The sequence below is a fragment of the Delphinapterus leucas genome, chromosome 9 (genome assembly GCF_059928025.1).
Source record: "Delphinapterus leucas isolate spDelLeu-1000000601 "Yukka" chromosome 9, BTC_Dleu_Yukka2, whole genome shotgun sequence".
NCBI classification, from domain to species: Eukaryota; Metazoa; Chordata; class Mammalia; order Artiodactyla; family Monodontidae; genus Delphinapterus; species Delphinapterus leucas.
In genome coordinates, this window is record NC_143137.1 from 13,168,456 (window position 1) to 13,399,111 (window position 230,656).

The 230,656-nt window shown below is 39.2% G+C and overlaps 3 protein-coding genes and 1 long non-coding RNA gene across 11 annotated transcripts; 2 read left to right on the plus strand and 2 right to left on the minus strand.

The window, feature by feature from the left end:
• The first annotated feature begins 25,724 nt into the window (after positions 1 to 25,724).
• On the plus strand, positions 25,725 to 178,507 carry BRAF (B-Raf proto-oncogene, serine/threonine kinase). 4 transcript variants are annotated; one of them, XM_089917313.1, is made up of 20 exons: positions 25,725 to 25,888; positions 84,233 to 84,334; positions 96,437 to 96,700; positions 111,802 to 111,905; positions 112,746 to 112,848; positions 122,136 to 122,284; positions 123,241 to 123,360; positions 126,064 to 126,220; positions 132,822 to 132,858; positions 134,228 to 134,347; positions 136,587 to 136,723; positions 137,694 to 137,811; positions 139,931 to 140,015; positions 141,031 to 141,207; positions 157,504 to 157,550; positions 158,350 to 158,468; positions 162,278 to 162,409; positions 168,658 to 168,792; positions 172,259 to 172,412; positions 178,358 to 178,507. In XM_089917313.1, the coding sequence occupies exons 1-20, from the start codon at positions 25,769 to 25,771 to the stop codon at positions 178,378 to 178,380; spliced, it is 2,403 nt and encodes an 800-aa protein (XP_089773439.1). In that variant the 5' UTR covers positions 25,725 to 25,768; the 3' UTR covers positions 178,381 to 178,507. The 4 variants fall into 4 exon arrangements, with proteins under 4 accessions (XP_089773439.1, XP_089773438.1, XP_022435302.1 ...); XM_089917312.1 differs by lacking the exons at positions 134,228 to 134,347; positions 178,358 to 178,507 and adding an exon at positions 170,511 to 170,572; XM_022579594.3 differs by lacking the exon at positions 134,228 to 134,347 and having other exon boundaries at positions 25,726 to 25,888.
• NDUFB2 (NADH:ubiquinone oxidoreductase subunit B2) lies at positions 173,370 to 199,469 on the minus strand. 2 transcript variants are annotated; one of them, XR_016394272.1, is made up of 5 exons: positions 199,316 to 199,448; positions 194,422 to 194,566; positions 192,866 to 192,964; positions 189,192 to 190,249; positions 173,370 to 187,228 (listed from the first exon to the last, which is right to left on the minus strand). XR_016394272.1 is itself a non-coding variant. In XM_022579632.2 (4 exons), the coding sequence occupies exons 1-3, from the start codon at positions 199,402 to 199,404 to the stop codon at positions 192,890 to 192,892; spliced, it is 309 nt and encodes a 102-aa protein (XP_022435340.1). In that variant the 5' UTR covers positions 199,405 to 199,469; the 3' UTR covers positions 173,370 to 190,249; positions 192,866 to 192,889. The 2 variants fall into 2 exon arrangements, 1 of the variants encoding a protein (XP_022435340.1); XM_022579632.2 differs by having other exon boundaries at positions 173,370 to 190,249; positions 199,316 to 199,469.
• On the plus strand, positions 194,490 to 204,460 carry LOC115801704 (uncharacterized). Its single transcript, XR_004022040.2, has 3 exons — positions 194,490 to 199,932; positions 202,649 to 202,844; positions 203,028 to 204,460. It is a non-coding gene; the product is annotated as an uncharacterized LOC115801704 (long non-coding RNA).
• On the minus strand, positions 204,301 to 220,828 carry ADCK2 (aarF domain containing kinase 2). Of its 4 annotated transcripts, XR_016394271.1 has the most exons (9): positions 218,930 to 220,828; positions 217,068 to 217,214; positions 214,828 to 214,956; positions 213,738 to 213,833; positions 210,803 to 211,054; positions 209,305 to 209,433; positions 208,413 to 208,466; positions 205,168 to 205,573; positions 204,610 to 204,721 (listed from the first exon to the last, which is right to left on the minus strand). XR_016394271.1 is itself a non-coding variant. In XM_022579612.3 (8 exons), the coding sequence occupies exons 1-8, from the start codon at positions 219,860 to 219,862 to the stop codon at positions 204,581 to 204,583; spliced, it is 1,881 nt and encodes a 626-aa protein (XP_022435320.1). In that variant the 5' UTR covers positions 219,863 to 220,827; the 3' UTR covers positions 204,301 to 204,580. The 4 variants fall into 4 exon arrangements, 3 of the variants coding, with proteins under 3 accessions (XP_022435320.1, XP_089773441.1, XP_089773440.1); XM_022579612.3 differs by lacking the exon at positions 205,168 to 205,573 and having other exon boundaries at positions 204,301 to 204,721; positions 218,930 to 220,827; XM_089917315.1 differs by having other exon boundaries at positions 204,616 to 205,294.
• Positions 220,829 to 230,656: the final 9,828 nt, after the last annotated feature.

The window sequence follows — 230,656 nt, forward strand, 5'->3', positions numbered from 1 at the left end:
AAAATGGTAATACTTGATAAAGCTTGGTTATGGGTGCCCTTGTAATTTTATTATTCTATTTTTCTCTGTGTTGGTAGTATTTCACGATTTTCAAAGAAAAGAAAGAAAGGAAAAGAGATTCAAAGCAAATACTAGAACAAGAACAAGATACCATGAAAAAGAAAACTAGACACAGGTTGTCAAATGGAAAGAAACATACTGATTGGCAGAAGGACAATCATAGGCTTCAAACGCTGCGGCTTTAAACGCTGCCGAAGTACTGCAAATCACTGTCTGCCTTCCAGTTAATTAACCTAGTCTCTTTCTGTGCTTTGCTAGGTCAGAGAGATGAAGAAAGGCATTTTGATGCTAAACCTATTTAAGCCCCAAAATACTTGAGGCATGAACATGCCCGGGGGGGTGGGGTTATAGATTCAATTCTTTATTTAACAAACTTGATAACTAGCATTTATTTCATGTCCATTATGTTCCAGGCATCATGCTAAGAACTTCGTATGGATTATCTCATTCCACCTTCGCAACACCCCTATGTGCTAGATAGTATAATTACTCCTTATATTACAAATGAGGAAACCAAGCTAGTCACAGGTGAGTATGTGATAGAGCTGTGATTTATACCAGTTTTGCCACCAGAGGCCTCATTCTTACCCACCTTGCAACATGCCAGGCACTGTTAGATGCTGAGGGTACAGGACTCTATAGACTTGCAAGCAAAAGACAGCTTTATTGACATCCAATTCTATTCCATGTATTCCTGCTTGTTCAATGCAGCAGTTACATAAAGTTTTTTTTTTTTTTTGGGCGGGGGGGGTGGTGGCCATGACGCACAGCTTGCAGGATCTTAGTTCCCTGACTAGGGACTGAACCCGCGTCCTCGGCAGCGAAAGTGTGGAGTCCTAACCCCTGGACCACCAGGGAATTCCCATACATAAAGTTTTAAAATGTGTAAAGAAATGCCATAATATTTAACAATGCACATGTAGTGATAGAACAAAGAAGTGCAATGAAATGAACTCTATTTAAATTAAAGTTTCTCTTCTCCCACAGGTGGAAGGTTGCTGTGGAAAAAGGTGACCCTGGGTGACTCCTGTTTTTCCACTTTGTCCTATTTTGCTCCCTACTCAATTATATGTGGTTTGTGGCCCCTCCAAGGTTGGGGTAAGAAGGAGGAAGGGAAAAGTGGTAAAAGACAAGAGAGATCTTACGTAGTACTGTAACTAGCATCTTAATGTATAACAATCTAGTTCACATTAGTATCAACTTAATTTCAATTGTATATGAAAATCTTTGCTCCTATAAGCTCCATTCCCTTCCTGCTCCTTTGTGCTATTACTGCCATACAATATACATTGTATGTGCATCAACACAGATTTATAATTGTTGCTTTATGTATCTCTTTTTTTTTTTTTTTTTTGCGGTAAGCGGGTCTCTCACTCTTGTGGCCTCTCCCGCTGCGGAGCACAGGCTCCGGACGCGCAGGCTCAGCGGCCATGGCTCACGGGCCCAGCCGCTCCGCGGCATGTGGGATCCTCCCAAACTGGGGCACGAACCCGCGTCCCCTGCATCGGCAGGCGGACTCTCAACCACTGCGCCACCAGAGAAGCCCCTATGTATCTCTTTTTAAATCAGGGAAAATAAAGAATTACAGGCAAAAAATACATTCATATTGCTTTTAATATTTACCTATGCAGTTACTTTTACGACTGCACTTTACTTCTTCACATGAATTCAAGTTACTCTCTAGTATCTTTTTATTTCAGCTTGAAGGACTCTTTTTAGTGTTTCTTATAAGGGCAGGTCTGCTAGCAATAAATTCTCTCCATTTTTGCTTATCTAGGAATGTCTTATTTCCCCTTTATCTTTGAAAGATAAGTTTTTTTGGTTGTTACTGTTTGGGTATAGAATTCTTTTTTTTTAAATAAATTTATTTATTTATTTACTTTTGGCTGCGTTGGGTCTTCGTTGCTGCGTGCAGGCTTCCTCTAGGTGCGACGAGTGGGGGCTACTCTTAGTTGCGGTACGCGGGCTTCTCATTGTGGTGGCTTCTCTTGTTGTGGAGCATGGGCTCTAGGTGCATGGGCTTCAGTAGTTGTGGTGCACGGGCTCTAGAGCACAGGCTCAGTAGTTGTGGTACACAGGCTTAGTTGCTCCGCAGCATGGGAGATCTTCCCAGACCAGGGATCAAACCCATGTACCCTGCATTGGCAGGCAGATTCTTAACCACTGCGCCACCAGGGAAGTCCCTGTTTGGGTATAGAATTCTTAACTGACAGTATTTTTCTTTCAGCCTTTTGAATATGTGATCCCAATGCCTTCTGGTCTCCATAGTTTCTATGAGAAATCAAATAATCTTATTGAAGATCCCTTGTATGTGATGAGTCACATTGCTCTTGTTGCTTTCAAGATTCTCCGGGGACTTCCTGGTGACACAGTGGTTAAGAATCCACCTGCCAGTGCAGGAGACACAGGTTCAAGCCCTTGTCCAAGAAGATCTCACATGCCACAGAGCAACTAAGCTCGTGTGCCACAATTACTGAAGCCCACACGCCTAGAGTCTGTGCTCTGCAACAAGAGAAGCCACCGCGATGAGAAGCCCACGCACCACAACTAGCGAAAACCCACACACAGCAACGAAGACCCAATGCAGCAATAAATAAATAAATAAAGATTCTCTTTGTCTAACTTTTGATAGTTTGATTATGATGTGTCGAGGTCTCACTCTCTTCTTGTTTATCCTACTTGGAGTTTGTTGAACTTCCTGGATGTGTATAATAATGTCTGACATCAAATTTATTCTGTTTTTTTCAAATCCTCTTTCTGCCCTTTCTCTGACTCTTCGTCTGAGAGTCCCATTAGGCATATGTTGGTACACTTAATGATGCCCTACAGTCTCTAGGGCTGTCTTCATTTTTCTTCATTCTTTTTTTTCCTTTCTGTTCCTCACACTGGATAATCTCAATTTACTAACTTTAAAGTTCACTGATTCTTTTTTCTGCATGTTCAAATCTACTGTTGAGCTCTCCAAGTTAAATTTTCATTTCAGTTAGTGTACTTTTATCTCCAGGATTGCTATTTATACATTATTGTTAACTATAGCTTACATTAGGTATCCAGAACTTATTCATCTTATAACTAAAATTTTGTACTTTTTGATTAATATCTCCCCCTTTTTCTTTTTTTTGCGGTACGTGGGCCTCTCACTGTTGTGACCTCTCCCGTTGCGGAGCACAGGCTCCGGACGCGCAGGCTCAGCAGCCATGGCTCACGGGCCCAGCCGCTCCGCGGCATGTGGGATCTTCCCGGACCAGGGGAAGAACCCATGTCCCCTGCATCGGCAGGCGGACTCTCAACCACTGCGCCACCAGGGAAGTCCTCCCCTTTTCCAATCTATTCTTTTATGGCTAGATAAGTCTGTGTTCTAAAATCTTTGTTTAACCACAAGTCACAAAGATATTCTCCTATCTTTTCTTTTAGATGCTTTATAGTTTTAGCTTTTATGCTTAGGTTTATGACTAATTCAGCATTAATTTTTATATACGATGTGAGATAGTTGTTAAGGATTTTCTATATTGATATCCAGTTGTTCTAGCATAATTTGTTGAAAAGATTTTCCTTTCCTCATTGGATTGCTTTGACATCTTTGTTGAAAATCAAATGATTATATGCGTGTCTGTTTTGGGATTTTTCTTCAATTCTATTCATCTATTAGTTGATCCCTATAACAATACTATGGTGCCTTGATTATTTTACATTTATTGTAAACACTGAATTCAAGTAATGTTAGTCCTCCAACTTTGTTCTTATTTTGCAAGATTGCTTTAGATATTCTAGGCCATTTCTGCTTCCATACAAATTTTACTTCTTTTTTTGTTTGTTGGTTTATTTGTTTGTTTTGACGGCACCATGAGGCATGGGAGATCTTAGTTCCCTGACCAGGGATCGAACCCATGCCCCCTGCATTGGTAGTGTGGAGTCTTAACCACTGGACTGCCAAGGAAGTCCCCATACAAATTTTAGAATGAGCCTTTCAGTTAAAAAAAAAAAAGTCTAGTGGACTTAAGATTGAGACTGCTTTGAATCTATAGATGTTTTAACGATATTGAATCAGCCAATCCATGTGATTAGGAAAAGCCCAATCCTCCTCAGGTGTGTCCCTCCTTTACATTCATACTACTACCATGCTCACAACATTTCTAACACCAGATACATGGGGTTTTTTTCTCACACCAAGCAATCTTCTGTGACACCAGTTGGGTGTCCTACAATTTAACTCAATTCTTATACTATTCACCTGGAATTAGCAACAGATCCCACAAGTTAAGGGCTCATTACCATGAGACTGCCCCCACTCAGCTGCCAACTGCTAGTAGGTCCCCAGGTTACCGCCAACTTCCGGCTAACTTGGCTACAGTTCAGAGGTTCCCATGATCTCCTCCCCCTTGGATTCGATTATTTGCTAGAACAGCTCACAGAACTCAGGTAAATACTTGCTTACATTTACCTGTTTAATGTATAATAAGGGATAATGTAAAGGATACAGATGAACATCCAGATGAAGAGATACACAGGGCAAGGTTTGAGAGGGTCCCAAACACAGGAGCTTCTGTCCCTGTGGAATTGGGATCTGTCACCTTCCCAGTACGTGGATGTATTCACCAATGTAGAAGCTTTACCAACCCCATACTGTTGGGATTTTAATGGAGGCTTCATCACGTAGGCATGGTCAATTTTTAACTCCATTTCCAGCCCCTCTCCCCTCTCTTAGAGAACGAGGGAGTGGGGCTGAAAATTCTAAGCTTCTAATCATGGCTTGGTCTTTCTGGTGACCAGCCCTGATCCAGGAATCATCCAGGAGCCCATCCAGAGTCACCTCATTAGAACAAAAGACACTCCTATCACCCAGGAAATTCCAACGGATTCAGAAGCCCTGTGTCAGGAACTGGGGTCAGAGACCAAGTATTACAACAAAAGATGCTCCCAGTGCTCTTATCACTTGGAAATTACAAGAGTTTTAGAATCTCCGTGCCAGGAACTGGGGTCAAAGATTAAATGTAAGAACAAAAGATTCTCCTAGCATCCCTATCAACAAGGGTTACAGGAACCCTGTGTCAGGGACCAGGGATAGAGACCAATATATATATTCCTTATTATTGTATACCATGAAGAAGGTATATTTCATCATTTATTTAGATTTTACTTAATTTCTCTCAGCAATGTTTAATAATTTTTAGTGTACTTACATGTCTTTTGTTAAATTTATTTCTAAGTATTTATGTTTTCTAAAATTATTATAAATGGAGTGTTTTTTCATTTTCTAACTTTTTGCTATGGTATATAAATATACAGCTGATTTTTTTTTTTTTTTTTTTGCGCGGTATGCGGGCCTCTCACTGTTGTGGCATCTCCCGTTGCGGAGCACAGGCTCCGGATGTGCAGGCTCAGCGACCATGGCTCACGGGCCCAGCCGCTCCACGGCATGTGGGATCTTCCCGGACCGGGGCACGAACCCGTGTTCCCTGCATCGGCAGGCGGACTCTCAACCACTGCGCCACCAGGGAAGCCCTACAACTGATTTTTATGTATAACCTTATATCCTGGGACCTTGCTAAATTCACTTAATCGTTGTGGTGGTTGCTTTGTGGAATCCATAGCATTTTCCTCACATTCAGTCATATTATCTGCAAATAGAGACACTGACTTGACACTTTATATCCCATCAATATAGCAATCACTTCTAAATTTATATCTCTAGTATGACCTCTTCCCTGGGCTCCAGACTTGCATATATACCAATTCTTAACATTTTCCTTAGTCATTTTTTATTTTGCAATGTTTTTAGGTAAAATTTTATAATATAACATTTACCATTTTAAAGTGTACAATTCAGTGGTTTTCAGCATATTCACAGCGTTATGCAATCATCACCATTATCTATCTCCAGAACATTTTTTTCACTCCAAAAAGATACCTTGTCTACCCATTAGTAGACATTCCCCATTCTTCTTCCCCTCAACTACTGGCAACCACTAATCCTTCTGTCTCTACATATTTACCTATTCTGGACATGTTATATAAATGGAATCATACAACATGCAGCCTTTTAAGACTGCCTTCTCTCACTTAGCATAATGCTTTCTTGGTTCATCCATGTTGAAACATGGATCAGTACCACATTCCTTTAAATGGCTGAATAATATTCCATTGTAAGAGTATATAACATTTTCTTTATCCATTCATCAGTTGATGAATATTTGGATTGTTTTTTGGCTATTATAAAAATAATACTGCTATGGACACCCATGCACAAGTTTTCACATGAACATATGTTTTCGATTTTTTTTTTTTTTTTTTTTTTTTTTTTGGCCACACCGTGCTGCATGTGGGATCTTAGTTCCCCCACCAGGGATCAAACCTGGGCCCCCTGCAGTGGAAGCGCGGAGTCTTGACCACTGGACCACCAGGGAAGTCCCAACATATGTTTTCAATTATCTTGGGTATAAACCTAGAAGTAGAATTGCTGGGTCATATGGTAAACTTATTACAAAGTTTATAGATTTGTTATTTGGTTTAGAACAAAGTTGTTACCAAATTCAACCTACTTATCTAGGGATAAGGATTTTAATTTAAAAATTAAACTCTTTGGGGCTTCCCTGGTGGCACAGTGATTGAGAGTCCGCCTGCTGATGCAGGGGACATGGGTTCGTGCCCCGGTCCGGGAAGATCCCACATGCCGCGGAGCGGCTGGGCCCGTGAGCCATGGCCGCTAAGCCTGCGCGTCCGGAGCCTCCGCAACGGGAGAGGCCACAACAGTGAGAGGTCGGTGTACCGCAAAAAAAAAAAAAAAAAAAAAATTAAACTCTTTGACAACAAAATAAGAAGAACCAAACACCATTCCCCACAGTACTCTGAGACAAGACACCTTGGTAACTGTGGAAACGTTTTCTTTCTCAGTATAAGTTTGACTGCACTTTCCCCCCAAGGTAAAGAGTACTCTTAGCAAGGTGCATATGCTTAAGTGAACACATCTATTTGTTAAAGGCATGAGCATTTATTTTAAAAGTTTTACTCTGAGTTCACAAATGACAACGAAGATAATTATACTTAACTCATATGTATTTCTCATGTTTCTTTCCATTATTTTCTGTCTGCTGTATAATTGCCTACTTTGCCTATTTTGTGGCTTTTAAAATTTTATTTTTATTTTTTTAATATTTATTTATTTAGGCTGTGCCTGGTCTTAGATGCAACACGTGGGATCCTTGCTGCACCATGTGATCTTTAAATGTGGCATGCAGACTCTTAGTTGCGGCACGCATACGGGATCTAGTTCCCCGACCAGGGATTGAACCTGGGCCCCCTGCATTGGGAGAACGGAGTCTTACCCACTGGACCACTAGGGAAGTCCCATGGCTTTAAAATTTTTTTTTAATTTTGTTTATTTATTTTTGGCCATGCCACATGGCCTGAGGGACCTTAGTTCCCCAACCAGGGATCAAACCCATGCCCCCTGCAGTGGAAGTGTGGAGCCCTAACCACTGGACTCCCAGGGAATTCCTTTTGTGGCTTTTTAAAAAAAGTTTCTTTGAGATTTCTTCTGGGGAAAAATACTGTCCCTCTTCATCATCAAAGACAGTTGGGAGATGTATGATGCTTCTTTTAAAAATTAATTAATTAATTTAGTTGCACCTGGTCATAGTTGTGGCAGATGGGCTCTTTAGTTGTGGCATGCAAACTCTTAGTTGCAGCGTGCATGTGGGATATAGTTCCCTGACCAGGGATCGAACCCAGGCCCCCTGCATTAGGAGCGAGGAGTCTTAGCCACCAGGGAAGTCCCTGCATGATGCTTTATAACTTCAAGTACTCTCTTTTAATAACATAAAACACATTTTTAATAAATAATAATATTAATAAACTTTTATGAATCTAATTAGGGACAAATAAAGGGAATAAAAATATACAAGATTAGGAATGAGATAGAAGACATACCAGAGATAGAGTGATTAAAAGAATTCTAAGAGAATACCATATACAGCTTTATGTCAATACGTTTGAAAACTGGGGATAAATAGATGATTTCCTATATAAACAAAACCTACCCAAGAAAGATGGTAAACATGAACAGAACAATTACTGTAGATGGAATTTGAAAAGTGTTGAACTCTAACATTGTAAATTGTACCAGAACCAGATGGGTTCCTAGCTGATTTTCATCTATTCTTTAAAGAGCATAAAATTTCAATGTGATTTAAACTATTCTAAGCTATTAATGAAAAGATAGGAACCCCAGTAGTTCATTTTATAAAGTCAGTGAACTTTAAATCTAAACTGGATAAAGACAATACAAAAAACAGGAAACTGTAGACCAGTCTCATTCATGAGTATAGACATACATTTCCAAGTTTATAAATATAGTTGCATGGTTCCAAACAATTACATTTAATCCATTAACGTAATCAAGTATTTTTGAGGTGGTTCGATAATAAGAATTTTTTCAGTATAATCCATTTTATCAACAAATTTAAGGAGAAAAACTATATAATCAGGTCAATAGGTGCTGAAAAGATTTTTGATAAAATCCAGTAGCTATTCCTAATAAAATTTCTACATAAAATAGAAGGAAACCCTTCATACAATAGACTATTTACCAAAGCCCAATAGAAAGTATCCTAAATAGCAAAATACCAAAACCGTTTCATTAAAATCAATAAGTACTCAGGGATGCTATGTCAGTATTATTAAACATTGTCTTGGACAGTCTAGTACATTCAGTGAGACTAGACTAGATCCAGTGAGGAAAAATGGTATAAATATTAGGAGAAAAGGAGATAAAACTCAAGAGATATAGGTAGAAAAAAAGAAAACTAAGATAAAATGCCTGAAGACAAGATCAATATATAGGAGTTAATAGCTTTCCTCTTTTTTTAAAAAAAATTTTATTTATTTTATTTATTTATTTTTGGTTGTGTTGGGTCTTCATTGCTGTGCGTGGGCTTTCTCTAGTTGCGGTGAGCCGGGGCTACTCTTCGTTGTGGTGCGTGGGCTTTCATTGCGGTGGCTTCTCTTGTTGCAGAGCACAGGCTCTAGGCACGTGGGCTTCAGTAGTTGTGGTGCTTGGGCTCAGTAGTTGTGGCTCGTGGGCTCTAGAGCACAGGCTCAGTAATTGTGGCGCGCTGGCTTTGTTGCTCCGCAGCATATGGGATCTTCCCGGACCAGGGCTCGAACCTGTGTCCCCTGCATTGGCAGGCAGATTCTTAACCACTGTGCCACCAGGGAAGCCCTGGCTTTCCTCTTTTAATAAGCATTTAGAAAAGGAAATGAGGTAAAAATGCTACTCACAATAGGAGAAAAACATAAATTACTTAGAGATAAATTTGACAAGAAAAGCACAGCACTTAAATGAAGAAAATAATAACATCTTATTTCAGAACATAAAGCAAGTGTTGAACAAAAGGAAAAGCATTCATGTTCTTGGATGAGGACATTAATATTAAAAAAGTCAATTTTCTCAAAACAATGTATAAATTTAATAAAATTTCAATTACTACTCTAATAGGGTATGGATGTAGGTTGGAATTAGATAAAATACCTGTAAAGGTTATATAGAAGAATAAATGACTGAGTATAGCAAAATAAACAGTGAAGGAAGATTTAGCAGATATTAGAACACACTGAAAATTCACTGTTATCAAATCATTACAGAACTCTAAATTAGACAAACATATCAATGGAATGGAATAAGAATCCAGAAAGAGATTTCAGCATATATGTGAAAAGTAATATGTGATAATGGTGGGTGGAATCACTGTAGGAAAGATGAGTTATATAATAAATGGTGCTAGCACAACTAGCTATTGTGGTTGTTTACATTTATAAATGGTTGGATGAAATACTGAAAATAAAATGGTTGGATGAAATACTGATAAAATGGTTGGATGAAATACTGAAAAATCAATCAAACAAACAAAATCCTTGAGGGAAAAAAATCTAGGAAAAATATATATTTAATCAACAGGTAGAAGGCACTGGAAAGCCAGAAGGTATAAAAGAAAAAAAAAAAGACAAATATGACTCTAAAAAATGTTTAACTTTTGTATGAATAAATACGGAAGAGATATCATAATTTAAACTAATAGACAACAGATTCAGAGAAAATATTTATAATACGGAAGAGGATAAATATTCAGTAACGATAATAATGAGCTCTTACAAACTAAGGCAGGAGAGAGTAAGAAACTAGTAGAAAATTAGGCAAAAGATATGAACAGACAATTCATAGAAGAAAAAAATGTAATAACCAATAGACACATAAAAATACTATTATCAGGGAAATATAAATTAAAGTAACTATGAGATATCACTTTAAATCCATTTTTCAAAAAATTTTTGAAGTGATAATGTCTAGTATTGGCAAGAATGTGGGGAGGAGATTCTCATGTATTGTTGGTGGAAATAGGAAGTATTAGAGCCGTTTTGTAAAACAATTGGCAATATCTATTAAAATTACATTTATTTGTACCTTTTTCAAGCCACACCTGCTTTTTTTTTTTTTTTTTTTTTTTTCTGCATCACACAGCTTGTGGGGATCTCAGTTCCCCAACCAGGGATCGAACCCATGCCATGGCAGTTGACTTTGAGGGATTACCAGGTATTTTTAGTATTATTGAGTAAGAAAAGTAAGATGTCTAGTGTGGTCAGTTTGTCACCAAGTGACCAATTGGTCTCCTCAATAAACCGTGCAGTGTCAAGGGCTCAGCCTTTGTCTCTGTGGCTGGCAGGATGGCAGCAGTAGCTAGAGCCACCTTGGCAAGTGGGAGGCCAGGCTGGGGGGCCATGAGCAACCTCAGTGTCTGCTCCCACAGACAGTTTGCTCATGTGCCCATTGTGCCAGCACTGGGGTGTCTTACGACATAGGCTGGCTGACATCAACTGGCCTAACCATTTTGTCTGTTTGGTCGTTTAGTGCCTTATCCACGGTGGATGCTCTCTGGTGGACGTTAACATTTGATATAAAGATCTGCTCACTGGTGCCAACTCTCATAGGTCTACTCACAAAGCTGTTCCCTAGATTTCCTTGTACAGATCTGTCAGTCCCTTCCTTCTAGGCCCCTGATCATTGACCATGGCCCAAGAATCTGCATATATTCTTCTCTTGGCCCACTTCTCCTTCCATAAAGTGTGTGACCAGTTGTTCAACTCATAGTCCAACTCATAGGGAAGTTCAACTCATAGGGAAGATTTTCCCTACCTACTATTGCTCAAGGCCATCCCTAAAATGGACATACTGCAGCCATAATCATATTCAGTTTTCACCCATGTACCTAGGTAACACATCTGTGAACCACGTTTGGCCTTTTCGCTGCTCCTTTAGCTGGTTTTAGAGGACCTCCCATGACAAGGCAGTCATAAGTATGAGTGAGGAAAGAGGTACCTGTGCATCTGTGGTGGGTGACAAGGAGGTCTAGGTTCCCTGCTTTGCCCTCTGGTACTACTTGATTTCACTCTTTTGATGGATTGCTGCTGGGCCCATCTGACCTTATAACTTGGCAGGTCTGATAAAACCCCTAATGAGCATTTCTGGACCCATGGCGCCTTATCTCCCCATAGTCTAATATTCTGTCTCTATCAGGGCCCAGTGATATGCCAGCAAATGTTTCTCAAAATGTGTAATTCTCTTCTTCAGATGGCATATGGCCTCACTCCAGAATGGTCAGCACTGTGATTCTCCCACTGGAGCTTGCTCCATACTGAACTCCATACTGAACAGATATACCTTTTTACAGATTTACCTCAAAACTCAGGTATGGGGACTTTGCTGGTGGCACAGTGGTTAAGAATCCACCTGCCATTGCAGGGGACATGGGTTTGAGACCCGGTCCAGGAAGATCCCACATGCCATGGAGCAACTAAGCCCATGCGCCACAACTACTGAGCCTGTGCTCTAGAGCCCACGAGCAACAACTACTGAGCCCACATGCCACAACTACTGAAGCCCACGCACCTAGAGCCCATGCTCTGCAACAAGAGAAGCCACCGCAATGAGAAGCCCGCGCACCGCAACGAAGAGCACCCCCCCACTCACTGCAACTAGAGAAAGCCCGTGCGCAGCAACAAATACCCAACGCAGCCCAAAATAAAATAATTAATTAAAAAAACAAGCAAACAAAAAAACCCCTCAGGTATGAGTGAGAGCTGTGGGAATGGAGAACAATTTAAATAATAAGTAATATACTATTATGTGAATCTCTTTTTCAACACTGGTTCATGTTCCTTGATCCATTTACAAGGCACTCCAATCCCTTATGTAAATGGGCTGCCGGCAGGCATGTCCCAACAGTCCTCCAAATACACTTGGATCTGGAACACTGCTGAGACTCCAGCTGGGTCCCTGTGTAAGAGAACATAACAATATCTGGCAAGGGTGTATAAACTAAGCAATCCAAATTCCCAGATATTATCAGACCAAATGAATAAAATGAGGATATATTAACTCAAAATCACAATGGTTTGTGTCCCTACCAGTTTGATAGTTTGAACCTCAGCAGCCCATTTAAGGCAGCCTATAATTATTTCTGGGAACCTGCAAAAGGGATGCTTCCCAGGATCAGACAGCCACCTTACCCAATTCCAGGGGGTACAATTGACATTGTATCCTGGGTGAACGTCACTCCCTGGAGCACAACTGAGATTCACAGTAAGTAAAATGTGAACAGTGTCCCTGGAATGGTGTAGCATTGACCTTGTGCCTTTCAGATGTTCACAAACCAACTCCCACTCAGGACCTACTATGTTCTTCCTCTTCTGCTTCCGGTGCCCCTGGCCACTGTTGACTGTCCTTGACATTGCCTGAAGGAGAACCACTGATACTAATGTTGAGGACACCCTTCGCAGGCTCCCCACTACTCATGCCGAGGATGCAGCCCCTTAATAATGCCAGCCCAATTGTTTGCACATTTCCAGATCAGGCCTGGGTTCTGTGCAGATATGAGGAGAAAGGCCTGCTCCCTACATCCATGGTACTCTGCTTCTCAGGTGCTCAAGGCAAACCTTACGAAGTCTCTCACCAAAGTGTGCCATCAGCTTCCCCTCTCCATTCATTATTTATCTCCTGCAAGCAACTCTCAACATTATCCCCTACCAAAAGTCTGCCTTAGCCATGGAATAACCAACTGGTTTTGGGTTAATCTGCCTCAATGCACAATACATCAACATCTCCATGTGCCTTCTCCAACCTCCATCCAAAAGGACAAAGAAGCATATATCTAAATCAGAACACCTAATACCTGTGGTTATTTAACGGTGATTGTATGTGTGTATGTATGTATGTATGCAAGTATGTTATTTAGAGGAAAAAGTGACTGGGTAGTTGCTTTATATCTAGACCCATTCTAGAAATAAAACTTTGTAACTTTTAAATTTTAAAAATCTTTAATTTACTGAGTATATTTAACATTTACAAACTATTTTCCTATGATCTGTTTTCCCACAGAGAATAATTAAATAAACCACATCCAAAGATGTGCAATTAACTCTATGCTGAAAACTTGACAATGAAATAAGTCTTCAGGGACAGAGAAAGGAAAACTGGTTTTACACCTTCCATAACTTCAAGTTTCCAACATCCAGCAAGGTCAAGTTACAAGGACAAGTGTCTTGAGGAAAACTATAATGGCCTTGAAGAAATTGTACCTGTTCCATATTATCAAGAAAATTGTAATATTGTTTATAGCTCACAAACACCTCATAACTGGCAGGTCAATTCAACAAAGGGAATAAATAGATGCATTCAGACTTAGTAAAAATAAGCTAGTTAAGAAGATGGATGATCCTCACTTTTGATACTTCAGTACTTAGCCATGTCAATTCTTTTAGCAAAAGGCTTTTATTTTACTTATTTATAAATTTATTTATTTATTTAACTTTTGGCTGCGTTGAGTCTTCGTTGCTGCTCTGGTTGTGGCGAGCAGGGGCTACTCTCCGTTGCGGTGCGCGGGCTTCTCACTGCGGTGGCTTCTCTTGTTGTGGAGCATGGGCTCTAGGCTCGCGGGCTTCAGTAGTTGCAGCAGGCAGGCTCAGTAGTTGTGGCTCATGGGCTTAGTTGCTCTGCGGCATGTGGGATCTTCCCAGACCAGGGCTCAAACCCGTGTCCCCTGCATCGGTGGGTGGATTCTTAAACACTGCGCCACCAGGGAAGTCCCATAGCAAAAGGCTTTTAAATTTCTTCATTGTGTCAGTTTTGCCTTTAACTTGTTCATTTTTAGCTGAGACCTCTCTAAGCATCCTTCCATATAGGGTTGGGAGTTCCAACCTCGATCTATATATTTAGAAACTTCTAAAGGTAGAGTAATATTATGAAGCTGCTGTCTGCATTTATCACCATCCTGTAACCCAGTAGCAGTAAAATTCAGCTTCTGGTTGAGTCCAGCCTGGTTGTCTGCCACCACTACAGCTCTGCTCCCTCTGACAGTCTCCTGCTTATAAGTTTTATGGCAGTTTTAACTGTATTCTCTCTTCAGTGTTTCAAAAATCTTTGGTCCTAGTCTCATCCAGAACAATCCACCACACTTATAGTATGTTTCAAAGGTATCAAACAGCATGAAATGCAAATATGATAAAATATTAATTTTCTCATTAAAGTAACAGTGTTCTTGGCACCTTAATTTCCTAACATCTAATGTCTTTCATTCTTTTAGCAACTAATAACATTTCCTAGAGAGTGAATTATTGTCCTGTACAAAATCATGGAAGATATACTTGTATTCATGCAAGAAAAATTCTTATATGAAAAGTGCTACCTAAAAAACCACACTAATTCTGAACAGTGTGAAAGGGTCTGAATAATTAGGATATCTGCTTCACAAAGCTATAATGTTAAATTTGGCTTAAATTATCTAATATTGAGGCGTTAAAATAAAAGTGCCGAGAAGTGATCGTGGCAGATGCTGAAACAAGAAACCAGGAGTAAAAAAGACAGCTAAAAATTTATCAGAGTAATAAATAAAAGAATTTTAAAAGAGAAAACTCCAGATTTTTCAGAGGAGGACACCTAAAATAGAAAAGATGTGAAGGTGAAGAGACATACATTTACCAATCTATTGCTAAAAAACTTCAGAAGTAGCTGAATTCAATTACTTAAAAAGGATTACAGAAATCAACTCAAAGATTTGTTATATCTACATCAGAGAACAAAGTATGTATTTAGTCATTATATTTAAATTAAAAAGTCAAAAGGTGGTGCCATCGAGGTTTTTTAAAAACATACAGGATGAGCAGCTGTTGAAGCAGAACGTGGGATTGTAGAGCTCAGTTTGGTACTTGTGGAGTTTGCAGTGTCTGTGACATACTCAAGTGAAGACATCTAGTAGGTAGTTGGATACAGAAGGTTGAGGCCAGGTGGAGATACCTACACTGTGATATAGATGTAGAAGTCATCATTGCAAATAAAACCAATGGAATTGATAAGAGGATAAAATGAGTTCCATGAGAAAAAATAATTGGCAGAATATGGAAGCCCGGGTTATACCTACAGTTAAATTGCAGATGGTGAAAGCTGACCCCAAAAAGGAAACCAAGAAAGAACTAACCTTTTATGAGGAGTACTGGAAATGTGTGGAGTGATGGAATCTAAGGCAATAGAGATTTTTTTTATAAAGTATATATTTTAATATATTTATTTTATTTTTGGCTGCATTGGGTCTTTGTTGCTGTGCATGGGCTTTTCTCTGGTTGAGGTGAGGGGGAGCTACTCTTCACTGTGGTGCACAGGCTTCTCACTGCGGTGGCTTCTCTTGTTATGGAGCACGGGCTCTAGGCACGCAGGCTTCAGAAGTTGTGGCACATGGGCTCAGTAGTTGTGGCGCATGGGCTTAGTTGCTCCGCGACATGTGGGGTCTTCCCGGCCCAGGGCTCAAACCCACGTACCCTGCATTGGCAGGCGGATTCTTAACCACTGTGCCACCAGGGAAGCCTGCAATAGAGATTTTTGAGAAAAAGGAGACAGCCAGCAGTATCAATGTGTAAATGAGGAGTGGCGCTTCACACGGCGAAGTAGGGAAGGTGATGAGAATGAATAAAAATGCATAGAAGTTCCCACTTGGGGGAAACTAAAGAGTTCATGCCTTAAAGCCTCTATTTTCTCTGTGAAGTAGGAAGCAAGATCCCGTAGAAAGGTTTCTATACCTAAGAATCGAAGACAAAAGCAAAACACAGTTTTAAAAATCAGCATTAGAGACATTAAATACCAAAAACCAGTAATAGAAGTTCTGATGTCTCTAACGTTGGGTACTATTAGAGATTTGCTTTTTAACAATCTACTGTATACGAGGCTCTTCCCGAGCGATGGTAAGTGTTAAAACAAACAAACAAACCAAAATCTAAGACTCTCATTATTGTTCAGATTTCATAAAAGCCTAGTGCAGTGTTTGGCACCAAGTAGGTATGCAGTAAGTATTTGTGGAGTGAATGAATAAATGAAGATATGAACTATGAGACATCATAAAAATACCTTAAGAACAAGAAGATACTAGGACAGGTTTTGCTGCAAATATTTAAAATAAAAAATATGTACTCCAAACACACACAGATTAACATAACATTTAAGATGTGAGAAAATTCTCACTTGATAGGTAGAGGTACATTATAGGGTCTTATTAAAACCTGAGCAAGATACAACAGAACTTTGTTTCATGACTCTTATTGTCTATAAATCATGATACAAAATTGTTTAATTCCAGTGTATCCGAAAATTGAAAGTATTATCAAACTAGATTTATCAGGAATAATCCTAGGCAGGTAATGTAAGGAGGTAAAACTTAATGTAATATTAATAGATGCCTTACAAGTTTTTAATTGCCTGAAAAAAAATTCCTTTGGAAACTTACCACAATGTTTTATTACCATAGGTACGTATTACTTTTATATAGAAAATGTTTCTTCCAACATTTTTGGAAAAATTTCAAATGTACAGAAAAGTTAAAAGAATACTATTACAAACACATTACTATATCCGTCTAGGTTCCCCCTTTTCTTTATCTCTATCTCCATTTTTTTCTGAGCCTTTTTTTTTTTTTTTTGGCTGTACGCGGGCCTCTCATTGTTGCGGCCTCTCCCGTTGCGGAGCACAGGCTCCGGACGCGCAGGCTCAGTGGCCACGGCTCACGGGCCTAGCCGCTCCGCGGCATGTGGGATCTTCCCAGACCGGGGCACGAACCCGTGGCCCTTGCATCGGCAGGCGGACTCTCAATTACTGCGCCACCAGGGAAGCCCTTTTCTGAGCCATTTTAAAATAAGTTGAAGATATAATGACATTTCAGCCCTAAACACTTCACCACTCATCTCATAGGAATAAGAATATTAACATTAATTAAATTAATTAATTTAATTCACAATTAGCATTTAATATATAGCCCATATTTAAATTTTCCCAACTGTCCCCAAAATATCTCTTATAGTTTATTTTCTTATCCGGAATTCAGTTAAGTTTCATGTATTGCATTTGGTTGTTGTATCTCTTTACTCTGTTTTAAACTAGAATAGTCCTCTGCCCTTGACTTTTTATTTTTCACAATATTGAATTTTTTTTTTTTTTTTTTTTGCTGTATGCGGGTTTCTCACTACTGCGGCCTCTCCCGTCGCAGGGCACAGGCTCCGGACGCGCAGGCTCAGCAGCCATGGCTCACGGGCCCAGCCGCTCTGCGGCATGTGGGATCTTCCCGGACCGGGGCATGAACCCGTGTCCCCTGCATTGAGCAGGCGGACTCTCAACCACTGCGCCACCAGGGAAGACCACACAATATTGAATTTTTAAAGAGTTAGAGTCGGTTGTCTTATATAACGTCCCACGTTCTGGATTTGATTGTCTCCTCATGATTACATTCTGGTTAAACCTATTTGGGCCCAAATACTACATAGACTATGTACTGCATCAGGACTTACATAGTGTTGAAGTGTTCCCCTATTGGTGGTGCTAAGTTTTATTACTTGGTTAATAGAGTGGCTGCCAGATCTCTCCACTGTAAATATACACTTCCCCTTTATAATTAGTAAGAGGTCTGTGCGGTGGTGTTATGAAACCATGAGACGGTCCTGTTCCCTAACAGTCTTTTACCCAATAATAGTTTTAGCAACTATTCATGGTCCTGACTTGGAGTAATGATTACACTGGTGGTTGCAAAATGGTAATTTTTCTAATTCTATCATATCCTTGCTCTTGCATATACCAAGGCACATCCTGTGCAAGCTCAATTTATACATTTACTTCCCTAGATCTGGATCAACCATTTCTTAAAGCCCATGTTACTTTTCGTGGAGAATGGCCTTTCAAAACCAAGATCCAGGCACCAGATATACTTACTACTACTCCTAGGCACTTTTTTCGGCGGGCAGAGCTAAGAACTTTTGAATCTATATCTACATCTATATAGACTACATATAAACATAAGTATTTATATATTGTACTATTTATTATTTATATTATTTTTAATATATTAAAATATGTAATTATATATTTTATATAGTATGTATATATATAGTACAATAATTATAATTATTTTATTGTATATATATATGTATTTTAAATTTTTTTTATTTTTAAAAGTTTTTGGCTGCGTTGGGTCTTGTGCTGCTGTGCGCAGGCTTTCTCTAGTTGCGGCAAGCGGGGACTACTTTTCGTTGTGGTGCGCCGGCTTCTCATTGCAGTGGCTTCTCTTGTTGTGGAGCACAGGCTCTAGGCGTGCGGGCTTCAGTAGTTGTGGCATGTGGGCTCAGTAGTTGTGGCTCGCGGGCTCTAGAGCGCAGGCTCAGTAGTTGTGGTGCACGGGCTTAGTTGCTCCGTGGCATGTGGGATCTTCCCGGACCAGGGCTTGAACCCATGTCCCCTGCATCGGCAGGCGGATTCTTAACCACTGCGCCACCAGGGAAGGCCTAGTATATATTTTTAATACATTAAAATAATATATGAATGATATATTATTTATATTATTTTAATATATTAAAATATATAATATAATAATACATTATTATATATAATATTATTTATATTATTATTTATAATACTGCGTTGGGTTGGCCAAAAAGTTCGTTTGGCTTTTTCTGTTAAAAAAATATATTATATATCTATGTAAGTACACACATAATACTTAAGTACTTGTATATATATACACATACACATAAGTAATGTAGTATACACATATATTCTACATAGGTATAGCCATAGATACAAATATATAGATTATATACTTATAAGTATATACCGTTGAATTCTTTTGTTTTCTTTTTGGCCGTATGGCATGGCATGCAGAACTTCCCAGACCCTGCAGGGGAAGTGCAGAATCTTAACCACTGGACCACCAGGGAAGTCCCTACAGTTGACTCTTGAACAATGCAGGGGTTAGGGGCACTGACCCGCCTTGCAGTTGAAAATCCATGTATAACTTACAGTTAGTCCGCTGTATACACAGTTCCTCCGTATCTGCAGTTCTGCATCTGTGGATTCAACCAGCCTCGGATCATGTAGTACTGTAGTATTTACTATTTGAAAAAGACCTGTGTATAAGCAGACCCATGCAGCTCCAACCTGTGTTATTCAAGGGACAACAGTATACACTTTTATAGCATATGTACTTATATAGTACATGTATGTTCTTAATGCAATATATATACTTATTAGTATGTATTTTCCTAATTGTATCATTCCTTCTCTGTATATTAACTAGCATATATTCTTTTAAAAATTATACAGTATGTCTAGGTGTGTGTTTGTGTGTGTGTATATTTATAGTATGTGTATATATACATATATTTTTCCCCCTAAATCTTATGTTAATACTGCTACTTCCAATTCAAATCCAACACCAAGAACCACAGGGTTCTTCTTCAACTTCCCCTGTTCCATATGTATTTCTACTTTTTCCACAGAAAGAACCCCGATTCCCAATATCAACATATGTACTCATTTGCTCTATGCCACAATAATGACAAATTGTTTCAGAATTACAAAACCAAGATGACTACCAATAATAAATCTTAATAAAGTTGAAGATTATTTGTAGTTAATTTTGCTTTTAGAATCTATTCCAGTCAGTACGTAATCAGAAGCAGAAGCCCTAGGAAATGTAAATAACAAGGAATTTACTATAGGGATTTGATCTTATGCAGTTGTGGAGGTGTTGAAGCAGTCTCTGTGAGGCCGGTGTTTCTGGGTCTGCTGCTGGAACCTGTGAGGAGGGACTGCAGTATAAGTCAGACTCTCACTACCTGAGGTTCTCATGGCAACTCCAGTGATGTGGGTCCTGCAGGAGAAGCCAGTGCTCACCACCACAATTAAAAGGCCACTCCACCAAAATGGTATTGCTTATTGTCAGTTCTGTCTTACGGAAGGGAGTCACCACAGAGCTCTAAGAGTTACCCTCACAAATCCATTTCTTATATCTTTGGTGAAGAGAGTGTGTTTTGGACCCTTTCATGGGATATATTTAAGGAGATGGTGAGCAGGTCTTACAGGATGGAAGAGGATTCTGGGAAACAAGTCCAGTTTAGCTAATAAAACAGTGTAAATCCACCATAGTCTACAGTCAGAAAACTATATTCAGAAGCTACGTGAATTAACCATTTTCTCTGTGTAGCTATGTTATCAATTTGATGTACAATTAGGTTCATTTGGTTAGATTTTACTTTTTCATTTATTTACATGTCTCATAAAGTAAAACCATATTAGAAGGTATACTCAGAGAAGTCTCACTCCCACACTATCTCCTCCACCGTGCTCTGACCCATCCCTTATCAGGTACTATTTTCACTATATAGATATAGTTTTCCATATATATATATGGAAAACTACACCTTGCAATAAAAGCAAACTTTAAAAATTTAATACCCCAAATTACCAAATTCACAAAGAATATTTCAAATAACTCTGTATCTTATTAACACACCCAAGGATAGTATAAGCAAGATGTTATAAGATGAAATAACATATTGATATAAACATCCTTTGGTAAATGTTAGAAATGTAATATCTAACAAATTTTGTGAATTAAAAAGCAAGGTCTTCCTTCAAGAATTAAAGTCTGAGAAATGTGAGTTCAGTGGAAGAGATGTCCAATGCTAAAAAGACTGAAAATCTAGACCTGATACAACAGCATTTTATTTAAAAAACAACAAAGGTTTTTTGTTGACTGTAACCTTCATATGTATCAATAATGGGTGCTTATACGATTTTTGATTATATTAACAAAAGCATGGTTCCTAGGTTATTGCAATGAGAGATTCTATTCTTTGTTAGTTGGATCAAATCTGGAACAGTGTTTAATTCATGGGACCACATTTTAACAGGAACATTGAAAAGAGTACACAGAAAGGTGAGAAAATGCTTTGAGAGAACTCCCTTCAAATATCTGAAAGCAGTTACACAGAACAAGAAACAGACTCATCTTGTGTTCCTCTATAAGGCAAAACTCAAATCAGAATACAGATGTCATAAAGAGGAGGATTTTAATTTAACTTCAGAAAAAAAAAAGTTACAGTTGAATATACTGTATTAGTGAGGTTCCTACCACTAAAGTACTTGGATAGAGTCTAAAATTCCACAGAGGAGATTCCAAGTATCTCCCAGTGGGAAGATGGTGGGGAATCAACTCTATGATTCTGTTTTCTATTCACACCTAAATAGCTTCTATTAAACAATATAGAAGTAAACAATATAGAATGTGTTATTTATAATGATGACCTTAATTCATAAAGAAAATATTAAACTGTGATGAGCTCTACAGCATTGAACATGGTTGGAGCTATAGAAGCTTCCTAGAGGCTGCTTACCTGTTTTCGAGTAGTTGACCAATACATGTGGGATCAGATCTGGCTGGGCAAGTCTGGCTGATGGGTGGGACTACCCAGTGTCTATAGAATGCAGGATTCAGGTTAGAAACACCAGTCGGAAATAAACTTACCTCCAGGGAAGAGAGGGTCAGGCCTACCAGCAAGGCTTCGTAACAGTGTCTCAGCCATCCTCTGGAGCAATGTTCGGAGTAGCGCTTCTCATCTAGATTTGTTTCCCAGCTTCCTGTGAATACATGAATGCCCTAGGGGAAAAGGGGATGGTGAGAAAAAGCTATAAGAACTGTGTTGACTAAAATGTCTGTAAGACTTTAAAATGCAAGATAAGACTGCTTTGATGCCCATATGGCATGCTATAACACAAAAGGGAGGTGTTATTTCTGTTTCTGCTCAACACAAACTGGCTTGGCTCATTACAGGCTCCAAGAACACAGTGCCACTGTTTTGTGTAGTGGATTTCAGCACATCAACACTACCAAATCCCATCAGCATTGGGATTTGGGGGGAAATGCCCAAGAGGAGAGAGCTAGGATGTGTCCAATAGCCAAAGACCTGCATTTAGTTTTGCAGGCAGTGGGGGCCTCAGAAGCTAAAGAAAGAAGGTAAGGCCTTCTTCTGTACCATACTGAGATATGTCTTGGTGATTCTCAGTAATAAAAGGGGGAGAGTTTCAGTGTAGAATCCCCTTGGGAGAAGGTGAGGATAAGCAGCTATTTCTACAGAGTAGCTAGTCCATTATTCTAAACACAGTCTGTCTGTACGTTAAATATGTCTGTAAATTCTTTGACATGTCTTTCATTGAGAGGTGGGTTCTATAGTCTCTCTCCATGAAGTTGGGCTGGACTTTGTGACTTACCTGTATCCAATAAAATGCAGCAGAAGTGATGCTGTGTGACTTAGGAAACTAGGTCATAAAATGCAATACAGCTTCCACCTTGCTTACAGGAACCCTAGTATATGGAGCCCTCAGCTCCCTTGTTACAAGTTTGACCACCCTGAGGCAGCCATGCTAGGAGGAAGCTCAGGCCACGTGAAGAGAGTATTTAGGCATCCTGGCTGACTGCCTTACCTGAGGTCCCAGCTTCAACCAGCTGACATATGAGGAAATCAGCCTCCAGGTGATTCCAGGCCCCCATGACTGAGACACCTCCAGGCATTCAGTCTTCTCAGCTGAGGTCACAGACATCATGGAGCAGAAATAAGCCATGTCTGCTATGCTTTGTCTGAATTCTAACCAAGAGGGTAACTTTGTATATCACAAAGGGCAAACCTATAATGTTTGATCCTCACAATGATACAGATAGATAGGACTGGCATTATCACTCCCCTCATTTTACAGATTGAAACAACAACAAACAGGTATTTGTGTTTACCAGCCTTGAGATTATATAGCCAAGATGTGGCGTGGTGACACTAAAATTCTGATCTTTGGAGTCCAAAGTTTATGCTTTCTCTGTATTTTCCCATGTGGATCCTGTGGGTCTTTAGAATGGCCTAGGGAAATCAGTAAGATATATCCAGAATTTGAAGACGAAGTCAGAAAATGTTTTATTTATTTATTTGGCTGTGCCAGGTCTTAGTTGAGGCGTGCAGGATCTTTGTTGGAGCATGTGGGCTCTTAGTTGCGGCATGTGGGATCTAGTTCCCTGACCAGGGATGGAACCCAGGCCCCCTGCATTGGGAGTGCAGAGTCTTAATCACTGGACCACCAGGGAAGTCCCCAGAAAATGCTGAATAAATGAAAGCTAACAAGAATCAACATTAAACTGATGAGATCAGCCATCCTGTGGAGAAAACAATCACGTAAAATATTGTGGCTGATAAAGAAAACTATACTTGTGGATACTGAAGAATCCTTGCATCCTTGGGATTAATCCCTATAAAACAGATAACTAATAAGAACACAGGGAACTGTGTATAGCACAGGGAACTCTACTCAATACTCTGTAACGGCCTATATGGGAAAAGAATCTAAAAGAAAAAAAAACAGTGGATATATGTATATGTATAACTGATTCACTTTGCTGTATACCTGAGGCTAACACAACATTGTAAATCAACTATACTCCAATAAAAATTTTTTTAAAAAAGGCTATACTTTAAAATGAAACCAATGGAATAAAAACCTTAGGAGTTTTAAATGTTATGAAGAAGTGTTATAATGATATAATATTTCTAGGGGCTGATTTTTAGAAAATGAAATAGGACTGTTAGAGAATTTTTAAAAACTCTGCTAATTGTATTTCTGATGGTATCAAGGGGAAAATGTGCCATGACTGACTGCTGGTTCTATGTTTGTCTGCTTAGATTTCCTTATAGTAAAGAAGGGTGCTTCAGACTAGTATAGCTTGATGACATTATCCCTTAGGATAATCTTCATTTACACTACTTTTGTCAAGCCACCTTTTGATTTAAATTTAGTGCCTCAAGGCGACTTCTCTACTTGGAAGGGAAAGTATAAAGAAGCTAACAAAGCATACCATGCTCATTCTATAGGTGGTATTTTGTATTTTTCAATGTAGGGTAATATTAATATCCTGATTAAACAAGCAGTCTCATACACAACTCCTTACCTTGGGAGTAAGGGTCTGCTCCTGGGCTCATGGTAACTCTATCCTTACACAGACATTCTGCTTCAGAAGTCAGTAGGACGGCTTTCTATGTCTTGAATCATGGTGAATACAAGAAGGTCACTGGTGACTTTCCCCCTATGGGTAGTACACTTAAAGCTTCTCATGACTTGATGTTTACGTTACTTTGTGATTAACTGCACACCATTTGGAGCTCACAGTAACTTCCACTGTTTCTCACTCCTATTTCTCCCTTCGTTAGATTTTTTCCCTTTCATATTCCCCTTTCCTTTCACATACATGTGTTTTTAATAATAAATTGGGTTTCTTTAACTAATTCCATTCTGTAATTGGGCCTCTCAAAGGTAATTTACCTCTCTTCTCTTGTTTTCATGCATATTTGGCATAAAGAATTCCTTGGAATATTGTTTATGAGCAGGACAAAAGTATTTAAAATATTTTGAATGATTTTCTTAAAAATAAAAATGATTCAAGTTTGGATGCTTCAAATGTCTAGAATGCTCCATGCCTTGTGCAGGCCCTAGAACATAGAAAGCGACCCACTGACATTTGTTGAATGAATCTGGAAAACGAAAAATAGACTAAACATTTTATTCCTGAACGATGAAGCAAAAAAAGAAAAGCTTTTAGACTTCCATTTAGACCCACTTTATTAACAGGCCAAATCCTTTAATGAAAAGGATCCAAGCATCATTCTCGTAACTTGTCTTTACCTAAATCTATTTCTATCAAATTCTGCTTGACTATTGCTACCTCGGGGTTTCGAGTCTTATTTTTATGACACGGAGACGTTCGTTATAATGGAAATAACACAAGTAGTATGGGCTTCCCGTCTTTCTCCCTCTAGGATTTCAACTTCTTCTCCAACACCATCCTCCTCTTCTAGTAAATCCTACATTACAGAACAGGCTTAGGACGGAGAAGAGAATTAATCGGAGCCATGGAAACGGCCGAGCGGAGGAAACGTGTGAGCTGGGAGGTGAGCAGAAAGGCAAGATACCCTCCCCTGACGACGGCGCCAGGGCGCTCCGAGGATCACGTCACGCACCTCAGGTGACGTCACGACCGTGACACGCGGGTGACGCCGTTGCCGCGGCGACTTCCAGTCGTCTCCGCCCCCTGCCCCCGCCCCCCGCTTAGCGTCCTTCCCCCAATCCCCTCAGGCTCAGCCGCGCCGGGGGCAGCAGGCCGGTTCCCGAGGTGGCCCAGGCGCCCTCCCGCCGCAGGCGCCGCCCGGGCCGTCCCTCCCCGCCGCCCCCCGCCCTCCGCCTCCGCCTCCCCCCGCCCTCCTCCCCCCTTCCCCCTCCCCGCCCAGCAGCGGTCGCTCGGGCCAGGCTCTCGGTTATAAGATGGCGGCGCTGAGCGGCGGCGGCGGCGCGGAGCAGGGCCAGGCTCTGTTCAACGGGGACATGGAGCCCGAGGCCGGCGCCGCGGCCTCTTCGGCTGCGGACCCGGCCATTCCCGAGGAGGTGAGTGCCGGCGCGCCCTGCACCCCTCCCGTCTCGGGGCTCGGCTGGCTGGTGTTTATTTTGGGGAGAGAGGTGGCGGTGGGGGCTCTGGTGCCCTCAGCCACCTTCCCTTCTGGGCGCTGCGGGCTGGGAGACGGGCATTCCCCTCCTGTGCCTCTCCGTCATGCAGCTCCTCGCTACGTAAACACACACAATGGCCCAGGGGGTTTTCCCTGGCCCGCACTTGGGGCTTGAGGGATTCGGGCAGCGGTGGTGGAGCAGGAGGCTATCAATAGGGGGCGAGACTCAGGGTTGGTCCGAGAAGGTCACGGCTGGCTGAAGGTAGCCAGCCTCGCGCCTGCTGGATGTTTTCTTTATTTTGGGTGGGGGGCGGGGGAGGCTGGCGGCGGCATCTGGGTGGAAGATGTCGGTCAGTAGCCGGGGCCGGGACCCCAGCCCGAGTTAGCGTTGTATGTAATTATTACACGGTCACGGTGATGATGGGGCGATCATTCCCTCTCTACTCTCCCTGACTCTGCCTCTTTTCAGGCCGCTGCCCTCCCTTACACTTCTCTACTTGTTAGGGGAGATTGCTCTTCACCTGTTTTAACCAGCGGATGGTCTTTACTTTTTTAACCCTAAATGCCACTGTTTCCGTTCTTTCTCCCATCCCGGTCTCAGGCCCCCGATTCCTAATGTTTGTCAGTACTCTGTCGCCGACCGGTAACCCCCATCCCAGTTCCCTCTGCCGCCCCGCTCCTTTGCCAGTGGTCGGACCTGCCTGCCTTCTAACCTCAGCTTCTACTTAAGACCATTTTTGCACTTCTCTTATCTTAGTCCTGTTGAGGCCTTCTTCATTTCACCGCTCGCTAACGTTGTTATCGTCACAAATCCTTCTGAACGCTTTGGAGCTACTTACTTTCTGAATCGTGAAGCTGTCAAGATTCCGTCAGGTTTCACTTGCACTTATATTGTGCATCCACACCTCCTTGTTTATTTCTACCCTTTTTTTAAAAAAAAATAGGTGTGATTGATTTCTTTCCGTTGTCTTCCTTTTTGTCCCAATTTTTTTCTTTTACTTTTTCGTCTTCAGTCCTTGCTTCTCTCAGCCATTATTTAGCCTCTTATCACCTTGTCAAATGACTTTATTTACATTTTGGTTTTTGTTACGTAAAATTTATTACATTTAGTGTTTGGTATTGTATTACATAAAATAATACACTTTATTGTACTTTACAAATAAAGAGATAATATATGGTATAATAACTGTGCTTTACAATTATTGATTAGATAATGTGACTTGCTCCGTTGGCTTTGCTCAAAGTTCTTTCCTTTCTACTACAGTACTTACATTTTGTTTCCCAATTCTCATAACGTCTCGTTCTTCAGTCAATGCACTTCTCTTTTTCCTGCTTCATCAACTTTACTTTGGAAATTCATTAGATATGGTTGCTCTGTTCAGTGTCAGTTTGTTCACAATAATATTTGTTTTTCATTCTCTTATACCACTTCCATCTATGCCCAAGATGTGTTCTGTACCATCATTTGATCTCATCTAAATTTCTCATGTATACATACATATATATATCTTTTATGAATATATATATCTTTTATACCACTTTCTGCTTACTGTTCTGCTTGCATTTCTGCTCAGATCAGTTTCCTCTAATATCTGTGCATTTCCCCCAACTTCTTGGATTTTAAGTAACACTCTTTCCTTCTTCCATTTCCTAGTTTATTCTGTTTTCCTTGTCCCCAGTTGCCATTCATTCTGCCTTGTTTCCTGGCTTTTGGTACTTACTTGCTGAAGCTTCCTCTTGTCTTCCCCACACCTCCACATTCCTTCTTATTTATAAACAGCTTTGTTCCGTTGACATGGAAATTTATTTTTAGGATACATTGTTTTTAATGGATAAATACTAGGGGTCACATCTGCTGTCTATTTTTTCCATGAATCGGATATGCCTTTGTCTTACTCTGCACAGGTGCCTCTAGGCTTGCTTTACTCTGTAGTGCATGTGTGGTTTTATTGAATTGTATCTAGAAGAATGGGTAAATTAATGGGCATGGGTTATGAAATCGTATTTCTCTGATTATAACATTATTTTCGTTGAGAACTTTGTTTCAGAGTTATTAGAACAGTTTGTAATGATATAGAGAAGCCTTTTGTTAAGTACAGTGTCCGCTATCTTATTTGAAAGGGCCAGATTATTTGAGCTCTACTCTCTGAAGATTCTGATTCAGTAGGTGAGAGCTAGGGCCATGAATTTCTGTTATTTGGCACACTTCCTGGGCAGTTATCATGTATCAATACTTGAGAACCTCTAGGCTAGATGAATTTAAACCTCAAGTTTAAATTGGCAATAACTGGAAAGCATATTAGTATCTCTTGAAACCATAAGGATACTCAACTAATTTTAATTACTTAGTAGTGTTTCCCACTGCCTCCTCCACCCAGGTTTTAATGGTTAATGATGAATAGTAGTTTTTCCTCCATATTTTCTTACAGGAACTTATAATAAATGTATTTGGGGGGGGTAAAGGGTTAAAAATGAATCTCTTTCTAATATAGATATCAGTGTTATGGACGGTAGAATAAAGTACTCCAAGAAATAATTTTTAAGTTTGAAGTTGGTATTTGTTTATCGACTGGAAACTGAAATGTACTGTGGTCTTTTAATTGAACTGTCTTCTATGCGCTTAAAGAGATATAATTGTCAAGTGCATGGAAAGAAATGAAAAAAATGTGTCTAAAGAATTACCTTGGGCTTCCCTGGTGGCACAGTGGTTGAGAGCCCGCCTGCCGATGCAGGGGACACGGGTTCGTGCCCCGGTCCGGGAAGATCCCACATGCCGTGGAGTGGCTGGGCCCGTGAGCCATGGCCGCTGAGCCTGCGCGTCCGGAGCCTGTGCTCCACAATGGGAGAGGCCCCAGCAGTGGGAGGCCCGCGTACCGTTAAAAAAAAAAAAAAAAAAGAATTACCTTACTTGACAGTAAAATACAGGTTTTAAAAAGTTTCTCAGAGTAAAAGCACATTTATTATTGAAAAATTAGAAAAATGTAAGTACAAAAAGTTTTAGAAAATTATCTGTAATCTTGCCACTAAGATAGAATTACTATAAACATTTTAGTGTGTATCCATATACTCCTTTTTCATGCTTGTGTAATGTATGTGGTTTTGTAATTTTTTTTTTTTTTTTTTTTTGCGGTACGCGGGCCTCTCACTGTTGTGGCCTCTCCCGTTGCAGAGCACAGGCTCAGCGGCCATGGCTCACGGGCCCAGCCGCTCCACCGCATGCGGGATCCTCCCGGACCGGGGCACGAACCCGCGTCCCCTGCATCGGCAGGCAGACTCTTAACCACTGTGTCACCAGGGAAGCCCTCTCTTATCATTTAATAAACTCCCTTCTTTAGGCATCTGCTCACCTCTTCCTTTATTTAGAAATTTTTTCTGATATCAGTCACTTATATATGCTGACTATTAAAGGAATTGATTGTCAGTAAACGGATTAAGAAAGGAACGTTGGAACTGAGTACTTGAATCCTTGAATGTAGTAGAACCTGAAAGCAAACTTGATTTAATTGTATTTAGATAATAGGCCAGAAAAATTATATTAAGATAACAGGCTAGAGAAGTCTGATTTATCTTGATTCCCTGTCTCTGGCTTTTCTGTTAGGAAGCTGATCAGGTCTTAACAACTGGAAACCTATGTTCTGTGAGTGGTAGGGAAGAAAGGGAGGGAGCAGGCTACATTGCTTTGTTAGCATTTTCTAAGACTTGATGCTTACCTTGTTGAAGAATGAGACAGCTCTTAAGTGTTCTTCGTGTTTCTCCAACCATAAAGCTGTTTTTCTCCTTTAGAAATGCAAAAGTGCGTTTTTTTAATTTGACATCTTGATATTAATTTAGCTGACTACTTAGTGGACATTTTGTGTCATAATCCTCTTTTATGAAATTCAGTATGTTCCTGTGCTTCCTATATTTCTGCCTCAAATTATCTTTGAAATAGGCCTTTATAGTCAGTGGCTCTTACTGGACTTTGTCTTCCTCAAAAGTTGAATTGTTTTAAGTCCTTTACTCATTCTCTTTGTCCAGTTGATCTACATTGGTTATTCTGTAAAGTCAGGATCAGCAATAGTTATACAACTTCTGAATTCAAAATAGAAGAGCCTGTTTAGGAGCTTTTCTGTTTCATAAGCAGTGCTTTCATAGTCATAATGTTGTAGATACTTAATATAAGAACCAAAAATTTAGCTTCATTCCTTCCATTCCTTCCTTAAATATTTGGTGGAGACATTGACATGTTCTGGGAGGTAGTTTTTATTTTTCAGCTTTCTTTTGTCTACCAACCCAATTTACTGTTATGCATAATTAGCAGGGTACTCAGAAGAAACTCTTTACTACAGCCTCCACCCTAACAGTAAGCAGTTATTTTTTTTTCCCCTCTACCCTCTGAGATTATTTTGGGTTCCATGTTTTCTCTTGGTCTTAAAAAACTGTTATTCTTGTTCCTTCCCATATCAGGACTATGCTTATAGAGGGAAAGTGATGCTCAATAACATTACATTTCTTTCTGCATCCTGGGAATGCCCTTGATAAAGAATATAAAAATTGCTCTGAACTCAATTAACTTTATATCTTCTGGAAGCTCTGTAACATCAAATGAAACATCATTTTCATTCTTGTAATGTAGCTGCAGTTATTGACAGCACTTTGGGAACAAATGTACTGTAGGGCGGTGGTTTTCCAATTACTGTAGAGCTCTAGCACCGTTTTTAAAAAACACATTAGCACTGTAAGAAATACAGACAGATTTTGAGTTGCTCTAATACCTATATGCATGAAGCAGTTTTTGTCTGTTTTGTACATTTTTTTAATCCTCATCTGGCACATACATACTCAGATAGTGAAAGAGTTAATGTGTACAAAACAGAGAATATAGCCAATATTTTATAGTAACTTTATTTATTTTAATTTTTTTATTTGTGGCTGTGTTGGATCTTCATTGCTGCGCGCGGGGTCTCTCTAGGTGCGGTGAGCGGGGGCTACTCTTCGTTGCAGTGCGCGGGCTTCTCATTGCGGTGGCTTCTCTTGTTGCGGAGCACGGGCTCGAGGCGCACGGGCTTCAGTAGTTGTGTCTCGTGGGCTCTACAGCACAGGCTCAGTAGTTGTGGAGCACGGGCTTAGTTGCTCCGCGGCATGTGGGATCTTCCCGGACCAGGGCTCGAACCCGTGTGCCCTGTATAGGCAGGCGGATTCTTAACCACTGCGCCACCAGGGAAGCCCTATAGTAACTTTAAATGGAGTATAATCTGTAAAATTTTTCCATCACTATGTTGTACACCTGAAACTAATATAATATTGTAAATCAACTATACCTTAGTTAAAAAAAATTTTTTTAAATAGTGAATGAAACCCTATTAGATATGGTGCACTCTGATTTTTCTATACTATTCAGTTCTCTTTTTTTAGAAGCTGCTCATAAAATCAATTTATTAAATTGACAACCACCTAGTTGCAACACACAGTTGGAAAAACACTGTTTTGAGGCTATCAAGGACTTTCTTCAGATGTTACCTCAAGGCTCTATTTAGTCCCACTACACCTTAACTATTGAAGTTCTTCATTTATCTGCATTACTTGTTGGTTTCCTTGAAAAAAAAAAAAAAGGCTTAATGGCTGTAAAAATGTTAGAGCTACTGTGTATGGAAGGGAGATCTGTGCTGACATGAATCTTCCTAAGTGTAATAATCTGTGTAGAAAATTTCAACAACTTGTGTTTAAGGCAGTGGTCAGCAGACTTGTGTAAATGGTCAAGTGGTAAATACTTTAGTTATTGTGGGTCTAACTGCTCTGTCTCTGTCACAAGGACTGAACAGACTCAAAAATGGTATTGCAGTGTAAAAGCAGCTAATAGACAATATGTAAATGAATAAGTGTGACTGTGTTCCAATAAAACTTATTTATGGACACTGAAATTTGAATGTGTCATGAAATATTCTTTTTTTTTTCATTTAAAGATGTAAAAACCATTCTTAGTTTGTGAGCTGTACAAAAAACAGGTGGTGGGCCAGATTTAGTTCATGGGCCAAAGTTTTCAGACTCCTGGTCTAGGGGAGACTAAGTATATCATATTTGAGGTTCTGAAATTAAGGTGTGGGTTAGAGTTCTATAGAAAGTTCATAACTGCTTTTTAAAAATCGGGTTTATTGGGATATAATTTACACATACTATAATGTACCATTTTAAACACACAGTTTGATGAGTTTTGACAAATGTATATACTCATGTAACTACTGCCACAGTCAAGAGATAGAACTTTTGATGGAAAAGTTCCCCAGTTCCTCTTTGCATTCATTTTCCTCCCCACCCCACCTCCAGCCCCTGGCAAACACTGGTCTGATCTCTAGCTTTGCCTTTCCTAGAAAGTCATATACATGAAAACATACAGGATGTGGTCTTATGTATTTGGCTTCTTTCATTTAGTTTGATATTTTTGAGATTCACCCATGTTGTTGCTTGTATCAGTAATTAGTTTGTTTATTGTTTAGTAGTATCGTGTGGATGTAGCATGACTTATTTCTACATTTGCCAGTTGATGAGTAGTAGGGTTCTTTCTAGTTTTCAAGTTATTAAGGTTGCTATAAATGTTTGGGTTCGGGTTTTGTGTGGACACTTGTTTTTATTTCTCTTGAGTAAGGACCTAGAGCTTGGACTAATGGGTTGTATGGTAAGTATATATTGATATTTAAGTTTATAAGAAAGTGCTAAACTTTTCTAAAGCATTAGAAACCATTTTGCGTTGCCACCCACAATGAATGAGAGTTCCAAACTCTATCCTTGTCATGTCAGTCTTGTTAGTTTTAGCCATTCTAGTATGTATGCAGTATTGTGGTTTTAATTTGCATTTTCCTAATGACTAATGATGTTGGACATCTGTATATATGCTTATTTACTACCCATGTATTTTCTTTGGTGCAGTATCCATTCACATCTTTTTATTCTGTATTTACCTTCTTATTATGGAGTTGTAAGAGTACTATATACATATTCTAGATACAAGTTCTTTGTATCAGATATGTGTTTTGCACATGCCTCCCAGTCTATGGCTTGTCTTTTCATTTTCCTAAGTGTCCTTTAAAGAATAGAAGTTTTATTTTTGATGAAATCCAATTTATCAATTTTTTCTTTTAGATTTCATGCTTTTTGTGTCCTACCCAGTATAACTTTGCCTAACTTAAGGTCATAAAATTTTCTCCCATGTTGTCTTCTAGAAGTTTTACAGTTTTAGCTTTTACATTTAGGTCTATCATCCATTTGGAGTTATTTTTTATATGTATTGTGAGGTAAGGGTTAAGGTTTGTTCATTCCTTTTCATATGGATGTCCAGTTTCACCTTTTTTGAAGAGACTAACCTTTTTCTGTTGAATTACCTTGGCACTTTTATTGAAATCAGTTGATTATGTTTGTGAGTTTTATACTGTTTTATTGACATTTATGTCTTTGGTACCACAATGTCTTGATTGCTTTACAGTTTAGTCTTTTTTTTTTTTAATATTTATTTATTTGGTTGCGCTGCATCTTAGTTGCGGCTCACTGGCTCCTTAGTTGCAGCACGTGGGGTCCTTAGTGGTGGCATGCGAACTCTTAGTTGCAGCATGCATGTGGGATCTAGTTCCCTGACCAGGGATTGAACCTGGGACCCCTGCATTGGGAGCTCGGAGTCTTATCCCCTGTGCCACCAGGGAAGTCCCTATAGTTCAGTCTTAAAATTAGGTAGATCCAGTTCATAGGATTTTTAGAACTTTAAAATTTGATTTTTAAAATTTTTTGTGCTATTGTCTTTTGAAAGGACAGGGTACATAATTTGCTTCCAGTTCTTAAAGGTGTCTTCTACTCAAAAAAAGCTTAAGACTCACTGTGGTATATAGTTAACACACCGCTATCTTGAATCATTTGGTGGAGACATTGTGAAAGGTGACAGGTAAAGAAACATATTTCATCCAAAATTAATTTTTTTGTAAGAAATGAAGGCGATATCCTAATAGGTGGCACCAAAAGGTCAATGTCTTTTTTTCCCACCGTATTTCAAAAATGTTAACTGTAATCAGGATACATTTAGGTGAAAGTGGATACGCTAAGATGTTTATTCACCAAAAAAGTCATGGAAAATGTCAATCAGGTGGTGGGGGATACTAGTTTATAATACTAGCTGTGTCATTTTCCATCTTCAGCGTGAGTTTTTCCATTTGAAACCTATGTCATGTTCTGTGATGTTCCGGAATTAGCACCTTTATTACTCTTAGAGGCATCATTAAATTGTTGTTACTAAGGATAAGCATATGATGGTTGTTGGTCATATTTCTGCCTTTTTCATTTGGACCCATAGGACCCTTTACCTTGTTTTAAATTACAATGGTAGTAGCTTTTCACTGCTTAGCCTGGAGGGCTTCCCTACCATATAAAATGATATTTCTAGTTATGATTTTTGCTTAATAATTATGAACATGTTTCCTGATTTTTTTGTTTTTTAAGTTTCATTATGAAGGAAGGAAGACTTAAGCCTTAAAAATGAGCATAAGTCTTGAATATCTGACAAGTACAGGGTCATGTGACAATTGGGAAGGTAGACACTGTTCAGGCTTTCGTTCATGTTGTAAGTAGTAGTAGTCTAATTGTATTTGGCTACCTTGCAAATTTGGAAATGGCACTTACAGGGAGAGAGAACCATAACATTTTGGAGACTATTTTCAACTGTTGTTCCAAAATTAGTGTGTTTAAAAAAAAATATGCATCTCCTTATTGTAAAAGATGCCTTGTGTTTAAATTAAGAAATACTCTACTCTTGTTTTACGTTTTTTCTTTCACTAAATATATAACCTTTAAGTTAATAACACCAGAAAAATTTGACTTTTTATTTCCAGAACAGCTTAAATTAAAAAAAATTTTAGGATGCTTTGAATTAGTCACTTCCCTTAAATAGGTATTTTGAAACAGTTTAAAATACTGCTTGGGGTTGTTCCTCCATTGACCTAGGATTTTTAAACTGTATTTGCTACATTACAGAACTTATTTTGCAAAGTAAATTTCTTTCTTTTTTTTTTTAATTAGTTTATTTTTGGCAGCACTGGGTCTTGGTTGCTGCGCGCAGGCTTTCTCTAGTTGCAGCGAGCAGGGGCTACACTTCGTTGCGGTGCATGGGCTTCTCATTGCGGTGGCTTCTTCTTTTATTGCGGAGCACGGGCTCTAGGCATGCGGGCTTCAGTAGTTGTGGCTTGCGGGCTCTAGAGCGCAGGCTCGTAGTTGTGGCGCATGGGCTTAGTTGCTCCGCTGAATGTAGCATCTTCTCAGACCAGGGCTCAAACCCGTGTCCTCTGCATTGGCAGGCAGATTCTTAACCACTGCGCCACCAGGGAAGCCTGCAAAGTAAATTTCTGTTTGAGTTTATAGATGTGCTCTATTAAAGAGGATTACTAGGCCCAGCAGTAACATTGTAAATAGTTATTAGAAGCCCTGTTTTTTGTTTGTTCATTTTGTTTTGTCACCTTGGATCTAATCCCATTTCGTCTGTTTTAAAGTTTATACTCTCTACTTAGAAATCTGTCTGTAGCATAGAGGGAAAAGCCCACAACAGTTACTAATTTGAGAGTTTTATTTTTAAAGTGTTCTTATTAGCATAATTTCTGGTAATGTTGTATGAAGATAATTTAATTCCCATTTATTATGTTTAAAAAATCCTACCTTTTCTATGAATCCCAAACAATTATTGCCTTTGTAACTTTTTTTTACTATAAAAAGTTAAAGAACTATTGTGAATTATTCCTAAATAACTCAGAATTCATTTTTTACACATTATATTACTATATTTCCATGGGAATGGTGTCAGAGACCTTCAGATAGGAAAGACATTATGATTCACTATAGTCCTTACATTCCTGTTTTACAACCACTGAAAATGTTTATTGCATCTTAGTTTTTACATGCTTTCTTCTAAGATTTGAAATATTCTACCCATATATTCTTCCTGCACATGTATTCTCATGTTAATAATAAATTACACAATCTTAAGTCTCATTATACATAAGAATTTAGTTCAGTGTAACTTCTGGTAACTCTATTGCAGATGATTTTCTACTACTGAGTTTGGCACTTAATTTAAGTTTCTACATGAATTTATGAATCAAACTTTTGGTTATTGGTTATCATGGATGGCTATTTGAGAGAAAAGTTTAGTCATAAAGTCATAACTATTCTATGTCATAGCCATTCATATGCTGCTTGCTTTTCACTGGCAACTCTTGATCCTTCTCCTCCTGCTGCTACGTTAAGTAAGATAAAGACTAAGAATTTATCACTCTAGTTAAGGTATTGGTGGTATTGATGATTTACACAAGGAGATGCTGAGAGAGATATTCTGATTGAGTGATATTAAGAGAGAAGAGGAGGGAAAATGAAGATAGTGAAGACTTTTCCTATAAAGGGAAAAGAGAAATGGGGCCATAGGTAGTGAAGGAGATGGGGTCAAGGAATTTTTTTTTTGATGAAAAAAATAAGGGCCTGTATTGTAAGAATGAACCATTAGGGAGTAAAAATGTGATTTCAGGAGAGAGAGAAGAATTGCTGGAGCAGTGTCTGAAGAGGCAAAAGAGAGAGGGATTTGGTGTACAAGTGGAAGGGTTGGCTCTCAGTAGGAGCATAGACACTTTACCTTTGATAATAAGTGGTAAGGCAGAATATGTGGAATAGTGATGCTGATAGGTAGATAGATGTAATGCTGGGAATCTGTACATGTTCTCTTCCAGTTGCTTCATTTTTTTTTTTGGTGAAGTAAGACTCAAGGTTATCAGTGAAGAGTAAGTCTTGGGGATATGGTGTTGTAAGGAGGAAGATGAAGGTGTTAAAAGTTGTTAGGGGGCATGTGAGAGTGAATGGACTAGGAACAAATAGTGAAATTGATAGGCAATATTAGGTTATGTTACTTAATATTTTACTTGCTGATGTCCAGACAGCATTGTGGGCCTCCTGACTTGTCCTCAGGTCAAAGTTCATTGTAACTTGCCAAAGCAATTTAATAATTGATATGAGTCATTCTCATTTTGACTCACAAACATAGAAGCATTGGGAAATAGAACATGAATTATTACTTCTTCATGAAGTATCTGCCATTATCCTGCTATGAATGTAAGCTAAATTTGGAGAGGTCTGGTTGCTAATTTTCTTTTTAAAAATAATTCTTTCTTTCTTGAAATTTTTTTGAATATTTATTGTTTTGTCTATGTAGAATAGCATCCCCACCATTGTAGTCTAATTTTTATACTGTATAGTGAAGCAATTGCTATCCTGTTATTTTCTTTTAAAAACTCTCCAAATTTGACCTGTCTTTGCTCATGCTTTTCCTGCTGCCTGAAATATAGATTCCTTCCCCGTACCCATCCCCCAAACCTTTCAGACTTAGTTCACTTATTGTAGGAAGCCTTCCTTAACCTCTTTGCAAGGCCCAGTTAGGTGCTTCTACTTTGTGCTTTTATAGCATCCTGAGGTATACCTATATCATTTTACTTTCATTGTATTATAGGTTTTTTGTTGGTATCTGTCTACTCCCTCTAGACCAGCACTATTCAGTCAAAATATCTGTCATGATGGAAATGTTCCCTGCTGTCCAGTATGTCCACATGTGGCTATTGTATACTTAAAATGTGTATAGTAGGATTGAGGAACTGGCTTTTAAATTTTATTTGATTTAAATTAACTTAAATTTAGTCACGCCTAGCTAGTGGCTACCTTGATCAGTACAGTTCTAGACCTTTTAAAAGTCAAGGCTTACTTATTTACAAAACAGAAGCAGAGTCACAGACATAGAAAACAAACTTATGGTCTCCAAAGGGGAAAAGAGAGGGGGAGGGAGGGATAAATTAGGAGTTTGGGATTAACAGATACACACTACTGTATATAAAATAGATAAACAACAGGGACCTACTGTATAGCACAGGGAGCTATATTCAGTATCTTGTAATAACCTATAATGGAAAAGAATCTGGAAAAGAATATATATATATTATGTGTATGTATACACATACACATATAGCTGAATCACTTTGCTGTATACTCGAAACTAATACATTGTAAATCAGCTATACTTCAGTAAAATAGATAAGTAGTCAAGGCTCGTGTGGGTTTCATATTTATTCTCTCATTGCTTCTTACCAACAGTACTTAATCCTGCTCAAATGATTGCATTCTTTTTCAGTGCTCTTAGTCCACATAGTTCTCACTCACCTGGAATGTGGCAGTTTTCTTCTCTAGACTTTTGTTCTTAACCACAGCTTTCCAGTTTGTTTTCAGAATTATTTTCAAGCCCTAAGTTCTTCAGTCCTGTAAAACTAGGTTGTTTTTGGTTTTGTTTTCCTCTTTAGAAATGAACACCTGGGTGCTGTAACGTTACCTCAAAGGCTTTCTCAGGGGTGGGGAGTGTGGCAAGGAAGAGCTCAGTGAAAGGTTTGGGGGGTTAGGGAGGCAGTTCTGCAGCCAAAGTAGTTACACTTCGTAAGTTAATGTATTGGAATTGTGCTTAAGATTTCTCTTGGAGGGAAAAGAAGACTTCTGAAAGGTAAGAACACTCTTAACTGAGTGTGCGGGCATGCACGTGGCATTATGTGATTAAGTGTCAGAGCGGGTGATGGAGAACAATAAATGCAGGAGTTGTTCAGACATGGAAGGTTATTATAGGCTAATAAGGTCTTGATGGAAGTTAGTGTTTAACCTAGGCAGGTAGAAGGAAGGAAAACGGATGTAATAGGCAGTGGGAGTAGAATTTGAAAAAAATTAGAGATGGAAATACATAAGGTAGTTTTGTTGAAGGAACAGAACAATCTTGAGTATAGTTGGGTGAATTGTATAAAATAAAGTTTGGCTAAATTTGATGGCACTGGATTGTGGAAAATAGTGATAGACTGAAAAAAATTTTAACTTTATATTGTATGCCGTGGGATGAAGGTGGAGATTTAAAATAAAAAATGATAAAAGCAGTGTTTGAGGATGATTGAGTTGGTAAGTGTTTGTAGGGTAGATTCAAGATGGGAAGAGGTCAAACAAAAAATGTTTAGAGAAAGACTTGGTAGTCAGATGTTATACTAGGCCGCTGTTGGGGGTTGGGTTCTTTGAAAGCAGATACTGAGACATTTTTTGCAGTGCAAGATGTTTATTCGGAATCAATACCTGCGAGAGGAAGAGGCACGGTGCAGGATTGAGCAGACAACAAAGTTGTATTGTGACGCAGGCTTCACAAAACCTTTGCCTATCAGCATGGAGCTCTGGAGTGAGAGACTGCCTGTCAGTCCCACATTGAGCAGAATGGCTGGGCCTTTATACCTCTCCTTGTTTGGTCACTAGATGTGGGCTGCAGTTGAGGTGGACCTTGAAGGAGGTGACATTTGGAGGCTGTCTGCTGACTGTACTCACAGCTGGGCAGCAATTCCTTCCATGAAGGGAGAGCTTGGTGGTACATCTCTGTGTTTTCTATAGCCAGAGGGTTTGCATGTGGGCAGTTCTTCCCCAGAGGAAAGGTTTTAAATACTTGGAGGTGTTTTGGTTTTTACAAAGATGGGGGGAAAGGGTACTTACTAGCATTTAATGAGCAAGGACCAGGGAAGTCAGCCATCCCACAGTGTTCCAGACAGTCTGCACATTTAAAAATTGTTCAAATAAGCACATGACTTAGAATGAGCTGCTGGACTTTGATGTAGGGAAAAAAGTGATCGTAATGATGTGAGCTTAGAAACTAACTTTGTTTTATGTATGAGGCATTATTATTTTTTTGTTTTTTTGAGGCATTATTTTCATAGAATACACTAGAAGCTTCAGGAATTCAGTTGTCACGTAAATTGGAGGAATATTAAAGTTTTCAATCAGAACTTTATCAAGAGTTCTTTACCACTTCAGAAAATCACATAATTGATGGCAGTGCCACTCGTACAGTAATTGATGACTCAAACACTCTTTCCCTCAGTCTATAGTTGTAACCACCACAGTCACAGTGATTCTGTGTATAGATGCAAGCACCTGATGCCCTCATTATGTTGTTTATTATAGTAATTGCTTTCACATTTTGAAGTAAATATTATTTATTATAAATTAATTTCTTTCATAGGATTGAAAGTACAATTAGGGAATTATATTGACTTTTAAAGTTGTGCTTATGTACGTTATCACTGAATTTCAAGAAGTATTACAAAATGGTTGTCATAAAAGGGGGAAATTGAATTGTTTTCAGTAATGGTGGGTTGGGTTATTTGGACAAACTCTTTTGATGAAAACAACTAAAAATCTTGGAAAAATTATTTTTAAAAATCTTAAAGAATGAAGAGCTGAAAAGTTGGTGGAGAGTTCCCAGGCCAAATTATAGAAAAAAAGCAGAAACCCAAAGAAATAAGTAGATGATGAAGTAGCTTTTGCCCTAGGGGCAGTTGCCAGTCTGTTTGAATTTGGGCTTTAGTTTTGGGGGACTTCATGGGGGTGAAGAGGGCAGAATTCAAGGCCTAGAGTTCATCCAGAATGAGAGTCAAAAAGAGAACAACTCCATTTGAAGATGGTACCCAAGAACTTCATCATTAGGTTAAGGGTGAAAGAGAACTGTCTACCAATTACAATATCTAGGGGATTGTAGGGTTGATTGGAGCAGGGCAAGAAAAAGGAAATTAATTAAACTCTTCAAGTTGTGACCATAGTTTTAGCCCTCACTCACACTGATTGGCAGTTAGATTTGTCCTGCCTGGGTGATCCAGGGACCCTTTTATTATGGTTCCTGTTTCTGACTGGTAGTACTCCCAAGGTCTGGCAAAAGGAAAGGCAAATCATCTGTAGAGAAAGTCCCCTTCATTCTGAGGGAATTGCCACCAGTAATTTTTCAGGGACAAAGAACAGTACATTGTCACAAGTAACCAAGCATAGTTTAAAAAAAAAAAAGAAACCAAAATTATATGAAATATGATGTAGAATTCAAGTAACATAGTTAATATTTGTGTAGTTTTAAAATTGAAATATAATTGATATATAATTGTGGTTTTTCTTTATGTACATATACCTCGAGGTAAGTTTTTTATTTTTTAAATTTTTCATAAATTTATTTATTTATTTATTTATTTATTTATGGCTGCATTGGGTCTTCATTGCTGTGCACGGGCTTTCTCTAGTTGCGGCGAGTGGGATCTACTCTTCGTTGCGCTGTGTGGGTTTCTCATTGTGTGGCTTCTCTTGTTGCAGAGCACAGGCTCTAGGCGCCTGGGCTTCAGTAGTTGTTGCACGTGGGCTCAGTAGTTGTGGCTCACAGGCTCCAGAGTGGAGGCTCAGTAGTTGTGGCGCACGGGCTTAGTTGCTCTGTGGCATGTGGGATCTTCCTGGACCAGGGCTTGAACCCATGTCCCCTGCATTGGCAGGCAGATTCTTAACCACTGCGCCACCAGGGAAGTCCCTCGAGGTAATTTTTTAAAAAAGAAAAATACAGTAACATGCATGGAAATGGCACTGTGAATAAGAACTAGAGAGCATAAATGGACCCACAAAATTCTCAGATATCGCAAATTTCGAAGTTAAAACAGTTGCTTTTTGTTATGTTTAAAGAACTAAAGACATATTTGAAGACAAGCAGGGAATGAGAGATAAAAACCAAATAGAAATTTCAGAAATGAAACTATGCCAAATATACCTAAGGGGAAAATTTAACAAATTATGCCTAGCTGAAGAAAGAATTAGTTACCTGGAAGATAAGGCAGAAGAAACTTTCCAGAATGCGCCACTGAGAGTCAAAGATATGGAAAATATTGGAGACATTGAGTGGCGTGCAAGACAGAGTGAGATCTAACATAATTAAATCAGAGCTCCAGAAAGTGAAGAAAGAGATTGATACCGAGGTAATATTTGTAAAGGTATTTCTGGCTGAAAAATTTCTAGTTTTGATGAGAAACCAGTTGATAGATTTAAGAAGCTCAATGAATTTCTAACCATATAAATAAAAAGCAGTCTGCACCCAGACAGATCACATAGTGAAACGGCATAAACCCAAATACAAAGAGAAAAACTTTACAAGCAGCCAGAGGAAGAATTTCTTTCAAAGGAGCAACCGTGGACTGACAGCTGACCTCTCAACAGAAAATCATATATATTCTCAAAATAACTGCCAGTTTATACTTATAAATTCTATACTTAAAAAAAAATACCCCTCAAGGATGAGGGCAAAATAAACATCTAGTTGAACAAAATCCATCAGCCCTTTGTAAAGAAAATTGAAGGCAGTTTAGTTTTCTACTTCAGGCAGAAGGATTCCAAATAAAGGTTGAGGTATAAGATGGAATGAAGAGTAAAGAGAGTGACAAATATGTGGATGAATTGAATTAAACATTGTATAAAATATTAGTAAGGCCTTAATTAAAATATATGACAAATGAAGGCTGTGTTCTGAGATCTTCTGTTTTCTGGGAGAAAGTGTATTAATTGACTTGACTGATAATTGCATGTTTTAATTTCTAGGCTAAATATGAGTCCAAAACCTAGACTTATACCTTCTAGGAGAGGAGAAACATGGAATAAAAAAAAATTTATCCCAAAGAAAGCAAGAAAGGTAACAAAGAGCACGTAGGACAAATAGCACAGAGTAAGATGGGTAGATTTAAATCTGAACATAGCACCAATTACATTAAGTACTAAATGAATTAAATGCTTCACTTAAAAGCCGAAGATTGTTAGACCAAATTAAAAAAAGAATTAGTTATGTGGGGTTTATCTGGGACCTAAGTAAAAGTTGTAGTAAGATCGTGCATATTTTAACAAAGTGAATATGGTATGGTTATATTAATATCAGACAAAGTAGACATTAAGGCAGAAGGCATTATTGGCAATCAGGAGAGTCCCATCAAAATGTAAAGTGAGCGATTCACTAGGAAGATTTAATAATCTTAATCATATAGGATAGCCTGAAATATAGCTTCAGAACACATATAGCAAAAATTAACAAAACTACAAGAAGTAGACAGATTTATAGTCTTAATGGGATGTTTTTAAACATTTCTCTCATTACTTGATACAAGAAGCAGACAGGTTAGGTAGGATTTAAAATATTTGAACAACGCAATGAACAAACTTAACCCAGCTGATGTATAGAACCTATTGCACCCAGTGGTAGAAGACTACACATCATTTTCAGGCACATATGGATATTTGGGGGGAAAATTGTATACTAGGTCTAAAACAAGTTTCAACAAATTTCAAAAGATTGAAATAAAAAGAGCATCTTTTCTTTCCATAATGCATTTTTATTAAAAATTGTCAGTAGGGTAATTTTAAAAGCGTCATGTGTTTATAAATTGTGTAACTACTTTGAATTAATCCATGCATCAAGGAAGAAATCACAATGGAAATTAGAAAGTACCTTGAACTGGATGAATACAAAATTTTGATGTCAAGTTGTGGAATTTGATGAATCTCAGATCATTAAAAATGGGATAATCAGACGTTATGTCCCTTACATGTAAAGGATCTTGACAAAAAAAAAAGGAGGAAATACCCAGCACCAAGCTATGAAAGATTCTTGATTGGAAAAAAAAAGATTGAATCTCATCAAATCTTTAAATCAAACCTCTGGATCTTACTGGCTTATGGGAAATACAGGAACAAGGTAAGTGACCCATGAGAAAGCAATCAACCAAATCCAGAAAGTGGGACTTTCTACAGTATACATGATGTTTTTTCCTAACAAATCAATGTCATAGTAAAGGAAAGAAGGACAGGGAAAAGGAAAAGGAAAGGATAGATAGGTGTACTATTAGAATAAAAGTTTTGATAAATATAACAGTCACTCCCCCCAACGGAAACAAAATTAAAAAGTTATAGAATGCAGCTAAATAATGCATGGAGAGAAATTCAGAGTCTTAAATGTGTACAACTACGAAATAAGAAATCTCATTAATTGTCAACTTCAATATCCATTTATCACAGGAATTTAATTTTGACAAACACCTGGAAAATAAAGGAGGAAACAAATAATGCAGAGGAGAATCATACAGTAGAGAACATTATCAAAGCCAGAATTGATTCTTTAAAAAGAGGAATGGATAAATCTCGAATGAATAGTGATCAAGAAAAAAAGTCATAGAATAACCAAGAGCAAGGAGCAAAAAAGAAGGGGGCTCGGGGGGAACATCATTACATACTCTAAAGACATTTTAAAAGATCATAAGACAGAATTATGAATGGCTTTAAGCCAACTAATTAGAAAACTTAACAGAAATGGACAAATTCTTAGAAAAATAACACCAAAGCTGACTCTTAGAATATTCAGAAAACTTGAAAGTAGTATCACAGCTTAAAACCAGTAGTCAAGGGAGTCCAGTGGTTGGGACTTCGTCTTCCAGTGCAGGGGGTGCAGGTTCAGTCCGTGGTCAGGGAGCTAAGATCCCATATGCCTCGCGGCCAAAAAACATAAAACAGAAGCAATATTGTAACAAATCAGTAAAGACTTTAAAAATGGTTCACATCAAAAAAAAAAATTTTTTAAAAAAAACCAGTAGTCAAAGCTTTCCCCCAAAGAAAACTAGTAATTCTACCATTCATTCAAGGAAGAAAGTTTCTGTCTTGCATATGTTCTTCCAGAGACCAGTGAGAGAGAAAATGTTCTCAACTTCTTCAAAGTTAGCACAACTTTGATTCCAAAGCAAGACAAGAAGAAATGATAAAAGAAAATTACCAGGTTACTTCCATTCATGAACACAGATGTAAAATTTCTAAACAGGATATTAGGATATCTGTCTATCTAAATAAAACAAGAGTGCATTTTGACCAAGTTGGATTTATCCTAGGAGTGTAAGATTTAATACCAGAAAAATAAATTTATGTTTGTGTTGCCATCTTAACAGGTTAGAAGAGAAGAAACATATGATCTGCTGAATAGTTGCAAACAGTGCTTGATAAAATTGAGCATTCATTAATCATAAAACCTGAGACAAATCTAATGTGATAAAGGGTATCTACTTTAAAAAAATCAAGTTTCATAATTAATGTTGAAATATTGAAAGCTTTCCCTCTGAGATTGGGAGAGAGACAAGATTGTCCATTATAACTACTTCTAGTCAAAGTTATACTAAAAGTCGTGACCTTCACTAAAACAAGAAAAAGAAATTTTAAAAACCTGAGAATTGGAAAGGAAGAAATAAAACTATCACTATTCACAGACTTAACATGAGTGTGTATTTAGAAAATCTAAAAATATCTACTAATTGTTAAAAACAGTAAGAGTTTAACAAGATTGCTGATTAGGAAAATGAAAGATCATTTTTCTTACTATATTCTAGCAAATAGGAAAGGAAAATCTAAAACAGTATAATTTCACAATAGAATAGAAAATATGTACTCAGAGATAAGTCTAAAAAACAGTCTAAGACTTATAGGAGCCTTGTTGAAATAAATTATAGAAGACCTACTGTTTGGAGCAAAATACCATGTATTTACATGGGTTGATCGACTTGATATTGCATAGATGTGATTCTCCGCAAATGGATTTATATATTTAATACAGTTCCAATCAAAACAGTAAGGTTTTTGTTTGTTTCGATGGAACTTAAAAAACTGGTTCTAAAATTATATGGAAAATCCAAAAAGGGCCAAAGTAGCCAAGACACTCTCAAAGAAGGCAATATGGGAGGACTAACTTTTCCAGTTCTTGAGACATTACAAAGTGTAGTAATTAAGACATTGTCATCAGTAGTCTAGTGATAGATGGAGGACCAGTGGAACAAAACAGAATAAAACCTATACTTATAGGTTACTTGATATATGACAGATAGATGTTGGAAATTAGAAAAGAATGCCCTTTTCAATAAATGGTGCTGGAAAAATAAATTTGGATTTTTACCTCACAGTATTCACAAATTCTGGGTAGATTAAATGCGTGGATGTGAAATGCAAAAATATAAAGATTTTAGAAGATAATATGAGAACATGTTTTTATTTGGAGAGCTTTTAGAGCTTTTTTTTAAAATTTGGGAGCTAAAGTTACATTTTTCATTAAATTTAAGATGTAATTGATTCTTAGATTCACCATTACTTTTGCATTTCTGAAATAAAATATTGCTAGTTAACCATGATATGCTATTGATTGTAAAATGCATCCCAATTTTCACTTTTTCAAAATGCTTTAACATCTTACAAATGATGAAGTACAGTGCATTTCCTGAACTCCCTCTCATCAAATGTGGATGCAGTTTAGGTTCTTTCAGTTAGATGAATTCCCACAATTTGGAATCCAGATTGGACAGGGAAGCTTTCTTTTTGCTGCTGTTCTGGCTGGTTAGCAGAGTTGTGAAATCTGAGTAAATAGAAGCAGTTGAGGTGTCTGGACTGAGCATTCCTGTGTTTACAAGCTTCATGGATATGTAGAAGCAGTAGTAGCAAACAGTTTTTGGACCTTTGACTTGCAGTGTATCCTTTAACTCCTTAGTTCAGTGGCTGCTTCCATATGTTGAATGATAGGCATCTTAGTCCTTGTATTTAATGCTTTACTAGTTGCGATATCTAAGTGAAATGTATTTTTTTCTTCTCTGCATTGGGTCCTGATTAATGAATTTTTATTGGCTCAAGGAATGATTTAATGTTTTAAAAATTCGTGTTAGCATATACATAACATAGTATTTGTCATTTTAACCACTCATAAGTATATAATTCAGTGGCATTCAAAATACTGTATCACCATCCTCATTATCTATACCTCCAATTTTTCATCATCCCCAACAAAAACTACCCATTAAAAAATAATTCCTTCATTCTCCCTTTCCCAACCCCTGGTAACCTCCATTCTACTTGATGTCTTTATGGATTTGCCTATTCTGGGTACCTCATATAAGTGAAATCATACATTATTTGTCATTCTGTGCCTGTCTTATTTCACTAAGCTTAAATGTTTTCAAGTTCCATCCTTGTGGTGACATATATCAAAAAAACCGCCAAACTTTTCCCACCGGCATTCTATTTACATTCTCACCAACAACAAGAATTCCAATTTCTCCACATCCTGTAAGCATTGGTGGTTCAGTGGTAGAATTCTTGCCTGCCAATTTTTCCACATCCTTACCAACGTTTGCTATTTTTCTTTTTTTTAATCGCAGCATGTGGGATCTTAGTTCCCTGACTAGGGATCAAACCCATGCCCCCTGCAGTGGAAGTGCGGATTCTTAACCACTGTATCCAAAGGATTATTTACTTTTAGAATTAGATGATAATGCATCTAAGGACTAAGCATATTATTGTGCCCAGCACATAGAAGGTACTCAATAAATGGTAGTTCTTTTCCTTATGACAGTTTATACTTTACATTAATTGGTTATATTTATTCATTCTTTTGTTTAAAGTTTTAAAATATTGAGTCCCCTTGTGCTGGTTGCTAGGTGCTGTGATATAGAAATGAATGATAGTCCCTGTCCTTTAGAGGCTTATAGTCTAGTGGTAGAAGCAGACAAATAAATCAAGAATTAATGACGGTATACTATGTTTAAAGTGTGCCCCAGGTGCAGAGGAATCACAGAAGAGGAGCATATAACCCAAAATAGTTGCGGGGGATAGAGGACAGAAAGATTTTCTAGAAAAGGAGATACTTAAACTGAATTCTAAATATGTAAGATGTGTAAGACCTTTATAAAGACAAGTAATTAAACTTTATTTAGAGACATAAAGGAAGACCTAAATAAATGGAGTTACATACCCTATGCTGAGGATGGATTGGAAGGCTGAATGGTAAAACTGTCAGTTTTTCTCAGATTGATCAGTAACTTTATTGAAATCCACACCTCTGTAGGTTTTTCTGTGGAACTTGACAACTTGATTAACAGTTTCTATTCAAGTAAAAAGAGGCAAGAATTGCCATGATATCCTTAAAGAACAGTAAGATGAGACAACTTCTTTAATCTGTTTTTTCAGCCAACAAACTTGAATGCTTGCTATATGTGAGGCACTGCTGGGACCTGGTTATTACCTTGGTGAATATGACATGTGGCTCCCACCAAAGGTCACATTCAAATTTACTTCTAGAGATATCTGAGGGTTTTAACAGACCACTTCCTAAAATATCAGATGAGTGCCAGGACTACCAACAAACTTATCACTCTAATTTTAGTATCTGCTTTTTATATTTAAAAATTTCCCTCGTTGTATGTTTTTTGTTTATATTTCCTTTTATTAATTTCTTTTAATGGTAGGAAGCCTAGAAGTAGACAGGTTTTTCTTTAAATAGATCTTTAAGAATGTCAGTTGGATTACAGTCTTGCTAGAAAGGCAGAAGAGGATGGGGATCTGTTGCTGAGTGATGTCCAGAGCAGTTACCTGACCTTGGGGAGCAAGGGAGTGACTTTGAGGGTTCCACAGGCATGGGTTTTGAGGCCTAGCAAGAGGGGTGTCTTAGGGGCCTATAAGAAAAAGGCCTATAAGAAAAAGAAGATGAATAACAAAATGACGGGTGATACTATATAAGTAGAGGTTGCTAATGAATTTTATATGCTTTTATGGGGGTAGGTGGGTGGATGCATGCTTAATGGCAAATTAGTTGCTTATTGTATTAAATAAAGCTGTACCCTCACCTCTTAATATGCATAAAAATTAATTACTAGTGGATTGAAGGTTAAATACAAAAAGACAAACTCAGAAAGCTTTTTAAAAGAGGGGGCATACTTTTATGAGCTCAAGGCAGGGAAGGGTTTCTTAAGACTGAAAAACACCATAAAAATTGATGAAGTTTTGACTATATTAAAAATAGAAACTCGGTTGAGAGTCCGCCTGCCGACGCAGGGAACACGGGTTCGTGCCCCGGTCCGGGAGTATCCCACATGCCGCGGAGCGGCTGGGCCCTTGAGCCATGGCTGCTGAGCCTGCGCGTCCGGAGCCTGTGCTCCGCAACGGGAGAGGCCACAGCAGTGAGAGGCCCGCGTACAGAAAAAAAAAAAGAAACTCTATTGAGATCCCCGTAAGAGGGTAAAAGGCAAGGCACAGATGGAAGATATCTGCAAGACAAGCAATAGCTACCTACTGCAGCTGAAAACAACAAACATTTATCTCTCTGTTTCTGTGGGTCAGGAATCTGAGAGCAACTTAGCTTGGTGGTTCTTGCTCAGGGTCTCTCATGAGGCTGCAGTCAAGGTGTCAGCCGGGCCTGCAGTTATCTCAAGGCTGGACTGAGGGAGGACCTAATTCTGTGATCCCTCACGTGTATGTTGCAAGCCTCAGAAGATCCAGTTCCAGATTCACTCACATGGGCCTCTTTATAGGGCCACCTCATAACATGGCAGCTGGCTTTTCCCAGAATGAAAGATCCAGAAGAGAGTGAGAGAGACTTTCTAAGGTGGAAGCCACAGTCTTTTTTTTTTTTAAATCTGTATTCCCTGTGCTGATCAATATATCCTTGTAGCTTATTTATTTTATACATAGTAGTTTGTACCTCTTAATCCCCTACCTGTATTTTGTACCTCTTAATCCCCTACCTCTACTTTGACCCCCTCCTTCCCTCTCCCCACTGGTAACCATGAGTCTGTTCTCTAATTTCTGTGACTCTGTTTCTGTTTTGTTGTATTTATTCACTTGTTTTGTTTCTTAGATCCCACATATGTGATAACATACAGTACTTGTCTTTCTCTAACTTATTTCACTAAGCATGATGCCCTCCAAGTACATCTGTATTGTTGTAAATGGCAAAATTTCATTCTTTTTTATGGCTGAGTAGTATTCCATTGTATATCTATCTATAGATATCTGTAGATGGTATATCTACAGATATACCACATCTTCTTTACCATTCGTCTGTTGATGGACACTTAGGTTGACGGTATTCTTTTTTTTTTTTTTTTTTTTTTGCGGTACGCAGGCCTCTCACTGCTGTGGCCTCTTCTGTTGCGGAGCACAGGCTCCGGACGCCCAGGCCCAGCGGCCACGGCTCACGGGCCCAGCCTCTTCACGGCATGTGGGATCTTCCCAGACCGGGGCATGAACCCGTGTCCCCTGCATTGGCAGGTGGACTCCCAACCACTGCGCCACCCAGGAAGCCCAGGTTGATGGTCTTCTTAAAACTTAATCTTAAAAGTCACATCCCATCACTTCTGCCATATTCTATTCAGTAGCAACTCAGTAAGCCCAGCCCACACTCAAGGAGGGGAGGTTGTACAAGGGCATGAATACCAAGAGGTGAGAATCATTGGGGCCATTTTAGAAGTTACATACCACAACATATAATGAATGGACAACTGTTATGAATCACTAAGACAAAGAACGCCAAGTAGAAAAAGGGCAAAAAAGTCTGAGAAGGCATTTGATGATAAAAGAAATTTAAATGACCGGTTAACATATGAAAAGATCGTTATCCTCATTAACAGGAGAATAGAAATTAAAACCACAAGAGACCATTTTATACAGACTAAATTGACAGAAATAAATATGTGACAGCATCAAGCATTGGTAAGGATATGGAGCAGTGGGAGCTCTTCCGCTGCTGGTAGGAGTGTGAATTGGAAGAACCACTTTGGAAATTAATAGTTTTCTACAACCTGCAATACTACTCCTAGGCAGTTACCCTAGAACAGTGGTTGTGAGACTTGAGTGTGTATCAGAACCACCTGGAAGGCTTCTGAAGACAGATGGCTGGGCCCATCCCCAGAGTTTCTGATTCAGTAAGAATGGGGTGGAGGCTGGTAATTTGTATTACTATCAAGTTCCCAGGTGATGCTGGTGTTGCTGGCCCAGGAATCATACTTTAAAAGCCAACCATTGTCCTAGAGAAATGTGGCAATATGTGGACTAGGAAGCTTATGTATAGAAGAATGTTCATAGCAGCATTACTCCTGTTAACCCCAAAATACACAAACACGAAATTCAGATGTCCATCAGTAGTGGATTGGGTAGATAAATCATGGTATATTCACTTATGGAATAAAAATATTGTTCAGATAGATTAGAAAAAACCACAGACGGCTCCTGCATCAATCGGTGTGGATCTCCCAAATAGTCAAACATTAGAAAATCACAAAAGACTACATGCAACATGATTCTATTCATAAACAGTTCAAAAACAAATGGAATTAACTATTGTTCAGGAATGCAAATTATAGATACTAGAATTATAAGGAAAATCAAGGGAATAATCACAAAAATAAAGAGTGATAGTGATTATTTCAGGGATGACAAAGTGTATGCGATTGAGGAGGACGCATGGAGGCTTTTAAGATACTAGCGGTGCTCTGTCTTTTGGGTTGTGATTATGTAAGTTTTGCTCTAATTTACAGTTATTCTTTAAGCTATAGATATGTTTTGTAAACTCTTCTCTACATAAGTTTATGATAGAAGAAAAAAATTTAACTTTAATTTCTATCCCTGATTATTACTGAGGTTGAGTATGTTTTTATATGTTTATGTGCCTTTGGATTTTTTCTTTTTGAATTATTTGTGGACATCTTCTGCCCATTTATGTATTGTGCTTATTTTGTTTTTAAAATTTATTTTTAAGTGTTCTATTTTATATTATGGATATTATTTTTAATCTATTATGTGTCAAAAATATTTTCTTCCAGGCTTTTGTTATGAAGAAGTTTGTTGTTATTGTTTATGTGGTCAAACTTATCCATCTTTTCCTTTTTTTTTGCTTTCTTGTCTAGAAATCTTTCTGTACCCAGGATTTAAAAAGATATTACCTTATTTTGTCTTCTGATAAATTTAAAGTTTTTAAAATTTTTGTAGGTATTTAAGTGGTCTGGTATTTATTATGTGAAGATATGAAGGTATTTGGGGGGATATAATTATCCAAACACCATTTGCATACATGTGCGTGGTCTTTTTTCCTCTTTCTGTTTTGTGACACCATCTCTAATATATACCAGCTTTCCATGAGTCTGTTTCTGGGCTATCTCTTGATTTGTTTGTCTGTAAGAGCACTAGGTCTGCACTGCTACTTTATACTGTATCTTGCATTTTGGTAATGCCAGTCTCTTCTCTTTGTTCATTTTGTGCAAACATGCTCATTTACTCTTCCATATGACTATTAGAATCAGGTTGTCAAGTTCTATAAAAAGTCCTACTGGGATTTTGATAGTGATTGTATCAAATTTATATATTAATATAGGGACATATATATTAGATATTTACAAATTGAGTTTTCCAGTTCATGAACATGGTCTTTATCTTCATTTATTTAGGTCCATTATTTCCTTAAATAAATGTTTATAGTTTTCTATATAATGTTCTCATACTTTGGGGAATGGGGGGTTAGTTTTATTCCTGAGAATCTTTTGTGCTTTTGCAAATGGGATAAAAAAAAAACTTATGGTTTGGTATGTAAGGAACCTATTGTTTCTTTTGTATGTTGATTTTTGTATCGGGTTCTTACAGAACTCTTGTTACTTCTCAAGTTCATCAGTGGATTGTCCTGGATTTTTAAGTAACAATCATATGTCCGAGTAATGATTATTTTATTTTTTTCCCTTCCCATGCTTATGTCTTTTTTTTTTTTTTTCTTGTTCTAACACACTGCCTAGGGCCTTCCATACAATGTTTGATAGTTGTAGTGATCTGTATCACTATATTTTTATTTCTCCTGTCTTTAATGGGAATGCTTCTATATGCTTGTTGATTGAAGTTCTAGTTGGAGAGGTTTGTGGTTTTTTTTTTTTATTACCATAAATGGGTATTGAATTTTGTCAGATATTTTTTCCTACATCTGTTGAGGTGATTGTATGGTTTTTTCTTCTTTCTTCTACTAATGTAAGTAATTATATACGCAGACATCCTAGTTTTGAGAAACTCATTATTACTTATGGGATACATTTTATCACAGTGTGTGTTCTTTTAACTTGTTATTGAATTCCATTTGCTAATACAGGTTTTTATTTAGGGCTTTTCCATCTTTGTTTATAAATGAGATTAGTCTGTAGCTGTCTTGTGCTGTTCTACCCAGTTTTGGTATCAGGATTATTTGTGTTGTTAGAAAGAGCTGATTAGTTTTCTCGGATTTTTTATGGTCTTGAACAGTTTTTATACCAAACCAGAGAAAATGTTGCTTGAAATAACTTAAAATAAAATGGTTAAGGTTTTATCATTGCTTATGATTCCCTGATTTAACTAACCTTCTCAATTAACCAACCGTTAGACTTTATTACATTGAATAAAGGGGCTTCTCTTGCACCCACTTCAGTATTACAATTGTGATGATTTACTTTGTAGAGTTGGGATTACAGTTTCTCTCAGCACTGTACTTTTCTGGTCATCTAAACTCATAGCTGAATTATTAGACAAAAAGTTCTCAAACTTCCTCTTTTGGAATGGCCATTTACTCTCTCAGAACCTTAACTTCTTCCTTGCTACCCTGCAGGGTTGTGGTAGGATATTAAATTGATCAACAGTAGTTCAGACTCTCATTACTTCTTGCTGATAATTGTAGCACGCTTTTAATGGGACTCTCTGCCTCTAGTACCTCTCTGACTTGTTAGTTAACCTAAACATTGTTGCCGGAGTAAACATCCTAAAATATATGTCTAATCAGATCAAAAGCCATTTATAACAACAAAAACTGCATTTAAAAAATTACGCTATGTGCTGGCTTAGATGTAGTCTCTGCCATCAGCTGTCCTTTACAAAGTTATTTTAAAAATACATATATACACATAAATTCTGAATTGTGATTATCTGCTGTGAGAGTTTGAGTATCCAATATAGACTGGGAGGAGGGTAATGAGGAAAGGCCTCTGGGAGGAAGTGAAATCTAAAGATCTCTTCTATCTGAATAAGCTGTGCTAGTTTGGAAAAGTGCTGAGCGAAGAGTTTTCCAGGAAGAAGGAATAGCATGTGAAAAGGTTTGCTGCTGGAACTCCATTGTGGTTGAGTTTATTGAATAAGGGATGGAGAGAATAGTGCCTGATGAGGCAGGAGGTAGGCAGGAACAAAATCATTTAGGATCTTGTATTCTTTGCTAAGAACTTTAGGTTTTATTCTGAGTCATTGGGAAGCCATTAAAGGTTTAAGCAAGGAGAATCATGCGATCAGATTTGTGTTTTAGGGATTTCACTCTGACTGTGGAGAATGGATGTGAGAGGAATGGAAGTAGGGCAAAGGAAGTGGGGGAACCAGTTAGGATGCCTTTGTAAGTAGTAGTTCAGGGAGTAAAGATAATAGTTTAGAGTAATGATAGTAAACAAGGTAACACATGAAATGATTGTCTCATAAAACCATTAAAATAAACTATGAAGTAAGAGCAGAATAAGATTTGGAATAAATTGATCCAAGCCCATCTAGTAAAGGGTGGTATAGAATTGAAACCAAGGGTGCTGACCATTTGGCCTTGTCTTTAAAATAAAAGCCAAACTCCACTGTAGATTTTTCAGCCTACCTTTATTACCTTTATCTCCTCCTAAACTCTTATTCACTTATGCTGTAGCCAAACCAAACTATTGCAATAGTTATCATTAACATACCTTGTACCTTGATGCCACTGATGATTATTTACTATGACTGGAATACTCTTACCCCATATACTTAATAAAATTCTAACTATCCTTGAGGACCCAGGTCAAATATGAAGGCTTCCAAGTGTGCCTCCTGACACATGTTGTCCTTTTACCTTCTTGTAACCGGAGTAGTTTCTTTGTATTGTAGTATGTTAATTCAACAGACTTATGTGATGACTGTGTGCTGGGCACTATGTGTATACATTGTGGACGTTGAACAAAATCTGTTTACACATATATGTAATTATAAATTTTGAAAAGTGATATAAAGGAATAGTAAAGAGTGCCTGTGGGTTCTTGAGACCCTTAGAGAGTCCTTGAGGTCAAAACTATTTTCATAATACTAAGACATTATCTGCCTTTTGACTCTCATTGTTCTGTGAGTATATGGTGATGTGATGTGTGATAGTGCAGCAGATTGAATGCAGAAGATGATATGAGAATTCAGATGTCTTCTGTTAAGGTAGCTATTAATTAGTATGGTAAAAAATGCCACTTTTCATTTTCACTGTTTTTTATTGTTTTGGAAAATGTAGTTATTTTTTCATAAAAAATAGATGATTTGTGTTAATGAGTTTGTTGTAATTTTTAAATGAATTAGGTATAAAAATTTCTTGGATATAATTTTTAATATGATGAATATTGATAGCTATAACCTGCATGAATAAAGGCTCTGTGGCGTCCTCAGGAAATTTTAAGACTATAGAGGGATCTTGAAACTGGGAAGTTTAAGAATCTCTGTAATGGGGACCTGACTTAAATTAGCAGCTTCTGGAGAAGTAAAAGATATCTTATGTCTCCTTTTAAATTCTCATGTTTTTCTAAAAAGTAGAGTTTGGTTGTCTCCATATTTCTAAAGCCTATAGTTATTTGCGTATAATGGGTATGTTGGTTAAATTTCATTGTCAAGGTCTCCTGTAGATGGTCATTCTTTATTGGATTTGTGATTTGTTTGAAGCCTTTGTTGAAATACTGTCATTTCTCATTACTAAAGGAGATGGATCTGGATTCAGATCCTTCTTGTTATGAATATGGGCAAGTTACTTAACCTTGCTGAACCTTACCACTCATCTGTAAATTGGAGTGCGTATTATCTTACTCTGTTGTAACAGTTTAATGAGTTAATGTATGTAACCTGATTAGTAAGTGATAGTTACCATTTTATTGCATGCCTCTGTGCCTATTTTTATTTTACATAGCACATACATACTGGCCTTAGCTTAGTTAGTAGGGAGGTCTGTGAATAAATCAGTATATAAATTTAAAAATCACCATTTGAGTACATATAACAGTTTATTAGGAGGGGAGAAAGCCAAAATAATCTATTGTGTGGTTATTCATCTCTTTTTTTAAAAAAAATAATGTATTTATTTTGGGCTGCGTTGGGTCTTCGTTGATGCGTGCGGGCTTTCTCTAGCTGCAGCAAGCAGGGGCTACTCTTCGTTGCGGTGCGCGAGCTTCTCATTGCAGTGGCTTCTCATGTTGTGGAGCACGGGCTCTAGGCTCATGGGCTTCAGTAGTTGCGGCACATGGGCTTCAGTAGTTGTGGCTCATGGGCTCTAGAGTTCAGGCTCAGTAGTTGTGGCACACGGGCTCAGTAGTTGTGATGCATGGGCTTAGTTGCTCCACGGCATGTGGGATCTTCCAGGACCAGGGCTTGAACCCGTGTCCCCTGCATTGGCAGGCAGATTCTTAATCACTGCACCACCAGGGAATTCCTGGTTATTCATCTTTAGAAAAGGGAACTGAGGGCTTCCCTGGTGGCGCAGTGGTTGAGAGTCCGCCTGCCGATGCAGGGGACATGGGTTCGTGTCCCGGTCTGGGAGGATCCCACACTATTTGAACAGTATTAAATAGCTACAGATACTTAAGAACACATTTTTAGGAGCCTTGAAAAATATGTACTATAGATTAAAGGTTAAGCCCTAAAATATTGCACATGGCTAACAGGAAAAGTAAATAATTACCATGGAAGAAAAACAGAATTGCCCTGTGGGAATAATACAAGATGTAACTAAATACGATCTAGTAAGATAAGAGAACATAGGACATCCTGCCTGTGGTGGATTCCAAATTCGGTGGTTAAAATCTTAACTATATTAAAGGTAGACTTCTTAAGATAACTGCAGAATGTTTGCCAAGGGATGACCAGGAAATAGGAAGATCAAGTGACTGCTTTGCTTTGCTTTTCATAGCAGAAAACTATAGGAAAATTATCCTTTATAGTATCTTTTGAAGCAGATAGTTCAGTTGTGCTTAAAAATAATTAAGAAAAAGAAATAATACTGTTTTTTCTTATATGAGATAAAAAGTAAAGTTGGTTTAAGTTCTAGGCTTGGATCTAGAACTTGCTTACATTTTACATAGAAAGGGTTGTAGACATTCTGTTCTTTGTACAACTGTGAAGCTTTCTAGGATACGTGTGTGTGTGTATCCTAGATACACACACACACACACATACACACAAATGTATTCATAGTATTTCTTTCTTGTTTGAAGATTTTATCAATTTAAGGTTTATTTGATTTTTCATTGATTATTGCTGTGTATTATCTCCATAGCTGTGATCTTTGAACTTATAGTCCATTAGGTTGTGATGTCATTTGTATTAAAAGCAAATGAAAAGCTATCTTGCTATTTACGTTTGCCATTTAAGTTGATGCTTAAATCATGCAGTCAGTGCCAGTTAATTGAAAAAGGTTGTTAATTGAAAAAGGTTAAAATGGAAAATTATTTAAGGAAAGAAGGAGATACATATTTCATTTTAATTGAAAGCATATAAATATATTCTCATGACTATATTTTGATACAGGGCTTAAGTTTTTTGTTTGATTAATGGTACTCTGAGTGGAGTTACATGTTGTTTTTAATGCCACAACCATACCCATAATGCATTATGCACAATTTCTTGTTTTCTTTTTCTTTTCTTTCATTTATTTTTCTTAATACATTTGTTAATTAATTAATTAATTAAATTTTGGCTGCATTGGGTCTTTGTCGCTGCACATGGGCTTTCTCTAGTTGTGGCAAGTGGGGGCTACTCGTCATTGAGGTGCACGGGCTTCTCATTGTGGTGACTGCTCTTGTTGCGGAGCACGGACTCTGGATGTGCGGGCTTCAGTAGTTGTGGCATGTGGGCTCAGTAGTTGTGGCATGTGGGCTCTAGAGCGCAAGCTCAGTAGTTGTGGTACATGGGCCTAGTTACCCCACGGCATGTGGGATCTTTCCGGACCAGGGCTCGAACCCGTGTCCCCTGCATTGGCAGGCAGATTCTTAACCACTGCACCACCAGGGAAGTCCTCTTTTTATTTTAATCATCTGTGAGTTCAGTGAACAAATCAGTGGAGATTCTGGGAGAGAGATGATGGTAGTTTGGACTGGAGTGATAGCAGGGGAAGTGGTAAGAAGTCATCTGATACAGGATATATTTCAAACATGGAGCCAAGATAATTTTCTCTTGGACTAATTTCCAAATGTATAACTTCCGAAGACAAACTGAAAAAGAGAAACCACTGTTCAGAACCAAATTTGTGTTCTGGAAGACCAAGTAAAATCTTTTTTCCTTCACATCCAAAATCCACTCTTCCAGTGAGTGCCATTGGCTCTACCTTTGAAATACCTCTTGAACCAGATCAGTTCTCACTATTTTCTTTGCCACCATCTTAGCCCTAGCTACTGTCATCTCCCCAGTTACTGCAATAACCTTCCAGCTGGTCTTGCCCCCTTATATTTTGTTCTCTACATAGCAGTGGGAGTGATTATTTAAAATGTAATTTATATTATGTTATTCCTTTGCTTAGAAAACTACACTTAAAACAAAAGCCAAACTTTAAACTATGGTTTCAAGGTTTATGTAATCTGGCCCCCGCCAGCCTCTGTAACTTCATCTTCTAAACCAGTGATTCTCAAAATGTGGTCCAGGGGCAGCTGGAGGTCCTTAGGCCCCTTTCAGAAGAGCCATAAGGCCAAAGCTATCTTTATAATAATAGTGGGATGATATTTACCTTTTTCTCTCTCATTCTCCTGAGTATAGAATGGATTTTCCAGATGCTACATTATATGTATTATTGCTACAGGTTAATGTAGAAACAGATATGAGAATCCAGCTACCCTCTGTTAAACTAGTCATTAAAGAGAATTGTAAAAATGTAAAACAGTGCCATTCTTCTCACTAAATTCTTTTTTTGTTTGTTTTGGACAGTGGACTTATTTTTTTATTAAAAATTATTTGTGTTAAACAATGGATTTATTATTAAATTAATACCTTAACAATTTCTCAGTCTTATTTCTTAATATGGCAAATATCATTAGATACAGCCCATGTAAACAACAGTTTTTGGGATCCTCAGTAATTTTTAAGAGTGTAGAGGGATCCTGAGAGCAAAAAGTTTGAGAGCTGTTGTTTTGCACTATCTGCATTTTCTTTGTTCACGTTAGCTACACTGGCTTTCTCGTTCTCAGAGTACTCCAAGCATACTTGTGACCTAGGGCTTTTTTTATTAGTTGCTATTTTTTTTCTGCCTGGAGAATATTTTCCCCAGCTTTCTCACTTCATTCTCATATCTGTTCAGATGTTACTACCTCTTTGACAAGACCTTTCCTAACCACAAACAACTCTTTCTAAAAGAGCCTTCTTGGGACTTCCCTGGCAATCCAGTAGTTAAGACTCTGCACTTCCACTGCAGGGGGCATGTCTTCGATCCCTGGTCAGGGAACTAAGATCCCACACGCCGGGAGGTGCGGTGTGGCCAAAAATAAATAAATAAATAAAATTTAAAAATAAAAGCCTTCTTCCTACTCTGTCTCTTACCTTGATTGAATTTTCTACAAAGCATTGATCACTGCTGGAAATTATACATTTGTTTTCTTGTTTGTTTGTTCCCCTAATAGAATGTATACTCCATGAGGGCAGGGACTTTGTTACATGTCTAAAGCCTAAAATAGTGTGTTTGGTACATAACCCGTTAATCAGTAAAAAGAGAGAAATACACAGAATTGGAATTCATTAGTAAAAATGTAAGTGACTTACAAGATAGACTCAGGAACTCTAACATGAATTAACAGGTTTCTAGAAGGAAAAAAGAAGCAGAGAAGTAATAATTAATTAAATAATAGAAGACTATATCCTGAGCTGAAGAAAGACTTGAATCTGTATATTGAAAGGCAGAATAACAAGCAAAAGTTGAATTTCCTGGTGAAATTACTGAGTATTAGGGATAAACATGATCATAAGCTTCTATATAGAACAGAAAGGAAAGATAATCAGGTGAACAATGGCAACACTGAGAGAAAAATAAAGCTGTGATTAAGAATCCCATACCCGGGGGCTTCCCTGGTGGCGCAGTGGTTGACATTTCACCTGCTGATGCAGGGGACACGGGTTCGTGCCCCGGTCCAGGAAAATCCCACATGCCGCGGAGCGGCTGGACCCGTAAGCCGTGGCCGCTGAGCCTGCGCGTCCGGAGCCTGTGCTTCGCAACGGGAGAGGCCACAACAGTGAGGGGCCTGCATACCACAATAAAAAAAAAAAAAAAAAGAATCCCATACCAGGCCAAGGTATTTTCAGACACAAAAGGAGCCAAAGTATACATATCACCCCTATACACTATTTGTACATTCAAGAGATACGGTTAATAAAACTGGAAATCAACAATATCTATTGAAAACTGATCCCATATCCTTTAACATAGCTTTTTAGAAATTAAGAAACATTCTTTTAAATAAATTGTTCTCAAAGTGTGGTACCCATACCAGCAGTGGCAGCATTACCTGGGAATCTGTTTAAAAATGCAGACTCTACCTTAGACCTACCGAATCAGAAACTCTGAGCATGAGGCTCTGCAGTCTGTATTTTAACAAGCCCTCTGTGTGATTCTGATGCATATTTAAAGTGAGTTACTTGTAGACACTGTGTATTTAGGTATTTTTTCATCCCTTCTGATTATCTTTGTCTTTTAATTTGTATCTGTAGACCATTTACATTTAATATAGTTATTGATAAGTTTGGATTTAGGTTGACCAGTTTAGTAATTTGTTTTCTAATAGTTTCCTCTGTTTTTCATTACTCTGTTTCTCTTTTCCTGCCTTCTGTTAGGTTATTTGAGCATTTTTTTACTATTCCATTTAAAATTTACCTAGTGTGGTTATTTTCTTTAAATATGTCTCTCTATAGTTTCTTTAGTGCTTGCTCTGGAGATTACATTATATGTATATATAATATACATACTAAAGTTTGCACTCTCTGCTTAGAATAAATTCTCTACTCCCTTAAGTAGATTATAGAAATATAGTTACCACTATATAGGTGTCTTTATCCCCTCCACCGCACCCCTTTCTGTTATTCTTGTCTTGCATATTACATTTTCCTTTATGGAAAGCCTCATTAGGAAATGTTATAAATTTTCCTTTCAACTATTAAACATATTTAAAGAATGTAAGAAGAGAGGGTTAGTGTATTATATTTACCCAGATATTTACCATTTCTGTTGCTCTTCATTCCTGCTCTTTCAAGTTTCCTTCTGATATCATTTCTCTTCTGTGTGAAGAATTTCTTTCAGTAATTCTTTTAGAGCAGGTCTTGTTGGCAGCAAATTTTCTTAGTTTTTATTTATCTGAAGATATCTTTATTTTACTTCATTGCTGAGAGATATTTCACTAGATAAAATACTAGGTTGACAGTTCTTTCAACACTTTGAAATGTTGTGCTACTTCTTTCTGCCTTCATGGTTTCTTTTGAGAAATCCGTAGTCATCTGAAATGTTGTTCCCTTATAGTTTATGGGTCATTTTTCTCTGCTTTCAAGATAATGGCTTTGTTTTTAGTTTTCAACACTTAATGATGTGTGTGGGTGTGAATTTCTATATATTTATCCATTTGGGGATTCACTGACCTTTCTGAATCTGTAGTTTTATGCGTTTTGTCAAATTTGGGGAGATTTCAACCAGTATTTCTTCATATATTTTTTATTGCTTCACTCTCCTCTCCTTTTGGAAGTTCAGTGACACAAATGTTAGATCTATTGTTGTTGTCCCATAGAACCCCAATTTTTAAAAAAAATTTCAATTCTTTTTCTTTCTGCTGTTAAGATTGGATAATTTCTATTGATCTGCCTTCATGTTCACTGACTCCTCTATCTTCATTCTGCTGTTGAGCCCATCCATTGAGTGTTTAAATTTCTGTTATTGTAATTTTCTGTATTGTCTTCTCTTGCTTTGCTGAGGCTCTCTAGTTTTCCATTTGCTTCAAGATTATTTTTGATTGCTTGTTGAAGTATTTTTATTAAAGTTGCTTAAAGTTTTTGTCAGAGAACTCCCAACATCTGGGCCATGTTGGGGTTTGTAACTTTTGCTTGTCTTTTCCATGTGAGTTGGAGGTTTTCCTGGTTCTTTGTATTCTGAGTAATTTTGAATTGTTTGCTGGACATTTTGAATGTTATGTTCAGAGAATTAATCTGACTAGGGAATGATAGTCATATAAGTTCACAGTTAAGCTTAGAAATGCTACTCAGATATTCATCACTGCCTTTCCATGCTCAGATGTGAAGATTCACATACAATGATGATTACTCTTCACTTCCCTTTACCCTTCAGCTTTGTTCATCCTCTCTCTTTTTCTTCTTTTTTGGTTGAATCTATGTAAATGAGATCTATTGAATATATCAAGTTTCAGTGAAAGTTACGTTCTTGTGTTGAAAGTTTTGTCTTTTTAAATTATACTTGGTAACTTGATTATGGCTACTTGAATTTATAAGGCTTACTGCTGATCAGATTTTTAAAAATCATTAACACAGGTAATTTCTGTTCATAACATGTTGAATAGAACTAGTTATATAACCTTTTGCATGATCAGAAAGGAAAATTGGATACCTCTAGCATATGGATATTTCTTTCATGTGTTTACTTTTCAGTGTTACTCAATTTGAGTCTTTATCTGGGCTTTCTGGCCAGTCTCAGAATTCATTATGCAGCTTGGATTAGATGGGCATGTTTGTAGCCAGATGCATTTCTTCCTAGTTTTCATGCCATCTACAGGGAACCTGTTCTTCTGGTGTTCTTCAGCCAATGGACACTGAAACCAAATTCTTCTTTTAAATATATTATTTGGCAAAAACAGTGTTGGTCAGAACAGAAACTTAACTCAATCCAGCTTAATCAAGAAAAGGGAAATTTATGGTAAGTATACTAACTAGTTGAGCTGCAGGAATCAGTCAAGGCAGGACCTTAGGTTGTCAGACACCACTGGTATTCTATTTTCCACCTTTCTTTGCTTGTTTCTAAATATTTCCTCCTTTTTTTTCTTTGGAGATAGGTTTTCCCCTGTGGTGGGGAGCATGGCTGTAAGTAGCCCTAGATTCATTTGCTTCCACTTACGTGACTATAGTCAAATGTATATAGCTAAGAACATACAGTCACACATATATAGTCGGGAAAGCTAAATTTCAGGAAAATTCCTGGGAAAATATTTAATTGTTTATGACTGGAATCATTTGCCCAATTGCCCAGTCTGGTGGGCTGAAGTACACGATTGGTCCATCTTGTATAACATGTCCTTCCTGTGTCCAGGTGGCAGTGTCTATTATCAGAAGTAAGGTGTTACAGAATTATTATGGATCTCAAGGGACACCCTAATTTATATTTATAATTTCTTCTTTATAGATAGCCATTTTACTTCCTAATTTTTCCTCTTTTATCATTGGGAGAAGAGAAGAAAACAACATTAAATTTCAAATCCTTCAGTTTCCTGGCTAAATATTGGAATTTAAAATTATATTCCAGATTTCTTATGATTGTATTGTTTGTTTCTAATATGGATCAGCTTAAGTATGTGCTAATCAGTGTGTTTGGGGCTTACTGTTTTTGTTCACATTAAAGACTTTAGGGGAAAAAAGCCTAGTTCCCTATTTGACTGTATTGTGGAATGGTGTGGGTAATGGAAGGAAAGAATGTTGTAGCAGAAGGGGCAGTGTATTCAAAGACCATTAAAATGTGGATAGTGTTTGATAGATGTAATGCGTTTCTTCATTTCTTCCATGGCATCTAGTACTAGTAATCATTCTTTCTAAGCCAAAGTCTCAGACTGTTTTTCTACAGTTTTCTTGTATCTATGGATTTCTAGATAAATTAGCCTTCCCTGGTAGTCATTTGTGTGCCTTACACATATCCAGCTTTCCTATTCCGATCACACAGAAGGCCATGTGACTAGTTCTATTCATTGTGCTATGAACAGATATGACCTGTGTCACCTCATGTCCTATGTCTAATTGCCAGTGTCAGGCCCTCCAGAGTTTTTTTTTCTATCCAGCCTGGTAATTGGCATTTTTAAAAATAGTGACTGCTGCTCTGTCAACCTGCATCCTGTCTGACTACAGTAAACAGGGCTTCCCTGCCTACCTGAAATGGACATATAGCATGAATGAAAACTAAACCTTTTTTGTTTTAAGGCAAAGAGACTGTGGAGTGTAATGCAGCCTTCCTGGCTGGCACACCTTCCCTGGAAAATGGCCCATTGATGGAACTTCTGTCATAAGCCTTTAAACATTTGATGATAACATTAGTGACTAATAATTGTATTTTCAGTTATGTCTTAAGCAATCTGCTCAGTGCTTTATAAAATATCTCACTAAATTCTAGCAATTTTCCTGTGAGGATAGAACTATGATTAGGTAGGAACCTGCCCTATCTCTTTTCTCTATCTACTATCACTTCCCTGGTAATCTAATTCATTTTCGTGATTTTAAGTATCATCTATCATTTTTCACTGAATTTAAGATACTGTTGATTGTAAGATGCATTGTTGTTTTATGTACCACCAAAAACTAGTCTATTTTAGTGCTTATTTTCACTTAACATTTTTATTTCATACTTAACTGTTGTAGCCTGTTGACTGATTGACTGAAGTATAGTTGATTTACAATTTTGTGTTAGTTTCACGTGTACAGCAAAGTGGTATTCCTTTCCAGATTCTTTTCCGTTATAGGTTATTACAAGATACTGAATATAGCTCCCAGCGCTGTACAGTAGGTCCTTGTTGTTTATCTATTTTATATATAGTAGTGTGTATCTGTTAATCCCAAATTCCTAATTTATCCCTCCCCTCCAGTAACTCTAAATTTGTTTTCTATGTCTGTGAGTCTGTTTCTGTTTTGTGAATAAGTTCATTTGTATCATTTTTTAAGATTCCACATATAAGTGGAATTATATGTGGATATCATATGGTATTTGTCTTTCTCTGTCTGACTTCATTTAGTATGATAATCTCTAGGGCCATTTGTATTGCTGCACATGGCATTATTTCATTCTTCTTTATGGCTGAGTAATATTCCATTGTGTGTGTGTGTGTGTGTGTGTGTGTGTGTGTACACAGACACACACACGCACACATATATACCACATCTTCTTTATCCATTCATCTGTCGATGGACACTTAGATTGCTTCCGTGTCTTGGCTATTGTAAACAGTGCTGCAGTGAACATTGGGGTGCATGTATCTTTTCGAATTAGAATTTTCATCTTTTCTGGATATATACCCAGTAGTGGGATTGCTGTATCATATGGTAACTCTGTTTTTAGTTTTGTTTTTTTTTTTTTGCGGTACACGGGCCTCCCACCGCCATGGCCTCTCCTGCCGCGCAGCACAGGCTCCGGACATACAGGCCCAGTGGCCATGGCCCACAGGCCCAGCCGCTCCGCGGCACGTGGGATCATCCCGGACCGGGGCACGAACCCACGCCCCCCGCATCGGCAGGTGGACTCCCAACCACTGTGCCACCAGGGAAGCCCTATTTTTAGTTTTTTTAAAGAAAGCTCCATACTGTTCTCCATAGTGACTGCACCAATTTACACTCCCAGCAACAGTGTAGGAGGGTTCCCTTTTCTCCAAACCCTCTCCAACATTTAGTATTTGTAGACTTTTTTTTTTTAAATATTTATTGATTTATTGATTTGGCTGCATTGGGTCTTAGTTATGGCACGTGGGATCTTTGTTCTGGCATGCGGGATCTTTCATTGTGGTGCATGGGCTCTTCGTTATGGTGGGCGGGCTTCTCTCTAGTTGTGGCGCATGGGCTCAGTAGTTGCGGCGTGCGGGCTCTCTAGTTACAGTGCACGGGCTCTAGAGTGCATGGGCTTAGTTGCCCTGAGGCATGTGAGATCTTAGTTCCCCAACTGGGGATCGAACCCGCATCCCCTGCATTGGAAGGCAGATTCTTAACCACTGGAGCACCAGGGAAGTCCCTTGTAGACTTTTTGATGATGGCCATTCTAACTGGTGTGAGGTGATACCTCACTGTAGCTTTGATTTGCATTTCTCTACCAACTAGCAATGTTGAGCATCTTTTCATATGCCTGTTGGCCATCTGTGTGTGTTCTTTGGAGAAATGTCTGTTTAGGCCTTCTGCCCATTTTTTGGTTGGGTTTTGTTTTTTTTTTAATATTGAGCTGTATGAACTGTTTGTATATTTTGGAAATTAAGCCCTTGTCAGTCACATCATTTGCAGATATTTTATCCCAGACATAGCCTTTTTAGGCTTATTTGCTTTATCAATATCAAATTTATGTTTGGCATCTCTATTTATATGTCTTTCTGCATCTATAATAACTTTTGTTTCAGTATGGAGTCATGTTATAATCTTAGTGGCAGTTAATCTCAACATATGCAATACCAACAATGCATATAACTTAGTTGACTGACAACAGTGTGAATAGCCTTGGCCAAATTGTACATCCTCAGGCACTGGTAACTATATCATGTGGGCAACAGCAATTTTAAGATGTCATCAATCGTAAGATTGCATTCTGTTGTTATAATGTGCATGTGTGTGTGGTGGGGGGTGGTCTCTTAGAATGAGTGAAAAACATGTTATTTCTCAACTTCCAAATTTATATCTCCAGCCCAGACATCTTATTTAATTCTAGATGTGAATACCCAGCTCCTATTTAATGTCTTTACTCTGGTTGTTTAATAGGCATGTCAGGATGTTTAAAATAAAATTTCTAATTCCACATGTTGTACCTTTTTCTCCTATCCCCAGTGTTCCTTCTGCAGTCTTTTTGATTTGGGGCTCTTATATTCTTTGACTTAGGTTAAAAACTGCAGAGTCAAAGATGATTGCTTTCCATCATACCCCACATTCAATTCATCAGCAAATCCTGTTGACTCCACCTTTATACTATATCCAGAATCTGACGCATTTTACCACCTCTGCCAGTATAAATTTGGTAAAAAGCACCATCATCTTTCCTTTGGCAGTCATCTCCCATCTGGTTTCTTGGCATCGACTCTTGCTCCCACTATGGTCCATTTTCAATGTAGCAGCCATTTAAAAAATCTAAGTGATCATGTTACTTTCTTTCTAAAAAACCAATCTCTATAGATATATAGTTCACATACTATATTAATCACCCATTTAATGTGTAATTCAGTGGCTTTTCATATGTTTACAGACTTGTGCAAAAACCCTCACCAAAATCAACTTTAGGATATTTTCATCACTCCAAAGAAGAAACCCACACCTCTTAGCTCTCATCCCTCAATCCCTTTATTCTCCCCAGTCTTAGGCAACCAGTAGTCTAGTTTCTGCCTCTTGTGGATTTCCCTATTCTGGACATTTTATGTAAATGGAAATACACAATTTGTGGTCCTTTGTAACTGGCTTCTTTCATTTAGTATTTAAGGCTTGTTCATGTTGTAGCATATATATTTATTGCCAAATATATACATTGAATGGATATACACCACATTTTATTTATTATCAGTTGATGAACGTTTGAGTTGTTTCCCCTTTTTGGTTATTATGCATAACTCTGCTATGAACATTCACGTACAAGTTTTTGTATGTGTTGTTGTATGTCACTGTTCCTCTAACACAATGTATTATCTATTGTGTCTCAAGCCACCCCAAAGCTTAGTACTTAAAACAATCACTATGAGTCTATGAGCAGTCTTACTTTGGCTAGACTATGCTTTTATGACCAGCTGGTGGTTCTAGGTAGGCTGGCTGGTCTAGGATGGCCTTGAAGGGCACTTGGTTCTATCAGGCTAGTCCACGCATGTTCTCATAGCAAGGCGGGGGTGTAAGAGCAAGCAAGTTCAGTTGTGCAGGAGGGCAAGAAGTGTATATTTTCATTTTAAGCCTCTGCTTGGATCAAGTTTGCTAATAACCTGTTGCCCAAAGTGAGTCACTTGGAGAAGCCAAGGGTCAGAGTGGAAAGGGGACTACAAAGTTATGACTCAGAAGGTATGTCTACAGGGAAACCATTAATTGGGGTCTTGAATGCAGTCAGCCTGTCTATCACACACACCAGTTTTAATCCTACCTTAATACCTTTGCCTTTGTTTCCCCTCTGGTCTCCTTTTTATATAGCTGCATGGTGAGCTTGCTCCCTCACTTTTTCAGGTCTCTGTTCATATATCATCTTATCATTGAGACCTTCAAGTCTGACCACTCTCCAAAATTAATAGCCACCTACCTCTTTCCTGTTTCCTGGCTCTGTTTTTCTTTGTAACTTTTTATCACCATCTGATATATTATGTATTCTCTTTGTTTAGTGCTTGTCTTCCCTCACCTAGAATGTATGCTCTGTGAGGTCAGGGACTTTGTTTAATTGCACTGTATTCATTGCCTAGAACCCTGCCATATAGTAGGCAATTATTAAATATTTGTTGAATGAAGGAATGCATCTACATTGAACCACTTTTACTTAAATTCTAATTTTCTCAAAAGTTCTCACCTGCCTTACGTTGGAGAATGTGTAAACGGTCAGCTGTTCTTGGTTAGAATATCTAATGATGGAATATTTCTTCTGCTTCTTATAAACACATAGACTGTGCAGTATATGAGTAGTTTTGCCACTTATTAGCTGTCTGTCCTGGGCCAGTTTTTTTTTTTTTCATCTCTATTTTCTCACCTGTAAATTAAGGATAACAATAGTTTCAGTCTCACTGAGGCGTTGGGAGGAGTTGAACAACTAAATATATATAAAGTGTGTAAACAGTTACTGCATAATATTCCTTTCACCCACTTGTTATGTACATGGCACAGGGAAAATGGAACTGGAAGCTGGAGAGGTCTTACATTGATGGAGAATTTGTGAGGTCTTTGAAAACTGGCAGTATATTTTTTTGGAAGTGGAAAGCACAGCAGAAAAAATAGCCAGGTGATATTTTTGCAGTGTGTGTATGGTTACATTGTATTCTTTTTTTTTTTTTTTTTTTTTTGGCGCGGTACGCGGGCCTCTCACTGTTGTGGCCTCTCCCGTTGCGGAGCACAGGCTCCGGACGCGCAGGCTCAGCGGCCATGGCTCACGGGCCCAGCCGCTCCGCGGCATGTGGGATCTTCCCGGACCGGGGCACGAACCCGTGTCCCCTGCATCGGCAGGCGGACTCTCAACCACTGCGCCACCAGGGAAGCCCCTACATTGTATTCTTAAAACATTCACATACCACTAAGTGCTCTTCACAAAATATTATGTGTTGTTCCAGGGTTTACAAAAAAAAAAATGCCTAAAACTAGTGAGCATTCGTTTTAACTCTTGGGAGTCTTCTAGGTACCATTCTAGATATATCGGAGACAGGGTAGTTCATTACTTACACTGGATGCCTTGGGGCATGAGAACTTAATTCTCTCATGGAACCCCAGCTGAAAAAGAAAGAAAATATCTTGACTAAGGTGGCTCCTACTTCTCTGACCTCAGTTGAACCCTCTTGAATGTGATTTAATCAGTCTGCCCTGAGCTTACCCAGAATATAGAGTTTTTATATTTTCGCGCAGCCAGCACCTATAAAATACCTGCTTCTTGCCAGTATACTTAAGTGCTAGGAATAAAACAGTGATCAATGTGTTACAGATCTCAACTTTACTGAACTTACAGCCCTAATAGGCCATTATAGCCCCAGTTATTTACTTGTGACAGTGTTTTTCCACAAATCTTTGTGACAGTGATTTTAGAATTGTAGGATGTGGTGCTCAGAAGTGTTTCCCATGGTTTTGGAAAACAGAGAGTGACTTGGGATAGGAGGTTACAATGGAAGAAAATTATGACCTGGGGGTTGTAGCAAAATTAATAGCAGGAAACATGATAAGTTGTTAAGATGTGTAAAAATATTGTAACTGAAAGTCCTGAATCTGTGCTGCATCTGTTTCACATGATATAAATCTGCATTTTCATCCAATTTTATTCCTACTCCAAATGCAGTTCTGTTTAATTCAGTTATATGTATGTGACAAAAATTTGATCTGTTATACTGAAGACCCTTTTGAATAGTAGTGGTGAGTAATTGAATTTTTTAAAGTTACGTAAATTTAGTGGACAATTTTATGGACAGTTTAAAATGGTTCATTTATGGTGCTGTTTTCTTTTGTGTTTTGTCAGGATCCTTGAAATGTTAGGATTTACTTGCTCTTAACCAACCAAAAGAAATATTTTGATCCTCTTTTTCCATTTCAGATAATTTTAGATTAATTTCCAAGTTTAACTCAAAGTCAGGATATATTCTGTTATTGATTTCTTGAGTACCACTTTCCTATTTTTATTTATTACTGTCTACTGGCCAAAGTAAGTGTGGAACTACGATCAACAAACTCTTAAATCCTCAGCCTCTTTCTTAACCTGAAAGGTTCCAGACACGTGTCTGGCCCTTGATTATAGCCATTCTTCAGCCTTCTCAAGTAAAACTGTTTCTTCACAACTCACAGACTTCAGGACTAAGATATTAATAAGGAATGACTATAAGAATTAATAATATCCTTGGGGAGGGGGTGGGAGATTGGGATTGACACATATACACTATTGATACTATGTATAAAATAGATAAGTAATGAGAACTTACTGTATAGCACAGGGGACTCTGCATAATGCACTGTGGTGACCTAAATGAGAAGGAAATCCAAAAAAGGGGATGTATGTATATGTATAGCTGATTCATTTTGCTGTACAGTAGAAACTAACACAACAATGTAAAGCAACTATAGCCCAATAAAAATTAATTTTAAAAAAAGAATAATATCCTTGACTCTCTAGTCCGCCTCCCCTTTTATGGGCGGAATAAATATTGATACCAGCTGCCCAGTGTCTCTCTGCCTGCGCTCAGGCAGTTGAATGTACTGCTCTAAGTTTATGCCATGAACCTCAACAGGGCTTCAACAGTGTCTGGCAGTGCTGCTCCTTCTTCACTTTCCCTCTTAAGACTGCATTCTCACTCATTGCAAACTTCTCACAGCCCCCATTCTCATCTGTGGACTTCACCTCAAACTTTATTGAGAAATTGGATGCAGCTGTCATCATCTTCGCATCACCATATCTGCAGACCTATCTGCATTGGTCTTCATGTTCTCAGTCTTCCTTTCTCTTGTTATCAGAGACCTTCCATGACAGTCTAATCTAATTCCTCTTCTTGTGACTCAGGTTCCATCTCTTCTTACTGTCTCTAGGGCTTCCTTCCTGCAGTTAGCTTCTCTTTTCCACATCATGAATTTCTCTCTATTGGATTTTCCCTTCAGCCTACAAACATACTCTGTTATCTGCCAGCCCTGATACATATGCAAATATATGTAAATATGATGATCAAAGATGTACAGTTATATAGATTTCATCCTTCCTAGTGTCTTCTATCCACTATTTCTTGTTCCTATCCTTATCCAATAAATTATCTTCATTGAATAGTTTTTCTCCTACCTCAGTGTCTGTTTCTTCTCAACCATTTTTGTGGACTCTATTCTTTACCAATCCTCTAAATATTGGTGGGCTCTAAGGTTGAGCCTTCTTTGCCTACACTCCCTTGGAAATTTGCTTATTAAAATACTGTGACACCCAAATGTATCTCCTGCCTCATATCTCTTCCTGAGTGCTAAAATGCATAGCTAGCTGCCTCCTTGATCATTTAATTATCCTCTCTTGTGGGTGATATAATACTTGATTTCTTCTCCTCGAGATTCCTCACTTGAGTAAATGGCATCACCGTCCACCCTGTTACTTAGTCAAAATCTTGGGGTGAGCCTTGATTCTTATTTCTCTCTCTCACCCTTCTCCCATGTCTAATTTATTAGTGAGTTTCATTTTCCTACCTCTAAAATATATACCAGATTCACCAGTTTTTCTCCATCTCCACTGCTTCCACTTTAGTCCAAGCAATCGTCTCTTGCTTAGCCTACAACCGTAGTCTCACTGGTCTTCTCTGCATCCATTCTTGCCCTTCCTATAATCTCTTCTCCACTAAAGTGATATTTGAGGCACAATATATATATACTGCTTTGGATTTACATTGTCTAGAATTAAAGTCTGACTTCATTGTTTACCAGCTTTGTGGCTTTGAGCAAAATACTTAACAGCTCTGTGCCACAATATTCTCATCTATAAAATGGGATGATAATTGTCAATAATAATAAAATATCAATCAGGTTATGTCACACACACACACCCTTCCACTTTTGAAACTTTGAATTCTGATATCTTAGAATAAAATCAAAGCTACTTACCATGGCTTTCAGGATGCTTCATAACCTGGCCCTTAGCCTAATTGTTCTGACCACTTTTTGTTATCATTCTTGCTATCTTTAACTCTCTACTTTGAAACATGACTTTTTATGGAATATCTTTTTTTTTGGTTGGGGAGCAACTTAGGTTTTTGTTTTGTGTTTGTTTTGTTGTATGTAAAGATAGTGCCAAATTTTTAAAAATCAGTTGATGTTTTTTCACCTGGTGAATCATTTATCTTTATAAATAGACCTACTGTGTTTTCTAGTTTTGTGGGAGACTGGTAAATTCCTAGAAGTAGAACTGCAAAGTCAAAAGATAGGAGTGTTTTCAGAACTATAAGTCCTGTTGAGGTAAATTTTTGAGACCTTACGTGACCAAAAAGTTTCATTACCCTCATGCTTGATTGGTAGTTTCCTGGAGGGTAAAATTCTAGGTTCAAATCATTTTTATTCAGGGTAATGAAAACATTACTCCATTGTCTTTTCTGTTCAAAGCTTTATTGAGATATAATTCACATATCATAGAATGCACCCATTTAAAGAGTACACTTCAGTAGTTTTTAATATATTCCCAGAGTTGTGCAGTCGTTATCACAATCCATTGTAGAACATTTTTATCACCCCAAAGAGAATCCCCCAGATAGAATTCATTCCCCATTCCCACTAACCCCCAGCTTTAGACAATAAGTTAATCCATTTTCTGTTTCCATTCTCTTTTCATGTTGCTGATGAAAAGTCTGATATCAATTCTAGTTATTCAGTAGGAAACATTTAGGGTTTTCTTCTCAACTCTGAGTTTCTGAAGTTTATTCATGGAAACTAGGATTTATTCAGACATGAGTCTTTTTTACTCATCCAGCTTAGCCCTCACTGAGCGTTTTCAGTCAGAATACTGATGTTTCTCCTTAGGTCAGAATATTTTAAAATTTTTATTTCTTCTATGTTCATCATTTAGAGTTTTTATCAAATGAATTTTGAACTTCCCGGATATGTTCTTAATATCCCAACTATTTACTTGTGTTATGCACCTGTTTTTTCCTTTGTTTTGCTTTGCTTTACTTTCTGGGAAGTTTCTTTAACTTTATATTGCAAATCACTGCCATGGTCTTTACCAATGCTCATTCTGTTATTTACCCCTTCTAAATTTTTTTCCCAATAATAATATTTCCATTTTCTCCTTACCCAGTCATTCTGTTTGTTCATCGTGATCTTCCTCTTTCTTCCTGTTGGATTTTCAGTGTCTTCTTTCTTTTTTAATTGAGATATAATTGACATATAACATTATATTAGTTTCAGGTATACAACATAATGATTTGATATTTGTGTATATTGAGAAATGATCACCACAATAAGTTAGTTAACATCCATTTTCACACAAAGAATTTTTTTTACCCCTTAGGATGAGAACTTTTAAGATCTACTCTCTTAGCCACTTTCAAATATATAGTACAGTACAGTATTATTAACTATAGTCACCATGCTGTACATGTCTTGTGAATCTTGACTGTCTATTCATACTTACAAATAAAAGACTGAGTTAATTACAGTAGAGAACTTTGTAGTTATACAGATCTAGACTTCTTTTCTAAATGGGAAGTCTGATCGTGGGTTTTCCATAAGTCTTTTGTGTTCATTGGTTGGTTTCTTTTAGGGCACAGGGATTGGAGTAGGCAGGTTTAGGGCTGCCCCAGTTACAAAAGTAAAGACAAGTTTAGTGTGGAAGGAGCTAACCAACTCACCAGGTCAATTTATTTATTTCCTTCCTTCTTTCCTTCCTTCCTTCCTTCCTTCCCTTTTCAAGCATATATAAAATTGTAGAGAATAATAGGACCATTCATGTATCCATTACCCAACTGTGTTGAATCATGTCTTTTTTCATATTTCCTTCAGATTTTTTAAATATATAAGAAAATTATAGAAACAATAATCAAAGAGATCATATAGATAATCAAAGATTACCTTTGAGTCTATTCCTTGCCCTCTCTCTTTTCAAAGGTAACCATTATCCTGAATTTAGTGTTTATCATACCCATGCATGTTTCTATATTTTTGCTGTGGGTATATATCCATAAACAATGTCGGTTCCATGTTTAAAGCTGTACATACCCTGGAATTTGCTTTTTTCACTCAGTATTGTGTTTTTGAGATGTGTTCATGTTGATATATTTAGCTTCAGTTCTTCATTTTGACTTCTATCTAGTATTCCATTTCACAAATATATTGGAGTTTGCCCTTTTTTCTCTTAGGGAATATTTGACTTGGTTCCAATATTTTGCTATTATAAACATTATTGCAATGAATATGTCTTGTGCCTATGTTAATATGTAATAGCTAGATGATAGCTTAATGCCCATCTTCAACTTTACTAGATATTGCCAGTTTATTCTCAGACATTTACATCATACCCACGTGTAGAATAGAAGAGCATCTATTGCTGTACATGGTTCGTGCTGAATTTTTTGCCAGTCCCATGGGTGTGAAATGGTTTCTCATTTTAATTTTCATTTCTTTGATTACTAATGAGGTCATTTATTTTATCATGTGTTTATTGGATATTCTGAATTCTCTTTAGTGAACTCTTATTCATAAACCCTTTGCTCTGTTTTCTTTTGGATTATTTGACCTTTTCTAAAGAGATAACCAGTTACCCCAGCATTATTTATTATACAGTTTTGTTCCCCACTAAATTATAATGCCAACACAAACCATATGCCATGTATATAAATACCTGTGCCTACTCAGCCATAAAAAAGAATGAAATAATGCCATTTGAAGCAACATGGATGGACCTAGAGATTATCATACTAAGTGAAGTCAGACAAAGACAAATATCATATGATATCACTTATATGTGGAACTTAAAAAAAATGATACAAATGAACTTATTTACAAAACAGAAATAGACTCACAGACATAGAAAACAAACCTAGAGTTACCGGAGGGGAGGGATAAATTAGGAATTTGAGATTAAGAGATAAATACTGCTATATATAAAACAGATAACAAGGACTTAATGTATAGCACAGGGAACTATATTCAATATCTTGTAATCACCTATAATGGAAAAGAATCTGAAAAAGAATGTGTGTGTGTGTGTATAAAACTGAATCACTTTGCTGTATACCTGAAACAGTGTAAATCAACGATACTTCAATTAAAAAAAAATCCATGTTAAAAAAAAAATCCCTGTGCTTCTGAGTCCTTTATTCAGTCCATTTACTCTGTTTTTCTATTCCTACCATACTATTGCTTTATAAATCTTGTCTGGTAACACCTTTCTTACTTTCCTTATTATTAAAAGGCTATCATTTTACAGTGCTTCCATAAGAATTTTAGAGTTTGTCAAATTCCATGGGAAAAAAATCTCTCTTGGGAATTTATTGTACTGCACTGAATTAATTTGGGGAAAATTGAGATTGTTATGGCATTGAGTCCTCACACACACACACACACACACACACACAATTTACATATTTGTCAAATGAAGAGGGGGCACACATACACATATCATATAGTGTAAATGTGAAATAAAGTTTAGTGGAGAAAAGTAAGTACCAGAATACACACAATCCCCTGAGCTCTTTTATTTCCACATATTTGTGTTTTTAGGGTAGATATAACTAGAATTAATTTACCATGGAAAGAGCTCCTAGGTAATAATTGGAGCTTTGATGTTGATGAAATAGCCTTATTAGAAAGGGAAAGGATCCTGAGCTCTGTAATTGTCCTCAGCCTCTTCTTGCATTGAGTAAACTCAGGCTGTTGAGTCAGCTTCTTGATAGGCTATAATAAGAGAGGAGGCAGTTAGCCTCCAGAGTCATCTGAGTTTGTCTCTTATTAATACTTTTATGCACTTGTATATTATTTTGTTGTTTACGCCACAAAGATCTTGCAGTCTTTTGTTAGATTTATTCCTGAATTCTTTACAGTTTCTGTTGCTGTTGTGAACGGCATCTTTTTTTAATTGGCTCTGGCTGATGCATTGGAACACTATGTAATATTTGTATCCTTGATCTTACATCCGCCAGTCCCAGCCTTGCTGAACTCTTACATTAGTCTTTATAGTTAGTAGTTATTAGCCCTAACCGTTTATAGTCTCTTGGGTTTTTCTATAGATAGCGTGTTTTCTACAAATAAATTTTTATCTCTACCAGTCCAATTCTGAAGTCTCTTTGTATCGTATCTCCATGCCATTAACTGTAACGTCTTGTATATCACAGCAGTGATAACAGGCACCCTTATCTTTTTTTTTTTTTTTTTTTTTTTGCGGTACTCGGGCCTCTCACTGCTGTGGCCTTTCCCGCTGCGGAGCCCAGGCTCCGGACGCGCAGGCTCAGCAGCCATGGCTCACAGACCCAGCCGCTCTACGGCATGTGGGATCCTCCCGGACCGGGGCACGAACCTGCGTCCCTTGCATCGGCAGGCGGACTCCCAACCACTGCGCCACCAGGGAAGCCCTGGCACCCTTATCTTATTCCTCATCTTTCACTGTGGTATTTTGCTGCAGGTTTCATATACTTTATTAAAAGATCCCTATTTCTAACATTCTAAGATTTTTTAAATAAATGTTGACTTTTTCAAAAATATATTCACATTTTACTCATTTATAATTTTGTTGCATCATGGTAAACGAATATGCTTTGTATGATAGCAATTTTTGTATTTATGAAACCTGCTTTGTGGCTGATATATAGAAGTAAAAGGAAGAGTAACAAAACTCGATCAATTTCGTAGAAGTCAGAAAAGCAAGAAGCAGCAGCATAAGCAGAAAGCACATAATAAGATGATAGAAATGTATCAGCTACAAAAATATAAATGAACTAAATTCTCTGGTTAAAACACAGATGTGTTTAAAACAAAACAAGCTAACAAAAAAAGAAGTCTATCTATAATTCATTTATAGGAGACACACAATGGTTGAAAGTCAAACGGTGAGAAAGGACAATACCAGACAAGTAGTGGTTAAATGCTGGTGTAGGTAGGTTAATATCAGACTTTAAGATAAAAAGCATCGTTGGGAGAAAGAGGACCATTACTTAACATTAAAGGTAAAAGAAATTAAAAGTTTGGGTAAGGGCTTCCCTGGTGGCGCAGTGGTTGAGAGTCCGCCTGCTGATGCAGGGGACACGGTTTCGTGTCCTGGTCCGGGAGGATCCCACATGCCGCGGAGCGGCTGGGCCTGTGAGCCATGGCCACTGAGCCTGCGCATCTGGAGCCTGTGCTCCGCAACGGGAGAGGCCACAACAGTGAGAGGCCCGCGTACCGAAGGAAAAAAAAAAAAGTTTGGGTAAGAGCTCAAACCTACAGAAAAGTTGAAATAATAGTACCATGAATACTTACATAAATACTATTTACACTACCTAGATTCAACAGTATGTTAACATTTTGCTCAATTTATAGCTCCTAAGGAAAAAAAAGAAATTATTTTACCTGGTCACAATATCATTATGTCTAGGAAGATTGACAGTTTCGTAATCTTATATCTAGTACATGTTCAAATTTGCACAGTTACACCAAGAATATCGTTTATAGCTGTTCTCCATCCCTGAACTAAGATCTTCTCTTTGTGCATGCATTAAATCAGTTGCTGTCTTTTAGTAGTAGTTGTCTTTTAGTCTGAAGTGACCACCCACCATTTTGTTTCCCATGACATAATTTATTAAAGAGACTAGGACAGTTGTCATGGAATGACATGTTTGGGTTTGTCTGATTTCATAGCTTTGATTTTCAAAGGAAGGTAAATATCTTATAGAATGTCGCATATTCCATATTTGTCTGATTATTTCATTGTGATTCTTTTAGCATATTTTTCTTTATTCCTTATATTTCATCTAAACTAGAAGCTAAGTATAAAGGTTTAGATTCTATTTAAATGTTTTGCACGTATACTTCATGGGTGATAAATAATGTATTGTTTATGTTGCATCACATTAAGAGGCACTTGTCAAGTTGTCACTGTTAATGATTCTAAGCCACATCTCTCCTTGTAAAGGTGTATGTTTCCCTTTGTCTTTAATCTGGGGGGAAATACTTCGGCACTATGCTAGTATCCTGTTCATCAATTTTTCACCTAATGGTTTTAGCATCCTGTCCTTTCCTGAATCAATTATTTTATATTAGCTGTCATTGTTTTGTAAAGAGGAGCTTCTTGGGACTTTCCTGGTGGTGCAGTGGTTAAGAATCCGCCTGCCAGTGCAGGGGACACAAGTTTGAGCTCTGGTCCAGGAAGATCCTGCATGCCACAGAGCAACTAAGCCCTTGCACCACAACTACTGAGGCTGCGCTCTAGAGCCCGTGAGCCACAACTGCTGAGCCCGCATGCCACAACCACTGAAGCCTGCACATCTAGAGCCCATGCTCTGCAACAAGAGAAGCCACTGCAATGAGAAGCCTGCGCACCACAACAAAGAATAGCCCCCACTCGCTGCAACTAGGGAAAAGCCTGCTCACAGCAACGAAGACCCAACACAGCCAAAAATCAATCAGTTAATTAATTTAAAAAAACACACATACGTGCTACTTACTTATTAAAAAAAAAAAGAAGAGCTTCTTATATCAAATGAGAATAACTATGATTTTTCCCCTAAAAGGCAGGATAAATGCATAATTCTTTTCCATTAATATTTAATTTTCTAAAGATGTCACAGTTACCTAAAGTCTCCCATCAAACACTATTTTTATGGGCTAGTGAATTTTTATTTTTTAAATGTATGCAGTCTATTATAGCTAATTGTAGTCTTTACTCTTTTTGCTGAAAACCTCCCAAATTTGACCAGTAGGGGTCCCTTCAGGCTAGCTCCTGTGTTGTTTTCACATCTGTCCAACACAACAAGATGTTCCAGAACTCCTCTTCTTGAATAATAAATAGATGGACCTTAAAATCCTTTAGTGCTGGCCATTTCTCCCATTAGTTGTAGTCATTGTTTTAGTTGTTATTTTATATAGTCTATGCTTACTTTATATATACTCTCATGTTTATAGTTTCTAGGTTCCCCATTTGTATTAGTTTCCTGTGGCTGCAATAGCAAATTGCCACAAACTTGGTGGGTTACAACAGTACAAATTTATTCTCTTAGCAAGTCTGAAATAGGTTTCACTAGGCCAAAACTAAGGTGTCAGAAAGGCTGTGCTCTCTCTAGAGCAATTTCCTTGCCTTTTCCAGCTTCTAGCGTTGCATTCCTTGACTCATGGCCCCTTCTTCCAACTTCAAGGCCAGCAGTGTAGCATCTTCAAATCTCTCTGGTAGGTCTCCTATTGCCTGATGCTCTGTAGTAAAATCTCCCTCCAGTTCCATTTTATAAGGATGTGATTACACTTAGGGCCCACCCAGATAATCCAGGATAATCTCTCTAACTCAAGATACTTAATTACATTTGCACAGTTCTTTTTGTCATATAAGGTACCATTTATAGGTTCTGGGTTTCAGGATGTATACATCTTGGGGGATGTTAATTAGCCTGCCATACTGTTCTTTTATATTATTCTGGGTTCAGTTTCCTTTTTCTAGGTTGTTAGCTATTTTCTCTTAGCACCTTGAAGTCAATTCATTATCCTCTGGCTTCTTTTACTGTTCTTAGGAGTATGACATCAGTCTAATTTATCTTTCTTTTCTTTCTGGTTGACCTTAAGAACTTTTGTGCATTTTCACTTCAACCTGGATGGTTGTGGATTTAGTTTTATCTGTCACGGCCAGGACTCGTTTTGCTACTCTTGAGTATTTTTGATTTCCAACTGTTTCGGAAAATTACAGCCATCTTCTTTTCAAATATCTCTCCCATTTTCTGTTTACCTCTGCATTTACTAATTCTGTTCTTTATGTCTTTCATGTTTTCCTTTCATTTTTTTCTGCCTTTTGGCTAATTTTCTCTGAATCATCTTCTAGTTCTTTAATTCTCTTTTCAAGTCTAATCTATTTACTTATACTGAGATTTTGTTTAATGACTATATGATTCAAAATTCAGTCTTTGTAGTTTCTTCATGCTTCCTTTTTATATGTATGTGTTGTCTTTAAGCTTTGAGATCTTCCAGAGTTATTTCAGTAGGAACTTCCTCTTATATTTTGGTCCACAGTTTATTAGCTTTGATTTTTTTGGTCAAGCTTGATTATATCTGTATTATTTTAGAGGAATTACTCAGAATTTTTTCTGGTGAATGACAGGTGTGCTAGTTTTCTTGCTTTCAGTACCATGATTCTTTTAACAATTTTCTTGGAATTTTAGGAAAAAGTCTCTTCTTTATTATTTATTATCTTTGGTAATAATCATTTGTTTTTTGGCATCTATTAGACTAGTCCTGTAATTTCCTCCTTTGACCTAAAGTATTATGTTACTGGATTCCTAATGAATGACTATCCCCACATTAAAAAATACATATATAGTTTAGAATTATGTTTAAGAGTTTGTCTTTCCTCACAGGTTGGATTATTTTGTGGCTTTATTTTTTTGTCTTATCTTTGTCGAGATTTGACATATAAAATGAATTTGGAAGATTTTCTTTTTTACATATATTATCACCTATTAATAATTGATAGTATATTTCCTTAAAGGTTTGATAGAAACCAATAATTTGGATCTGATACCTTCTTATTGGGAGGAGGGGAGTCAGTGGCTATAGTTTTTTCTGCCTTTGCTACCCTTCAATTCCTCCCATAGCAGTTTGTCTGCATTATATTTTAACTTGGCTTTTAAAAAAAAATTCAGTCCTTTTTTGGAGAGTGAATTTTGCCATTTTTAAAGTTGCTAGAAATGATAAGTTGTTTACTAGTATTGCCTGGTTTTAATTGCTGTGTTCTACTGAAGAGATCAGAAAAGGATAGGAAATCTTCTAGTACCTTTCTTGAAGTTTTTTGTTCTTAATTCTTTCATTTCCCTTTTAGGATTGTTGTAACAGTTTTCCTTGTTTTTCCAAGAAGACATTTTAAGGCCAAAGCTCTATGTCTACTGTTAACTTTACAGTATCTTATTCTACTTTTTAATATATCGTCAAAGTATAAATATCATCAAAGTTTTTTTTCTTACTCTTTGGGGAAAATCTGAAAGAAGTTCCTCTCCCAGACTCATCTTTTCTAATTACAGCTAGGGTTCATAGTGATTTTTCTTCATTCTTCGGATATAAAGTTGCTTTTGTTTGGAAGTTAAGAAACCTGCCTTTCAGGCATTTGTGGTCAGGTCCTGCATTTTCTACCTCCAGCAAGAAAATTTAATTCTAATCAGTTCTAATCAGCTCAGTCTCCTCATTTCCCCCATGCTCTTTGCCCTAATTTTTTTTCTTTTCCCTTTCTCCCATTCTGTGGGGGAATGGTTCTTTACCCTAACTGCACATGAATTTTATCTGTGGCGCTTTAAAAAAAAAAAAAGGAATGTACTTAATTTCCTGGACTGGAAAGAATCGCTGAACTAGGATTAATATTTCTCTCTTATGCTATTCTGAAGACAGCTTAAATCTTAGCTCCAGCACTAATTGAATACATGTTATGACAAAGACACACCAAGATAAGTGATGGGGGAATAAAAGATGAATAAAACATGTTTCTGATCTCAAAGTAGCTAATAGACATGAAAAACATAAGCAATTTTAGGATATCAAATTTTGACTATAAAGCAGTTCTGCCTGGGTGGTCAATGAACTCATCATAGAGGGAGTTTGTCATTTTCTGAGATGAAGAGACTGTAAGAAAAACAAGTTTTGAAGGGGCTCTGGGGGACAGATCAAAAGTTGACTTTTGAACATGTTAAGTTTGAGATGCTTACTAATTATCTTAGTAGAGATATTCAGTAAGCAGTTGGACAAAAAGTCTGGAGTTGAGAGGATAGAGTTGGGTTTAAAAATTTGGGTTTCATCAATTCATATTTGGCATATAAAGTCACAAGATTAGGTAAGATCACTTGGGGAGTAAGTGTAGCTAGAGAAAAGAAGATACCTAATACTTGTTGGGGATATGAGAAATTAGCGAAGGAGTCATAAAGGAAAATATTGTAATATCTGACTGTAGAAAAAATTAGAAACTTCTGTCATTTCTTCTCAAACTTTAATAAGGATCACTTTGTTAAAGTTTGGTAGGTCTGAAATGGGGCCTGAGATTCTGCTACTCTAACAAACTTCCAGAAGATTATGCTGCTGGTAGTCTATGGACTGTGCTTTGAGTAGCAAGACTTTCTGTGACTATAGAGACATAAAGTAAAAAGAAGGAAAGACTGCAACGTTTGTAGGAGAATAAGGATTAATACCCAGAATATCCAGAATGAAGGGTATCTATAAATGAACAAGAAAAAAATAGATGGGGAGAAAGGATACAGATAGGGAATTTTCCATAAAGAAATTAAAATGGTCAATAAACATGAAAAATGCTCAACTTTCTAGGAAATACAAATTGAAACAAGATCATCTTTCCCCTTAAGATCAGGAAAAGTTTAAAAATTTGAAAATATCCAGTGTTGCTGGGATTGTGGGGAAAAGGGTGGACTGATACCCTAGTAGGAGGGTATCTTGGTACCTTTTTCCTTTTGGAAGACCATTTGGCATATTAACTTTTTAAATGTGCATATCCTTCAATCCAGAAATCCTTTGCCTTAGTATCTAAAAGGAAAACTTGTACCTTTGCCCAGAAAGGCATTTCAGAGCTATTCACTGAATTGTTTGAAGTTGAGAAAAATGAAATAATCTAAATGTCCTCTAGTAAGGAATTATTAAATAAACCAAGGGTCCTGAAACCCTTTGCTCACTTATTCTCCCTTGTACATTTTAAAATTGTCTCACATTTTTGGGACTTCTCTGGTGGCTCAGTGGTTAAGAATCCGCCTGCCAATGCAGGGGACATGGGTTCGAGCCCTGGTCTGGGGAGATCCCACATACTGTGGAGCAACTAAGCTGGTGCACCACAACTACTGAGCCTGTGCTCTAGAGCTCACAAGCCACAACTATTGAGTCCACATGCCACAACTACTGAAGCTCACGCACCAGAGCCCGTGCTCTGCAACAAGAGAAGCCACCGCAATGAGAAGTCCGTGCACCGCAATGAAGAGTAGGCCCCGCTCACCACAACTAGAGAAAGCCCATGCGCAGCAACAAAGACCCAATGCAGCCAATAAATAAATAAATAAAAATTTTTTAGAAAATTGTCTCACGTTTTTTCATTATAACTGTAATAGTTTAAAAGACCATGATTTCTAGTATATGTTAAATAGATTTTGGTTACACCTTAAAATTGCAGATTCAAATCATTCAGTTTATAGAGAGTATCTATCATATACCGTATGGTAATTTGCAGAGCAGATTCTCACACCACTCAGATAAATTGAACTCATTTTTCATTAAGGAAAAAAAATCTGACTTCTTATTTATCTTAAAATAAACATGTAATATGTGCCTGTATTATGACTTCGAATTCTCAGCTGGCTGAGACTTCTGAATTCTCAGCTGGCTGGCTGGTTAAATGGATGAGGCTTGGAGCCTTCCCAAGAATGTGTTTCATTAATAAAATAAGGTCTTGCTCTTAATTTTCCCCCCCTTTTCCTTCTTCTTTTGTTTGTTAGGTGCTTTGAAGTTTATACAGCTCAGAACAGTGCACCTTAGTAGGATTTGAGATGGATAAGAACTTTGCCTTTCTTTTACAAAGTGGAGAATTACAATAGTGGTAATTTTAAAAGGAGAGGAAGAAAGGAGAACTAGTTCTAAAGCAGATCGACTAGGAAGAGTACAGATAGACATTGAGGATCTGGAAATTGATTCTCCTAAAATCATCCATGTCGACCTAACCTTAGGTTACCGTTGAAGTTTGAAGACCGTTGAAATAAGCAGTGCCATAACAGTATTTTGAAATGAATGTTAGATCTATCTATACTTAATTCAGCCATTTAAAAGGATGCTTATACAACCCTTGAAATGGAGTAAAATACATGTGTATTGACATGGAAAGAATTCTGAGGCATGTTGTTTGGTGAAAAAAGCAAGTGTTAAAAATATTTTAATATGTAATATTTATATTATATATAGTTGTATATTTTATATATGTATATATTTATGGTTTTTACTTGAGTAAAAAGGAGACATGGAAGAATGTATATCAGACTGTAAACAGCACTTGTTGGCAGGGGGCCCAGCAATGTGGGGAAAGTGAAAAGAGATTTTCATTGCTTGTTCCTGAATACTCATGTATTACTTAAATCTTTTATAGTTGAGAATATATTGTGTTACTAGTGTAGGAAAAAATTTAAAAAGTTTAATAATAAAAGGGAAAAACCACTATACTAAGTGATCTCTAAGGTCTCTAAGCTTTAAATTTCAAGGAACACTGACAGTTACTGCAGTATTTTAATAGAAATGTTAAAATATTTCTAATTCATATTCTAAATGATTTGTATTCAAATTCTTTCAAAATATTTTTTAGGTGTGGAATATCAAACAAATGATTAAATTGACACAGGAGCATATAGAGGCCCTACTGGACAAATTTGGTGGGGAGCATAATCCACCATCAATATATCTGGAGGTAAGCTTTTGAGTATCATACATGTAGTAATTTTGGAAAGAAGAAAATGAACTTATAAAAAAGCATTTGTACTGGTAATATTGGTTATTTTAGGGAGTGGGATTAGAAGTAGATATGGGAAGAGAGAATTAGCTTTGTCTTTATTGTACTTTTTAATCTTGTTTCACTTGTTACAATAAATATGTAGTATTTTCTAATTTAGAAAATATCAAAACTAAAGGAGAAGTTATATATAAGCTTCAAAATATCACCCTGGTTTAAAAAAAAACAAAAACTTAGTGAAAAAAAGAGAGAGAGAAAACAGTCTTTTCTGGAGGTCAGCAAACTAGTTACCATATTAGAAAATGGGGAGAATTTTGTGAAATATCTTTTTCCCAGAACAAATCCCCACAAAATAGGTTTTTGCTTCCTTATGGATAAAGTCTACAGTATTTAAACAGCTCAAAATTGCTTAGCCTTACTGTTTGATAGTGCCTTCAGACTTTTGTATCAAACCTTTAACATAATTGTAAATTTATTGATTAGTCATTGTTCTTAATCCTGTGAGGTAGTAGTTACTGTTATAATCACAGGTAGGCTTTCTTGGCGTTAGTTTCCTATGTAAGTCACTCAGCTTCCACAGCTAGGAAGCTGTTATGGAATCTAGGCAGTCAGGCTCCACAGCCCACACTGCTTACCACTACACTATACTGGCTGTCTCTATAAAAGCTGGCTCCAACTGTAATCACTAGTCACACTGGGAGATAACCCTAAATTACAAATGATCAGGTTACCATTTGCCTTCAAATGCCAGAGATTTTTAGGCATGGATTGACAGACTCCTAAACGAAAATTCTAATTTAGTAATCTAATTACTTTTAAAGGGTAAGTAAATCTTCAGTATTTCAAGAGAAAGTAAGCTTGCATTTCTAAAATAAACTTGGAAGTTTGGAAATAACTGCTAATAAACTGTTCTCTTCTTCATATGGCTTATCACAGAGCACACTGCCAGTTAGTATTGGTGCTAGGACTAGAATTCATACTTCTGAATATAGTTAGCGTACTTTCTAATATCCCATGCTGTCTGTTTTTTTTTTTTTTAACATCTTTATTGGGGTATAATTGCTTTGCAATGGTGTGTTAGTTTCTGCTTTATAACAAAGTGAATCAGTTATACATATGTTCCCATATCTCTTCCCTCTTGCGTCTCCCTCCCTCCCACCCTCCCTATCCCACCCCTCCAGGCGGTCACAAAGCACCGAGCCGATATCCCTGTGCCATGCGGCTGCTTCCCACTAGCTATCTACCTTACGTTTGTTAGTGTGTATATGTCCATGACTCTCTCTCGCCCTGTCACAGCTCACCCTTCGCCTCCCCATATCCTCAAGTCCGTTCTCCCGTAGGTCTGTGTCTTTATTCCTGTCTTACCCCTAGGTTCTTCATGACATTTTTTTTTTCTTCTTAAATTCCATATATATGTGTTAGCATACGGTATTTGTCTTTTTATTTCTGACTTACTTCACTCTGTATGACAGACTCTAGGTCTATCCACCTCATTCCAAATAGCTCAATTTCGTTTCTTTTTATGGCTGAGTAATATTCCATTGTATATATGTGTCACATCTTCTTTATCCATTCATCCGATGATGGGCACTTAGGTTGTTTCCATCTCCGGGCTATTATAAATAGACATGCTGTCTGTTTTACTTGTATGTGTGAGGAGAACGAGCAAAGGAGTCATAAGGAGGCAAATAGTCCTGGTGAACATAGTAATTCTTTGTTAATCAGAATTAGACAACTTAACCAGAGTTTTTCTGCCAACCATTTTGTGTCAGGAAACTTTCCCCATCCTCAGATGTAATCCATTTGCATCGATCACCATGTCTCACTGTTGCAGGGATTTACTACCCCTCCACACACATACGCTTCAGGCTTTTTACTATTTGAATTACATCTAACGAGGATGGTATACAGCAGACTATACCTCATAGGTTATATCATTAGCATGTAGATTCTTACTCTCAGGGACTAACACTACACAATTTCTCTGTAGAAGGCAGTATAATATAGTGGTTAAGATGAACCATGGAGTCACACAGACCCTGTGTTTAAATTCTGGCTCTGCCTTAATTTATGCAGACAGGTTACCTAACCTCCTTATACCTCACCTCATTGGTAAGATGGGATTGTATCACACATATGGTAATTTAAAGATTAAATTGAGTTTATAATTATGAAATAGCATAGTTCCTGACACATATTAAGTGCTCCGTAAATCTTTGATTCATTTGTTCAACAGATAATTTTTGAGTGCCTGCTAATATTTGTACTTGTCTAAGCTCAGGGGATATAACAAAAAACAGCCCCGCCCACCCCACCCCCAGCCAGATCTCTGCCTTCAGATAGCTTGTATGTTAATCAGGGGAGTGGGTTACAGAAAATAAACATAGAAATAGTAAAACATTGAACTTACCACCATTTGATATACTGTGAAGAGGAGCCTGGCTGCAGATGACAGTATTCTTCCCTGAGGAAAGTTGACCAGGCCCAGGGAAAAGACTTGTGGGTATTGCTATTTGAAGGCCCTTAAGTGGGTAATCTACTGATTACCCACTGAGACCCACCATTCTCCTTTCTGTCTCTATGAATTTTACTACTCTAGAATGTCACGTAAGTGGAATTCTAACATATTTCCTGTAACTGGCTGATTTCATTTGGCATAATGTCTTCAAGCTTCATCCATGTTGAAGCATGTGTCAAAATTTTCTTCCTATTTAACGCTGAATAATATTCCATTGTATGTATATATCACATTTTATTTATCCATTTATCTATCAATGGCTACCTTCAGTGGTTGGTTGTTTCCACCTTTTGGTTACTGTGAATAATGCTGATTTTACTTCTTTGGGGGGTGTATACCCAGAGTGGAATTACTGAATCATAAGACAATTCTATATTTAATTTTTTAAGGAATTGCCATTCTCTTTTCCATAAGCAGCTACATTTTGCATTCCCACTAACAATTCTTTATATGCTTGCCAAGACTTATTTTCTGTGTATGTGTGTGTATGTGTGTGTGTGTGTGTGTGTGTTTAATAATAGGCATCCTAATAAGTGTGAAGTGGTATCTCATTGTGGAAATGCAAATCTCCAACTTCGTTCTTCTTTTTCAAAATTGTTTTGGCTATTTGGGATCCCTTGAATTTCCTCATGAATTTCAGAATGGATTTTTCTATTTCTCCAAACACATTGCCATTTTGGTAGGGCTTACACTGAATCTGTAGATTACTTTGGGTAGTATTGACATCAAGAGTCCTTAACTCTTAAATATGAATGGACAGTTAAGAATAACCAGATAGGGACTTCCCTGGTGGCACAGTGGTTAAGAATCCATCTGCCAATGCAGGGGACATGGGTTCGAGCCCTGGTCCAGGAAGATCCCACATGCCACAGAGCAGCCTGTGTGCCACAACGACTGAGCCTGTGCTCTAGAGCCTGCGAGCCACAACTACTGAGCCTGCATGCCTAGAGCCCGTGCTCTGCAATAAAACAAGCCACCTCAGTGAGAAGCCCACACACCGCAACCAAGAGTAGCCCCCGCTCACCTCAACTAGAGAAAGCCAGTGCGCAGCAAGAAGACCCAATGCAGCCAAAAATAAAATAAATAATTAAAATTTAAAAAAAGATTAATAAATAAATAACCAAATATTTAAAGAAAGCTATTAACAGGAAACATAATGGCAGAAATGGTCAAAAGGAACTCAGAAACAGTGCGGAGAACAGAAGAAAATTTGAAAATAACTATAATTAACATCAAAGATAAGAGAAAATATAGTTATCTGTTCCTGTTTCATGGTTGTACTAAAGAAGCAAAAGTAATAGAGAATAAGAGCTCTTGGAAACTAAAATAGTAAATTAAAATGGCATAACAAAATTTAAATATGTGTGTGTGTATCTGCATGTGCATATAAACAGACAAACAAACAAATGCTATAAAGTTAAGGACATCTTCCAGAAAGTAGAAAAAAACAAAGATGGAAAATATTAAAGGAAAGATCAGAAAAATTAGAGAATAAGTCTAGAAGATCTATAAAAATTACAAATGTTTTTAATCTGCAAAAAGCAAATAACAATTTGTCCAAACATGTAGGGGTATTAATTTCCGCTCCCATAACAAGAAACATGAAGGTAAATTATTCAAAGATTGTTCTACAGCTCAAGGTTGTCAGACACTGGGGTAGATTGCTGTAGTCCTTTTCGTTTTTCTGTCATAACTGCAGCACATCTGAGAATCGTACTCTAACACAAGACGTCAAATCAGAAAGAAGGGATCACAGGTGTTCTCTGGTGTACTGAGCCCTTGCAAGGAGGAAAACCTCCCCCCCCAAATCCCTTACAAGTCTTTACATTTCACCAACCAGAATGGGGTTACATACACCCCTAGACTAGTGCCTATGCTTACATTTCCTGAAATAAGAGGCTAAAAAGTAAAATTTTCCCAGTGTTCACAATTTGGCTTCAGATTAGTTTGTGCACTGGCAGGTAGAAGTTGTGCTATAGCATTTCGAAAGAAACCCCTTTGGTGTTTTCATAGAGAGATAAATCTTTACCTATCTCTCCATTTCTTCCTTTTAGCAGAACAGAATGAAATCACTTATATCACCATCAGAAATCCTTGTGGCTTTCTTTTTTCTATGTACTAATTTATTTAAAAACGAGTTTTTAAGTTCTAGATTTTCTCCAACTGGCATATGAATAATAATTAACATTCTGTTTATTCCCTTGATGATAACTGCAGTGAAATGAACTATTGTACTCTAAAGAATTTCAGGTTTGTCTTTTCAATCATTGGTTCCAGTCTTTTTACCACCATACAGAGGAAGAAAAGATGAGTTTCCCCTAAAAGTCGTTCCCCAGAATTTCTTATTTTTCTCCCAATTCTTCTGTATTTACTCATCCAACAAATTATTTGAATGCCTTCTGTGTGTAAGATATAATGCTAGATGCTTTTCTAGTAGTAGACTCTTCTTTCTAGACCTGATATATTGGATTCCAGAGGTGAAGGGATAAAGTTTCTGGAATAACCCTACATATCTAGTGTTAACACACTGAATCCAAGCTACCCCTGAATTTATATGTATGCTGGCGTCCCCTGCAGACAGACAGATGATGACAATAAAGCTCCTAACATTTATTGAGTGCTTGCTGTGCCAGGAACTGTTCTAAGCATACAGTAGGTCATTTAATCCTCAACCTGCCCTGTGAGTTATATTTAATATTCTCATTTCCATTTTATAGATGAGGAAGCTCAGGCACAGAGGGTTTTAATAATAACATGACGAGAGTTACACAACTAGTAATGGGGTAGCCAAAGTTTGAAGCCAGACATTCTGAATTCAGAACCTGTGTTCTTTTTCTTTTTTTTATGAGTCTTCTATAACTGCTTACATTTTCCCCACGTGTATGTCTTCTTTTTTATCAGAGCCTGTGCTCTTAATTGCTATATCATTATTATGATGCTGACAGCCTTTCTGATATGTAGTCTGTGTAGAACCCAGGATAATGCAGAGATATGTATCAAAACAAATACTGCAATGAAAATAATACTGGGACTCCCATGGTGGTCCAGTGGTTAAGATTCTGTGCTTCTAGTACAGGGGGCACAGGTTCAATCCCTGGCCAGGGAAGTTCTGCATACCACTCAGTGTGCCCGCCCCCCAAAAAAATCTGCGAAGAAAATAATACTGGAAGCTAGGTGCTTCCTTTGGAATGCAGAACAGTTCATTAATTATCACTCTTGAGCAATTTGAAAGATTTCATTGTATCTTGTAAGATTAAGTTAAAAAGAATAAATATAATGAACTCTAATGATAAAAATTTTTTCTTCCACTGCCTTTTCCCATTATGTTTTAATTAAGTACGTCCTGAATTTTCTTCCCATTTTAATTTTTTGTTTATTATTTTTTTAAGTCTTTATTGAATTTGTTACAATATTGCTTCTGTTGTTTATGTTCTGGTTTTTTGGCCATGAGGTATGTGGGATCTTAGCTCCCCGACCAGGGATTGAACCCAAACCCCCTGCATTGGGAGGCGAAGTCTTAACCACTGGACTGCCAGGGAAGTCCCCATCGTCCCATTTTTAATTGGGAAGTAATTCATATACCATAAGATTCACTTTTTTAAAGTGTACAATTGCATAGTTTATAGCATATGCACAGAATTGTACAGTCATCACCACCATCTAATTCCAAAACATTTTCATCACCTCAAAAAGAAACCCTTTACGCATTGGCAGTTGTTCTCTCCAGCCCCTGGCAACCACTGATCTACTTTCTAAATCTATGGATTTGCCTATTTGGACATTTCGTGTAAATGGAATCATACACAATGTGGCCTTTTGTGACAGGCTACTTTCGCCTTAGCAGAATGTTTTCAAAATTCAACCATGTTGTAGCTTGTAGCATTCATTGTAACATTTATTCCTTTTTATGGCTAATATTCTGTCATGTGGATATGTCACATTTTGTTTATCCATTCATAAACTGATGGACGTTTAGGTTGTTTCCACTTTTGGGCTATCATGAATAAAGCTGCTATGAACATTCATGTACAAGTTTTTGTGGTAGGCATATGTTTTCAGTTCTTTTAGTTATGTACCTAGGGATGGAATTGCTGTGTCCTTTGGTAACTCTGTGTTTTAACTTTTTGAGGAACTACCAGACTGTTTTCCAAAGTGGCTGCACCATTTTACATTCCCACAAGCAATGTGGGAATGTAAATGTGAGGGTTCCAGTTCCTATACATCATCACCAACATTTGTTATTTTCCATTTATTATTATTATTGCCATCCTAGTAGGTGTGAATTGGCATCTCATTGTGGTATTTTGATTTGTAATTCTTTGGTGACTAATGATATTAAGCATCTTTTTCATGTGCTTATTAGTATTTGTATATCTTGTATACAAGATACAAGATTTGTATTATATACAAATCTTGTATATGTATATACATATATGTATATATATACATATATATACATATATATATTTGTATATATATACAAATCTTATACAAGATTTGTATCTTGTATATATTGTATATATTGTATATCTTCTTGGGAAAAATGTCTATTCAAATCCTTTGCCCATTTAAAAAACTGGGTTGTCTTTTTATTACTGAGTTGTAGTAGTTCTTTATATATTCTTGGTAAGAAATCCATATCAGATATGATTTGCAAATATTTTCTCCCATTCTGTGGGATGTCTTTTTTTCACTCTTTTGATAGTGTCTTTTGAAGCACAAAAGCTTTAATTTTGATGAAGTCTAGTTTATCTTTTTCTTTGGTTGCTGTGTTTTGGTGTGTCATCTAAGAAACCATTGCCTAATCCAGGGTCATGATGATTTACTTCTATGTTTTCTCTAAGAGTTTTTTAGTTTTAGCTCTTACTTTTAAGTGTATGATACACTTTGAGTTAATTTTGTAATATAATGTTAGGTAGTAGTCCAACTTCATTCTTCTGTATGCAGATACTCAGTTGTACCAGTAACATTGTCAAAAACCAGTTAACCATAAATGTACGGCTTTTTTTCTGGACTCTCAATCTGTTGTGTTTTTTTATATGTGTATCAATATCATGTGTTTTGATTACTGTAGCTTTTAGTAACTTTTGAAATCAGGAAATGTAAATCTCCAAACTCTGTTCTTTTTCAAGATTGTTTTGGTTATTCCAAGTAGTTTGTACTTCTGTGTGAATTTTAAGATCAGCTTGTCCATTTCTCCAAAAAAAAGCCAGCTGGGATTTTGATAAGGATTGCATTGAATCTGTAGATCAATTTGAGGAGTATTTTCATCTTAATAATATTGTGTTCTTACATTCTTTTTTAAGTTCAAAAATAAATGAACTATACTTCAGTTTGAAAAAAGAATCCATTAAATGAATGAATGAATAAATAAATAAATAACATGAGCTGTGCCCTCAACTACCTTATAGTTTAGTAGAGTCATGTTGAGAACTCAGCGAAGTAATACAGTAATAATGATAAGAACTAGTACTACTTATTACTACTAATAAAAGTATTTATTGGGTTTTTGCTGTAATAACTTCCTTTGCTAGTATTATTTCACTTAGTGCTCACAAAGTTTTTTCACAAATGATTTTGTAAAAAGCCATATAAAGAAGAGTGTGGTAATACTCCAAAGGAGGTGAAAAGAAAATACCGATTTTGGATTTTTACCAAGCAGACCTTTGAATTAAACTTTGAAAAATAAGTAGGATTTTTTTTTTTTTTGCGGTACGTGGGCCTCTCACTGTTGTGGCCTCTCCCGTTGCGGAGCACAGGTTCCAGACGCGCAGGCTCAGCGGCCATGGCTCACGGGCCCAGCCGCTCCGCGGCATGTGGGATCCTCCCGGAGCGGGGCACGAACCCGTGTCCCCTGTATCGGCAGGCGGACTCTCAACCACTGTGCCACCAGGGAAGCCCAATAAGTAGGATTTTGATGAGAAGGAATGGGGTTTTGGAAAAGCTGCCTCCTGAAGAAAATATCTGGTTTCTGCAGCTTCTTGAAGCACCAGAGGAATTTTGTTGATGCTGGTAATGGTGCTTGAGGTGTATGTTTATGTGGGAGGACTTGCTCGAGTTTGCAGGGTAAGAAAACAGAGAAAAAGAGAAAGTTGGAAGATACGAGAGAAAATGGAGATAATGATGAACCAAGGCCTCCACAGAAGAGGCTCTAAACACCCAGTGTTAATACTAAATTGAGAGCAAAAGAAGGATGGGGAAAGATGGGGAGAATTGATTGGACAAAGAAAGAAGAGGAAGCTTTTATTTGATGGCTTTGATCTTCAGAGTAAATTTGAAGGTAATGCTATTTTCTTGAGTAAATTAAAGGTTGGGGGATGAAGTTAGGATCCAGAGAAGCATAGGAAAGGTGGGAGTAAGTATTGTGAGAAATGTAATACGAATTAAAAATAAGTACAGGGGCTTCCCTGGTGGTGCAGTGGTTGAGAATCTGCTTGCCAGTGCAGAGGACATGGGTTCGAGCCCTGGTCTGGAAAGATCCCACATGCTGCACAGCAGCTAAGCCTGTGCGCCACAACTACTGAGCCTGCGCTCTAGAGCCTGGGAGCCACAACTACTGAGCCCGTGTGCTACAATTACTGAAGCCCGTGTGCCTAGAGCCTGTGCTCCACAACAAGAGAAGCCACTGCAATGAGAAGTCCGCACACAGCAATGAAGAGTAGCCCCCGCTCACCGCAACTAGAGAAAGCCCGCGCATAGCAACGAAGACCCAATGCAGCCAAAAATAAATAAATATTTCAAAAAATTAAATAAATAAGTACAAATTTTCATATAGTAGTGTGAAAGACTAGTTTCCATGAATTGATAATGGAACCAGTTGGCCTTGTTTTATTATTTTCTTCAGTAATGTGTGGTAACCTGAGAGAAAGAATGGAGTAATTGAATGATAGAATTTACCCAAAGTTGGTATTTGACAAGCAAGTTGGTAAAAGAATAAGAATTAACCAATCTAAGATGTTACCATTGGCATTGTTGAAATGGTGAGCCACAAAGTATGGGAAGTAAAACAGCAAAGAAATCTGAAAGACATTAAGGGATTAATGTTGACAATGAGCAGATTAGTGTGGTAGTGAGGATGAAATTTAAGACAGTGGGATAAGTGTGTGTACATAGGGGTATGGGAGGTTCCCAGTTGAGATCTTGTCATCATTTGGAACTCTTTGGTTAAGAACTGTTTGTATCTCTGGATCTTGAAGGTAGAGTAGAAACAAATATGTTTATAGATACAAGGTTTAGAGAACTTCAAGGCAGGAGTGTTGTAAGAGTAATCAGCATCCACAGGGAATGCAGCAAGGATAATGGGATGAAATGAGTCAAACCAGGTTCAAAACAAGGTAGGCAAGTACCTTGGTAGATTGCAGCTATGAGGATGGAGAGAGGTGGAATAAGTAAATGTTTTGTACTTAAGGAAGAGTTATTGATAAATGCAGTGAAATAATAGATTGTAATCCACAGTGGAGGGAACAATATATTTTTAAAAATTAAGGCTAATATTTTGATAAAGAAGTAACATTCAGAAAATTTGTTTACATTTATTACTTTTCCTAAGCCTAACTTTCTGTAGTAAATGTACTTGTCCAGGTGACAGTAAATAAGAATATTTGATCTACGCAAGGAGGAATTTTTGTCTCCCAGGCTGCATGTACATAATCTTCAAAGTGTAGGAATTGTGTTAGTCTTCATTTTTGTGGTTTGAGCCCCAAACACTACTAGGTACATGTGTGCTCAATATATATTTATTGAATAAGCGAAATCTCGATAAGTGGATCATACTGAAAAAGATGCCCTTAAGTAATTAACCCATTGAACTGAAAGCTAAATAGATATACAGCTCAGAAAATTTTGGACTGATTTGATTATAATGCCTGAGATGCTGTGAAACATTTCAGGGTCAGCGTTGGACAACTATTAGATTCTAAAGGAGAGGGCATTTTGGTGTAGTTCAGGCCCTTTACTTCAGTAGCTCATTTTAGTATTTTCCCTCCTCACGCCCCCAAAAATTATACGGTAGGATCAAGCATATCAGGTGTGGTGGCCTATATTGAAATGAAATTTCTCCTTTATTCTCCTCTACCTTAGATAATTCTCCCTTGCTTATAGAATGAAGTTCAGGCTTCATAACATAGTATATACATTCTCTACAAGCTGGTCCCTTACCCACTTTTCCAGTCTTATTATTTGTGTTCCTGTTCTTCACTTAAATTTCACAAACATCTATTGATCCCTTGATATGTCCCAGGTATTGTATGACGCTGAGCTATACTAGTCCATGGTTTTCCTCTATGTCTTAAAATTTCTTACCTCCTTACTCTGTTACAAAATTTCTCCTGTGCTACACAGTACTCTCTTCTCCCCACTTAACTCCATCTATCTAAATGCTAACCTTTTAAGACCCCCCCTCTTTCCTTACTCTTATCTTGTATCAAGAACATTCTTTGTTTATTTCTCATGTACAATACTTGCACAAATAAAAATGCATCCATCTGCTTCTTTGTAGCCTAATAAGTGATGGGAAATGCCATTTTTTTAAATCTTTGATTCTTTTCAATCTTTGTAACCTTTCATAAATCTTTATAGTGTTGCATCTATTTGGGGTGGTAGGGAGACATGGTGGATTATAGTGTGGGGGAAGGTGATTACTACTGCCTCAAAGGACCATGGACACATACATTCCAATTCATTCCATCTCTTTATTTTCAGTAGCATTCTCTTTCCAAGATTCTTCCTACTTTTAGAATATGATATCTTAAGTGATCATTTGACCTTATAGCTTTAGTAAAATGAAACTTCTAGAAAGATACCCTGATGGATAATGGCCTCAAAATTTCTTGACTGCAGGGTGTAAACTACCTTTTCAGACAAAATTCTATTCTCTAAGCAGTATTTGATGGGAAAGGGGAGGTCATAAGATATCCATAGTGAGTAAAAGAAGGTATTTTAACTAATAGCTGTTTCAGAAAAAAAAGTGGCAGTTATACATCCTCTAATCCCTGTTAAGGTGATTTTGGTGGTAATGGTGAGATCTGACACTGTGTACCTTAGTCTTGTTTTTTGACAGATCTCTCTAACACCTCATCTCCTTCTCAACCTCTCTCTCAGTTCTTTAGAGAGAGAGAGGCAGAGAGAAGTATGAAACCTTATATGCCTACAACTTTTCTGGAAAAAAAATTAATAGGGTATTTATCTGTGATGTATTAGTATTTTATCTTATGTTAGATATGTAGTTTGGAATATAAATTGTGATTTGGCCAGAAAATTGCAAATACTGGTTTTTCAAAATTAATATTCATGGCTATTATAGACATATATATATGTGTGTGTATGTCAGTTTCTAGATGTAGTGTCTTATAACAAAAGATTTATCAATTTAAAGGTAAAAGTACTAATTTACAATACTTCCAGCACTTATTTTGTAATTTGTAATACAAAATCGTGTTAGCTAGATTATAAAGAGATTATAATCAAAGACTTAAATTTCATATTTCCTTTTGTTACTGTCAGGAAAAAGTCCAGATTCAATGTAAGTCTACTTTATTTTATAGGCCTATGAAGAATACACCAGCAAGCTAGATGCCCTCCAACAAAGAGAACAACAGTTATTGGAATCCCTGGGGAATGGAACTGATTTTTCTGTTTCTAGCTCTGCATCAACAGACACCGTTACATCTTCTTCCTCTTCTAGCCTTTCAGTGCTGCCTTCATCTCTTTCAGTTTTTCAAAATCCCACAGATGTGTCACGGAGCAACCCCAAGTCACCACAAAAACCTATCGTTAGAGTCTTCCTGCCCAATAAACAGAGGACGGTGGTGAGTCAACTTTAATATCATCATTGCTTTTTCTTTGTATTTTTCAGAAAGACTAGTTGTTGAAAATGAAATGTGATACCCAGTGGTCATGCAAATGTAAGCATCCATTTCAAACAAGAATGGAAAAGACATTAATTATTTGGTGCCTAAGTCTGTGTTCCTTAACTGGAACAAATTGCATTGTTTTTAGTGTCAGATTTGACATTTATACCTGTCAAACTTGAACCACACTCAAGTCTGAGTACTAGTGCCAGGGCTCCAAATAAAGGTTAAAGTTTCCCTTGTGAATTCTTAACTATAGACCTGTTCTTATCATAGTGTGTGGGGTTCATAATTATATTACCTATATTATTCAGGAATTCTTAACCCAAGAAATTAACAACTGCTTCTGAAGTGGTAATAGCATTCAGGAACTGGGCAGAAACAAATGCATACCCTCCCTTAGCCCATATAGGTCTCATGGAATTCACATACAGAATGCCTCAGTGACAAGGTCAAAATCACAAGTTATAATATGCAAGGAAACAGTCTACCATCAGTGCATTAGAAGACTTAAAAATAGCAGGATTAGATTCCTAAGAAGGAACCAAATAGAATTTCTAGGTAGCCTTAAAATTTAAAACTCAGTGGATGAATCATCATCTCTGAAGTATTATTACTGAAAATGATTGTGTTGAATGTTAAGCTTCTGGACTTTCCATTTTATAAGAAACATGGGATAAAGGGAAAAGTTAAGTACCATGAGAAAGCAATTAGACAAATTCAGAAGGTGGACATTCTATAAGACAAACAGCCTGGACTCAGTGTCATGGAGGATAAAAGGTTGGGGATTTTTCTACACTGAGTAAGACTAAAGAGACAAAACAAACAAATGCGCTGTGTGATCCTGATTTGGGACCAGGGTGGGGAAGAGCTGTAGAAGTCGTTCTTCTACATGTTGAGTGTTGATTGAATATGATGTGTTCTTATGGAATTATTAGTTTTCTTAAGTGTGACAATAGCGATATTTTTATGTAGGAGAATGTCTTTATTCTTAGGAAATACATGCTTAAATATTTCGGAGTAAATTGTCATGATGCCTGCAACCCCCCTCCCGCCCCTCTTTTGAAATAAAACTTACATATAATAAAGTGTACAAATCTCAAGTGTACAGCTCAGTGACTTTCTACGTGTGTAAGTGCCATGCAGACCAAGATGTAGAACATTTCTAATGTGAGTGTTCTCTTGTGCTCCCTCAATTCAGTGACCACCTTCAAGAGTAACCACTATTCTGAATTCTATCTCAGTCAGTTTAGAACTTACTTTCAAATGGTATGATGGAAACAAAATGTTAAAGAGAGAAAACAAATATGAAAAAATAATTTTAGGATCTGAGAGAACTTGGATGTTAATTGTACCACTCCTAATTTTCTGTGTTTGAAATTTTTCATAGTAGAGTTGGAAAAATTCAAAGAACATAGAACAAAAGAAAAATAGAAAGTTAAAAAGAAACAGTTCCCACTAGGAAAAAAAACTGATGAACATATTCATGCTGATTTGAGGAAGTAGCAAAGGTTTAGAAAAGAACATTCATAAGGTTTTTAACTTTTTTATTTAGGAAATTTATTTATATGGAAAAGTATAAAGGACAATATATTAAACACCTGTGTTTAGTCACCTACAATGAACAAGTATTAATGTTTGTTATATTTGCTTCATATTACACACACACATATATAACATATATCCATATATGCGTACATACATATATATATTTAGGTTCCTCTTACCTGTCCCATTCCCTTCCCAAACATCCTTCATCCCACCTTGTCCCCCAAGAAGTAGCCACTAAGATAAATGTGAGGTACATTCAATCGAAATTTTTATATTTTACTACATGGATATGTACCTATAAGCATTTTTTTAATATATAAAATAGTATGATACTGTATGTAATGTTCAACATCTTGTCCTTTTTATTCAAAATTATTATAATTTCAAGGTATACATATGTATGTGTTGATACATATAGGTCTGATTCTTTTCAATTTAACATAGTTTATCCTGACATCTAGGTTATGTTCAGGTTTTTTGTTATTACTAACAGTGCTAAAATATGAACATCTTTATACAGGACTCTTTGTCTACAAGTAACGGGGTATTTCCAAGTTGCAGACCTGTAAGTGGATCTCTCAATGGGAAATGCAGATTTGGTTCAAAGGCTGTAAATACGAGGTGTCTGAAAAAAATATCTAAAACTACTAAATTAATTTTAACATCTTTGGGGAGAAAGCTCTCAAAGCAGCTTATCTTTTTTGGTTTCCTCAGTGTCTAACAATTAGTAGGTGTGATTGTATCTAACATAATGAAAGGAAGGACAGTGGGAACAGATAGGGCAATGTTGGATCCTTCAAAATCATGCCTTGGTTGTGTGATAATTAAAGCAAGAAATGTTTATGGAATGGAAGAGATAAGGAGAAGCTAAACAAGCTGTTCTTGTTTTAGCCAGTTTGAGGAAAAACATGTAAAGAGCACGAAAACGTGTAGGAAACTCTAACTCTCTTACTAGCACAAGTAAGTAGTTTTAATGGAATAGATTGAGTAAAGGGACATCATTAGAGTAAATGCTAGAACCCCAGGGAATACCCTCCCTCTCCCTTTATTTTTAGCAAAAAGTAAAGCAGAAACCTCTAAGATCTGCAAGTGATGAAAGAGTTACACATTCCATCCTTTTGTAGACAAGAAGAATACCTATTGCATAGTGGTTTACAGTTTGTAAAAACGTTCCCCCATACTCATTTGATCCTCATAGTAACTTTGTGAGGCAGAGTATTATACGGAGCAGTATTAACTCATGTTGATATTTAAAATACTGTGTTTAATTTTAATAAAATAGCTGTGAAGTCTGGGACATTCTTGACTCCTCATAAATTCTATTAACTTTTGCCACAGCGAAAGGACTTAATCTGTTGCTAGATAAGTTTTCCCCCTTGGAGGTCTAAAGAGGTAATTGATTAAATTTAGTTTTGGTTTTCGATTTAATTGGGACCAGCAATTTAGGAGTAAAAGACCTACCACCTTTATCACTTGTTCTTTGTCAGTTAAATACAACTTGACCAGGAGGCATACTTAATTCTAAAATCGCTTTCATCTTAGGAAGTTTTGGTAGTATATATAGTCAGCCTCTTTTAACTTTAAAAAGACCATGTTATAAGCAGATCATATTAAATTTTTCCTTTTATTGTGAATTGGTTTAACAGTCTATAATAATAAACTATATTATGACTGGTTTAACACTCCTAAAAAAGGACTTGACATCAAGATAAATTATGATAAAATCAGGAAGCTATAAATTTAGGTTTATTTTAAAAACCCATATATTAGCATGTATAATCTGTGCCAGTTTTATACAAGGAGATCTCAGTGTATCATGAAGTTTACTTAAAGCATCTAATAAAGTCTGCATTGTAAAGAATTTAAACTACCAAATTAATCTACTACCTCAGATAATTAAACATGTAGTAATTTTGATGGCCACCTGAATTTTGATGGCCACTCCTTTAAGAAGGAGTTCTTAAGGTTTTAAGAGAACATTTTATATGGAAAATTTTCAACATACACAAAAGTAGGGTAGTGTGGTGGACCATCATGAATCCGTTGATAAAAGATGATTTATATTCACTTTAAAAACTGGTATGTTAAAGTTTAGACTGATACATTTTGTTTTGGTCTAAATTTTCCTTTGCAAATATTCAGATGATTACATTGACTATAGATCGCTGTTAAGGTAGGATGCTTGTTTTTAAATTATTTTAGAGAAAAGTTATTGCTGCTTTGACAGCCTAATCAGGGACATTTAATTTTGTAATTTGGAGAAGAGGCATTAACCTGGTTCTTTTGAAAATATCTTTTTAGTCTTTTCAGCCTTAAAATTTGAGACAGTGCTCCCCTTCCCCTTTTCCTTTTTGAATAGGTAATTCTTTTTTTTTTACATCTTTATTGGAGTATAATTGCTTTACAATGGTGTGTTAGTTTCTGCTTTATAACAAAGTGACTCAGTTATACGTATGTTCCCGTATCTCTTCCCTCTATGTCTCCCTCCCTCCCACCCTCCCTATCCCACCCCTCTAGGTGGTCACAAACCACGAAGCTGATCTCCCTGTGTTATGCGGCTGCTTCCCACTAGCTATCTATTTTACATTTGATAGTGTATATATGTCCATGCCACTCTCTCGCTTTGTCACAGCTTACCCTTCCCCCCCCCCCATATCCTCAAGTCCATTCTCTACAAGGTCTGTGTCTTTATTCCCGTCTCACCCCTAGGTTCTTCATGACATTTTTTTTTTCTTAGATTCCATATATATGTGTTAGCATATGGTATTTGTCTTTCTCTTTCTGACTTACTTCACTCTATATGACAGATTCTAGGTCCATCCACCTAACTACAAATAACTCAATTTCGTTTCTGTTTATGGCTGAGTAACATTCCATTGTATATATGTGCCACATCTTCTTTATCCATTCATCCGATGATGGACACTTAGGTTGCTTCCATCTCCTGGCTATTGTAAATAGAGCTGCAATGAACATTTTGGTACATGACTCTTTTTGAATTATGGTTTTCTCAGGGTATATGCCCAGTAGTGGGATTGCTGGGTCATATGGTAGTTCTATTTGTAGTTTTTTAAGGAACCTCCATACTGTTCTCCATAGTGGCTGTACCAATTCACATTCCCACCAGCCATGCAAGAGTGTTCCCTTTTCTCCACACCCTCTCCAGCATTTATTGTTTCTAGATTTTTTGATGATGGCCATTCTGACCGGTCTGAGATGATACCTCATTGTAGTTTTGATTTGCATTTCTCTAATGATTAATGATGTTGAGCATTCTTTCATGTGTTTGTTGGCAGTCTGGATATTTTCTTTGGAGAAATGTCTATGTAGGTCTTCTGCCCATTTTGGGATTGGGTTGTTTGTTTTTTTGTTATTGAGCTGCATGAACTGCTTGTAAATTTTGGAAATTAATCCTCTGTCAGTTGCTTCATTTGAAAATATTTTCTCCCATTCTGAGGGTTGTCTTTTGGTCTTGTTTATGGTTTCCTTTGCTGTGCAAAAGCTTTGAAGTTTCATTAGGTCCCATTTGTTTATTTTTGTTTTTATTTCCATTTCTCTAGGAGGTGGGTCAAAAAGGATTCTGCTGTGATTTATGTCATAGAGTGTTCTGCCTATGTTTTCCTCTAAGAGTTTGATAGTTTCCGGCCTTACATTTAGGTCTTTAATCCATTTTGAGCTTATTTTTGTGTATGGTGTTAGGGAGTGTTCTAATCTCATACTTTCACATGTAGCTGTCCAGTTTTCCCAGCACCATTTATTGAAGAGGCTGTCCTTTCTCCACTGTACATTCCTGCCTCCTTTATCAAAGATAAGGTGACCATATGTGCGTGGGTTTATCTCTGGGCTTTCTATCCTGTTCCATTGATCTATATTTCTGTTTCTGTGCCAGTACCATACCATTGATTACTGTAGCTTTGTAGTATAGTCTGAAGTCAGGGAGCCTGATTCCTCCAGCTCCGTTTTTCATTGTCAAGATTGCTTTGGCTATTCAGGGTCTTTTGTGTTTCCATACAAATTGTGAAATTTTTTGTTCTAGTTCTGTGAAAAATGCCAGTGGTAGTTTGATAGGGATTGCATTGAATCTGTAGATTGCTTTGGGTAGTAGAGTCATTTTCACAATGTTGATTCTTCCAATTCAAGAACATGGTATATCTCTCCATCTATTTGCATCATCTTTAATTTCTTTCATCAGTGTCTTATAATTTTCTGCATACAGGTCTTTTGTCTCCTTAGGTAGGTTTATTCCTAGATATTTTATTCTTTTTGTTGCAGTGGTAAATGGGAGTGTTTTCTTGATTTCACTTTCAAATTTTTCATCATTAGTGTATAGGAATGCCAGAGATTTCTGTGCATTAATTTTGTATCCTGCTACTTTACCAAATTCATTGATTAGCTCTAGTAGTTTTCTGGTAGCATCTTTAGGATTCTCTATGTATAGTATCATGTCATCTGCAAACAGTGACAGCTTTACTTCTTCTTTTCCAATTTGGATTCCTTTTATTTCCTTTTCTTCACTGATTGCTGTGGCTAAAACTTCCAAAAACTATGTTGAATAAGAGTGGTGAGAGTGGGCAACCTTGTCTTGTTCCTGATCTTAGTGGAAATGCTTTCAGTTTTTCACCATTGAGGACGATGTTGGCTGTGGGTTTGTCATATATGGCCTTTATTATGTTGAGGAAAGTTCCCTCTATGCCTACTTTCTGCAGTGTTTTTATCATAAATGGGTATTGAATTTTGTCGAAAGCTTTCTTTGCATCTATTGAGATGATCATATGGTTTTTCTCCTTCAATTTGTTAATATGGTGTATCACGTTGATTGATTTGCATATATTGAAGAATCCTTGCATTCCTGGAATAAACCCCACTTGTTCATGGTGTATGATCCTTTTAATGTGCTGTTGGATTCTGTTTGGTAGCATTTTGTTGAGGATTTTTGCATCTATGTTCATCAGTGATATTGGCCTGTAGTTTTCTTTCTTTGTGACATCCTTGTCTGGTTTTGGTATCAGGGTGATGGTGGCCTTGTAGAATGAGTTTGGGAGCGTTCCTCCCTCTGCTATATTTTGGAAGAGTTTGAGAAGGATAGGCGTTAGCTCTTCTCTAAATGGTTTTTTTTGGGTTTTTTTTTGTTTTGTTTTGTTTTTGCAGTACGCAGGCGTCTCACTGTTGTGGCCTCTCCCATTGCGGAGCACAGGCTCCGGACGTGCAGGCTCAGCGGCCATGGCTCACGGGCCTAGCCGCTCCGCGGCATGTGGGATCTTCCCGGACCGGGGTACGAACCAGTGTCCCCTGCATTGGCAGGCGGACTCTCAACCACTGCGCCACCAGGGAAGCCCTTCTCTAAATGTTTGATAGAATTCACCTGTGAAGCCATCTGGTCCTGGGCTTTTTGTTTGTTGGAAGATTTTTAATCACAGTTTCAATTTCAGTGCTTGTGATTGGTCTGTTCATATTTTCTATTTCTTCCTGATTCAGTCTTGGCAGGTTGTGCATTTCTAAGAATTTGTCCGTTTCTTCCAGGTTGTCCATTTTATTGGCATACAGTTGGTTGTCGTAATCTCTCATGATCTTTTGTATTTCTGCAGTGTCAGTTGTTACTTCTCCTTTTTCATTTCTAATTCTATTGATTTGAGTCTTCTCCCTTTTTTTCTTGGTGAGTCTGGCTAATGGTTTATCAATTTTGTTTATCTTCTCAAAGAACAAGCTTTTAGTTTTATTGATCTTTGCTATCATTTCCTTCATTTCTTTTTCATTTATTTCTGATCTGATTTTTATGATTTCTTTCCTTCTGCTAACTTTGGGGTTTTTTTGTTCTTCTTTCTCTAATTGCTTTAGGTGCAAAGTCAGGTTGTTTATTTGAGATGTTTCCTGTTTCTTAAGGTAGGATTGTATTGCTATAAACTTCCCTCTTAGTACTGCTTTTGCTGCATCCCATAGGTTTTGGGTCGTTGTGTCTCCATTGTCATTTGTTTCTAGGTATTTTTTTGATTTCTTCAGTGATCACTTCGTTATTAAGTAGTGTATTGTTTAGCCTTCATGTGTTTGTATTTTTTACATATCTTTTCCTGTAATTGATATCTAGTCTCATAGCGTTGTGGTCAGAAAAGATACTTGATGCAATTTCAATTTTCTTAAATTTACCAAGGCTTGATTTGTGACCCAAGATATGATCTATCCTGGAGAATGTTCCATGAGCACTTGAGAAAAATGTGTATTCTGTTGTTTTTGGATGGAATGTACTATAAATATCAACTAAGTCCATCTTGTTTAATGTATCATTTAAAGCTTGTGTTTCCTTATTTATTTTCATTTTGGATGATCTGTCTGTTGGTGAAAGTGGGGTGTTAAAGTCCCCTACTATGAATGTGTTACTGTCAATTTCCCCTTTTATGGCTATTAGTATTTGCCTTATGTATTGAGGTGCTCCTATGTTGGGTGCATAAATATTTACAATTGTTATATCTTCTTCTTGATCGATCCCTTGATCGTTATGTAGTGTCCTTCTTTGTCTCTTGTAATAGTCTTTATTTTAAAGTCTATTTTGTCTGATATGAGAATTGCTACTCCAGCTTTCTTTTGGTTTCCATTTGCATGGAATATCTTTTTCCATCCCCTCACTTTCAGTCTGTATGTGTCCCTAGGTCTGAAGTGGGTCTCTTGTAGACAGCATATATATGCGTGTTGTTTTTGTATCCATTCAGCCAGTCTGTGTCTTTTGGTGGGAGCATTTAATCCATTTACATTTAAGGTAGTTATCGTTATGCATGTTCCTGTTCCCATTTTCTTAATTGTTTTGGGTTTGTTATTGTAGGTCTTTTCCTTCTCTTGTGTTTCTTGCCTAGAGAAGTTCCTTTAGCATTTGTTGTAAAGCTGGTTTGGTGGTGCTGAACTCTCTCAGCTTTTGCTTGTCAGTAAAGGTTTTAATTTCTCCATCAAATCTGAATGAGATCATTGCTGGGTAGAGTAATCTTGGTTGTAGGTTTTTCTCCTTCATCACTTTAAATATGTCCTGCCACTCCCTTCTGGCTTGCAGAGTTTCTGCTGAAAGATCAGCTGTTAATCTTATGGGGATTCCCTTGTGTGTTACTTGTTGTTTTTCCCTTGCTGCTTTTAATATGTTTTCTTTGTATTTAATTTTTGACAGTTTGATTAGTATGTGTCGTGGCGTGTTTCTCCTTGGATTTATCCTGTATGGGACTTTCTGTGCTTCCTGGACTTGATTAACTATTTCCTTTCCCATATTAGGGAAGTTTTCAAGCATAATCTCTTCAAATATTTTCTCAGTCCCTTTTTTTTTTCTCTTCTTCTGAGACCCCTATAATTCGAATGTTGGTGCATTTAATGTTGTCCCAGAGGTCTCTGAGACTGTCCTCAGCTCTTTTCATTCTTTTTTCTTTATTCTTTTTTCTTTATTCTGCTCTGCAGTAGTTTCCACTATTTTATCTTCCATTTTACTTATCCGTTCTTCTGCCTCAGTTATTCTGCTATTGATCCCTTCTTGGATATTTTTAATTTCATTTATTGTGTTGTTCATCATTGCTTGTTTCCTCTTTAGTTGTTCTTAGTCCTTGTTAAATGTTTCTTTCATTTTCTCTATTCTGTTTGCAAGATTTTGGATCATCTTTACTATCATTATTCTGAATTCTTTTTCAGGTAGACTGCCTATTTCCTCTTCATTTGTTAGGACTGGTGGGTTTTTATCTTGCTCCTTCATCTGCTGTGTGTTTTTCTGTCTTCTCATTTTGCTTATCTTACTGTGTTTGGGTGTCTCCTTTTTGTAGGCTGCAGGTTTGTGGTTCCCATTGTTTTTGGTGTCTGTCCCCAGTGGCTAAAGTTGGTTCAGTGGGTTGTGTAGGCTTCCTGGTGGAGGGGACTAGTGCCTGTGTTCTGGTGGATGAGGCTGGATCTTGTCTTTCTGGTGGCTAGGTCCACATCTGGTGGTGTGTTTTGGGGTGTCTGTGGCCTTATTATAATTTTAGGCAGCCTCTGTGCTAATGGGTGGGGTTGTGTTCCTCTCTTGCTAGTTGTTTGGCATACGGTGTCCAGCACTGTTGCTTGCTGGACTTTGAGTAAAGCTGGGTGCTGGTGTTGAGATGGAGATCTCTGGGAGATTTTCGCCGTTTGATATTATGTGGAGCTTGGAGGTCTCTTCTGGACCAGTGTCCTGAAGTTGGCTCTCCCACCTCAGAGGCACAGCACTGACTGCTGGCTGCAGCACCAAGAGCCTTTCATCCACATGGCTCAGAGTAAAAGGGAGAAAAAGTAGAAAGAAAGAAAGAGAGAGAGAGAGGGAGGGAGGGAGGAAGGAAGAAAGAAAGAAAGAGGCTAAAATAAAATAAGATAGAATAAAATAGTTATTAAAATAAAAACTAATTATTGAGAAAAAATTTTTTTAGTAAAACAAAGAAAAAAACGGACAGACAGAACCCTAGGACAAGTGGTGAAAGCAAAGCTGTACAGACAAAATCTCACACAGAAGCATACACATACACATTCACAAAAAGAGGAAAAGGGTAAAAAATAATAAATCTTGCTCCCAAAGTCCACCTCCTCAATTTGGGATGATTCGTTGTCTATTCAGGTATTCCACAGATGCAGGGTACATCAAGTTGTTTGTGGAGCTTTAATCCGCTGCTTCTGAGGCTGCTGGGAGAGATTTCCCTTTCTCTTCTTTGTTCTCAGAGCTTCCGGGGCTCAGCTTTGGATTTGGCCCCGCCTCTTGTGTAGGTCGCCGGAGGGCGTCTGTTCTTCGCTCAGATTGGACGGGGTTAAAGGAGCAGCTGCTGCTTCGGGGGCTCTGGCTCACTCAGGCCGGGTGGAGGCAGGCGTATGGAGTGCGGGGCGAGCCTGCAGCAGCAGAGGCCAGCGTGACGTTGCACCAGCCTGAGGCGTGCCGTGCTGCGTTCTCCCGGGGAAGTTGTCCCTGGATCCCGGGACCCTGGCAGTGGCGGGCTGCACAGGCTCCCGGAAGGGGGGTGTGGATAGTGACTTGTTCTCGCACACAGGCTTCTTGGTGGCGGCAGCAGCAGCTTTAGCGTCCCATGCCCGTCTCTGGGGTCCGCGCTGTTAGCCGCGGCTCACGCCCATCTGTGGAGCTCAAAGTTTAAGCAGCGCTTTTAATCCCCTCTCCTCACACACCAGGAAACAAAGACGGAAGAAAAAGTCTCTTGCCTCTTTGGCAGGTCCAAACTTTTCCCCGGACTCCCTCCCGGGTAGCCTAGCCGTGGCGCACTAACCCCTTCAGGCTATGTTCACTCCGCCAGTCCTCTCCCTGGGCTCGACCGATGCCCAAGCCTTAGCTCCCAGCCCCGCCCGCCCCGGCGGGTGAGCAGACCAGCCTCTCGGGCTGCTGAGTGCTGGTCGGTGCCGATCCTCTGTGCGGGAATCTCTCCGCTTTGGCTTCCACACCCCTGTTGCTGTGCTCTCCTCCACGGCTCCGAAGCTTGCCCCCCTCCGCCACCCGCAGTCTCCGCCTGCTAAGGGGCTTCCTAGTGTGTGGAAACCTTTCCTCCTTCACTGCTCCCTCCCACTGGTGCAGGTCCCGTCCCTATTCTTTTGTTTCTGTTTTTCCTTTTTTCTTTTGCCCTACCCAGGTACGTGGGGAGTTTCTTGCCTTTTGGGAGGTCTGAGGTGTTCTGCCAGCGTTCAGTGGGTGTTCTGTAGGAGTTGTTCCGGTAATTCTTTCATGTGGTATTTACATCAGGAAATCTTGTTTCCACCTCTACCTCTTTACATCCAGTTTCCCCTGTACCTTTTAGGTAACTATTTTTATTTGGGTGGGTGTGTGTGTTTTCTGGGTTTCTTCATGTAGCAAGAAGAAAATAGATATATTCTTATTTCTCCACTCCTTTTCATACACACAAGGTATCATACTGTATATATCATACTGTATTTTGCTTTTAATGTTTACGTAGGCTATCCTGGAAATTTTCCATTTCCACGTATAGCATGCTTAAATATTCTTTTTTATAGCTATAGATTCCATTGTATAGATGTACTATAGTTTACCAGTTAAATTATGGTATACCAAAAGTAGGCTTCCTTGATCAAAGAGAAATTTACATTTGTAATTTTGATAAGAAACTTTCAAATTTTGCTTCACAGGTTTTGCTTAGTCTTGCACTGCTATCAGCAGTGTATGAGATGCCTGTTTACCATAGCCTCATCAACAGAGTATGTTGTCAAACTTTTGTATTTTTGCCAATGTGATAAATGAAAGATATTTTGGCAAGTTTGAGTTTGCTTTTCTCTGAGGTTGAACACCTTTTCATAAGTTAGAAGGCCGTTTATATTTCTGTTTTCCTGAACTGTCTTTCATGTCCTTTGCCCGTTGATCCTGATCTCAATTTTTCAGAAGCTCTTTATATATCATGAAGATTATATGCCTCTTATATAAGTTGCAAATATTTTTTTCCCAGTTTGCATTTGTCTTTTGACTTTGCTTATATAGTCATCCCTTAGTGTCTGCAGGGGATTGGTTCCAGGACCCCCTAAGGATACCAAAATCCTTGGATGCTCAAGTGCCTTGTATAAAATGGCATAGTATTTGCATATAACCTATGCACATACTCCTGTATACTTTAAATCATCTTTAGGTTACTTATAGTAGGCAAATTTAAGTTTTGCTTTTTTGGAACTTTCTGGAAATTTTTTCTGAATATTTTTGATCCTCAGTTGGTTGAATCCACGGATGTGGCCCCCACGATATGGAGGGCTGACTGCAGTATGTTGTGTGTGTTTTGCCATCTAAAAAGTTCTTAGTTATGTGTAGGTGAATTTAACATTTTTCTTTTATGGCTTCCAGACCTTGCATCATAGATTTATAAGGCTTCTTCACTTGAGGTTATAAAGGAGCTTGCCGTGTGTTTCTTTCAGTTCTTTTATGGTTTGTCCCCTCCTTCCTTCAACATTTAAATATTTGATCCTTTTGGAATTTACCCTAGTGTACAGTATGTAGTATGGGTGAACCTTTTTTTCCTAGATTGGTTCCAGTAGTTCCAACATCAGTTATTTAAAAGTTCATCTTTATCCTATTTCAGATGCTGCCTTTATTTTATTTTGATTTTCTTTATGTGTTGGAGTCTGCTTTGGTCTTTCTGTTTTATTCTGTTGGTGTGTCAGTCTGTTGAACAGGTATCACGAAGGAACAGAAATCAGCCTACAGAAGTGAATGAAGGACTGATAGGTGACTTTCCCTTGGTGATAAGAGTGGAAAACCAAATTTTTGCCTACTGATGAAACATCTATACACCTTGGAATCAACCTGTTCAGAGAAGCATAAGGGAGCATAGCTATATTAGAAGATGGCATTACAGGAGTGCATGAGGGGAATTACCAAAGGAACTGAAAGGTGGATAGCCCCAACCCATTGATGACCTCGTATGCCATATTAAGGAATTTGAATTTTGTCCTATAAATAACTGGAAAATTTTGAGAAGACTAATGAAATGTAAGGTTATACCTTAGAATGGGATTCTAAATCTGAGCTCAGTGGACCCCTCAGCAGTCCATGATGGGCTTGAAATTTTATGTTCCAGAGAGAGTATCTAAGGCTTTCCTCGGGTTCACGCACACATGTTAAGAATACCTTCTTTAGAAAGATTTCACTGATAACATGGGGATAGGATAGATTGGATGGGGTTTAAAACTAAAGATAGGGTTGTCAATCAAGAAATTTTTGGTTTAGAGTAGGCAGAATATGAGTTGCAGAGGGAAAAAGTAAGCTTTTCCTTCTGTTCATTATTTCTAGAAGGTATGGCCAGTTCTCACGATTTGCAGTAGTTATGTTCTATACATTCCCTGCAAACACTGAATTAGTGAATACTGAACCATTGCTCCTAGGAGAAATGCAGGATTACTGTTATAAATGAGCCAAAGATGGCCTCTGTATATTGGCCCCTAGATTGTTTATTTCTTCACAGGTCCATTAGCTTAAAAGTCACCTGGCACTTGTCTACCGTATGAGAGCTAGAAAAAGAAGGCAGTGTCACCTTGATTAACCTCAGCTGGGAAAGTATGCCTTGAGCAACTCAAATTTTTCAGTCCTCTGTGCATGTCTGCAAAAGCACTGCAAGTATTGATTTTGGGGTTACAAATAAATTTTAGCAAACAGACAAATTTGCAAATGCAGAGTCTATGAATAAAGAGGATCAACTGTACCAATCCAGTCTCTTGAATATTTCCAATGATGAACCTACTCCCTCATGGTAAACTTTTCCCTTGCTGGATAGTTTTAACGGTTATATTGAGCTAAAATCTGCCTCCTGTGTTTTCTAATCTTAGGTCCTAATTTGGCTTTCTCGATTGTTCCCCTTCAATATACTGTTTAGATTCAGCTGTCTTATATTCATTTTCACTCCATTTTTCCCCCTCTAGCATAAGTTTCCCAATTTCTTTGGAAACTTTTGGTTTGCTGAGTACTTTAGTGATTTAAAAGAATGAAACCTTTAATTTTGTTATTAACATTTCCTCTGTCTGCACTCCCCTCCCCCCATAAAGACTGACCAACCTGAACTCCCATTGCTTCACTTTAGTCTACACTGTGTTTGTCAGTCCTTTTTCAGTTTTAAATTATTTGGATTAATATCTGGGGAGATGGGTCGCTGGCAGAAAAGGCCAGGATAGAGATAACTTCAAATATACAGAAAGATTCTTATCTCTATTTTCAGTGCCTCTTTTCTCCCCGCTCCTAATGTCATCTCTACTTCTCCTTAGGTTAGCTTCATTGTGTAGCCAGGTTTTCTCAGTGTACTAGGGAAGATGGCCATTAGGGACTCCAGATTTCTGTCCTTTTGGAACACTTTAACTACAGTAGAAACAGAAACTTCTCTCAACCAGTGTCCATCTGTCAGTTAAGGAAAGAACTCTGGTGCTGTTTGGGTCATATATCTAGCCCTGGATTAGGGATATGGGAAACTGATTAGCTGGCTTATGTCATGTGTAGCCAGAAAAGTAGTGACCCTTGTGATTGATGGCCTCTCCAGAACCATGTGGTTTTTAGGGAAGGGTGGGTTCCCAGAAGAAATAGGAGTGCCAAACAACTAAACAGCAGATATCAACTATACACATTAAGACAGGTATTTTCTTCTGCTATGTTTAGGATCAGTAAGACATCTCTTAGGGACCATCATTATGATTGAAGGATTAGAGTTTTCAGCTTTGAACAGTGTTGGATCAAAATTGATTTTGCTTTAAATGTTGACATCTATTATTTCTCAGCAGTGAGCACATAAGGATCTGTAGTATTTTCTGTTCTTTTATATGTTTAAGATATTTTGTAATTTTAATAAAAAACTAAAAATTTTGCTTTGATTTAAGTTGGTGAGTAATAATAGATACTTGGGTCATAATTTCCCATTAATATTAAGTTAGTGAAATAATTTTCTGACACAGTAATCCATATGACATTTTAAAGGTGTTATAAAGGTAAATTATTGGTTTTTTTCAGTGATGTGGAAAATATATAATTTATTTCCTTTACCTCATATCATATGTTTATGATACCATAGGTACCTGCAAGGTGTGGAGTTACAGTCCGGGACAGCCTAAAGAAAGCACTGATGATGAGAGGTCTAATCCCAGAGTGCTGTGCTGTTTACAGAATTCAGGATGGGTATGGTTTGTATGTGATGTGAAACTTCGTTTAAAAAAGGAAAAAAAAACCTCAGACATGAAATTTTGGGGTTTTCTATAAGATCTTTACCCAGACCTAGGGTATTGAAAATCAACTTCAGGAAAAAAATATTAATACTAAGTTAATTAGCCTAAAGAAATCTTGTAGGCCCTTTGAGGAGTTAACATCAGATAATTTCTTGTGATGATAGTGTTTGTTTCTCTGATCAAATGACTTTGTTTAGAGTTTGAGATTCTTAAAATTTTTGAACTATTTTTTTATGTGTCTTATTTGAATAATGGACTCTTTCCCAGTCCCTTATTTTTAATATAAACTCATAGTTTCACAAAAGACTTACCAGAATTAACATTTTATATTGAATTATTTTTCAGAAAGTGTCTAAAATTTTGCCATGAGCCCCCCAACCCCAATTTTGAGTCCTGTTTTTTTAAAGCAAAAAAAAGTCTCCTTTTTGGGGCATATTGTCCCTTGAGTACTCTTTTTCTTTGAATGGGTACGTAAATCTGTACCTGTGATTTCTTTTTTTTTTTGGACCCCAGGAACAATCCATTTTCTGCTGTTGTAGGTCTTTTCTGGAGCTGACTTGAAGAAAAGAGTACATCTCTTTACCCTGCTGTTTGTCCAAGAGTGATACATTTATTTGGGGTAAACTTAAAAATTAATTTATTGCCATTTAAATTTCTAACGATGGAAGACCAGGGAGCCAAAACTCCCTCACCATTACTAGCCCCTCAATAACCAATTTTCATATCTTCAGCATGAGGTTTATGAAGATCTTTAGGTATGATAACCAAGAAAGGCTGTGTCTATACTTTTCAGAGAGAAGAAACCAATTGGCTGGGACACTGATATTTCCTGGCTTACTGGAGAGGAATTGCATGTAGAAGTGTTGGAGAATGTTCCACTTACAACACACAACTTTGTATGTACTTTTATATTTTTTTTAATGTCAAAAATCTTCAAGTTCTTGTGAATGAATTTTTATGTAGAGAATATGAAGTATGGATGAATAATTTTGACATTGATATTTTACCTAAGTTGAAAATCAGTTCTGTTATTTAAAAAAACAACACATATTTAAAGAGTTTTGTTTTAATCATTATACTTTATTTTTAATTTAAAAAGTAATAACATATATGTATGTATATAATTGACTGACTTTGTTGTACACCTGAAACTAACACAACATTGTAAATCAACTATATTTCAATTAAAAAAATTCAAAAAAAAAGTAATAGATACTCATTATTGAAAGAAAATTCTTAAAAATTTGAGTGGTACGAAAGTATATCAAGTAAAAACGTGAAAGTACCCTACCAGAGGTAAACAGTTGTTAATTGATTATTGTGTATTCTTCCAAAGTCTTTCTATATATAAAACGTGTCTGTGAACCCAAAGTTTTCTCCTTTCTTTTTTTTCTCCCTTCCCTTTCCTTCATTATTTTCCATTTTTTCCTTTTTTTAAAACTAAAAAATGGAATCATGTTTTGTATGATATTCTTCTTTTTTTTTTTTTAAGTTAAACAAAGCATCATGGGCATCTTTCCATGTCAGTACACCTAGCTTTATAATGATTGCATAATAGTCCATAAGAATATAAATTCAGTATATTTAACCATCCCTCTTAACAGACGTTTACGTTTTTAAGAAATCTGTTATATATATGGTAAACAGACTCTTTCTGCATACATCTTGACACACTTGTGTAAATGTTTCTGAAAGACTAATGGAAGTGGAATAGCTTTCCTTGAGGACTGAAGAAAGATAGATGTTAAAGCTCTCCTTCAATACTTCTCCCTTTATCTGGTTTTGCATTTGCCAGAACCTAGCCTAAGCTAAGTGTCACCAGCATGAGGCCTGGAACAGTGGAACCTCTCTACCTCAGAGATAAGGTTCCAGAGCTTGAGAACCTGTCCTCTAAAAGAGTAGGCAGGAGCCAAGATTAGAGTGATCTATAAGGCAGGAATGCACTTCTTACTTTTCTATATATGGACTTTGGACCACAGTTTAGTTTTCTAGATGGATAGTTATTGCTACCCTTTTGGCATCAAGTGTTTTCCCTTGTGCCTTGTTGATTAGTACAGCTGGGCTCTTTTGATTTCCTGGGGGGTGTTAGTGTTTTGGAGGCTCCATTAGCGATGAATAATGAGATCAGGTTTGTGCTTCAATAGATAAGGTATCTTTTGGACGAGTGTAAGATACACCTGATGCCAATCAGATTTACTATGTGGCAGATAGTTTTATAATGATGAGATAAGGAGTTCACTACTATTGACTTTTTTTTTTAAACCTGGAGAATTTTGAGAGGATAATTAAGATTTTTTATTTAAGTTTTTAGGAATTAAAAAAAAAGTACTCTTATTCTTCTTAATTAGAAATTGGATATGAGGAGGTAAAAGAAGATCTAAGTTACTAACCTTAAGCAGTGCAGGAAGGTCCTTGCCACAAGAGGGTAATGAAAGCAAACTGCAGGTTAGTTGCAGAGTATGGAAATCTTCACAACACAGTTGGAGAGCTGCTAGTTACTATTTGTTGAGATCTTTTCATTTGCCAATATTTTGTCTGATCTGGGGATATAACAATTAATAAGAAAACAGTATCCCTGCCTTAGAGTAGAGAGAGACAGATCATTTAATTAAAAATTTTCATAAGCACTCTTAATTACTGTGTATGTTTAAAGTGCTATAGATACACAGAGTAGAGATCCCTAACCTGGCCTTTGAGGAGTCAGGAAGTTTTCCCAAAGGAAGAAATATGAAAGCTGTGGCCTGATGGATGAGGGAAGAGTACTCTGGACAGGGACTTCCCAGGTGGCGCAGTGGTTAAGAATCTGCCTGCCAATACAGGGGACACGGGTTTGAGCCCTGGTCCGGGAAGATCCCACATGCCGCGGAGCAGCTAAGCCCGTGCACAACTACTGAGCCTGCGCTCTTGAGCCCGCACTCTGCAGCAAGAGAAGCCTGCGCACCGCAACGAAGAGTAACCCCCGCTCGCCACAACTAGAGAGAGCTCATGTGCAGCAACGAAGACCCAAAACAGCCATAAATAAATAAATAAATATTTTTTAAAAAAACACAAGAGTACTCTAGACAGAGGGAACAGCAAGAAAGCATGTTACCTTTTCAGTTTTGAAAGAAGTTCAGAATGGATGATACAAAGTTGGAGAGGGGGCTGTTAGAGTGTAGCGTGTATATGGGTGGAGTAAGCTCATGAGAGTCCTTGTAAGCTATGTTAAAGATTCAGACTTTTCCCTAAAATCATTGGAAATTTAATGATTTTAATAGGCAGGGCAGCAGTGTGATTAGATTTGTGTTTTGGAATGATTGCTCTTAGTGTCATAGAGAGGCAAGACGAAGCCTGTGTTCTGCTTAGAAAGGGAAAGAAATCCTCTCTCTGCTTCTCTGGGCTGGCTTTTGTTGACTACTGGAGGAAGGCTGATTATGCCTCCTGGTTTCATAGTCTGTTATAAAAGCGATTCCTTCAGTATATACCTGCATCCCAGGAATCCTTGGGAACTGGCAGGGGGCAGGGAAGGTAGAGAAACAAGATTAAAAACAGATGCTATGTGTCCAGACCTTCCCATTTTCTATAGGCACTAAAGTTAATGTCTTCCCTCAGCCCCACACCTTACAAATTAATGCGTGCAAATTACCTGTTCTATGGCCCTCACGAGTTTACTATCCATGTCTTGAATTCCAAAATAAGCATAAGTTGTGGCCCAAAAGAAAAGATATACCTTCCTGTACCCACCTTTATTGACAAAGGTATATTCACAGATAGAGGTATATGTCAGTTACTCAATTTATGCTCAAATGCATACCCACATTTTCTCCTGCTCAGGTGTTTTTCTCTCCTTTCTGCTTTCCTCCCTCCTGCCCTCCTTCCTTTTCTCTCTTTTTCTCCCCCTTCTTTTACATACAGAAACAACCAGTTACACATAGTTTTCACATATAAGTCAGTGACAGGAAGAAAGACTGCAACTGAGTAGATTAAAGAAGGAAGAGAAATTAGGGCTTCATGAAAGTCTGCAGATTATTAGGCGATTGAGAGTATGAGTAGTTAGCAAAAAGGATAAAGTGACTATAAAATGCTGATTCCTGTGAATACGTTTTGTATTTTTCTGTGCTCTAATTTCCAGAGATTATGCTAGCAATATAAAAAGATGCTTGCTTCAGTAAATAGTAGACACATAAATATTAAAGATTTTCTAATTGCTTTTATATCCAGAGACAAATGGAAAAGGAACAAAGCTAAAAACAGTCAGTTGCTTTTTTATATCCCCTAGAAAGTGATACATAGACAAAAAGGTGAAGAAAACAAGAGCTACTCTTAAAACTATCTAAATGTTCTCAAAAAGCCAGAATGAATGATGTGCCAAGATATCATTTTCTTGATGAAGTATTATTTTTAATAACATTTTATCGTGTTAAATATGTGTTTATTGAAAAGAGTTTTGATAAAGTGGGTGTTGAAATCAATTTAATGGATCATGAAAAGCATTTACATGCAGTAGAATGGATTAGAAAATTCTGATATGCATTATGTATAGTTAGGGTAATATTATTATATGAATACAGGTGTGTCCTGGATCATGATGTGTTTTTCTTACTATTGTGTGTGATTAATGCTGTCTGAAAAACTGAGATGAATTGAGAATATACAGCAAAGAACAAAAGACAAAATAGAGTCACCCATGCTCTCGTCACTCTCAAATAGCCATTGTTAACATTTTGTTATTTGTTTATCCTTTTTATGTTTTCTGCTTCTTATATATACAAACCAAACAGTTTTAAACAATTTCTGGTTTTGTTCGTTATCAAGATAGAGCTTCTCTGGCACAGTTCTGTTTATGTGACCCATGTTTGGCTTCTGACATGGAGTTCTTACACGTTGCCTTTTAAGTTTCACACAGAGGAATGTTCACAGATACATTTAGGTCTTCTAATCCTCTAACAAACTGATAATTTGTTAAAAGTAGTTCTTACCTTCTTTTAGGTGATTTTCCTTTTCCTCGTCCTAAGTTAGCAAGTTTAGGTAGGGTTGATCTGATTTTCATATAATTATAAACTAGTTTTTTCGTTTATAAATTCTTTTTTACATTTTAATCAAAGTATATTACATTTTAATCAAATGTATATAGTTTTTAAGATAGTGCAGAGGGGTTTACAAAAAAAATCACCTGTTGCCCTATCCCTTGTTAGCCCCTAATGCCACTCTCCAGAGGAAATCATTCTTTTTTTTTTTTTTATTAGGTCCCACTTGTTTATTTTTGTTTTTATTTCCATTACTCTAGGAGGTGGATCAAAAAAGATCTTGCTGTGATTTATGTCAGAGAGTGTTCTTCCTATTTTTCCTCTACGAGTTTTATAGTGTCCAGTCTTACATTTAGGTCTCTAATCCATTTTGAGTTTATTTTTGTGTATGATGTTAGGGAGTGTTCTGACTTCATTCTTTTACATGTAGCTGTCCAGTTTTCCCAGCACCACTTATTGAAGAGACTCTTTTCTCCATTGTATATCCTTGCTTCCTTTGTCATAGATTAGTTGACCGTAGGTGCGTGGGTTTATCTCTGGGCTTTCTATCCTATTCCACTGATCTGTATTTCTGTTTTTGTGCCAGTACCATACCATTGATTACTGTAGCTTTGTAGTATAGTCTGAAGTCAGGGAGTCTCATTCCTCCAGCTCCGTTTTTTTCCCTCAAAACCGCTTTGGCTATTCAGGGTCTTTTGTGTCTCCATACAAATTTTAATATTTTTTGTTCTAGTTCTGTAAAAAATGCCATTGGTAATTTGATAGGGATTGCATTGAATCTGTAGATTGCTTTGGGTAGTAGAGTCATTTTCACAATATTGATTCTTCCAGTCCAACAACACGGTGTATCTCTCCATCTGTTGGTATCATCTTTAATTTCTTTCATGAGTGTCTTATAGTTTTCTGCATACAGGTCTTTTGTCTCCCTGGGTAGGGTTATTCCTAGGTATTTTATTCTTTTTGTTGTAATGGTAAATGGAAGAGTTTCCTTAATTTCTCTTTCAGATTTTTCATCATTAGTGTACAGGAATGCAAGAGATTTCTGTACATTAATTTTGTATCCTGCAACTTTACCAAATTCATTGAATAGCTGTATTAGTTTTCTGATGGCATCTTTAGGATTCTCTATGTATAGTATCATGTCACCTGCAAACAGTGACAGTTTTACTTCTTCTTTTCCAATTTGTATTCCTTTTATTTCTTTTTCTTCTCTGATTGCCGTGGCTAGGACTTCCAAAACTATGCTGAATAATAGTGGTGAGAGTGGACATTCTTGTCTTGTTCCTGATCTTAGTGGAAATGCTTTCAGTTTTTCACCATTGAGAATGATGTTTGCTGTGGGTTTGTGGTATATGGCCTTTATTACATTGAGGTAGGTTCCCTCTATGCCCACTTTCTGGAGAGTTTTTATCATAAATGGGTGTTGAATTTTGTCAAAAGCTTTTTCTGCATCTAATGAGATGATCATATGGTTTTTATTCTTCAATTTGTTAATATGGTGTATCACATTGATTGATTTGCATATATTGAAGAATCCTTGCATCCCTGGGATAAATCCCACTTGATCATGGTATATGATCCTTTTAATGTGTTGTTGGGTTCTGTTTGCTAGTATTTTGTTGAGGATTTTTGCATCTGTATTCATCAGTGATATTGGTCTGTAATTTTCTTTTTTTGTAGTATCTTTGTCTGGTTTTGGTATCAGGGTGATAGTGGCCTCATAGAATGAGTTTGGGAGTGTTCCTTTGCAGTTTTTTGGAAGAGTTTGAGAAGGATGGGTGTTAGGTCTTCTCTAAATGTTTGATAGAATTCACCTATGAAGCCATCTGGTCCTGGGCTTCTGTTTGTTGGAAGATTTTTAATCACAGTTTCAATTTCATTACTTGTGATTGGTCTGTTCATATATTCTATTTCTTCCTGGTTCAGTCTTGGAAGGTTATACCTTTCTAAGAATTTGTCCGTTTCTTCCAGGTTGTCCATTTTAATGGCATAGAGTTGCTTGTAGTAGTCTCTTAGGATGCTTGGTATTTCTGCGGTGTCTGCTGTAACTTCTTTTTCATTTCTAATTTTATTGATTTGAGTCCTCCCCCTCTTTTTCTTGAAGAGTCTGGCTAATGGTTTATCAGTTTTGTTTATCTTCTCAAAGAACCAGCTTTTAGTTTTATTGATCTTTGCTATTGTTTTCTTTGTTTCTATTTCATTTATTTCTGCTCTGATCTTTATGATTTCTTTCCTTCTGCTAACTTTGGGTTTTGTTTGTTCTTCTTTCTCTAGTTCCTTTAGGTATAAGGTTAGATTGTTTATTTGAGATTTTTCTTGTTTCTTGAGGTACACTTGTATAGCTGTAAACTTCCCTCTTAGAACTGCTTTTGCTGCATCCCATAGGTTTTGGATTGTCGTGTTTTCATTGTCATTTGTCTCTAGGTATTTTTTGATTTCCTCTTGGATTTCTTCAGTGATCTCTTGGTTATTTAGTAACGTATACTTCAGCCTCCATGTGTTTGTGTTTTTTACTTTTTTTTCCCTGTAATTCATTACTAATCTCATAGTGTTATGATCAGAAAAGGTGCTTGATATGATTTCAATTTTCTTAAATTTACTGAGCCTTGATTTGTGACCCAAGATGTGGTCTATCCTTTAGAATGTTCTTTGCTCACTTGAGAAGAAAGTGTAATCTGCTGTTTTTGGATAGAATGTCCTATAAATATCAATTAAATCCATCTGGTCTGTTGTGTCATTTAAAGCTTCTGTTTCCTTATTAGTTTTCATTTTGGATGATCTGTCCATTGGTGTAAGTGAGGTGTTAAAGTCCCCCACTATTATTGTGTTACTGTCGATTTCCTCTTTTATAGCTGTTAGCAGTTGCCTTATGTATTGAGGTGCCCTTATGTTGGGTGCATACATATTTATAATTGTTGTATCTTCTTTTTGGATTGATCCATTGATCATTACTTAGTGTCCTTCCTTGTCTATTGTAACATTCTTTATTTTAAAGTCTATTTTATCTGATATGACTATTGCTACTCCAGCTTTCTTTTGATTTCTATTTGCATGGAATATCTTTTTCCATCCCCTCACTTTCAGTCTGAATGTGTTCCTAGTTCTGAAGTGGGTCTCCTGTAGACAGCACATATATGGGTCTTGTTTTTGTATCCATTCAGTAAGCCTGTGTCTTTTGGTTGGAGCATTTAATCCATTCACGTTTCAGGTCATTATCGATATGTATGCTCCTATTACCATTTTCTTAATTGTTTTGGGTTTGTTTTTGTAGGTCCTTGTCTTCTCTTGTGTTTCCCACTTAGAGAAGTTCCTTTAGCATTTGTTGTAGAGCTGGTTTGCTGGTGCTGAATTCTCTTAGCTTTTGCTTCTCTGTAAAGCTTTTGATTTCTCCATCGAATCTGAATGAGATCCTTGCCATGTACAGTAATCTTGGTTGTAGGTTCTTCCCTTTCATCATTTTAAGTATATCATGCCACTCCCTTCTGACTTGTAGAGTTGCTGCTGAGAAATCAGCTGTTAACCTTGTGGGAGTTCCCTTGTATGTTATTTGTCGTTTTTCCCTTGCTGCTTTCAATAATTTTTCTTTGTCTTTAATTTTTGCCAATTTCATTACTATGTGTCTTGGTGTGTTTCTCCTTGGGTTTATCCTGTATGGGACTCTCTGAGCTTCCTGGACTTCGGTGGCTATTTCCTTTCCCATGTTAGGGAAGTTTTGAGCTGTAATCTCTTCAAATATTTTCTCTGGTCCTTTCTCTCTCTCTTCTCCTTCTGGGACCTCTATAATGTGAATGTTGTTGCGTTTAATGTTGTCCCAGAGGTCTCTTAGGCTGTCTTCATTTCTTTTCATTCTTTTTTCTTTATTCTGTTCTGCAGCAGTGAATTCCACCATTCTGTCTTCCAGGTCACTTATACGTTCTTCTGCCTCAGTTACTCTGCTATTGATTCCTTCTAGTGTATTTTCCATTTCAGTTATTGTATTGTTCGTCTCTGTTCTTTAATTCTTCTACGTCTTTGTTAAACATTTTTTACATCTTCTCAATCTTTACCTCCATTCTTTTTCTGAGGTCCTGGGTCATCTTCACTATCATTATTCTGAATTCTTTTTCTGGAAGGTTGCCTATGTCCACTTCATTTAGTTGTTTTTCTGGGGTTTTATCTTGTTCCTTCATCTGGTGCATAGCCCTCTGCCTTTTCATCTTGTCTGTCTTTCTGTGAATGTGGTTTTTGTTCCACAGGCTGCAGGATTGTAGTTCTTCTTGTTTCTGCTGTCTGCCCTCTAGTGGATGAGGCTATCTGAGAGGAAATCATTCTTAACTTTCAGTGGTTTCTGTTTCAAGCTCTTCTCGTGATTATTTTCATATTACTAAATAATAACTTTAAGCTACAATTTCTTATTTTATCAGTTTTAGACATTTACTTATGGCCAGTTCCATAGGGAATTAGATTATTTGTAACATTACAAGCTTCCTCCTCTTTTCGCTCCTCCTCTGAAGCATTTTTGTTTTTTTGTGGGTTTTTTGGTTCCTCTGTTGCATACCTTTGTAACTTTAAGTATGCCATTGTTTCTTGTTCTGTCAACACCAGTAAGCATCTGTTAACTCCTTTCTTTGTAGAGTTATTGAAGTGTACCCTTATTCTGTCTTTCACCTCTGTTTCTTCCTGCTCCTGTCATCTCTGCTTTTACTTTTATGTAGTAAAGCTTAATATTAGTTAGTCTTTTATTTATTTTCCATCTTCTTGATTTACGAGTTTAATTGGTTAGTGGGTGGGAGAAAAATACATGTAGTCCATCTGTTATCTTGAATCCACTGGTTTTCATTTTAGTATCTTAGTGTTTAAGTCAGTTCTCATGATGTAAGCATATTAAAGATTTGTTATTTTAATCAAGAGTAAATAAGTTGGGCTTCCCTGGTGGCGCAGTGGTTGAGAGTCCGCCTGCCGATGCAGGGGACACGGGTTCGTGCCCCGGTCCGGGAAGATCCTACATGCCGCAGGGCGGCTGGGCCCGTGAGCCATGGCCGCTGAGCCTGCGCGTCCAGAGCCTGTGCTCCACAACGGGAGAGGCCACAGCAGTGAGAGGCCCGCGTACCGCAAGAAAAAAAGAAAGAGTAAATAAGTTGATTTCTAAAAAGATTCTGACTAGTTTTTGAAATCCTCTACGATGTTTTACTTTGCAGGTACGGAAAACTTTTTTCACCTTAGCATTTTGTGACTTCTGTCGAAAGCTGCTTTTCCAGGGGTTCCGCTGTCAAACATGTGGTTATAAATTTCACCAGCGTTGTAGTACAGAGGTTCCACTGATGTGTGTTAATTATGACCAACTTGAGTAAGTAATCAAAAAATTTTTCTTTTCTGTCTTCCACTTTACATTTAACTTTTCTTAATGTGAAACTAGTATGTCTTAGAGTCTGTGAAAGTTTTCTGTACAGAAGAGTTGTTACAGGGAACTTTTTGAAGTGTGGCTAGAGAGTAATATGTAGTATAGCCAATACTTCTCTCTCAAATTATAATTCTGGTTTGCTGTACATTTCATTTATGTTTTATATTCTCTTTTAATTAATAAAGATCCCTTGCCCATAGAAATCACTTTTAGATGGTTTGTGGGTGTTTCAATTAAATTAACCATTATATTTTTAGACTGCAGATTGGGGAATCTAGTTCTGTCAGCAATTTCGTAAATTAAGTGCTCTCTCTCTCTCAAAGTTAGTGTGCCTGTCTGTCTGTCTGTCTGTCTGTCTGTCTCTCTCTCTCTCTCTCTCTCTCTCTGTCTCTCTCCCTCCCCCCCTCCTCTTCCTCCCTCTCTTCCCCCAGTCCCTCTCTTCCCCCTACTCCCTCTCTCAATAGATTGAGTCTATTTTAATCTTTTTTTGTGTTGTTACTGCTGCTGGTAAAATCTTATTACTTTTTTTGATTACTTGAGTAGAGGGAATTCAACTCTGTACTTTAAAGTATATCATAATGATATAACCTAATTTTTAGCAGTAGATACATCTTCTAATTCCTTAACCATAAAGCATGATTTTTCCCCTCTACTATGTAGAAATTTGCTGTATAGAGCAATTAGTTTTAGACTCTGAGCTTGCCTTTGAAAAGTACAATATAATTTTTTTACAGTAAGCCTTTAGACAAAAATACAACTAATTAAATTTAACAGTCCTTCCTGAAAATGGAATTTGATCTCAGACATTTTTGTTAATTCTTTAAGGTATTCTGGTATATGAAGCTTCTGGGTTTTGCACAAGTTAGGTTTGTTTTTGTTTTGTTTTTCTTTTTGCCTCACAGTTTGCTGTTTGTCTCCAAGTTCTTTGAACACCACCCAATACCACAGGAGGAGGCCTCCTTAGCAGAGACTACCCTTACGTCTGGATCATCCCCTTCTGCACCCCCCTCCGATTCTATTGGGTATGATTTGATTCCTGCTGTTCAGTGACATGCTGTTTGAGCTGATTTCTTTGGAACTTTTGGCTAATTATAAACCTTTCCAACATTTGGATTGTTAAATTAAGGATTTTTTTTTTTCAGGTAATTTATCACACCAGTCAGCTAATTTACATACATTTGGTACAGATACACAGGGTTAAAGCTGACGTAGACTGTTTTAGGACCATTCTTGAAAAAAATCAAGCAACAGATAATTTAGAGTCCCTGCCTTGTGCTCATTGCGTTATTTTTAATATCAGATATAGAAGTGTATGATTTCCATTTAGAAAAGTAACATCAACATATGAGATAATGGCCGACGATTTTAAAATAGTATATAATTATAATCTACAATTTATGATATATTATTTTAAACTGTGTGATAAATATCATCATGTTTACAGGAGAAGAGAGAATAGTGAGAGAGGGTAGTCAACATTTAATCAAGAAAGTGGGATTTGAACTGGACTGTAAAGAATTCTAGTATCTGAATGAGCATAGGAGCATGGTAATGGTGGGGGCACAGGGGCAAGGGGAGAAGGGAGGTACAAGCAGCATATCTTCATCTTCTAGTATACCCATTTTCTTTAGATTTGCTAATAAAATATATTAGATTTAATCCAGGTTTTTGCTTTTCTTACATAAAGACCGGTGTCCTTTGCATACATATTTCTGACTTATTGTGTACTACATGTGCTGTCATAGTTTTAATTCAGTAGGTTTCAAGAATGACTTGCTGTCAGTACACCAGATCAGTTGCGTTAATTAGACTACCCTATTCAGTTGTAGTAAATTCAGGCTTTTTCCACTTTTAAGTTCTAACTTAAAGTATGTTACTGCTTTGAGACTTTAAATCACCTGTAAGTAGTGTTTAAAAAGTGAGTGCACTTTCTAAAACTTTTTAAAAGCTAATATTGTCACTTCTACGTTCTTTTTACCTGCTCCCCATATCCCTTGCCAATGGCTTTTATTGGCTGTCTAAAGCAAAAATAAAGACAGCTTTGTCACAGACTAAAAATTTCTCAATTATCAGAATAAAAAGGACCAGTAGAACATGCTAATTTTCTTAAAGGCCAGTTCCATCAGCCTTACCTATAATTCTCATTGGTTTATAGCAGTTATTTATTTATTTATTTATTTTTGCGGTACGCGGGCCTCTCACTGTTGTGGCCTCTCCCGTTTCGGAGCGCAGGCTCAGCGGCCATGGCTCATGGGCCCAGCCGCTCCGCGGCATGTGGATCTTCCCAGACCGGGGCATGAACCCGTGTCCCTTGCATCGGGAGGCAGACTCGCAACCACTGCGTCACCAGGGAAGCCCCTATAGCAGTTTTTTAAAGTACATAATATTTTATTATTTTTATTTCCCTTCTAAGTGGATTCATTTACATAAAGTCAAAATTTCTTTCCCTACCCTTAAAAGTGTGCTTCAAAGAAGCACAGATTCTTGTTCGGATTCTATTAACATATTTTATTTAGAAGCTTTTTGTCACTATTTGGCTTCTTTGGCTGTTTCAACCTTTATCTAGTCCTTTTCTACTGTATTTTCTTCTCATTCCTCTCTAAACCCTCTCCCGTCTTAAAAATGTCTTTTTACTCCCTCAACATTGTCTTTCTGGCTGTCTTATTAACCACTAGATAATGCTGATTAGTTACAGAGTTCGCATAAGATGGGGTGCAACAATAACCAATCTCTGAAGAGAGGCTGTTAGCACTGAGTCATTCATTGGTCCTGGTGGAGCTCACTAAGACAGTCACACCTCATCAGTCAAGTGACACTCATTTCTTAGCTCCCTAGGATATTCCTTCTGAGGGGCACAGACTTCTCACAGGTGCTTACAATCTATTCTCAAAACTTTAATGTGCTCTGTGAGTGCCGGGTTCATTTTGGGAGCAGTGAGAGATCATAGACTTTGTTTTTTATCCACAGTACCAAAATAGGTCACTCTGTCACCTGTTTTGATGGTTTCATCAAAAAGCAGTTTTTACAAATATTTACTTTAATGCTTAATATATTATTTTCCTGTGTGTCTTGTATCGATTATTGGTCATGGTAAACATTTCAAAATATGAGAGATTGACACTCTGAGAATCATCTTTTGAATTTGGAAATGATCTTTTGCTATTATTGTTCAGGATTTTAATTCAACTCTTGTATAAAGCAATAGGTATATCTTTTAGGTCATGAAAAACACATGTATGTTTTTAAAAGATTTATAATTTCCTAATACTGAAACTTCCCATAAAAAGTTCATTTTAGTAACTTCAACTATCAAGAAATGGCAAAGGTAGAAAAATTGGCAGACATTATTCAGTCACTGCCTACCTAGAGCATTTTTGTTTAACTTTAAAGGACAAGAGTTTCTTCAGCTGATTAACAACAGGTAATTTTTAGCCATTTGTAGATTTCTCTGGAGTTTTCTGGATAAGAATCAGTGTTCTTATCATTGATACTCCCTGGAGTGTCTTCTTGAGCAAAGCAGCTTTGTCAGTGTTAGTTGCAAGCACATATTAGTTTTTTAAACTAACACTTTTAAAAGCCATTACTGCTGGATTTTTAATGCTTTATTGTAAAGATTTTATTTGAGAATATGAAAACAAGAAAATCTTTATATCATCCATTTTTCTATGTTATTATCTCTATAAAGTTGCTCTGAATCTTATCTTCCAATCACTTGATTTTTCCAGGCCCCCAATTCTCACCAGTCCGTCTCCTTCAAAATCCATTCCAATTCCACAGCCTTTCCGACCAGATGAAGATCATCGAAATCAGTTTGGACAACGAGACCGGTCCTCATCAGCTCCAAATGTGCATATAAACACCATAGAACCTGTCAATATTGATGTAAGTATCCAGCAGTGCTCGAACTTAGAAAATTCAAGTGTGTTTCTTTATTTTTTCTGCTACATTTATAATATAGATCAGAAATAAGTGCCATCTTTCATTTATCACAGTTATTATAAGTGATAGACTTTTCATGAATTACAAATCAGAAAAGCCTTTTCATCTTCTCTGATGGCATAAAATATTTAACTGGCACCAAATTATAGAGTTATTCTTATTTTTTTCCTTATGACACCATCTCTGTAAAAGTCTTATCTTCATTTATTTAACAGATAATCCACTTGACCATTTTGGGGTAAAGAAAAAATAAGAATACACTTGCATATTTCCTATTTAGATCAATTTGAAATCTTTACCTAAATATCTAAAAGTTTAACTTTGAGTTAAATAACCCTTAAGGATTAATCATTACTTTATGTACTTCTCATGCAAAGCTACATTTTACCTTCTTTACTTTCTTGAGTATACCATTGGATTGCATCTCTACACAAATCAATTATTTTAGTCTCCTTCTGGGGCTGGTCACTCTTGAATTTTTTTACTTTCCCGGTTTATCTTACACACTATAAGTTAATTATGTACATTAGTGTCACTTCTTCGATTTGACCTTAACTCCTGGACAGCAGAAACCATTCCTAATATAGTTTCCTAACATAGGAACTATTAGGCACCTAACATAAGAGGTCATCAAAAAATATTTGTATTAGTAAAAGGGTTAGAAGACAAAGCAGAGGTCTGTTTCCCATAATATAGACCAGGGATCAACAAACACTTAAAGGGTCACATAGTAAATATTTTAGGCTTGTGTGTTATGTGATCTCTAATGATAGCTGTTGAACTCTGCCACTGTAGTGTGAAAACAGCCATAATACATTTTAAACAAATAGGTGAGGCTTTATTCCAGTAAAACTTGAGTAAAGCAGGTGGCCAGCCAATTGTATTTTGCCAGTCCCTGCTATAGACAAAATAGAAGGAAGAGATGCGAAAAAAGATGAGATACGCAGGATCAATCGAAAAGGACTGGTTCATTCAGCTATCAATACATCATCTCAGTAACTGAGTTACTGAAGAGAATAAAGAGCCCTTGCTATCTGAGCTGTGGTGGGGTTGGGATCACTTCTCCCAGAATTTGTACTTTAGGATAAAAAATGTGGGTTATCCTCAGTCTCTGTCTGTAATAAGCAACAAAACAAAAAAGCCACCAAATTTGTTTGCCTTGGAAAGTAATTGTATTTAAAAAGGAATTTGAAACTGTTTCCCCATGTAAGCAGGATACTGAAGTTACTGAGGGGTCATGTGTATGTTAGAGGACAGGGGTTGTTCTCATTATACCGACATTCCTTATGTGAGTGCTCATAAGGTTGAGTAAAGAAGCAAAAATTATCCTAACAGAAAAATGATCACTAATTAACAGAATCCCTTAATATTAGTCTCCACTCACATATCCCTCCCCATTTAATACCAGCTTGCATTCCAGCCCTTTTCCATCACTATCCAACATTTCAGTGAAAACATAAAGCACGTTGATTGTGAATATGACAACAAAAAAAAAGATTTTAAGGATTTTATGAAGACTGTGAAAAAGTCACTTGGTAGAACTACTCACATCTTATAAAGTCATTGAGAAATAAGGGTACAGCAAAATTAAATTAGTCCAGTTAACAGTAAAAGAGAGAAAGTCTATAAGGATGACAAGAGAATAGGGTTTTCAAGTGAAAATGATTTAAATATCATAGGATTGATGGAGGGCTTTGAGGGAATTGATGAAGTCCTTTAAAATTTTTATAAAAATGATTAAGATTGTGATGTAAAAGATGAATATGAAATTAAGAATTTCAATTTGTGCTGTCGTAAGTTTGATATTATTACCAATAAAAACTTGATTTTTTTCTGTATTCTAAGGATTAGCATACTGTTGAAATTATAACTTAAAGTTTTGTTGAATGTAAAAGAAAATAAACTTTTTATAAATCTTAATTTCATTTTTCAAGATACATTCCCAAGTCAGACTTTCTTCCTATATTTTACTATGAAATTTTTTCTCTATTTTTATTGGGTTCATTTAAAGTAGCCTTTTCTTAATATCAATTTTTCTCAACTAATAAGTCTTCTTCTATCTGGCTAGACCTGAATACAAAGGAAAAAAAAAATAGGAGAGGGAAATATGGAAATAAGGAGATTGTGTGAAATAAGAAATCAAATCTTATGTTTACGTTAGATCTATTGTCAGTATGTTCAAAGTTGTTACCTTTGTATTTACTTTCAAAACTGACGTTCTTTTAGACTGTTTCTCTTTATGTCTTAGTGTTATTAAGTTTCTCCTATTCTCTTAGGCTTGAACATTTGGAGTGTCATCTTTATATCTTGCTTTTTCATCTTCCCCTATAAGCAAATAGTCATAAGGTATCACCTTTCCTTTTGATATACGTCTCAAATTTGTTATTACTACCACCATTTGGGCCCATATTTCTTCACTTGAACTACTTATTGCATTAATCTCCTAAATAGATTTCCTGCCATTGATTTCTCTCTGCCCATTTCCATTTTTATTGCTGTTATCAGAATAATTTTTTATAAGACCTCTATCATCATCTGTTCCTTTGTTCCAAAACTTCCATTTACTTCCCATTGAAAACTATAAGCCTTCTAGCATTTCATTCAGTTTCAGTCATTTCCTTCAATTTCAGTCATTATTTGTCATTTATTATTCCAGTAAACCAGATTTAATATTTACTCTGGTATAGGCACTGTGTCAGAATAGGGAATTAAGATGAATTAGCACAGTTTTTGCCCTCAAGGAGGTCACAGTCTAATGGAAATGGATGAATCAGCCATATAAATAAATAAACACAAAATATACAGTGATAGTTTATAGAAGGGGATGATAAACCCTACCTGGTTAAATCTAGTAATGTTTAGCAGAGAAAGGACAACATTTAAGCCAGACTGTAGAAGATGAATAGGAAGGAGTTGGAGTTTATTCAGTGTACTTGGTGGGGGTTTTAAGAAGGAAGGGCGTTTGTTAAGGAAATGGTATGTGCAGAAATATAGAAGTACCTTTATGTGGGTTGTAATGAATAGTTGGTATTGTAGGAGTTTAGGGTTCAGGAAAAGGGTGGGTAATGGTAGAGGATGAAACTAAGTAGGTAGAGTCCACACTGAAAGACATTATGTTATTATTCTGAGGTCACTATAGTAGTTGGTAATGGGGGTCCAATAAACTGAGTGGGAAAGAAAGTGATCAGCTCTTTACTTTAGAAAGTTCTTTTGAATTAGTGAGAGATTTGATAGGCACGATTGTTAGGATGGATACTATAAATGGCTACTGTTAATGCTTACTATGTGCTAGGTACTTTACATAAATTTTTTTATTCTCTCCTCACAAACACTTGTGAGTTAAGTAGTAGTATTTTCCTTATTTTACTGTTAAGAAAATTAGATTTAGAGATATCAAGAAACCCCAGATCACACAGGTGATAAATGATTGAAATGGGGTAAAACCTGGCCTTTCTTTCTTATCTCAATCACTGTTCTATATAGTAGTAGAGGAGAGAAGTGAAAGAGATGAGAGGTAATAAAAGATAATGCCTAGGGACTTCCCTGGTGGCACAGTGGTTAAGAATCCGCCTGCCAGTGCAGGGGACACGGGTTCGATCCCTGGTCTGGGAAGATCCTGCATGCCGCGGAGCAGCTAAGCCTGTGCACCACAACTGCAGAGCCTGTGCTCTAGAGCCCATGAGTCACAACTACTGAGCCCACGTGCCACAACTTCTGAAGCCCACGCACCTAGAGCCCGTGCTCTGCAACAAGAGAAGCCACCACAGTGAGAAGCCCGTGCACTGCAACAAAGAGTAGCCCCCTCTCACCACAACTAGAGAAAGCCTGCACACAGCAAAGAAGACTCAACGCAGCCAAAAATAAATAAGAAATGGTAATTTAAAAAAAAAAGATAATGCCTAGAGTTGTCTGGCTTAGGTGGATAGATAGTATTTATTCTATCCATTAAGATAGGAAATGCCAAAGGAAGAAGAACAGGGTTTGTAGAAATGAAAACGTTAACTTTTATTTTGGACATCTTGACTTTAAGATGTCTGTGGAACTTTCCTTGTTTAGAAGTGCAGTAGCAGTTGAACTAAGGACCTTGAGTAGAGATACAGATTTAGAAATAATTAGCCTATTTTTGTCAGTTAAAGTCATGGATGTAAGTGATATTACTCAAAGACTATATGTAAACTGAAAAGAGGGTACATGCAACCCCAGTAAACATTAACATTTGAGATACAGACAGAGACTGTCATTCTCTGTCTCCATTTTAGGCTTCTCTTCCTAACTTTAGCTTCAAATAAGTAAGAGAAAGTAGTGTTGCAGAAGCTAAAGGGAGAAAAGGGGACTTCAAGAATGCTTAAGTAGTTGATGTCAGTTGCCATTGAGACTCAAATGAGATAAGGACTGGAAATGACTATTGAATTGGGCAATTACAATGTCATTTTTACTTCATTGAGAGCTGTTTTAGAGGACTATTGGAGGATAGCAAAACCAGGTAAAGATGTGGGATTAAGTGCCAATTTTGAGAAGCTTGGCTATAAAGGAATGATGAAAGGGCCATAGATTGAAGCAGAGACTTGAGCATATTTGTATCTTCAGGGGAAGAAGCAAGTGAAGAGAGAGGTTAAAAATAACAAGAAAGAATAACTGAGGTAGTAAAATTTCTTGAACTTGGAAGTGATGTTCCTCAGAGGCTATGAGGAATTAAAGATGAGCATAACTAGCTCCGCAGCTCTTTACAGGCAGTATGACCATGGGCAGATGACTTAACCTTGAGGCCTAGTGTCTACCCCTTGTAGTGATTTGAAAATGCTTATTGTTCTTGGCACAAAATAAGAATTCAAAAATTATAGCTAATATTATTATACAAATGTTTGTAGATATAGAGGCAGAACAGAATGTTCTTTGATAGCTTCTGTTTTCTCTGTCATGCTAAAAAAGGGAAGAGATATAAGTAAGAAAAGAACCCCATAGGAGATTGGCAAAAAGTTTGAAATAGCCAGTATTGGAATACTAGAAGATCCTATTTAACCTAGGTCACATAGATAAAGATTGTCAAGGAGCTTTAAGAACATATTTGAGATTGGAAAATATAAGTTTATGGTGGTTACTAGCAGTAGGTTGTCTAGAAGACTTTTTTTTTTTTTTTTTGCCACGCCTCTCAGCTTGCAGGATCTTAGTTCCCCGACCAGGGATTGAACCTGGGCTACGGCAGTGAAAGCGCAGAGTCCTAACCACTGGACCACCAGGGAAGTCCTCCTCTGCTTTTCTTTTCTGCATTCCTGTCTGCCCCTCAAACCCCAACACATAGATCATCTTCTTCAAATGCTTCACCAATGGCCAAGTTCTATAGTTATTTATTTATCCTTTGAACTTACGTAGCATGAAGAATCTTTTCACCCATGCTATTTATTTGGCAATTAACTAAGCAACTTTGGCACCTTTTTTATTGTTTTCTTAAGCCCTTATTCTTATATCACATAATTTCTATGTGTGTATATCTTTCTTACACTTACATTATAAGCTCTCACGAACACAAAGTTAGTGAGACCACCATGATTTTTTATATTTATTGATAGTCACACAACCCCTAACATTAGCATCTTATTTGGAGATATGAGTATTTGTTGATTATTCTGTAGAAAATGTTAAATGCTTTATATAATACATTGAACATGACAGAAATACATCTGTAAAGAATGTGCTCTTTGTTTTAGCCTATAAACGAAAAGCTGCCTATTTGCAAAGAGACTTTGAACTTATTTAGAGACCTCATATTTAAGTTATACTGGGTAGATTAAGTTCTGTCTGTCAGGGTCCAAATTGCATTGCATTGCCAGTAGGCTCTTCCCCCACTGCCCTGCCCCACGTTGTGTGTTGTAAAAAGCTGTATTTTAATAATAAAGACAAATTTTTTTTCCCCTTCTAGTGTGTCCTTACACATTTATATTTTTATAATTGTATTAGTGTACATTTAATTTTGTATTTTTTATTGTAAACATGTTTTATGAGTCAAGCTTCATAATTGTTTTAGTAGCTACATAATACTTACTAAATTGATACACTATAGTTAACCAATATGTCAATATGCCTAAAATAGGGAAATAATTTCTGGGTTTTTAGTATAATGGATAATGTTGCACTAAACATCTTTGTGCATATCATTTTTTTCTTCTGAATTATTTCCTTAGGAAAAATTCCCAGAAGTGGAATTACAGGATCAAAGGGTATGAACATTTTATGGCTCTTAATATGTGCCAGTAGAATTTTTTTTTAAGAATTAATGCAGCCATTGGTTTTGAATGGCCTGAAATGGATTTCAGCATTTCATCAGGACTAATAATCCCTTCAATCTAGGGTTAGGTTGGCGAGTGCTTCAAATTTTTTATTTTATCATGTTCACTAGCTAATTCCATATTCTTTCTGTTTTGTGAAGTAATTTATAAGGCAGGTATTATTTTGAATTAACCTTTCTGTGAATGCTTAGTGGAAAATAAAATTTTATTACTTTCTTACCATATGCTTTGATTAAATATACATTACTATTTATTTGTAGGACTTGATTAGAGACCAAGGGTTTCGTAGTGATGGAGGTAAGTGGTGATTTCAATTTTTAAAAAAAATCAGGGAAAAATGCAATTGCTTTGCTGCTTGTCTCCTTTATATTTGCTTCTTTCATGAAACACAGACACAGAGAAAAATGTGCAGAGAAAAACCAAAAATTGTTTGCTTTTCAGTAGTATTTATCATTTATCTCTAATAAAATTTTAACTAATTCATAGCCAGAGAAAAAGAGAGGACATAAAAGGGAGTCTTAAATGTACTATCTACAGTTTTTTAGATGTTGTTTTCGAGGAGAGATCCTTAATTATTTTACCCACTTTATTCCTTACCACCTCCACTAATAATTAAAGATTGAGCTTACAACCAGTTAAAACTTGACTCCCCTACATCATTCTTGGGGAGAATCCCTGGGGTTACCTGCTACAACTTGCCAGTTTGTTAGACATTGTCAGCCACTTCCCTTCAGCTTTCTAGAAGGCTTTGGAATATATACTTTATAGCATGAACCCCTAATAGAAAAGCCTAGTTCCCCTTTTACTAGTCCAGTAGATAAAATAAGCAAATGAGAAACTGAATTGAGATTTCTTACAGAATTTTCATCAGATGTTCACTCTAGCACACAGTGAAAATTGGGAGCATAGCAAAACATTACTTTAGAAAATACTTTTTAAATAAGATTTTACCCCCGTAAGATTTTTCTAAGAGATGGTGTTTGAAACTGTCTTGACGTTTTCTTCCAGGTGGTCCTTTATGCTTACCTCTTCAGCTGTCTTCTATTTAATAAGGAAGCCCTACAATACCTGCATATCTTGTTTAGAGTTGGTCTCTTCACTGTGACCTGCTTTATATTCAAAATATCTAAGCCCAGACTCAAAGATACTTTATGTTGAATAAACATTGAGTAAACCATCTTTTGTTGTAATATTTATATATACCTGTGGACCTACCAAAATAATAAGCCTGCATTATGTACTCTGGACTTAGTATTTACTATAGCACATAGTTATAAAAGTTTTTTTTTTCCTGTTTGTTGTTCCATGAACCCACCAATTAATGTTGCTGCCAGTATGACTTTCATATGTCTTAATAGCTGTGGCTTTTGATAATTTTGCCCAATACATCCAGCATTTAAATGTTGCCATCATGTTAGCATCACAGAGTTAACTTAGTCATAAAAATTGCCTGCTTAGTACCAAAAATCAAATGCCATTTCTTATCCTTTTTGTGAATCACTTTATAAAGAATCATTGGAATTTTATGAAAATAAGCAGATTTTTTAGACATCCAGAATTATTTTGTGAAGCAGGCTTCAACTCATTTATTCCCCGTGACTTCTTTCATTTCTTCTGTGTGTCTGTCTTCCTGTGTTTGCCTGCCCCTCTCTTTTTCTTCTAACAGCCCCTTTGAACCAGCTGATGCGCTGTCTTCGGAAATACCAATCCCGGACTCCCAGTCCCCTCCTACATTCTGTCCCCAGTGAAATAGTGTTTGATTTTGAGCCTGGCCCAGTGTTCAGAGGTAGTTGGGCTCTTCTTTCTTGTTTTCACCCAAAGCAAACTAAATATAAACAACAGATACTGTTTGTGCCTCACCCTCACAGTGTGTGTTTGTAAGTGTGAGAGTTTTCAGTACTAAATTTCTGCTTGGCCTGGCTGGAATGCTCTGAATGTGCTTCTCACACATACTCACTACCACAAGCTTTCTGTATGCTGTCTGTCGTAAATTTTTAAAAGCAAGAAAATTCTGAGTTGAGATTTCCATCTTGTTTTTTGTTATATTACTTACTTTTTGGTCTTGATTATTTCTTAAACTCGGTGGGTGACAGTAAATAATGTGGGGAGGGGCTTCTTCAAGTTGAATTTATTTTACTTTAATCCATTTAGGTGATAACCTTGATGGCTGCTAATAATGGTTATCAATTTTTTTGGTTTTTAAAAAAAGTGGAAATCCCTATTATGAGTTCTTACTAGACTTTTTGCTTTATTCTTCTGTAATATGTGTCCTTTTTTTTAAAACGTAGGAACATGTATATTTTATATCAAAGGTAGGGAACCTTGTTATAACCTTGTTATATTCACTAAGAAAGAAGATCTGTAATATATTTGGGGTATTTTAGCATACTTCAGAAAATTAGGATTTATACTTTGAGTTATGCCCTCATGTGAGGAAAAAGTTAGCAGTATAATTTCACTCATCCATTTTATCTTTTCCATCCTTTAATTACTGGTTAAACTGATTTTTAAAAATTTAAGTCAAAATTTAGATGGGTATCTTGCTGTAAATATTTTTAATGAATTATATTTATTGGCTTTTCCTAGTTAGTGTCTTTTAACTTATTCTGAATGTAATGGTGGCATTTCAGATTTTTGCTCTCTCAGCCCAACTTTCTCAGAAAATCCGTGGAATGGGCTGGAAGTTATAGAGTACTGAGTAGTGTAATTAAAGTAAGTGATACAGCACTGAGTAGATCAGAATTGTGAAGCCTGGGTAAGCAGTTAAGGCTTTATGATGTTGAAAATTATCAGTGGAAGGCAGAATATGGATTGTGCTCTAATTAATAGACATTCCAGATACCATTTTCTTTTAGAAAATTGCATGTGAGGTCATGGAAATTCCACATGATGACATATGTGGTGTAGTAATGAGAAAAGTTCTACACAGTTTTAACATTTAAATGTTGCCATTAGTATTCTGATCCTTGTTCTTTGAAAGATAGTGACTTTTTAACTAGAGAATAGTTATCTACTTTTTTAAGAAATTGAAGTCTTTTTGTTCTGTATGTGCAAACATTACCTAGCATCTCAGTCCTACTTAGCTATACTCAGGCCCCACTAGGAGTCATTGCTCTGAACCCCTCTGAACCAGGTGCTTTCTGTACATGAATTGAGATTTTTGCTCAATCAGCATTTGGAAAAATGTCCATCACAAAGGTATGCAACCCTGCCAACTGAGTCCATTTTCAAAGAGTGTACCCCTTGGACTCATTTGGCTGATAAAATTTTTCCATTTGTAGTAACTTGGCTGAGAGGCCACAGCACTTACCTTGGCCTCATTTTATAGGCAGAGGTTTTTCAGAAAGTCTTGAGAAACCTGCTTGGCTTTGTTTGCATTAACTTTGTTATGCAGGTAAAATTTCATCTTTGTTTAGCAAAATAAGCCTCCAGGAACCAATGAAAGTGACCAGTATCTCTCACTCTTAAATAGTATAGTATGTAGTATAGGATTTTTAAAAATTTCAGTGACTAATATGAAAGAGCCAAGTAATGTCAACATTATGGCCGTTATCAGAATATGTTTCCATTTGGGGAATTTCTATCTTTTTTTTAATTGATAGGCTGTTAAGGTAACATAATTAAAAGTTTATTTTTTATATTCGCTTTTAAGTTGATTTTGCTTCTTGTTTTTTGATCAAAGAAAAAACTTGGGAGTATTTTTTAGTGTTTATCTCTTATTTTAAAAAGATTATTTTTCTCCTAGACTCTGCACCAATAAACAAAGTGTATATCTGTAATCAGACGTTTTAAAGGTCATTAAATTGACCAGAAAGCTAAAAGTATAAAACTAAAAGAAATTATAGTTTTTTAATTTAAAGCTAGTCACCAAATGAGGCTCCTTTTTTGCCTGTCCTTTCCAAATGGTATTAGAACATATACTGAATTTTTAAAATAAGTCTAAATCTCCCTCTACCCTCTGCCCCCAATAAGCTAATATACTTGATCCTCCTTTAATAGATATATTTTTCCTTTCACTAACTTAGGATCAACCACAGGTTTATCTGCCACACCTCCTGCCTCATTACCTGGCTCACTCACTAATGTGAAAGCATTACAGAAATCTCCAGGACCTCAGCGAGAAAGGAAGTCATCTTCATCCTCAGAAGACAGGAATCGAATGGTGAGAGTATATGATATCTTTTTTCCTCTAAGTTCTGTCTTCTTAGAAGTCATAGCCAAATGTAATGTCACCTTTTAGATATATGATATCTAGTGGCATATATGTCCATATTTGACACAGAATTCCCATAATCAAATAAATTTAAGAGCTGATAGTTTTTTGCTTAAAAACAAAACACAACACTCATTTTTGCTCTCAACTGTAATATAATTGAGTAAAAGGCAGTTTTGGAAGAGCAAGAATAGTGTTGTTTCTAAACTATGGAAAGAGAGTAAGCTAGTATTTTAGGAGGCATGATTAGGCATGTATGTTCTAAAGAGTTGGTCTGAAATACAAATATCTACCAAAGGACATTCTTCCCTAATGAAAAATCAGCTATCTGCTGTAAAGTAAATCTATATTAAAAACTAATCATTTTAGCAATAGTATATGTTGGATATGTGGGTCCTTTATCATCCCAAGGTGATTGTATATGTTGATAATTTTTTTTAAGAGAGAGATTGGGTCAGATAAGATATATGAGGAAATTTAGCACTGACAGGGAGAAAGTAATTAGATTATCAACAGCCATAGCATGTTAACTTTTTGGCCTTTGGAGCCAAAACTAGTCACAAATGTATAGCACTTATCTTGCTCCTAGTAGTCTTCCAAATGATAAAAAAGCTGCTTTATTTTATTGATTTTAATAATAAAATTTAATAATAGTAACATTTCTGCTCATACCCAATAAATAATTTTTATTTTTTAATAAACTGTTTCCACCCTAATACTGACTTAGGTCTTAAACTTAAGTTCTATATTGTAAGAATCATCCTTCTATTATTCCTCTAGAGTGTGGGGTTTTTTCCAAAGCTCTTGCTCTCTTCCTAACTTATGTCCCTTTCAGGAATAGGGAAATGTACTTAGTGTGAAGCATAAGATATTTCTTTTTTGTTTGCCTTGGCTTGACTTTTGCACTATTTTTATCAAGAAAACACTTGGTAGACGGGATTCAAGTGACGATTGGGAGATTCCTGATGGGCAGATCACAGTGGGACAAAGAATTGGATCCGGGTCATTTGGGACAGTCTACAAGGGAAAGTGGCATGGTATGTATGTAATACGGTGACCTTGTCACAAATTATAATAATAGAATATAATAACTTTTGTAAAAATATATCAAAGGGAGTATTCACTGTTTGCATCATTAAGCTAATTTTGATCAGATGCAAGAGTCCTCCAAAGGTTTATAACAGAAATTATGGGAAATAAAAACTGGATTCACAGCAGCCAGAAGTTTAATCATTATACTACAGTAATAATTTTTAAAGATGATCCTCCAGATGAGCTAGTCCCCAAGATTTTTTATTTTTATGTCTTTCTGCTGGTAATTTTATTTGTATTATAAACCACAAGTAAACATATAAAAAGAGTGCTTACCAAAGGAAAGAGTGGGCAGTAAACATACAAAAAATGTTTAGTCTCACTAGTTGTGAACGAATTACAAATTCAAAAAATAGAAATCATTATTGCCTCTCGAGTGACTTATATTTCTTTGAAAAGATAATCAAATGGACAAAGGTTTTTTTTTAAATTGATTATATTTAGAGTTGTGATTGTAATGCTGCTGGTGGAAACATAAATTGCTATGAATTTTCTGGAGGGCAGTTTGGCAATATGTATATAGAGCCAACAATTCCATTTGTAGAACAGAAACAAACAGATGTGTGTGCAAGTATATTCATTAGAGATTTGATATTAATGAAAAATGGAAATAAGTGCTCATTAATAGAGGAAGGAATAAATAAATTGATAACCTCCATATATGATTATATAGAAATTAAAATGGTATGGTAGATGTCTATTTTATGGAAAAGTGTATGTAGTATATTTTAAAAGCAGCACGTATAATATCCCATATTATGATGCTACATATAAATATATATAACATAATTTTTTAAATGACCGTCAGTATTTTAGTATATATCTTTTTAGGTTGCCTTTTTCATATGAATTTATAAATATTTATGCTGCATACGTATAAAAGCCTAGTAGGGTATACATCAATATGTTAACAATGGTCATTTCAGAGTGACATGATTATGGGAAATTTTATTCCTTTTGCTTTCAAAATGTTTAATTTTTTAATTTTAAGTTTGATTTTTTTTTTTACTATAAGCACTTTATTTGATAATCAGGAAAAATCAGTAAGTTAGTTTAATTATATTGAAATATACATGCAAAAAAGTACACATAAGTGTACAAGTAGCTAAAATTTCACAAAGTCAACACACTGTTCAATAAACAAAACATTACCAGCACTCTAGAAGTCCTCCTTATGCCCTCTGCCCCCAAGGGTAACCACTGTCCTGACCTAAACAGAAATAATACAGGATGTACTCCTTTGTATCTGGTCCTTTTTACTCAATATTGTTTATAAGATTCATCTATATTATTGTATGTAGTTGTAGGTTATTCATTCTCTATATAGTGTTCATTGTGTGACTGTAGCATGACTATCTACTGTGTGATGAGCATTTGAATAGTTTCCAGTTTGGGGCAATTATGGCTGCTGCTTCTATGAGTATTCTTAGTACCTGTCGTTTGGTGAACATGTGTCCAAGTTAGTTGGTATATACCTAGGAAAGAATTGTGGGGCCCGTAGTAGGTACTGCCAACAGTGTTTCAAGTGGTTGTACCAATTTATACACCCTTTGGCAACGTGTAAGAATTGTACCTGTTTCACATGCAGTTTTGTGTTTTTTAAATAATTTTCCTAAGTAAAAAGCAACAAGTGATCCATGGATTTGAAAAGGTGTTAAATACTCTGATAAAGAAGTCTGCAGTTTTCTATTTTAGCCAAGTTGCATTGGGCCTGTCTATTGCAGTTTTAACATTCAGTTAGTGAATGTGTCTAATTTAGTTTTGTTAAATAACTAGGAAAATATCATGGGTGTTTAATTGGTTAAACTAAATTTCCAGGGGAAAAATGAGATTGGCTGTTTTTTTTGGATTGGTATTTTGAAATACTAGTATAGGAATATTATTGTTAGTTTAGTTTTTATCCTTAGAAAATTAATGCAGTTTAGGAAGTTAAGGTATAATTTATTTGCAGTTTTATAATGGTATAGTTTTAAGGCTGTGGTAATTAGTGAAAATACCCTAGTTTTTTTATATTTTTAAATTTTAAAAATTGGAATGACATTTGGAATGGCAATTACCTTTTAGGTGATGTGGCAGTGAAAATGTTGAATGTGACAGCACCCACACCTCAGCAGTTACAGGCCTTCAAAAATGAAGTAGGAGTACTCAGGTGAGCTTGTGTGAATCACGTTTTCCAGAGAAGTTATCTTGATCAACTTGTGTTTTCCAGTGGTAGCCACTGTTAGCTTTACAGACTTACTTAAAATGAATAAAACAAAGTTTGTCTGAGTATATTTTGTCTTTAACTGTATTCTTTTAAGTGGTATGCAATATTACATAGTACAGCTGATAGAAATATTAATCCTAGAGTGAATTAATGGAAATACAGTGTTCTGATCACGAGAAGTAATACTTCCACTTATGGAGACAATGCTCTCAAAATTCTAAGCTTATCAGAACACATTTAGAGATTGTATCAAGCCCTGGAACTTGAGGAAAATTAACAAACTAGAACATGTCCAGGCAAGGACAACTTAGGTGGGAAGGATTCTGGAACTGTAACTTAGGGAGAAAATAGTCAACAGAACTGAGAATATTTGGGTCCATAGAAGGCTGTTATGTTCAAGAGGATATAAACTTACTTGTTTCATTGCAGAGAGCAGAACAGGGAATCCAGTGGCAGAAGTTGTAGGAAAATGATTTTTTCTCAACCTAAAATTTTACTAATACTAGAACCATTTTAAAAGAAAAAAAAGAGGGGACTTTCCTGGTGGTCCAGTGGTTAGGACTGCGAACTTCCACTGCAGGGGGCACAGGTTCAATCCCTGCTTGAGGAACTAAGATCCCACATGCCGCTCAGTACAGCCAAAAAAATTTCAAAAAGAAAGAAAAAGAGTAGTGGGACAGGCTACAGTCTCAGTGATAAACTTCCCATAATTGAAGGTATTTAAGGAATCTCTAGCTGCCTATCTATGGGGTATACTAAAAAAGATGTTTATGAAAAGGGTAGGATGTTAGACTAGACAATTCCTAAAGTCTCATCTAAATTTATCCTTCTGTTGGCTTTTTTAAAAATACCTTTTTCTGACAACATCTTATTAATAAGTAGACTGCTTCGGCCCTCTTTTTTAACATTTGCTAAAGTTTATCAACATTTACTATTTACTGTCACATTTCTTTTACAGGAAAACTCGACATGTGAATATCCTACTCTTCATGGGTTATTCAACAAAGCCACAACTGGCTATTGTTACCCAGTGGTGTGAGGGCTCCAGCCTATATCATCATCTCCACATCATTGAGACCAAATTCGAGATGATCAAACTTATAGATATTGCACGGCAGACTGCACAGGGCATGGAGTAAGTTCCATTCTGTTAAATCTCTTGTAAGTTACTTTTGAAGACCATTGAGGATATTTTAAAGGTTTTAGCTATTATTTTTTGACTTACATTTTCAGTTACTGTCCAGCAACATGTAGACACTTTTAACTAATGGCTAGCAATATGATATTTGAAATAAAATAGTCTCTGTCTAGTATAGTCTTCAAAACATATATCAAATATTTGATAATAAATATATGGCTACAAATTTATGTTTAGCATGCTGTAATTTAGCTAAGCAATAAGGGTTCAAAAGACAAAAATAGGCCAAAAAAAAAAACCCACTAAAAAGTCAGTAACAGTTATTGAAGTATATAAAATGATTGTTAGTTATCCTTTCAAATTTTTTCCACGTACCCATATTTTCTATTGCAAAATGATCATCTGTGTGAAATAAAGTAAAAGTAAAATAAAATGAAAGTCTGCATTTTGATCCTTTTTGAGGATTTCAAGTTGACTTGTTCATATCCATTGAATTTTGCTGTGTAATTTAAAAGATAAAAAGTTACTCTAGGGGCTTCCCTGGTGGCGCAGTGGTTGAGAATCTGCCTGCTAATGCAGGGGACACGGGTTCGAGCCCTGGTCTGGGAGGATCCCACATGCCACGGAGCAGCTGGGCCCGTGAGCCACAACTACTGAGCCTGCGCGTCTGGAGCCTGTGCTCCGCAACAAGAGAGGCCGTGATAGTGAGAGGCCCGCACACCGCGATGAAGAGTGGCCCCCGCTTGCCACAACTAGAGAAAGCCCTTGCACAGAAATGAAGACCCAACACAGCAAAAATAAATAAATAAATTTATTAAAAAAAAAAGTTACTCTGTAAAATTTATCATGGGTCAAAATAGGAAACTGACTACGAAGAATAAATTTTGCATGCAAGTACAAATAGGTAAATCAAAAGGTAAAATTAAATAAATTTTGAAAGCACTTAGATGAAAAAATTTAAGTAAAATATGTTTGAAAGTTCCATAGGTAGTTTAAAAATATGCATGTGTCTTAAGTTAATCTAACATTTTATAGTATACAAATGGCTTTCACATGCATAGGCCATTATGTCATTTAATCTTTATAATGTTATGAAGTAGATTTTTTTTTTTTTTTTTGCGGTACACGGGCCTCTCACTGTTGCGGCCTCTCCCGTTGAGGAGCACAGGCTCCGGACGCGCAGGCTCAGCGGCCATGGCTCACGGGCCCAGCCTCTCCGCGGCATGTGGGATCCTCCTGGACCGGGGCACGAACCTGTGTCCCCTGCATCGGCAGGCGGACCCTCAACCACTGCGCCACCAAGGAAGCCCAGATATTTTTATTTTATGCTTACAGATAAGGAAACAGGCTTCTAAATGACTTGTCTAGACTCCACATTTAATAAGCAGCAGCAAAGGTGTTTAAGTCAGGATTTTTGACTCCCAAACTATTATTCTTTCCCCATAACCACTATAACCACTATACTGCTTTTACATTATAAAATTAGAATAAAAAAGGTAAAAGAGTATACATGTACTAATGCCTAAAACTCTGACTCAGGATCATTTGTAGCAAATAAGCATAGAACCAAGACTCAAAACCAGATCTAGCTGTTAAATCTTCCCACTGTCCTACCCTCTCTGTCTCAAAACTAGGCAATACATCTGTAATTTAGATTGTTTATAAACCTGTATTCAGCCAAAATCCTTATTGCAGCAAATTATTACCTTATTCAATAACATTACCACTTATCCAGTAGACTTAAAACAATCCCACCTCTGAATCTGAATCTGTTCAAATCTGAAAGATTATATTAAAATCTTGCAAAGAGGGACTTCCCTGGTGGTACAGTGGTTAAGAATCCGCCTGCCAATGCAGGGGACACAGGTTTGAGCCCTGGTCCGGGAGGATCCCACATGCTGTAGAACAACTAAGCCTATGGGCCACAACTGCTGAGCCTGCGCTCTAGAGCCCGCGAGCCACAACTGCTGAGCCCATGTGCCGCAACTACTGAAGCCCACACACCTAGAGCCTGCGCGCCGCAACATGACAAGCCACCACAATGAGAAGCCCGTGCACCACAACGAAGAGTAGCCCCTGCTCGCCACAACTAGAGAAAGCCTGTGTACAGCAATGAAGACCCAATGCAGCCAATTAATTAATTAATTAAAAAATCTTGCAAAGAGTAAACCTTGGCCAGAATGGTAAACATTGAGAGAGAAACAAAGCTTGTTCTGCTCCCACCCCACCAGTCTCTTTGCTGTTTCTTCAGCAGGCCAAGCATGCTCTTTCCTCAGGGCCTTTGTACTTGTTATTTTCTTTTGGGGATAAGTTCTCATGCCACAAATATTCATAGAGTTTCTCTCTTTTGTCTCTGTTCAAATGTTGCCTTTTAAAGGAAGCCTTCTCTGATCACCTTATATAACATTTTCCTGCTCCACTCTGTCACTCTATACCCCATTCTTGTTTTTGTTTTTAACACCCAATTCCATATAACATATTTGTTTATTGTCTGTCATCCCCACTAGAATACAAGCTGTACCAGAGCAGGGGTCTTGTTTTGTTCATTGTTTTATCTCTAATGCGTAGAACAAGGCCTGGCCTATGATAGATACATATTACAAAAATTTAAAAATGAAACCATGATTACACACAACTGCGTATTATTGATAGGTTTACCTTCCAGAAGAGAAAGCAGTCACATCCTTGTCATATCAAAACTGAGAAATGTCAAGAAAAGGAAAAATAGTCAAAGAAGTAATAGAGAATAACAAAGGGGAAATGCTTTTGCTATACACAGAGGCAGCAGAGAATAGTATTAAAAATTGTTTTAGAAACAGTAAGGAGGCAGTTGAAGTGCCAGTGTCGATTAAGGTAAGAAGTGACAGGAGAGAAGAACACTATCAACTTGGAATCGTTCTGTGGTCTGGGGGATAGTTAGTTAAGAGGCAATATTTTCCCATTACTTTACAGTTTGGGATCGATAAGTATAAAGCTTTACAGTCAATTAATTTCTCTAAAATATTTTGCTTACATTTTTAAGTAACACTTACTATATGATGAGTATGTCTGGCTATGAATGTAGATCGTCCCATCAGTTTATCCTATATTTTAATAGCTGAGAAAGTATTAATTATAAAATGTAAGCCTTCTAACAGATTATATTTTTTATTACCAGCTTAAATTTAACCAAAGAAGATACAATTCCCTTCGGTTCTTTCTAAGACAATATATACAACTGGGGTTAAATGTACCAACACATCTTTAGTTTCTGAAGGCTTTGGCAGATTGCAAATCCTCTTATTAAGGTGGCTATGTGATTTTCAGGTTAAGGTGACAGGTTTTTGCTCTCTTGAAACTCCACCAAAACTATAATGAGAATTTTTTTGAAGCGTGAACATATAAAGATGGAGAAAACAAAGAGGAAGAAAAGAATAGTAACATTTTAGAAGCTAGAAAGCAGGTGGAGAAGTGATAATGGACATAGTACACCCAAAAAAACTAAATTATTAACTGACTGTGGAAAAATGGAAACCAACCTGATTTGTACCACAGAATTCTCAAGTCTCAAGAATTGGCACTGTGAGGTTATCTCTGGAGGAGAAAGAGTACATAAATGAAAAGGCCTGTCTGAGATGTTTCTCTAAATCCCTTCTGCTCTGTGCCACTGGGTAGATACCCCATCCCTACCCTGGCAGTACACTGGAAATGTATTCTCTGGAGAGGGGAGAAACTCTCTGGACCCAGGACATAGGGGGAAATGGGTGGGGGGGGGGAGGTGAGTTACTGCTTACTGAGTGATGAATGGAGAGTTCCCCAGTACTCTCTTTTCGTTTGCTTCCCAGACTGCTGGCAGCCAAACCTTCCCCTTCAGGCAAGAGATTGGAAGAGTTTTGTCTGAGGAATCTTAACAGCCAAGAGTAAAGACCCAAAGGTAGTGATATCAGGGATTCCACCTAGATGGGAGTACATGGGAGTTCAAAAACAAGAAGCCCATCTGTATGCTCAAAGCTTTCCGTAGCCTTTTAGTCTCAATCTGAGTAAAGACAAATTACCTCTCAATTACCAGACATCAGAGAGGAAGTCTCTGATGCCAGTGAGAGAGAACAAATGGGGGAAAAGGCAACTAGGAATAAACAAACACAATGCAAGGAGAAGAGATACCCCCCCCAAAAAAACCTATCACTTTTCTCAGAGATAAAAGATCTTCTATCTATGAAACAAGAACAGATGCTTTATAAGGAACATTCAGATAACAATTTAAAATGTTAAAATGCGATATTTACAGTACACTGGAAATTACTTTCCTTGCAATTATTAAACTTTTAAATGTCGGGTTCCTCTTCCCTTGTCTTCCACCATCATTTCACAAAGAACAGAACAAGCTAGATGTAGCTGACCAGTAACTCCATAGACTATTTAAATAGCTGCTTAATAATGTACTTCTGCACAGCCTCGTTTCAAAATAGTCTGCCCCCTGCACGATTTCCAGATGCTATTGAAAGTGATCTTTTCTGCTTTGCAAAATTGACTCTAAAGTCACAGGGTATAAGCAGAATAAGAGCATCCTATCTCATTGTATAAAGTATCGAGGTCACAGTCATTCCTAAGATAAAAACTTTAGTAATTAGGAAGGTTGAATCATTGGGACTTTCAAATATGTCACCTTTATTGGATTATAGAATATAAGCACACGGTGAATGAGTGACATTTCTCCTGTGTGGTTCTGTTCTCTCTCTTCAGTAAAAGATCATTTCTGATTCCTAGGTTAACTTTAAGAGAGCAGAGCTATTCTAGTGGTAGATAATTAAAGACTCACTCTTAGGAATCAGGGTTCATGTAGTATGTTTATCATCTTCTCACCTGATAGTCATTGATTCAGCCTAAGGGCCAGGGTATTTTAAAGAATAATGTTACTAAAGAAATTTCAGGACTCGTCAGTCTATCGTGCTGTTTCTTTGCAGGACTTTTCATTTCAGTCTAATATTAATAATTTTAAATTAGGCTTTATTATAAAATTGACTAAATGTTAAATCAAGGAGGCACAAAGAAAAGGTTGTGGTCTGTTGTTTACTCACAGCAGTGTTATATTCTGTATATAAGGTGATTAAAAATTGGGGATAAATGCTCACAATTTACTTTTTAAAATAATGAAGCGTATGCCTCCTTTTACTCATAAGTAAACCTAGTTATAGGAAAGATAGAAGAATAAATTGAAGCTGAGAAGATGGTGAACATGTATTAATGATTGAAAATAATTCTAATTAATTGAAGAATAATTCTAGCAAACGTCATTTTCTGGTAGATAAAAACAGTAATTGAGAGGAGGATGCTGATAATCACAAACAATGCAAATTAAAAGAAGCACACTATTTTTTACCCACTGGAATTGGGAAAATTCCTAAATTCTGGCAAGGTTAAGTGTTGATAAAGGTTAGGGGAATTGCTTACTGGGACACTCCTCATGCAACCAACCACCCTGGGGACATTTTGGAAGTATCTGTTAAAATGTATAGTGTTTGGCCTACCCCCAAGAAACACCAGCTTTTGTTCCAAGAGATGTGTATAGGAAGAGATGTATTACAGGAAAAAATATAAATAAATATATATTTTATATATAAAATATAAAATAAAAATTGGAAACATAAATGTCCATCAGTAGAGGACTGATAAAGTTTGACACATATGTGCAGGGAAAGAATATATAGCAGAAATGAATAATATATGTATCAACATCAGCTTTACAATATGTCCAGTGAGAAAAGCAAGCTGTAGCATGAGACCACTTAAAATTTTAAAAACAAAACATTATATATATATATTTATTTATTTATTTATTTATTTATTTTTGGCTGTGTTGGGTTTTCGTTTCGTGCGAGGGCTTTTTCTCTAGCTGCGGCGAGCGGGGGCTACTCTTCATCGCGGTGCGTGGGCTTCTCATTGTCGTGGCTCCTCTTGTTGCGGAGCACAGGCACTAGACGCTCAGGCTCAGTAGTTGCGCCTCACGGGCTCAGTTGCTCCGCGGCATGTGGGATCCTCCCAGACCAGGGCTCAAACCCGTGTCCCCTGCACTGGCAGGCAGACTCTCAACCACTGCGCCACCAGGGAAGCCCTATATATATATTTTTAAGTCTTACATATATGTATGTAGAAGTATTAAAGCAAAGATTAGAAGGTATATGCCAAGCTCAGTAGTTGTCTCCAGGAATGGCAAAAAGGGGTCAAGATGGGGATAGCTATCAAGCAGAGAGGGGCTTTAGCTTTACCTATATAAAATTCTTGTGGTTTCTGGCTTTTAATTAAAAAGATTCTACAGTTGTGTTTTACTTTCACAACCTTTTTACAGGTATAAATTTTTTTAAAAGACAGGAGGCAAATGTGTAAAAATTTAACCGTGTTAAGTATGGTGAGAATAAGTGATTTCTACATTAGCCTTTGTTGCAGTTTTTCTTAATTTCAAAATATAAGGTATTATAAGGAAATACATAATCATTATAGAAAATTTAGAAAATGTAAGCATAAATAAGCACCAATACTCCACTGAGAGAGAAGTACCATTAGTGTTTTGATGTGTCGTATTGTGTATCTTTTCAGAATTCTGTATTTTAATACTGTATACAGTGGTTTGTTGTTGTCGTTTTAAATATGGAATCACACTGGTTTTACCTTTATTTTTTACTTGCTCTTATTTTAGACATCTTTACTGATCAATAAATACTATGTTCTGACTCCAGCTCTGATACTACTAGTAACTCACTCTTTTTTTTATACCAGCTATGTTTTGTGGTTTTTTATATACAGTGATATATTTAGCAATTACATAGTACTTTGTGCCAGACACTGTTCTGTCTACTTTATGTATACTACCTCAGTTAATCCTCAACAACCCTGTGAGGTAGATCCTATTATTATCCCCTACTTACTGATGGAGAAACTATAGTTTAAAAGGCCAAGTGACTTGCCGCAAGCCCTTTGGCTCCGGGGTGTATTTCCTTAAACTCTACACTGTTCTGCTTCTTCAGTTTAGTCAATCCTTTCAACACTTCAAGTGAGCCCTTAATGCCATGCAGCAATCATACTTTCCCTTCCCTGGTTTTTTGCTCTTCCTCTCTCGTAGACACTGTCATACTTCCTTTATCCTCAGTTCTCCAACACCTCTTCTCCAAGAACTGTCAACTGATAACCTTGCTTGCCATTTCATTAATAAAATTAGAAGCACCCACCACAATATCTACCTACCTACCTACCTACATTCATGCTCAGTTTTTCTGTTTTATCACTAAGAGTAAAAGCCAGTCCTTCAATTTTGTGCACTAGATTCCATCCCCTTTCTCCTACTCACTGACATCTTTTGAGTGGCTCTCTCCTGTACATCATCAGATTTTCCTTTTCTGCTGGATTTTCTCCAATTTTAAAACATCTTTCTTATCGTGCACATTTGGAAGAATGCTGACAGTTGTTGAACCTAGGTGGAGGGCACCAGGGTATTTATTGTACTCTTCTTTTAATTTTTCTCTATGATTAAAAATTTTCATAATAAAAAAGTTGTGGAGGTCCCTTCCTTGATCCCACTTCCCTCTGAAGCTATCACCTCATTCCTCTTGTTTCTCTTATAGTAAAACTTCTCAACAGAGTTGTTGATACGCACTCTCTGATTTTCTTCCCTCCCCTTTTGTCTTGGACTCCACTCCAATCAGGCTTTTTTGCCCCTGACACTTCACTGAAATAGCTCTGAATAAGATAATTACCATGTTGCTAGATCCAGTGGTGAAATACTCAGTCCTCAGTCTTTTTGACCCATCAGAAATATATAATGCATTTGATCACACTCTTTTTCATGAAACCTCTTCTTAATCCTTTAAACTCTACCACCTGGGAGCCTTTTCAAATGACACATTTTAGGCACCACCCCAGATCTACGGAATTGAAGACTGCATTTTAACAAGATCCCTGAGTGATTTGTATGCATACTAAAGTTTGAGAAACGCTACTTTAAATCATATTCTGATTTTCCTTCTCGTTACTGTCTGTTCCTTCTCAGCTAGTTCTTTTTCAACTCCTTAACCTCTCTAAATATTGGAATAGTCCAGGGATTACGTTCCTTTGGTAATCTCATCCAGTTTCGTGAGTTAAAATACCATTTAATTACCTTTTCTGTGCCAGTCTCCAGCCAGTTCATTTCCTCTGAACTCCAGACTGTCATATCTGTGTGCTCAACACCGCTTGATTGTCTAATGGACATCTCAAATTTAACGTGTCTAGTTCTGAGGTCCTGATCTTTTTCCTCAAGCCTGCCCTTCCAAACAGTCTTTTCATCTCAGTAACTGGCAACTCTTAGGCTGCTTATGCCTGACATTTTGTACTGAATTTTTGACTCCTTTCTTTTTCTCATACCATACAACCAATCTGTTAATCAGCTCCTGTTAGCTCTATCTTTAAAGTATATCTAGACTCTTACAACTTCTCATCACCTATTTTCCTGTCACCGTGATTCAAGCCACAGTTATCTCTTGGCTGGATGAGTGCTTTGCTTCCACCCTTACCCACCCTCGGCTTACTCTTAGCACAGCAGCCAGAGTGGTCCTTTGAAGACTTGGGTCAGATTACGTTGCTCCTCTGCTCCTCAAGTGTCTTCACATTTCATGCAGAAAGGAAGCCGAAGTCCTTATAATAGTCCTTGTAATGTGACCACCACCACGACCCTTCCTCCCCCACTGCCTATTTTACTCCCTCTCTCAGCTCATTCACTACTCTTCTCCCTCTTGCTCTTTCTGTTCCCAGCCAGTTTGCCTTCTTTGCCATTCTTAGAACATGGGAAGTACACACCTGCTGTAGGACTTTGCCCTTGCTAGTCCCTCTGCCTACTGTGTTCTTATCCCATATCTGCATGACTCCCTCCCCTCCTTTGAATCTTTACCCAAAATGTCCTTTGTAAAGAGGCCCTCCCTGGCCTAAAATTACAACCCCCTACAACTTAGCATTTTCTGTCTCCCACCTATAGAATACAGTATATTCTACTCATGCATCTTCTTTATTTTCTATCTTCTATACTAAAATGCAAGCCCCTTGAGGGTAGGGATTTTCTGCCTTATCTCCAAGACTTAGAACAGTTGTTGCTTAGCACATGGTGGGCTTTCAATAAATATGTGTTAAATAAGTGGAAGAAAGAACCTATGAAGGTGAACATAATTATTATCTCCATTTTACAGGTTAGGAATCCAAAGCTTAGAGAAATTATGTCATGTACCCAAGGTCGTATGGCTAGTAAGTGATACAGTTGGAATTCAAAGTGAAATTCTGTATACTCAAAACCCATGCCCTTTCCACTATGCCTCTCTGGTCATGTCACTTAGGTCCTCTGGGCTCTGGTTTTCCCATCAGCATAAGTGGCATTATTGCCTTTTTGCTTGCCTCACAAAGAAACAAAAAGGTTATAAAACCAAGTGATGTAAAAATATCCTGAGAACTTGAAAATGCTTTACGTGTACCAGAAGGTGATAGTAATTCTTTGTTTTCTTATAGAAGTTTTACAGTTTTTGCTTTTAGTTTTAGTTCTTCAACCCACTTCAAATTGGTATGAGGTAAGTGTTGAAGGTTTTTTTTCCTCATACGGGTATCCAGTTGTCCCAGCAACATTTGTTCAAATATCTGTCCTTTCCCACATTGAGCTGTCTTGCTCTTATAAATAAACAAATATCATGCTTCTGATTTTATGTATTTGGGCTTATGAATGTTTGAAATGAACTTAAAAAGAGAGAATAGCATAGTTTTTGCTATTCCATCAATATCATGATATTCCATGTTTACAATACATTCTTATTTATTCTCTTCAGGCCAGTGTTGTACTTAAGAAACAATGATGAGAATATTTTCCAAAGAGGGATTATACCCTCTCTAATGCAGGTCCCAGATAGGAAACAAAAAAGACATACAAATATCATATTCATGGACTAGAAAACTCAACATTGTTAAGATGTCTGTTCTTTCCAAATTGATCTATAGAATCTGTAGGTTCAGTGCAGTCCCAGTCAAAGTCTCAGCAGGATTTTTTGTAGAAATTCACAAGTTGATCCTAAAATGTATATGGAAATGCAGTGGCTAGAATAGTCAAGACAGTTTTGAAAAAGAACAAAGTTGAAGGACATTTAGTGTGAGATTTCAAAACTTTCTATAAAGCCACAGTAATCAAGACACTGTGATATTGGCATAAGGATAGATGTGTGAGTCAACACAGGGAGGAAAGAAAGCCTACAAATATATCTATTATGTCTGTGGTCAGTTGTCTTTTTTCTTTTTTTTTTTTAACCAAGATGCTAGGGCAATTCATGGAGAAAGGATAGTCCTTTCAACAAATGTTGCTGGGACAACTATATATCCATATAGGATAAATAAATAGCCCTTTCCTGATACAAGGCATGAATATTCATTCAAAATGGATCACAGACCTAAGACTAAAAGCTGAACATCTAACACTTCTAGAAGAAACATAGGAGAAAATCACTGTAGCCCAAAGATAGGCAAAGATTTCTTAGGACACAAAAATTAAGAACCGTAGAAGAGGGCTTCCCTGGTGGCGCAGTGGTTGAGAGTCCGCCTGCCGATGCAGGGGACACGGGTTCGTGCCCCGGTCCGGGAAGATCCCACATGCCGCGGAGCGGCTGGGCCGGTGAGCCATGGCCGCTGAGCCTGCGCGTCCGGAGGCCATAACAGTGAGAGGCCCGCGTACCGCAGGAAAAAAAAAAAAAAAGAACCGTAGAAGAAAAAATTCGTAAGTTGGACTTCATCAAAATTCAAAACTTTTGCTTTTTGAAAGACATTGTTAAGAAAATGAAAAGACAAGCCCCAGTCTTGAGGAAAATGTTTGCAAGATACATTATCTGGTTAAAGAATTATATCCAAAGCATATATAGAAATCTTACAACTCAGTAATAAGACAAACTACCCAGTGGAAAAATGGGCAAAAGATTGGAGTAATTTATTAAAGAATATAAAAGAATGGCCAATAAGCAATGCAAAGATGTTCAATATGTTAGGCATTAAAATAGACAAGGTTCCCCTGCACACCCGCTAGAATGCTTATAATCAAAGCCAACAATACCAGGTTTATTAGCAAGGATGCAGAGTAACCAGAATTCTTATACATTGCTGGTGAGGATCTTAAATGGTACAACCACTTTGGCAGTTTCTTTTAAAATTAAAATTACCATATGAGCAATTCTAATCCTACTGATTTCCCCAAAAGAAATGAAAACAAGTCAACAACAAAGATATGTACATGAATGTTTATAGTATGTTATTCATAATTGCCAAAAAACACAACAACCCAAATGTCTGACAGGTAACTGGGTAAGTTATGGTATATCTGTACCCTCTTAATACTGCATGCAGCCAGTGTGTGAATCTCAGGATCATGCTGAGCAAAAGAAGCCATATGTTTATGTGAAATTCTAGAAAAGGCAAAACTAATCGCTAGTGACAGAAATCATTATCAGTGGTTGCCTGAGCCTAGTGTGGGCGTTATTAATTGCAGAAATGTGTGAAGAAACTTCTAGGGGTGATGGATATCCATCTTTATTGTGGTTGGTCTTTAGACAAGTGTATATATATGTGTTTGTGAAAAACCCTTTAAACTGCATAAAAATTGGGTGCATTTGGTGTTGTATACTAGTTATACCTCTCAATAAATTTGATTTTTTTAACGCGACAGAAACTGAAAAATCTAAGTAAAAATAGAATTTAGGCCACTATAGAGCACAACTGAAAAATGTGTGAACTCCATGTATTAAGGATTTTAATTACTTTAAAGTGGTAAATGATTACTGACTACACAGGAGTAGCAGAAGGGCATTCCCTTCGGTCTTGCTCACTTTCCACATTGTGATTATGAGGGCTTGGAGGGCAACAAAGTAGAAGGGAGACCAGAATTTGAAACTGTATTTGGATAAAATAACACCTTGTCACCACTGTCACGCATACCAGTCCAGTCAACTGCTGAATTCTCTATTGGTGTCAGAGGAGAGATTTAGCTTGCTGTGTGAAGACTGATGAACTTTTTTGAAATTGTGTAGCATTAGATGAAAGAGGACTGAAGTGCTAATGTCTGTGTAGGCCAGTCGTTTGGTTTTAGAAATAGTAGAAAACACAAGAAAATAGCAGCAAACTTGAGTGAGAGCTACTTGAGGCTTTTATAAATAGACTAGACTGGTAAATGCCTGCACCTACAGATGGTGTAGGCATAGTATTTGAATTTCAGCAAGGTATTTGAATAATATTTCTCATGATATTCTTGAGGATAAGATGGAGATATGTAACAAATATGAAGAATTTAACTAGGTTCATAACTGTATTATTGTCATACCTGAAGGTCTTAAGCTAGGAGATTTTTGTCCTCCTTCTTCTCTTGAATCTGACTGCGTATTTACAGATAACTTAGATGAGGGCATCGTTAGCATGCTGATCTTTTATAACTTATTTTTTAGTGAAAAGTAACATTTTAATAAGCTGAAATTATAGGTCATGTCTACAAAATATGAAATCTTATCCAAGTCCAAAAAAGAGAAGTATACAAATGTTGGATGAGGGAAATGGTTTTGTAGGAGCAATGCAAGAACAACAACTCTCTAGGGTTGTAATTGAATATAATTTTAACAGGAGTCAGTTGAGTGACTGTGGCTGCCATAATAGTAATGGCTGGTGCAATAAACATTTTTTCCTGCTGTAAGGAAGATGAAGATTAATTTGGGTTTTGTTTTTGTTTTTGTTCTGTTTTTCAAAATGTAAGTGAGATCATACAGTATTTGTCTTTCTCTGACTTATCTCACTTAGCATAATGCCCTCAAGATCCATCCATGTTGTCATAAATGGCAGGATTTCCTTCTTTTTTTATGGCTTATTCCTGTGTGTATGTATGTGTGTGTTACATTTTCTTTATCCATTCATGGACGCTTGGGTTGTTTCCACGTCTTGGTTGTTGTGAATAATGCTGCAGTGAACATGAGAGTGCAAATAACTCTTTGAGATCCTGATTTAAATTTTTTTGGATATATATATATATACCCAAAAGTGGGATTGCTACATCATATGGTAATTCTGTTTCTAATTTTTTGAGGACCCTGCAGTCTGTTTTCCATAGCAGCTGCACCAATTTATATTCCCACCAACAGTGCATAAGTATTCCCTTTACTCCTCGCCAGCACTTGGTATTTCTTGTCTTTTTGATAATAGCCATTCTAACAGATATGAGGTGATATCTCATTGTGGTTTTGATTTGCATTTCCCTGGTGATTAGTGATGTTGAACACCTTTTCATGTATGTACCTGTTGGCCATTTGTATGTCTTCTTTGGGAAAATGTCTATTTTTAAAACTAGATTGGGTTTTTTGCTACTGAGTTGTATGAGTTCTTTATATTTTTTGGGTATACCCTTATTGGATATATGATTTGCAAATACTTTCTCCCATTTGGTAGGTTGCCTTTTCACCTTGTTGGTGGTTTCCTGTGCTGTGCAGAAGCTTTTTTGTTCGGTGTAGTCCCACTTGTTTGTTTTTGCTTTTGTTGCCTTTACTTTTGGTGTCAGACGCAAACAACTTGTCATCAAGTCCAGTGTCAAGGAGCTTACTGCCTATGTTTTCTTCTAGGAGTTTTATGGTTTCAGGTCTTACATTTAAGGGGAGGATGAAGATGAGAATCTCACTCTCGTTTGTGTTGATCAGATCAAATCTAGAGCATTGTATTTCCTTTCGGGGCATCATATTATGGTCTAAAAAGAATGTTGAAAAGCTGAATCTTGGATAAGACCTTGGAAGAAGCAGTGTAGAGAACAAATTTTACTGGATGATTTGCCAGCTTTAAGATTAAATTGAGTCTGTAAATGGACACTTTTTCTTTTACAAGGAAGGAGACTCCTAACAGAAACCTATCAAGAGAATGATATTCATTTAGTTTATAGCATGTTTTTTCTTTCCTGCTACTTTTATAAACTTATAAGGTTCTACTTAACATCTTCGAAAGGTAAGAAGGCGGTCCAGTTTAATTGTCCTATGTAATGGATAGACTTTTGCATCATCTGTAGCAAAGTCAGTTTATTCTTATTCCCTTCCTTACCCTCAACCAGTTGTGTGGTTTTTGGCATCTTCCACTGTAACTGGTTGGTGCTTAGGAAATAATGGTTTAGTGTCAGCCTATAATATAATTATTTAAGGTAGTAATTACTCTGGAATATTATGTAGGGATTGAGGTATGATACCTATCCCATTTTTCCAGCTGGGGAATTTAAGTCTCTTTTCTTTCCAACCTTCCATTATATAGACCTGGATTTCTGTTCTTTTGCTGCTTTTGTTATAGAAGTGTTACAGAAAGAGTTTATTAAATGAGATATAAGTTAGTAAAGCAATTTCTAAACAATAGGGGATTACACAAGAATAAAGTAGTGTTATTTCAAGTTGCAGCTATATGCAACTTTGGCCTATAATAGATTTATGCTGTTTATGGTTATATCACTAGCTCAGCCATCATATTTATATCTTGTGAATTACCTAGTACTTTCCTGGCCAGAAATTTTCTGTCTTCAGCCCTCTAGTTACATTTCTGTCTACCTTATTCTTGCTGTATTTCTTTGTATCAGATTTGTTGAGAGGATTGACACTATCCATCAAGAAATACCTTTATCAAAAAAAAAAAAAAAAAGAAATACCTTTATCTTCCCATCTTATAACTTCATCATGCCTCCGTATTCTCATGCATACCATCCATTTGTTGTTGTTATTGTTGTTTTTAATTTCAAAGGAGACAGAATGTCTTTTCAAAGACCAACACCTTATCTGTGCACTAAATACCAGACTGAAGCACTGAGCTCCACCGCCAGCACCATCACCTGTCCCCTTTTCTTTCTAATGAGGATAAGGTATCCCCATCTTGGAACAGCTTTTGATTGAGACTCTTTTTTCTCCATCTGTTTTTTACCTTTGTTTGCCACTGCAGAACTTTTTAAGCAAATGAGACCTATGACATCATGTTTTTTTTCAATGGAAGAGTGACAGTGTGATGTAGTATATCAAATGCTAGGCCTAAAAAATCATAACAGCAAGATGAGTTCAGATTGTGATAAATGCTGTGAAGGAAGTAAACAGTATCATGTAAGAGTAATGGAGGAGAAGGAGTTACTTGTGTAAACAAGTAATTTTAAATGAAAATTTGGTCTGAGAAAAAATTTCGAGATCTTGATCTCTGGATTAGAAAATTTAATTGAAGGTTTAAAATTTAATTGAGAAAGCATAAAAAACTTAATTATTTGCAAATCTTTCATTTTTAACAGTGTTCATTACATAATTTTGATTATATCATTTGAATTTTAAGGTTTTACTTTAAGGCAAAATTTATTTTCTAACAGTCATTGTTAGATTTCAGAAGTCTCATATGTCTGTTCTTTCCAGTATTAAATGAAGAAAAATAACCTTGATTAGGACATTATATGCATCTTATTGTAGTTGATTCAACAGGTATGTATTGAATACCTGCCACATGCCAGGCACTGTACTAGGCACTGGGGATAAACAGAAATAAACTAGACACAGCTCTTTCCCTCAATAAACTCAACTAAGACAGTTTTTAGGGGTATCAGATGATTTAAACTTCCCATTAACTTTGAAATAGATTCACTGTGTCCATTACATTAGAAAGTAAGCGCCTCACTAGTTTTAAGAAGGTCTTTTTAGAATATATAATTCTACTTTTAAAAATAGTTTTATCAAATGGAGTTTACATTCCAAATAGAAAATGAACATAGGCAGGTGAAAAAAATACATGAATCAAACTGTTAAAATAATTACTACATAACTGAACAGGGGAAAGAAAGATCACTTGTGGTTGAGTCTTGGGGAAGCTTCACTTAGGAGTCATAATGTATGTTGAATCTTAAAGAATAAGTATGATTCAGTAGAGAATAGAATGAAAGCTAATTTGGTGTGAGAGGGGAGCATTGGTCACAGAGGTGGGATTAAATACCAAGGTGTACTTAAAGGACCTGGATAAATAGGCTTGACTGGAGTGGAAGGTTTGTATTGGTAAATAGTAAAAGATAAAGCAAAGTCTTTCAATAGAAAAGATTTTGGTTGTACCATAATAGTAATATGGTCCTAAAATCCTTAGTTCACTTGCAGTCTATTTTACTATTTCTTATTTAAAGGGGTTATGTACAGTTTGCAGTTGTATCATGATTCTAAATAAATCTTTATTTATACCCCTAAATGTGTTCTGTAGATACTGAGGCCAGAGTCTTTAGCTCTACTCAGGTTAAAATGATGTTTTGTTTTTCAGTTACTTACACGCCAAGTCAATCATCCACAGAGACCTCAAGAGTAATAGTATCCTTCTTGAATTTGTCTGCGAAGTTTGAAAACATCCTGACCTTTTCTCCTGCATTTTATCTTCACATTATGTAAAAACAGTTTTCATGCTAAGTTCAATAATACACTGTAAAGGGAATTAATAAATGGGTTTACACAAGAGTATAGTATACAAGGTACTACAACCTGCTTTTGGTTTTTGAACAATTGACCATTACAAAAAAACCTATCAAGTCATTATGATAGTAGGACTCTTTGCTTGCTTGTTTACGTTCTATAAGCACTACAAGATGCATAGTTTTGTAGCTATCTACTAGTTTCTTTCAGTGCTTTGACCTTGCTCAGTGGTAGTTGAGATGTAACTGAAGGCTCTACATTATATAACAATGAGGTGAGAAAAACGTAACATTTCTTCTTCCATAAGCCCAAATTAAGATCCTGTCTGCCAGTTGCCTTCCTTCATTCCAGTGAAGAGCCTTTACAGCTTTCCCAGCAGTGCCAGAAAGATATTTGGGCCTCCATTACTAAAATCTAATGGGAAAGTTTCAATGTCTCCCATAAACTTAGGAAAACATCTCACCTCATCCTGCCACATTTCAAGCACCAAATATCTTAAAAGCAGGTCACAGAGTCCAAATAACACTATTTTTAAAACATATTTATTAACTTTAAAAGGAAATACGAAGTACTATACTTCTTTAAAGAATATCATAATATATAGAATTATAGAAATTAGATCTCTTACCTAAATTTTTCATAATGGTTGCTTTGATAGGAAAATGAGATCTGTTATTTTCCTTTACTTACTACATCTCAGATATTTTTCTTCATGAAGACCTCACAGTAAAAATAGGTGATTTTGGTCTAGCCACAGTGAAATCTCGATGGAGTGGGTCCCATCAATTTGAACAGTTGTCTGGATCCATTTTGTGGATGGTAAGAATTGAGGCTATTTCTCCATTAATTAAATTTTTGGACCCTGAGATGCTGTTGAGTTATTAGAAAGTCACTGAAGATTTCAACTATAGTATTTTCATAGTTCTCAGTATTCACAAAAACCAATGTTGATCTTACTTTATATATAAATAGATTTTAACTTTTTTCTTTATCTTTAAAAAGAATATTATGAAACCAGTTTCAGTATATTTCAAACAAAAAGTGTATTTTATAAACACTGTTTAAATTTTATTCAGATTGTCTCTTTAAAATATTTTGTGTTCAAAAAAAAAATATTTTGTGTTCAGAATGTTCTGTGTATCCGGTTTCAAAAAAAAAAGTATGCAATTTAAGCAGGTGTGATCTGCAGCCATTTTTAAGGTTTCAATAAAAGAATTACTCCCTTTAAGAGAGAGGCTGTTTCACAATCTTATTTAAGCCTAAATTGGAAAGTTACTTTCTTTAGACTAGAAAGAACCGTATAATTATGGGCAGCCAGGAAAGGAAAGACAAAAAGAAAAATGAAAGGTAGATTTTTAACACTGTCAGTTTTGTGGGCCCTGCATAGCTCTTTCTTTCTTTATTTATTCATATTTCTGCTTTGCGGAAAATAAGAAAGAGAAGTTATAAGAGGAGGGAACTAACACTTCTGTGCAGTTACTTTCAGCAGCTGTGAAAAGGGCAGCATGGGATCATTTTCTTAAGCCAGCTGTTCTCAGAAGGGTCCTTAAGACCCTGTCAGAGGTCCCCAAGGTCGTCCTGTGTGAAACTAGATTTTTCTTCATATTCTTCAACACATCAGAGCAGATTGAATGCATAAGCAAATATGTGACTCTAGCTGGCTGCTGTTAAACCAGTCAAAAAGAATTGCAGGGACTTCCCTGGTGGTCCAGTGGTTAAGACTCCACGCTTCCACTGCAGGGGATACGGGATCAGTCCCTGGTCGGAGAACTAAGATCCCACATGCCGCGCAGCGTGGCAAAAAAAAAAAAGAAAGAAAAAAAAAAGAATTGCAGTACTATTCTTCTCACTAAACTTTGTTTTTGAAAATACAGTTACTTTTCATTAAAAAAAATGGGTGATCTATGTTAACATCTAATGACTGTTTTGTTATTTAAATTAATAAATATTTTAACAGTTTCTCAGTTAAGTTTTAATATGATGAATATCCACAGGTATAATCCACATAAACAGAAGCTTCTTGGGGTTGTCCATAATTTTTAAGACTGAAAAAGAGTCCTGAGACCAAAAAGTTTGAGAACATCTGCTCCAAGCTGAATACAGGGTGTCCCAAAACTCTTAGTGCAGTTTTAAGCTTTAAATAACTGAATCTGCAGTAAGACTTTGGGACACCCTGCTGGAAATAGAAAAGCTGCAAGGGCTTTCAAAGCTACATTGGCCTAAATTCCCTGAACTTATCTGTAGCAGTTCCATAAAGAGAATTCCAAGGTAGGATTCTGAATTAGTCAAGATACGCCTAGGGTTAAATTTGGCCATGATTTCTTGTAATAATAACTGGCATTAGAGTGGCAAGGTGGGAAGGGGGCGGCATTGGACTAGGAGTCAGAAGGTCTGTACTCTCGTGCTCTGTTTGACTCTTAACTTGCACGTTCCTTGACCTCCTCCAAGTCTCTCCATCTTTAACATTGGGTTGAACTAGTGGATTTTGAATGCATTTTCTCAGGTTTAGTAATTAGAGTTAGCTATATTTTTTTCTTCAATATATGTTTGTTTTAATAAATAATTATAAACAAGAAGCTAATTAATAATTGTAATCTGGATCTCAGATACCTTTAAGGCATATACCTTGTAACAAAGATAACAGTGTATCCTAAGGGGGAGAGAAATTGCAAAACCTACAATTATAAAGAAACAATTGTTACATGTTTTAAAGGTGTGTTTATTTTAACTGGTGCGGGGAAAGTTAGGCTCAGTCAAGTCTCCAGATTTGTCCTTTTCCAAAAACCTTAGTTTATACAGTTTATAGACTACTATTATACATGAAGGTTTGTATTTTCTTTTAATTTCTTTTTTGTTGATACCTGGGTAGATGGGTTCATCCTTTATTCCATCAAGCTGCGTTTTAAGACAAGAGATTAGTCAGTAGTACACTTAATTGTTGAGTAAAATCCTTTTGGGTTGATATTGCCTTCAGAAACAAATATGGTATTTCCATAGACTAGGAGAGAAGAGTTTGTTCAGAACCAAAGGTTATGTAATTCTCTGAATTATTTACAATAGTATTCTCAACCTTGCTTTATTTATATCTTAAAGAAGAAAGAAACTTCTGTGAAAATTTTTGCAAATTACTAAATTAATTGAAGATAAATCATGCGTTTCTTATAAATAGATCCCATATGACCTTTCATCAAACCATCTACCAACAACAGTGAGGTAAAACTAAATTTTAAAAGGGTAGTTCTTACACTGTCCCTCACAGAAATTGTGTTCTGGCTTTGAAAATTATGTCTGTATCATAACCAGCCTCTTATATTCTGGCTTGTTCATTACATCACAGTTGTATGTGGTTTATTTTGCACTGTACTACCAAGAGCAGTTATCAATAAAATATATGACAAAAGCAAATAGATAAAACCTTCTTCACTGCATGCCCCCCCCCAATCCTTTACTCTCATCTGGATCTCCCACACATCTTTCATCAGTGGTTCTCAACCTTGGTTGGACATTAAAGTCATCTGGGGAACTATAAAAACTCACAATTGGAACTGTTCCCATCCCCAGACTCTGATGGTATATTATTGGGCTAGAATGTAGTCTGGATGTTGAGAGGTTAAAGGCTGCACAGGTGAGTCTGTTTTGCAGGTGAGGCTGGATGCTCTTACTGCCTGCCTTGAGAGATAGCCTGACCTGCCTTACCCTGACCAATAACCAAGAATCCTGTCCCAGGTCTTTCATTTTTGCAGTTAGTCCTGGTTTTGGTATCAAGTTAATGTTTTCACAAAGTTTTTTTAATACCCTGCAGTTTCTCTAATTTCTTCCAAATGAAACAATACAGAAGATGCAAGGTGAAAGAACTCCTTTAAGCTAAGATTTAATCAACCGTTTATTGTATTTCATGTAAACAGCTAATAAGAAATCTAGCTGTAGAATACAGTGACTGAAATGTGTAAAAATGTAACACATATGATTAGATCTGTATCTTTGCCCAAGAAGCAGCAGCCAAAAGATTCTTTATACCATCTTCTACTAAATCTACCTACTGTCTATTGCTTTTGTTAATAAAGCATCCATAACATATTTATACCGCTTTTGGAGGCAAGAAAGGAGTTTGAGTTTATCAGTCTTGAAATTTTACCTTTATTGTCTAAGGTGCCCTGAGATAAGGAGAATCATTTGTACCAATGGGAAAACTTAAATTCTAAGGTGATTACCATAGTGGTTGTGCTACTTCCAAACATCTCATAACAACAGGTCTAGTATTTCTTTCCTGAATCAGGAATGGAAGGTAGGAACTCACTCTTGATAGGGTAAGTCATGGGAAAAATTCAAATGGCAGTGATGGTATTTTGTACAGAAAGAGGGCAGCTGATAAAATTATAAAATCTTAGTAATGTATATAGAATCTCAGCTAGTACTGCCTCTCTCAGAGTTTACAGAGCATTTTTTTAAATTTATCTTTCATAATCAGTTTTATTTCTTTGGCCATAAGTAAGAGAATTGATTACATATTACATGGGTTATTTAATGATAAAAACATTGTTCTGGGAATTATAATAGTTTGGTTTTCAGTCTTTATTCAGTTGATGTGAAGAATAAATAAGAATATTTTTCTTTTTATGTTCTACCAGGCACCAGAAGTAATCAGAATGCAAGATAAAAACCCATATAGCTTTCAGTCAGATGTATATGCATTTGGGATTGTTCTGTATGAATTGATGACCGGGCAGTTACCTTATTCAAACATCAACAACAGGGACCAGGTAAATATTTACCATCTCTTGAGGTTCATTTTACTGTTTGTAGAAAGGCTCCAATTCATTGTAGAAAAGAGGTATTGGCTCCTGGGTAAGCATGAAAGATAGATCTCTTGATCTTTGTCACCAGTTTTAGAACCTTTTGTATACTGTTGGCAGTAATAGCAGCATGTAAGGCCTTTCCTGGAAATACCATGCTTAAGTCTTGTAGTGGAGTGAAACTCCTGATCTTCTGACTAGAAACTAGAGATGTAATAATGATTATACCTCATGCCTCTTGACCATGGCACAGTTAGAAGAATGAGCTCTGCTGCTACAGCATCTGGGCTTATCCCTTTTACTCTATCACAGATTGTGCTATCTGAGCCAGGCCCTCAGCTCTGAACTTATTTATATCAAATCCTTTTAAAATTATTAAGATTTCTCCATACTTCTTAAATTTTTAAAACTAGGTAAATGAAAGGACTGTTACATCATGCTTTCATTTTTCTGTGGTGAGAATTCAAGTAGGAGGGAATTTTTTACTTCTCTCTTCCTAAAAGTTCCTGTTCTCTGTTCCTTACCTTCCAAAGTATCAACATAGCCTCGTGCAGCTCTTTGCCTTTGCGATCCCAGCCATATTAAATTCACCTAGTCTTTTAATACTGGCCAAGAAAAATGAATTGTCTTTACCGAAATTACCTCATATACCTCAACATTTTAAAAGTGCGTGTGTGTGTGTGTGTGTGTGTGTGTGTGTGTGTGTGTAGAGAGAGAGATTGCCGCAATTACAGTTAATATATTAGAAAACAATAGTTGACCATATAAACTGTGATTAAATAATATTTATACATTATACTGTGATGCACATGTGAATCACCTGGATAATTTGTTTAAAAAATGGAGATGCTGGAGTAGATTCTGATTCAGTGGGGTGGGTCCAAGCATCTGCATTTTTAATAGTTTGCTAGTTGCTGCTGATACATATACCAAAGTTGAGAATCACCAGTGTAAGGAATCTTCAAAAGCGGGAGTGTTTTATGTGTTTGATCATAACCTCCCAACCTAATGAAATGATAATTTTTAATGTATAAATATATTACTTCATTTAGTAGTGTTTTGGTCAACAGTTCAACTCTCAGTCTTTTTGGTGATACTAAAGCTTTCTGAAGATACTGAGTAGCTTTCTCACTAAGAACTTAAAACTATCATGTGATATCAGAGAAGTAATCTAAGTTGTCATATACTTTGCATATGCTTATTGAATCACCATATGGCCCTTACCCAACAGTGGTCTTGATTCTCTGTTTTGAGAATTTTAAAAATGACTGCCTTTCTACGTAAGTCAGCATAAAACTAATTTTTTAAATTGCTGTTTGGTCTTTCTAACTACTTTCATAGCTTTAGAATGTTGGATTATAGCTTTAAGTGTTAAAAAGGAATCTATGACCTGGCTTCTGATGATCTGATCTTTTAAGCCTCCATGAAACTTCGATTCAGGACGGACCAAGATAGTAGCTAAAGAACATAAAAACATTGAAACATTGCACTTAGTGTACTTGTGACAGATCCTAGATCACTGAGATGATTGATTTGACGATGGCAGTGTGAAGAGCAAGATTGTCTCTAATTTAGCAGCTTCACGTGCTCTGCCTTTTACAGTCTTATTAACTCAACCATACAGCATAATACCCCATGCCGTGTTTAATTTTCCTATGCATTCTGTTCTTCTAGAGGAATTACGAGGGAATTTTAGTTTAGTTTTAATTGATTTATCATAGAGACTACAAATAATAAAAATTTATGAACCTAAGATCTGGATGAAATCCATTTGTCAGTAAATATGTTTATTTTAATGAAATAATAAAGTTATATTATGGAAATAAGTAGTAGTGTCTCCAAAATATGGAAAAAGCGTCCCAGAGTTCTGCACTCATCCACTTCTTGGCATTTTAGGTGCTTTGTCCTCCATGGGAGTATAATAAATGATGTGGCAAGGGCTTACTCTCCATGAGAGAAGTAAGCGAGTGACCAACAGAAGGGTAAGGCCTTTACTAGTTAATTCTTTCTGGGAGTATAGTTAGAGCCTTCTGGAATATGCCAGTGTGAAACCAAGTATTTGATGAAGAAAAAGGATATGAAAGAATTATATACTTTTCCCATCATCCCCATTCTACTTCATTACCTTCTAGTCTGCTTTCTTCAAGTGGCGCTTTCCATGGAACTCCCTCTTTTGAATCAGTAACTCTAGTCATCCTCAGTGAAGTAACCCCCAGGTACTGTTCCATCCATCTCCTTGATTTGATTTTTCTTTCTCTCATACTTTGATCTCCATGGCTCTCAGATTGGACTTCTATTTGAAAATCTAGGAATATTCTTTTTTTTCCATGGGAGATGGGACAGCTGCTTCATTACCATATAATATGGTAATGACCCATGCCCCTACACTCTCACCCCCCCATAGTCTGAGGTGGCAGGTTTTGCCTGTAAATTCAAGGCAGGACTCTGGTAAAGCAGTGTGATGTAATGGCAGACCTTGGACTCATGACCTGCATGACCTGGCCACTGTACTTCTCTAGGTATCTTTTTTTTTTCTTCAATTATTAAAAATAAGAGAATGAACTAAAGAATTCCTTAACAGTTACAAAGATTGAGTTCTTTCCTAAAACAGGTTTCTTAGCTCCTTGAGGGATGACCATCCCCATGTTACTTTGCAGAGTAGCATACCTTTTTACTTCACTTACCCTAGTGCCGAAAGTCTGAGAAATTGCTTTGTCATTTTTTCCCCCTCTTTATCATTCTGTTTTGCTCTCTTTCAGTGCAGCTTCTTTACTAAATTGGGATTAATAATGTGCTCAGTTAAGCTAGGTATATTGGCTTTTTTTTTAATTGGAGCAGACGTGCTGTGTCATCTTAGAAGAAAATAGCATAACATTTATTATTTCACATGAATTCCAGTTATCATTGCTATAGCAAACCACCTAAAACATAGTGGCTTAGACAAATTGTAAATCTGCAATTTGAGCTTCTCTCAGTGTGGAAGGTTTATCTCTATTTCATATGGTATTATTGGCTGTGGTAGATTCACTGGGTGTTAAAGGATCTACTTCCAAAATGGCTTGATCACATACCTGAGAAGGTATGTGACCAGTTAGCCGTCAGCTGGAAGCTTAGTATTGGCCGAGGGCCAGGGGCCTCAGTTCTTCTCGACATGGGTCTTTCTGTGACGACTTTTTCACAGGAACCTTGGACTTTCTCACACTATGGTGGCTGGGTTCTAAGCACAAGATCTCAAGGAGACAGAAAATGATAATAAGTACCAGTGTCTTACCAACATGCAAATTATTTTATTTTAATAAAAAATTTTGATATCTGCTGTATGCAAAAGCTGTGAGATATAGAAGGATGCAAAGGTGAATAAAACACAGGCTGTGCTCTCAGTTCTGTTGAGGCAGTGCAGGGGGTGATGTTGAGGATGAGCAGACCTGTGCTCCAATAACACAGAGGAGTGAATGAAGGGGTAGGGATACCAGGAGTGCGGCTGTAGATGGAGAATGAAAATAACCAGTCCCAGAATTTCAAACTGAGCTATTGATTTTGTAGTTAAGTGCCACTTGAATTTTCTATCCATGAATTACATCCAGGAAAGACCTTTCCTTTAAGCTTAAATAGTTGCAAAGAATGTAATTTCCAGTGTATTATATTGACATTTCAAAAAAAAAAAAAGCATTATATCATTCTTTTAAATGTACCAAATAAAATCTAAACGTCATACTGATTTGATTCTTACCATCATCACTTGTTTAAAAAATAAAAAACCTCGGGCTTCCCTGGTGGCGCAGTGGTTGGGAGTCCGCCTGCCGATGCAGGGGACGCGGGTTCGTGGCCCTGTCTGGGAGGATCATGCGTGCCGCGGAGCGGCTGGGCCCGTGAGCCATGGCCGCTGAGCCTGCACGTCCGGAGCCTGTGCTCCGCGGCGGAAGAGGCCGCGGCAGTGGGAGGCCCGCGTACCGCAAAATAAATAAAAATAAAAAACCTCTTCATTAGTTTTTGGAATTTTACATGGCTCTTTTTTTGTCTCTAAATTATTTGTATCCTACTTCCTCCACAGAATTTTTTCCCTAATGTAACATATTTGTGTGCTCTAAACCCTTTTATTGCTCATTCAAATTATATCTCTGCAACAAAAAAATGTGCTTAAATTTAGAACTAAAAAAATTTTTCCCAGTGACTTTAGGCTGTTAACTTTTTTAATTCCAAATTATGCTATTAATAATTATTAAATATATAACTGATGAAAATAACATGAGTTTTGATATAAAGAAACAGGTAAAATTTTATTGGAAATGTGTTTCTTAATGAGCAGCATGGGGCTTTTGTTTTCTCTTCAGTCATTTATTTGTGAAAAATATGACCTTTGCTAGAATAAGCTGGGACTTAGCGACCGTCCTTCTAGTTTTATTTTTAAAGAAGTAAGTGCTGAGGAATATTGTTCAAATAAATAAGAATATGGGAAAGTCAGGAGTTTTGTTATAACCACCTTCAGGTTCAGTAATTCATTAAGTCTTATAGAACTCACTGCAAGTTGTTAATACTCACGTTATGGTTTATTAAAGCAAAAGGATACAGATTAAAATCAGCCAAGGAAAGAGGCACATAGGGCAGAATTCAGGAGAGTTTCACATATGGAACTTCCAGTTGTCCTCTTCCCGTGGAATTGTGGCCAGCACTCAGTTCTCCTGGCAGTCATGCGTGACAATGTGCAGGAAGTGTTGCCAACCAGGGAAATTCACTGGAGCCTTGAGTTATTGTTGGGCTTCAGTCACGTAGATAACAATTGACCACCTCTGTTGTTGACCTTAGTTTTTAGCCTCTACAGAGGTCAAGCTAATACTATATAACTTAAAGCCCCCTCTGTAGAATCACATTGATAGCATAGACTATCTGATGTGACGTTAGACTCCCAGTAAACAAAGGCACTCTGAACAGGCAGGACATTCCAAGGGCTTAGGGATTACCTCCCAGGAGCCAAAGGCAAAGGCCAGCCCTCTCTTTGGGCAAGATTAGTTCTTTACCATAACCATATCACTGCTTATTTGAACTCATTTCTATAGCATACCAAAAATTATATAATAACTTGTCATTTAAAATTATTTTAACAATCAGCTGACAATTCAGTTAATTTTGCTGAAAGCAAAGAATTGGAAACCAACTGTCTTGCAAAGGGATTTGCTACCCATTCATTAGAGTCCAGTTAGACCAATATTTGGAAGTGTCCCTTTGGTACCCTCAGCAGTGTTACACCCTGACGCAGTGTGCACGGTAGTTAAATTCCATATAGGTAAAAGGTGTGCCTTTTGTGAAGTGGGAGAAGGGCAGTTGTGACAGAGGAGATGGAAAGGAGGTTAAACTTTACACCTTCACTTTAGTGGTGCTTGGGCAAATCATCTTATAGTTAAATAAGGGTTATTACAGCACCAAACAAGAAATAACATAAAATAGCATATCAGACTTGACTGTTCCTAAAATTTATCAGTTCTACCCTGTAACCTGGGATCTCTGACTGGCTCTCTCCACCTTAGCCTCTAGTCTGTCCCTATTGAACCTATTCCCTGTAAGATCAAAACCCCTCTCTCTTCCGTGACACCTAAGACTGCTAACATCTGTCTCTGCCCACTTTCAAAAGAACCACAAGTCAGAAAACTAGAAACGTAAGAAATCAGAAAAATTATAAATCTCTGTACCCAGTGAAGACAAGGCTTTTTACTTTACTAAACATAAGATTTTAGTTCCCAGTAGCTTTACCTTCCCTCTGGAGGAGGCTCTGGTTCTCAGACTTATATAACTAAATGCCCCATTAGAGTTTCCTCAACAAAAGAATTTAAAATTCAGATGCCAAAACAACTGTTAAAAAGGTTAACTATTTTGGTTGAGTAGAAGAGGCCCGATCTGTGTTTCAGAATGATTACTATCAGTGGGAAAATGGATTGGATAAGGAGAGACTGGAAGCATGCGTAGCAGTTAGGAGACCTTTGCAGTAGTCCAGGGGTCATGAAGATTTCACCTTGCAGCACATTAAGTATTGATTCCCCACAGTCTCTGGTATATAGGAATCAGAATACTAGCAGCATTGTGTTTTTTAACTTTCTATTGAGGTGTAACGTACATACAGGAAAGTACATGTCATAAGTGCACAGCTTGTTGAATTTTCGATGTTTATATATTTGTCAACTTATTTACAAGGTTATATGATTTGCCTTTTTTTTCCTCCCCAGATAATTTTTATGGTGGGACGAGGATATCTATCTCCAGATCTCAGTAAGGTACGGAGTAACTGTCCAAAAGCCATGAAGAGATTAATGGCAGAGTGCCTAAAAAAGAAAAGAGATGAGAGACCACTCTTTCCCCAAGTAAGAAAAAGCTTTATGTTACCTAGAAGGACAGACTAATATTCTGATGCAGATTTTTAAGCACTTTTTAGAGCACAGTTTGTATTTTACGGATTTGGATTCCATGTGATTATGTGCAGACTCCAGATAAGTAAACACATAAAGGTGATTTTATAAAGGTTGAACAGTGGTACACCTAAAAACTTAGGATCCCAATACAAAATATTCAGAAAGATTTTGCTTTTGTCTAGCAGTTCTCAAACTTTTTGGTCTCAGAACTGTTTTCTACACTTAAAAATTATTGAAGAACCCCAAAGACCTCCTGTTTGTGTAAGTAGTAATTCCCATTTTAGAAATTAATACTTCTTTTAATATTTATTTATAAATTTATTTAAACATAATAAAACCATTACATGTTAAATAATGTTTTATGAAAAATAATTATATTTTCCCAAACAAAAAATATTTAGAAAAAAGTGGCATTGTTTTAGACTTTTCGCAAATCTCTGCAAAAAGAAGATAGCTGGATTCTCTGCTTTGCATTCATTATGTTGCAATATCTTACATTATATAGCCTCTGAAAACTTCACTTACACTTGTAAAATAATGAAAGTAAAAAAGGCAAATAATATCTTAGTGCTAGTATAAAAATAGTTTTTCTACAGACTACAGTTTGTGCACTGCTACTTTTATTCTTCTTGATGGTAAAATTAAACAGGTTGCAAGCATCCCTTTAATGTTAGGTTTTTTTGAGGGGCATTTTTACCTGGGACAAAAAGAGAAGGCAACTGTTGGTACTGTCTGCCGTTCTCTGATTCTTGGAAACTTTCCATTGTTTTTTATCTTTTCAAGTTGGAAGGCTAAAGCCCTCAATTTAATAATCTTTCATAAGCCTCATGAACTGGAACTAAGTACCTGAACAGTCTTAGAAAGTTTAGCTGTAGTAGATATTGTAATATAAATTCCGTGTTTTATAATGCCTAGAAGATCACGATAGCGCTGTATAAATCTGTCCCGATGAGTCAGTACAGTTTTCAGGTGGGAAGTGCTGACTCCCGTAACTCAGCTACCATGTGGTCCTTTGTGAATGCTATCAGTCCTAGCTCAGTTTCTTAGAAGTCAGTGTTATAGGAATGTGTGAATCTTTTATCCCTATCTAAAGAATTAAAGATAGAATTTTTGCTTTTAACAAGTCTCTCAGGGGCTTGTCCCAGAACAGGGAGGGGAGGCTGAATGGCTGCATGGGTAGTTATATGTTTTACATATTGGAATTCTACGTTACTATTCCTTTGAGGAAGAGTTGGGTTTTTTTAAACCCGGAAAACCACTGGTTTAAGACCATCAAAGTAAACAACCGGTATTGTTGGCCATTGTGAGCAGGACTCTGCACCCTGTTCTCTTTTCACATCCCAGGTGCTAGGGTTTCCTATTTAACGTGGTTGATGTACATTAATAATGCAGATTATATCCTTAGGCTCACTTTTCAAATGGTATTAAAAGGGACAAAATGGTCATATTTCTTAATATAAGTAATATTTTATTCTTTTCATGGTATCAGAAAATGAAATACATATATGAGTATTCCAGATTATTAAAAGCTGCCCCTTTTAAGTATTATTTTTAAATTTTCATTACAGGATGTCTCTTCACACCATACACAAACATAAATTTCAGATGGCTAAAGGTTTATATGTAAAAAACAAAACTATAAAATAACAAATCATTTTTATAACCTTAAGGTAGGAAAGGCTCTCCTAAGCAAGAGGCAGAATCCAGAAGTTATAAAGGAAAAGGTTAGCAGGTATGACTACATTAAACATTTTAAAATTTCTATATAGTAAAAATAATATTGAAAGAAGAACACTGAGAAAAATAATTGTAGCATGTATAATAAAGAGTGTTTATGCTATACAGAGGACTCCTACAAATCCATAAGCAAAAGGTAATCAAAGGAAAATCAACAAAGAATATGCACTGGTGATTCACAGAAGAAGTACAAATGCGGAATGAACTTAAGCACAGGATGTTAGGAATAATAGCATCAGTGATAATCAGTAAAATGCAGAGTCACAATTGTGAAATACATTTTGATTTTGTCTCTGAGATTGACAGTATCCAGCATTGGGTACAATGTTGGGAAGTAAGGAAGGAATGTTGGTAAGAATGTAAATTGTTTGACCTTTTTTGAAAGGACTTGGTAGACTCCATAAACTTAAAATACATATACCTTTTGCTCTGGTAATTCCACTCCTGAAAATCTATGCTATATGCTACAGAATCTGCCCCCACAGGTATCCAGATAGAGACTGTTAACTGTAACTGGAAAAATTAAAGACATAAAGATCAAGGTATCTCTCTGTAGATGGCTTGGATGTCAGTGAGGGAAAAAGAAAGCAATGCAGAAAAATGTGTACTGTGATACCACTTTAAATGGTGGTGAGGGAGGGGATGGGCTCTGTTTTCATATGTGCATGTTTATGCATAGGAAAGGTCCAGAAGAAAGTATAGACTCTTTAACAGTGGTTACCCCTGGAAGGTAGCATTCATACTTTCCTGTATTATTTGAATTTTTATTTGTGTGTTATGCTTATAATTTTAAAAATTTTGTAACATTGCTTCTTTGCCTTCTTATACTAATCATTCTACAGATTACAGTTTAACTTCAAAAAAATTTTTGGTAGCTGAGAAAAATAGTAGTAGTATATAATGTGTATAATACTACTATATAGTATATAATCATAGTAGTAGTAATAATGGCTGCTAAAGTTTTATTGAGTACTTACTATATGCCAGGCATTGTGCCAAGCCTTTTATATGTATGTTTCATGCATTATCATACTGTATGCCTTCAAGAGTCATAACCTGTTTCTTTGTACCTTAAAAATGTGCTGTGTTTTCTACATTTTGTGCATTGGTGTCTACTTGTAGAGTTTTCCTATCTTTTCTTTCACTTATGGGTATTCATCTGTCACTTCTCAGTCCTGTGGCGCTGGCATTCTGGGTCATTGGGGCCCTGTTTTTAATTATGTGTGTGTAAGACATTTCCCATTACTAAATTTCTTTAAAGAATAAGTTGCTCTAATGGTTCTGTTTATGAAGTTATATAGTGCTTTCGTTATTTATGCTCCATCTTCTTCCCAAAAGGGACTTGTGGTCTGTGAGAAAGAGGTATATAATTGATTTAAAATTTTTTTTTATTTACTGTTTCAAGGCTGGCAAATGATCTAAAATTATAAAATGTAAAGAAAAGCTAACTATGGGTTACTTTTCCCATTCAGTTTATAGAGAGTAAAGCTGTAATAGTTTGGTAATTTTCTCTTCTTTTTAAGGAAAAGTATCAGTTTCTTTAGTATTTTCCAGGCATTTGAGATAATAGTGAAAACAATGTATTATAAGATTTCATATGCTTTCTTGTAGAGTATGATGGGGCTCTTAAAGATTAACACCACCTAGATTTTCATCATTCTTTCTTTTTTTCTTTTTTTAGATTCTCGCCTCTATTGAGCTGCTGGCCCGCTCATTGCCAAAAATTCACCGCAGTGCATCCGAACCCTCTTTGAATCGGGCTGGCTTCCAAACAGAGGATTTTAGTCTGTATGCTTGTGCTTCTCCAAAAACACCCATCCAAGCAGGGGGATATGGTGCGTTTCCTGTCCATTTAACAAACTAAATGAGTGACAGAGTGTAGGACGGTAGGGACAAAGGAAAGTGAACATGTTTGCTTACATATTTGTTAAATTGAATAGGATATTCTTTTTTTTTTAAGGTGAACAAAAGAACATGTATGTTTTTAAAGACTGGATATAATTGTTTTGCCAATCTAAAATTCATACTTAGCATTAGAGTTTCAACATCGAAGGGTTTTTGAAGTTCTCAGACATTGCTGAAAATTCACAGTACCTTTTCCAGAGGTTTTACTTCCCGTTCCAAGTTTCTTTTGTTTACTTGGTTATTCTAATTATTAAACTTCAGTTGAACTTTCCTCACTCATCTATTGCTGTTAGCTGTCCTGCGTCCATTAGGGGCTCCAAGAACAACGCTGCACCTGTGTGTGTGATGGCAGGTGGGAAGCTGACAGTAGGTTAGGCTGTGTTAGTGAAGGTAAACTGAACAGGTCTAATTAGGAGTCACTAAAATTGAATAAGCTTATTTTTATTCTTAATATTTTTTCTTATAACTATTTCTTTTTGTTAATACAGTTTGGAAAATATAGTTGTCCTTTATTCCCTTAGAGCAGTATAAATTATGGGTGCAGGTAACCAGAGATATTGCTGAGTGGCATGTTTGACATGAGTAACATGGTTTAACTTTGGATTTTTAGTTAATATTTCTTTATATATTAAGGATGTCTTAACACAATGCAGAAGTCGAATTTCCTTACAAATGCATTGCCTCCTCTTCCTTCCAAAAAGTTCCACAGAATTCTGTGAGAACTTGTAGGTTTGTTTTGTTCTTCTTTTAGATAACTGTGGTTGCCAAACAACCAGGTAATGGATTTTTAAAAAATTATTATTATTTTAGGTTATACTCACCTCTCATGATGCATATTAGCAATGACTTATCTGTGTGTCTCTGTCCTCCTTATTATGAATGTATGAATTGTTTTTTTTTATTCCACGGTGTGTGTGTGTTTGTGCGCGTGTGTGTGTGTGTGTGTATAGTACGTTTAGCGCTTTCAAATGCTTACACTTTCTTATGTAGAAAATAACTGTAATGTGGCAGTCAGTATATTCTTACTGTGAACCAGAATCTTACCGGGAATCAAAAGTGAAAGAAGCAGCATTGCTGTCATCAAAGAAATCACCGTCTCTACTTCAGAGTCAGCCTAGGGACCAAAGCCAGCCTCTTAAATACATCTTCATTTACTCAGTTTGGAGTTGTGATGATATTAAATATAACTGACAGTTCCAGGGTTATTCAGGGGCACACAGATGGCATTTGCATAAATGCCATCCTTCTTGGAATCCAATAAAGAAGAAAATCGGGAGGACTTTAGTGATAATTTAGTCTTGTAAGTATCACAAATAAATTTTTGAAATATTTTCTTTATTTGAATAAGTTAGATTTCATCCAGGGAAACCACTCAGTGATAAGTTTGGCATACCTTGTGCCCCCCCATTTGGGTATCTTAAGATAAATAATGCCATTCATGTTTTTAGAAATCAATTCATGACTTTGAATGTAGGAAGAGTAGTGAAAAAGAACGTTTATTGTATTTTAAAAAATGAGAATAAGAAAGTCATAAAAGAATGTGACTTATTCAGAAACATCAAAGTGTGTGATTTCTAAATCTTCCAGTGACGCTAAAGATGTGATTATTAGTAACTATTAGATTGGATTTTATTTATTCACAAATTGAATAGCAAGCATGTAGCTAACAAAGTTTTTACAAATTGACTTGGTCTGTGGAATGCTCAAAGGTTTGGGCATTTTGAGGCACAAGAGTCAAAGGATCTTTTTATTGACAGAGCTCTTTCATAATTCCTCAGCATACTTTCTTCATTTTTATCTTCCTTTCTTTGTTCACTCTCTTTTTTTCCCCCCAACACTACCCACACTAAATACTACCCAGCTCCCCACATCTGCATTTGACACTTTTCCTTCCTTTCTTTACCAGTCTCCTTTGCCAGAGGGCATTTGCTAAACTCTTAGAGCTGCTCAGAAAACTCATTATACCAGGGGTCCCCAATCCCTGGGCCACACAGCAGGAGGTGAGTGGCAGGCAATGGAGCGAAGCTTCATCTGTATTTACAGCTGCTTCCCATCGCTCACATTACCACCTGAGCTCCACCTCCTGTCAGCATTATGGTGAATTGTATAATTATTTCATTATATATTACAATGTAATAATAATAGAAATAAAGTGCACAATAAATGTAATGTGCTTGAATCATCCTGAAACCATTCCCCCGACCCCGTCCGTGGAAAAATTGTCTTCCACGAAACCGGTCCCTGGTGCCAAAAAGGTTGGGGACCACTGCATAATACCATCCCATTGACATTTGAACATGCCTTCAAAGGACTGCATAGTAATTCTCTTCTTTCCAAATTGGGCCCACTGGAAATGTTATTGGGAGAACATTAAAAATAGAGCAGGTGAAATATATAAATAACATGGATCTGGAGAAGTAGAAAGCATTAGAATGATACATGGTAGTTTCCCTTTCTGTTGTTGCTGTTTGTCTGTTTGATACTGAGTTTTAGATGTATTCTCCAAATAAGAAAAACATTATTTTCCTAACCATATGTAGAGTTAATCTTTTTGACTAAGGAATTGAAACAGAAGGACATTCATTATCTTGCAGCTGACGGCTTCTTTCCTAAAACCTGAAGCCTCAGATATTTTCATTAAAGTTGATATCCTTCTTCAGAAGGCAGCCATTTTATAAAATTTGTTTTACATTTTAAAAGTTTTACCAGTCAGTGATGAGGAATGAGGTTTGTCTTCTTGGTTTTAGGTAGTTTAGGGATCACAGCATTTAACTCAAATACTTCAGGTTTGTTTTCAGATATTACAGGATTGTACCAACCATTTAAATACTAAACCAGTAGTTAAAGTCATTCTCTCTAAAATAGTGACTGTTTAACACACTTGCTTATTAAATGGCCTTTCTCTCAAGTAGATCACACGCAATTTAAGGAAATGATCTGCCTTTTTTTTTTTTAAGTGTTATGAAAAGAGTATTTCATGACTAAAACGTTTTGTCAGTTATAGTCTTATTTGAGAATTACTGAACATTTCTATGGTACTTTTTCTTTTACTAAATATTTCATCTCTCCTGTGATCATTTCTCTAAGAATTTTAAGAAGTCCAGTGTGTCTCTGGCAGAATGTTCCTTATCCTTTAGAAACTGCCTGAAAGGTCACCACAAAAAAAGAATGGGACTTAATTCTAGTTTCAAATGACTGCCCCCCTACATCTAAGACAGGGATTTATTTACGTACAAAATAACGTGTTAGATTTTTCACAGCATATTTAATCTTTAAGGAATTTTTAATCAAATTATATGTGTAACAGCCACTGAAATACATTTAATTCTAGAATTAAGGGTGATTAGTAATATCTTAAAACTAGTTAATCAAGTCCTTAGCTTTCAAATTAACAAAGCATGATATTTGAGGTGTCTGAAATCTTGGGATCTTCCCAAGTGTTCTTTGCCCTGTTCCTTAATAAAGTCAAATGGAAAATAGAGCTTAGGTTATTCTCAGCCAAAAAGGAGGTTATTTAAAAAGTTTCATTTTGGCCTCTGATTGATTTTTTGGTTAATAATTAAATTATTTTAAAGTGAGAATATCTAGATGTTTCACTTCAAATAACTTCACACAAGCAGAGTTGGCTCTTACCTCAAATAAAATAGGGTAGGAGTTGGGATAGTAGAGATTTCCTGATATGCAAGGAGGAATAAGCAAGAAAAAAAATTTTTTTTTTCCAATAGCAGATCCATCTCCTGTTACCCTGTCTTTTCCTTAAATTTTCTGTGATTTCAGGGACATATGTAGAAGGAGTTTTATTTTATTGATCTCTAAACTATGAGTCCTTTTTGTCTTTTTTTTTACCCCCCTGGACCTGAAGTCTGATTATGAAAAGAACCACATTCCATTAGAAGCAGTAGACTCTGGTTGCGAGATCTTTAGTGTTTGCTTTATTGGTATTTGATTTGGAGTTTGTTGGCAAGATTTTGTGCTTTGGGGGGTTGTTTTGTGTGTTTGTATTTTTAAGGCTAATATTTAAGTTTGTAGAGAACACTGTTAAATGAAATGGAGTGTCTAATTGTAATAATGAGTAGGAAACATCTGAAGATTTTTTTAAGTTATTTTTAACATGGTATATAAGATTTGGGCTTAGAGTTTATCATTTTCTGATATTTTCTCACTTAATAGATGAATTCTAGCCATTTTTTATAAAGATTTCTGTTAAGCAAATCCTGTTTTCACATTGGCTTCCTTTAAGGAGTTTTAGGTTCTGTTAGATACAGTGACTACTCATAAAAACTGTTGAAAATTGCTTTTAAGAAATGTATTAAAATACTTCTGAAAAAAATAGCAACCATAAAACCATAAGCAAAGGTAATAAGGATGTTTATGTATTTCTAGAGTCTCTGTTAACATAATAGCCTCCTATGATTATGCTCTAAATGTTTTACTCTCCAAGGTCTTAGTAATTTGACTTTTTTTTTCTTCCAATCAGTGCCAATTTCCCCAGTTCTTTTAACTTTAAATATGAAGGGGTAATAAATGTTTTACCCTTCCTTGATCTTTTGACTCAAAATACCTTGGTTAATTGTTGAAAGGAATCCTTAGATGGAAAGAGATAGTATCGCTGTCTGCAGTCCAATTAGTAGTTGTATTCAGAACAGGAAAGCAAATTATTAATTACTGAAAATCATTTAGGGGGTCTGTTAATTGTTAAGACCTTGGACTTTGGAGTCAGCACCTGGCTTTACATTCCAACTCTGCCATTTTCTGGCTGTGAGATCTCTGGCAAGTTACTCAGAATCCCAGCTTGCTCCTCTGTAAATTAAAGAGAAGTAATAGTACCTGCTTCATAGAGTTATTATGAGGATCAGATGCAAATGTGTATAGTGTTGAGTGAGGCATCTGGTATACTATAATAGACACTCGAGTAGTTGCTAATATTATCAGCATACAATCTGAGGGTTCAGTCAGCCAGTCGTTAGCAATCCATTGTCTGTTGGAACATGCCAGTGTTCTCTAGTACACCAGCTGAAATCGAATAGCAGTCAGAAAACAGATAGATTATTCCTCGATTAAACAGTGTATTCATGTAAGTGATTGCTTGGATCCTCATCAGAAGCTATGTTACAGAAAAATGATGTTAAGGCTCACTAAATTCTGATAGCTGTCAGTTACCAACCAACCCCCAGAAATTAACTGTGGTGTATTTAATAAGAGGAACCCTAGTTTGAAGTAGAAGCTGTGGACAAAATAGTAGGTGAAAAATAATGGCATGAAGCCCCCAAATTCAGTAAGCTAAAAGAGTGTAGTACCTCAAAGGGTCTTTGTGGTTAAAAAAATTTTTATGCTGAGAATAATGTTCATTGACATGTGCCTATAAGTAATTTTTTGGAAGTTTAAAAGGTGAAATGAACTACAAATGGGAGAGGTCTGAACTTTCTTTCCTTCATTCAAACGTGTGATGTGGACAGAGCATTTGACCTGTGAATTTTATCTTTTACAAAATGAGAGTAATTCCTGCTTCTTCCTTCCTAATAGTGGCATTATAATAATGAAAATGAGTTGATAATATAGGTGGAAAGTGTTCTACAAATCAGCCTTACTGTTTTACTGTCAGTTACTGAGAAGTTTTGTTCATTGGAACTGTTTCAGCTTGATTAGAATCATAGCATGTAAAACCCAACTGGGAAATTATCTACAGACTTAATATCCTATATAAGTTGTCGTCTTTCATGGTTTCAGCCTTTTTTGCTTTTAAATTAGTGATGTCGTTGCTAGATTTGTAACATATAGCTAGTCACCTTTCAGTGAGGTTTCCATAAGGCTTTTCTGTGTCTCTAGGTTATTTGAGATAACTTTTTTAAAATTAGCTCTTGTCCTCCCTCTACAGGAGAATTTGCAGCCTTCAAGTAGCCACACCATCATGACAGCATCTACTCTTATTTAAGTCTTGTGTTCGTACAATTTGTTAACATCAAAACACAGTTCTGTTCCTTAACTCTTTTTAAAGATAAAAATTTTCAATGCATAAGCTGGTGTGGAACAGAATGGAATTTCCCATCCAACAAAAGAGGGAAGAATGTTTTAGGAACTAGAATTCTCTGCTGCCAGTGTTTCTTCTTCAACACAAATACCACGTGCATACAAGTCTGCCCACTCCCAGGAAGAAAGAGGAGACCCTGAGTTCTGACCTTTTGATGGTCAGGCATGATGGAAAGAAACTGCTGCTACAGCTTGGGAGATTTGCTCTGGAAAGTCTGCCAGTCAACTTTGCCCTTCTAACCACCAGATCAATATGTGGCTGATCATCTGATGGGGCAGTTGCAATCACCAAGCCTCGTTCTCTTTCCTGTTCTGGGATTTTGTTGTGGAGCTCTTTCCCCTAGCCACCACTGGTTAATTTCTGAGGGATGGAACAAAAATGCAGCATGCCCTTCCTGTATGGTGCATGTTCAGTCCTTGATAAATTTTTACCAAAATGAAGCTATTTTATTTAAATGGAGGGTGAGAGAGAGGAGGTAGGTTTTGGTGTAAAGGAAAAGGGAATGCTGCATCTTTTTCCTGACCTGCTGGGTCCCTGGCCTTTGTTTCCTCGCTCACTCAGGCTCTGCCTGGCGGGCAGACTGGAAGCTCTGGCGCACATTGCCTTCTTTTCCCATTGGGTCCAGCAATGAAGACGAGTGTTTGGGGATTTTTTTTCTCCACGATGTAGCAAGTTCTCAGGAAAATACAATTGAAATCTTCCTCCTAAGCTCTTCCAGTCACCAAGTACTTATGTGGCTACTTTGTCCAGGGCACAAAATGCCTGTATCTAATTAAAAGCCTACAAAACTGCTTGATAACAGTTTTGAATGTGAGACATTTATATAATTTAAATGTAAGGTACAAGTTTTAATTTCTGAATTTCTTCTATTTTTATTAAAAACAAAATAATTTTCAGATTTAATTGAATTGGAATAAAATAATACTTCCCACTAGAATTATATATCCTGGAAAATTGTATTTTTGTTATATAAACAACTTTTAAAGAAAGATCATTATCCTTTTCTCTACCTAAATATATGGGGAGTCTTAGCATAATGACCAATATTTATAATTTTTAAATTAATGGTACTTGCTGGATCCACACTAACATCTTTACTAATATCTCATTGTTTCTTCCAACTAACTCCTGCACTACATCCTACATTTTCTTTCTAGTCTTTGATCTAGCATATGCAACCTCAAATAAAAATGGTGGTGTCTCCATTCATTCTCCTCCTTCCTTTTTTCCCAAGCCTGGTCTTCAAAAGGTTGGTTAACTTTGGCAGCCGAGTCCCCCAGGCAGAGAATAGAGCAATTTTAGGTGTATTGGGACTGAGGGAGGATGTGAAAAGCCTAACATCAGTTGTTTTTATAGAAAGAACTGCTGTGGTATTAAGAACCTTGTTCCTTATCTTTATAAATGGGGAATATAACCTAGTCATAACTTCCCTTGACCTTTACTGAAGTGTGGTATAAATCACAGTAGTAGCAAAGAAAGTGACTCTGGATGTATTAATGGCAAATACCCCCCTTGTCATGAATCTGGACTCTGTTATCAAGATTTAGGAATGTAAATCAAACATACCTAGCCCAACCAAGCTATGTAGTGAAGGACCTGAAAGAAATTAGACAGGACCTATAAAATAAATCAGGGAATTAGAAATTATTTAAAGTTTTCAAATTGTAAATTGCCCCGCTATTTTTCAGCCTACTAAAGCTTACTGTCATTAGATGATTTCTTGCTACGTTACCTATATTCAGAGGAAGGCCTGTTGAAAATTCCATGGACTTGTAAAAGATTGTCCCAGTAAAATGGGAAATAATCCTCAAGTTATTAACGAGTTTGAAAAGCAGTGTGTTCTTTAGTCTTTCGTGAGCAGAGCAGTATCTTACAAAATTGAGAAATTGCAAGAATGAAAATGATTTGTGCTGATTTGAAGAGCATCTTGTGTGCATAATGCTGCCTCTCTTTTAAAAGCATTGTTTATTTTTCTTTTTAAATATGTCCCCATAGATGCTTTTGAACATGCTTGTGTTACCTTTTCCTAGATTGGAGAGAGCTGGGCTTGAACAGTAGGCGTGTCCTGCTGGAGCTTCTAGTGCAGGACTCCCTCCCTGAGCACGGCAGGAGCCAGCGCAGGAGCTAGTTATGGAGGGAGCTTAGCATTGGAGTTTTCAAAACAAAATTCAAGGTGATAAACAGTGTTTTCTTCCCTTTCTTTTTAGAATAGATTGTTATCTCATTTGAAAAATCTCATTTCTTAAATGAAGCTGTGCCCAGAAGCCAGGCTCAGGGTATTCTTGAGAGATTTGTATAGAGCCCTTAAAAAATAAAATTTTAGCATTTCCCTTTTCTTCCTTTTCTCCATTAAATACTTTTTCTCTAGTTTACAAATGGCATGGAAAAGGAATTTCCCCTGAGTTTTACATGCTTTTTTTGATGCTTAGACTACAGATAGACTTGAGCTCCTAAGAAAATACAAGGGAAGAACTCCTTGTTTGTTGTGCTGTGCACTTTATGAGTAGTTTGTATCGATATTATGTGGCTGCTTTACTGACAGGCTTGTAAGGCTGTACTTATCTGTCTTTCCTGTAAGGCGGCTGCAGTGCCTTCTGTAGTGTATTTTATTTTGGATAAGGAGAGGTGACATCTTCTGAAAAATTTCAGAGTAACCATAAAAGATTGTTTTAAAGTATGTAGTATTCCTGATGGACTTTTTCACCATTAAACTAGTCTAGGGTCTAAACTTTTACCACTGAAATAATATTGACCAAAAAGTAATTTATAAAAGGGATTTTGTGAATAGAAAATCCACTGTAATCATTTGTACTTAAGTGCACTCTTAAAAAAAGATTCTGTCTCGCTGTCAGATTCTGGTTCCTTAACATCCAATCCCTGGTTGTGTTTGCGATCTGGTAGGACATGCTAAGGCAAGCTAGAAGATAAAATCCCATATACTTCAGTATACGTGTTATATTTATGTCAGTGTTGGAAAAGAAAGAGCAGTTACTTAGTAATAAAGATCCAAGACTTCAACACTGTCAACCTGAAACTTTGTAAATATTTCCTAGATTCTTGTTTGGTGCGGTCACAGCTCTTTATCACACAATGTTATCTTTTACTCATCAGGCAATTTTGGAACTGCTGCACACCCCTCCTCAGATCTCACCTGCCCCTCTCGTACATTCACCTCTCCAGCCTTGTGCACACCTCATTTAGCTTTACTTTGAAACACATTGCAGGGTTCAGGTGACCTCTTCTAAAACTACCTCCTCAGAATGAGGTAATGAATATTTATTTTAAAATATGAAAAGTCAGGAGCTCTAGAACATGAAGATGATTTAAGATTTTAACTTTTATGTGTACTTGTATTTGAGCCTTCTCATTTTGTCCTAAAGGGCATTATACATTTAAGCAGTAATACTGACAAATGTAGCTCAGAGTATCTGAATGTTGTTGAAAGTGGTGCCAGAATCTCTTTAGGGGTACGTTTCAGAATTTTTAACCTTATATCAGTTGCATGAAATTAAATAGTTAATGGTAACACTTCACTAACAGTGATATAATTCTAATTTTTGGTAGGCTTAGCAAGACAGTACATCTTCATAATGAGTTAGCCGCAGCTTCATCACATGCACAGATGCTCCTGTAGAGAGACTGCCCAGTTAAGAGGGTAGAATGATGACCCATTTTGCAAGTTTCTCTTCTTTGTCCAAATTGGCATTCTTTGTGCTAGAAAATCAGCACTTTGAGAATAGCAATTTCAACCATTAGACTAGTAAAAAGCAAAACAAACAAAAAAACCATAGCCAGACATGGAAAGTTTACTGTGAGTATAAACAGCAAATAGCTTACAGGTCATACATTGAGATGGTGTAGGTAAGGCTCTAGAAAAATACCTTGACAATTTGCCAAATGATCTTACTGTGCCTTCATGATGCAATAAAAAAGCTAAAATTTTAGCAGAAATCAGTGATTTGTGAAGAGAGCAGCCACCCTGGTCTAACTCAGCTGTGTTAATATTTTTTAGCGTGCAATTTAGACTGCAAAGATAAATGCACTAAAGAGTTTATAGCCAAAATCATGTTTAAAAAAATGAGAAAACACACAGGTAAATTTTCAGTGAACAAAATTATTTTTTTAAAGCACATAATCCCTAGTATAGTCAGATATATTTATCACATAGAGCAAATAGGTTGAAATCATAATGCAGTGACATTTCTAGAGAAACTTTTTCTACTCCCATAGGTTCTTCAAAGCATGGAACTTTTATATAACAGGAATGTTTGACAGACATTTTAAGAAATTGCTATAGTTTAGGGTTGAAGTCACTATATGCTGGGCAGCAGTCATGTATTAACTAGTGAGAAGGATGAAATTAACATATAGGACAGAATTTGATTTTCTCAGTTCCCATAGTACTGCTGCCAACCTAGACACTGATTTTCCAGAGTTTGAAATATAAACTTGCCTCTCAGGATTTGTTTGCAAATTAAGTGGGACTGTCTTGCTAATGCTGTTCAAGGTGCTCTGGGGGCCAGGTGGAATCTCCAAGGGCTCCTCTATGAGGGGACATAAGGCTGGCGGGTGTGAACTGGACACACTCCATGGTGTGCTTCTAGTATCTTGATTCCTTGCCACCCCCAAGAAAGGCTTCAGCAAGTTCTCTAGACGTTTCACTAAGGAGTATTACTAATGCCCATAGGTTGTTGAGCACCCGAAGGGTGCAGTAGCATCTCTGCCTGATTGTATATTGGCCCCCAGAGGAGAATGAAGTGGCCAGTGTACTCGTTCGTATTCCATGTTGCTAGCTCTGGTAAATTGAAAATACTGGTAAGATTTTTGTTTTATTAGTACACTAGAGAGTAAGCTTTGTTTTGTTGTTTGAAGATAATCAATTTTCACTTCTGTTTGGGAAAACATTTAAATTGAATTTCAGTCCTAAATTTTGCCAGTTGTGGCAATTAACAGTTTCTATCAGGTGTTTTTAATGTAGAAGAGGACAGAAATATAAGTACTAAAATCTTAAATTAAGGTAACAGTGGTTTATTTTAGAACGCTTAGGGGTGGTTAGTCTCTACCTCAAAAAATTGATTGAGTGTATCATTTATTTCAGTATCCACAATTTCAGCTGTTGTTCTTGTAATACTTTTTTTTTAACCTTTTGACCCCCTTTACCCAACTGTTAACTTAGTCTTATTACTAAATCAGTTTCATTAAAATGTTTATTTAGCAGTTTTGACTAATTACAATGATATAACCAGTTGTGCATGAGGACACAGCCAGTGAGTGTATCTGGGTTTTTTTGTGATGCTTTTTTTTCTTAAGAATTCTGTAGGTTGAAGTACTCTTTGAAAACAAAGAACTAAAATATGTTTATTCATGTTAGCATAAAAAAAAAAGATTTGTGCAAACCATCTGCTTCTCCTGGCAGGCTGAGCACATTGTCCAGCACCCGCGAGTGGCTGGTTCTCATCACAGAATCTATGTGAATCGGGCATGAAATTCACTGAAGAGGTAGAGCAGAGGAAGTGTTCTGTTTACAGGAGTGGAGATAGGGCTTATGAGTAAGTTGCTTAGTAAGTTGGTTTTGTTTTGAGAATTATTGTGTTACATTTGTGTGTTAAGCTTTTTTTAACCCACTTGTGTTTTGGTGGAGTATGTGTTACATAAGAGGAAACGTCAGACTAGCATAAGCAACAAAGCTCACAGTCTAGGCACAGGTGTAGACAAAATGGACCAAAATGGGAGGGGGGAGGGTATGGGAGTAAGTCTAGGGGTAGGGAAGAATTGATGTGAGGGTGGGAAATAAACTATAATTACCTGAAATAAAATGTAAGAGTGCAATAAGTGTGCTTTTTATTCTAAGCTGTGAACGGGTTTTTAAAAAAATCATTCCTTCCTAATACATTTGCCTGTGTTCTGTAGCTGATTAAAACCAGCTATGTAAACATATAATGCCTTTTTATTCATGTTAATTACCAACATAAATGGCTAACCTTTATGTCTTATTTATCTTCATGTTATGTTAGTTTACATCCAGGGGTGTGTATGTGTGTGTATGCTGTAAATTTTCCCTCCTTCGTTTGAAAACGCCTTTGTTGGGTCCTGTGTGTTTCCTTTGGCCATGCCACAGGTTATAGTCTCGGCTTGGCCTTCATATCGCCTGATTTGAAGGACTCTATCACAGTGACATAGCTCATTCATTTGTTGTGCACTCTGACCCTTTCCTCACTCAGCAATTGCTGTTTCTTCTAAAATAGGAGTGTACAACTATGAGGAGATTGAAATTAACTGTTTAACATATGTCCCTTTGAATTCTATTTAGTAGTTATGATTGCTCTTTGGTTTGGACCAAGAAAAAGGAAATCCGCGCCCCACCCCCACCCCCCGCCTTTCACTTATTTCTCGGTTTGAGGACAATTCTTCTGTAAGAGAGGGGAAAGGGAAATCCTTCATGTTTTAACTGCAGTGAGTTAATGGCCCCTGGTTTACTCCAAACCTTATGGCGATTCACATTCACATTCCTCTCCTCTCTTGCTGCCAGAGGTTTGGGTTTAGTTCACTTCCGTTCCACTCAAGCATTGAAAAGGTTCTCATGGAGTCTGGGGTGTGCCCAGTGAAAAGATGGGGACTTTTTAATTGTCCACAGACCTCTCTATACCTGCTTTGCGAAAATTACAAAGGAGTAACTATTTTTAAAGCTTATTTTTCAATTCATAAAAAAAGACATTTATTTTCAGTCAAACGGATGATGTTTCCCTCTTGTCCCTTAATCCTCAGTGTTTGCTTGAATTTTTTTTTTTTCAATTCTTCCCCATCCCCGCTTCTTGATACTTTGGGTTCTCTTTCCTGCTCAGGTCCTTTCACTTGTATTTTGGAGTTTTTCTCATGTAAATTTGTACAATGGAAAATATTGTTCAGTTTGGATAGAAAGCATGGAGAATTAAAAAAAAAAGATAGCTGAAATTCAGATTGAAGAAATTTATTTCTGTGTAAAGTTATTTAAAAACTCTGTACTATATAAAAGGCAAAAAAGTTCTATGTACTTGATGTGAATATGCGAATACTGCTATAATAAAGATTGACTGCATGGAGAAGTCTTTATCAAGATCATTTTTCTAGCACCGTCACATTCAATAATGGAAGTAGGGCTTTTGACGGTCAGTTCTATCAGGCAGTGGAGGAACTAAGAAGTGTACATTGTTTCCAGTTACCGCTTGGTGGGCAGAGGTATTTATGAGAAATATTTTAAAAGTAAATTGTCAAGATGAATACCTAGTACATTGCACCGGCTATACTTTTGTAGCAGAGAGTTTTTTGTCTGGTGTTGGTGATTATTCTCAAGCATTTTATGATGCTGTGATCTGACTGTTCCCCTCCAGTGGCTCAAATGAAGTGTGTGCTGTAATAGAGTCGTTTAAGTAGTAGTCTGTAGAAGTTCCATTTTCTGAACTTTGGTATCTTTCAAACTTTTTTGACACAACTTCCAGTAATACATTTTCTATAGGAACACAGTACACACAAATACATGTATTTGAAACTATGCACTCCTGTTTTACACTTTTTTTTTTTTAATGCTGGCTACCTTCCCCCATGAGTTGATTTTATGCATTTGATTTCATAAAGCTTGAAAGACACCTAGAATATCATCAAGGCTATGTCATATTACCAGGCAGTTTCCAGAAGAGAGGTAAACAATTTTAAGACTTTACCTGGAAACCCTATGTCTGAGAAAAATATAAACAGAAAAGTCTTCAAGATGGTACATATTTGAGGAATCTGGTTTCTGGTCTTCATGCCTCTCCAGCAAATCATAAAATGCTGTTGAGACAAGTATTTTCTCTGAACTGCAGTTTTCTCATCTGAAAAATGTAATTCTGTAATAATTACAGAAACTCATTTTTAAATAACCTTCATACATGATTACAGTAGGGTAATTGTGGATTCATTTCTTAGTGCATTATTCTATAAGTTTTCCTTAAAATTTAGTCCAGAATTATGAATCCTTTAATTATTGTGATAAAATTCTATTATAAAGAACCCTACCATACTAGCTCTTCTGAAATTTTATCAGGGGCTGTAGTAATTGGGCCTACTGTCTGGGCTGTGTAGTTCTCCTAGATTCGTAAAATGTTAGAGCCAAAAGAGTTCTTAAAGATTACATGGTTTAGGGACTTCCCTAGCAGTCCAGTGGTTAGGACTTTGCACTTCCATTGCAGGGGACCCAGGTTCAATCCCTGGTTGGGGAACTAAGATCCCGCAAGCTGCGAGGCACGGCCAAAAAAAAGTTTATATGGTTCAGCCTTAAAGATGTCATGGTCCCCTCATCAGCTACTGAATATGAATCCCCAGGGATGACTTCCCCAGTCTCACGTAGCCAGGACTCAGTCATGACTTTTGTTTCCAAGATCACTACTATGCATTTTATATATACTGTATGTATAAAATTCTGTTGTGGTTGTGATGATGGTTATAGTGAAATTGAGTGACATTGAGTTTGTAGCTAGAAATGGATATTGTGCCAGGTGTATTCCACTTGCTCCTTCTGTCTTCTCCAGGCAAGCAAGCCCACTGCTCATGCAGGTGATAAAAGGTAAAGGCCCAGTTGCTCAGGCAGGTCAGTACCAGCTCAGGCAGCTCCTGTTTCCTCCACTGTACACTGATGTCCTGCTGAAGCTCCTGATGAGATTGGTGGCAAAAGGTACCCGGGTCAGCCTCTTCTACAGAATAGTTCTAGAAGCAAGTGGAACCAAGATGACTTCTGTACCTTCCCAGAACATGCACAACAGGTGTTCCTTACACAGTACCTCCCTGGTCTCATAACTTTATTAGGTAATCAATTGTGGTGTTTACACTCAAGTTTCCATAGGAAACTTAGTAAACTTACAAATTTATGTGTTAAAATTTGACACTTAATATTCTGTTGCCATCAATAATTCTTTCACTGCCTACCTTTCCATTTATGAAGGTACATCTGTCCGTCTACCAGGCTACACACTAAAACTGACTTAGAATGTACTTTTAGCTACTCAATAGGAAGGAAGAAAAGGTCATCCTAAATGTCTGTCTTGCTTTAGGCAGAGGAGAAGGGTGGTACTGCATCTGCTGAAATAATGTTTACAGTTTATCTCCATATGGAGGCTTTTCTATAAAAATCAAACCAGGATTCAAGGGTCACTATAAACTTAGCTTAGACCCAATGGTCTAGAAATAATAGTTGCTTCCATTCCTTCATGCCAGATGTAGTTCTGAGGGCTTTATGTGCTAACTCATTTAATCTATTTAATCCATTTTACAAATGAGGATATTGAGGCACAGTTCAAATAAGTAGTCTGCCCAAACTCACAGCAAGTAAATAAATGGTAGAACTATGAGTCAGACCAAGCAAGTTTGGCTCCAGAGCCTGAGTTCCTCAAGCACTGTGCCAGTTTTTCAAACTGCAGATTGAAACCCATTAGTGGGTAGTAAAATCAGTCTCAACCATTTTTTAAAATGTAGAATAGAATATAAAAGAAAATGTAACATAAGTTTTCATAAAACTTTTGTATTATTTATGTACGTATGTATACATACACACACACACTAGGTCACAATGTAAAATTATTTCTTAGAGTAGGTAGGTCATGATCAAAAAGCTTTACACCATCTACCTCACTCAGACCTACAGCCAGACAACCAGGATTTGAACCTCAGTTCTCTTAACTTGTAGCTTGGGCAAGTTACCTATCTACAGCTCAACTTACTCATCTATAAAATGGAAAGAATATGAGGAGGGTGGAGGCCTATTCCTTGGGCCGGGACAATTTCTATATCAGTGCAAACTGATTTCACAGCCCAGGTATGGAAAAGAGGATCCAGCATGTGGAGGCCACACTGGCCAACTTTAGAAGACTGCTAGTTTTAAAGTTATCTTTTAATTCAAGTCAAGGAACTCTGATTGATTTCTAAGGGAAAAAGCTAATGGGATTATCCTACTTGAGTTCACTGTTACAGATTGTATTCCTTCCCGAAACAACTTTCATCGATCTGATCGGGGCGGGGGTGGCAGGGGGTGGCGGCAGTGGAGAACAACAAACAAATGAAACCTAAAAAGTACACAGAGATCTAATGGTCTTTTAAAGACCATAAATATTTATCAGGTGAGACAGCACACTCCTACACAGGTAAGTAAACACAAAACCAAGGAGAGCCTCAGACACCCTGTGCAACAGGCTCAGGACTGCTGGAGCTGGCAGCGGGGAGGGTGAAACTGTTCCACTTAGCTTTTGTTGCCATTATGCCCACTCTAACACCTAGGGAGAACCAAAGAGGGGGTGTGAAAAACCTAAGAACTAGGAACTCGAATTGGACCACCCCCTGCCTAGAGCCTGTCAGAAGCTTTCTCACTGCATTTAACATAAAATCTAAACCTGCAACCATGACCTATTATCTCATCTAGTCCCACCCTCTCCTCCCCTGCTGGAACCCCACTGGACTTTCTGTCCCTTAAACATGGTGACCTTGGTCCCTCCCTAGACCTTGGTTCTCGCTATTCCTTGTCCCTGGGGCACTCTTCCTTCAGACCCCGCACAACTGGTTCCTGCTACTTGTTCAGGTTTCAGCTCAGATGTCTTCCCCGCCCACCAAAAAGATCAGCATCAACCATCTCTAGCACCCAATGTTATTTCCTTCACAGCAATTAGTAAATCTCACTTACCTACTTGTCTGCCCTTCCTAAAATCTACGTTCTCATCTGTCTTGTTTAGCATGGTATTCCCAACACCTAGGTGGTCAAAAACAATTAAAAATATGAATAGTTTTGCTTCTGGGCAAGTCATTAAGCTACTCTACTGCTTTTTTTTTTTTTTTTTTTGCGGTACGCGGGCCTCTCACTGCTGTGGCCTCTCCCGTTGCGGAGCACAGGCTCCGGACGCGCAGGCTCAGCGGCCATGGCTCACGGGCCCAGCCGCTCCGCGGCACGTGGGATCTTCCCGGACCGGGGCACGAACCCGTGTCCCCTGCATCGGCAGGCGGACTCTCAACCACTGCGCCACCAGGGAAGCCCCTCTACTGCATATTTTTATCTGTAGATAGAAGAAAATTCTGTCCTACCTCCTCTCAGAATTGTGATGCTACAGAAGGTTGAAAAATACTTTTGAAACAAATTTTTGAAAAACTACATCATCCTATTTCACCCTTATCTCACATTCCTCTGGTCCCTAAGAATTCCTAGTTAGACGTGTGTCTTAAGAGTTCCACAAATGGTGACTCAACACAATGCCCAGCCCACAAGAGATACATAAACACAACAGATGGACCACACCGACTTCTAACCTCTGTATACTTGGGCAAGAATACACTAGCAGTAGAGAAATGGCAAGAGTTTCACATAAACTGTCAGTGTACATACGACTAAGACATCAGCTAAGGAGGTAGGCAGTATGGCACTGTAGTTAAGCGTGGGGTCAGACCTAATGTCATCACTCATCAGTGTGTGACCCTAAGCAAGTTACTTCATTTCCTTGAACCTCGATGTCCTCACTGATAAATGGCACTAAGGCTTATCTATCGACACCATGGGGTACCCAAGAAGACCCACCAAAAGGGCTATAACCAGTTAGCACAGCAGTTGGGAGCACAGGAAATAATCCATAAAGGGTGGTTGTCATTACCAGAAATATCCATAACTCAGTTCCTCATTCTTGACCAAAACTTTAATTTACAACTTAATATACAATATGATGTCTGTAACTTCTTGAAATTCTCACCTGGCTCCTGCAAGGAAACAAAAGTGAAAAGCTTTAAGAACTTTTATTTTCAATAATTCAAATCCATCATTCTTGTTCATTCAGTTATTCAAGCATTCATTGAGCATCAGTCATGTGAGTAGCCTTGCAGAAGAGTCAAATCACCTTGCAGATTTCTCAAAGGGTTTACAGTCTAGCCATTAAAATGTTAATGACTATGTACAGGAATACTGGAAAATATGTAAGAAAATAGGAAGAGGCTAGTGCTGGCAGAGCCGTTAACACTAGGGAAACAAGAGGCCTGGTAAGGACCTTGTAAGGCCTGGTAAGGACTCTTGTCCATAGGAAAGCCAGCGACAGGAAACGAGCTATAAAACAGCTTCACTGTTTGCCCCACCACCACCTGCCCCCATATACACAAAACTGCTGTGATTTTCGTGTCAATAAGCTCCTTCGAATTAAAATAATAGCAATACTAGTAGTATGATTTAATGGGAACACTTAACTGTCTCTTAATGCTTCCTATCCTTTAAAACAATTTCCAAGGTATTTTGAATGATGGCAATTATTAATGTGCAATGGTTAATTTTTTTGTTTTACATTTTTATTGTGGCGTAATTAAAGATAAAATGCGCAGATATTAAAGGTCTAGTTCAACGAATTCTGACAACTGTATGTACCCACATAAACCCAACCCCCAACTCTACCTCTATAGATGAGTATCACCAGTTTGCAGACTTCATACAAATGGAATCATTCGTTATTAGTACTTTTAAGTGACTCACTTTTTGCTTAATATGATGATTTTGAGATTTACCTAAATGACTGTCTTGTAACTTGTTTTTTGGTTTTTTTGGGTTTTTTTGCGGTATGTGGGCCTCTCACTGTCACGGCCTCTCCCGTTGCGGAGCACAGGCTCAGCGGCCATGGCTCACGGGCCCAGCCGCTCCGCAGCATGTGGGATCCTCCCGGAACCCACGAACCCACGTCCCCTGCATCGGCAGGCGGACTCCCAACCACTGCGCCACCAGGGAAGCCCGGTAACTTGTTATTTTTAATTGCTGAATTATTACTTAATTGAAAGAATATACTGTAATATGTTTATCCATTCTCTCACTGATGTACAATTAGGTCTAGTTTGGAGATACTAAGAAAAAAATTGCTATGAAAAATTCTGTACGGATGGCCATATTATTTTCATTTCCCTTGACTAAATGCCTAGGAATAAAATCGTTGAATCCTAGGATATACGTGTTTAACTTCATTAGAAACTGCCAAATAATTCTACAGAATTGTTGTACCTTATTACATTCTTACTGGCAAATACTCCAGCTGCTCCATACTGTCATCAGCATTTAAAGTTGCCAGTCTTTCTAGTGGGTACAAATGATATCTTGCTGTAGTTTTAATTTGCATTTCCCTGGTGATTAATGATATAAGGGCCTTTTTTCATGTGATTACTGGCCATTCATATATCTTCTTTTGTGAAGTATCTGCTCAAGGCCTTTGCCCATTTTTCAGTTGGGTTGTTCATCTAATTTTTGTTGATTATAGAGGTTCTTTACATATACTAGATACAAGCCCTTTGTTGGATATAGCTGTATTTTTTCCCAATTAGTGGCTTGTATATTTATTTCCTTAATGGTATCTTTTGATAGCAGAAATTTTTGATTAGGCTAAATCAAATTTATCAAGTTTTTTTTACATCAGTGCTTTTGTGTGCCTTAGGATTATGAAGATACTCTCTTGTACTTTCTTTTAGAAGCTTTAAGAGTTTGGGTTTTATTTTTAGGTCTATTATCCATGCAGTGATTAATTTAAAATCATATTAAATGAGAATATTTAAATGAGTCTTAATCCGTGAGGGATTTGTGGGGAAAGGAACTCCTCCTAGTATCTTCCTTTTGAAAGAAAAACTCTCTCTGACTTCCTGATTTGGAAAATGAAAGGGCCACAACCTTTTACTGTTTAAAGAGTTAATTCCATGCCATTCCATATTGTAACATTCCCATATGCTCGAATTTTCCATTAAAAAGCTGAAGGTAGAACACTGTACTTTTTTTGCAACTACAAACGAGCTCCGTATCTATCTTGTCCATCACTTTAAGCCCTGTGCATTGTTGGTGCTTAAAAAGTCTTTGATCGGGCTTCCCTGGTGGCGCAGTGGTTGAGAGTCCGCCTGCCGATGCAGGGGACGCGGGTTCGTGCCCCGGTCCGGGAGGATCCCACATACCGTGGAGCGGCTGGGCCCGTGAGCCATGGCCGCTGAGCCTGCGCGTCCGGAGCCTGTGCTCCACAACGGGAGAGGCCACAGCAGTGAGAGGCCCGCGTACCGCAAAAAAAAAAAAAGTCTTTGATCAATAGATAGATAAATGGGACCCTAAACTGTAACATAGCTTAGGAAAAAATAATTTTTTTAAACATGAAAAGGAAGATGAGACTGAAAGTGTGTATGGGGAAAAGGGGGCAGAATGACAGCGAATGTGAAAATACCAAAGACAGAAATTAGACATGATGTGTTAATTGTTCTTCATGCTGTTATAAAATGCACTGTTTCTTTGAGACCATGATAGGTGCAAAGTCAAAACATGTTTACTGACAAAAGTTAAATATAACTTTAAAAAGAAACTTGGAGTATACTCACTTGGAAAGAGTTGAGTCTACATTTTCAGTCTTCATCATCAGGAAGGATACCTAATTCTTCATCCGTCCACTGGGAAGGATCTGGATATGGAAAGTGGCCCTAATGACAACCAATTAAAAACAAAGTTCATGAATCTATACTTCACGCAACTAAAAGAATCTACACTCCATACAACTGGTTACATTTTAAAAGAAATGTTGAAAAAAAATGTGATTAAAAAAAAAAAATCCTTGGGCTTCCCTGGTGGAGCACTGGTTGAGAGTCCGCCTGCCAATGCAGGGGACAGGGGTTCGTGCCCCGGTCCAGGAAGATCCCATATGCCGCGGAGTGGCTAGGCCCGTGAGCCATGGCCGCTAAGCCTGCGTGTCCGGAGCCTGTGCTCCGCAGCGGGAGAGGCCACAACAGTGAGAGGCCCACATACCACAAAAAAAAAAAAAAAAAAAATCCTCGACATACCACAGGAACAAATTTTCCTTCAACTATCTGATGGTCCAGCTATTCTTCAATCTGTTCAAAATGAGCTATGGCCTGAATTTTTAAAGCCTGGCCATTTTGGAGCTACTGGCCTCAGCCAGCATTTGAGTATGTGTTTGTGATGGAGCGTGGGCGGTACAGAGACAACAGATTGCAAAGATACCCCATGTCACAACAATCTCTTGAATCCCTGACAAAACATAAGGTCTCAAACTGTCCTGTCATTCCTGCTGGGAGATTTGGAAGCATTCCTTGTGTATCCTGATCTAGGGCATATTCGGCTGCATCATTATCTCATGCCAGACAGCCACACAATAATCCTGACAGCTGACCTACAGTGAGATAAAGGTGTCTATGTGCTGCCACAGACACCATGCAGCTCCTTACTGGGTGACAAGGGCACAGAGAAATTGTAAGAGAAGTGGGATATTAATCAACCTGATGCTTCTAGAACTCACTGTATAAATTTAAGATTTTTCCCTATCCTAAAAAAAACCCCAAATTTACTAAAATTCAAAGTATTCTGGATCAATAAGCATGGATTTCAACGGCTTCAAGGTGTAATTTCCTAGAGAATAGCATCTGTGCAAATGTGATTAAAAGCTCCTTTTGAGGCCAATGACATGTTAGAAAGTCACCAGTAACTAACTTCCCTCCTGAGGGAAATTAGCCCACATCCATCCCACCTCAACCTTGGCTGCCTTGGGCCTCTGGACAGACTAAATAACATTTATCATTTAAAGGCACTTAACTGTGAAACTTAACCTGCTGATGAACCCCTACCCTAGCTTGGAAAGTAAGAGAATTAGCTTCTATAGTCTCCCTTCCAAATATGGCCACCAAACAGAAACCGTAAGACATGGGCCACCTACATGTAATATACATCCTTGAGTGGAAAAGGTCAGAGACAATATGTTTCATAAAATAAAAGGATTCCTGCATATACATAAGGACAATGTGGTGAAGAGATACATCCAGGTTGAAAAACAGTCTACAAAGAGACAAAAGAAACAAGGTAAGCTATTAAGAGATCTTCCCTCCCCGCACCCAAAGAAGGACAAGAATTCTTCTCCTGCACTTACCAGCACGGCATCTGAGTCATGCCAAAAGCGCCAGAGAATCCAGAACCACATGGTTGCACTGAAGAACTCTGCCTTGATCACCTGGGATCTGGTCAGCTGGGGAAACTGCCTGTACTGGGGCTCGATATGCACACCTCCACCAGCACTACGTGACAAAACGAAAATGTTAAGCAGCTTGCTATATCTTCAAAGTATGAACTCATCCAAAACTTTGAGTTACAGCCAGAAACTGAACCGTTCTCATCTCCTCCACGAAATACAGAATGGCAGTGCTCCACAGTCCCTCGAAATACTCCTTTTTCAGAAGTTGCTTTAAACTTGTACAGCAGCAAAAACTGGCCTGAATTGACAAGAGGCTAATTATGATTTTCATTTAGTGAATATTCATGTAGTTTACACCAGAAATCTGAATGTGCTGATTATGGGGTACTGGCCCCAAGGGTTTTGATTAAGGAATCATAAACCTGTAGTAGTAAGTCACTAGCTTATCCAGAAAAACAAATCAAATTTATTTTGTCTGGTTAGCCATCTATTTCAAAGGCAAATTATGTCTCTGCTCTATTACAATCTTTATTAAAAGACCACTTTATGGAAAAGAGGACTCAGCAGACCCTTTTTAATAAGCCAAAAGCACTGAGCAAAGCAAAGAGTCTTAAACAGTAAGTTTGAACAAGCCTTTCTGGTTTTTGTGTTTTCATTTACTGTTGACAAGGTGAGGAATATGATCCATATGAGCTATCCTCATGTTATTCAGTTGGACTGTAATTATCACAGGTTGAATCTAATTCAAATAATAGAATTTGTACTTAATGGGGCTACTTTCAAGTCCTATTCAGCAGCTATATGTATGCTATTACATACAAATGGATATAGAAAATTTAAAGAGAGGAACTTCCCTGGTGGTGCAGTGGTTAAGAATCCGCCTGCCAATGCAGGGGGACACAGGTTCGAACCCTGGTCTGGGAAGATACCACATGCCACAGAGCAACTAAGCCCATGCACCACAACTACTGAGCCTGCGCTCTAGAGACCACAAGCCACAACGACTGAGCCCACGTGCCACAACTACTGAAGCCCGTGCGCCTAGAGCCCGTGCTCTGCAACAAAAGGAGCCACCGCAGTGAGAAGCCTGCACACTGTAATGAAGAGTAGCCCCCATGCGCCACAACTAGAGGAAGCCCAGCGCAGCAACGAAGACCCAACGCAGCCAAAAATAAAAATAAATAAGTAAAAAAAAGTTTCCGTCAAGCATCACTGCTTTACACCCTGAATTTATCATACTGTTTCTGTATGCCAATTATATTTAACAGTACTATTCAGGATCTATCTGCATATAGATACTACATTATATAAATAAACCATGGGGGTGGGAATTCAATATATTGTAACAACAGGCTTCCTCTTTGATAGGTTTTGGATATAGCCTAGTAATAAGTACCCATCAGTTAAACTCATTTAAAATAAGATTTGAGAATTATAGTTTAAACCCATTCCCAGAAACTCTCCACATTTAATTACTGCTAGAGTGACATGTTTTAACTATGACTTGAAATAAGTGGATCACTGACTGCATGGTGGAAATCTTTTTGAACAAAATTTGAAACACTGCAATTAGAGAAAAGGAATGCATGACATAACAACTGCCATGATTAAGGAATATAAAGATTCCACAAACATCTAATGTTATGTTCCAAGACAGGTTGTTAACTGCACTATGACAAACTAGACAAGCTGAACAACCCTCCAAATTGAAACAACTACAATAGTAGTTGAGATTTTTTTTTTAATTTTTAATAAATCATTGACCAGACACAAAAGAAAGGAATCTACCAAGGGCAAAACCCAAGTTAAAACAAGACCTGGAAACTACATGAGCACTGAAGCTGGCCTTTGCCCTGAGGGTTTCTGCTGTTCCCCAGACTCTGTGACCCTCTACCTGGACAGCTGTGGGAGACAGGAGAAGCCTGGGGCCCACCCAAGATGAGAAGTCTAATTACTAGACCCCTGAAGAAAGCTGCAGCCCCATGATATAAGAGTGAATGGGACATAAACCTGCCATGAAGAAGGGAACAGGAATTTGTTACCAGTAGCCAGTCCTCAGGTGGTGCACCCAAATTCACACTACCTGGGTTTTGGACATTATGGTCCAAGAGAACCTCAGCCCAAGATTTTAAAGTGGTATTGGATTCTCTGAACCCTTGAGAAGCAAGACCTCAAAGAATTCTGACAGATAAAAGTTCCAGGAAAAGCTCACAGTCAAAAATTACAAGGAAATAAGACACTATGAGTGAGAATCAGCAAAACAACAGACAGCAGTATCAAATATACAAGACTTGAAAAATGGATAATTACAATTTATAATACAGAAAACACGTTATTTTTAAATAAAAGTTTGAAATTAAGAGCAAGGAACAAGAAACTATAAAGATCAAGTTTGAAACAACAGAATTTCTAGAAATAAAATGTAATCATTTGAAATAAAAAGGATTAAAGCCAGGATTAGACACAGCTAAAAAATATGAAAAGAGGTTAGAAGGATGAGAAAACCCAACATATGCCTAATTCGTGTCCTATAAGAAGAAAACAGAATGGGGAAGAAACAATATCCAAAGAAATAATGGCTGTTTCAACCCAGGATTTTTAAGTGTCAAGTTTAAAAAAAAAAAAAAAAAGCAAGCACCATAACGCTCCGTTAAAGTTACCTTTTTAAAACATAAACCAAGGATGAATTGGGAGATTGGGATTGACATATATACACTAATATGTATAAAATAGATAACTAATAAGAACCTGCTGTATAAAAAATAAATTCAAAAAAGAAAAATAAAATGCAATTAAAAAGTGTAAAAAAATAAAACATAAACCAGATCATATTACTTTCCTGCTTAAAGCCTCCAACAGCCTGCCATCATTCTTAGAATAAGGCCTCGTCCTACAAGGCCCACCCTAATCGGGGCCCTGCTTGTCTCTCTACCACTGTCCCCTCACCAGCTTGCTTGCCCATTATCAGCACTCAGAACCTTTTCACTTGCTGTCTCCTTCGTCTGAGAAGCTCTTCCTGGCATTTTTGCATGGCTGACTACTCATCACTTAGGTCTTAGTTCAAATCAAACCTTCAGGCCTGCATTCCCACATCATCCTAGGTGTAATGACCCACCCACCAAACCCAGACACTCTCTAGATTAATCCCGTTTTCCTTCATGCCACTTAAGAGTACCTAAACATGTTCTTTTCTACTTGTTGTGTCCTCTCTCCAGAATGTAAGCTCCATTATCTTTCCTGTATTCTGCTCTATCCCCAGCACCTAGAAAGACTCTCCAGAAAACCTACTGACTTAAGTATTCACATACTGTGAAATACGGTGTGTTACGAAGTACCAAGACCTCAGTGAAGAGGAACACCCCCTACTCTTCCCATGTAGGTCAAGGGCTATTGTTGGTGGCTCTCCATCTCTGTCCTTGCTCAGGTCACACATGCCTTTTCCTTCTCGCCACCCCACACCTGTCCCAGCTCCATATCCTTAATAGACACATGGCTTTAGGCAAGTCACTCCCTTTAATTTTCCTGGTCTCAGTTAAACAATACTTGTATGATCCTTAGTAGGCACCAGCAGCCCTCTTAAAACATTTTAGAGATTTGTTATTCATTTACTTACCTGGAAGTCAACATTATTATCCCCATTATGTGGGTGAGAAAACTCAGTTACTAAAAGATCATGAAACTTTTCCAAGCCATACAGCAAAAGTGTGGCAGAGATGAGATTTGAACAGAGGCACTTTGGGGGCTGAATCCTGCTTTTAACCACTATTCTGCACTGCCTCTTGGTAAAGTGTAGATCATGGTGTAAGGGGCCTGGCCCATTACTTGGAGAAATCCAATGTACTATTTTCAGTCCTGCTCTTACTGAACCTCTCTGCACTACCAACTCCTTTTTGGTAGACGTGCCCTCCCCTGGCATCCCAGCACTATGCTCTCCAGCCGGTTTCTTGGGCTACATCATGGGTGACTCTGCTTTTGCTCACTCTTTAAATTCTGGTGTTGCAAAGGTGAACTCTATAGTATGGGACTTTGGGTGATAATAATATGTCAGTGTAGGCTCATCAACTGTAACAAATGTACCGCTCAGGTTGGGGATGTTGATTATGCAGAAAGCTATGCACGTGTGGGTCTGGGGATTTATGGGAAATCTCGGTACCTTCCACTCAATTTTTATGTGAACTTAAAACTGCTCAAAAAAATACTTTAAAAAAAGAAAAATTCCGATATTGCCCAAGCATTTACTTTTGGCTCTCTTCTCTTCCCACCCTTCGGCACCCTCTACGGGTGATTGCCTCCACGCCCGTGCCTTAAAGAACTAATCCTCTAGTCTGCAACCACAGTAATTTTTCAGAATTAAAATCTGGCCGCATGGCGTCTGATTAAAACCTCTCAACGACCGATTATCGCCTGCGTTCGAAACCCCTGAGCCAGGAATAAGGACTCTCTACCATTCCTTCCCTACGTCCCAAGGTCTCCTGTCTCACCTTGCCTCGAACTTGACGCTTCAAACTACACCGGCAACGCCCTCGCCTCCCCAACTCCTGCTCTCGCTTCCAGATTAGCTCCAGCCGTCTCCACGTTCAACTGTCAACTTCCCGAGGGCAGGCTCCCGCTGGGGCAGGGCCCGCCCGAAACACACTTCAACCTGCCGAGCGAGCAGAGCTCCCCGCCCCACGTCCCCCCTCTCCCGGGCCCCTGGGTCACGCCGTCAGCCTACGAGTCCCAGCATGCCTCGGGGTGGAGGTCGCTGCAGACCCGGATCTGCCCGTGGAGCTCGGCGTCAAGGTGAGGGCGTCCAGAAGACTGGCACTTTTCGTTAGATGCAGGCGAAGCCCCCACCGCAGGCAATACTCACTGACGGACTCCAGTCGCCCGCGCGGGTACGCCCCTGAAGAAGTGGCCTCCAACGCGCGCTAAAGGCGCTAGACGCGTCAAAGCCGACATGCCAGCCCACGTTCGGTCAGCAGTCCCCAGGCCGCACCGCCGCTCACGTCACTTCCTTTGGCGCCCCTCCCAGTGACGTCAGTGGCGTCGCCCCGCCCATCTCCCGGAGGGGGAAGTACGGAGGCGGGCGGGGAAGGAGGAGTTCCTGCCTCAAATTAGCGTCGGAAGCCCTTCCCAGCTGTGAGGACCGTGGGGTCGCTAGCTGAGCTCGCCCTCCACACGGAGGGACCCGGCTCGCCGTGGCTTTGATGGTCAGGAGGCGCCTCTGAAAGGCGAATGGTGTAGCCGGCCCTGGAGAACTCGGCTAGGTGGAGCCCCCGGATGGGCGTGCCGCGCCTCGGCGCTCCGCTTCAGGAGCCCCTCTTCGTTACGCGGGCGCTAAGAAACTTAACCCTGAAACTGAGCTCGCTCCTCCTTACCGGTGCTTATCTAGATGCTGTTACCCGACCTGGACCCGCCTCCCTGCCTGCTCTCCTGAATTAACTACCCTTCCAGACCGTGTTAGGAGGCCACATCCTTTCTGAAACAGTATGTCCTTCCCAAAGCTAGTCCACTGTACTCTTCTTTCCTGCAAAGGCTCAACGGTTTCTTTAAAGCCTTCATGGTTGTATTGTTCTGCAAACTTGAACTTGATTACCAAACCCGCAGCCAGTCGTTCCCACATTTCAGCACCTGGACTGGTGGTATCAGAATCCCCTGAGGAGCCCGACCCCAGATATTACGTCTGGATTAGGGCCAAGGAATCTGCCTTTTAGCAGGCCTCCAATATATGCCTCCTTGATCCTGAGCCAGCTCTGGATTCTTGGCTTTTGTCTCTTAATATTGCCTTCTATTAATTGCCTGGACGAACTCCAAACTTCTCTAGACACCCCTCCCCCAGTCCCCAAATTCTTTTTTTTTAATTTATTTAATTTATTTTTGGCTGCGTTGGATCTTCATTGCTGCGCGCGGGCTTCCTCTAGCTGCGGCGAGCGGGCGCTACTCTTAGTTGCGGTACACAGGTTCTCTTGTTGCGGAGCACGGGCTCTAGGCGCGCGGGCTTCAGTAGTTGTGGTTCGCGGGCTCTAGAGCGCAGGCTCAGTAGTTGTGGCTCGCGGGCTCTAGAGTGCAGCCTCAGTAGTTGTGGCGCACGGGCTTAGTTGCTCCGCGGCATGTGGGATCTTCCCGGACCGGGGCACGAACCCGTGTCCCCTGCATTGGCAGGTGGACTCCCAACCACTGCGCCACCAGGGAAATCCCCCCAAATTCTTAAGGTCCCCACTTACAAGTTATAGTTTTCCGAAGAACTTCCAGATTTGATTAAATTATAAACTTAACCTGCCAGCCTCACACCTTGGAGATTTCTCTTTGAAATGGATCACCTGCCCAGCACTGAAGACTTCACACTGAGTCATAAGCATGAAAAATAGGAAACTTATGGAGAGAAATGCAGACCTGAATTTAGGGATTTGAGTGCATTGAATATAACTGACACTACTTCTGTGGCAAGATATGGGCCTCCATGTGCCCTGTAACTGGAAACCCCTCTCCCTGGAGAGAGGCTTACATAAAGCTATGATTACTATGATGCCCTTCTGAAGAACTTATTGATTGACCTCTGGCCTTATAGGACTCATCCCCCCACACCCTGCCTTTTCCTGCCCTCCTAACTTCTAAGTATATAAATTATAGGAAAGAATTTACTATTTTCTGGGTGCAAGTTGACTTCCCAGCTGACATGCAATAGTGTGGCTTTCTCTGGGCTACCATTCACCGCTTACCCTTCCTAGTGACATATACAAATCACTAAGATAGGAAGTTCACGAACTGGGAGGACAGGGCTTTCCATCCTTCCTAAGGGAGCTCTCTGCCCATATTATACAGCTGCCTGCCTTGCTCCCAGGAAAGAACAATGCTGTGATTCCTAGGCCACAAAAAAAAAAAAAAAAAAAAAAACACAGCATAAACACACAAACAAAAAAGCATAGAACTTGAGTCTGAAGATCTGGAGTTCAAACCTCAGCTCTGCCAACAATTAGCTCTATGAATTTGGACAAGTCACTTCTGCAAGCCTCAGTGCCTTTCATCAGCCATTTAACAGAGTACCTGGCCCACAGCGTGTGCTCAGCAATTTTTTATTGCTTTGTTAATACTTTCCTTTCCTGGTAGCAAAAGCTTTTCAGGTAAACTAAAATTCATTTACCTTCCCCTTCTTGCTGAATTACAAAATAAAAAGTTTTAACTTTAATGCTGGCTTGTATTTAAAGCAATATTGTTCTATAGACCATTTATGGGGTCCTTAGCTCTAATGTTTTGCATCACAAATTCTGATTTTTTGCTATAAAAAGTTTAGGGTCCCAATCAGTAAACTATTTTGACTATGTAACAGCGACGCATATTTGTTTTGCAGACATGCTCTAAAAACTCCAAGGGCAAATATCCCTGACTGCCTTTTGCAGGTTGCATGACGACCCTCTTTTTGGTTCTCAGATAAGCACACTATTTGAATGGATGCATTTTAGAAGGTGAGGGAAAGGATGCCAAGCCCAGACACTGAGCTCTCAGCTTCGACATGCAAATCAGATTCAAACTGTGAGATAACAAACTGTGAGGACAGACTCTAAATGGCCTAACATTATAGCATCTAACCCCAAATCAAAAATCTATCCCATAGCTAGAAATAGAGAACACAGCAGGGGGATGAGGAAGGAAGGAAAAAAAAAAAAAAGAAGGAAAAAAAAAAAAACTTGTTTACACAACTTCATGTTTATTTAATTTTCTACTTTTTAATTTTTATTTTATTTTTTTGGTTTTTGGTTTTGGGGGGGCTTTTTTGGCCTCGCTGCAAGGCTTGTGGGTTCTCAGTTCCCTGACCAGGGATTGAACTCGGGCCACAGCAGTGAAAGCACCGAGTCCTAACCACTGACCACCAGGGAACTCCCTAATTTTCTACTTTTAAAGGCTTGATTGATCTCCCTTTCCCTATAAGCCTTGTAAAGAAGAAAGGAACTTATCTTTCCAGTGGTTTTAGTAACACAGAAATGAATCTTGTTCTTTCTACTTTAGTGGGATTGAGCTGTGATCTTCCTTCGGGGAGATGCCCTGCTGGACACTTTATCTACTTATACCCAAGAATTAGCCTTTTCTCCTTATGAAGATGAACGTATAAATCAAGTTTAGCATTTTTAAGATACTTATTTTAAAAATCAGCAAATTATCTGTATTAAAGCACAACCATTAACCATTTTTCTCCTCTTCAATCCAGCCTGTGTTCGTTTTCTGTTGCTGCTGTAATGGCTCCTGAGGAACTGAGGCCCTCGGTCCAACAGCCCACAAGAAGCTACATGAGTGAGCTTGGCATCAAACACCCCCGTGGAGCCCCAAGATGCCTGCAGGCGTGCAAGACTAAGCAGAGGACCGGCTGAGCTGCACCCACATTTCTGACCTGCAGAGACTATGAGGTAACAAGTGTAGTCGTATTAAACTGTTACATTTGGGGGTAGTTTGTATGCAGTGATAGATAACTAATACATGTCACAGTGGGTTGATGGAATCCACTGGCTTTAAAGGAAGGCTCAGTGGTGCTGATGTTCGCTCAGGGAGACACCTGCTGTATGTCAGTGCCCCCTTCTCTCGCCCCACAGTGTAACTGTATGTGCCGAATGTCTGGCTGGCTTGCCCATGAGGAGGGAGCTGAACAGGGCTACCTGGAGCCCCCCAGCACCTCACTGCCTGATTCCAATGCCCTCCCCTCAAGACCTGGAAGGTACAAACAACATCTCCACCCCTTTGAAAAAAAAACTGCACCAAAGGGATCTCTGTCCAACTAAACCTTAGTTGTTCCCTAAAAGACCGAAACTTTAGCCTTAAGAAGGAAAGAATGAAAGGATCTAGTCCTGTGGTCAGAGCAGGACTTTTAGAGAGCAAGCTTCCACTCACTGTCTAGAGCCGTGGTCTCCAAAACAAGCAGGAGAATCCACTGGAATGTGGGGAAAATATTATTTTTATCAAAAACAAGAAATTAAGCTTTACTGATATCCACTCTACAAGCTGACCCTGCGACCCTCTACATCCATGTGGGCCAGACACACATCAGACCAGCTTTGAGACAATAGTCCATAGATGAGCCCAGTGCCGAAGGCGGCAGTGGCCGCCACCCCTTCCTTCGCTGCTGGAGTGTCACTGAGTGCTACCGTGGATTTCCAGTCCTGGTTAATAGGATGTACTTATTATATTATCTGTATATTAATATTAACCGAAATTAACCCTGGGCAAATGCACAAGGGCCTGAACGTTGCTCAGGAAAACCAGAATCTAAATGCTAATATGTGAGCGCAGGGGATCTTTAAGAAGAACGGCAGAGCTGATTCTGTTCCTATCTCTAGTATGTCACATTAACCATTAATCATTGTGGTTTTTTTCCTTTTACCTTATAATACAACTTAGCAAGAGGTTGGCAAAAAATATTTTAAATTGTCCAGAGGATAATTTGAGATACAGTGAAACTTGCCCTAAGTGAAGGCTGTGCCTCCAGAGATTGGCTAGTGATGGTAGCACCTGTATAAAGCTTATATATGTGCATGTATATATAAATATATGCAACTTTTTACCAATAGGGCACATAATCAAAACATTTGAAACAAAACAAACAAACAAAAACCACAAAATACTGTGGGGAATTCCCTGGTGGTCCAGTGGTTAGGACTGTGCTTTCACTGCCGAGGGCCCGGGTTCAGTCCCCGGTCAGGGAGCTAAGATCCCGCAAGCAGTGCACCAAAAAAAACAAAAAACGTTCGGAAGCCATGGGTCTACAGGAGTCTATGACATTTTCTAACCTAGATATTAGAGTATGGAAACAACCAGCAGGACCCACCTGATCCGGGAGTACAAAGGGTTAAGATGAGAAGAGGGAAAAAGCAGAAAACAAAATAAGTTTATTCGTCCTCCTTCAGAGAACATTTTCCCTGAAATAGAGTCTCCCTGACACCAGGCACAGCTTCCACGACTGAACCGAGAGGACCTTCTTTCCCTTTACTTCTCCAACTAACCCAAAGCTTTTAAGACAGATGCCTGAAACCAAATCGAAGTGAAAAGCAGTGGCAGGTCTTCCACAATCCCAATTTTAGAATGTTCAAGCTGCCACAGGAGAGGCTGTTGGCAGTGGCCTCCAGTTGAGGTGAAGCACCCACTGCTGCAGTCAGCGGGAGGTCGCTAGTCCTTGCAGAAGGAAGGGCTTTGCTGCCTCCAGGATGTCCAGTTTAGGGTCCAGTGAGCGGCCAAGCCCCTCCAACACCATGATGGCAAACACAATTGAGGCAAAGTTGCTCTCAAGCTTTACCTGAAACAGGAAAACAGTGGTTCTTTCCGAAGCCCATTGATATACAGAGAGTGTCCTGGGTAACATGTCACCATCCACTCCCGGCCTCGTCTACCTGCCCATGTGATTTTTATCATCTACCTAACATTCTTTTCCCTACCCAGTCATTTTTCCCACCATCTCATCTACTCACCCAACCCCCACCTACTAGAAATATTAAGGAAAATATAGGGGATGCAGTGTGTACAGCTCTTCTCTGGGGGAAGTGTATAAGTGTGTGAATGACTTAAAAATACTAAAGTGAATAGTTTACAGCTACACCGGGAACCAGAAATCTAAATAAGGGTCATCCTTCAAAATCCACAGTAGTCTTTTTGAGACCAAGCACAACCGGCTTTGCTCAAATACAGCAGAGTTTCTTCCCCTTTGGAGCCAGGTTAATAGTAATAACAATTTATGAGGATTACCCAATTAATTCTCAAAAGTACTCTCATTATCTCCGTTCAGTAGATAAGGAAGCTAAGGCTCAGGGTGGCTCAGGTGGTGACTTGCTCAAGGCCTCTGGGTGAGGAAGAGTAGAGCCAGCATTTAAACCTAGAACAAGAATCTCTTTTCAGGTGGACAGAAGGTCAGGCAATGGAAGGTTGACTCATGGGGAAATAATCTTTGTTAAAAGTAAAGCGGGGGGCTTCCCTGGTGGCACAGTGGTTGAGAGTCCGCCTGCCGATGCAGGGGATGCGGGTTCCTGCTCCGGTCCGGGAGGATCCCACATGCCGCGGAGCGGCTGGGCCCGTGGGCCATGGCTGCTGGGCCTGCGCGTTCAGAGCCTGTGCTCCGCAACGGGAGAGGCCGCAGCGGTGAGAGGCCCGCGTACTGCAAAACAAAACAAAAACAAAAACAAACAAACAAAAAAAAAGTAAAGGGGGGGCTTCCCTGGTGGTGCAGTGGTTGAGAGTCCAGCTGCCGATGCAGGGAACACGGGTTCGTGCCCCGGTCCGGGAAGATCCCACGTGCTGCAGAGCGGCTGGGCCCGTGAGCCATGGCCGCTGAGCCTGCGCGTCCGGAGCCTGTGCTCCGCAATGGGAGAGGCCACAACAGTGAGAGGCCCGCGTACCGCAAAAAAAAAAAAAAAAAAAGTAAAGGGGGCTGGGGACTTCCCTGGTGGCGCAGTGGTTAAGAATCTGCCTGCCAGTGCAGGGGACACGGGTTTGAGCCCTAGTCTGGGAAGATCCCACATGCCGTGGAGCAACTAAGCCCGTGCATCACAACTACTGAGCCTGCGCTCTTGAGCCCACGAGCCAGCCACAACTACTGAAGATCGTGTGCCAAGAGCCCGTGCTCCACAACAAGAGAAGCCACCGCAGTGTGAAGCCCGTGCACCACCTCAAAGAGTAGCCCCTGCTCGCCGCAGCTAAAAAGAAAGCCTGTGCACAGCAACGAAGACCCAACGCAGCCAAAAATAAATAAATAAATTTATTAAAAAAAAAAAAAGTAAAGGGGACTTCCCTGGTGGTGCAGTAGTTAAGAATGTGCCTGCCAATGCAGGGGACACAGGTTCGAGCCCTGGTCCAGGAAGACCCCACATGCCACGGAGAAACTAAATCTGTGTGCCACAACTACTGAGCCTCCACTCTAAAGCCCGTGAGCTGCAACTACTGAGCCCATGTAACACAACTACTGAAGCCCGAGCGCTTAGAGCCCGTGCTCCGCAACAAGAGAAGCCTGCGCGCCGCAATGAAGAGTAGCCCCCTCGCCGCAAGTAGAGAAAGCCCGCGCCAGCAACAAAGACCCAATGCAGCCATATATAAATAAATATTTAAATATTTTAAAATGAATAAATAAATAAGGGGTATTTGTCCCAGTTAAGGCCCAAAAACTTGTCTGGGGAGTCAGATGGCTGATCAGGAGAAAGCAGCATATTACAAATGCACACTCATCGTGGGAATGTAAAATTGTGCAGGCTATGGAAGACAGTATGGAGCTTCCCCAAAAACTAAAAAAAATACCATCTGTAAATCAACTGTACTTCAATTTAAAAGAAACTATATGATGTAGCAATCCCACTTCTGCATAAATATCCAAAAAGAATTGAAAGCAGGATCTCAAAGAGACATTCGCACACCCGTGTTCACTGCAGCATTGTTCTTAGTAGCCAAGAGGTAGAAGCGGCCCAAATGTCCATCAAAGGATGAACGAATAAAGAAAATACAGTATATACATACAATGGACTATTATTTAGTCTTTAAAAAATAGGCAATCCTATCACCTGCTACAAAGTGCATGAACCTCAAGAACATTACATCAAGTGAAATAAGCTGGTCACAAAAGTACAAATATCTTATGATTCTCCTTATATGAGAAATCTAGAGTCATCCAAATCATGGACACAGAAAGTGGAACAGTGGTTGCCAGGGGCTAGGGGGAGAGAGACATGGGGAGTTTTTGTTCAGTAGATACAGAGTTTTAGTTTTGCAAGATGAGAAAATTCTAGAGCTCTAGAGATCTGTTACACAACTTTGTGAATGTGGTTGACACTGCTGAGATGTGCACTTGGAGATAGGTAGGGGTAAATTTTATATTATTTTTTTAACCACAATTTAAAATGTTTTGAATTGTTTTAAATTAAGTGCCTGGTGAAGCACTTGAATAGAGTGGCTGTACTCGATCGGCCCTCTCTCTGCTGTCCTGTCCTGAGAATCACAATGACAACAGCAAACATCTAAAGCTCTGGTAACCGCTGTGTCCCATGCAGTGTGTGAGGAAGGCTGTGTGCCAGTGGGAGCACCGGAGGCTGGAGAACAAAGCAGCTGGGAGTGGGGCTTCGCAGTCGGGCTGCGGGCACAGGGTCGGGCACTACCATGGGGGCCACCTGGCCGGGGGTGAGTTGCTCGGTGCCGGCCTCAAGGAATGTTGCGGGGATTAAATCAGATACTAATAAATGTTACACAGCTAAATTAGGTGCGTAGAGGGGAGTCACGGCACACTGCTACCGTTGTCCAGGCCTCATCCGGCCCTCCCAGCGGCCCCGGGGAGACTTGGAGAGACTTGAGCAGGTCAGAGCTGGTTGGTGCAGAGCTGGCTGTGAGCCTCACCCTCCGGCTCCCCGTCCCGTGCAACTGAACTCCCAGGAGTGTGTATTCATTCCAGGTTCTCTCCAAGCCAGCCCCCTAGCAATGATTAAAGCCTTCTCCAGTCCTAAGGTGATATTTAAGTCATTTTTTTTTCCTTTTTTTTTTTTTTGCGGTACGCGGGCCTCTCACTGTTGTGGCCTCTCCCGTTGCGGAGCACAGGCTCCGGACCCACAGGCTCAGCAGCCATGGCTCACGGGCCCAGCCGCTCCGCGGCATGTGGGATCCTCCCGGACTGGGGCATGAACCCATGTCCCCCGCATCGGCAGGCGGACTCTCAACCACTGCGCCACCAGGGAAGCCCTAAATCACTTTTAAAATGGAACCTGTCAAAAGTTTTGGAAAACAAAGTTTTTCACCAAAAACCCCACCAATGTGGGATCACAACGTGACCAAGGAAAGATCTTGCCAGACGTCAAGAAACAGAAACAGCACTCTTCACCACAGGGATCGGTGCATGCAACGTTTTCAAAAACGAGATCTCACATAAGAAAAGGACCTGTCACCACCCTGAGGCCACCCGCCTTCCCCAGATCCCTCCCCTCCTGCCTGACCAGAGGGCGAGCTCTCCACCCAGACCTCACCTTGTGAGTCATCAGCAACTTAAAGACATTCGAGAGAAGGATGGAAACTTGAAGCTGGAAAACAGAATAAAGAGGCTGCAGAGGCTGCAGAGCCCCCGGGAACCCCTTCTCCCTTGCCTGCCCCGTCCCACGTCCACACGCACGCACGCACACACACACAGCAGTGAGCAGAAGCAGACTGCCTGACAAATCCCAGAAAGGACTGCATGCACACAAGCCCAACTTCCACCTCACAGCTGAGTCCAAAGACCCCTCGGAAGGACCAGCCTGGAGGCCTCTACCCCCACACTCCCGGCACACACAGACATCACTTCGGAATCAATAAGACAGGCAGCGCTGGGGGGCCCGCTGCCGCTCCCCACTGCCAGTGGGCCACCTCTTGTTCTGACTCGCTCCAGCTAGCATGGACTTGGGAATGAACTTGGGAAGAAAACTCAGGTTTGTCAGCACTGTGTGCAGAATACCAAGTGGGCTCTGCCGCAGGTCTAAATAGAGGGCGTGAACATTCGGTGCGTCCTCTGTCTGCTCAGGGGCCTCAGTCCTCCCTCGCCCCACCGCCATGCTCCGCTGAGCTCCACGGAGATAAGGCAGCAGAACAGCTGACCCCCGGTCTGGGCAGGGCAGGTATGCAGCACTACATATGTCACCATCCCAGCAGCCACCCAGGAGAGCCTGGTCAAGGAGCCGCTCTTGAAAGCCGGGATTCCAGAGGGCCTCCTCACACCTCAAAGATGTGGGCAGAGGAAAAGCTTTGTTCTTTATCTGCCGGAAAACCCAAGCCCCTCGAGACTTCCCCCCATGAAGAGGCCTCCCATAGACCTGTGGTTTGCTGTGTCCAAGGGCAAGGTCAGTAAACACCCCGAGGCCCCTGCACCTGGAGTGGCCTGCTCACCTTTTCCAGCGTGATGGTGTTCTTCCTGGCCTGGGTCACCAGCCTGGCCATCTCAGCCTTAAATCCCTCCACATCCTTGCACTCACTGGCCCGGGCATGATGCAGGATGAGCTCAGCCACTCTTTGGCCCTTTAAGACGCAAAAGAAAAAAACTTGGTAGAGTCAAGAGGGTACAAAACTAGATGCTCTGCCCAAACTTCTTCATATCCTAGTTGTTTCCGCCCCAAATTTTCTACCACCCTGCTTTTGGCCACCCATCCTTTTTTAGCTTTACTTCCCCGCCCCGCCATACCTGGTAAATAGTCAAGGTCTTTTGCAGCTTGTCTTGGGCAGTGGGGCCCCACCTATACTCAGCACAGTCAAGGAAAGGAGCTCTACTGTCTCCTTTGCCTCCAAGGCCACCCAGGCCCAGCAGCAAAGCCAGTGCCTGCTACGCAGCACTGCCGACCAACCCGCCTGGCCCAGAGCCACCAGGACCTGCCGCCAGGCTGGACCAGCCACACCATCCTTGAGGGTGGTCTTCCCGCCCGAACAGAATTCCCTGCTCACGGCTGACCCAGCCTCTGTGCTACAGCCGTCTCACCCCTCCTCCACCCAGGAAGCCCCTGATCAAAGCCTCCATGGTCTCCCCAGCACCCTCGCAGCCCCGGCGGTCACAGCCCAGGAGCCAGGCTCCTCCTCCTCGGCTGTGACCTTCTTCTTTTGCCCAAACCTGTGCAGAGGAGCACCTCCCACCCCCTCACCAGCCACTGCACCTCAGTGTTGAACCTCGGCCCAGGAGATGCTTTCAACCTGGCTCAGGCTCAAGCCTCTGGTCTGCCCCCTCAGAAGCCTCCTAAGCAGGGGTTCCTCTGAATTTCGCCTTTTCTTCCAGCTTTCTCTTTCCCAGGGTCTTTCTTGCTGGAGAATTCACTGTCACCCTTGATGTGGCACTTTAGGTTGACTCAGTAGAGGCTTCGCTGAGTCCTTTTTGCTAAATAATAATTCTCAACCACTAGAGCCCCTCAGGCACGGGGTGAGGGGTTAAAACCACTTATGTCCCCCCACACCCGCCCCAATCATGTGTTTTCCCACACCTGGAGAATAAGTCCCCTGAGCTGCTGCTTCTCCCCAGCCCCACCTTCTCACAGCAAATGGCACAGACCAGGGCGGCTGTTATTCAGTCAAGAAGCTAGCGTTCCCAGGGCCCAGCTGTACACTTACTGAGGAAGGAAGAGAGACCGCCAGAACAACAGCATTTGGGAAGGAGGCATGTCTTCCCATCATTCCAAACCATGAGCCGCTCGAGCAGGCCCGTTCTGACTACAGAGCCTTCGGCAGCTTCATTTTCCTGCTCCCCTTCCTTCTCCCCGCTTCCTCTCTCTGCTCCACCCATTTCCATCAGGAGCGCCCTTGGCAAACACAGGCATTTACAAGAATGACAAACGCTGAGGAGCCCCAAGGTTCCCAAGGGCCTAAAAAATTCATCCCCAAATCCCGAGAGCCCAGTGGGTCTCACCTGCCCCATCACCACGGCCATGAAGACTTCCCGGAAGTTCCTCAGGTCGGTAGCCTGCAGCTCGGCCACAATGCCGGCGTCCAGAAGCACCAGGCACAGCGGGCACCGGGCAGGCGTCACAGCCACCGCCAGCGCGTCACAGACATCTACCTGCTGAGGCTGCGCCTCTTGGCTCTTGGGAAGACCATCGGCGCCCTGGACCAGGATGTTCCCAGGGTGAAGGTCCGCATGGACAAAGTTGTCCACAAATATCTGGGAAGAGATCAGAGCTACTCTAGGCTAAGTCAACCTCACCATCCCATCACCACGAGGCCACGTGTGGAAAAGCTTCCAGGGTGACGTGAGTTCTCGATGATGAATTACAAGGCAGAGAGGTGTGCGTTTTATAAAGCCTCAGAGCTTGATATCATCGATTGAAAATTTGTACAGGGACAAGCCAGGTTGATGTTTTCAAGAGAAAATTTATTTTCAAAGTAAAGAGCATTAAAAATGATCATAGGGGAACATGATCAAAGACCAAACCGCATTTCAAGAGACTTATTTTTACTCTATGAGTTGAGCAATTAATATTCAAATTAAAAATTATCTAGTCATTGTTGACAGATTTTCCCCAAACCTCTCAGTTCTTACAATTCATGTAACTTTCTTCCTTTAAAAATATTTCATGAATCAGACTTTGCCTCCATTACCTCCATCCGTCCACATAATGAAGTCTAACGGTGATCCTGACAGCTGTACTGGCACATGGAATCGGGGAGGCTGGGAGAAATGGCTTTGAACCTGCTAAGCAGGAAAGAAAGCCCCAGGGACTGTGATGGAGGGAAAGTCAGGCGTGACTTTGTGGAACAGGAATCTGCCTGCTGTGAAAGATCATAGAAACCACCAGCAATCCTTCTATGAGGGGAAGGAGAGACCCGGGGCAGAGGTACAGAACAGCTGCTGCTGGAGGGGCTCCTGGGGGACTCCTTCCAGCCAACACAGAGCCCTTCCTCCTACTGGATTCAGGCCAAAGACCCCATCCCTCATGGTGGTCATGGCAGCAGGTCACCAAGGGACCCTTCTAGTCCAGATCCTGGCTCTGCTGGAGGTAAGGGAGGCTGCTATCCTGGTGGAAATCCCAGGAACTGAGGAAGCCGGGGCCTGCACACCTGTAGGATACGGTCACCAAAGGCTAGCTGACCCCCGACCCTGGGACAGAACCTCCTGGCACCTTGCTGTTAGCTGAGCTCCAGGGTCCTTGATCCCACAAGCTGGAAGCCCCCCGTGATCTCCCGACTCCTGAGCGCTGCTTAGCACTGCTTCTCCCCTAGCTACTCCCCCCTGCACCCTCCCCTCTGGCCCACGGTGCGCCTCGGAGCCCTGTTACTGGGGACAAAGTCCTCTCCCCACTGAGCTTCCACTGCGCTGACAGTGGAAACCCAGCTCTCCAGCGACAACCCCACTTCTCCAGGAGCCCCTTGGGTGAGGGCTACCTATTCTCGATACCCACGCACCCCAGGGCTGGGGGTGAAGTCAGAGCCACTCAACCACCAGCCCCTGTCACCCTGAGCCCTCTCCAGGTGTCTGGCTTACAGCCTCCTGTGCTGTCTGCCTGCACCACACCACCGTCCCGCTCGGCGCACCCATTCCCACCTCCGCCCCACTTCTGCCACCTGCCTGGCCCTCACGGCTCCACCTTGGTTACCTGGTTTCTCTCCTCCTACTCTCTGACCACAAGGCTGGTTCCTTCCTACCCCGATTCTGTACCCCCAGACCTGGGCACTCGTCCTCACTATGCATCCTAGACCAGCTGTCTCTGCTTGACCACTCTCTTCTGTGCCAACCACCAGGAAGAGCTCAGACCCTCGACAATCCCAGTATCTTTTTTTTTTAATTTATTTATTTTTACTTATTTATTATTTTTGGCTGTGTTCGGTCTTTGTTGCTGTGAGTGGGCTTTCTCTAGTTGCAGTGAGCGGGGGCTACTCTTCGTTGTGGTGCGCAGGCTTCTCATTGCGGTGGCTTCTCTTGTTGCAGAGCACAGGCTCTAGAGCGCGCGGGCTTAGTAGATGTGGCACGTGGGCTCAGTAGTTGTGGCTCGTGGGCTCTAGAGCACAGGCTCAGTAGTTGTGGCTCACGGGCTTAGTTGCTCTGCAGCATGTGGGATCTTCCCGGACCAGGGCTTGAACCCATGTCCCCTGCATTGGCAGGCGGATTCTTAACCACTGTGCCACCAGGGAAGCCCGTGTATCTTCTTTCCTTGCTCCTACACATGAGCTGCTAACAATGCTGGGTTCCTGCTGTTACTACTAGTGATGAAATAACTGATATTGCTTTGGGCTCACTGTAGCCTTTTTTGAGTGTCAACTCATTAGTAATTATTGTCAGGCCATCCTCTCCAAGGAGACAGCTAGACTTCCTTCACATCCCGGAGGAGATGGCGCCACTTCCTGAACAAATCCTGGGGCTGGGACGGCCCATCCTAAATGACCCTCGGGTACCCGTACTTAACCCACTTAGCATCGCCTGTCTTCCCACTAAATGGGAATGTTCCCTGAACATTGTTGTCATGTCTCTTTTGCTCACAACTGTAAATCAAGCACTTAATTCAGTGCCTGGCACATAGCAGGTGCTCAACAAATACTTGCTGAATGAATGAATGAAATAGCATGTAACACCCGACGTTGTCTTTGGCTGTTTGTCTAAACTGTAGGCAAATTGGGTGGGGCCTGGGTCTCCCTCCCCACTCTTGCACAGAGACACAGCGCATAACACGGAGAAAGTGCTCAAGAGAAAGCTGTAGAAGAAGGCGCGTTTGGGTCAGCTGGGCTATCTCTAGAGCTGACCCTCTCCAGCCAGCGGCCGTTTGTTCGGCCGAACAGGGTCCCCCGCCTCCCGCCTCCCACACACAATTCCACCGCGTGCCAGCTGAGCGCCCGCCCTGCCGTGAACTCACCATCTTCAGGAGCATGTTGATCCCCAGCCGCGCAATCTTCCTCTTCACGTCCCCGGGAATCCCTGCTTGCTGGTAACTAGACACAGGCACACTCTCCTGGGGGAAGATCGGGGAGAGAACAGCTTTAGCCTGCACAGCCCGCGACTGCCCCGCTCCTCGTCTCCATGGGGACACACCCGCACGGCCTTCCCGCTGATGGGGAAGTGACCCAGAGAGGTTTTCCTTTCTTAGAGCCCCTATGAATCTGTCACCCACAAGATAATTTTAACCTATTTACCCTTCCCTTCTACAACATGTATCAACAAGTCCCATAGGTTTACTAGGGAGGAAATCCAGCGACTGCCACCCACAGGTAAGAGAGGCTTTGCTGTCAGGGTGAGCTTGTTTCTGGTCAAGAATCAGCCAATGGGGACAAGAATGAGCTCTGTGACCTCACAGGAGGGAAAGGAAAAGGAAGAGAGAAGAAAGGGGAGCCAGTCAGTATGCGTTTCGTATAGGTTAGTTATTTAATTGTCAAAGCAGCCTATTGAGATCTTGTTATCCCTAATTAACAAATAAAAGAACTAAAGCCCAGAGAGTTTAAGTAACTTGCTCAAAGTCACACAGCTAGTAACAGTGGGTCATTCAGGTCACTCCTCTGGATCTCATTACCATCTTTACAAAGGAGACTGGACCAGGAGACAGCTAAGGCCATGACAGGAATACTTGTTGAGCACTTTCTCTGTGTTGAGCACTTTCGCCGTGCAGTCTCTGTGCACAGGGCATTTTGCATTCAATGTTTCATTGACTCTTGGGACAACCCTACGAGGCAGGAAGGGTTGCCTGTTGTACAGGAGGGAACTGAAGCCAGCCAGCAAATACAGTGGCAGAGCAGACTTCCAAATCCAGAAAGTCTGAGGTCAGGGCCAGGCTCTCAGCCACCTTGCTACGCTGCCTTCCACCCTCAGGCGTATCCAAACCCCTCTCAGTTTCACAGGCAGTAATCACATGCTCTCTTGGCTTTTGTCTTTTCCAACTCAGGCCTTCCTGTGAAGGGGAGACAACCTGACTATGAGTAAAAGGCGCAGCCAGGGGAAGCTCTCAGTCTTACTTCATACGTTTCCACCAAGACATCCCTGGTGACAAAGGGACGCAGAGGGGTGGGGAATTTGACAGAGTTCACATTCAGGAAGTTGCACTGGAAGTGTTCTAGATTCCGAGCTTCATAACGCAGGTCGATCTACAGGGAAATGGAGAGAAGAGGTGAGGGAAGGGGTAGCCTGGGCCCAGGGACAGCAAAATCTGAACCCCCCAAGAGCTAGCAAGTCCCGAGATTCACCTGCCTTCCCCACCTACTCTCTTGCAGAACTCCCAAGAAACTTGGGCTGCCCCAGAAGTCTCAAGCCCCATCCCTACCCCACGACGTGAGCTCCAAGCTGCAGACAGCAGACACGCTGGAGAACTTGTCTAAACTGAATTTACGTTCACCCTGCCCCCAGTCACCTACGAGTCACTACAGATTACACCTTCTCTCTTACCCTCCATCCATGGGAGACTCAGTGCCATCAACTCTGCAGCCCTCACCACTCTCAGATCTGTTCCCCTTTTCCATCCCACTGCTCCTCCCATGGTGACTCAAAACCAGTCACCTGAACCCTAACAGAGGTGTCCTAGTTGGGCTCCCTGTCCCCCATCTTCCCTCTCTCCAATCCATGTGCTGGTGTCCCCCACCCCCACCTGCAGGACGGAGTCTGCATTCATTAGGATGACGTCCAAGGTGGGCCATGGTTTGGCCCCTGCTTCTCTCTCCAGGTCCATCTCTTGGGGCGCCTCCTCCTTCCTCTACTGCCCCAAACTCCAGCTGCACCCAATCTGCAGAGTGCTGAACATCTCAGCCTGCCAGATGCCTCCCGTCTCAGTGCCTTGTTTACTCCCCCTGACTGGAATGTTCTTCCCCCATTTGGGCCAACTGCAAACACTCCCCTTTCGCGAGTCAGCGCTAGCCTAGGGAGCCTGGACCCTCAGGGTGGAATGACCACTTCCTCTCTTGAGCCTCAGCTGAACCCGACCGAATCTGTAGAGACTCCTATTGTAACTCATGCTTTTTCTCCAAATATTTCACATCAGCCCTCCTCCTACTACTATATATTCCTTGAGGACAGGAAAACCTCACTTGTTTTCTTAGTTCACCAGCTTCTAACACAGTTCTTAATACATGTTACATGAATTTATAAATGAACATACACCCCCTACATACACCCAGACTCTAAGATTTCAAGGCTGGGAACGTGATTGGACCACTCAGAGCTACAGCTGGTAGGAAGAGTTGATTTTTGAGATAAATGGGGTGCGCTATAGAGGTCTGAGCTCCGAGTGATGGGATCCCATGGTGCCTATCAGACTTCTCAGAGGGGGACTGAAGAAATGAGAGTGATTAATGCCAAGATGGGTGTCAGAAAAGAAGTTATTTTTCTCTGTTTTAATTTTCTTTTATTATCAAACCTACACAACCCCATAGCACAAAGCAAAGCTTTCTAAACGTTAAAACGCATCCCTGGGGCTTAAAACCCTAAATCAGAGGACATAAATGAAGACTTGGTACACTGCTTCTGAAAGCCTGCCAATTTCTGTGCCAACCGCCAGGAAGCCAGCACAGATGCCTCCTTGGAGCCCTGAGAGCCTCCAGCATGTTTTCCAAGTCTGGCTACTTAAACAGGTGTCCCAAGGGCCCTGGACAAGGAGGAGGTCCTTGTCTACTCATTAACCCCGGAAACAAAGCAAACCAAAGGCACAGTGTGTGACTTCGCTAATTCTTCTGGAGTTCGGCCATTGACTGTGGCACAGATAATGCTATATGTTCCACCAGACTCATTTCATTTTCATCCCAGACACTAAGGAAGACTGCCTTCCCCGAGCTCCCTCGTAGTTACACTGGGCCCGTGTGATTAAAGCTCTGACCTGTAGACTGGGAAGAAGTGATATATATCACTTCCAGACCTGGCCACAGAATCCTTTACATGACCCTCCGTGTTCTCTCTCCCCATTCCACGCTGACCCCAGATGACAAATTTGGGAGGAAACTGGGTCCCTGAATAACTATGGAGTAGAGCTGCCACTCACTCCCTCAGTTCACCTGCATGGAGCTTTCATATAAGCAAAAAATAACATTGTTGCATTAAGTCACTGAGATTTGGATACTCTTTGTTATATCAGCTAGCATCACCTACCCTGACTGAGATACTACATTAGCCACAACGCACTGGGAAAATACTCGTCCATTCAGCATTTACTAAGCAGCTGCTCATGGCAAAAACTCTTGTGTGCTATTTACAACTGAGGGAGAGAATTCACCTGTTGCACCATGAGCTTCTCAAATTCCTCCACAATCTCAGGCAAGCTGAGCCACTTGATTCCTGGCAAAAGTGCAAGGACTCGGCTACCCATCTTCATCAGCAGCAGGTCCATCTGCACCTGAGCAAGCAGGCCAGGGTGCAACACCTGCCAAAAAGAGGCACAGTGAGACAGGAGGGATCGATCAACCCAGCCACGGCTGGGTCCTACCGTCAAAGGAGAGTCAGCAGGCTTCTCATAAGAGCAAAAGAGAAGCAGGCCCAACGCCCAGGATGCTCCTGCCTTCCTCCCTTTGCGTCTTCCTGAGGAGACTCAGAGGGCAGCTCCCCTGCATGGCACTCAGCTTTGCTGGGAAGAATAGGTGGGCTTCTCCTTCCAAATACATTAAGTTTAGATCAGTGATTCCTAAACATTAGTGAGCATAAAAGTCACCGTGGGTTGCTTGGTGAAAATGTGGACTCCCAGATCTCCTGCAAGACCTACTGAGTCAGGGACTTCCCTGGTGGTCTAGTGGTTAAGACTCCACGCTCCCAAGGCAGGGGGCCCGGGTTCGATCCTGATCAGGGAACTAGATCCCACATGCATGCTGCAACTAAGACCCAGCGCAGCCAAATAAATAAATAAATAAATATTTTTTAAAAAGACGTACTGAATCAGACTGGCTGGAAGGGGAGCTGGGAATCTGCATTTTACTGAGTGTACAGGTAGCTGAGTCAGGTGGTCCAAAGCCTGCAAAATACTGCTCTAGAGTCACAGAACTCCAGAGGTGGAATGGAGAGAGTTCAAACTCCAGTTCTGCAACCCATTTCCTGTATGAAACTGGACAAGCTGTGCAACTTCTCTCAGCCTCCTGTTCTATCATTTAAAACATGCATATAGGGGACTTCCCTGGTGGTCCAGTGGTTAAGACTATATGCTTCCAATGCAGGGGGGTGCCGGTTCGATCCCTGGTTAGGGAACCAAGATCCCACGTGCTGCGTGGAATGGCCAAAACAACAAACAAAAAAACCCATGCAGACAATAACCCCTACCTCCACCTCAAATCCTTTTAGGAATAAAGTGGAGTATAAATAAAGATACAAGAAAAAAAATGCCTATCTCGGGCATCTCATAAAGATTAAACAATGCATCTGACGTGACGGGCATGTTTCCTGGTATACAGCAGGCATCCACTCCTTTTGTATCCCACAGAGCAGAGGGAACCTTCGAGATATTTTGGACCAGTGTTTCCTAAATGTGCCTAATGATGAGAATCATTTGCAGCATTTATAAAAAGCCAGGCCCAGGCTCTTCCCTTGGAAAGTATAACTCAGTAGGTCTGAGTGAGGTACCCTTGGGAGGGTTTTATCTGAGGAGGTAAAAGAGAGCACCAGGGTATTTGCTACTAGCATCTGCCAGTTCTCCTGGGGACGTGCTGAACAGGGGTGGAAAGGTGTGGAGAGAAGAGCTGATAGAGCCCAGGAAGGGGTGATTGGAAATAAAGAGAGAAGGAAACCACTTCTGTAAAATGAACGCCACCCTCTTGGGCTCACCACAGCACACCTAACACAGTCTGTCTCCAATCTATCCTGACCCCAGAGCAGGAGGTCAGCTGAATGGTGGGTCCTCCACCCATAGCGACAGCCAACTCCAAACCCTCTTCATTTTCCTCTTTCAGACCATTCGCATCACCACTCCTTCAAGCCAAGAAATCAAACAGCTTGCACATCACAGGCACTCAGATAACGGTCAAGTTAAAAGAAATCAATGGAAGGCAATGTGGGGTGACTTGCAAAGGGGGACTTCCTGATCTGGGCAGCTCCGTGGAGTCGGTGAGATTTTAGAGATGGGAAGGGTCTGGCTGCAAACATCAGAACACTTACTTTCACGGCCACGGGGATGAGGTGATCTGGCTGTGGTCCATGGGCGAGTCCCGAAGCCTGAGACAAGACTGCATTCGATCCAACCAGGTCAGCTTTAGGGAAGAGCAGCCCTTCTAGAAATGACTGGTCGGCAAGACTTCCTTGAGGCCTCCACGCCTTCCCCAAGTGTCCAAGGAGCTCTCCCAGCCCCCGGACTTTCCCGGCTTCCGAAGAAAGCTGCAGTCTGGAGGCTGTGGCCAGTCTCCGGATGCTGTCATTCTCCAGGAAGGCAGGATTGGCACGTGCTTTGTACACTTGGGCCACGCAGCCGGAACCCACAGGCTCCTGCTTCTCAAAGCAAAGGACCCTCCCCCAGTCCTCTCCGAAGGCCTGCCGTAGGAAGTGTTCAGTGTGGGTCCAAGGATGGGGCGTCACCTGGACGTGCAGCTTGGAGAACTGCGCACAGAAAGCCTCTGAGAAGAGATCACGCCGGGTGCTGGCCCACTGGCCGAGTTTGACGTACGTTGGACCGGAGGTCTCGGTGGCTTTCAGAAGCAGGTGGAGCCAGAGCCTGGAGACACTGGGAGCCAGGTAGGTGAGGGGGTAGAGTAGAAGGAGGGGGAAGAATTTCACCAAGAGCGCCCCCGCGCGGAGCCAGATCCGCAAGTGCAGAAGGAGGCAGCCTAGCCGCTGCTCCGGGGGGACTCTCTCCAGTGGCCCGTTTTCAGCCAGGTCACTCCAACTGGTCCTTTGCCGACACAAGCTCTCAGGGACCCCCTTGCCAATGTCCTCAGAGGCTGAGATGAGTTTGGGCAAAGTGCCAAGAAGAAGCCAACAGAGTCTAGCCTTGCGACAGCACCCAGAGGGTCTCAAAAAGCCGAGGTCCTTTCTGAGCTCCAAGCCCCTTAGGTGCGACAAGCAGACCCTGACAGAGAAGCGCCAGGGGGTCACCATGCTCTCCCAGAGGTCGCGGTCCAGGCTGCCTGCCTCCACTTAAGGAGCACCCATCTTCGTTCCTTCTTTCCGCAAGGCTGGCCTGAGTCGGGGCCCCAGCTGAGTATTCCACTTGAAAGCGAGACAGCTGTGAGACTCGGGGCGCTCAGACCTCGCCTCGCGTGTGCAGCCTCTGCCGGGTCCAGCTGCGAGTCCTGCCTCCTCAGGGCCGCCCCGCCCCGCGGGCCCACAACCCTGCCCCGCCTCCACCGCAGGAGGGCTGGCCCATCAGTCCCCGCTCCCTCCCGGGTACCTCGCCTGGGACTGAGGCCCGAGGGTTTTCAGAACTGAGAGCCGGAGGAGCCAAGCCAGGCCCAGGTCGGGGACGTGGCCCGCGCGAGGTGGCCGCGCGGGTAGAGACAGAGCCGGGCCGCAGCAGGGTCACCGCGCACGCCGGCCGGCGCGCTCAGGGGCTGCGCGGGGTGGGGCTGGGGGGACCGTGCGGAGGGCCGCGGCGCCGAGAGCCCGGGTAGGGGTGAGGAACGGCCAGGCGGGGCGAGGCGTGGAGAGCTGGGGCGGGGGGCGGGGGCAGTGCGGGCGGCCGAGGACCCGGGCACCGAGTACGGTGTGGGGAGGAGTCGGGCGGGGTTGTAGAGAGCCGAGTCCCCGCACGCGGTGGGGTCCGGGCGCCAAGGGCGTGGAAGGGGCGCGGAGGGCCGGGGATCAGAGGGTCAGGGATCGGGGCGCCGAGGGCCGGGGATCGGAGGGTCGGCTATCGGGGTGCCTAGGGCCGGGGATCGGGTGCCGAGGGCCGGGGATCAGAGGGTCGGGGATCGGGGTGCCAAGGGCCGGGGATCCGGCCGCGGAGGGCCGGGAGTCCGGGCGCGGAGGACCCGGGATCCGGGCACAGAGGACCGGGGATCCGGACGCGGAGGACGCAGAGGCCGCGGGATCCGCGTCTTCCGGGACCGCCCGCCCTTAGGCTCGGGGACCGCCCCTTAAAGCCGCCGCGAGCCGGACTGCGGCCGAGGCTCACCCGGCCGTTGCGTCTCGGAGTCCCAGAAATAGAATTAACCCAAAACGCCAACGCGCCCTCCACGCCCCCTTTCCCCGCTGCGCGTCTGTCTCTCCACTGACATCCTTAGCTTTCCTTACAAAGACCGCGGAAACGCTAGGTGAACTGAAGGCCGGTTCCGGAGCACGGGTCTGTTTTTCAACTGAGCGGGAAGTGGGGGGGTGGGGGTGAGGGCGGGGGTTGGGAGCGTTGTCCTTGGACGGCTGGAGTCCCTGGCTGCCCCGATTTGGGGAACGTGTTTGGACCTTGGGGAGTGGCTCCGGAAAGAACATTCATTCATTCAACCAATACTTATTAAGCTCCAGTATTTCTTAAACTCAGTCCAGTATTAAGCCCCCAGATGGAAGGTATTTGGTGTGAGGTTTTTGGGGAGTTTGTTTTTTTAACCTTGAAGAACCAAAGGAAGGTCAGCTACCTCTAGAAAGCAAAGGAGAGCAAAACAGAGCTTGGAAATCAGCCAACACAGCCTGGGAGGGCCCAGTGGTCTTATGCTCTGCTCTTTGGGGCTTAGGAGGCTGCCCTGTGCTGGGGGGTACCACAGTCACCTCTACATACATGACCCTTTATTTCCACAAGGGTGACAGGCTTCAACAGAAGTCTACCAGGGCCTCACAAGTGGAAGGGCCCTGGGGAGGGAAACAAGGTCGTGGCCCATGCCTGCTTCTGGAAGTGTGACTGCCACTCACAGCCTAAGGAGTGCTCGAAATGTGGGAACTCCTGCACTGCTAACTAATAATCCATATCCCATTTCCGCAAGATGCGGCAGACCCTTTTAAAGTTCCCTAGACAGAAGTCATACGTACCACCACTGGTTTCAAATATGGCCAGCTATTAATTATGCTCTCCCAGCTTCCTCTGATTTATTTATCCACTCTGTCCCAAAGGCGTAAAATATTCTTGTATGACTCTGATTCACCAAAGGGCTTATTGAGGACTTAATCTGAAACCAGAGTCTCTCAGTTCTAGCCCCCTAATTAAGAGGTAACCAGGGCTTCCCTGGTGGCGCAGTGGTTGAGAGTCCGCCTGCCGATGCAGGGGACACGGGTTCGTGCCCCGGTCCGGGAAGATCCCATATGCCGTGGAGCGGCTGCGCCCGTGAGCCATGGCCGCTGAGCCTGCGCGTCTGGAGCCTGTGCTCCGCAACAGGAGAGGCCACAACAGTGAGAGGCCCGCGTACCACAAAAAAAAAAAAAAAAAAAGAGGTAACCACATGAGTGGACACCTCTATGTGCTGCGGGAGGATGGCCGAACAGGTGACCAAGTCGGTGCTATTCGTGTGTCTGGGTTACCAAAGAAGACTTTGCCACATTTGATGATATGCTATGTATGGATGACAGCAACCTGAGAGATGTGAATAGAAAAAGTAATCAAGTTGAAAACTGCAGAGCGAAAATTGAACTACTTGGGGGCTATGATCCACAAAAGCAACTCATTATTGAATATCCCTATTATGGCAACGATGCTGACTTTGAGACCATCTACCAGCAGTGTGTGTGGTGCTGCAGAGCCTTCCTGGAGAAGGGTCGCTGACCCGGGTCCAGTCATTTCACGGCCCAGGCTCATCCCCACAGGCCCACGTTCTCCGTTGAGTGTCACAGTGTCACCATTCCCTAGCCAAGGCCACAGCCCTTTCTTCAGTTAACTCACTGTTTCTTTTTTCTTTTTGGCTGCGTTGGGTCTTTATTGCTGCACGCGGGCTTTCTCTAGTTGTGGCGAGTGGGGGCTATTCTTCGTCGTGGTGCGCAGGCGTCTCATTGCAGTGGCTTCTCTTGTTGCGGAGCACGGGCTCTAGGTGCGTGGGCTTCAGTAGTTGTGGCACACAGGCTCAGTAGTTGTGGCTCGCGGGCTCTACAGCGCAGGCTTAGTAGTTGTGGCACACGGGCTTAGTTGCTTCACGGCATGTGGGATCTTCCCGGACCAGGGATCGAACCCGTGTCCCCTGCATTGGCGGGCGGATTCCTAACCACTGTGTCACTAGGGAAAGCCCTGACTCACTGTTTCTTACCTTAAAAAAAAATTGTGGATGGAAATCAGTTGTGTTTGGCCAAAGAATAAATAAAAATTTTTGATTCAAACAAACAAAAAAAAGAGGTAACCACATGACCTCAGGTGGTCTCTCTGGGCCTCTGTTTCTCCTTAAGCGAATTGCGGAGGGGAGTCTGACCAAAGCTATACAAATTCTCTAGACTTACATCTATGATTCTGGCAATTAGTATCTTTAACAGTAGTTAAGGGACTTCCCTGGTGGTCCAGCGGTAAAGAATCTGCTTTACAATGCAGGGGACGCGGGTTCGATCCCTGGTCAGGGAACTAAGATCCCACATGCCGCAGGGCAACTAAGCCTGCGGGCCACAACTACTGAGCTCTCATGCCTCAACGACAGAGCCTGAGTGCCGCAAACCACAGAGCCCACGTGCCCTGAAGCCTGCACGCCACAACTAGAGAGAAGCCCACGCGCCGCAACGAAGATCCCGTGAGCTGCAACTAAGACCCAACGCAGCCAAAAATAAATTAAATAAATAAATAATCTTGGGGAAAAGAAAACAGTAGTTAAGAACAAAATTCTGGAGTTAAGTAAGCCTGGCTTCAGTTCTTGGTTCTGTGTAACCTGTATAACCTTAGGGACACGTTACCTCGCCTTTTGGAGCCTCTATTCCTCACTTGTCGGATGGAGGTAAGAACAGAACCTCCCTCTCTGGCTGTTGAAAAGCAGTGAGTCAAAACTGTACATGACGTGGGTAATACCAGGTGTCACTAAATGTTAGCAAATATTGTCATTTATATTATCTAGATAAATTAAAGTGGTTCTGTTTCACAGATTTGGAGGAAACATCATGGAAGGTCTGACCTCAGCCCTTTGTGGCATCCTAGAAATTCACCTAAAGTGGTGGCTCAAACTTGAGCATCCACCAGAATCACCTGAGGGCGGGGCCCATCTGCAGGGTCTGATTCTGTAGGTCTGGAGTGGAGCCTGAGAATTGACAATTCTGACAGGTTCCCATTTGCTGCTGCTGGTCCTGGGAACACACTTTGAGAACCACTGTCCTTGTGGTGGTGATGCTGGTGGTGCTGATGGTGATAAAGGTGCACCATCTCAAGGAGTTAACAGTCACCCAAACAGGTGAAGCTAAGGGATTCCCGGGGCCCATGTGGATTTCAATTAGGAGAACAAAGTTATACATATTAAGACACCATGGACAGCAAAATCAAACAGTGATATCAAATATGAACGCTAAATCAAAAATGGTAAGGGCAGCCTTTAAAAATTAGAGTTGTTGATTTGTAGTCAAGCTGCTTCTCACATGAGAAACTCTATGTAATGTTTCGTGATTAGTAACAGCAGGAATGTATTTAGAATGATTAATGAATTAAGAGACTGAATATACAAACAGACACTGGCCAGACCATATATGACAATAGAACTCTGACCCGTAGCCTTGGCAGCAATGGGCCCCGAATAGTCAGGACTTGGTCCCTGACTGCAGCTTCTCTAATTTTCACCCCCCAATTATCAACTCAGGACTAATCAGAGAAAGCCAAATAGCCTCTCCAAACCAATCACACGCGATACCCTGGCCTCCAGCCTCCCCATGCCAACAACCTCCAATTCAGGGCAACTGAAGCCTTTTCTTTTTCCTCTGTAAACCTTTTCTGCTAGCATTTGATTCTCCACTTGTACTTGAGTCGCTGCCAAATGCAATTGATTGTAAGTAACTGACTCCCTTGCTATAGAAAGCTCTGAATAAATAGCCTCTATTTGTTCTCATTTGGGTGGTCTTCGTTTATTTCCACAGAATCTTCACAGTGATAAGTAAGCCCGTTAATAATCAACAGTTTCCAGTTCTTGGAAATGTTCCTGCTGGTATTAACTCTAGTACCACTAGGTGGCACCAATCGCTTGTGAAGTGCATCCAAATCTCCTGCAGGATGGGAGGGGGAAAGAGACGCCAAGACCCACCTGGCTGTGCTGATTTTTTCGCTTGAGCCAAATGACTGTGATTTTAGCATCTCCCACGTCACATTGTTACATAACAGATGTGATGCAGAGCAAGTATTTATTCAAGATTCTGGAGAAGGGGTTGGGGATGGGGACTTGGCTGGTTCTGGGGTTTTCAACCTCTGCACTTTGGACCTTTGGGGCAGGATAGTTCTTTGCTGTGTGTCAGGGGAGGAGCAGAAGCTGTCCCAGGATGTTTAGCAGTATCTCCGGCCTCTACGCACTCAGTGCCAGAAGCACCCCCCCTTTCCCAACTGTGACAATAAAATATGTCTTCAGGGACTTCCCTTGTGGCATAGTGGGTAAGACACCACGTTCCCAATGCAGGGGGCCTGGATTCGATCCCTGGTCAGGGAACTAGATCCCACATGCATGCTGCAACTAAGAGTTTGCATGCCGCAACTAAGGAGCCCACGTGCTGCAACTAAGGAGCCTGCAAGCCGAAACTAAGACCCGGTGCAACCAGATAAATAAATAATATGTCTTCAAACATTGCCAGATGTCCCCTGGGGGAACAAAGTTGTCCCTAGGTGAGGACCACTTCTTGTGGAGGACAGCTCTCTGCTGAGACCCTTTCAGTATCCTGCTCCCCTCCCCCATCATCACACATGCTCACTTTCTTCAGAACAGATACCGGGAAGGGACACGCCTGCATACCCTTTCCACAGCCTCCACTTCATCCCGACCTTGGGTAGGTTCTACACCAGTGTGTCTCCAGTGGGGACTTGAGCCACCTCCACCAAAAACACCTGGGGTAGGTGTAAAACTGCAGATTTGTGAGCCCCATCCCAGTTTCCTTGCATTAGGATCCCTTTGGGGAAGAGTAGAATCTGCTTTTCCCCCAACAAGCCCAAGGGGGTTATCAGGGAAGGAAAAAGTTTGAGAAGCACCGACCCTACCCTACCCCTAGGTCCTGCTTGGTACACCTAGCCTGCAATTAGCTCCTCAGGGAGTTGGACCCTGGCATGAAAAGCTGGCTCTGGGCCACCCGCATACATCTACTCCCTAAGCCGGTAGAATAGAAATATCAGAAATACTGGAAAAGAACACTAAGGGAGAAGGCCCCTGCCCCTACCCCACCTGCTGCAGTGATTTTCCATCCCTTCCTCCCTCACGTCGGCCCCTCCCCAGCCCCTCCCTTTCTCTTTCCTTTGCTTCAGCTGAATTGTCTCCATTACCTCTTCTCTTGAGATTTCTCCTCTGGTCCCCACCTTCTGGTTTCCTGGATGGTTGCCGCAGCTCTACCCTGGTGCAGGTGCTGCCCCTGTGCTGACGCCGCGTGGCCTGGGCAGGTCCCCAGTGCCCGTCTGTGAGGCCCCTTCCAGCTCTGCCCCTGCAATGCCCACCATGCTGCGTACAGCTCTGCTGCTCCCGGTCGGTCCTGTAACCAGGTCCTCCCTCCGTTTGCAAACTGGGCAGATGAGGATGGTAGCTCCTGACCAGCGGTCCCGACAGCAAAGGTGGGAAGGGGTTGTCTGGGGTCATCCCAGCTCTGGCACTCATTCATGGTGGCCTTGGGCAAGGCACCTCGCTCTTCTTGGCGGTTGCTTCATTGGTAAAAGAGGCTCTGCTGTTAGAATCTACCTCCTGGGTGATCCCTGGGAAGCCTTGACACTCCCTGGAGAGGCTGCTGTTAGAACCTACCTCCTGGGTGATCCCTGGGAAGCCTTGACACTCCCTGGCACCTGCTCAGGCACACAGGAAAGAGCAGAATGAGAATAAGCGCTTTCTCCGCCTACCTGAGCGGGTGGGGACTGGGGAGGACCTAAGGGCTATCTCGCCCCATCTCTCCAGGAGCCCGAGACCCACAAACGGCAGTTGCCTTGCCCAAGGTGGTGCTGCCATCTGGGAAGGTCAGAAGCCACCCAGGCTTGCCTTTGGCCAATATATATATTTTTTAAGGTGATGTATAGTTGATTTCCAGTATTGCATCTTTGGCCAATATTTTGATTTTGATTTGATTTGATCTGAGAGATATAGGAAGTGGATCAGATATTAGGGCCTTCCAGAAATATGTCCCCCCCCCCCCCCGCAAGGTGTGCCCTCTGAGAGGCAGCACAATGACTTACAGCCATTTGGAGCTCTGAAGGCTGAGATCAGGGTCTGGGTGGGTGTTAGCAGAGGGGACGAGCTGGCAGGCTTTAAGCCCAGAGGTGTGGTGCCCAGATCCTAACATGTGATGAAAATGTTTGAAGGGGATTCTTGCCGCCCCCTTATGTCTGAGGAGATTGCCTAGTTGGTCGGGAAACAGAGGGGAAGGCTCTGAGAAGAAAGAGGTGGAAGCCTTGTGTCCTCAGCATGACCCAGAGCCAGTCCGACTGCCCTACTGTGTTCTGAAATCACAGTGCACAGGAAGAGCGAGACCTGCTTAAACACAGAAATTCGTGCCTCTAAAAGAGTATCTCAGTCACCATCCTCTAGTTCCTCTCCCTGAAGTTTAACTGGATCTTCCAGAAGGAACAGAGAAGAATAGAAGCGTAGAGGGTACTGGGCATTGCAGGTATGATAGTTGAGACTTTGCCTAATGGTGAAAGATGCAGGCCTTCCATGACGCGGTTCTCTCTTTTTGTCATAGACACACTAATCCTTGTAAAGTTATGAACGCTTTAACTCTGTGGAAAAAAAAAACCATGACCCTTCAAAGTAAGCTAGGGGCATAGGAGTGAAACAGGTGGTGCTTATGCAAAAATTACAGGTGATTGTCATATTTGCCAATTCGGTGATTCTTTGAGATTTCCAGTGGTACCCTGACAAATGTCAGTGGTGACCAACAAATGCCACCTTCTCCACAGCACCCCATAAAGGGCCCCCACAGCTTCCAATCTCCCAGCCCCAGCACAGGACGCAGAAGGCAGGAGAGCATCAATTGGGGCAGGGCGGAGGGCAGCAAAGACAGGCCCTTCAAAGCTAGGGGAGGATGTTGGAGCAACAAGGCCCTCAGTCTGGGCTCTGCTCACCCCTTCCCCTGGGTGGCCTCCACTTCCCCCGCCCCATACTTCCCCTCCCATCCCACACCTCCTGGATGACATTTGATTGGGACCGAGAACAAACCCAGCCTGGGTTTGAGGTTTGGGTGGGATGCTTGGCTTGGTTTTATGTCCTCAGAGGGAGGCAGCTGGAGGTTGTGGTGGGACTGCGGGAGCTCGCATCCAGCTGCCTCTCGGCTGGGGAGAATGAGCCACGGATGCAATGCGAGTAGCATGGAATGAGGACGGCAGGAGGGAGATGGCTTCCTGGGGAGGAAAGGAGTAGGATGCCTGCGAAAGACTGAGGCAGCCCTGCCGCCAGCCCAGATGGTTCCGTGGGCTCAGGCCCATTCTCAAGGGATGAGGAGAATCTTCACCAAAGGCATGTCAAGGTGAGGCTGTGGACTTTCCCTGCCCCTAAAACAGGCTCCTTCCTTCCTTGCTGTACCTCCCCCAAATGTCACGGCCCCAAACATAGATAAATGATTCCTCTCCGCATCCAGCCTTCTAGATAAAATAATAATAATTTTAAAAAATAACCAAACTTCTCATCTATCATCTACTGTGTGTATAACTTTCAACTACACGCTGGCAGGCCAATGGCCTTGAGATGGAAGTTCCTGCCGGGCAAGGAGTCGAAAAGGAACGGGTCACAGTGACCCAAGCAAGGGGTGCCCAGTCTCTGGGGAGCGGTGTCAGAGATGCCTGTGGCTTCCAGAGCAGGGAGCATAACCAGGATGAGGGTTGAATACTTATCCAGAAACCCCCCTCCAGAGTGACTGGCGCTGGGCAGAGCCCTTGCTCTCAGGCAACTTGGTGTGACAAAAAGGCCTGGGCCCGTGTGACCTCAAATAAGTCACATAACCTCTTAAAACTTGGCTTCCCCACCCACAAAATGGTAGGGATAATATGTAATTGCCCAGGAGTGTGGAGTGGATCAGGTGCCATGACAGAGGTGAAGTGCCTGGAACTGAAAAGACACTCAGGATGTGTTTAGCATTCCAAAGGAATTTAAGCAGACATTAAACAATTTGGGGGAGAGGAGATGTTCAAAGGCTCCTTCTCAGGCTCTCTCCTCCTCTTATTCAGACTAGCCTCCTTTCCCTGGTCCCGCAGTTCTTCATTTAGCATATAGTGCCGGCTCTGTGCTGCTAGCCATGCTCTGGCAGAAGGCCCTGGACCTAAAAGGGCTGGGGGGAGGGGGAAGCTCAACTCAGAAGGGAGAAGAAACACTGCCTTCTGCCCTCCTCCCTCCTTGAACCTTTGCTCCTGCAAGGAAAAGAGATTAGGAAGAAAATAACAAACAGGGGCTGAGGGAGCGCACCCGCCATAGGCCAGTCCAGGTACTGCACCCTTTCCTTGAAGATCTGCTTTAATCCCCACACCATGAGGTCGGTTATAACCGCTTTTTCCACCATACGGATGAAGACACTGAGAGTGAGAGGCCAAGCAACCTGCTCCAGAGCCGGATTTGGCCGTTTGTGCCAGAGCCTGTGCCCCTCAACAGGATGCTGAAGGAAGAGGAAGGTGTGGATGAGAGATGGTCTGCAGTGCCTCGTGGTCGCTCTAGGTGGAAACAGCAGCATTCAAGATCAAGAATCAATCATTTAGACATATATACACTACCAAACCTAGGGTGGATAGCTAGTAGGAAGCAGCCGCATGGCACAGGGATATCAGCTCGGTGCTTTGTGACCACCTAGAGGGGTGGGATAGGGAGGGTGGGAGGGAGGGAGACGCAAGAGGGAAGAGATATGGGAACATAGGTATATGTATAACTGATTTACTTTGTTGTAAAGCAGAAACTAACACACCATTGTAAAGCAATTATACTCCAATAAAGATGTTTAAAAAAAATAAAAAGAGTCAACCATTTAAATGCTTATACTTAAAAAAAGAAAAAAACAAAAAAATCTGCTTACACCTTGCAAATTTGTATTCTAAACTTTTACCGTGTTTAGTTGAAATGGGTATGGTGTGAAGGAGTTGAGGGAGGTTTAAGGAGGTCTACAAAAGCTTCAAAGATCTTGTAGAATGAGCAAAACCCTCAGCAAAGAAGATGGAGCTTTTCTGTCTTTGTGACTTTGATATCTAAATAAGCCCCTCAGAGCTCAGGCCCCCAGTCTAGGAACTGCCTAGGCAGTATCTAGTGTTCCCCAGGTTCTGCAATCCTTTATATTCTCTTTCCCCTCTCTCCTGCACACCCCTTTTCTGAATTTGTAGGCTAAGCCTCTCTCTCCCCTTTTCACCCCTTGCCTAGGCTGTAGGTCCCTCCTTCCAGGAGCCTCGTGGGCGAAAGACAAGAATGACTTTCCCAGGGGTGTAGACACGGGCCTGAAGCCTTCCCCCAACACTCATCAATCACCACTGCCAGCTCCATCTCCCTTTCAGCAGGGCACTCCTCTGCTCAAAAACTTTCCATGGTCCCCAGCTGCCCTCAGCATCAACTGCGCACAGCATTTTCACGTGTACTTTGGCAGTCCTAAATCATGCCGATCTGTGCTCCTTGATCCTTTGTCCTACGCAAGTGGGGCAGCAGGCACCATAAAGTCACTTCTCCTCTGGGAAGCTTTTCCTGACCCCCGCCCGGTGTGGGAGTCTTGTGCCCCGCGCTCAGGGCCCCTGGGCTTTCACTGATAGTGCCAGGGTGTCGGCATCCCAGCCAGACTTGGAACTGCAAGGGGCAAGGGTGGTGGCTGACTCGTTGCCTAGGGTGTCCCAGCCCCCAGCCCTGCGCCTGAGCCCTAGTAGGTGCCCCATAAACGCGTTAAAAGACT

What these genes read in the sequence shown, in the direction of transcription:
- BRAF (XM_089917313.1), top strand. Translation starts at nt 25,769, where the DNA reads ATGGCGGCGCTGAGCGGCGGCGGCGGCGCGGAGCAGGGCCAGGCTCTG. An exon ending in CCAATAAACAGAGGACGGTG is followed by an intron (nt 96,701 to 111,801) that starts GTGAGTCAACTT and finishes ATGATACCATAG; the next exon opens with GTACCTGCAAGGTGTGGAGT. An exon ending in CAGACTGCACAGGGCATGGA is followed by an intron (nt 141,208 to 157,503) that starts GTAAGTTCCATT and finishes TTTGTTTTTCAG; the next exon opens with TTACTTACACGCCAAGTCAA.
- NDUFB2 (XM_022579632.2), bottom strand. Translation starts at nt 199,404, where the DNA reads ATGTCGGCTTTGACGCGTCTAGCGCCTTTAGCGCGCGTTGGAGGCCAC. An exon ending in CGGGCGACTGGAGTCCGTCA is followed by an intron (nt 194,567 to 199,315) that starts GTGAGTATTGCC and finishes TTTGTCACGTAG; the next exon opens with TGCTGGTGGAGGTGTGCATA. An exon ending in ATGACTCAGATGCCGTGCTG is followed by an intron (nt 192,965 to 194,421) that starts GTAAGTGCAGGA and finishes GGTTGTCATTAG; the next exon opens with GGCCACTTTCCATATCCAGA.
- ADCK2 (XM_089917314.1), bottom strand. Translation starts at nt 219,862, where the DNA reads ATGGTGACCCCCTGGCGCTTCTCTGTCAGGGTCTGCTTGTCGCACCTA. An exon ending in TCAACATGCTCCTGAAGATG is followed by an intron (nt 211,055 to 213,737) that starts GTGAGTTCACGG and finishes ATCTCTTCCCAG; the next exon opens with ATATTTGTGGACAACTTTGT. An exon ending in ACACCATCACGCTGGAAAAG is followed by an intron (nt 208,467 to 209,304) that starts GTGAGCAGGCCA and finishes TCTGTTTTCCAG; the next exon opens with CTTCAAGTTTCCATCCTTCT.